This window comes from Schistocerca americana, chromosome 7 (genome assembly GCF_021461395.2).
Source record: "Schistocerca americana isolate TAMUIC-IGC-003095 chromosome 7, iqSchAmer2.1, whole genome shotgun sequence".
Classification (NCBI taxonomy): domain Eukaryota; kingdom Metazoa; phylum Arthropoda; class Insecta; order Orthoptera; family Acrididae; genus Schistocerca; species Schistocerca americana.
This window is the reverse complement of record NC_060125.1, coordinates 267,561,455-267,849,812: the sequence shown is the minus strand read 5'-3', so window position 1 is coordinate 267,849,812 and position 288,358 is coordinate 267,561,455.

Here is a 288,358-nt window from a genome sequence, read left to right as displayed (position 1 = left end):
AAAATAAACAGCAGTTTTCTCTGCAAACAATCTAAGACAGCTGTTCAGATTGTCTCCTAAATTGTTTGCTTAGCTTAGAAGCAGTGGAGGGCCTACAACAGTACCTGGCTGGATGCCAGAAATCACTGTAACCTCCGTGACAGGGAATAAAAAATTCAGTCACATAACTGAGATGATATTCCATAACCACACAATTACAATACAGGCTGATTGTGTGGTACAGTGCCAAAAGCCTTTTAGAAATACAGAAATATGGAATCAATTTTTAATCCCTTGTCAATAGCACTTAACACATTTGCTACATGTGTTTCAGAAGAATGAAGTTTCCTAAATCCATGTTGACTGTGTGTCAATAGACCGTTCTGTTTGAGATAATTCATAATTTTCGAACACAATATATGTTCCAAAACCCTTCTGCATATCGATGTTAATGATATGGACCTGTAATTTAGTGGAGCACTCCTACTACATTTTTTGGATATTGGAGTGACCTGTGCAACTTCCCAACCTTTGGCTAATGATCTTTTGTCAAGCAAATGGTTGTATATGATTGTTAAGTATGGTGCCATTGCATCACCACATTCTGAGAGGAACCTAATTGGTATACAGTCTGATGCAAAAGACTTGCTTTTAGTAAGTATCATCTGAGTCAGTAGGTTGGTAAAAGGATATAATAATTATTTTATTACAAATATTAATTTATTCGACCCATACTAACTCACGAGACCTATCTGCTTCAATTTTGTTACAAGATAAACTACTTCTAACAGCAATAAACACACCACTGCACGTGGTGTTTACTCCATCTCAGAACATCATTAGGTTATTCGCAACTTCTCTCCACCTTCATCCAGCTTTCAGTGCATATAAAGCTTCGACCATCACTGCTTTCTATTATCAATTGGAGATTGGTACTTTCCCAACATAGTTACGACCATTTACAATTGTTATACCAATGATTCCTGTATCCACGTTTTTTCCATATTCGACCTGCAGCCCTTGGGACTGAAGCTCTTTTTGTGTATTCAGGAAACCCATGTAACCTACAAAAGCACCCACTCCAAGTCATACGGCCCCTGCCACCCATGTAGCCACCTCCTGGGCGTAGTGGACTCCTGACCTATTCAGTGGAACCTGACATTCCACCCCCCTATGGCATAAGTCGAGGGACTGTTGCTGAACCGTCTGAGTTTCTTATGCAAATCCCCACTCAGCCCTGCAGTAAATGTCCCCAGTCAGCTCTGACGACTATGCTGAAATTGGTGACCTCTGCTTTCATCTCAGAAACAAGACTGACAGTCTTTACCACTTTTGTTAGCTGTTTGAAACCAGAGAGAATCTCATCTGATCTAAAGTGACACAGATCATTGACACCAATGTGAACGGTCACCTGCTGTTGGCTGCACCCTGTGTTCTTCATAGCATCGACAGGGACCCTTTCCACATCTGGAATGACTCCACCCAATATATACATGGAGTGCACATGACTTTCTGCCTCTCTTAGCAACCACGTCCCTAAGTGCTCCATAATGCACCTAAGATAGCAGATCCCAACTGCCAATAATCCACTGTCTGTGGTTGCCTGGATCTTGCAGGTAGAGAGGAGCTCTCTGACACAGGACAAGCGATTGCACCTGGATGAAGGACAGTGTCAACCACAGACAGAGCTGTAACCTGTGGGTCAGACTAACCAGGGAGGCCTTATGTGCGGACCCTGGGAAGTCTTTTGTCACCTTCCATGTCCTGAATTTACTACAGCAGCTGCACCCTGAGCTAGTGAACCCGTAGTAGCTAAACAATGGTAATACAGTCTGTGCTTCATGTTATGTTAATCCAGAGCATTCTTCCTTTTTTGCTAGATATTCAATAATTTTAAAAAAATGCTTAATGTAATGATTATTTCCAGCTAATTCTCTTCCATGTGTTACTGTAATCTGTAGATTAATTCTCTCATATCATTCATCCAAATATATTCAGTTGGCTGTCCTCTACATTGCTTTACTAAACCTTCATCCACTATTTCATCTGAAGAATCTGAATATACTAATTTTGTCTGATATCAAGAATATCATTTACAGAATAATCTAAAAAATTATCAGCTTTTGACTGTGATAAACTTAGTCTTAGGAAATACCAAAAAATTCTTTTATCAGTTTATTGTAATTTTAACTCTACTTGATTTTCTTTTCTTCGGATTTTTATCAGAATATAATGATCCTGGATAAAATAATATGCCTGTATAATTTGATAAATCAACTGAATCGGATTTTGTGTATATGATCTGTAGAAATGTTCTTTTTAGTTTAAAGATTCATCATTCCATCTGTACCTTCATACTCCTTTCCATCAATCACTAACTTACATCTGGTACTGGTAATTTACCAAAAAATTTAAATGTGCCGACAAGTCCTAAACCAAAATCTGTGTCTTCACTGTGGTTGACATGTATTAAGTTTCTTTACATTACGTTTTTTTTACCAGCAGCCTCCTTTACTTTTTAACTGTACCCTAAGTGTGAGCTATCTTTTTTCTATCTTTAACCTCTTCTTCATACTTCTTCAGTCCATCTTGTATTTTTGATTCACTTAATGTACAGTTACACATATTAGAAGGTTCATCAAACCAATCATACTTTGGAGTTACATACCAAGTACAACTCCAGATCTCTCTAAATGTTGATTATAATATGGAACCATTCGTTTTTCAAACTCTCGATTTTCTTCAATTACTTTCTGAACATTGACACCTAATCCTTCATTTCTTTGCATTACTTGCTTGACTGGATCATTAACATGATTATTTTCGTTTTCATGTTAATTTTACTCTGTTCTTAGTTGTTTTCCTCAGAGCTTGAATCTTTATTTCAAACCCATTTTCTTTTTTAACATACTTTGGGTCATATTCCAAAAACGTTTAATATAGATAGAACATTAATAAATTATTTTATATTTATATTTAATATTTGGAAGGAGAAACAGCATTGGTCGTATATTTTTGTTTATTATCGCAATATCGATTTTCGGTCACTTAGTGACCATCTTCAGTGCTGTAATATATAACTTAAATTAGTAAGCACTGGTGTCAATAAGCTTACGGCGATCACATAGAGTCTATGCATAGAGTCTAAGCTTATTGACACCAGTGCTTACTAATTTAAGTTATATATTACAGCACTGAAGATGGTCACTAAGTGACCGAAAATCGATATTGCGATAATAAACAAAAATATACAACCAATGCTGTCTCTCCTTCCAAATATACTCATTATTTGGTCGTAGAGCACAAACACTATCGAGTCGCCAATCAATAATTTATATTTAAGATGTGGAAAAACATTCTTTAATTTGTCATCTGTAATTGCCATCATTAGATTTCCTAGTCATGTAAAAAATCCAGACTGCTCCACTTTCCAACATTTACTACCATATTCCTTAAAATTATCAAAACTTAAATCAATGCCAACAAACTCAAGGTAAATATGATTTAAATTTGTGTCATCCTCTACACAAATATTAAAAAAGTTACATTACTAATGATTGTTTGGGTATTTTAGAACATGTCTCACTTAAATAAAAACGATTTATCCTGTTATGACTACCTCTAGTAAAATATTCTCTAATCACTACATGATTTCCAAGAAGGATGTCATCAAATACTACAAATGAATAGTCTTGCCACTGATCCAATAGTAGAATTCTATCATTATTTTTATAAATTCTTGATACTTCAGTTTATCGTAACTTATAGAGTAAACACAAAAATGATTGATTTTATTCCAGTTCAACTATAATGGAGCTAAAATACAATTATCAATCAATGTTTTCATTTTTCCACATGCACTTTATTTTACATTGAATATAAAATGGTAAAGATTTATCACGTTTCTTTTTCAAAGTCTTCTCTGGAAATAATTTTGGTTCCCAATGTGTCATTTAGCTACATAATTTTTGTTAGTATAAAATGAGTCATCTTCTCCAATTGAGAGGTACGTCATCTGTTCTCAAAAAAGATTGTACTTATATGAGAAAGATATAGCTATATTGTACTTGTTGGTTTTTATAAATTTCATTTTAAAACAAAAAATTATAAACTGTGTTGTGATGGAAATACAACAGAAATTCCTGTTGATTAATGTCATTTGGAAAGCTTGGAAAAGTTTATTCACTTAAAAATGCTCAATATACACATAAAGCAGATAAAGAAAGAAAGAAAATAGAATAATCATTGGGAGTGGCGTTAAATTATATATGAATAAAAACAATAGTATTGGAGGTGGATTAGGATTTGGCAATTAAATTGTTGAAGCAAATGAAATAACTGGTACCAATGATGTTCCTAAAATTATTCCATCTGAAATAATTAATATAAATTTTATTTTGATTCATGGTATGTTTGTAATGCATACCCCTCATTCTCATGCAGAAACAATAGCTTCATTCAAGCATAATGCTGTATTTAGTAGACCACTAGTACATGAGCCTTATTATTCCATGTATTTTTCAATTTTTCTTGCTCTACAGGATTTACTATAACTGATGAAAGGGGTGATTTATTTGGCTTCAGTGGCACTACTGAAATAGTTATTTTAGAAATGGGTTATGGAACTTTGTGAACAAGATTGGGAGCTATGTGTTTTACTCATTCACTGTGACTGAGAAAAGTAAATATAATCGAAATGTTCCCAATAAGGACACTGGAATTGACATAAATATAGCAGATGGATGGCATCATTTTAATCATGCTAAATTATACATGAGCTTTAGTACTGTAATAACGAATGGCTCTTGTAATCCCACATATGACAGAAAAATCTAATAAAAAATTATTTGATAATTATGTGCCAACGAAATTTGTTTTTCTAACCATAAGGAAAGGAAATAACGTTATGTCTTGAATAGATCATCCTTTCATTTCATTGTCAGTTCTGTTGTATTTGATTTCATCTCTTAATGATAAAATAAATGTGGAAGGAAGTATATTTAATAATGGTAGAGTAAAGCATAAGCCAAATCATGTTCCTTATCCATTAGGTAGGCTTGTTAGAGTTTTTAAACATTATAAGGAAATTATGTGGGAGGTTGATCTTCCTGCCCTTCTTACTTGGAGTCCAGTGCTGGAGATGCACTTCTTAGATGGGCTGATAACAATGTGCTGGAATTAAAATAAAAGGTACTGTCCAAAAGAAGGTGAAATTCTTGAAGGATCAATGAAATTCGTGTACCTGTTGTTAAATACAAGTCAAATTACGAGCTAGAGCAACAATAAAATATAATGAAAAATCCAAGAATTCCGACATTATTTTATGAAGTGCAAACTGTGAGAGTTGCTGGATTGAGTATGAAGATGAATTTTGAGTTAGATATCACTAATCTCAATACCTGAACAGACTTTTGTATGCCATTTTTGTTTTTGTTACATTCAGTTAACTCGAAAAACCATTCAGTTGGCTGATTCATCATTATTGGATCACATTAGGTTATGCATGCTCTATAGGGAAAATAGAAGGAATGATATTTTCCCTCAGGAGCAATCCATCAAATAATTACTTGAAATCATTCTATGTCTTCCTGGACTTTAAATGAGCTACACAACTGAATGGAACTTTAGACATAAGTCCACACAACTTCATAACAAACTGTCCTGTATGATTAACATAACTCACAGAATGCATAGTGTGACCTCACAGATGGAAATGACGAGATTAGTTCCAAGCTTTAATGAAAAACAGACACTTAAACATATGTAATTATGTATAGCAACAAGAATCTCATATATGAAATACAACATGATATTAACTAAGAATTTTTAAAGTGAAAAATTGAGTATCTTACTTATTAAATGATATCTGATTTTGTTCATCATTATTTTTCTGAACTGCTCTTTTTGTGTTTATCATTTTAGCATTTTGTATTTTTAAAATTGGTTATATTTAGTTGAGAAATTAAAAACAAAAGTTGCCCCTGCAACTTAGGCAACCCATGTATTGCAGGTAGCGGTTTTCAGACACATTGGCCATATCCACAAATGCAACTAGAATTGAATTACCTCTTAAAAAACGAACAAATGTCATGCACCTTAAACTTGCCACCTGTGAGAGAGAGAGCTACAGTGGTGGCAGCTATGAATAGTGAAAGTGAACTAGTACATTAGTTTTCGGTGACATCTATAAATTCTATGGTGATTTACTGCACCCAGGCTTAGTTCGAAAATCTATCAACAGATGGAGATGATGCAAGCTCCATTTGAATTAATATTGGAACATTTAAACAAAAATTATTCTTTTTTTACTGTTTACTGAGAGCTGTAATTGACATTACGTGTTATTTACATTTTGTCCCTTCAAACACGATACATTAATGTGAGGAGGATCCTCTATTTACATTTAAAATAAACTGTAGAAAATACCACATTCTAAAATGATGTTTGAACTGATTCATGAATCCTTTACACAGTGGTCGATACTCTGCTTCAGAGTTCATTATAATGTAACAAGCTAGCCATCTGGCTAAAGTAACCAACACCCTCACCTATGTACTTAATAGTGGCTCAGATGAATGGAGTGATTCTGGTAATTCAGAAGCTAATTTCCATGTAGCGCCTTGTACATAGGGTCAGAAGGGTCCAAATCATGCAAGGTTTGTGGAGGGCAATATGGGAGTGGTTTTGAACTTTTTTAAAGAAAAAAATTTAGCTTAAAATATAGTGAAGTGATTTTAAAAGGAGTGTAGTAAGAGTAGGGATAACCTTCATAAAGATAGTATCAAAAAGATGGGTACCATATGATGTGTAGAGAATGTCTATCTAGATACCAAAAAATTACATTTACATGAGAATGTGGTAGAAATGTATTTAAGTTTTGTCTCAAAAAACATGTACAATCACTAATTCATAAAAATCTTGTTTCTGCTAATGAAGAAAAAATTAAGTAAATACTAGGCAAATATAATTTATTTTTATAAGAGGATTCACTTCCTTCATTTTCTTTAAACTCTATGTTCTTAGTAACAGGGTAAAGTAAGAAGAAGAAATCACAAAAATTTAGCCAGTCTTATATCTGGAGAGTAGGATGTTTCTTTAGGCTCTGAGTAAATTATCCCAAGAGGAAAAAACCATATAAATTCGAAGAATTTGTATGGTTTCTTTATAATATGTGAAAAGTGAACCAGAACCTATAGAAAAATTCGAGTGCTGTGACAAACAAATTTGCAATAGACTACTTTGTGGGTGAGTTGGATGTTTATAGCTTCGTTATTTTGCTTTCTTACTATTAACAAGATTGTCCTCCTACTTTTAATCCTTACTTTAGAGTACAACTTTATGAAATATTTAAATAGAAACATTTGGATACACAACAATTACACTAGTAAAACGTTTGTAACTTTGTACAGTTTCTGAAAGATTTTTTATGCAACACAGTGTAAATTAGCTCACTACCGCTTACAAAAATTTAATTACTAACTTGCAGCCATTACACGGATCTATTCACTTTCATAGAGTACAGTCTGGGTCTAGGTCATATTTTCGAGCAGTCGTTTGACTGAATAACACTGTATGTGGACACGCCTTCGGACTGGTTGTTCAAGAAACTTGATTCTTTCTACCAAGTCACACTGTCCCATTGATTCACAACTGAATCGCCATAATCCCGTGCCCACAGCAAACGTACTGAAAGATGCTGTTGGATCGGAGTTGGAACACGCAGGGACTGTCAGCTTCATTTTCAAGAAAGCACGCCGAACTCAACCTGCACCATCATCGAATTCTGTGGTCATATTTGCCGCAGATAGTAACCCATCCAGCTTTTCAGAGTGGCCAAGACTCTAACTTCCATTTCTATGTCGAGCCACGGACGTCCAACATCTTGTCCATGGTCTGGGGTTCAGCATCCTTGGTCCATTTTTCCCATACGTGCTCACGAGGATAGCGTGTGAACAGCCGACCAGCTTTGCCGTTTCGGTTATACTCATTCCCAACCGCAATAACAATTTATCCTTCCCCGCAATCGCTTATTTCAGTGTACTTCATCATTTGCGGTACCTACAGCCGCTAGAATGATTCCCTGTTCGTCCCTTTCCTGGTTGCGCACTCTCGTTACCTCGCCACGGGCCCGCAACGGTACTAAGCAGCGTTCAGTCTCGCGGCGCACAGTGCTCACAATTATTTTGCTCACCATACTTATTTTCAGAACTTCTCATGGAACAATTAGTGCAAAAATCAACCTCCCGCTTTGTGTATGTTAGTTTCAATATGTGCAGTTTCCTCTAAAGGCTTTTCCTTCATGTAGTCTGTTCCAAAGCTAATATATTTGAAGTTGCTTGTATATATTCAGTGGTCTCGTACACAGTAACCTACATAACCGACTGATAGGACAGGAGCGTTTTGACGGAAATGATTGTTTCGCTTCATTACTTTCCCTCAAGGCACAGTATTATTCATTATCTGTGACACATTGGTCATCTTCATGTATCGTTTACCTAGCGAGAACCTTTGGTGAAAGGATGGTCACAGAACTGTTTATTTAGGTTATGATATGGATACTTTTCCTATCAATGATATGTTGCTGTCAGTCAAGCACTGAGTGAATGATTCGGTTGTGTTTACGTGGACAGAGAAGCTGTTGTTCACTGACCTTTGCTATCAACCAAGTTCATCAAAGATCTTCGGGCTTTGTAGAGCCATTTCCCTTTCCCATCAGGGAAGTGAAGTGACTGTTAGCCAGCGCTCCGCCACTTTCAGAATTCGGTTTCCGGCAGGCTTGGAGGAAGTGTGTGTCTCCATCATCTTCAAAAATGGTTCAAATGGCTCTGAGCACTATGGGACTCAACTGCTGAGGTCATTAATGGCTCTGAGCACTATGGGACTCAACTGCTGAGGTCATTAGTCCCCTACAACTTAGAACTAGTTAAACCTAACTAACCTAAGGACATCACAAACATCCATGCCCGAGGCAGGATTCGAACCTGCGACCGTAGCGGAGGTCATTAGTCCCCTAGAACTTAGAACTAGTTAAACCTAACTAACCTAAGGACATCACAAACATCCATGCCCGAGGCAGGATTCGAACCTGCGACCGTAGCGGTCTTGCGGTTCCAGACTGCAGCGCCTTTAACCGCACGGCCACTTTGGCCGGCTCCATCATCTTCATTGGTAAATTCAGAGTACAGGATATATTATAGCTAAAATCATTAATCCGTTCTTATTCCGGACCTCGCTAGTTAAGATTATGTTGCAACCGTCTTTTGCTGTTACTCTCCAAGTAAATTCCGGAGTTCGAACTTTGTTTTCTAACGAACACATTGTACTTATTTTGGACCACTGGAATGAAGTTAATCAAGTGGTGCCTTCAGCAGACTCAGTGTTTGACGACTTTATGTGATAGTGTGCTATAGCTTATTCGGTTTAGTCGACTTTCTCCCAGATTCTTTATTGGTTTTTCTTTATGATACACTTCGAGTAGACTTAACCGTTTCAGATGTGGTGTGAGAACAAGTGCTCTGATTCTTCATAAATGGAGTTGGGTGGACACCCCATACTGTGAATGTGTTGACGTTCCACAAACAATGAAGCATATAGCAGTGGAATGGCCCCTCCGTGCCTTCCTGAAAACCTAGTGGATTCGACCATGGTTACTTCCGAAGTGTTGGATTGGATCACAGGCTTAGATATAAATATCTAAACTGTATGTTAATGTGTCTGTGGTACTGTATTTTATGTGTTATTGTCATTGTTATGTATCATACGCTAAATAAATAAATAATGATATAGGCCTCACCCATGGTCTTTATGGCAGCCGTGTCTTAACCACTGTAACAAAGAGAGACGTTTCCATATCGATGTTTCAGTTTAGACTTATGATGGAGTGAATAGTGTGAACATTTAAGTACCCTTGCATGTGAAATTATTTGATTTTATTTGCTTTATCTCGCTTTATCACTGTCTCCATAATACCACAAGAACATAACTGCATAGAGATAGGGCTATCAGCTTCCTAAGTGAGTAAACGTTATGGTTTGCGTAAGTTGTGTGTGTAATTTTGCTGATAATCCAAGATCGATAATGTTTGGTGAGTGTATAATTTTGCCACTGGCTCTCAATCACCTAGGTTGCACAGTTAGTGAGCGATGATCATTCTTGAAGAATTTCATTACAGGATAAAAGGGTGATGGTGTGACAATTTGTCAGAATGTATTGTCGATTTATATGTGTGCCATGTAGTTTGGCCTGCTTGATCCTCTCGTGCCTCCCCTCCCCCCTTGAGAACTTGTGATTGCACACTTATTGTTCCCACCAAATCTATTCAGGCCATGGTAGTCTTGTTGTGTACTTTATAAATAGCAATTATAGCCATTAGCCAGTGTATAGGTGACACAAGTATGAATTTTCTGTATGAAAAGCATCTTATGCCCGATAACATGTTTCCCTCACAATCTATGGATAATGATTCTAAAGACCCTGTAGCTACAGATGGTAAGCGTCCTCAGAGCATTAAAAATGTTATGTATATTTGTACTCCTGCAGTTTTTTGGCTGAGTCCCAAAAAATTTTCAAATAAGAATTGATATTACATTGTTTACTCTAATAACTTCAAGCATCTGACCCCATTTAATAATGAATGCCTGAAGAGGTTTATGCTCTGAAAGAACACTGATTTAGTCATTAATTGAATAAGAATCCCATGTGATTATTTAACATCTCAGACTATGGTGCTAACTTCCCATTCGGTGGTAACTTGCACGAAAATGCTATGGGATGAAGAGGCCATATGGATTCATCTCAACAACTTTCTGATGTCTTGACCACACTTTTTATTATTTAAAAAAATGCCTCAAGGTTTTCGAAACTTCCGCATTTTCAAAGGCTATAAAATAAAGCAGAAATCTGGTATGAAAAGATATGAAAACAACATTGATTAGAGACGTAGTATAATGAGTAGAATGTGGCTTTCTGGTTCACAAGTTTTATGTGCAACCATATAAAACTGTTCACTAGATACATTATATCTTGTCAGAAATATTTTAAAGAAAAATTGTGTTTTATAATTGTGTAAGCAGATCAAGAAAACAATGTAGTTTACCAATTCATATTTTTCATTTATAACACTGCATTTTCTGGATTTTAAGGGCATGCAACATTTTTGCTGCAAATATCCAATGACTTATACAGGAAAACTCTTTGTGAAATCTGATGGATGAGATGTGAGTTTTTGCTCACAACAGGATGGCTTAGAAAAAAGCGCTAAGGATGATTTAATTAATTAATATCAATTCATTGGAACTAATTAACAGCAAAGATACATATGAGATGGGCAGCGGGTAGTCAAAATATGCAAGCCACGAGGGCATTGAGTCAACTGGCATTCGTTAGAACTGTAATGGCTGCTACTCCTTTCAATTTAATAGCAACTATTCATGCATAAATGTTCAGTCTTATTACATTTTGAAATTTTGACATCAATTAGATCATTAACTTGATTCATTATTGAAGTCTCCATAATCATTGTCATTTAATGGTCACTTAACTTGATATTACTAGTAATAATTAATTCTTTAATGAAAAGTGGTATCTTATTTTCATTATTGCCCAAGTGTAAGAACTTCTTTAATGCAGGCAATTAGACACTAGAACTGGCAGCTGGTACATTGTACTTTACACTGTATTCTATTATATTTCTATCATATTTTGTATATTAGTGTTATATGAGTGTGGTATGGAACAGCTGATACGAATGTGCCTGGATGACAGTGAGCTTGTAGTGGAGTAGGAACCTACATCGACATCGTTGTCGTTACGTAATTTTAGTTGTCTTATTCCAAAGCATTCCTTCACAGTGAACCATAGGAAATATTTGGTGGTTATTTGCGTGCTGTGTGAGTCTTTGGAGTTTCACCTGGCACATATCACTTCTTTTGCTTATATGACAATGTCGAGCTGCAACATGGTTTGGAGTCATGTTAACCACTATTGCCCCCAATAAGTGACTGGGTAAGTCATTTCAGAGATCAGAAGAGAGATCAACGCTTTACCACCTCCAACATTATCCAGCTTAGTAAAGCACTGTGCTGTTCAAATAAACCCTGGGTTTGATAACAGTTTTACTTCACTAAATTTAGGTTTGGTAAAAGCTTGTTAGACAAATAATTTTGTGTTGGGTGCAAAGACATATTGAGGTGATCCAGCACCCCTCACAAAACTGCCAAACCTATGACCCTGTCGTCCCACTCTCTGTCAAAATTGCATTCTCAAATTTTTCTGTGAGGATTTACGAATAGTTAATTTAATTTTGTAAGTTAATAAATGAAATGTTCATGAGAAATATTATTTAATGACAAATGAAATAGATTAAAAATTATGTTTAAAGTAAAACAAAATCTATATTTTACTGCTTGTGTCAGATACTGCACAGTGATCTCAAGCAGTAAAGGGTACAGCAATCTGTCATACATAGAGTTTACTGCATGTGACAGATTTCTATACCCTTTAATACTTGAGGTAAATACAGCCATTGAACAGAAGTGTTTCCACATGGAATCAAACCTGGTTAATTTATTTTATGTGATGAACAATCAAAGATGGATTTTAATTGTTCTTCATAAATTATAAATAGTGCACACACTATTAATCTCTATATATATAGACAAGTTATTGCTTAACTTTGTCATCAACAACATTGAAAATATCTTGTCGAATTTACTTTAGATGTTAACATGATGGTGTAATAAATATACTTTAATAAACATTTGGATTGACATACTTCAAAATTATTTTGAAATATGTGTGGTTCAAGAGTATGTACATCTACTCTACACTTGTTTATAAAGACAAGTCGTTTTTTAACATCTATGTTCTACCTATGAGAATACTACATTTGACAAACTGCTTACATCCTTACTCTACTTTCAGTAGCTTTTTACCATAAGGATTCATTACAAAACAAAAATCAAAAAGCATGAGCTGAGCTGTCTCTAAGATCTTGCAGTAACTTGATGAAGTAGAACCAGGAGCTCCAGTATTGAATATGAGCGAGATGGGTGAACCGAGTGTACTCATGGGACATGCAGCATGACAGCGATACTCTCTTCAGTATTAGTCATTTCTGTAAATGTTACTTGGACATAATGACACTGTGACCATAGGGTGCGACATTTGCCGACAGACGGGAAGCTTTCTCGAAGGCATAAGAAAGGAACCCGAGGGGCAACCTCTCCCAGCTAATTCTAAAACCATCTTTCTTGGCCCTTTGCTCATCACTTTTTCCAAGTCTGTGCCTGCGCCGTTAGTGGGGGCCTATCTCTCCACGCCCTCAGTATGGTCCTGATGAAGTATTCCGGTTGAACTTCAACCTACGTAGACTTGCAGAGTGAAGGTTTCCACTGGCTGACTCAGTAAAGAAATGGATAGCGTAGCCACTTCGGAAGTATATTGTCCTGTCATGTTAATGTGATCACCTGCACAAACCAGCATAACCACATTTTGCAGCGCGGCACGTGCAGGAAAAGAGTCAGTGAGGTTCTGGAAGTAACGACAGGGTTGTGCACCATTGCAGTTCGTGGTAAACTACGCTAGATTTATGGGTTGAAAATCAATGGCGCATACGGTCGACCGGGCTGGTCCAACAGATTCTCGATTTGGTTAAAATAGGGGGAGTGAGCTGGCTGGGGCAGTACGGTAGCATCATTCCGTTGCTTTTAGAACCACGCACGTACACTGGGAGCTGTTTGTACATTGCACTATTTTCCTGGTAGATAGTGCTGGGGGAAAACAGACTGCATGTAGAGGTGGACATTACCTCCAAGGATGGTTGTGTTGATCCCTTGTGCCTTACTGAACGAGGCCATCTAATGAATGATACGAAAACATTTCCCAGACCATAACGCTCCCTCCTCTGGTCTGAAAGCTTATTCCAGGGTGCTTCCAGACGTTTCACGATGTTCAAGCGAACGACCATCTATCATAAAGTGTCATTCATCTTAAAAGCTCACCTGTCGCCAATCAGTGGATATTCGGCTGCAGTACTGCAGTATAAATTCCAGCCTTTATCGCTGGTAAACAGCTGTCAACATAGGTGCATCAACCAGACACCTATTGCGGAGGGCAATATGCAGCAACGATCGTTGAACCGTCGTTGAGGAGATGCTGTCAGTAGCCTCTTGATTCATCTGGGGTGTCAGTTGCTTAACAGTAGCATGTCCCTTCACACATCTCCGCAGCCGTAGTTCAAGCCTGTCAATTGTAGCCTGTGGTGCAACATAGTTGCCTCGACGCCGGTTTTCGACACTTGAACCATGGTGGGGCACGGACAGTCTACAGACTTAGCCGTTTCAGAAATGGTTCTACCCGTGGTCCGAAACCCGATGCTCATGCCCTTACGACAACTACTACTCTGTTTCACTCTGTTTCACGCATCTACCCAACACCCTTTATGTACCCTCCACTGCTACTGCTGCCACATGCTGTCTGTGGCGGGTTAGATCACGTTGACGTCGAACATGGGCGGTAGTCACAATGTGACTGGGCCGTGGTTAAGCAAGCATGTATCGTGGAAATAATACCTAGCTGGTGGACAAAAGTATTCAGCTACACAAGTTTTTCTCCCAGCAGTACATGGACAGCAACCTGTAGCACCCCATACAGAGGGAACTGAACCTATGTTTATGTATTCAAACTCAGTAATAGGGGAACTGATGACGTGGAAGGTGGAAAAAGCCAAAAATCTCCTCCGGCTGTGTGAGCGCCATTGAATACTATCGCCAGTGGTCACGCGTCCGTCATTCCATACAGTGACTCGCATCCGGCAAGGAGAGAGACAACCGAGCGATACGGCCGCAGGTCTGAAAGATGGCGCATATGAATCGCGTCACCCAGAACAATAAGTCAAGTGACAATGGGGCTGGATTGGCAATGGGCGGCCTCACAATTGCGCCGTATTACGGTTCGCACCCGGCAGGCCGGCAGGCGGGCGCTGGAAATAACGCGTTCGATTATCGATATCGGGCAGTAGCGCGCTCTTCATGTCGTTTATTTCTCCGCGCCGGTCGCCGCTCCCGCCCTAAACAGAAATAAACTTTATTGGCCACAATTCACGCTGAGTGCTCACTTCCGCCCATTTTTCTACTCATTTACTGCATCTCTGTTACAGCTTCACATTATACACAGAGAGTGCTACTGCAGCCTACATTGTTAATGGAATATTGGCAGAGTATTGCTTATGGATTTTCTGCAACAAATCTGCGAAGAAACAGTTTCAAAAATTTTGTTATGGAAACTTTTAGGAACTGATATATCTGCCAAAACCCAGTATCAAAAGATTTGGCATCGGAACTTTTATGAACTGCTATATCAGTCTTTCAGAACGACTTGTGACATTTAAGTCCCATGTCAGGCTGCATTTAGTTAGATTTCGTCATACAATGTAGGAAGGTTCCTGCTGCTGTGAGCTAAGTAGCAGTTAATATCGGCAGCACTAATCGTTACGCAAGACGACAGATGGTCACGAAGCATGAGAACGAAGGTGTAGTAGAGCCTGTGTATACACCGAACTGGCAAAAGCTATTAGATAGCGTTATGCATTTTTACAGATGTCGGCAGTATCACTCCCACAAGGTATAAACAGGCAGTGCACTGGTGGAGCCGTCATTTGTAGTCAAGTAATTCATATGAAAGGATTTCCGACGTGTTTATCGCAGGACAACGGGATTTAATACACTTTGAACGCGGAATGGTAGTTGGATCTAGATGCATGGGACATTCCATTTCGGAAATCGTTAAGGAATTCAATATTATGAGATCTACAGCGACAGAAATGTGCCGAGAATACAAAATTTCTGGCATTACGTCTCACCACAGACAACGCAGTGGCCAACGACCTTCACTTAATGACCGAGAGAAGCGGCGTTTGCGTGGAGTCGTCAATGCAAACAGACAAGCAACACTGGTGAGATAACCGCAGAAATGGGTTTAGGATGTACGACAAAGTATCCGTTAAGAAAATGCAGCGAAATTTGGCGTTAATTGGCTACGACAGCAGAGGACCGATGCAAGTGCCTTTTCTAACAGCACGACATCGCTTGCAGTGCTTCTTCTGGGCTCGTGACATGATCGGTTGGACCCTATATGACTGCAAAACCGTGGTCTGATCAGATGAATCCCGGTTTCAATTGGTAATACTTGAAGGTGGGAGTCGAGTGTGCTGCAGACCCTACGAAGCCATGGATCCAAGTTATCAAAAAGGGACTGTGCAAGCTGGTGGTGGCTCCACAGTGTTTAAATGGAATGGACTGGGTCCTCTGAATGTTCGGCTACTTGAAGACCATTTTCAGCCATTCATGGACATGTTCGCAAGCAACGATGGAATTCTTGTGGATGACAGTACGTCTTGTCATAGGGTCACACTTGTTCGCGATTGTTTTGAAGAAATGTCTGGGCACTTCGAGCGAATGGTTTGATCGGCACATTTATGTAACGTAATAGAGAGGTCAGTTGTGCACAAAATACAGCACCGGCAGTTACGAACGGCTATAGAGGCAGCGTGGTTCACTATTTCTGCAGTACACGCCACATAGCGTTGCTGCACTACGTCGTGAAAAGGAAGTTCCGAATCGATATTAGGAGGTATCCCTTGTCTCGTGTCTCGGGTTTAGAGTACAAACAGTCACAGTGCGGTGATTGACACAGTAAGGCTTGGCGGCAAGCTCACAACTTTGTTTATTGATATCAATTATTCAAATGCTCACATACGCCTATAATTATACAGTTGACGTTATCCACAGGCTCGGTTTTCTAATAATGATTTCAGTTGCACTATCTCCTCGCATATTTGACATTTCGCGGAAGTTTCTCAGTTCAATCACGATTCCGTAGATATCGGAGACTGCTCTACTTAGGATGAAGGTTCCTCCAGCCAGTACTCTGTGTCCCCAAAACCTGATCTCGTAGCACACTGCAATCTTCAAAAGATTCAAGCAGGCTACCTGTAATTCTATTTAGTAGCTGGTTTCTATGAAGTAAGGCCCGATGCATTCATTAGCAAATACTCGATATAGCAAAAGTTTTATAATCTGTAACAACGCCTATAAACTAAGTCAATAAGTTTCGAGAGCAAGGTAATCCCAAATATTACATGTGAACAGTATCTGAGCAGATTCTGTGCTCAAAGTATGACCAGGCTCAGAGTATTTCCTATCACACCCTTACGACCTTGGCACGCAGCGGAAATCTCTTGCTAACATCGTAACCATTTGTAGCCCTTCATGCATCTTCAGTTAATTGACAGTAATCATTTGTTTACGAAATTTACATGTTTACTACTTAGAGTTATTATTGAAGCCCTGATGACCTGTAAACTGCTCCCAGTACCAGTTATGTCAAAAGAGGACTTTAATCATTAATATTTAATAATCTAAAATAGCCTCTTAGTTCGAGAACAATACTGGTTCTCATACATCTTACCTATTGAGTAAGATCCGTTCTGAAGACTCTACTTCCCCTTTCCCTTCTCGTGGTTCGTGGGGGCGCCATGTGGTCAGATTGTTGCATCCCCTGTGTGGGAATGATTATTTTGCATCACTGCTTGGTGCAGCAAATTGTCTTCAGCTACCTGCCAGGTTCAATATGCGCAAAATTTGAAAAGTAAACACCCCTAACAACAATGGACACCTCACACAGTAACTCCAAAATCTAGCTCAAACATTAATTTTGAAATTGTCTGTAATGTTGTCAATCCTTGGCCAACTAAACCTATCAATAAGAAACTCCTCCAGAGGCAGACGCGTAACACTGATGGTTGCTTACTACCCGGTCCTGGACTAGTGTCTGCAGAGACAAAGTGTATACGTCACTCACGAATTGTATTTCCATGTAGAACTGAATTAGTGATTAATAGCGCCTGGGAGATATGTTTTATGTCATGTTAAGATAATTTTGTGAACCTGAAGCAGTGCCCAATAAGTGAACATTAGATCCCAGGGCTTCAGTCTCAATTGTTGGTATACACATACACTATGTGATCAAAAGTATCGAGAAGTAGTAGGGATAAGTTCATTGTGGCGTATTTTGTAAGTGCAGGTTGCCTATATCAGGGGCAGGTATGCACCCAGGGGCAAACCTATTGTTCTCCTTTGATTGACAGGTATTTAACCTATTAGTCTCCTTTGATTGATTATTCTGCTACAAGGATCCTTACTTTTGATTGACAGGAACTTAACCTGTTGTTTCCCTGTCCCCACCCACTCCCCTCCCCACTCAGGAAACCTCCCCACTTGCTGCTCCAGGTACACTTTCAGGTCTGAGTACTGGAGTAGCTCCTTTCACTCTTATCAGTTTGATTGACTACTTAATTAAATTGATTAATTAATTAACCTCTCACCCACTGGAAAATCCCCTCATTCCCCCTCTCCCATCTCCTCCCCAGAAAATGGCAGGAAGCTCAAATTCCATCTGGACAATGCAACACACTTCAGCTACCTCCACTAACCTAAGAAAATAGCGGGAAAAAAGGGCACTATGGCTACCTCCACTAACCTCAGTCATCTGATTGCCACCTCTTCCTAGGAAATGGCTGGAAAAAGACTCAGCACTTGCTGGATAGCGTGGATATAAGTCTTTATTTTCAGTCTTTCTTTAAAGAATTAGAGGCGGTACAGCCCTCAAGTGTGTTCACCCCAAGGTCCAAATACCAATTGGCCTAGTACACAGTACTGCCACCAGAGAGCCCTGTCATCCCTTCTGTGATGTAATCCCAGATGGCGGTCTGGTGGTGGAAAGGAAGGATCACATAACAGAAAGTCAAGAGTATATTGTTTATTTATGAAAGAAATCAGATTCTGGGGGTTGGATTTCTCTTGCTCACTGTTTGAAAACATGTAGGTCTTGTAAGAAGTAATTACATGGGGCAAATATGTTGTATAACCTAATGTTTGGCACTGTACTCTGGATGTCTTAATCTAATGATTGGCCCTTTGTCAACACTTATCCTATTGTTGTGTTAAGTGGTTTACCATGTCATCCCCATTTCCTTAAACTATTGTACCACCTTTGATAGAAAATTAAGTAACTAGTTATGTTCTCACACCACTTTCCTGACACTTTTCGAATTTCACATGCTTTTTAACTCCATTTCTGGTGCATTCGTCTTTGTCACCTACCTCCTTAAACTATAGCACTACTTTTTACATAAAAATTATGCAAATGTAGTGTTCTGCATTTAACCTGCTGTTCTGCTCCATGTCAGCCACTCACGTACGATCCCCCTTAAATATTCTACTGCTAACATCACGTTGATATAAAAAAATTAAGCAAATTAATTTAATCGATATTTCTCACATGTATGGGGTAGTTTTTTTTTTTTAAATTCACGGCATCCTATTGGTCGGTCAAATCGATAGTAAGCAAAAGAACGTTAGTAAAAACATCCCGCCACTCGATATCTGATGATAACGCTGCCGACTCCATACACGTCACAGGACTTGGGATGCACTGACGGTCCCCATGACATGAAGACGCAGTTGTCAGCTGCCAAGCAACGTGTTGATGTCATTTTGGGTCGTGCAAGGATGGGGTGGCAGCATCTCTTTCATACTTGGCAACTGAGAATTTCCTGTCCAAATGCGTGTGGGTCGAGTGCCGAGAGAGATATTCAGATCTTTCCCCGAGTAGCACAGGGTTCATTGTTCCTAGCAAGCCTAATGGGAAAGCCCGTTCGTCACTGAATTTACCCATCAAACTGCTGTTGCTGGTGTGGGAGCACCATCTGCCATTATTTACTGCAGTCAAGACTTTCTGTGGCAAAATTGTTTTCCATAGATCGCTAAATTGCGAGAGAGAGATACAGAGTGTGTGTGTGTCTGCGGAGTAGTTGCATGACTCTTTTATCATAGTGTAGGTAGTTTTGTGTGTTATTGTGTGTGTGTGTGTGTGTGTGTGTGTGTGTGTGTGTGTGTATGTGTCATGTAACTATTTTTGTGTACTATTTACACTTGTAAATATGTGTATATGTATGGATTGTGTGCCTTATTTGGGAAGACACTTGTTCCATTAATTGACAGTACTTGCTGTTGACAACTCTTTGCCCTCGTGCCTTTGTCCGGCCCTGCTGAAACTTATTTCAGGTTTGTTTTCCCGACAGTGTTCATTCAACACAGCAGTATGCATAGGTTTGCTGATGAAGGCCGATATGTACCTTGTGTATGGTTTTTATGAATGAAACGGAAGAGCTAAACAGGAACTCTATGCTGAGCTATTCGTGCAGGGGGGGGGGGGGGGCTATCATATTACAGTGTACGTGTTTCGACTGAGGATACTTGCATTACACTGCGTTTTGTGTTGTAAGTTTTGGTGACTGTACTTCTTCACTCTGTGAAGCTACTATCACAAAAGTCTGATTGAAACACCTCATATTTAAATTACCTCCCTGTAACGAGCCACCGGAGATCATGTGGGTCTTATACCAAAACACTCAGAAAATATTCCTCACCAACCTCTGAAATTTTATCTGTGAAATTCGGCTACGCCGTGTATTATGGACAGTAAGTGAATTCAGGGACCAAGAATTCCATTTTAAACGCAAGAAGCTAGGAAAAAAGAAATATTTGTAAAAGATATCTTCGATATTCAATTTTGAAAAGTATGGTTCGATACATTGTAATGAACTTCATTCACAAATGTCCGTCTTGTTTACATATACTATAAATTCACGCAGAGCAGCATTTCCACCATCCCATCACTAAAGGAATTCCGATACACCAACGTCAAACAATTCGTACACACAGGTACGGAACAAGTATCCGTATGTACAAAGTGTATGGTGTCGATATTTCTGTCAGAATTCATTAAATGATCTGATGACGTCGGTAAGGGGTAAGCTGTCCGTATGAATTGTATAGTATATGTGATTAAGACCGACATTGGTGAAAAAAGCGCCAAACGTGACGGCGGACTCGTTTAGAGACTTTACGTCTTCAGTTGATAAGTAAGGCTAAAACTGCAGCAGAAAATTCGATACAAGATCCTGCATTAGACTAATGAAATCATCGATGATTGATCAACTTTTAGCAGATATGTGCAGTTCATCCTCACATCAAAGAAGAAAAATGAAATAATTTTAAATGCAATTTATTCATTACAATTCAGCGAGAAATGCTCTTTTATATTACAAGAATACACTGATCAGCTAAAACATTATGATTAGTGCCTATCATTGAATGCTGCCTGGTGGCGTTGCGGGCTCATGACGCGGTAACAAACGTGACACGGAGGCGGGATCACTCTAGCGAAGTTATGATCTGAAAATACGGATGTCTATTTGATATGTCACTTTGACAAAGGATGGATGATTATTGCGGAAAGCCTGTGAACGACAATCTCGAAAACGGCGAAACTGGCCGAGTGTTCTAGTGCTATTGTCGTGACCATCTACGGAAAGAGGTAGAAGAAAAGTGAAACTATCACATCTACATCTACGTGGTTACTCAGCTACTCACAATAAAGTGCCTGGCAGAGGGTTGAATGAAACACCTTAATGCTGTCTCTCTACCGTTCCGCTCTTGAACGGCACGCGGGAAAAACGAGCACTTAAATTTTTCTGTGCGAGCCCTGCTTTCTCTTATTTTATCGTGATGATCATTTCTCCCTATGTAGGTGGGTGCCAACAGAATGTTTTCGCAGTCGGAAGAGAAAACTGGTGATTGAAATTTCATGAGAAGATCCCGTCGCAACGAAAAACGCCTTTGTTTTAATTAACGCCACTCCAATTCACGTATCATGTCTGTGGCAGTATCTCTTCTATTTCTCGATAATACAGAACGAGCTGCCCTTCTTTGAACTTTTTCGATGTCATCCATCAGTCGCACCTGATGCGGATCCCACACCGCACAGCATTACTCCAGAATAGGGCTGACAAGCGTGGTGTAAGCAGTCTCTTTAGTAGACCTGTTATACCTTTTAAGTGTTCTGCCAGTGAATGGCAGTCTTTGGTTTGTTCTACCCACAACATTATCTATGTGATCGTCCCAATTTAGGTTATTTGCAATAGTAATCCCTAAGTATTTAGCTGAATTTGCAGCCTTATGATTTGTGTGACTTATTGCGTAATTGAAATTTAGTTGATTTCTTTTAGTACTCATGTGACTAACTTCACACTTTTCTTTATTCGGGGTCAACTGCCACTTTTCGCACCAAACAGATATCTTATCTAAATCATTTTGCAGGTCGTTGTGATCATCTGATGACTTTACAAGACCGTAAATGACAGCATCATCTGCAAACAATCTAAGACGGCTACTCAGACTGTCTCCTATGTCGTTAATACAGATCAGGAACAATAGGAGGCCTATAACACTTCCTTGGGGATCGCCGGATATTTCTTCTGTTTTGATCGATGACTTTCCGTCTATCACTACGAACTGTGATCTTTCTGACAGGGAATCACGAGTCCAGTGGCACAACTGAGGAGATACTCCGTAGGCACAGAGTTTGGTTAGAAGACGCTTGTGAGGAACGTGCTAAATGTTTGGACGTCCACGACTCTTCACGAAACGTGAGGTTCGGGTGCTTGTCTGCTCTGTAAAGTAGGATAGATTGTGATATGTGGCATCTCTGCCGAAAAAGCACAATGCTGTTACACTCGTACATTGTCGAACATAGAGCTCCGCAGCAAGACATCCGTACGTGTTCACCTTTCTTCGCCGACGGCGATGTCATCTTTGAGCAGTATACATGTCCGTGTCTCGCAGCCAGAATCGTGATACAGTGGTTTGAGGAGCATTATAGTGATCTCACGTTGATGTCTCGGTGACCAAATTCGCCTGTTGTGAATCATACAGAATCCGTCTGGGTCGCTATCGGGCAGTATCGTCGCTTACGCATATCAGTGGCCCGTGACTTACGCGAACTGCATTACCTGTGCGTAGACATCAAACGCCTCGTCCTTCCACACATCTACCAACAAACTGTAACCTACCAACAAACTGTCAGATCTCTGATACGCAGAGTCAGTGGTGTATTTCTTTCCAAAGATATTTCGTTGCAAAGACGGACAAACAATCTGTTAAATTGGTGGTGATAATATTTTGGTTCATCAGTGTACAATATTAGGTAGATGGTGAAGACAAGAATACTTACAGATGTTTGAAAGATAACTAAAAAGAGATCGTGTTCACAAAGAAAAACTGTGAATTGACCGCCCATTAAAATTACAAAAAATGGTTCAAATGGCTCTGAGCACTATGGGACTTAACATCTTAGGTCATCAGTCCCCCAGAACTTTGAACTGCTTAAACCTAACTAACCTAAGGACATCACACACATCCATGCCCGAGGCAGTATTCGAACCTGCGATCGTAGCAGTCCCGCGGTTCCGGACTGCAGCGCCTAGAACCGCACGGCCACCGCGGCCGGCCATTAAAATTACAGACTGAGGAATTTGTTATGAAGAACAAAGTATTGGACGTAATCCTTCCTGTTGATGACAAGGCAGTTAGTGGAATAACGAAAGTAAAAATGAAAAAAAGCAAGATAATAGTTTTATATCTATTCACCGTAATCAATCGGGTTCTCATTACCAGTTTAGCTGGAGAAAACGGCAGGAGTAAATGACCATAGCTTTTTCCATGATCCATCCTGACACTCAACCGAAGTTTTGAGAAGAAACCACAGAAAACCCAAATCAGTATGAGCAGACGCGGGCTAGTATTCCAATTCTTCCGAATATGTGTATCGTCTTAAGCACTCGGCTACCTCATATGGTAAGATGATCAACGATTCGGCTGAGGTGCACAGAGACACGTTCCGACTAAAATCGAGGAAGGTGCGTGAGCAAGTCAATAAGAAAATGTATTCGCGACAGTGTGTGAATGTTTACTGACAGAACTCTAGCGCATCTACCACATTCACTTAACATCTTACCTGAATTTTGCACGCAGAAAGTTTTGTTCGAAGCAGAGCAAACAGCTTCATACTTAGTGATGTAACATGTGCATCAAGAGACAGAAGGAGTTTGTCAACAGCTGCTTATACACGTTTCTGAGTTATGGTATTTTTTCCTTGGTGACATTTACGGCGTCGTAAACCTAACATATATACGCTGCAGTACGTCGTTCCAGGTATTGTCAAGTGGTGAATCGTCCTTATGATCGATGGTTGAGAAGTTGGATACCCGTAGTTGTTTGTTGTAGGCATCACGGGAAATCAAGTGAAGTAATAGAACCGAACACAGCCAACGCAAAATACAGTATCTCTGGAAATGTGTAAACCTGATAACTATCACAAAAGACAGCTTGAGGAATTAACTATACGTATTAATATACATATTACATACGCTAGGGAGCAGTACTTTAAGAGTCTTAAGTTAGGCCAAAATAATATCATTACTGTCATGGTGTTATTTCACATGTATTTGTAAAGGTACCAGCAGTTTTGTTTCACAAAATTGCGGGAATCGCCCTTAAATTCGCTTCGGGCATACGAGGGCTTGCTAAAAACTAATGTGTTCGAAGTTTTTACTCTTTTCTCAATATCGGTTGAGGTATTACATGTCACGAATATTACTCTGTCGGCTACTTGAATATTGCTCTGGCTACTTGTAATATAAGTATCTCTGCACGTGAGGATCCTCAGAAAACTGAAAGTAGGAATTTGAAGAGTTCGTTCGGACGTGGAGCACCCTCAACTTCAGCATGGCAAAGCCAGACCACACACTAGCACAGCGACATCTGCAACAATCCTACACGTAGGGTTCACTGTCATCGGTCATCCTCCACAAAGTCCAGACTTGGCCCCATCTGATTTTCATCTGCTTCCAAAACTTAATAAACACCTTCATGAACTTCACCCAAATAATGAAGTGGTGCATGCAGACGTGAGGTTGTGGCTCCGTCAAAAATGTCGAACGTATTATGGTGACGGTATCAAGCAAACTGGTCTGTCGATGGAAGAAATGCATTCGTCGCTAGGGTGACTATGTTGAAAAACAAATACGTAGACATGAAGAATAAATACGTAGAATGTTAATACGGTTTGTTTCAATTAAATAGCTTTAAGAATTTTCACATATATACAGCGGAGAATCACTTTTTAGCACGAACTCGTATAAATGAGGATAACTAAACCAGGACTACTAAGGAGACTGCCTACACTACACTTGTCCGTCCTCTTTTAGAATACTGCTGCGCAGTGTGGGATCCTTACCAGATAAGACCGATGGAGTACATCGAAAAAGTTCAAAGAAAGGCAGCACGTTTTGTATTATCGCGAAATATGGGAGACAGTGTCGTAGAAATGATAAGGAATTTGGGCTGGACATCATTAAAAGAAAGGCGTTTTTCATTGCGACGGAATCTTCTCACGAAATTCCAATCACTAACTTTCTCCTCCGAATACGAAAATATTTTGTTGACACCGACCTACGTAGGGAGAAACGATTACCACGATAAAATAAGGGAAATCAGAGCTCGTATGGAAAGATATAGGTGTTCATTCTTTCGGCGCGCTATACGAGATAGGAATAATAGAGAATTGTTAAGGTGGTTCGATGGACCCCTGCCAGGCACATAAATGTGATTTGTAGAGTATCCATGTAGATGTAGATGTAGGAAAGTTTGTCATTTTTACTAAAAACAAGTTGTTTCAGTCATGTACGGATGTCTTATTTTTGCACTGCACTGAAACTGTCCGATGTTTTAAGGGCCTTCTGCAGCTGGAAACCAATTATTGTTATTGAGATGATTAGTGAATGTTAATGTATCTCACATTTAGTGCGGTTATTTGTCTCATCAAAACGCACGATATAAATTAATTTTTTTTCTGACTGCGTTGCTAAACAGGTGGTACTCCACTTGAAGAAATGGCTATGTTACATCTAGTACTAGTACCGATCCCGTTACTGCGTATTGTCTTTTTCCTTACCCGCCTTATGCCAAAAGCTCGTAGAGAAATGACTTGCCTGGTAGCAGTGTGAATCCAGCGCGTTTTATGAACTGTCTTTGTTAGGTTCAAAATGGTTCAAATGGCTCTGAGCACTATGCGACTTAACTTCTGAGGTCATCAGTCGCCTAGAACTTAGAACTAATTAAACCTAACTAACCAAAGGACATCACACACATCCATGCCCGAGGCAGGATTCGAACCTGCGACCGTAGCGGTCACGCGGTTCCAGACTGAAGCGCCTTTAACCGCACGGCCACGCCGGCCGGCCTCTTTGTTAGGTATGGAGACAGTGTCCGCTAAGCATTTGCACTTATACTAATTTAATCGGTAAGGTTCAACATACCAATTAAGCCTGTAACACTGCACAATGAATCTGCTAGTGTCTAGTTTACAAACGAGGCGAATGTTAGAAAATGAGGGAACGCTTTGTTTAAAAAAGAAAATGTCGACAGTGTCTGGAATATTGGTGTAGACTTCATTTGGTTCTAAGTCACTAGCCACAAATAAAATTACCTGCAAATTATCCTTCCAATCGGCCATCCTCGACAGTGTTGTATAAAGTAAATAAGATTACCGGACACAAAATCAGTCATTCCAGTACGTACACACAGATGAATCGTTAAGCCTTTAGAGATGTCTCAGCGGTCGAGTCACATGTTCAACGGGGCGCGCAGTGCTTCTACGTGACTATAAGGCAGTAGGGATCAGTGAGACCTTTGCGTTTCATGTTGACATTGCACGTGAACGTGGGCAAATATAATTATGTGACAGAGTGGCAAAAAGGGAAAATCGTGTTTCGCTGTGCCCATGGCCGTACGGCGTCTGAAGTTGCTGGTTTTGATAGTGTTTCGCAGGAATTGCTGCAGGCAGTGAGTGGAGGTCCATCCCCAACCGTTAGCGAGAGAACATTTGGAGGGAAACTGCCTGCAATGACTGTTTGCAGTCGGTCATATCGCAGGAGGTCATTGGTCACACAGGCACATAAACGCCACAACAGCAAAATTCATCGGGCTGAAAGAACATGTGACTAGTTTTCGGAAGACTCCCGCATTGCATGTTAAATGATCTGACTCGAGCACCACATAAAATGTGTGGGACATGTTGAAGCAGCACGTAAAATGCTGATGTCAGCATCCCCGCAATTTGGTGGAATTCCGCTATCAAATTTGTCAGCGAATGGCTCAGCCTGGCTGCGACGTACCTGCACTTCCTGACCGAAAGCAGGCAGTTGTCAAGTCCAGGGGCGGAATTACAAGGTATTAATGGACGCATATAATGATATCTCTCGTCGTTATTAACTACTTGCCCAGAGAACTTATTTTCTATATATAATTTTATACTGAAACGTATTTAGACTTACAACCTTGTTTCCTATAGTGGTCTACAGTGTACCATATTTAGATGTAATATCAACTTACATTATCAATACTTAACACAAACTTTGGTACGTATCCTACAGGGTGTTTCAAAATTGACCGGTATATTTGAAACGGCAATAAAAACTAAACGAGCAGCGATAGAAATACACCGTTTGTTGCAATATGCTTGAGCCAACAGTACATTTTCAGGCAGACAAACTTTCGAAATTACAGTAGTTACAATTTTCAACAACAGATGGCGCTGCGGTCTGGGAAACTCTATAGTACGATATTTTCCACATATCCACCATATCTGAATGAAATTACCCGAAACCTTTGACAACGTGTCTGGCGGAATGGCTTCTCATGCAGATGAGATGTACTGCTTCAGCTGTTCAATTGTTTCTGGATTCTGGCGGTACACCTAGTCTTTCAAGTGTCCCCACAGAAAGAAGTCACAGGGGTTCATGTCTGGCGAATAGGGAGGCCAATCCACGCCGCCTCCTGTATGTTTCGGATAGCCCAAAGCAATCACACGACCATCGAAATATTCATTCAGGAAATTAAAGACGTCGGCCGTGCGATGTGGCCGGGCACCATCTTGCATAAACAACGAGGTGTTCGCAGTGTCGCCTAAGGCAGTTTGTACCGCCACAAATTCACGAAGAATGTCCAAATAGAGTGATGCAGTAATCGTTTCGGATCTGAAAAATGGGCCAATGATTCCTTTGGAAGAAATGGCGGCCCAGACCAGTACTTTTTGAGGATGCAGGGACGATGGGACTGCAACATGGGGTATTTCGGTTCCCCATATGCGCCAGTTCTGTTTACTGACGAAGCCGTCCAGGTAAAAATAAGCTTCGTCAGTAAACCAAATGCTGCCCACATGCATATCGCCGTCATCAATCCTGTGCACTATATCGTTAGCGAATGTCTCTCGTGCAGCAATGGTAGCGGCGCTGAGGGGTTGCCGCGTTTGAATTTTGTATGGATAGAGGTGTAAACTCTGGCGCATGAGGCGATACGTGGACGTTGGCGTCATTTGGACAGCAGCTGCAACACGGCGAACGGAAACCCGAGGCCGCTGTTGGATCACCTGCTGCACTAGCTGCACGTTACCCTCTGTGGTTGCCGTACGCGGTCGCCCTACCTTTGCAGCACGTTCATCCGTCACGTTCCCAGTCCGTTGAAATTTTTCAAACAGATCCTTTATTGTATCGCTTTTCGGTCCTTTGGTTACATTAAACCTCCGTTGAAAACTTCGTCTTATTGCAACAACACTGTGTTCTAGGCGGTGGAATTCCAACACCAGAAAAATCCTCTGTTCTAAGGAATAAACCATGTTGTCTACAGCACACTTGCACGTTGTGAGCAGCACACGCTTACAGCAGAAAGACGACGTACAGAATGGCGCACCCACAGACTGCGTTGTCTTCTATATCTTTCACATCACTTGCAGCGCCATCTGTTGTTGAAAATTGTAACTACTGTAATTTCGATAGTTTGTCCGTCTGAAAATGTACTGTTGTCCCAAGCATATTGCAACAAACGGTGTATTTCTATCGCTGCTCGTTTAGTTTTTATTGCCGTTTCAAATATACCGGTCATTTTTGAAACACCCTGTAAATAACTGTTATCATACACTGATGAACCAAACCATTACGATTATTGCCCACCGCGATACTGAATGCCACCTGGCGGCGTTGCGGACACATGGTTTGTTAAGAGATGTACCGCGTATGTGCGGAGTAGAGGCCAATGAAGGGCCATTCCAGCGACGATACGGGCCGCAAATGGGGATTTATTTGAAACATTCTGGCAGGTTAAAACTGTGTGCCGGACCGAGACTCGAACTCGGGACCTTTGCCTTTTGCGGGTAAGTGCCCTAGAACGCTAGAGGTAGTTTACTATGTGCGGTGTTCCAGGTACTTCGCGTTGCCCACTGGGCGTTCTAGCACGACGTAGTTTTACTTATCGTCGCGCGCGCTGTTGCTCCGCAGCCGGAAGTTGATAAGGGACTCGGCTCGCCACTGGTTCGCTACTGGCAGCCGTACGTGCAGCAGTATCGACACAGCCTAGTTCCACCGCATTATTCTAGGAGGAGACACGCGGCATAACGTCTGCGGCGATGTTGCTGCACGTGCGGCTGCTCGACGACTGACGCCGTCTTACCAGAAACGTCACTTATATAGCTGCCAGTTATCAGTTATCAAATGAGGAAAGGATACGTGCTTTATTTCAGTTCCTGTAATAACGCGTGACATCACCAACGAATTTAATCTTTGCACAATTCAGCGCTCCTTTAACCCATTTGCTTTACGGCGATTCCTTTTCCTAAGAACCAGTGGTATTTTAGACATATAGTAAGCTGGACCGTGATCTCTGTTATACACTTCACATATCTGAAATGTACGAAAGGCAATAACATCTCGGCTGTTATAAGTCTCCAGCCCTGATACAGTCTCCACTTAACCACCACGAACTAGAGCCATAGTAACCAAATCATTTCTATGTTCACTAGCATCAGCATTAGTAATTGTGAAATTCAGTACGCATCCACGCAACACTGAAGGATCATGAAGAATAACTTGCGCACCTACTCCGCTCTTCGTAGTAACAGATATATTATCAATAGCTTTATACACTGTAAGGCGCGTTCACCCTCTCCTCCTAAAATAACGCGGCATAACTAGTCTGTGTCGATGCTGCTGCACGTGCGGCTGCCAGTAGCGAGCCAGTAGCGAGCCGAGTCCCTTATCAACTTCCGGTTGCGGAGCAATAGCGTGCGCGACGCTAAGTAAAACTACACTCCTGGAAATTGAAATAAGAACACCGTGAATTCATTGTCCCAGGAAGGGGAAACTTTATTGACACATTCCTGGGGTCAGATACATCACATGATCACACTGACAGAACCACAGACACATAGACACAGGCAAGAGAGCATGCACAATGTCGGCACTAGTACAGTGTATATCCACCTTTCGCAGCAATGCAGGCTGCTATTCCCCCATGGAGACGATCGTAGAGATGCTGGATGTAGTCCTGTGGAACGGCTTGCCATGCCATTTCCACCTGGCGCCTCAGTTGGACCAGCGATCGTGCTGGACGTACAGACCGCGTGAGACGACGCTTCATCCAGTCCCAAACATGCTCAATGGGGGACAGATCCGGAGATCTTGCTGGCCAGGGTAGTTGACTTACACCTTCTAGAGCACGTTGGGTGGCACGGGATACATGCGGACGTGCATTGTCCTGTTGGAACAGCAAGTTCCCTTGCCGGTCTAGGAATGGTAGAACGATGGGTTCGATGACGGTTTGGATGTACCGTGCACTATTCAGTGTCCCCTCGACGATCACCAGTGGTGTACGGCCAGTGTGGGAGATCGCTCCCCACACCATGATGCCGGGTGTTGGCCCTGTGTGCCTCGGTCGTATGCAGTCCTGATTGTGGCGCTCACCTGCACGGCGCCAAACACGCATACGACCATCATTGGCACCAAGGCAGAAGCGACTCTCATCGCTGAAGACGACACGTCTCCATTCGTCCCTCCATTCACGCCTGTCGCGACGCCACTGGAGGCGGGCTGCACGATGTTGGGGCGTGAGCGGAAGACGGCCTAACGGTGTGCGGGACCGTAGCCCAGCTTCATGGAGACGGTTGCGAATGGTCCTCGCCGATACCCCAGGAGCAACAGTGTCCCTAATTTGCTGGGAAGTGGCGGTGCGGTCCCCTACGGCACTGCGTAGGATCCTACGGTCTTGGCGTGCATCCGTGCGTCGCTGCGGTCCGGTCCCAGGTCGACGGGCACGTGCACCTTCCGCCGACCACTGGCGACAACATCGATGTACTGTGGAGACCTCACGCCCCACGTGTTGAGCAATTCGGTGGTACGTCCACCTGGCCTCCCGCATGCCCACTATACGCCCTCGCTCAAAGCCCGTCAACTGCACATACGGTTCACGTCCACGCTGTCGTGGCATGCTACCAGTGTTAAAGACTGCGATGGAGCTCCGTATGCCACGGCAAACTGGCTGCCACTGACGGCGGCGGTGCACAAATGCCGCGCAGCTAGCGCCATTCGACGGCCAACACCGCGGTTCCTGGTGTGTCCGCTGTGCCGTGCGTGTGATCATTGCTTGTACAGCCCTCTCGCAGTGTCCGGAGCAAGTATGGTGGGTCTGACACACCGGTGTCAATGTATTCTTTTTTCCATTTCCAGGAGTGTAGTTGCGTCGCGTTAGAACGCCCAGTGGGCAACGCAAAGTACCTAGAACGCCGCACATAGTACACTAGCACATCGAAGATATATGTCGTAGCAACTGGCAGTAAATGAATGTTTATGTGTATACATACGTTTATATAAATGTTTATATATATAATTTTAGGAGGAGAAAGCGTACGCGCCTTACAGAGCACTTGCCCGCGAACGGCAGAGGTCCCGATTTCGAGTCTCGGTCCGGCACACAGTTTTAACCTGCCAGGAAGTTTCATATCATCACACACTCTGCTGCAGAGTGAAAAATCTCATTCTGGGGATTTATTTATTTAGCATATGCTGCTACACACATGAGGTAATCCACAGTCAGTAACTACTTCGAGATACGGCAGAATGTTATGGCTCGGCGTCTTGGAACGAAGCTGGTGGGCCTCTCGTGTCCTACAGGGGGATAGACGTCGATGACTCATCACAGAATGCGGTGGTTGGAGATTTCAAGCAGCGTAGGTGGCGGTCCGTGCAGATCTGATACGAGTACAATGTTGCTGCTGCAGGCACAAGTGTTTCGGAGCTCCTCGTTCAGTATAAATTGTTGAACAGTGGGCTCCGCATCAGACATCCTCTGCGTGCTCCCGTCGACATCTTCAATTACGATTGCAGTGGGCGTGGTATCACTGGGATTGGACCATGGATCAATGCAATCGTGTCGTCTGGGCTGATCCATCACATTTATTCTTTGCCAGCTCGATGGTTGTGTCTGGATAAGTCGTTATCAAGGCGAACGGCTATACGAAACAGTCACCGCACCATGTATGCGTGAGGGCAGTATTATGGTGCCGAAGCATTCACCTAGGCTTCCATTGGGATCTGCTGCAGCAACTGAAGCCACCGTGATAGCTGTGGGTTACGAGAACATTATTGCCGACCAGATGTGTCAGAAAGGAATATAAGAGTACGCACCTAGTGGTTTGGTATTGATAAAAGGTAAAATTTCACACAGTATTCTTTATTTAACCACGAATCAGTAAGTTTGGAGTAAAAGAGTTTGTCTCTCGTCACTTAAAAACGAAAAATGAAACAGAAAATAGTGACACCTGCTGGCGCTTACCCCACTAGCGACGCAAACAAAAGGCGCACAGCCGTCGTAGGCACTGCAATCTTCGTGCCAATATTCTTTGCACAATCCACATTGAATCTACGGTTCATCATAAATTTCCATATCCTGAGCAAGTAATAGCATCAACGGAAACTAACTGGGCTTAGCAAGTTGATTGTTTGTTTCTCATTTCTGCTATTATTATTTCTCTCTCTTCTGTTTACTGGTTTGTTATGGAGTTACTCTGTTTTTGCATTTTTTTCCTTTTATTTTTCTTTTCAAAGGAGTTTTATAGGGTGAAGATGTCAAGATATCTGACATATTTGAAGTTCTCGGTCACGTTTCCTTTTACATTTCCCTTTGAAAGGGGTTAAAGTGAACTAATTTTAACAGTATTTTTTTCTGTAGGGCCTTGCGTCACGTCTTTCTCTGACAGTGTTTCGTCTGCTCCAGGACTTCGGTCCACAAATCCACATTTCATCAATGTCTTATGCTGTCACAGGGTTCTTCCTCTATTACGTCAGGATTAAGTGGCTGTATACCTGTAGCTGAAAAAGGTCTTTCAACCAGTTCAGCTTTTACAGTAGCTGTGTAAAACTGAGCAAATCTTGACAAACTGAGTGTACGCAGTGAAGAGCTGCTGCGAACTCTTGGCCTCCTTGTTAGGAGTCTACTTAACTACCGCTAGATACCAGCACGTCACAGGGACAAGATCTCGGAATATATGAACCTGTTGCTAACAAGCTATACTTTAACCTGGCATGCGTACGTTGATATTTGTTTCGGTCTGTATAATGACAAACACTTACGATCCACGAATAAAAAATGACTACGAAAAGTAAGGAAAGTGCATTTTACCTTTAAACTGAAAATGAACTACCGATAGTGATCCGTCGTATTCCACACAGTTGTAGCTACACTAAAACGTCATAGTGTGATTCGCGTCGACGTTGTCAACAACGCGAAATTGGCGAAATTGTGCTGCGTACTATTGACCATTGTCACCATACATCGACGCAATACAGAGGCAAGCTGCCAGCTTTGTTACCCTTAGGTTCGATCAACACGCGAGTACTACAGAGGTTGTTCATGAATTCAAATAGGAATTCCTGTAGGGAAGACGACGCTATTTTCGCGATGCATCATTGCAGATATTTAGACAACCGGCATCTGCGGCTGCGTATCTTTTCTACTGTCGTCAACGTGCATTTCGCGTAAGGAGCATGACGGTAAGATGAGAGACATTAGGATTCATACGGAGGCTTATAGGCAGTCGTTTCTTACCTCGCTGTATTTGTGAGTGGAACAGGAAAGGAAATGTTTACTAGTGGTTCGCGGTAACCTGCGCCATGCACGGTAAGGTGGCTTGTGTAGTATGCCGGGTGGTCCAAAAGTCCGGAAACACCCTCATAGAATCAAAATGAAGCAGCAAACAAGGAAACAGAGTCCTTACACACGAGGAACGGGAAGGGGGAAACTTTATAGGCTATGCCACCAACATGACGGCCATCTTGAAAGCCGCCATCTTGGATTCAACTACAAAATTTCAAATGGGAATGTGGTCATGTGACGTATCAAACAGATAGAGAATTTCACCAGAAAAACAATGCCGTTGGTATTTTAAACATAGCTTTATTCATTCTCGGGTTATAGCCAATTACTTGCGGCAGCAGTGGGACGCTCGGCAGAGTGAGTATTACGTCCTGAGAAGTCATAAAATGGAGTCTGAAACGGTGCAAAGTGACTATCGCATGCCTGATACCTTACATGTGTTTAACTGTTAGGTATCATTTACTCATGCTAACGTTTTAATCATTGTTTCCTTATTTACAGGTTACAAAATGTCCTTAACACATGTGAACGCATTGAAATCATCTTGATATCAGGAGAAAGAAGCACACGGGTCATTGCTGAGGATTTCAACAGTCGTCACCCAACCAGACAGCCCATCACTCACAGCGCAGTTGCCAAGCTTTTGGCCAAATTACGAGCAACAGTTTCTGTCGCAGATAAACCTAAGGCTGGATGATCAAAATCCGCCACCGATGAAGCAACAACAGTGAGCGTGTTGGCATCATTTGGGAAGAGTCCGCAACGGGGTACTCGTCGCCTGTCACAAGAATGTGGGGTTAGCGGTACCTCCATACTGCGAATTTTATCGCAGCACAAATGGGACCCGTACAAAATTCAGCTTCTCAGTTCGCAGAATGGGTGACACAGCAGCTGCAGATAAACCCACGTTTCCCCTATCAGGTGCTGTTCAGTGATGAAGCCAATTTCTTTATCAATGGTGAAGTGACAAAGCAGAATCACAGATACTGCTCCGACACAAATCCGCACTGGATTGATGCTGCTAAAACGGTCGACTCACAAAAAGTGATGGTCTGGTGTGGTGTGTGGGGTACCAAAGCTGTTGGACCTTTTTTTATTGATGGTACGTTAACAGCCAACGGTTATCTGAGGTTATTGGATGAAGAAGTGTTTCCCTCGTTGTTAACGGAGGACGGGACATTTCCGGAATTCTTCCAGCATGATGGAGCCCCACCACATTATGTGCGAGCATACCTGGATGTGCAGTTCCCCCAAAAGTGGATTGGTCGTAGGGGTGCTGTTGAGTGGCCACCACGTTCACCAGATTTGACTCCTTTGGATTTCTATTTTTGGGTCCATGTCAAAGTACTGGTTTATTCTGTGAAAATACGGGATTTGCATCATCTAAAGCAGCGCACTGTTGATGCGTGTGGCCAAATTCAGTCGGATGTGTTGGTCAATGTTCATCAAGACTGGGTTTGGAGGATCGCATTAACAATTCAACATAATGGACAACATATAGAGCCATTCCTATGACTGTTGGTGGTCTCTCGGGACTGTGCAACATCGGCGTAATGTCTCTTCGGCACATAACACACATGCTGCTGAGCGCCCCATTGCTGCCACATGTAACTGGCTATAACCCGAGAATGAATAAAGCTATGTTTAAAATAACAACGGCAATGTTTTTCTGGTGAAATTCTCTATCTGTTTGATGTGTCACATGACCATATTCCCATTTGAAATTTTGGAGTTGAATCCAAGATGGCGGCTTTCAAGATGGCCGCCATGTTGGTGGCATCGCCTATAAAGTTTCCCCCTTCCCGTTCCTTGTGTGTAGGAACTCTGATTCCTTGTTTGCTACTCCATTTGGATTTTATGAGGGTGTTTGGGGACTTTTGGACCACCCTGTATATGTAGACGTACATGTAAATACTTGTGGATAACTATCAAGGTCTTCTCGCATCCATACTACGCAAAAACTTTCCTGCATTGCTTGCCAAATGTGGACAAGAAAGCTTTTAAGCAAGTAATTAAAAAGTATTGGCCCGTCAATATAAGTACAGCTAGAAGAAGAAAGACACATGATCCTGGAAAATGGAATCACTATTTACAGATAAAATAAAAGTATAACAAAATCAAATAAAATTCACGAAATTATGAAGAGTTAAGATCTACTGATTAAATAAATGTCTTCAAATATCTGTACATTATTATTGGAGGTGCAGTGGCTGCTGATACGGATAGTCATATCACGGTCGCTAGGGATGTAACGGAGCGCCTATCCTGCCGACCGATTCTTTCCGTAATTGTATCACAAGGAATTAGCTCCATTCCGTGTAGAGTAGAAAGCTTTGTACTCAACATTGACTAAACAGGGTTAGTTATGGGAATCAATGTGAACAAAAAGTGCGGTACAGCGAGAAGGACTCAATATTTTTGTAATAAAGGGCATTTAACGGCAAATACTAACACATCCTTGAGCACAAATGCCAAACGTTACAGTGACATCAGGAAAAGAGTGAGTATTCTTGTCACAGAATTATTCTGAAATTTACCCGCAGTTACTTTAAGACGAATCGCTCAAGAGATATACGGAGCCTACTAATATTCACAGAATCCACGCTCCTCTACCTTAATATACGTCTAGTAAGTGGATTTCTGGGGTGGATATTAACATCATGAACTACACATATCGTTAAATCTACATCTATACCTGCCTTTACAACGATTGGACGTAGATAATTAACCTCCGGTGTAAGACGAATCGCTCAGGAGATATACGGAGCCTACTAATATTCAGAGAATCCACGCTCCTCTACCCTAATATACGTCTTGTAAGTGGATTTCTGGGGTGGTTATTAACATCATGAACTACACATATCGTTAAATCTACATCTATACCTGCCTTTACAACGATTGTACGTAGATAATTAACCTCCGGTGTAAGACGAATCGCTCAGGAGATATACGGAGCCTACTAATATTCAGAGAATCCACGCTCCTGTACCCTAATATACGTCTTGTAAGTGGATTTCTGGGGTGGTTATTAACATCATGAACTACACATATCGTTAAATCTACACTATACCTGCCTTTACAACGATTGGACGTAGATAATTAACCTCCGGTGTCCTTTTATTCATCGTTTTCATGCTTTTATAAAAATCAGTACCGTGTCCGTATCCCAGTGGGATCTACTTTGAATGCATCGCCGCGAGCACACGGCGTATAGGATGAGTGGTGGCGGAGGGGGTGACGTCAACATTGCTGCAAGTGACGCCCGCCATGCACACGTGCACATGCCACACAACATTACCATACGCATCGCTGCATAGAACCGCTGCTTTCTAGGTTTCAGACCCAATCGTAGTTTCAGGTTCACTCAAACGCAGTTTGGCCTATGACTGGCCGTGCGGCGAAACACGTCGCGCAAGAGTATAATTGCCTTGAGATTCCGCAGTACTGCTAGCATCTTATCACAAATTGACTCGCTAAATAAAATGTTCGGAGAACAGAACGCCTTCAGTTATGAACGTCAGTAAATCTGAACATTGAAATATATGTTCTTGACAATCGTATTGTCCGCTATATTGTAACTTTATTCAATGAAATATGAGGGTCAATGTAATAAATAATATTTACACAATGCTGTGCACCCTTCGCATACAAACATATTGCTGGCCATGATTGCGGCACGTAACAGTCGTCGGGCTGGCCTAAAGCGTACTACATACTTCGATAAACCAATGATTAGCATTTCAGAACAATCGCACGACGTAGGCAGGAGTCACACCATCTACGTTCCATACTTACGTAAGAGGAAAATTTACGTAGAGCGTTTCTCATTCACAAATATGATACTATTGTTGATTATATGTAAGAAAATCGTGCAACGTCACCAGATTCCATTACTCCTCATCAAACGGGTGGAGCACTCGGCGTGAGGGTATGGAGTGTCTTTGGGTACGCACCACGATTACCTGTGGTCCCAAGAGCAGTCACATTTCTGATGCTTTGAAACTGATGGCTGTGGCCTATCTTTGAGCTCTTCATGGGGCTATCTTTCAACAATATAGCACAGGACCACATGTTGCCGTTTAGTCTTGACCTACTTCCATACAGCGTATGCTCAATTGTTCTTAAGAAATGTAGTTAAATGTTAGAAAAGTGAGTACCGATCGACAGACTTACAAAGCAGTCATCTGACATACAGCAATGTACGCACGGCCGGAACATTGGTGTCAAGGCTTATCTTTGTAGGTAAGTTAATTTCAAAAGTATATAGAGTGATCACTCTGTGCGACGCCTTTTCATGTTAACACAGAGGTACTTAGAGGTCAGCGCGGATGCGTACATCGGCATCTAAATACTCGGATATGCGGAGTAATATTGGCTTGGTGGTTAAAACTTAAAGTACCGTGTCAATAGTAGGGTTTTTGCGTTGATAATCATTATGGTTTAAGTCAGGATTTTATCCATTCGGAGCGGAATGTTGCTAAATATGCTTGAGTGTGCGGTATTTTGGATACGTTAGATGCGTTGTTGACATCTCCAACGTCAAAAGAAGGGTGGTGATTTGTCCTGATTTTCCGTGCAATTGCAAACGATCCCGCTTCTATCTTAACAGTAGATGGCTTAAGTCTGAGTCACTTCTGTTCCTTTTGTTAAGTTCACCGGACAGAAATTTAGTCACTCTAGTGTGCACGCGCAGATTAGTCGTTAAGCCTTTGCCGATGTCACGACGGTAGAATCACGTGCTGAAATGCTGCCTGTTCGTTTCAAGGGGACATTGTTTGTAAACGTGGATAAGTGTAAGGGTGCGAAGGAATGGCAAAAAGTGGCGATCATGTTTTGCCGCGCCCACGGTCGTTCGGTGTGTAGAGTTGCTGGGTTTGTTGGTGTTTGGCTGTGGACTGCTCAACGCTTCCATAGGCAGTGATGTAACACAAGTGGCCACGAAACACCACGTCAGAGCTGTGGTCGGAAATAAGATCCTTACTGAGAGGGACCGGAGGCGCGTTTCACGGCTTGTGAAACAAAATCGCTTCGAACTCGAAAATTGTTGCAGGCAGTGGATGAAGGTCCACTCCAACGTGTTAGCGAGAGAACCTGGCGACGGGAACTGCATACAATGAACATTGGGAGTGGGCCACCTCGCAAGAGGCCGTTGCTCATGAACACAACACTTAAGCTGGTTGGGTAGGAAGAATGCATGACTGATTTTCTGAATACTCCCTCATCCTGTAACATCTTGATTGGCCTGCAGAATCATTTGACTTGAACCGCGTAGAAAGTCTGTGGGTCATGTTGGAATAGGGGTCAGCATCCCCACAATTTGATGGAATTGCGCGATCAAATCACAAGCGAGTCGCTTAACCTGGATGCGACGTACCTGCACGACTTTGTGGACTCACTTCGTAACCGAATACAGGCGGTTCTCAAGCGCACAGGCCGAATTACACCGTATTAAATGATGCTTGCAGTTATTTCTCCAGCAGTAATATTTTTTTGTCTGGTGAGGTTAATAACGAAGTATAATATTCGATGTATTTGAAGGCAGAATGAATGGAATCATATTTGATTTTTCAGTCTGACGGGTTCAAGCGTAAAAGCAAGATAATTTTGTTATACGCCATAAACCAAGTAACCTTTGAAATAAATCGCGAAGACTTAGGTTCGAATTTTCGCCGTAAGAAAGGTGAGTGTATAACGTCTCAGCTACTAGTCACGCCCCGGCGGAGGTTCGAGTTCTCCCTCGGGCATGTGTGTGTGTGTTTGTCCTTAGGATAATTTAGGTTAAGTAGTGTGTAAGCTTAGGGACTGATGACGTCAGCAGCTAAGTCCCATGAGATTTCACACACATTTGAACATTTTTGAACTAGTCACACCTAAGAGATATTTAAATCCATTCCACATTACTTCATTGTTAAGTATTAAATGCTTAACCATGAAGCTATAAAATATCTTTGAATAATAATTATTATCATCAATCACTTGGATGTTATTTGAAATTGCGAATCGAGCTTCATGATTTTGTAAAGCAGAACATAAACCTATGAAAAGAATGGAATGGCAGTTACTAATGGGAGTAATTTCTTTTCATTATTTCTTTTAATGCGCCGGTTAAAGGAGAAGGACGGAGACAGTTTATATTTTGCGCGCATAGTGCCTATGGATTTTTCCCTGAACGATGACAGTGGAAAAAAAAACACATCGCAGATTACGAACTCCCGGCACAACATACCTTACCACAAGAGGACACTTAAGTAATCACCGAAATCTGTCCACAATAACACGATGAATGCTCTAGGATTTCCCAACTACCTTGACTTTATGGTCTGCCTCTTCTTTGTATTTCACGTACGTCGTGAATAAAATTCGGTACAAAATAGGTTATGTTACAAATACGGGGCCCGCCACGAATTCCTTTCCTGTGCTAACCTCTTCATCTCAGAGTAGCACTTGCAACCTACGTCCTCAATTATTTGCTTGACGTATTCCAATCTCTGTCTTCCTGTACAGTTTTTGCCCTCTACAGCTCCCTCTACTACCATGGAAGTCATTCCCTCATGTCTTAGCAGATGTCCTATCATCCTGTCCCTTCTCCTTATCAGTGTTTTCCACATATCCTTTCCTCTCCGATTCTGCGTAGAACCTCCTCATTCCTTACCTGATCAGTCCACCTAATTTTCAACATTCGTCTATAGCACCACATCTCAAATGCTTCGATTCTCTTCTGTTCCGGTTTTCCCACAGTCCATGTTTCACTACCATACAATGCTGTACTCCAGACGTACATCCTCAGAAATTTCTTCCTCAAATTAAGGCCTGTATTTGATATTAGTAGACTTCTCTTGGCCAGAAATGCCTTTTTTGCCATAGCGAGTCTGCTTTTGACGTCCTCCTTGCTCCGTCCGTCATTGGTTATTTTACTGCCTAGGTAGCAGAATTCCTTAACTTCTTTGACTTCGTGAGCATCAATCCTGATGTTAAGTTTCTCGCTGTTCTCATTTCTACTACTTCTCATTACCTTCGTCTTTCTCCGATTTACTCTCAAACCATACTGTGTACTCATTAGACTGTTCATTCCGTTCAGCAAATCATTTAATTCTTCTTCACTTTCACACAAGATAGCAATGTCATCAGCGAATCGTATCATTGGTATCCTTGCACCTTGTATTTTAATTCCACTCCTGAACCTTTCTTTTATTTCCATCATTGATTCCTCGATGTACAGATTGAAGAGTAGGGGCGAAAGGCTACAGCCTTGTCTTACACCCTTCTTAATACGAGCACTTCGTTCTTCATCGTCCACTCTTATTATTCCCTCTTGGTTGTTGTACATATTGTACACTCCTGGAAATGGAAAAAAGGACACATTGACACCGGTGTGTCAGACCCACCATACTTGCTCCGGACACTGCGAGAGGGCTGTACAAGCAATAATCACACGCACGGCACAGCGGACACACCAGGAACCGCGGTGTTGACCGTCGAATGGAGCTAGCTGCGCAGCATTTGTGCACCGCCGCCGTCAGTGTCAGCCAGTTTGCCGTGGCATACGGAGCTCCATCGCAGTCTTTAACACTGGTAGCATGCCGCGACAGCGTGGACGTGAACCGTATGTGCAGTTGACGGACTTTGAGCGAGGGCGTATAGTGGGCATGCGGGAGGCCGGGTGGACGTACCGCCGAATTGCTCAACACGTGGGGCGTGAGGTCTCCACAGTACATCGATGTTGTCGCCAGTGGTCGGTGGAAGGTGCACGTGCCCGTCGACCTGGGACCGGACCGCAGCGACGCACGGATGCACGCCATGACCGTAGGATCCTACGCAGTGCCGTAGGGGACCGCACCGCCACTTCCCAGCAAATTAGGGACACTGTTGCTCCTGGGGTATCGGCGAGGACCATTCGCAACCGTCTCCACGAAGCTGGGCTTCGGTCCCGCACACCGTTAGGCCGTCTTCCGCTCACGCCCCAACATCGTGCAGCCCGCCTCCAGTGGTGTCGCGACAGGCGTGAATGGAGGGACGAATGGAGACGTGTCGTCTTCAGCGATGAGAGTCGCTTCTGCCTTGGTGCCAATGATGGTCGTATGCGTGTTTGGCGCCGTGCAGGTGAGCGCCACAATCAGGACTGCATACGACCGAGGCACACAGGGCCAACACCCGGCATCATGGTGTGGGGAGCGATCTCCTACACTGGCCGTACACCACTGGTGATCGTCGAGGGGACACTGAATAGTGCACGGTACATCCAAACCGTCATCGAACCCATCGTTCTACCATTCCTAGACCGGCAAGGGAACTTGCTGTTCCAACAGAACAATGCACGTCCGCATGTATCCCGTGCCACCCAACGTGCTCTAGAAGGTGTAAGTCAACTACCCTGGCCAGCAAGATCTCCGGATCTGTCCCCCATTGAGCATGTTTGGGACTGGATGAAGCGTCGTCTCACGCGGTCTGCACGTCCAGCACGAACGCTGGTCCAACTGAGGCGCCAGGTGGAAATGGCATGGCAAGCCGTTCCACAGGACTACATCCAGCATCTCTACGATCGTCTCCATGGGAGAATAGCAGCCTGCATTGCTGCGAAAGGTGGATATACACTGTACTAGTGCCGACATTGTGCATGCTCTGTTGCCTGTGTTGCCTGTGGTTCTGTCAGTGTGATCATGTGATGTATCTGACCCCAGGAATGTGTCAATAAAGTTTCCCCTTCCTGGGACAATGAATTCACGGTGTTCTTATTTCAATTTCCAGGAGTGTATATGACCCGTCTCTCCCTATAGCTTATCCCTACTTTTTTCCGAATCTCGAACAGCTTGCACCATTTTATATTGTCGAACGCTTTTTCCAGGTCGACAAATCCTATGAAAGTGTCTTGATTTTTCTTTAGCCTTGCTTCCATTACTAGCCGAAACGTCAGAATTGCCTCTCTCGTCCCTTTACTTTTCCTAAAGCCAAACTGATCGTCACCTAGCGCATTCTCAATTTTCTTTTCCATTCTTCTGTATATTATTCTTGTAAGCAGCTTCGATGCATGAGCTGTTAAGTTGATTGTGCGATAATTCTCGCACTTGTCAGCTCTTGCCGTCTTCGGAATTGTGTGGATGATGCTTTTCCGAAAGTCAGATGGTACATCGCCAGACTCATATATTCTACACACCAACGTGAATAGTCGTTTTGTTGCCACTTCCCCCAATGATTTTAGAAATTCTGATGGAATGTTATCTATTCCTTCTGCCTTATTTGACCGTAAGTCCTCCAAAGCTCTTTTAAATTCCGATTCTAATACTGGATCTCCTATCTCTTCTAAATCGACTCCTGTTTCTTCTTCTATCACATCAGAGAAATCTTCACCCTCATAGAGGCTTTCAATGTATTGTTTCCACCTATCTGCTCTCTCCTCTGCATTTAACAGTGGAATTCCCGTTGCACTCTTAATGTTACCACCCTTGCTTTTAATGTTACCAAAGGTTGTTTTGACTTTCCTGTATGCTGAGTCTGTCCTTCAGACAATCATACCTTTTTCGATGTATTCACATTTCTCCTGCAGCCATTTCGCCTTATCTTCCCTGCACTTACTATTTATTTCATTCGTCAGCGACTTGTATTTCTGTATTCCTGATTTTCCCGGAACATGTTTGTACTTCCTCCTTTCATCAATCAACTGAAGTATTTCTTCTGTTACCCATGGTTTCTTTGCAGCTACCTTCTTTGTACCTATGTTTTCCTTCCCAACTTCTGTGATGGCCCTTTTTAGAGATGTCCATTCCTCTTCAACTGTACTGCCTGTTGCGCTATTCCTTATTGCTGTATCTATAGCGTTAGAGAACTTCAAACGTATCTCGTCATTCCTTAGTACTTCCGTATCCCACTTCTTTGCGTATTGATTCTTCCTGACTAATGTCTTGAACTTCAGCCTACACTTCATCACTACTATATTGTGATCTGAGTCTATATCTGCTCCTGGGTACGCCTTACAATCCAGTATCTGATTTCGGAATCTCTGTCTGACCATGATGTAATCTAATTGAAATCTTCCCGTATCTCGCGGCCTTTTCCAAGTATACCTCCGCCTCTTGTGATTCTTGAACAGGGTATTCGCTATTACTAGCAGAAACTTGTTACAGAACTCAATTAGTCTTTCTCTTCTTTCATTCCTCGTCCCAAGCCCATATTCTCCTGTAACATTTTCTTCTACTCCTTGCCCTACAACTGCATTCCAGTCGCCCATGACTATTAGATTTTCGTCCCCCTTTACATACTGCATTACCCTTTCAATTTCCTCATACCCTTTCTCTTTCTGTTCAGCTTGCGACGTCGGCATGTATACCTGAACTATCGTTGTCGGTGTTGGTCTGCTGTCGATTCTGATTACACTGAACTGTTCACAGTAACACACTCTCTGCCCTACCTTCCTTGTTATAACGAATCCTACACCTGTTATACCATTTTCTGCTGCTGTTGATATTACCCGATACTCATCTGACCAGAAATCCTTGTCTTCCTTCCACTTCTCTTCACTGACCCCTACTATATCTAGATTGAGCCTTTGCATATCCCTTTTCAGATTTTCTAGTTTCCCTACCACGTTCAAGCTTCTGACATTCCACGCCCCGACTCGTGGAACGTTATCCTTTCGTTGATTATTCAATGTTTTTCTCATGGTAACCTCCCCCTTGGAAGTCCCCTCCCGGAGATCCGAATGGGGGACTATTCCGGAATCTTTTGCCAATGGAGAGATCATCATGACACTTCTTCAATTACAGGCCACATGTCCTGTGGATACACGTTATGTGTCTTTAATGCAGTGGTTTCCATTGCCTTCTGCATCCTCATGTCGTTGATCATTGCTGATTCTTCCGCCTTTAGGGGCAATTTCCCACCCCTAGGACAAGAGAGTGCCCTGAACCTCTATCCGTTCCTCCGCCCTCTTTGACAAGGCCGTTGGCAGAATGAGGCTGACTTCTTATGCCGGAAGTCTTCGGCCGCCAATGCTGATTATTTATCAAAATTGAGGCAGTGGCGGGGATCGAACCCGGGACCGAAGACGTTTTGATTATGAATCAAAGACGCTACCCCTAATATTATGGTGAATTAACGTACACTTGATAAACGAACTACAGTGTGAGCAAAGTACAAAGTGTTCGGAAGATATTTACAATAACAGTGAAGCGGGATTTGCCCTTGTTAGAGAACATCACAGAAGAAGCTTGAAGTGGCTAGCGTTGCGTGGAGGTAGCGCTGTTCTCGGTTTATCATGCCGTGAGATGCGCTTAGCAGATCTGGCTGAGGGATAGCAGCAGACGTGACTCCAATGTTCCGTTGCAGCTCTTCCAGTATCTGAGGAATATTTGGGCACAGCTGATACTTCAGGTTGTCCCACATATAAAAGTCATGGGGAGAGTGGTCAGATAATGGAGGCAGCCAGGAGATTTAACTGCCTCTGCTGACTGTCCTCTCCTCAGCTAAAATCTCATGCACTCATGACAAGGTTGTCAAAGCGGTGTTTACTATTGCTCTGTCTAGCAGAAAATATCTATAGAGACGTTCATATTCCATGAGCTGATTCACATATGAACTAAACAGTTCGGTGAAAGTATCATGACGGGGTAGACATCAGATACTGTGCACCAAACCCCAAGCTTAAGAGTACTTTCAGAGTACTGATGGGGCTTTTCTGATATAGAATGGCGTACGTGCTGTGGCTTTACGGACCCTGACACACTGAAATAAACCTCATCCGAAGAAATGAAAGACCGAGGATCCAAAAGTGCTGATTCTACTTCACTAAGAAGCTGCTGGTTGAATCCAATATGTGCAAATTCATCTGGACGCTTTAATACATGGACAACAGTGAAATTGTAAAAAGTACGTGCTTTTTTTATAGGACTACAGCACGACGATCTCTCAATTCCCGCTTGCATAGATAAACGGCGATGTTTTTTGTCTGCCAGCCGGTGTGGCCGTGCGGTTTTAGCCGCTTCAGTCTGACCGCTGCGGTCGCAGATTCGAATCCTGCCTCGGGCATGGGTGTGTGTGATGTCCTTTAGGTTAGTTAGGTTTAAGTAGTTCTAAGTTCTAGGGGACTGATGACCTCAGAAGTTAAGTCCCATAGTGCTCAGAGCCATTTTTGATGTTTTTTGTCTGTTTTCTTTTCAGGCTTTCTGTAGCCTACTAGAGCAATGTCTGCTGGTGTTCCAACTCTTTTCGGATAGTTACAGATTTTATTCACCACAGAGTAATTTCGCGTTATTTTTCCACTTACTGCATTCCAAACTTTTCTGGAGATTTCGCCAAAACACTTCCAGCCTCTAACGCTTGCGCGAAGAGTTCTGCACACGTTGTCCACTGATTGTGTTTCGCTTAAAACTCGACGAGCAACAAGTGCTATTTTATCGTGAGCCCAGTTTTATGCTGTATTCAGCTGATCACTAAATACGCCAGTTCCTCCCACTCACTCAAATGCAATGGCACAGAAAAGTGCTTGGGACAGTATGTGGGAGATGCGCATTCGCAGACATGTGGCAGCAATCTTTCGGTGCGTCGAACTCACAGTTTCCACCATTTTCTGTGATGGACAGTTCTCCTGGTCATTAACACGAGTCAGTTTCACGTCAGCCTTATACAGGTGTTACGGGTGTAAGTGGAGATATTGTAATCATTAGTACCTTAATATATACCAATTCAGTGTGTTAGCTGTTTCTGTCTGCGTGTAATAGTTTTTCCGTAAACACATCACATAATTTACTATCTGATGTTTTCAGTACGATCGTAAATGCACCACTAAGTGCACTACGACTCCCAGTATAGACTAATCATTCCGCGTATGGGTCACATTTCAGTAATTGACCTGCTGCGCACGAGAAAGTAGGCATAAATTGGTTGACTTTACTATATGTACTTGGATGCACTAACCAACCTCAGACACCCTGCTCCTAATAGCTGTAATTATTAGTCTACAAATGAACTAAATGCTGTGCTCAGTCACCAGTAAAAATATTTACACTTATACAGCTAACTCTCTGTATATACACTGCCTGACAAAACTGTGAAGCATCAAGGAAACGTGGTCGGATATCATTGTAACTTAATACGCGAACACGCCATCAGTGGTTATATAAATGACTCTCTCTCAATTTCCTGAAACAGGTAGTGTAGACTCCAGTGCATTAGTGTTGTAGGTGGTTAATGCACCAGGCCTGGTACTGTATGGCTTGAACAGCGTCAGATGTTGAGTGATCGCTGCGAAGGACACGGAGATGCTTGAGTATTCGTGTGAAACAGCGTTTGAAAAGGGCCTCGTTGTGGGTCTTCATACGCTCAGCTGATCGAATCATCAAGATTTGTTGGTCATTCCGATGGGACAGTGACCCATGCTGGAGGTATGGGAATGTGAGAGCTGGCATAACCGTATTCAAGGTCCTAGTAGACCACGTCTGATCACCTCAAGACAGAATCGTCGTATTGTGCCCTAAGGATAAATAAGGGACAGCCTGCAGTATTCTATGTCATCCCACTCCACTAATCAGGGACTAGGATCAGCTGGCCTACGGAATTAACGCCCGATGCATACTAACATTAAAGGCTGCGTTCGGAATGGTGACCTGACCGGGAAGCACGGACTACTGATGGATGGCGCCACATTGCGCTGCACTACCCCTGATGACCATCGTCGGCTTGTATGACGGTGGCCTAGTAAGAGGACCCATTCTTCCAACGATTTGGAGGGTCACAACAGTGCCACTCCAGGCATCATGACGTCGGGTGCCATCTGATATGACTTCATTTTACAACTGGTAGTGACTGAGGAAGTGTGGCAGCAAAATGGTGCGTCAGGGACATCCTTGTTCCTCATGTCTTACCTCTCATTCGACAGTTGTGTGGTGCCATTTTTCAATGGGACAATGCTACTCGACAATTTTTTGTGATCTGTCTGCATGGGATTAAGGTACTGCTGTTGTTAGGAAGATCCGATGGCCGTCGCCAACAGAACATGTATGAGACCAGCTAGGGCGTCAACTTAGTCCCAGTGTCATTACCCAGAGCCGTGCGGGATTAGCCGAGCGGTCTAAGGCGCTGCAGTCATGGACTGTGTGACTGATTCCGGCGAAGGTTCGAGTCCTCCCACGGGCGTGGGTGTGTGTGTTTGTCCTTAGGATAATGTAGGTTAAGTAGTGTGTAACCTTAGGGACTGATAGTCTTAGAAGTTAAGTCCCATAAGATTTGACACACTTTTGAACATTTTCTGAACATTATAGAGGATATCAAGGACCAGTTCCAACAGCTGTGAGTCAGTTTGCCTCAAAAAAAAAAAAAAAAAAAAAAAAAGGAACTACTTAACCTAAATTATCCTAAGAACAAACACACACACACCCATGCCCGAGGGAGGACTCGGACCTCCGCCGGGACCAGCCGCACAGTCCATGACTGCAGCGCCTTGGATCACTCAGCTAATCCCACGCGGCCAACTTGCCTCAGACAAGGCACAACGGCCTTGTGATATGCTTCCCAGCTGAATTAGTGCATGGATCCAGGCCAGAGGTGATGCAATATTATACTGATAAGTGGACTCATACTGCAAAGCTCCTTGTAAATTGGCTAATATTTATGTTAAGAGGCTACGATGTGCTTGGTGCACAATAGGACAATCCTCGCTTGTTGTGGTCAGTTGTGGTCGATACGACAATCCTCGCTTGTTGTGGTCAGTTGTGGTCGATCACAACTTTGACGATTAATACACCTGCCCTGAGGTTTCCAGTTTTGAGGAAATTTCATGCAGAAAATTTCACAAACCCCATTTCAGTTACGACGACAGAAAGTATTAACTTAAAGAAACGTATAAAATCATGACAGCATGAGTTGTATTAAAATGTGGTCATAATAGAGCCCTCTACGTTCTTTGTCTAACGAATGTATTTTCCGAGGTCTGAACTCAGCAGATGAAATTTCAGTCCCGACAGAAACCTGTCGTGAGGACTGAAGAGTACCAAATGGATTCTAGTGGTTTAACATCCGTGGATGTGGATAAAGAATTTGCAGATGTGGACAGCATTTTTCTTATCTACAAAGACCTCTCGGTCCGTAGTACATCATTAGAAACGCTGGCGGCTTCTCAGGGGTCACACAGGTGGCGTAGGTGCCAGCTGGCCCTCCGTCTGCCGGCAGGTCATTCCACGACTCAGCCGGTGTCGAATCGTAGCTCGAAATGAACTTCGCCTTCGCTTTAATATCCATTACGGGAGTCGCAGGCATTAGCCGTCGCCTTTATTGCTGCTGCCGGCGCTGCTTTACGGTCGGCAGTCCGGAGGTCAACAGCAAGGTGCCGGTACGCGGCGGGAAGTTGCCGAAGTTGTAAATCCCAAGGCTGCTAAAACTCGCATACGGTATTGCTCGAGTGTCTTTCTGACCCATACTTCACGATACCGAGAATCACTCGGTGCGACATGCGTTTATTTTGCTAACATCAATTCATAAAAATGCCAATTTTGAAAGACAAATAACTATCAGCTGGTGAGACCTCTGACTGCCACGCGAAGATTGAAGAAAGTGCTTCTGCTCAAATTTTCGGGACGCAGGGGAGGCAAGTCAGCCGCGTATCGAATGCGCCTCGCGGATTAACGACGAGGGCTGATAAACCAGCCAGCCTGTATGTGGTTTTTAGACAGTTTCCCACAGCCCACTGGGTTAATGCCGGGATGGCATCCACGCCCCACCTCAGAAAGCACAACACAAGCGGAAAAGTTTAGCTCACTTCAGATCTAAATCAGACACAGACAGATGGTGTGTGTACACAGAGTCGTCCCCAGCGGTGGGGAGTAGCGTCGTCAGAAAGGGCATCCGGCCATGAAATGCAAATACACAGTGCGAAAACGGAAAAATAACAATTCCGACACTGGAGGGAGGAATCGAAAAACGTATAAAGGAAAACAGAAAGCAGATGAGAAAGAAGGGGAGATACAAAACAGTTGATCTGTACGATATATATTGGATCCCAAACTGGCATTTTCCATTCTAGATATGCGTCAGCATCTGTACTCCGCAAGGTGCCTTACGGTGTGCATTCCGTGTTCTCATCTCTCGCCCTATGATTCTCATGCTGATCAAGGTGTTACGACATGGGGAGACGTAGCATGCCTCTATTGATCTCCAAATACTCGTGTATGGTACAACGTAATTGTGACACTATCCTCCACCCTCAGACCGACTTTCAGGGGTTCATTTGGTCCTGACTTTATTTTTGCTGGCGACAATGCGCGACCGAAACGTACGGAACAGATGGAGGAGCTCTTGGGAAGGGAGCAGATTCGGTGAGTGAACTTGTCTGTCCAGAATACAACAGAAAAAATGGCAAAATACTGAATACATCTTAATAAAGTGTTTCACCACCGAAGACAGTAAACCTGTCTCTCCTTTCACGTAACGCACCAACGCTGAAATGATAGATGTTGAAATAAGTGACAGGATACGAATTACATAATATCTAAGTTTTCAACAGTAGCTATTCAGTTCAGAGGACAAACATGTGGATAAAAAATGGAAAAGATTCGAAAACATCATTCCGCGCGGCCTAGAAAAATACGTTCGTAGCAGGATGTTAAGGAATGCCAAAGAAAGGTGCTACGGAAGCGAGCAGATTCAAGTGAAGTCAAAACCTAGCCAAAAATAAAAAGCTGAATGATAGGAAAATTAAAGAAAGGAGAGCAATGAGAGAAAAGTGCAATGAACCTGAAAGTGAAATTTTACTTCAAAACGGTTCTGACTTAAACATCAAATATATTTTGGTCTTACGTGAAATCATCAAGCAGATCGAAATCATCTATTGAGTGGCTAGTGGCCACAATGGTGCGAAAACGAGAGATGTCAGAGAAAAAGTCAAAATAGAGAATGCAGTCTTCCGAAAGTGTTTCACCACGGAAAATAGTAATATTACCGATATTTTCACTCATCGCACGAACGTTAAAATGACAGGTGTTGAGATACGTGATCGCGGAGTAGAAAAGCAGCGAAATGTCCCACAGAATTCAGGGATGAATTTTTCGAAACACCGTCTTTGTCTCCCATTCCGAAGCGTAAGTTTGAAATTTGGCTCAGACGAGCCTACAAGGTGCAAAAGCGTGGAGCCCTGCAACTTCACTTTGAGGGTTGACGGCGCTTCAAGCGACAAGGTGCCGAAACAAGCGGAGTGATGCCAGGGCTCGGAAGTGTAAAATGGGCTGATGATGTCACATAGACACCAAATCTCACAACAGTTCTGCCCAAAGGCACCGTAGAAGTGTCACAAAATGGGAAGGTCGTCATAGCCTCTCTTACCCAATTTCACCACTTCTTTTGACGCCTCTGTGGTGGAGGCCAGGGTGGTTTCCCTGACGCACTTAACGCGACTCCATTAAACCTTTTCGTGTCGGTTGTGAGCGGCGGTGTGTATGAAACGTTTTCCTCGGCCAGTCATAAGAAAACCGCGTGATTTCAAAGCTGGTGTCGTCGATATGACCTCCATCAGAGAAGCATCAAAGGAAGGGGTGATGTTGAGTAAGAACGGTTGTGACGATCTTTCCATCCTATGACACGTCCACGTTGGCGCTGGTGCCAAAATGGCATCATCAATCCACTTTACACCTCACACTGACTTCGGAGCTCTGACCTCCTTTAAGCATGAGTCGATTCCTTGCTTTTGGAAGCGTTTCAGAGCTCTAGTGTGACGTCATATGGCGTCACGCTTTTGCACCACTATAGAGGAAAGTTGTAGACACCTCTGAGCAAAATTTCAAACTTTTCAAGCGTCGGAATGGGACACAAGAAGAAGCAATCCTTTAATGCTGTTGTGAAATTTACAATTGCTTGCTACCACGAAGGCATCTCGAACAGATGCGATACCTTTAGTATTGGCTCTGAGCACTATGGGAGTTAACTCCTGAGGTCATCAGTCCCCTAGAACGTAGAACTACTTAAACTTAACTAACCTGAGGACATCACACACATCCATGCCCGAGGCAGGATTCGAACCGGCGACCGTTGCGGTCGCGCGGCTCCAGACTGTAGCGCCTAGATCCGCTCGGCCACTCCGGCCATCTACCTTTAATATTCTAAAGAGGTTAAGCGAAAGAACTTGCTGACCTTTCGGCAGTAGTTTATGGTAGGTCACTGGGGTAACGAAGAGTACATAGCGCTTGGCAAAATGCGCATATCCTTCCAGTTTTGAAGAAGGGTCTAAGGAAAGACGTATATAATTATAGGCCTATATCACTGGCGCCAATTTGTTGTAAAATGATGAAACATGGTTTTCGCTGACGTCTCCTGATGTTTTTAGGGAACGAAAACTCCTCTATAAAAATCAGCTGCGTACGGATACCTGGCGAAACTCATCTCGCTCTGTTCGTCCATGGGGCCGAGAGCTCATTAGATATCGGCGTTCCGGTTGATGCATTGTTTCTTAATTCGAGGTTATTTCAATTATGGTTGTAGTGACTTCAGTTTACTATCGGTATTTTGGTGAAAATATTTGTTTAAATTCGGTGTGAGGCATAAAATGTGGTCCTAAATTGTAATTAAATCTTTCTCTGAAGATTATGCCAAACAATTAGTTAGGAAGCCAGGGCGATATGTAACTGGTTGCGAAACGATACCTGACCTAAAAGCAACAAATAATTCTAAGCAAATGGGAAACATCATGCTGGAGACAAGTGACCACAAGGTCGTTGTAGGAAGACTGAATATCGTAACAGCCACTCCACCAAAAATAAACACGAATTCAAATCAAATGGCTCGAAGCACTATGGGACTTAACATCTGAGGTCATAAGTCCCCTAGACTTAGAACTACTTAAACCTAACTAACTTAAGGATATCACAAACATCCATGCCCGAGGCAGGATTGAGCCTGAGACCGGAGCAGCAGTGCGGTTCCGTACTGAAGCGCCTAGAACCGCTCGGCCACAGAGGCCGGCAAACACGAATTATATCTGTTTAAAATAGCTGATAAAAGTTTGCTTGGCGTCTTCCTAAGAGGAAGTCTCCACTCCTTCCACGCCGTGTAAGCGTAGACCAGATGCGGTTTGAATTCAAAGAAATAATATCGAGGGCAGTTGAGAGTTATATTTCTACAAATAATTAGTCAGTAAACCGTCGTGTCAGTGTGCTTACCTTTGAACACATTAATCTCCATAACTATTTTGACGAATTTTCACGCTGTTTTCGCACGTAACTTCAGTACGGCATCGGGAAGAGTATAGGTTTTATTTAATCAAAATCGGATAACGGAGAAAAGGTATCTACACATATTATAAAAATGTATGTACGTAGGTTCCCCCTCTGCTCCGGCTGACCCAGTCCATTTCTCTCGAACGCAACAGACAAGCCTTTGTCTTAACGCATCAGCTTCAGGACGGTTACTTCACCAGTCCGTCGCACTTAGGCAAATATGGGAAAAAAGACGTGCATTGGTTGATACGAGATAATACGTCCATTGGTAGAATAAGAAGGCTAATTTGCTACCACACAATCTTCCAAGACATCTTTGAGAGGATATCAAGCCCAAATAAGTTAAATCGATATAAAATTGCCGTATTTGATTCACTTTGGAATTCATTCGACCAATATCGAAAGGGGGAGTTAAACTAGATGCCCGGAGAGAGGTAAACAGTTAAGACATGTTTGAATGAGTGACTTGAGTACATGTTAAGGTAATGTGCCTGGAAAATAATACCAAAGCCGTCACCTGCAAATCAGGCAGTCCCAACTTCCAAGGGCTATCACTTCAAATCGTACTCAAAAATATATTTCCACATGAAATGTTCAGATAATCGCTTCACGGGGTATCATCACGGAAAGCGGAAAAATATGTGCAAAATAATACTCAGTACCCAAAACATATGTATCTAAGCGGGGCTCATGTTCGAGAATCTCTCTTGTATTTTATCCATAACCGATCTCAAATTGAGTGCCACTATTTTCATCAGACAACGAGTGATGTCACCTAACGATATATGGAGTTCAATCACAATTGTCCATGGAGGTAAATTCAACAAACTGCATTTTCGTTGGTTAATGTGGGTTCCATAGAGATGACAAAAGGCATCCAAGGTTTCCTTGAGCAAGAGAATTAGATTTTAGTTACGACTTCAGATCATGACATCGTCCGCAGGTGCTCGCATCAAAAACTGCTAAGTATCGTCCAGTCACGTAGCTGAGTAGCGATGCGGCGAAGTAAGGGCTCCTGGAGTAACACAAACAGTGACATGGTGAGAGGACCTGACACCCGGACGGATTTGTATTTGGAGGGGCTGAGTTGGCCATTCGTGGCCAAAGACGCTTGGATGCCAGCAAAAACACTGAGCAACTTTTCACGTACTTCACCATTAACACCAACAGCTTTCAATAACCACAACAAGAAGCTGTGACTTACTGGGTCAAACGCCTTATCATAATCAGTATAAAAATGTAACTCCCGTGGAACAGAAGTGGTGGCAGCTACCGGCACGACATCTCGGCTCTCTGCGACAAAGCTGAGAAGCTGAGGATCGTGTGACCAGGAACACAACGTTGGTGAACCGTAAGGATTTTCGCAAGCCAGACCGGCAGGCGGCTATTTATTTCCCTTGCACAATTTTGTAATCAAAAATAAAGAATGTTATCAGGTGGAACGTGTTAATGTTTGAAAGAGCACATATTTTTTCGATTAGGACGATCTTTTTATCCCTTAAAGGGGCGGAAATCGCCCCCCCCCCCCCCGCACCCCCCCCAACACCACCCCCCGCACCCCGCTCTGCAAAACCGCATTTGCCAGCTACGCTTCTGTGTTGCCTATAAGCGACTAAAAGTGCACATAATATTCTTTAGGGTGGCCACCTATCACCGATGATATACTCGAGAGTGACAGACGTCATCTCCTTGAAAGCACCTAAAAATTCAGTATTTAATGCAGGAATGACTATATGTATTCTTGTGACGTCATCACTTGCGCGTCTTTGTTTACGACAGTCGAACAAGATGGTATAAGGAGGTTAACATATCTTGAAGCAAGGAGTGTAGTTTTGACCTCATCCTGAACCCTGCCATTTGCTGATCGTTAAAGCTGAAGCAGTGTCGCTTTCACGCGCCGAACGTTTGTAAATCACCGGGGGCGTTCCGGGCGCTATTGTAAGGATTTCGTAAAATGGCATAGTAAAACTCGCGGGTCTTCCAGATTTCCTTCGCTCTTACAGCGCTGAATCACATTAACGCCATTCGGAGCGCTGTTTTGCGTTCGCTATCCACCATTTAATATGAGAGAGATATTGTCCTTTGGAAAGAAGACTGCGATTCCGTACTTCGCTAATAACGTCATTGAGATAAGGATCCTTTAAATTCAATATATTTAGTACTCAAAGGGAACGGTAGTGGTGCACTGGTTGTCGCACGTGATTGAAGGGCACAGCTACGGTAGAGCAATCGGTGAAGCATCTTCCACCACCAGTTTCCCAAGTAATGAATCAGAAAAATAAAAACGGTCAAGCTTGCTGCGGGAGGTAGCTGTAAAATATGTATACTTCACGAGGACGGGATATTTGCAAATCCAAGCACAGCGTAATTGATGTGAACTCACTACATCGTTGTTCCCGACTAAATAGAAATTAGGGGTCTCGTCCATAGGACGCAACTCACAGAATCACTGCCTTCCAGAACTCTTCTAGAATTTTTACGAAATAAATACACAGTTTCCTCCTTATAAAACGTTAACGACCCAAAGAATGTGTAACCTCCCCACCGTAATCTTATAAGAAATGTAAGTGACAATACTCAATACAAATGGGAGCCGAGTGTAACCTCCCCACAAAATCTTTAAAGAAAGGACGATACTAATTAGAAATGCTGATGGACATTGGTCTAAGCGTAACCTGCCCACAATCAAATGTACTGACAATGGCAACAAAAATGTGAAATACGCAATCTGACTCAAATATAAATTCCTGATGAAAAATTAAAGTCCATTTAGTGATAAGAAAATTCAATTAAACCGAAATATCGGTCTTTGGCCCTGTGTAAAACAATCAGAATTAAAGTCTTACCTCAGAATAAATGGATGTCACATATCTGCTCTTGTTGTTGCGCACCGCTTGGAGGAACTGCATTGCAAATAATAATATTCTCTTTTTTTGTGATTTTAGTGGAATTTTTCTTCAAAAGAAGTAGAATGAAATGGGAAGTGCAACGAAATCTTTAGTTTAATAAAAAATTAAATTTTTGAGAAAATGCTTTTGAAATAAAAAATTATTATTGGGAGGCTTGTTGGAGAATAATTACAATAAATAAAATTTTTCATTATCTAATGATTATATTAATTAACAGTATACCTTATTCCTCATCTTGACCAGTGTTGCCGACCGCTCTCCATGACACAACCGCACTGGGCTGCTACTACTGACCGACCGCTCTGCATGACGACTACAGACTGAGTACTGCTCTCAACTAGACAGAGCTACAGACTCGCAACGACTGACTTGACCGACTCGCAACGACAGACTCGACTGCTACTGACTACTACGGACTCGCAACACTCGCGCGGTCAAGCGCATACTCTCTGGTCACAGATGCTACAATGCCTCGCCATCGCTGCTATGTTACATACGTGTTTCATAACCCTCCACTGGGGGGGCAAAAATTTGGCAGCGATGGTGAGTCATTTGGACTTGCCAAGCGCGGCAAAATTTTTCTTTAATTAACAAAATTCTACAACTTACAGAGTATTTAAATGTTGTGCACACGCACTAAGTACAAAATATATCAGACAAAGACAAAATGTGAGTACAAAACATAGTAGCAAATCAGAAAAGTATATACAAATTATTTGACAGATAAAGTGCACAGGCACTGAAAAAAAAATTCTTTAGCATATGCAGAACAAATAAACAGACTGGCAAGAATAATTAGATGTAGTACATAAAGTATATGTTGTGCACACGCACTAAGTACAAAATATATCAGACAAAGACAAAATGTGAGTACAAAACATAGTAGCAAATCAGAAAAGTATATACAAATTATTTGACAGATAAAGTGCACAGGCACTGAAAAAAATAATTCTTTAGCATATGCAGAACAAATAAACAGACTGGCAAGAATAATTAGATGTAGTACATAAAGTATATGTTGTGCACACGCACTAAGTACAAAATATATCAGACAAAGACAAAATGTGAGTACAAAACATAGTAGCAAATCAGAAAAATGTATATACAAATTATTTGACAGATAATAAAGTGCACAGGCACTGAAAAAATTCTTTAGCATATTCATAACAAATAAACAGACTGGCAAAAAATATTATGTTGACAAGTGACATAAGTGTACTCGCATTGGAGTTCAGCGAATCGAAAAATGTATAACCTATGAACATAAATGATGTTACCAAAAAATTTTTCTTTATGTGACAAGAATCAGGATAGGAAAGGGAAGGATTGCATCATGGTTGTAGCACTTTAGATTGCACACAGCTGCTCTGAAAGTCCATATCTTTCCACAGAAGTACAACACCAAGTGACACAACTTGAAGATCTTTTCCCATCAGAATTTATCAGTGTAGCAAAGACACTGAACTGTCGTAGTAATGTTCCATGTTTTCATTTTGGCAGTACATTAGGTACACCAAACAGTGGGACCATAATAACGTCTTCATTGCTCACGGTGGTGGACAGCATGTCGTGTCAACACCACACTCTTACAAGGCACACCAACGTAGAATTAGTGCAAAACCAAAGATAGTGCTCCATGATCACTAGGATAAACAGGACAAATGGACATTGCAGTAATTCAGGGTAGTTAGCTCATAAGGTGAAGGACATTAAGTCACATAATATTGTCAATTACAGTAGTAGTGTGCGGCATTCATAGCCCAGTTATTGAACATTTCTGTACCATGTATGTAGTATTACAGAAAAATGTTCATTAATTGTTTTACATAGAATCAGTAATCTTCTTTTCCTAGTTACAAAGCATTATTAAATAATCGCATTCTTTTCCAGTTACAGAGTATAATTAAGAATCATTAGCCTTTTCCTAATTACAGTTAATTAATCATTTGTCATTAATTAATCATTTGTCTAATTACAGTTAATTAATCATTTGTATAATTACAGTTAATTAATCATTTGTCGTTAATTAATCATTTGTCTAATTACAGTTAATTAATTAATCATTTGTAGCCTTAATTAATTACAAAGCATTATTAAACAGTACCATAGTTAATTAATTATGTGTCATTCCAATCTATTAAGAATCATTAGTCTTTTCCTAATTACAAAGCATTATGAAACAGTCACATTCATTTCCAACAACAAAGTATGGCATCGTTAATTAATCATTTGAAATTCCAATATATTAAGAATTATTAGCCTTCTCCTAATTACAAAGCATTATTAAACAGTCACATTCATTTCAAATTACAAAGTATCAACATTGGAAACAAGAGCTAATCAATGGCATAATTAATCACAATTCGTGGAGTGACATTAATTATTGGCACTCAGTGGCCAGCAAGTATTGAATAAAATCATCATTCAGTATTATTCAGATTATTACGAAGTCATTATTAAAAATCAGTTAATTACAGTCATAGCATTAATAATCATGGGCATTACAAGTACTCATTACAATAAACAGTGTTCCTCATTCAGTAGTATTCAGATCATTACAAAGTCATTATAAAAATCAGTTAATTACAGGCAAATCATTAGTAATCACAGGCATTATAAGTGGTAACATTACAATAAACAGTGGCAGTTATTAGCTAGTGACAAAGCATTATTTTGAATATAGTCTCATTAAGAGGTCATTACTCAAGTGACATGCTATTCAGAGTTGATCAGTATTATTCAGAATTATCATAAACTAGTGACATTATGTGGGACTGGTAATACATTTTTTTTTTTTGGTAGCAATGCATTGCGTTGGGATCGATAATTAATTGCTGATACATAACACTATTTGCTTTTGACCTATTGCAGCAAATGAGGATAGGTAACGTCATTCGTCATGAGTCAGCTGTAGCAAGATTATGTAACAAGGCAGTACATGTGATCACATTTATAAACGATAGACACAAATGGGTAAAAATATAAAAATGCAAGTACTAGAACAGGTATAATAAGTAACAGGTTTAGTAAGTATCATGAAAAACTTCTCCTGGAAAAAATACAAAATGGATTATTGACCTGAAAGAAGAAACGCACACTATGCTGAAAAGTAGTGAACTTCGAATTAACAGGCAGTGAAGTGTGTATAAAAATGTGTTCCATAGCTGTCCTTTCCAAAACTTTCAGTCATCCTACTATGCAATGTAACACCTGCTGTCAAAGCAAACTGCAACAAATACTTAAATAACTACGTAGCATAAATACATAACTTCAACATTATCCTCATCTGTAAAGAAAAAAACTTCATTATCCACATCATCATAACTTCACCATTATCATCACCTGTAAAGAAAAACTTCATTATTCATAATACCATTTCCTTCATCATTATTCATCAGTATTCACTATCATCTGCAAAAAATCACTTCATTACTCATTACATAACTATTCCTTATCTCTAGCATATTTCATCACTAAAACTAAGATGTGTAGTTCTCTCTGACAGCCTGCATCAATCGCCTTGTATTCTGAAAGAAAAAATTAGTTAAGACTGCTATTCTGTGGTGAGTATAGTATATTCTTGTTAATGTTTGTTAACCCTGATCCATTTACTCTTCCTCATAAAGTTATTGCATCTCCTTTCGTTTATTCCGTAGGTGAAATTCCCATTTATGTTAAATTTATTTCTTAGAATCATCATTCCTTTCTGAAATTGATGAACAAAGATTAATGTCCTGCATTTAAATCATATACCCTCTAGATAATGACTGGTTTATGGTAACATAATTAACCCTACAGCATAACATGACAGAAAACGTAATATGTCAAAAACATTGACAGTGTTCAAATGCAAAAATATACACAGAATAATACAATGCAGCAGCAAAAAAAATGTGAAACAGTCACGATGTTGAGATGTCATAAGGCAAAAAAAATGTCAAAGTCGACTGGTGTGTGTTATATCTTAACTATTTCATAGTCCATACAAACAAAACTGGAGTACAGTCATATACACAAAAAAATGGAAAATGTGCACGGTCTGATGTGTAACGACAAGAAAAGCGACCTGCTAACCTTACCTTGCCGGGCACTTGCCAAGAAAAAATACGATAATCATCAATAAGTAGTCACATAAATATAATTGCAGAAATAGTCATAAATGTGTAAATTCATCTGGAAAAATATGCATGGTCTGATGTGTAACGACAAGAAAAGCGACCTGCTAACCTTACCTTGCCGGGCACTTGCCAAGAAAAAATACGATAATCATCAGTAATTAGTCAGGTGAATTAATTGCATTAGTAAATGGCATCATAGTGTGTTGAATCATACAGTGGTTTCACTCAATAAACGGTTTAATGTTTGATATATGGTGATTGCCTTTCGATTTTCTAGTTCTCAAAGTTTCGACATGTACAACATTGGGGTGAGGGATGCTGCGAATCCGATATGGACCTGCGTATAGAAGTTCAAATTTACTGCACTTACCTTTTAATTTGCTGGATAAATAGTGTGTACGTACTAGTATCTTCTGTCCAACGTGAAAGTCGCGGCGTGTACAAACCTGTTTTTGCTGTCTTCTCCGGCGCTCTGCGGCACGTTTGATGTTGTTCAGCGCAATGTCAATTATTTCGTGGTGTCGTAGGCGACGACTTTTGGGAAATTCTATTAATTCTTTAATTTTGTTCGGTGGTTCAACGTTTTTCAGTATAACAGTCGGAGATAGCATAGTGGATTCATTTGGAATGGAGTTAATTACATCTTGGAATGAGAGTATGTGTGTATCCCAATCAATATGTCTTTTGTGGCAGTATATTCTACACAGTTTACCAATTTCTTTCATTAATCTTTCACAGGGGTTCGAAGAAGCGTGGTACTTGGATATATAAATCGGAGAAATGTTTCTGGTTCGTAACATGCGTGTCCATACGCTACTACGAAATTGAGATCCATTGTCAGAAATTACTTTCATTACATGCCCTACATGAAATAGAAAATGTTTTACAAATGCATTTGAAACAGTTTTAGCAGTAGCTTTGCGTAACGGAGTGAAAGTAACAAATTTTGAAGTGAGCTCAACAGCGACAAAGATGTAGCAAAAACCTCTGTTAGTTCTCGGAATCGGACCAAAAATATCTACTGCGGCCATATGTCTTAATTTAACAGGTATAATGGGATATAAAGGAGGAATATGTGAAGTGGTGTCTGATTTATCTTTCTGGCAAATTTTACAAGACGCTAAAACTCGTCGTATACGTTTCTCCATGTTGGCAAAATAACAGTTCTGTCTCAGTATAAGAAAACATTTTCGTGCTCCGTAATGTGCGTAACTTAAATGAGTGTACCAAATTAATTTGTTAACCAGTTCGTCAGGAATGCATAATAACCAATTGTTGCTGTCAGGATGAGAGCGGCGAAACAGAATGTCATTGCGTACAGTGTAGTGGTTTCTAATCGTAACATTATTCTTATCTTGCCAAAGCTGTTTAATTTCTTTCCACACATTGTCTTTGTTTTGTTCTTGTGCTATGTCCTGTAATGACGATGAAATAAAATTTTCAAATGCAACTTGCTGAATGTACATGACACTGAAATTTGCTTTGCAGAAGTGGGTTGCTACGTCTTGCTGATTGTTGCTGAGAGAACGCGATAGTGCGTCTGCTATAACATTTTGTGTGCCGGGAATGTGAACAATCGTAAAATTAAATTCCTGTAAATACAGCTTCCATCTACTTAATCTATCGTGAGTGAATTTGGCTGAAAGCAAAAATTGTATGGCTCTATGGTCAGTGTAAACGGTGGTGTGTCTGCCATAAAGAAAATGCCTAAATCTCGTGAAAGCCCATACAACACATAATGTTTCAAGTTCTGTAACAGAATAATTTCGCTCAGCAGGTGACAAAATGCGGCTTGCAAATGCGATGTTTTTAATAACTGTTGAACCATCTTCTTCTATTTCCTGGAAAATATGTACGCCTAAAGCGGTGTTGGAACTGTCGGTAGCAATGGAAAAATTTCTAGTAAGATCGGGGTGCGATAACAGTGGAGCATTCAACAGAGCATGTTTCAGGTTCATGAATTCAGAGTGTGCTTGCTTATCCCAAGACCAAATACTGTTTTTACCTGTTAATTGACATAATCTGGGTGTGTCTAAAGCAGAGTGATGAATAAATTTACGAAAAAAATTAATTAAGCCCAAAAAACTGCGTAATTGCTTCTTCGTCGTAGGAACACTAATGTCACGTAGAGCCTGAAGTTTTTCTGGATCAGGCGCAATGCCTTCTGCTGAAATTACGTGTCCAAGAAATTTTATGGAAGTTTTGCCAAAATGCGATTTACTGAGGTTAACTGTAAGTCCTTGTGCATGAAAAGTTTGCAGCAGTTGTTCAAGAATCAGATTGTGTTCATACCAGTTAGCTTCTGCGATAAGAATATCGTCTACGTACGTCGTAATTCTGTCCTTAAGTTCTGTCGGAAGTATTGTGTTCAAACCGCGAATAAAAGCTGCAGAAGAAATAGTTAAGCCGAACGGTAATTTGCAAAATTGATAACAGTCGCCGAAACAGAGAAAAGCTGTATATTTTCTACAATTCGGATGAAGTTGAATTTGCCAAAATCCCGATTTCAAATCTAATGTAGAATAAATAGCTGTACCATGAAATTTCTGTAAAAGTTCCTCTAATGTCTGTGGTCGGTCTGTTTCATTAATAATAATGTCATTAATGTGACGTGAATCAAGTACAAGGCGAAGTGAGCCATCTTTTTTCTTAACAATATGTAGCGGGTTTATGTACGGACTAACTGCTGGTTCAATAATTCCCTGATCAAGCATATCTTGCAGCTCTTTTTTAACCTGTTCTCTGTGAATATATGGAATGGGATAATGCTTTGCTTTAAATGTGTCGTGCGGTTTGACTTGAAATTCATACATAAAGCCGGACATAGTACCAGGAATGTTGTCAAAAACTGGCGCTTGCTGTAAAAGAATTTTGTGTAATTGCGTTCGTTCGTCGTCTGTAGTTGCACTGCTCTCTTTAACCTTATCAGAAATCAATTGCATTACGTCGTAGTCAGCTTCGTCTGGAGTATTATAGTTGTGTACGTACGTATCCGTGAACAATGTGGGATTACAGTCTATGTTACATGTTGCGGAAATGACCTCTGTGCGGTTAATTGTTTGTTCTTCCGTAGATAAAGAGTGCTGAAATTCTAAAGCAAGTTGTACATTTTCATCCTTTAACATTAAATAAGAATTCTGAAAATCAATAACTGCGTCGTGTTGTACCAGAAAATTCGTGCCTAAAATAATGTCTGTTGTCAATAAAGGAACAATCCAAAAATTAGAGTGGAAAGTATGACCTCCAATACAAAATGATAAATGCGTCTGTAATTTAACGTCTACTCCTTTACTCGATACTGCTCCTTTCACTTTTGTTTTGCCTAAAGGTAGTGTCGGATAGGTATTCTCTTTGTTGCACTCATTAAAAGTCTCCTCATTAATTACTGATATAGGTGATCCGGAATCGATTACTGCTGAAAATTTCGATGAACCAATTTTAATTTCGATAACAGGATGTGAAATGGTTTTCTGAATAACTGGTCTTTCCTGTAAAAGAGTGTCTCTGATGTCGTCAGAAGTAATTACATTTCCGTGAACAACATTTTGCGTGTCAAAGGTAGTGCTTGTGTTATTAGAAGATGCGTCCTGTGCAGTATTTAGTCAGATTCTATCTGACGTGTTATTATTATTAGGAGGATTCTGTGGCATTTCGACTATCTGAACAGTTCTATTACTTCTTCCAGACGTGTTACGCTCTGGATGGTACCTACTGTCGGGTTCATTCATGAGAATATGTTCTTGCGTATGATTTTGCTGTTGGTATGACCGACTGTTGTTAGATGTTCGCTGAAAATTGTCCTCATTATTTTTACGTCTGTCGTAATAGTCATTCCTATACGGTGCATTACGATAGGAATTGAAATACTGTCTTCTTTGTACGTAGTTGTTTCCTTGCTGACGTACGTTACTATTTATTGGACCAGGGGCTATACGTCCACGCGGCGAAACATTAAAGCCTGGTTGACCTTGTGTATTCCATTGTTGGTTAGGTATGTTAACCGGCTGGTTTTGATGTTGTTGTTGTGAAACACCTCTATTGTTACTAAAGTGTTGTTCCTGTTGCTGAAAATTTTGACGGTATTGATAATTAGAATTTTGCCTGTTATTAAAGTTTTGGTAGTTGTCGTTCCTAAAACGTCTGTTATCTTTCCGATTGGAATTACGTCCCTGATCATAATTGCAGTACTGTTGTTGACCTTGGTTGTTACTCAAAAAGTTTTTGTTTACAAAAGAATAATCGGATTGCTGTACCTCCAAGAGCTGTAAAAGATCTCTGAATGCTGAAATGTTTTCTTTTTGCTGGCCCGTTAGAAGTGACACTCGTAATGACCGTGGTAATTTAGAGATGCATAGTTGTATAAGTGCGGATTCACTGTACGGTTCACTTAGGTACTGGTTTTGTTGTACCATGTGCTCAAAAAATTGCGTCACACTGGGAAAATTTGAGTTTTCATAGTTTGGCAAACTAATTAGTTGATCTTTAATTCCGCGCTGTGTCGTCTTCGACCAGTACGCTGACAGAAAAGCATTCTGAAATTCCTCTACCGAGTAACACTGTCTCGCGATCGGTCTCATACGAGTTGCCGGTTCGCCTTCCAAAAAACTGCAAATAAATTCAAGTTTATGTGTTACAGGCCAAGTTGGTGGAAGAGCAAAGCTAAACTGTTGAATCCAATCCAGTGGGTGAATCTGCGTTCTATCGTTTTTAAATATTTTGAACTTTCTTACTGACAGAAAATGTTTATAGTCGAAATTATCATCTCTGTGTAATGGAACAGGTTCAGGATCGTAAGAGAATCTATTGAACTGTGGTTGTTCGGAATCTAAGTCCCGTACTCTCTGCAGATTACCCAAATTATACGCGCTGCGTGAGTCTGACACATGTTCATAAAGTGGCGTCTGTTGTGTATTATTAACAGAAGTGTTTTTCATTTCTGTTACTTCTTGTTGCAAATTTGATAACTTCCTACGTAACGTGTTGTTAGATGAATCGATCTCATTAATTGTCTGCTGTAAATTTTGAAATTCAGGCGTTTGGATAAATGAAACCGGTGCAGTATCGTCTGATTTATTGTCATTAGTATTTTCGATAGCATCAATACGACTGGCCAATTCATCACATTTTTCAGTCAGTATTTTAACCTGATCATCGGTTTTAGAATCAGACGCATTAATCTGTTTTTGCAACTTGCGCGTAGTTTCACTCAGTTTTTTAACATCAGCTTTGATGACATCGCAATCCTGTGTTAGATCTAATTGTTCGAATCTGTCTGTCACCGTTTGAATATTTACTGTGTGTGTATCTGTTTTTGATTTAAGGTCAGAAATTTCATCCCGTAATTCCGCGTTCAATTGTTCTATGCTATTAATTTTGTCAGACACTGTAGAAATATTATTGTCTACATACGTCTTCGCTTTCGCGAATATTTTACGTTTGTCCTCTTGTCTTTGTGCAGTGATTGTTTCCATAACCTGACGTTTGACTTTATTTTGATCTTGAATAAATTTGCGGAAACGCGTATCACTGTTCTGTATGTACTGATTAAAGCGCTCGTTAATCTGAGTGTTCTGCTGTTCGAATTTCGCGTCTATCTTTGCGTCCATTGTGCGCGAAAGTTCTACCGTCATTGCTTTAAACTCATTCCGTAATTGTGTAGTTTTTCAGAGCACTGTTTGGCGACTCCGCTAATTTCGTCTCTGAGTGTTTCTGTTGCGGCTGTCTGCATTTCTCTTAATTCTTGCGCAACAGATTTAATTTCTTCGCTATTTTTTTGTGAACACGCCTCAATTTCCGCGCGCAACTGTTCCTTAGTGTCATGGCACTGCGCGGCAACGTCTCTAATTTGCTCACTAAGCTGTCTGTTCTGTTCCCTAAGTTGTTTAAAATCTTCACTCTGTTGTCTGAAATTGTTGTCTGTTTTCTCACTCTGTTGTTTGATATCTGCACTAAGTTGTTGTTTGAGATCTTTATTACTGTTGTTTATTTTCTCACTTTGCTGTTGTAGCAAACTTCTCATAATTCGTACCAAGTCAAAACTAGCGTTTATATTCTCTGTGCTGTTTAGTGGTGGATCTGGAATTTTCTCGTTTTGCGTGACCATTTGGTCATTCTGTAATTTACAGAAAGGTTTATCAGTCGGACCTACACTGTCACTCACTATTTCGGAATTAAATAAATCCGTCGTACTTTGTGTATCCTGTTCATTTTCATTACACAAATTCGTCTGTACGTCACTTGAGTTTTCCAAATGGGGTGTGTTAAGCTGGGCATCGCTCATTATAATAGGGCGTCCCGCGTCATCAATTGTCGTCAAACTAACAGACGAGACAATTGGGTTCGTTTGTTCATCATCAGGGTAAAAGTCATCACTAGTGGTTGGAATGCACTGATTGTTAGTGAACGCAGGATTGTCATCATTACACTGCGTGTCGCATGTCCTATCGGCAAAGTTGTTTGGGTCGGTAATTTCATTCATAATACCTCGCGATACACTATTCACAGTCTTTCGCGGCATTTTAACAATAGTCAAAATTATTCACAAAATAAATAAGCACAATGCAAAAGCAACACACAAATACAACAAAGCAACAAATTGCCGTTGACCTGTAGAGAGAAAGCCACAATATTATTAAAAGCGTTGCGCTAAATCCTAATTATATCTAAGCAAACAAGAGCAGATATCTGACTGTTGTTCAAAAGACTCTCAACGAAATACGATCCTGGCAGGGTCGCCAAGTGTAACCTCCCCACCGTAATCTTATAAGAAATGTAAGTGACAATACTCAATACAAATGGGAGCCGAGTGTAACCTCCCCACAAAATCTTTAAAGAAAGGACGATACTAATTAGAAATGCTGATGGACATTGGTCTAAGCGTAACCTGCCCACAATCAAATGTACTGACAATGGCAACAAAAATGTGAAATACGCAATCTGACTCAAATATAAATTCCTGATGAAAAATTAAAGTCCATTTAGTGATAAGAAAATTCAATTAAACCGAAATATCGGTCTTTGGCCCTGTGTAAAACAATCAGAATTAAAGTCTTACCTCAGAATAAATGGATGTCACATATCTGCTCTTGTTGTTGTGCACCGCTTGGAGGAACTGCATTGCAAATAATAATATTCTCTTTTTTTGTGATTTTAGTGGAATTTTTCTTCAAAAGAAGTAGAATGAAATGGGAAGTGCAACGAAATCTTTAGTTTAATAAAAAATTAAATTTTTGAGAAAATGCTTTTGAAATAAAAAATTATTATTGGGAGGCTTGTTGGAGAATAATTACAATAAATAAAATTTTTCATTATCTAATGATTATATTAATTAACAGTATACCTTATTCCTCATCTTGACCAGTGTTGCCGACCGCTCTCCATGACACAACCGCACTGGGCTGCTACTACTGACCGACCGCTCTGCATGACGACTACAGACTGAGTACTGCTCTCAACTAGACAGAGCTACAGACTCGCAACGACTGACTTGACCGACTCGCAACGACAGACTCGACTGCTACTGACTACTACGGACTCGCAACACTCGCGCGGTCAAGCGCATACTCTCTGGTCACAGATGCTACAATGCCTCGCCATCGCTGCTATGTTACATACGTGTTTCAAATGGTCAGAACTGGACGGGGTGTAAAGAAGAATTAAAGTAAGACTATAAAAGTTACAGCCTATGCCCCGGCTTTTTTCAAGTATCTCGATATTAGTTAAGGGTGAACTCTGCCTTGACACAACGCAATTCCAGTAGAAAGTTCACATGCCACATTGAGGAACATAGAAAACCCAGAAAGAGAAAACTGATGAAATTACATTTCTAGCAAATACGCAACATCGGCACTTGAATCATACATAAAGTCAAGTTATCTTCCATTAGGAAAGCGGGTGCACTCAGCTACTGTTAAGTGATTGATAAATTACAGATAGCAGCAATCAGTCGTCCATATTTTGGTAGGTTTTATTACGTAAATTCAGATTTCAGCTAGTGCCTAGCCATTATCAATGCACTATTTTCTAATCTCGATGCACGTTAGTTCCCTGTTGTTCGGGCGTCAGTTGTTGATAATGGCTAGCCACTAGCCGAAATCTGGATATGCGTAATCAAAACAACAACAAAAAACGGACGACTGATTGCTGCGCTCTATAATTTATAAATCATACATAGACTGGTGCAACGCAGCGTAACGGGGATTAGAACCGAATCTGTTTACACTCAGAGTAAGAAAGGTACCTGCCTGCATCCGTTATATCTACAGGAAACAATCAGAACCTACGAACAAAAGGGGACTTCATAGTTCGACATCCACGGTGTTGTCCATGTACACTACTGCCCATTAAAATTGCTACACCAAGAAGAAATGCAGATAATAAAGGGGTATTATTCATTGGACAAATATATTATACTAGAACTGACATGTGATTACATTTTCACGCAATTTGGGTGCATAGATCCTGAGAAATCAGTACACAGGACAGACACCTCTGGCCGTAATAATGGCCTTGATAAGCCTGGGCATTGAGTCAAACTGCCCATGCAACTTCAACACGGTACCACAGTTCATCAATAGTAGTGACTGGCGTATTGTGACGAGCCAGTTGCTCGGCCATCATTGACCAGACGTTTTCAGTTGGTGACAGATCTGGAGAATGTGCTGGCCAGGGCAGCAGTCGAACATTTTCTGTATCCAGAAAGGCCCGTACAGGACCTGCAACATGGGGTCGTGGCTTATCCTGCTGAAATCTAGGGTTTCGCAGGGATCGAATGGAGCGTAGAGCCACGGGTCGTAACACATCTGAAATGTAACGTCCACTGTTCAAAGTGCCGTCATTGCGAACGAGAGGTGACCGAGACCTGTAACCAATGGCACCCCATACCATCACACCAGCTGATACACCAGTATGGCGATGACGAATACACGCTTCCAATGTGCGTTCACAGCGATGTCGCCAAACACGGATGCGACCATCATGATGCTGTAAACAAAACCTGGATTCATCCGAAAAAATGACGTTTTGCCATTCGTGCACCCAGGTTCGTCGTTGAGTACACCATCGCAGGCGCTCCTGCCTGTGATGCAGCGTCAGTGGTAACCGCAGCCATGGTCTCCGAGCTGATAGTCCATGCTGCTGCAAACGTCGTCGAACTGTTCGTGCAGATGATTGTTATCTTGCAAACGTCCCCATCTGTTGCCTCAGGGATCGAGACGCGGCTGCACGATCCGTTTCAGCCATGCGGATAAGAAGCCTGTCATCTCGACTGCTAGTGATACGAGGCCGTTGAGATCCAGCACGGCGTTCCGTATTACCCTCCTGAACCCACCGATTCCATATTCTGCTAACAGTCATTGGATCTCGACCAACGCGAGCAGCAGTGTCGCGATACGATAAACGGCAATCGCGATAGGCTACAATCCGACCTTTATCAAAGTCGGATGCGTGATGGTACGCATTTCTCCTCCTTACACGAGGCATCACAACAACGTTTCGCCAGGCAACGCCGGTCAGCTGCTGTTTATGTATGAGAAATCGGTTGGAAACTTTCCTCATGTCAGCACGTTGTAGGTGTCGCCACCGGCGCCAACCTTGTGTGAATGCTCTGAAAAGCTAATCATTTGCATATCAAATCATCTTTTTCCTGTCGGTTAAATTTCGCGTCTGTAACACGTCATCTTAGTGGTGTAGCAATTTTAATGGCCAATAGCGTATGAATCAGATGGTAAGTGGCTTCTGTCCTCACCTCCAGATTCTTCAGGTTTTTTATGCTTCATCTTCTTCCGCGTCACCGTTCGCTCCGGCTGAAAACGCTGTTTCCTTTGACTTCGCGGCAACACAGCCTCAGCATACGGTAACGTTGGGGGATCACCTGTAATATCCAGGTCTGGCGCGGAGGAAGGAATCCCCGCGCACCATCCGATGTAGTATATATAGATCGTGTGTGTGTGTGTGTAAATATGAATGAGTCATCTGCGTGTAGGATAATTGCAACGTGTGTCTTTTACACAAATAATGCTAAAGTATTTTTATACAGATCTTCTTAACTATCTTTTAAACCGTAAAAATGTTAACACAGACTCATTACACCCAACACTTTGGTCAGCTAAATAATTGATTATAGTTATTTCCTTCTATTGAAGTTACTTTATCGTCCGAATACGATACTGCACACTAAACCAAAAACAACATATAAACATGATCTCGTTTGGTCTCAGCGATTGAAACTTTAAGATTTTATGTATGTATATTTATTAGTAGCACAATGGTCGGCCAATTTTAATTGTATGCAGCATATTTAGTTATGGCTTTTTCTGTAATGGCGCCTATGTCAAAAAATGACGTACTCGACGTTAGTGGCCAAGTGTGGCAAAATTTGCATCAGGAAATGAAAATAAAGACGGAGATGCTTTACTGATGTCATAATAACATAAAATAAACAACTATTCTCAATAATATCTGGGCTAAAGGAGACGTAATTACCACAAATAGTTGTACCTACCGTGATTTCGGACAAAAATAGTGTATGATCGTAACTAATAAGACTTCTAACAAGTGCAGTGAAGGATAAAATTCCTCTATAAATGAAAGATGGTTTCAATAATAATAAATAACATTTGATGTTATGAAAACGATTTAACTGCATTAACAATTATCACGCTTGTTACAGACCTCTTAATGTGGAACGTCGAAAGAGTCATATTGCTACATCAGCGGTACTACTCCAAATGGATCGATGCCTTCTCTTTTATTCTTTTCTGTTATCAGACAAATGTAAATTAACAGAGTATATTTGTCTTCTTTAGCCATTGTCTACGCAGATAATAAATAGTGCTTGTTGTCTTGTCCTTTTCACTCGATGCAGTTCACATGAAAAATGTCAAAGTTTTCCACATATTATAGAAAAGTATTAAGCTCCTTTCTTTCAAGTATATTCACAGAGGGAAAAAAACGCCAGGAGACGGCGCACCGACTAGATGTGGGTGTTGTGAATCCGGATGACTGGCTAAAAAGGAAGCAGACGCCATTTCTACGCGGTAAATACACCATCGTCTGGACTTAAACCCAGAGGAAAAGATATGAGATCCGGCGATCGCGCTGATACGTGTTGTTCAGGTGCTTGTGGACGTTAACATCAAAGTGGGATGGAGCACCATAGTGTTGAAACCACATCCTCTCACGGACAACAAGGGATACAGTCTCCAAGAACTGTGGCAACACATCTCGCTAGAACATCAGGTAACGAGGACTAGTCGAAAAGAGAGGCAGCACGTAAGTTCCTATTAGATGATCTCGGAAAATTGACAGAGACTCGTTGGTGGTGACGTTAAGTGGGGATTGTCCTCACACCAGACATGACTGTTGCAGCTGTTGAAAACACTATCACGATTGAATGAGGGTTCGTGCGTGAAGAATACAAATTGTATAGTGATCGGCGCAACGGCACTACAGTGGATAACCCATTGAAAGAAGTGAACGTGGGGCTCAGAATGCATTGGTTCCAGTACTTGCATACGTTCTTTACGATACAGGTGTAATACTTGTTCCACCTGTACTCTCTAATCAGTACTCTTCGAAGTGTGTGTTAGACGGGTAAATTGACGAATGCTTATTGCTGGGTGGTCATCCACACGAATCAATACTGTCTCCTCAAAGTCTGGTGTTCGGACATGTCTTTGGCTGGAGCTTTGGACCAGCTCTCTGTGGCATGAACGACTCCGTCTCCCGTATAAGTAGGTGTCCACGGAAATAAACTTCTTCCAGTTAGCATGATGCCTTTTGGAAAGCTTTCTCTTTGCATTCATGCATCTTAACGGCACTACATCCTGCTGCATCGTACATTAAACACATGCTTACCAACTTTAGTATTCTTTACAGACGAATGGAAAAACTGGTAGAAGCCGACCTCGGGGGAGATCAGTCTGGATTCCGTAGAAATGTTGGAACACGTGAGGCAATACTGACCCTACGACTTATCTTAGAAGTTAGATTAAGGATAGGCAAACCAAAGTTAGTAGCATTTGTAGACTTAAAGCTTTTGACAGTGTTGACTGGAATACTCTCTTTCAAATTATAGAGGTGGCAGGGGTCGAACACGGGAGCGAAAGGCTATTTACAATTTGTACAGAAAGCAGATGGCAGTTATAAGAGACGAGGGACATTAAAGGGAAGCAGTGGTTGGGAAGGGAGTGAGACAGGTTGGTAGTCTCTCCCCGGTGCTATTCAATCTGTATATTGAGCAAGCAGTAAAGGAAACAAAAGAAAAGTTCGGAGCAGTTATTAAACTCCATAGAGAAGAAATAAAAACTTTGAGGTTCGCTGATGACATTGTAATTCTGTCAGAGACAGCAAAGGACTTGGAAGAGCAGTTGAACGGAATGGACAGAGTCTTGAAAAAATATTGGAATGTAGTCGAATTAAGTCGGGTGATGCTGAGGGAATTAGATTAGGAAATGAGACACTTAAAGTAGTAAAGGAGTCTTGCTATTTGGGGAGCAAAATAACTGATGATGGTCGAAGTAGAGAGGATATAAAATGTAGACTGGCAATGGCAAGGAAAGCGTTTCTGAAGAAGCGAAATTTGTTGGCATCGAGTACAGATTTAAGTGTCAGGAAGTCGTTTCTGAAAGTATTTGTATGGAGTGTAGGCATGTATGGAAGTGAAACATGGACGATAAATAGTTTAGACAAGAAGAGAATGGAAGCTATCGAAATGTGGTGCTACAGAAGAATGCTGAATATTAGATGGGTAGATCACATAACTAATGAGGAGGTATTGAATAGAATTGGGGAGAAGAGGAGTTTGTGGCACAACTTGACCAGAAGAAGGGATCGATTGGTAGGACATTTTCTGAGGCATCAAGGGACCACCAATTTAGTACTGGGGGGCAGCGTGGAGGGTAAAAATCGTAGAGGGAGACCAAAAGATGAATACACTAAGCAGATTCAGAAGGATGTAGGCTGCAGTACGTACTGGGAGATGAAGAAGCTTGCACAGGATAGAGTAGCATGGAGAGCTGCATCAAACCAGTCTCAGGACTGAAGACCACAACAACAACAACGAACTCCAGTGACCAGTAACGTTCCATCTTTGACTAAGCAGATTCAGAAGGATGTAGGCTGCAGTACGTACTGGGAGATGAAGAAGCTTGCACAGGATAGAGTAGCATGGAGAGCTGCATCAAACCAGTCTCAGGACTGAAGACCACAACAACAACAACGAACTCCAGTGACCAGTAACGTTCCATCTGTGACTACACACTACACACTAACACATCTCACCATGGACACATCGCCGGCCGCTGTGGTCGATCGGTCTAGGCGCTTCAGTCCGGAACCGCACTGCTGCTACGGTCGCAGGTTCTAATCCTGCCTCGGGCATGGATGTTTATAATGTCCTTAGGTTAGTTAGGTTTAAGTAGTTCTAAGTCTACGGGACTGATGATATCAGATGTTAAGTCACATAGTGCTTAGATCAATTTGAACCATTTGAATTATGGACACATTACAAGCTGTGTGATGCAGTGGACAGCTGATACTAGGGATAGTGGTACCGGCGTGCAGCACAGATTAATGTGCCGGTGCGATGCTTGACACATGTGCTGTGAGATAAATTAGTTACAATACGTCTGTACAACAGTCAGAATATTTGGCAGAGTGTGACAGAACTGCATGTGCCATTGCAATACGTGCGTTGAACAATTACTATGAGTTACGTTGTTGATATGCAGTTTACTCTATGTACGTCTATAAGAAATAAATATACATTTCCGACAATTGGTTATCTATCTCGAGAAAATCGGTTGTGGATCCATTAACAGCTATTTCCAGAGTGTGATACAACGCCGGAAAAATTTCAACTCCCTCAAGGACAAGGCCATTTTATTGAGAAGTTATATGACAATCAGTTCACCATTGTAGCAGTTTATGGTAACAAATAAAACAAAATTAAACACATATGTCCACAGTAAACGGTTCTAAAACACTCGCCTTAATACACAGTGTTCCCTACGCAGGTGCGTTTTCTCGCTTGCAACGATCGTTAAAGTGCCGTATCGCATTTTGCAATATATGGTCCCAAGCAACTTGCAACTTTTGTTGCAATTCCGTAATGGATATTGCTGACTATTGAGAGCGAGTAATATTCTACTGCAACGTGTCCCATAGGGGTTCCATAGGCGAGAGATCTGATGGTCTTACTGGTAAGGGCAGTTACTGTACACATGAATAGCCTCGCAGCAACCGTATGTGGATGCGCATTGCCCTGCTGAAAATGCGCCTTACCTTTACGTCGATGAAATGGTAATAGCACGGAGATAACATTCTGTGTACTATAATGGGCACCGATTATTTACTCTGCAGCAACACCAAATGTGACTGCAAGTTGTAACTGATGTTCTCACACACAATGAAGCTTGGTGTGGGATCTATATGTTGCGGACTAATACATTCTGGAATAGGCCACTCACCAGATTTATATCGTAAACGTGTACGACATACAGACAGAACCAACTCTCATCACTGCAGACGTGCCATTCCATTCTCCAGCTGACCATTTTATGACAGCAGAGTAGCCAAACATGACGATGTGATTCTTCAGGTTTTGGCGGCGCAAAGACTGTTCCATTAAGTTTCGGGTGTGTAGAAGAAGAAGAAGGAGAATTCTTGCGGCTGCACACCCGGAACATAATGGAACAAAGTTGATGATGTCGTGGTATCAGTGATAGTCTCGCCAGAGACAAACGTAAGCTTAGTCATGCTGCAACCAGACCGTGTCCAATGGTCCCTGACAACACTGCAGGTGCTACATGAGCCCATATTTCTTTCCTAGGTGCTGTTCGGTCGGCCACTGCTGCTCTCACAGTGTGTCGATCTTGATGTGCGTCTGTATTATGTGGACTACCAGAACCTAATTTACGGGTATGAAAATGTTCCACAGACCACTGCTGAAAGGAGTGGCACATCATCGTGTGTGCGCAACATCAGCGGCAGTCCGTCTATACGTGCATCCATCTTCCTGCATGCCCACAATGCTACCATGTTGAGATGGCTGTAAGTGGTCAACAGGAGTATGTACTCGTCGGCGGGGAAAGCTTGTACCAAAGAATGAATGTTGCAGACTGTTGTGTACATAGTTCCGCGTACTCAGCGCGTACACAACTTTCCCAATAGAGCGCGCCCCGCTAAGCACAACAGCGCAGGCGCAGCGCTCGTCCGTCTCCGCACTACGAGATGGCGCTATCTTAGAGACGGACCAAATTCTGCTTCCGCCGATCCGCGTATTAATATGTAACGCAGCCAATGAGATTGCTGCTAACGTAGAACCTTTTCTCCTCGCGGATCACACTCGCGCAGTGATACATGAACGCGCGAGGTATTATAACGAGTGTACAGACTTCCGATTAGTCAGTCTGCATTTGTCTGCACCAGTCTGTACCAGTCTGCATTTGTCTGTACCAGTCTATAGTCAAGTTTCAGTCTGCGCCTAATAAGATTATTATATTCCTGTACATAGTCATGAAGAGAAATGTGTAGACACTTTGTCAAGTATCAGAGATATGTGAGAATAAGATTAACGTACCAAGACCAAAGGAATTTAAGATTGTCAATTGTAAACAGCATCTAGAATCAAGTTACGTAATATCTATACTTTTTATTATTTTAATAAATGTGTGTGAAAATTAATCAAGTTCTGTTTAAAGTTGGTCACCGTCAATCAGCTACTCTAAGCGTGCAAGTGGCATTTCTATCGTCTGAATTAACGGCAGAAGATAAACACGCCACCATAGGACCACGAGACATATTGCTGACACTCGCCTACTTCGTTAGAGCGACAAGTCAACAGACACTGTTCATCCCAAATTCACGACAGATACAATCTGCAGCTTCCAAACAGGGGATTCACAGACAGATCTTCAGAGTGCGGTCCGATAGTCGATGACCAATACAAATTAATTTCACACTGCAAACCTACAGTGCGCACGTATTACAGCTCGCTGCCATTGAATATAGTACTTAAATGTGTTACATTTTTTTCTGGCGGTGTGTTTTCCTCCTTTCCTTCATACTTACCTAGTCAATTAGAGGATTACGTCTCGTTATTTAACAACCGACAACTCCTTACACGTTGGCTTCTGCTGAACGAAATTGGAGAATGATGAGACGCTAATTACTGTGCGGCTGGATATCCGCAGGCCAAATAATCTGCATCGCATTAATTCACAGTACTTTCTGGTCTAATAACCCGGAACGCGCCGTAAGGCTTCGCTTGGAAGGTTACACGTCTTTGCGTGACTTCGCTGCTCTTAAGTCCTCATGAGAAAGTAATGCCTGCAGCAGGGCCGGTTTGCGCTGAGCGCCCACTCGAGCAGTATTCGTCTGATGAGTTGGACGGCCGTTTCCTATTGTCACAGGTCCACTGCACACATTTAAGTTGACCTCATACGGCCACTTACCGCCGGCTGACGGGTGGATCCCAGTGAAATGGAATCGATCGGTCGTAGTCTGGAAAAATATGTGCAAGCAAGCGCCCATTGTTGTGTGTATCTGGGTGTATTTCGTACCTGATTACTAACTATGGACGTAAAGAAGCTTATAACTCAAATGACTGAGATTAGGTCACAGTGCAATAGGCAAGACAAGAGATATCACCACTGTGACGTACCGAGGAAACTGTGGTTGCCGGCCGCAGTGGCCGAGCGGTTATAGGCGCTACAGTCTGGAACCACGCGACCGCTACGGTCGCAGGTTCGAATCCTGCCTCGGGCATGTATGTGTGTGATGTCCTTAGGTTAGTTAGGTTTAAGTAGTTCTAAGTTCTAGGGGAATGATGACCTCAGAAGTTAAGTCCCATAGTGCTCAGAGCCATTGGAACCATTTTTTAAACTGTGGTTGATAGTTGCAAAAGATATGTGTATTGAAGATAAGTGGAAATGCCAGTCACTATAAAACATTGTGCGATCAGAGGTACTGAATATGAGATGCGTGATGTACAGCGCACATTCAGTAACAATGTTTAAAGAACATCTGTAAATACCATTTAAATACAAAATTAAGAAGAGCCCCTTGGACCATACGTTCACCATACGTAACTAGAGTTCTGGAATGTACTCAAACCACTTTGATTCGTACACTTCCCCTGAGTAACTGAACCTCATACATTTATCTCGGATGCAATACGCTACACTTGCGCCACAGTTCTCGCCAATAGAAGAGCATCTTTCTGTCAACTGTGCCGAAAAGTGAACGCAGCTGTCAACATCGTTAGGCTTCTCAATTTTCGTACCGCTTTGTAGTAATATTCATTTACTAGTCATTATTCAAAACGAAAATTCTAGCCGTAGAATGACACTCTTTGAAAGTAGTTTCCATTAGTCCTAGGTTTGACACTGGGAATGGTCTCATCAGATAAGCCTGATGCAGTAGCCTCGCGACTCACTGGTTGCCGGCCGTAAGTCGGACGTTACTCGTCTATGGTGGACGAGCTTCATCAATCAGCCGTAGTGAAATGGTTCAGATGGCTCTAAGCACTATGGGACTTAACATCTGATGTCATCAGTCCCCTAGACTTAGAACTACGTAAATCTAACCAGCCTAAGGACATCACACACATCCATGCCCGAGGCAGGATTGGAACCTGCGACCGTAGCAGCATCGCGGTTCCGGACTGAAGAGCCTAGAACCGCTCGGCCACAGTGGCCGGCCAGCCGTAGTCGTACGGCCATACGGAGAGCCTGTTAGTCGGAAAATACGGCAGCATTAGACGTCCAATATTAAGGCGGTTGGGGCGCCCAGCAGAAATATGTTTTATTTTAATTTTTTTTATTTTTTTTACTTTCCTTATTCATAACATTAATAAGATACAATGATAACGCACTACCTAAGTGATTAGTGGGTCCTGCTATATACATTATCGTTTAACATGTAGCTAATTCCCAGAAATAGTATTACAGTTAGTTCTAATAGGATACTTCTATTGTGTTATTGACTCTATTGAAATCACATGTTTTGCTACTTATTTCTGGTGTACTACATTACCTGCAGCGTTACAGATGTGCCAGATATTTATAAACCTATTATTCTGGCTGTGCCCTCCGGGCTAACCACAGTAGGCGTGCCCCTGGCGCTGGGATGGCCCTTGAAATTTGACCTCCGCTGCAGTATACTATTCTACTAATTCCAGTTAACTAATCTATTTCTAACTTAAACTAGTGCAATTTTCTTGTACAGTTTCAGACGCATCTCCCTACTGTTCCATGACACATTGGTTCCAATCGCAACGGCGGTCGGCTAGTCCTCGCGTAGACGAAAATGCAGGAAATATGACGACGCATACTTGAATTCCGCTGTTACATGTCCTACTGTTGGAAATGAAAAATGACCACAGTGCGTCATTTGTTTCAAAGTCCTGGATACTGAAGGCATGTTTCCTAATAAAATGAAATGACATTTCGAGTCAAATCACGATAGTTTAGTAAACAAACCACGAGAAAACTTTTCCCAGATTTTAAAAGCTATGACAGAAAAGAAAGAAGTTTCACTAGACGAGCTGCGACTCATCTTACAAGGATCACTACGGTGTAGAAATCAGCAAGAAATCTCACACCATAGTGGAAGGTTGTATTTTACCAGCTGCTCTGGATATGGTATCTCTTACGATATATGAGTCAGCTGCCAAGCAGCCGGCAAGTGTGCCTTTATCAGTCAGACATGAAACCGCGCGACCGCTACGGTCGCAGGTTCGAATCCTGCCTCGGGCATGGATGTGTGTTATGTCCTTAGGTTAGTTAGGTTTCAGTAGTTGTAAGTTCTAGGGGACCTCATATGTTAAGTCCCATAGCGCTCAGAGCGATTTGAACCATCAGTCAGACAACATTCAGTCGTCCAGCCCATACATATGATAGAAATATATTTATATTCCTCACCTCCTGCTCAACAGTGGACCAATTTCAACCAGACTTGCTACACGCACCTCTTACTGTCGGTTTAAGGACCACTTGCCAATCGTATATGACATCTTAAACAATGAGATGCGTGAAAAAGTGCCGCTTCATGGATGAGATTAAGATTTATTAATTCGCTGCTACTAACTCTGTCCCCAATAAATTGCACATAGTACCCACATTTGCTGCTAAACTCAGCTACAAAATTATATCGAGCTACCACACATAATTCAAGAGATGTGCCGTCATAAACAGTATGATTCATGAAAACCTGCTGCTTCGTGCATGACGTTTATATTTATTAATTCGTTGCTACTTACTCCATTCGCGACACATTTTGCAGACATTATCCGCATATCCCGCTTAAAATACGTACAAAATTACATCATTCCACGACACACAGTTAAGGAGCTATGATATCATAAACATTAAGCACGAGACCAGAAGCTCTGTGCTACGAGCGTGGATGCACAGCTATAAATACATACGTGGGAAACGCCGGATTTATCCTCTAGTATTCGATAAAGCTGACGAAATTATTTATTAGTTGGTTGAAAAACTCAGAAGTAGTGGCGATATCGCTAGTCAGTCGGATGAAAATACAGACAAGCACAAAGACCCCCACCTAAAATATTAAATGTACTTGATATACGACAACAAATTTCATCAAGATCTTCTTTACTGCTGGAAAATAACACTCAGAACAGAAACTACGGCCCTCTTTGAAATGCGTGCGCGCAGATGCAGGTCGTTACACCGGATTACAAGCTCTACAAGAGGATACTCATGTAATTTGGACACACTGTTCTACTTATCAAGAAGGACTATCTTCAAACCGGAGGAGCCCTGTTCTTCATTAAGTTCTCCAGTCACAGGAGTGGTAAAAATCGGCTACTTATGTCGAGACGTTTTCAACAAATTTGCATTGAAATGGGGGCTGAGCTCGTTTACTTACTTTGCTGGATGCGTTGGCTTCAGAGTGGGAATATCTAGAAAAGGTTGTATGAACTCAATTATCTTTACTCTTTCTTCTCTGTTGATCCATTGTTAAATAATTACTCTTACTTTGTTCCAGAGAAACGTTTGAATTCTTAGAAATTCATAGTCAGTGACTTTGTTTTGTAGTTGGCGTAATGTTGTGGTATCTTTGACAAATTCAATGTATTGAAAGAACCCTTCAGCATAATGAGACCTGTTTTCCGCAATTGCCAGACAAAATATCAGGCTTCATTAAGATATTATCCTGGAAGAAAAAACTGAATGATAAAAATATACGTAACATTTTCCCTGCTCCTCACTCTCCTTTGGAAGACCAGAACTTGAAGTGTGTGTTTGTGGATTCTTTTAACTGAATCCGGCGATTAATTTCTAAAGTACTGTCCAGAATAAGTTGACCAAGCCAACTGCATCAATGTGCCTTTCTATACGGAACTTTCATCAATAATTGCCACTGAACAAAAAGAGTAATTATTTAACATCTCTTCCAACTTCGCCCTAAAATCGGAGTTGATTTCCTCATTTTTGAGGCTTGGTAAAGCAGTATCTGCAAGCAGGTAACAAGGTCGTACGAGCTTTGACACCTTTTGCAATATCGTACATAAGTGAGGTAGGTTTAGCAGCATTGGCAGTCATCAACACGATATACAGATCGCGAATGGATGTGGAAAAGGAGATACGGTTGTGACTTCCAAATTTAAACTAAGATTGATGGTACAGAAACAAACGCACCCTTCCTATCGATTTCGTGGTAAGAATAAGATTTAATAACATTAAAAGTTGATTAAAATGTTTTATGTCAACAGTTAATACAGAAATAACTATTCTTTCTCATTTTTTTTCGAAAATTAAGTTTATTTACCCCACAGCTAGAATCGGATGGCATGTGTGAAAGGACACGCGGGTGTTTATGTTCAGGTCAAGGGAGCTGTGGACCCAGAAAGTTTGAAAACCATTGGTCCTGGCTACTGCATATGTATTTGAAACGTAAAATTTTCAATTAAATACATATATATCAGAAACAAATTTCGACCCGATTCTACTTTAATGCAGACCGATACATGTTACCATTTACTGTAGATTCGTGCCTGATAAAGGAGTTGGCTATTGCAGTCAGGTGTCCTTAGAGGCCAAGGTAAAGTCGGTGCTTTAGCTATTGAGCTTGGACAATACACTCTAAGACGAAAGAAACAACGCACCACGAAAGAGCTATGAATATCGGTCACAAACTGATATTCGTACAGATATGGACGGAAACTTCCAAACTGTAGCTTTGGCGTTGGCGACCGATGATTGAGTGTGTGCACTGCAATTTCACTGCGCAGCTGGTAAGGATCTTAAACAGGGGACATGTCGACACCAGAGCAAAAAGTCTTTGCGAATTTTATTCCATGCACTCAGTAACTATGCCTCGCAGACAGGCTTGTGAACGATATACTCATATTTCAGCATTTGAGAACGTGTAGTTGGGTTCAAAGAAGCCTGAATGATGATCTGGAGTGCCATTTCTTTTCATAACACTACCTCTTTGGCTGTCATCCGCAGCACCCCTACAGCACAGCAGATCGTCGGCGATATTCCACGCCCCGTTTTATTGACCTTCATGGCAGGACACCCTATGCTTAAATTTCAGTGAGATAATACCTTCCCACATACGGCGCGGGTTTTTGCTGCTTGTACTTGCCATACATTACCTTGGCCAGCAAAGTCGCCGGATCACACCCCGTTTCAGAATGTTTCGAGCGTTATGGGCAGGGTCTTCTAACGAACGCGGGACTTTAACGATCTAAGGGCCAATCACACAGAATTTGACATGTTTTCCCTCAGAATGACATCCAACATCGAATAAGGAAAAAGAAGTGAATCAACGCATTATTGACTTGCTCAATTTATCAAGTACTTCGTCTTCAACAAATCATCGAGTTATTGTGAAACTGGAATCATTTTTATGTGTGTATATGTACATCACATCTACCGATTTTTGTCCCACTCGGATAAGTCTTTTGTGGTGCGTCTCTCTTTCCCTCTCTTAGAGTGTATCTGAGCGTCAGATGTCACCTTACGATAGCAAAAAAAGATTCCAACGTCCTATTATGCATATACCACATACCGTGGTGTTCCGCAAGGTTAGGTAGGTTATTCGTGAGATCTGATTCCAGCTATATGAGGCCTTAATACACTACTGGCCATTAAAATTGCTACACGAAGAAGATGACGTGCTACAGACGCGAAATTCAACCGACAGGAAGAAGATGCTGTGATATGCAAATGATTAGCTTTTCAGAGCATTCACACGAGGTTGGCGCCGGTGGCGACACCTACAACGTGCCGACATGAGGAAAGTTTCCAACCCATTTTTCATACACAAACAGCAGTTGACCGGCGTTGCCTGGCGAAACGTTGTTGTGATGCCTCGTGCAAGGAGGAGAAATGCGTACCATCATGTTTCCGACTTTGATAAAGGTCGGATTGTAGCCTATCATGATTACGGTTTATCGTATCTACATCTACATGATTACTCTGCAATTCACATTTAAGTGCTTGGCAGAGTGTTCGTCGAACCACAATCATACTCTCTCTCTACCATTCCACTACCGAACAGCGCGCGGGAAAAACGAACACCTAAACCTTTCCGTTCGAGCTCTGATTTCTCTTATTTTATTTTGATGATCATTCCTACCTATGTAGGCTGGGCTCAACAAAATATTTTCGCATTCGGAAGAGAAACTTGGTGACTCACCGCGACGAAAAACGTCTTTGCTTTAATGACTTCCATCCCAACTCGCGTATCATATCTGCCACACTCTCTCCCCTATTACGTGATAATACAAATCGAGCTGCCCTTTTTTTTGCACCATTTCGATGTCCTTCGTCAATTCCAACTCGTAAGCATCCCACATCGCGCAGCAATATTCTAAAAGAGGACGAACGAGTGTAGTGCAAGCTGTCTCTTTAGTGGACTTATTGCATCTTCTAAGTGTCCTGCCAATGAAACGCAACCTTTGGTTCGCCTTCCCCACAATATTATCTATGTGGTCTTTCCAACTGAAGTTGTTCGTAATTTTTACACCCAGGTACTTAGTTGAATTGACAGCCTTGAGAATTGTACTATTTATCGAGTAATTGAATTCCAACGGATTTCTTTTGGAACTCATGTGGATCACCTCACACTTTTCGTTATTTAGCGTCAACTGCCACCTGCCACACCATACAGCAATCATTTCTAAATCGCTTTGCAACTGATACTGGTCTTCGGGTGACCTTACTAGACGGTAAATTACAGCATCATCTGCGAACAACCTAAGAGAACTACTCAAATTGTCACCCAGGTCATTTATATAGATCAGGAACAGCAGAGATCCCAGGACGCTTCCCTGGGGACATTGCTGCTCGTGTTGGTCGTGATCCAATGACTGTTAGCAGAATATCGAATCGGTGGGTTCAGGAGAGTAATACGGAACGCCGTGCTGGATCCCAAAGGCCTCGTATCCACTAGCAGTCGAAATGACAGGCATCTTATTCGCATGGATGTAACGGATCGTGCAGCCACGTCCCGATCCGTGAGTCAACAGATGGGGACGTTTGCAAGATAACAACCATCTGCACGAACAGTTCGACGACGTTTGCAGCAGCATAAATTATCAGCTCGGAGACCATGGCTGCGGTTACCCTTGAAGTTGCATCGCACACAGGATCGCCTGTGATGGTGTACTCAACGACGCACCTTGGTGCATGAATTGCAAAACGTCATTTTTTCAGATGAATCCAGGTTCTGTTTACAGCATCATGATGGTTGCATCCGTGTTTGGCGACATCGCGGTGAACGCACATTGGAAGCGTCTATTCGTCATCGCCATACTGGCGTAACCCGGCGTGATGGTATGGGGTGCCATTGGTTACACGTCTCGGTCACCTCCTGTTCACATCGACGGCACTTTGAACGGTGGACGTTACATTTCAGATGTGTTACGATCCGTGGCTTTACCGTTCATTCGATCCCTGCGAAACCCTACTTTCAGCAGGGTAATGCACGACCGCATGTTGCCGGTCCTGTACGGGCCTTTCTGGATACAGAAAATGATCAACTGCTGCCCTGGCCAGCACATTCTCCACATCTCTCACTAACTGAAAACGTCTGGTCAATGGTGGCCGAGCAACTGGCTCGTCACAATACGCCAGTCACTACTCTTGATGAACTGTGGTACCGTGTTGAAGCTGCTTGGGCAGCTGTACCTGTACACGCCATCCAAGCTCTGTTTGGCTCAATGCCCAGGCGTATCAAGGCCCTTATTACGGCCTGAGGAGTTTGTTATGGGTACTGATTTCTCGGTATCTATGCACCCAAATTGCATGCGTGAAAATGTAATCACTTGTCAGTTCAAGTATAACATATTTGTCCAATGAATAGCCGTTTATCATCTGCATTTCTTCTTGGTGTAGCAATTTTAATGGCCAGTAGTGTTGAAGAGTCTACGCTTTAAATACATTTTTTCTAACTGAGGTGATATTTGATGCTGACGTCAGAGGCAGCTAGTAACCACACATTTGCCATTATGTGCCAACAGAATATTAATCGGCATTGAGCCTCATGTGGGAGTGTTAAGGTGTAGAGCCAACATTTAAAAAAAAATGCTTTTAATAATATTTATTTATCCCAGCGGCATTCTAACATTGACCAAAGACAGATGAAAAGTGGCAATCTAACAGTCGCTGTAAAATTGTTACTGAAAATGGCAAAACATTTACCAATGACACTACAGTTCTTACACTTGGCTTTCAAATAAGATAAACAATTTAAGAGTTGATTGTTAACACATCCATAAGTTTCCAAACAGTAATTCCCAAAAGAGCTGAAAACAAATGCATTTGGTTACAAATGGTGCGGTAACAATAAGGCTACCAGCCTGAGCTAACAAGGACATCGCTCGGCCGCTTCAGATATAAAACACACATATAGAGTACTCATTAAGATTACAGAACCACAAACCGCGCACCGCAACACCTTAAAACGCCCATGCAGCTGCAGCTATACAATAAAAGCATACCTCGGCACAATAATTTTGAACTAAAAAAGTTACTGTAGTAGTTTAAAAAAAAAACATTTCAAAACGTTGCCGTTTATAGCACAATGGCAATTAAATGAAATAACATAATTTGAAAGTTATTTTGTTATGCATATTACATAAATACGTATATACACATATATCCAGCGGTCACAAGCACTGCAGACGCGCTGCTTCCACAAACTATATCCGTTCCTTTCCGTTTTGTGGTCTGTTCCTCCACATATCTACAAGCTCCAGAGCCGTTAGGTCTTTCGACAGGTTGCCCATCCAGTGGTGCCTTCGTTGTCCTAGGGGGCGTCTGTTGTTTTGTTTCCCCTCTAGTGCTTTCTACATCTGTCTTCCTACTGGCGTAGGGGCAACATGGCCCGCCCAATGGATTCCTCAGCTCTTCTGCAGGATTGTTGTTTGTTGGATCAAGACGTACATTTCCTCATTCTTCCTCCTCCTCCATTCTCCTTCATCCAAGATCGTCCCAAAGCTTCATCACTCTTCTTTCAGATATCAATAATCTTTTGTCATTTAGTCTTCCTCAAGATTTTTGAACCACACATGACTGCTGGGTGTATCGTTGTGTTTCATATTTTATTTTCTTGTGAATAAATAAACACAGAAATTAGAACTGCACAGAGTAGTAAACATTAAAATACAGTGTTGTGACTTGGCAAGACAGCCAAGCCACTAGGAGAGGAAGCCGAAAGGCACGCGTTTAAGCTCACGCAGGCTGGGGTGAGGTCTGGAACAGGTAAAGTAATTATACTAGCAAAAGAAGGTACGTAGCTTCTGAAATACTTAACTTTAATCCATAACTGGTGAACATCGGTCTGACGGTACATGCATCACAAGATAAATAGCAAATGATAATGGCGCCTTGCTAGGTCGTAGCAAATGACGTAGCTGAAGGCTATGCTAACTATCGTCTAGGCTAATGAGAGTGTAATTTGTCAGTGAACCATCGCTAGCAAAGTCGGCTGTACAACTGGGGCGAGTGCTAGAAAGTCTCTCTAGACCTGCCGTGTGGCGGCGCTCGGTCTGCAATCACTGACAGTGGCGACACGCGGGTCCGACATATACTACCGGACCGCGGCCGATTTAAAGGCTACCACCTAGCAAGTGTGGTGTCTGGCGGTGACACCACATACAGGATGGTACTTGCCTTTAACAAGTGGCTCAAAATAACCGGTCAAGTACTGTTAACACACAATACTAATCCACACTGAAATGTAAGTCACCATGTCACGCTCTACAGCTAAGCAGCTTTGCACGAGAGAACGCAAAGTGAATTACATTCAGCAGTTAAGGGATTTCACGAATGCAAACAACACTTTAGGCCATTTGGTTACAAGTTACAAAGGAGCTCATTGTTTTCCTGGCATACCAGTGTTTGCCTGTTAGTATACACTGACAACATATGATCGACAACCATAACAGCACCGGTAAGTAACGTACTAACTTCGAGGACGTAAAACCATAGCCATCCAGGACAGAAAGAAGCAATAATTCTTCGTGTTGTATGCACACTGCGTCCACAACACCGAGAACACGACCAATCGGATCACCATCCTTGCTGAGCTACACGTGTTTCTAAACTGAACGCCAGAATAACATACGGCGGGTATGTGGTTAAGCGAGCTGGGCAAGGGACACCGTGTCCTCTCCAAGGACGCCGACCTTCACGTCGGCTAGAAGCACCGAACAGAGAAGTTTCATGAGTCGCAGAAATCGATTCTAGCCGCGCACGACTCAGAAATGTTTGCAGATCCATGTTTACCGTCTTTTCCCCTCTGTTATCGTATATTCTCACAAATGTCAGTTTTGGCTCGCTAATTAATTGTGATCCATATTGCATAAATAACAAAAAATGTTATGCAAAACTGTAAATGTCGTAGGTCATTGTGGGATGGTGGGGGGTGGGGGGGGGGGGGGGGGGGAAGGGAAATTACATAGTCTGACTTCAGCCAAATACTGGTAGTGAAAATTTCATGAATCTCCAGGATTAGAACCAGCTTAGCTTCGAATTGAGCGCCGCTGGACGGGCAGGCCCTATGCGTTAGCGTCCTCGGCTGCGAAGGCAGCCAATTTTTATTATAATATTTATGGATAAGTAAACGAAACATATCCTGTACCTCGTAGCTTGATGCTAATATTTTTCTCTGTCAAATATTCAAATGTGTGCGAATTCCTAAGGGACCAAACTGCTGAGACCATCGGTCAGTAGACTTACACGATAATTAAACTAACTTATGCTAAGAACAAAACACACACACACACACACACACACACACACACACACACACACACACACACACACACACACATGCCCGAGGGAGAAATCGAACCTCCGGCGGGAGGGGCTGCGCAATCTGTGACATGGTGTCTGAAACCGCGCGGCCACTCTGCGCGACTTTGCTTTGTCGCCATGTCAGTGACAGGCATGTCAATTTAAGTTAATGCTGTTGCGACGGATCCGCCAGCTCCCTGCTATTGTGATTCATATAGTTAACCAAGGGTTGCATAGCTCTGTCCACTGAAACGTCCGTCTGAACCATAAGTCTCAGTGGTGTTACGCAGAAGAAACCTATCAGTCTCTCTTACTGATATGGTTCTTTTCTCCTAGTTGTTCCATCTATTTAAACGTCCTTCTATTCATTTTAGTACACTGGCCCTCTTGTCACATACGTTGCGATTCTGAAGTGCCGTCTCTGGAAACGCCGTCTGGTCGTGTGATTCGTCCGTCTACCCAGGGCCGTAATCGCACACAGGAGAAAAGGGACGATTGTCTCGCTGCACACATGCCAACGAAAGGCCGAAACACTCTTCATTTTACTGCGTTAAAATATTTTGCTCTACCCGCTGCCACCTTTCGACACATTACCTTTTTTGGTACGAAACAGCTATTTTCCGTTCACGACAAAATCAAAATGGGCAATTAACTGAATAGCAACGCTGGAATAACAATCCTGACTCCACAGGAGAAATCAGACTCAGCTTGTACACTGAGAATCAAATTTACTTATAGTTTCTATTGGATTTTACACTGCCATTACTGCTGAGAAAAAAGATTAATAAGAATAATAGCATCTCCACATCAAACTGACCAGTTCTAGTGAAAGGACGTGGCTACATTTACATGTAATCTTAATGGCTTCTTACTCTTCATAGACTTGAGAATGAAGCTCTCGGAGCAGCAGTGTCAGGCTGTGTCGTACCTGCTCCGGTCTTGTTACCAAACAGAATTTCAAAGATAAAATATTCAGGTTCAGAGTTAGGAATATTAAGGGCTTCAGTGAAATAAAAGTCAGCAGTTCAAAAAACCAGTTCTGAATACTATACTCCCGATTAATTGGCAAAATAGTTCTGAATCAATGCAGTGCACCGTTAATAACCATTGTTAGTTGTCGTTGGAATAAATCTCAGAAGTTGCTCCTTTCCAATTACAGAAAGCCTTGCTGCAACAAATTATTGCTGGCTTGGTGGTTGGGACGCTTCCCGAACAGCTTTTCTGCCAGGAGTCGATTTCTTTTGTATTTGTTGCTGTAGTATCCAAATCTGACAGCCGACCTTTGGCCGCAACTATTATGCGAGGGCAGTGGACTGGACTGCATTGCTGGAGACCAAAATGAGTGTTGGCGGCCCTCCGACGTCTCCGTTGCGGCCCCAGCTCGCGCGTGCCGTAACATGCAGCTGTAATTGCCAACTCTCCATTTACGCCTTCCCAGCGGCTTTCATCAGCAGCGGCCGAAGAGTCGCTTCCACCAACTCTCCCACCTCCATGGAACGCTTCCATAGGTTCGATCTTAAGCTACTTTAATTTACTTAAGCTTCGCTTTGTGCAGATAAGGTACTCACATTCAGAAAAAAACCAGAACATCTTGAACTAGTAGAGGCAGGACGTGTACATTAGTATGTTTTGCAGAAATCATTAGAATTTCAGTCACCTCGGTTCATCATCAGTCATGTTGCCTAGTAGGAAAGTGTCCATCATGGGTCCTGATTATTTGTTCCATGCGTGATGACATCGACTCGTACAAGGTGGGAATGGCGTCCTGTGTTTGCCTGGTTCCAAAGTTCATGTGTGGTGGTTGGCATTGGGTCACAACGCTGCACCCGTCGTTCCACCATATCCCACACATTCTCGATTGGGGGGGGGGGGGGGGAGGGCAAGTCCGGTGATCTGGACAGCCAGGGCAGAGGGCCGACGTCCTGTGGCACGATAACATACCTTTATGTTATCGTGCAGCAACAGGTGGACATGCATTGTGTTGCTGAAATATGGCGTCTGGAGTGTTCTGCAGAAAGAGTATGACAACGGGTTGCAGGGTGTCATTCACATAGGTCACACTGGTAACAGTGCTCTGAACACACTCTAGCTGTGATCTGTGGTTGCAGTCAGTACCACCCTACAACATAAGTCCTTGAGTTGCCGCTGTACAAATTGTGTGAATGCAGTCACTGTAATGCTGCTCCCCCTATCTGAGGCGAACCAAAATGCGACCATCATTTTCAAACCAACAGAACCGGAATACATCCGAAAATCTAATGTCATTCCTGTCCCCAGTGGCATTGTTCCAAACACCATTGCTGTAAGCATGTTTCTGCACATTCATCAAAGATAGGGAAAGAAGTGGACGATGCGCACGTAACTCATGCCGTAATAAACGGCGACGGACTGTCACCCCTGACACTGTACGATGTTTTCCATTGTTCCACCGTTGAGCCAGAGCTGAGGAGGGCGCAGATGTGTCCTGCAGTACCATTCGGATGAGGTGTCGATGTTCTCGGGGTCTGTGTGGTGCGACTTGACCCATCTCGCCGTGTTGTACAGCCTTCCGTGAACCGTTCTGTGCACATCCGTTGCACTGCCGAAACACTTTGTCCCACGCGAGCAGCAGTTTCCCGGATGGATGCTTCACATTCTCTCATGTCATTAATGTGCCTCCTTTCAAATTCACTGATTTGACGGTACGGTTTGCGCATATGTCTGCTCAGGTCACACTGATCAATTACCTTCGGTTCATAGTGACAACGAGAGCTGCAGGCACATTTTACAGATAGGTGGTGTTGTGCTGCGATATCGATGTTGACCGTGGACTCGCGGACCGAGATCGTTCAAATACTAATCATTTCTGAAGAACATACTAACGTACAAGTCCTGTGAATATGAACGTCCTATCTCTAGTCACTCAGGGTGTTCTGTTTTTTCTGAACATGAATATAGTTTACATCCCGTATTTAGCAATTTAGATTAGTCATTATGCTTCCCCTCTTTATCATTACGAAAATTAGTATTATACAATGAGGTGACAGAAGTCGTTCGATACCACCTAATGTCGTGTTGGACCTCCTTTTGACCCACGTGTCGCCTGCAGAACTATCGAGCCATGCTGCCTCTATAGCCGTCCATAATTCCGAAAATATTGCCGGTGTAGGAATTTGTGCACAAGCTGAGTGCTCCATTACAGCCTTTAAATGTTTATGAGATTCATGAGGGAACATCTGGGTGGCCAAATCATTCGCTCGCACTGTCCAGAATGTTCTGTTCTTCAAACATGTCGCGAACAACTGTGGCTCGGTAACAAGGTGTTCTGTCATCCGTAGAAATTCCATCATTATTTGGGTACATGAAGTCCTTGAATGACTGCAAATGGCGTCCAAGTGGCTGAACATAAACATTTCAAGTCAATGATAGGTTCAGTTGAACCAATGGACAGGGTCCGTTCCATGTAAACACAACCCACATCATTATGGAATCACCATCAGCTTGCACAGTGTGTTGTTGACAACTTGGGTTCATGGGTTCGTGAGATCTGCACCATACTCGATACCTACCATCAGCTCTTGCCAACTGAAATCGGGGCTAGCGAAGGCACTCGCCTCGGTCGCCTGCTGCCACAGCCCATTAACGTCAAATGTCGCCGCAGTGTTCTAACGGAGACATTCGTCGTACGTCCCACATTGATCTCTGCGTTTACTTTACGCATTGTTGGTAGTCTGTTAGTTCTGACAGCTTGACCGAAATGCCGCTGCTCTTCGTAGTTAAAAGAACGTCGTCGGACAACGCAATGCCATGGTGAGAGGTAATAGCCGAGCGGTCTAAGGTTCTGCAGTCAGGGACTGTGAGGCTGGTCCCGGCGGAGGTTCGAGTCCTCCCTCGGGCATGGGTGTGTGTGTTTGTCCATAGGATAATTTAGGTTAAGTAGTGTGTAAGCTTAGGGACTGATGACCTTAGCAGTTAAGTCCCATAAGAATTCACACACGTGTAAACATTTTATTGAGAGGTAGTGCCCGAAATTTCGTATTCTTCGCACACTCTTCACTCGATGGATCTCGGAATATTGAATTTCCTAACGATTTCCGAAATGGAATGCACCTGGCTCCCACTACGGTTCCGCGTTCAAAGTCTCTTAATTCCCGTTGCGTGCCCATAATCTCGTTGGAAATCTTTCCACATGAACCGTCTGAGTTTAAATGACAGTTCCACCGATGCACCGTCCTTTTATACCTTCTGTACACAATATTGTCGCCATCTGTATATGTGCATATCGCTATCCCTCGACTTACATTACCTCGCCTTAAATATTTGAGAATCAATTTAGAAACATTTTATTTGTAAAAACGCCCCCGCAACCTCCACACCAACGATAGGCTTCTTGCTTGTTGCTAGGGACCTTCGACTCTCCCTGCCTGGTTCACTACGTTACAGCAGCTGATGCATCCATTTCTGGTCCCCTGTCACCTTAATGCCCTATATTACTGAAACTATCGAAAACTTTCTTTTGGTTCATGAAACACAATCGATACATTGCCACCAGTAATCGAACCTTGAGCTACAGCGTGAAAAGTGTTACTCTAACACCCAACTTTGGAGAGGGACCAATGATGAAATCTCATGAGTATAACAACTCGAATAAAGTGAGTATACTTGAATAATGATAATTAAAACCAACAACAGCACTGTAATTAGACGTTGTTTATCCAGAACATGCTTCCACTTTTGACCCCCCAAAAAGGTCATCTTCAGGCGACAAGGATAATCTTCATCAATGTAGGAACCACAGTGACAAAGGCCAACGAAACCTGCAAACGGAAAAAGTACAACTTATAAAGCACGTTAGGGCATCATATGCAACGAGCAGAATCGAGTGCAGCCAGACCAAAATCCGCAACTTCCAGCAACAAACCCACCAATGCTCAGACAGCAACTTCAGTTTTGGGTAACTTCCAGTAACAAGAACACCAATTCTCAGACAGCAACTTCAGTTGTGGGCAACTTCCAGCAACAAGCCCACCAATGCTCAGACAGCAGCTTCAGTTTTGGGGCCCGCATCTCGTGGTCGTGCGGTAGCGTTCTCGCTTCCCACGCCCGGGTTCCCGGGTTCGATTCCCGGCGGGGTCAGGGATTTTCTCTGCCTCGTGATGGCTGGGTGTTGTGTGCTGTCCTTAGGTTAGTTAGGTTTAAATAGTTCTACGTTCTAGGGGACTGATGACCATAGCTGTTAAGCCCCATAGTGCTCAGAGCCATTTGAACCATCAGTTTTGGGTAACTTCCAGTAACAAGCCCACCACTGCTCAGTCAGCAACTTTAGTTGTGGGCAATTTCCGGCAACAAGCTCACCAATGTTCAGACAGCAACTTCAGTTTTGGGTAACTTCCAGCAACAAGCCCACCAATTCTCAGACAGCAACTTGAGTTGTGGGCAACTTCCAGCAACAAGGCCACCAATGCTCAGAGAACAACTTCAGTTGTGGGCAACTTCCAGCAACAAGCCCACCAAAGCTCAGACAGCAACTTCAGTTTTGGGTAACTTCCAGTAACAAGCCCACCAATGACCAGACGACAACTTGAGTTGTGGGCTTGTCACTGGAAGTTACGGAATGCAGTTCATTTTAGTACCACTGCACTCGACTTTGTCGGTTGCACTTTCTGCCGTAGTATGCTTAATAAGAACGACGTTGAATTACAATACAGATGTTAGGTTTAACTAGCATTATTCAAGTGCCTGATGTCCGGATGCTGTCCCACTGTGTTCAATGGATTACTGAAGAAAATACGCCCCTGGATGAGCCATTAATATCTGAGGAACTGGGGAGTAGAAAAGAGGCGCCACATAATATGTCGCTCGTGCGGAGGTAAGTTTCTCGAGAAGTGGGAGGCGGACTAACTGCTTCAGTGGTGCCGGGGGGACGACCCGGCGACTAGCGCAAGGGGCGGCCGCCCCTCGGCGGAGGCAGTTAGCATGTGGGCGGGCAGGCACTTGCTGTGACCCCGTCCTGCGGGCGCCCGCGGCTGCAGAAGCGAGCAGGCCAGCACTGAGATGGTCCGTGACGGAGCGACGCCCCGTCTCGCCCGCCGTGTGCCGCCGGCGCTACCTGGCACGGTCTGCAGGCACGGCGGTCGTTAAGCATCGCACGCCCCGGGCGGACATGCATCTCAATGAGGCGAAACTGCTCCCCCCCCCCCCCCCACACACACACAGACAGACACGCGCGCACACACACACACACACACACACACACACAGAGACACAGTGTCGAATCCTTCTTTTACCTCGCTTTCTAGCCCCGCGGAAATCGCCGCAGCCACCTGCTAGAGAGCTGTTGCGAGACACTCTTAAATCATCGCCCATACATGCATTTTTGTTCTTCTTATTGCCTTTTTTGGCTCCAGCAGGTGTAAATACACATTGCCTCTTCTGCAGGCAGAAACTCAGCCCTCTAGCAAATCCCGAACACAATCACAAAAATTTGTAGGAGCTAGAACACTTACACTGAGGTGACAAAAGTCATCGGATAACGATATGCACACGTACAGATGGCGGTAGATTCACGTACACAATGTATTAAGGGGCACTGCATTTGCGAAGCTGTCTTTTGCACTAAGGTGATTCGTGTGGAATGGTTTCCGACCTGAGTACGGCTGCACGATCAGAATTAACATTCTTTGAAATCGTTTTGAAGCTAGACGCATGGGACATTCCAATACGGAAATCGTTACGGAACTCAATATTCCGAAATCCACAGTGTCAAGGTGTGCTGGGAATAACAAATTTTAGGCATTGCCTCTCACCACGGACAACGCAGTGGTCGACGGCCTTCACTTAACTACCCAGGACAGCAGCATCTGGTAGAGTTGTCAGTGCTAACAGCCAAGAAATATTGCGAGAAATAAATGCAGAAACCTATGTGGGACGTACGATGATTATATCCGTTACGACAGTTTGGCGAAATTAGGCGATAACGGGCTATGGCAGCAGACAACAGACGCGAGTGCCTTTGCAAATAGCACCACGTCGCCTAGGCTATTGAACATATTGAACCTCTGTGAGGAAATGGGACGTCTCCGTATTTCTTTAATATGTCGGTACCCGCGAAGATCAATAGCCGTTGTTTTGACGAAACAGCTTTATGGGTGAAGCCCTGCTCACCTTTCCCATACCCATGTTGACTGTCTGCAACTGTAATACACATTGATGCTTGTGTGTCAACAGTAAGTCGCCGTGGCAGTACCGGCGCCTAACGGCGAGTCGTGACACTATCACTACTAACAATGCAAATCCTGCAGGACACAGTCTGACCAAGATTCGTGTAAAGCTGGCATAGACGGCATTCCTGGCAAAAAAAAAAGGTTTCCTACTCTCAAACAAAAGACTTAATTTGAGAAAAAACTTCTGAAACTGTACGCTTGGAGCACAGTACTGTATGGCAGAGAATCGTGGAATGCGGATAAACAAGAAAAATAGATGTGGTATTGTACAGTCACATCGAAAATTAGTTTTATTGAGACGGTAGAAATGAAGTTCAAATGGCTCTGAGCACTACGGGACTTAACTTCTGAGGTCATCAATCCCCTAGAACTTAGACCTACTTAAACCTAACTAACCTAAGCACATCAAACACATCCATGCCCGAGGCAGGATTCGAACCTGCGACCGAAGCGGTCGCGCGGTTCCAGACTGTAGCGCCTAGAACCGCTCGGCCACCCCGGCCGGCAGAAATGAAGTTCTCTGCAGTACCGCAAGGAGAGGAACATGGTGAGAACATTGATGCGAAGTAGGAAGAGAATTATGGCACGTGTTGAGACATCAAGTAATGACTTCCATGTTACGTGAGGGAGTTTTAGACGGCAAAAAAACATTACCTATTATTTCTTGTTTTCCCTAGTTTCTCTTCAGCTAATTACTGATGTGATAACGTACAACAAGAGAAATTAATTTTCTTTATAAGTAAAGAAAGCTATCTCGTGGAAGGCAATATTTGGTCAATATGCGAAGAATCTGTCTGAGACGTCGATACTTCCATTAACTGTGCAGTTGGTGAATGTAAAGCCACTGAGAAAAATCTGAAGGGGTAATTTTCTTTTGTGATATTCTTGTTAACTTGTCTCTTGTTCGTGGGAGCTCAATCTGAGGAGATGTAAGTTGTGTATTTTTTAAGCGTTTGCTGAATAAATGCTATTTATATCTACATTATATAATGTGCCGACTCTATCATTAATATATAGTAACGGATAATTCGAACGCCAACAATCGGACACTAGAGGCATTCTTTGGCTATTTTCTTCTATATTACGAGCCAGAATTCCCTGAGATATTTAAGCCTATCATTTTCCAGCTGCACGCAATACTCAATAGTGAGTATTATGTGGGTCTGATCGGTTACTGTTTCCGAACAATAACGCTTAGCAATCTACTCACTGGCCTGGTATAAGGCAAATGACTGTGGAAAAAATACAAGGATGGGCTACGATAATGTAATCTGGCCATCAGAATCATAGAAACTGCGGTATGGTGCACTACAACGCACCATTTACGCACAAACCAAGCATCCACAATGTAGGTTGCCGACATGTCGCAACTGTTGTGCTATACTGAATTGCATCCTCCACAGATTATTAACTTAATGCCACACCTTTGAGAAATCAATACAGGAACCGTCTCATTGCGAGACAGGAGGTAACGACATCAGGACAAGATAAAGATTGACTTTCCTTCCTCCTATTGTTGGGGGGGGGGGGGGGGTCATAAATATTCTGACCAGTTTGATGCGGCTGCCACCAATTCATATTCTGTGCTAAACTTTTCATGTCAGATTACAACTTGCACTCTAATTACTTATGGATTTGCTACAATATCTGTCTTCCGCTGCAGTTTTCATCGTCTACCGCTTCCTCTGGCACCATGCTGCCTCTATAGCCGTCCATAATTCCAAAAATATTGCCGGTGCAGGAATTTGTGCACAAGCTGAGAGCTCCATTACAGCCTTTAAATGTTTATGGGATTCATGAGGGAACATCTGGGTGGTCAAATCATTCGCTCGCATTGTCCAGAATGTTCTGTTCTTTAAACATGTCGCGAACAACTGTGGCCCGGTAACAAGGTGTTCTGTCATCCGTAGAAATTCCAACATTATTTGGGTACATGAAGTCCTTGAATGACTGCAAATGGCGTCCAAGTGGCTGAACACAAACATTTCAAGTCAATGATAGGTTCAGTTGAACCAATGGACAGGGTCCGTTCCATGTAAACACAACCCACATCATTATGGAATCACCATCAGCTTGCACAGTGTGTTGTTGACAACTTGGTTTCATGGGTTCGTGAGATTTGCACAATACTCGATACCTACCATCAGCTCTTGCCAACTTCTAATATGATAAAAAAAAAATTATTATTACTATTAAATATATTTCAATTCTTTCAATTTAGATCGGTATTTCATACTAGAATGTCGTGTTCCCAGTTTGGCACAGCTTTGCCACAGGAGACACGAAAGCGGTCGAAGACGTCCGTCTTCTGGTCGGCTCCTGATCGTTGTCAGAAGGAGACTAGTTTTTGAATACGCAAAGACTTCTATTACTTGGAAAAGAACAACCCAGATTTCTTTACGTAATCAGTATGATTTTTTAAATTACCTAAGGGACCTTTAACAATGAACAGTAAAAAAAAATGCATTTGCAAATGAAATCATTCATAAATGGGGCAGCTATGAGTTGTATAGATGACAAGGAGCGGCCTTCTGTCTACGACCAGGATGCCGCAGTATTCTCTGCTGTAGTAAAGGCTGTTTGACATTTACAAAAATAATATGGCATGGAGGATAAAAAAGTATAAAGGCTAAAGAACAGAATAAGAAGTCTGGTAAACACTAAATATATTCAAACAATTCTCACTACCAAATTAGGGCTTATTTATAAACAATACAACTTACATAATTACTTTTCTAACAGTATGGTGCGATCAGATTTCAGCCTGTCCTGTGCTGTCTCCTTGGTTCACGTTTTTGTCACAAATTATAGTCACTACTTTTCTCCTTTCGTTGAAGATAATTCTTGCACTGTTCAACACCTCCGATAACAATAACTTGCTGAATTACAGTCTCGAACATAAATTACTTTAATGTTATTAATTAATAATGTTGTCTGCATGCTGGCAAGACCGCTCACTTTTTTAGCTTAAAGTCGACCTTCTCCACGCTTTCACACCACAAACAGAAGTACATTAAAAAAATCTGAAGATCTACCAAAGTTTTTTTTTACTGTCATCTTTTATTTAGATCGAAGCGGAACGTCGTTCAGCTTCTGTTAAAATGTTTCTTTGACTGCGCTATCGATGTATTAGCGTCCGCGCTAGATGCGCATCTTTACAGTTACGTAAATTATACAAAACAAATGTCTTTCAAAGAATACTCAAAGCTTTCGTAGTACGGAAATACCAATAATATTACATCGCTTCCCGCGTGAGGAGTAATGAGTCTGAAAGATCGTTACGACTCACGCGCAGTCGTAATATTATTGGATTTACGTACTTAGTGAATGAAGTATTTAAGGATGTCTCCTTGTAGGGAGCAAAACAGACATAACATAAGGCACATAGAATTATATGCGTTTCATACTAAGTCGTCAAAGCTACTCACAGTTGCTTGATCATTAACAAACTTGGTTGTGGCATGATGTCATCATAAGTGTTCAAGGATTTAACATAGGTTCTCAAGAATTACTCTCATTCAGTCAATTGAAACATTGAAATACTAACATAGATACAAGTACAAATTAAATACACATACAGATACAAAATACATAAATATTGACAATAAGAAAAAAAATCTATTACTGTATTGGTGCATTTCCGCCAATTGTGAACAGAACATAAAACTTTTATCAGTCTTTCTCGTAGCGACGTCACTCTTCACTTTGTAGTTGGAAGTATTTCCCATGAACTCGGGTGATTTTCACAGGGGAATTCTTTCATCACCTGTCACTTTTCACTGCACTAAAACTGGGGATCACCTTTTCACATTCTGGTGGAAAAACACTGGGAATTTCACTATGTGAAGGGGGAAGTGATATTTCTTGACTCGACGATCCACCGGGTCATGTCGGGAATCAGGAAAGTTGATGACTGGTTCAATGACGAATGAGTCAGTTTGGTGGCTGTCTTAATCTCATTCCAATTCATGTTTCAGCACATGAAAATACAGAAAAAAAATCTGTATTAGGACTTGCTCATTAACTAGCATCTTAATCTAAGGGAATATAGAGTAAGAATTTAAGACAATAAAAATTACTACATAGACTATGTACATATACATTATATATTATTCATATTTTGTGTCTAGGTTTTATGTTCTTTCGTTAGCAAATATTAGCAAAACACGTTTCATCTGGTACAGGTCTTTCTTAAGCAATGTATTTAGCAATATTGCCGTAGCAATTTTTATAGTTAAGGAAAAGTCATCATTAGTGTCCTTTAAATGTAAATATAGTAAAATCGTGCGTAGTTTATCAACGTTTTATTATTTTTATGTCCATTTTCATCTCAAATCTGGAGCACGCTTGCGCCCGTTATGGAGAGTAATGCTTATTGTTGAGTACGGGCCGGCGAGCAGTCATTGAATGTTGCCACAGTGCTTCACAGTCACGTGGTAACGAACTGGCGGTTTAACAGCGTTGGCAGTCCGCGTCCTGCACGAGGCAGATAGTTCTGTGGCTGCCAACCTTTCTTTTAACTTGTGCATTTTGTTGAATCGTGGGTACTGGAGCAGCTCGTCAAGGCGACATGGTCAACGTGGACGGTAAATTGACTGCACCAGCGACGAAGAACAGTCATCGATGAAAATGACTACTGTCTCCTATTGCAGTAAGTACAATAGCTTGTCTATCCTTTGACTGATAGTCACTGTATCGTCGTTGCAACGTGAGAATACTTGTAATGCTACTTCACACGCGGAACATCACTCGTGTCCATAAGTTTATTACAGTTTTGACTCACACAAGGGATAACTAGTTTTTCGTGCCCGTACATGTGTCAAATTACGATTTTACACACGTGTCCATCATTTTGTCACTGAGTCACATGCAGCAATCCATACGTGTCCATATAGGTCTCTCTATACCACAGAGTAGCACAGGTAATGCTAAAATTACTTATCATGAAAGGATCATTTACAAAATATACATAGTTTTTTTTTTTAATTACTGTCCAAGACCTAACGAAAAACGTGTTTGCTATTCTGAATGGTGCTTCTGAAGCACGTTGGATTTTATATATATTTTAAATCTGATTCTTTTCCTTTCCTTATTGTTCTATAACAGCCCCTTTTTTTTCATTTATTCGGTTACATCAATAATCAGTAAATATACCCACTTTGGCGTGCCGAACAGTTCACGTTCAAAACTTCATCTAGCAGAAATCGGGAAAATTATTCCTATTTCCTGGGATGCTTTTGCTCACAGCAAATCAGATTTACATCACGTTCCGATAAGTAACCGCAGATACGCATTAACCAACGAGCCACGATCGTCAATATACACAATATACACACGTCAAGTCTTTTGAACCAATTTCCAAATTTCTTCCCCTACCGGGTAGGGTAGAAAGGTAAAAATGCTAAAGAAGGAAAATACAATAGGATAGTGCAAGGAAATGAAAGATACGAAGATAGATAATAGGTGAAATAATCAGTTAAGCAAATTCATTCTTCGGCTCCACCGTTTTTAATGTCATCCACGTGGCATAACTTGACTTCAGTATTAAAATTTCGCACAAATCCGTTTCCAAAGCATCTTCAAATATATCTCAACATCACGGCATGCGGACATAGCAGAAGAATATAAGCAGATTATCTCAGTCCTCAACTAGGTGTCTTAATATCGAAGGTTTCTGTATAATACTCGTGACATAGGAATAGTCTCTCTAAGTTTCTCCAATACAGGACCTAATTCTTATTATAAATGCAAATTTCTTAACTGGTTGACTCATAGTAACAAATAAATTATGGTTGCTCTCCAGTTGCGAGTACCATTATTCATTTCTTTGTACATTAACTATATGTTGCTGCTTATACTCGGTGTAATCTACAGATTACAATGTATCAGTTTTGCATCGTACATGGTTCTAGCGACTTAAAATATCAATCCTTTGAAGGCTTAACTTAGGTTAATACTTCACATATACGGACATTCTGGTCTGAATGAGGGATTTAAAGAAAACCTTTACTACTTGGTAAAAAGGAGATTTGCCATAACTTAAAACTAAAGCAGCAGGTGGCACTTTGGCACATCCCTTACTCAATCCAACGACTGCAGTCTTCTCGTGCTCAAGAAACTTAAAACTACCTTAAAACTAAAGCAAATCTTATTTTCCAAATACGTAGAGTACCTTCTTCAATCACTTCATATCTTTCAAGCTCCATCATTACTTCATGACCACTTCAGTCAAATGATTACGTCACCTGCAGAATACATGTACATTCTGTTGATTCACTTACTTTCTAAACAGATCACACTCTTGTTTCAAGTTGCAGCTTAACATAATAAATGATTTTTTTTTTTTTAATGTTTTTCATGGTACGTCTTCAGGTCTACATGGTGGTAAAGTCCTTTTATTCGTCCACTAACTGGATCTGCCAACACGTAACAACCAATACGCGGCTTCCTGACTATAACAAACGGTCCTTCGTATAGGTGTTGCCACTTACGATTTTTACGTAAGATGTGAGATGGTTTGAAGTGTGTTCTCAGAAGAACACGCTCGTTCAGGCGATACGACAGAACTTTATTGACATGCTTGTCAAATGCCTTTTTTCTTAAATTGGCATAAGTTGTGAGAGAGATCAGGGCTTGTCTTAACTTATTATCTAGGTTGACTTCTGGATCTTCTATCTTGGGGATAGGATCAGTCCATTCATTGCTTTCCTTTTGCCTGGAGATTAATTCTGAAGGTGTGAAACCGGTCAAAGTGTGCTTTTAGTTTTCCGTATATTCATTAGATTGAATTTCGCTCACAATTACTTTTGAAGTACCGGGCGGTACGCTCGGTACGAAGTTTGCTTCCGTATTCCACCAAGATGCGAGCTATTTATCGGAATTTCAGTCGAGATGGTGTGTGTTGGCGGGTTTGCTCGGGCATAATAGATGCGAGAATTTTGAGGTTCATGATTGTGACTTTGATAGTTGGTAAAAGGCGGAGGACTATTCCTAAAGTTTGGAGCATACTGTTGTTTGTATTGCTTGGAAGGATCTGGAGGATTTCTCCCTTGAGAACGGTGCTGAAATGTAGGCTGGTTACCATACTGCTGCTGACTGTTGGTGTTAAGCCAACGTCCTTTTCCATTGAAATTATTATTATAGCGATCATTGTAATTAACTGGTGAATTACCGTATTGCTGTTGTATTGTCTGGTATATGGGGTGGTACCTATTTTGATCCTGGAATTTATGTTTCTGCTTCCCGTTACGGCAATAGTAGTTGTTATTATCGCACGGAACGTCGTGTCCTTTACTGTTGTTGGGTTGGTATGACATACCTGAGTCTGCGCCTACACCGTGCGGCTGTGTAGTGTGCGGGCCAAGATTACAATTACTCCGCGCACTAGCACGCACGTCTTCTTGAATCATGTCAAGGTTGTCAAGTACTGACAGAAAAGCCTCCGTGTCGTCGTCACTGACATTTACTAACTTCTCCCTGATTGATACCGGTAGCTTTGACTTAAGAATCATAATTACGTCCTTCGGGGAAATGGGCGTGTCCCAATATTGTATTTTTCCCAGGTATTTCTCGAAGTACCTACGGAGACCAGCACTTCTCGTGTTAAACGGTTCAGCATTATATACTTCCTTTCTAAGGCGTTGTTGTATGCCTGAACTCCAGAATTTGTTCAGAAATTGCTTTTCGAAGTCAGCGTAATTATTACATCTGTCAATTACTTCTGTTCCCCAGACAGAACCCTCTCCTTGAATGTAACCTACTATAAAGCGCATACGTTGCTTGTCATCCCAGCTCTCAGGAAAAACACCATTAAATGACTTCAGAAAAACCATTGGGTGGATGTTGCGTTTCTCTGGCAGAAAAGGCTGGAATACGCGGTGCTTGAGAACGCTTTCTTCTTTCATGAGCTCGACAAGAGTTACTTGATCATTCTGGTTGCGTACTAAAGGATTCTTACTACTGTGTCCATGTACAAGTGGAGAGAATTCTACACGAGACACGGGATTATTATTGTATTCATGTTCTGAAGAAAGCAAGTGTGAATGCTCACTTCTATTGTCATTAGGAAAATCATTGACTTGTCGTTTCAACTGCTCGATTTCCTCAGTGAGGTGTCGTTTCCACTCGGGAAGATCTCGGTGAAAAACTCTACGAATCTCTCCTAATTCAGTGAGAATCGTATCTCCTGATGTACCTGGAGCAGCTAAAACTTCAACTGTGGCTGACTTAACGGCTTCTTTTAAGTCGTGTTGAACCTTGTTTGCTATGTACTGTTCCTTAGTCTCGACCCATTCTACAAATTCTTTTCCTATCGTGGAACGTACGTTGGCTGCAGCATCATTCACCCTCTTTTCAATGTTTATTTCGGATAGCGCCTGTGTCAGGTCATTGACCTGGCCTTGCAGAGTGACGACATTGTCTGCAAGCTTGTTTACTTTAGCTCCGACCTCAGCGGACTTTTTTGAAACTTCTGTTGTAACTGCCTGGCAACTTTCGATTTGTACTTTGATGTCTTTGTGCACGTTACCTACTGTGCTCTCACATGCATCTACCTTCTGCAGAATACCTTCTATCCTTTCATTAACTTTAGTACTTAATTCCGAAATATATTCCACCGTGACTGTCCTAATTCTTGCCTCTAAGTTGGCATCAATATTATCTAACCTATTTTTCATTGTACCAATCATGGTATTCAGGTCAAACCATTTTCGCTCTGTCTCCCGTTCCTTTTCCCTTTCTTTTTGTTCCCTTTCTTGTCTATCTCGTTGTTTTTGTAATTTATAAGCTTCCCTTTCCCGTTTCTCCTGTTCTCTTTCTTGAAAAAAAATTCTCATCATTTCAACCATCAAATTTTCTCCCGCTTGCTGTGACGATGATTGCTGTGACGATACGTCACGCACACCATCATCGTCTACCGTTGTCTCCATTCGCGATTCGGGTCTGCCTGTTCCCGTTCGCGAACGTAGTGGGTATGACTTGACAACTGTGTCATCACCGTCATCCAGACTGTTTGTCGGCTTTCCTTTGTCATCTGCCATGTTTATTTTCAAGTTTGTGACGTAACTGCTCAAAGAAATATTTCGCGGTACGCCGATCGTCAACTCTCAGATGCGCGCGCTGATAGTCAAACGTCACACCGCGGTAGGTGACAATTGCAGAGCTATACCGGGTAGAAGACAAGATGGCACCTAACTTTGAAAATAAGTGACAAACACCTACTAGACACTGAATCCTGCTATTATGGCATCCATCTTGTGTTCTTAACCGTAGCAACAATGAAGATGCTCATAATACTAACAAATAAACTTTGCATGAAGAGATGATCAGAAATGAATTCTAACTACGTAAATAAGCAACTCTGCAAGGAAATAACAGCGATAGGATAAAATGAAGCAGTAAGGAAAGAAATTCCGGAAATCAGTTATATTATACAAGACGCGAGATTTTATGCGTAATGAAAACCGTACTTACATCAGTCGTTTTGCGCACTGCTGTTATTTTTCGAATTTTTCTCTTTGTTTTTTATACTTCCTCGATTTCGTTCAGTACTTCCTTTACGGCTTCCCGATGTCCACCGGATGATGTCATGAAACAATAACAGAACAGATTAAAATTTTTTTATCAGGTCCCTGTTCGGGCGCCACATCTAGTATGATAAAAAAAAAATTATTATTACTATTAAATATATTTCAATTCTTTCAATTTAGATCGGTATTTCATACTAGAATGTCGTGTTCCCAGTTTGGCACAGCTTTGCCACAGGAGACACGAAAGCGGTCGAAGACGTCCGTCTTCTGGTCGGCTCCTGATCGTTGTCAGAAGGAGACTAGTTTTTGAATACGCAAAGACTTCTATTACTTGGAAAAGAACAACCCGGATTTCTTTACGTAATCAGTATGATTTTTTAAATTACCTAAGGGACCTTTAACAATGAACAGTAAAAAAAAAAATGCATTTGCAAATGAAATCATTCATAAATGGGGCAGCTATGAGTTGTATAGATGACAAGGAGCGGCCTTCTGTCTACGACCAGGATGCCGCAGTATTCTCTGCTGTAGTAAAGGCTGTTTGACATTTACAAAAATAATATGGCATGGAGGATAAAAAAGTATAAAGGAAAAAGAACAGAATAAGAAGTCTGGTAAACACTAAATATATTCAAACAATTCTCACTACCAAATTAGGGCTTATTTATAAACAATACAACTTACATAATTACTTTTCTAACAGTATGGTGCGATCAGATTTCAGCCTGTCCTGTGCTGTCTCCTTGGTTCACGTTTTTGTCACAAATTATAGTCACTACTTTTCTCCTTTCGTTGAAGATAATTCTTGCACTGTTCAACACCTCCGATAACAATAACTTGCTGAATTACAGTCTCGAACATAAATTACTTTAATGTTATTAATTAATAATGTTGTCTGCACGCTGGCAAGACCGCTCACTTTTTTAGCTTAAAGTCGACCTTCTCCACGCTTTCACACCACAAACAGAAGTACATTAAAAAAATCTGAAGATCTACCAAAGTTTTTTTTTACTGTCATCTTTTATTTAGATCGAAGCGGAACGTCGTTCAGCTTCTGTTAAAATGTTTCTTTGACTGCGCAATCGATGTATTAGCGTCCGCGCTAGATGCGCATCTTTACAGTTACGTAAATTATACAAAACAAATGTCTTTCAAAGAATACTCAAAGCTTTCGTAGTACGGAAATACCAATAATATTACAAACTGACATCTTAAAAATTGTTCTATCATTTTACAGCTTCTTGTGTCAGTGTTTTCCATCCGTTCTCATCTCAAACGATTCAGCGAAGAAATTCCTCCGCTGTTATCTAATCAACGCACCTAATTTTTAATAACCTTCTGTAGCATCACATCTGAAACGCATCGATTCTGTTCCTTTCCGGTTACCCCACAGCTCAAAATTTACTGCCATACTCTGCTGTGCTCCATACCAACATCTTCAGAAATTTCTTGCTCAAATAAGGACAAATATTGGTACAAGTAGCCCTGTTTTGGACAGAAATGTCCATTTTCACCTGCGCTCTTCGTCTTATTATACTCCTCCTCCTCCTCCCTTCGCCCACCATGTGCTATTTTATTTCCAACGTAGCAGAATCCATTACTTCATCTACATTCCAGTCCCCAGTTTTGAGAGTAAGTTCATCACCGATCTTATTTCTGCTGTTCCTCATTACTTTTCATCTTTTTTCGGTTTATTCTCAATCCGTATTTGGTGTTCATTGTAAGCTTAATTTTATTTAACAGGTTTTGCAATTCTTCCTCATTTTCACTGTCGTCAGCGACTGTTATCATTGATATCTATTCACCTTGAATTTTAATCCGATTCCAGTATCCTTCTTTTATTTTCGTCCTCTGTTCTTCGATTAACAGGTTGAACAGAAGGCTAAAAAGCCTGCAGACCCGCCGCATACCTTTTCTAACCCTAGCACTTCGCTCTTGTTCTTCCATTCTTATTTTTACCTCTTTCTTTTTGTACATATTGTATCCCAGCGGTCTTTCCCAATAGTTTAGTCCAATATTTGTCAGAATCTGGAATATCTTGCACCATTTAACATCGTCGAACACCTTCACTACATCGACAAGTCCTAAGACGCTGTCTTGATTTTTCTTAAGTCTTGTTGCCACTATCAGGCACAATGTCAGAACTGCTTTTCTCCTGCCTTTACCTTTACGAAACCCAAATTGATCATGATATTCTCATTTACTTTTCCATTCTTCTGTGTATTATTCTGGTCAGTAACACGAATAGATAAATTGTTAAGTCCATAATGTGATAGACGTCTCATTTATCGTCCTTGCTACCTTCGGGATTGTGTTGATGCTATAATCACCAAAGTTGAATGCTATGTGTCATAGATTCTACACTCCAACTTCAGTAGTCGTTCCCATAAATAACTCACTCTGCAGCGGTGTGTGCACTGATTTGAATTTGCGAGGAATTCAGTACAGTCTTCTAGTTGCTACTAATCCAAATGATTTTTAGAAATTTTGACGAAATATGTTTCTTCTACCTTATTTGATCGCATATCTTCCAAAGTTTCGTCGAACTCTAGTACTTGATCACCCGTCTTACATACCGACTGCTATTTCATTTCTGCCAGGTAATCACCAAATCCTCCCCCTCGTAGAGGCCTTTAGTGTACTTTTTCCATTTACCTGTTCTGTCCCCTTTCTTCTGATTATACTCTTAATGTTTCTACCTTTGCTTTCAGTTTCAACTAAGGCTGTTTGGACTTTTCTATAAGCCTAATCAATCCTTCAGACGAACACTTTTTTTTAGATTTCTTCACTTTTTTTCTGCAACCATTTCGCTTTGGCGTACCTGTAGTTCCTATTATTTTATTCCTAAGTGACCTAAAATGCTTTATTCTGTCTCTCCCTCAACATTTTATGCTTGCTTCTTTCATCGATGGAATGAAGTATTTCTTCTCTTACCAAATGTTTCTTCTTAGCTACAGTCTGTGTATCGACAAGTATCTATCAGATTTCTTGTTATTGATCTGTTTAGCGGAACTGCATACTGTGGTATTGATACAATAAAAATTAATAATAGATGATACCAGGAACAAGTGCTGCTCTCAGATGAAGAGGCTGGTTTAGAAGAGGAACTCGTTACAGGCTGCATCTTATGACGACACAGAAAAGAAAGGTATCGTGGCGGTGGAGAGTTGCTAAGGATTAGATACTGAAGGACGCATCCTAGATACGACAGTTTTGGCATAACGAGCTAAGAATGATGTGGGGTTGAAGAAGTGCAGAGTGTGATGCTGGTGGTTGATGTCGTTAGGGTAACAAAGTAGAGTGACATTGAAAGGATGAGGTGGTGTGAATGACGTGGCTTGTGGGAAATATTGCAAAATAATACTAATTCAAACAGGTTACGTACTAAGTGTGTAGAAATTTATGTCAAGTGAAGAACACATTACACGTCTCAAAACATCAAAACATAATTACACCGTAAGAAATTATATTTAAAAATTAAATATTGTCGACAAGTTTACAATGTATAAATTTCGTTAAGCGTACTGACATTTTTTTTATCTAGCGTATGGTTGTTGTTGTTGTGGTCTTCAGTCCTGAGACTGGTTTGATGCAGCTGTCCATTCTACTCTATCCTGCGCAAGCTTCTTCATCTCCCACTTTCTACTGCGGCCTACATTCTTCTGAATCCTCTCTTGGTCTCCCTCTTCGAATTTTACCCTTCACGCTGCCCTCCAATACTAAATTGGTGATCCCTCGATGTCTCAGAACATGTCCTACCAACCGATCCCTTCTTCCAGTCAAGTTGTGCTACAAACTCCGCTTCTAGCCAATTCTATTCTATACCTCCTCATTAGTTATGTGATCTACCCATCTAATCATCAGCATTCTTCTGTAGCACCACTTTTCGAAAGCTTCTAATCTCTTCTTGTCTAAACTATTTATCGTCCAAGTTTCACTGTCAGAAACGACTTCCTGACATTTAAATCTATACTCGACGTTAACAAATTTTTCTTCTTCAGAAACGCTTTCCTTGCCATTGACAGTCTACATTTTATATCCTCTCTACTTCGACCATGATAACTTATTTTGCTCCCCAAATAGCAAAACTACTTTACTACTTTAAGTGTCTCATTTCCTAATCTAATTCCCTCAGCATCACCCGACTTAATTCGACTACACTCCATTACCTTCGTTTTGCTTTTGTTGATGTTCATCTTATACCCTCCTTTCAAGACATGTCCATTCCGTTCAACTGCTCTTCCAAGTCCTTTGCTGTCTCTGACAGAATTAAAATGTCATCGGCGAACCTCAAAGTTTTTATTTGTTCTCCATGGATTTTAATACCTACTCCAAATTTTTCTTTTGTTTACTTTACTGCTTGCTCAATATACAGACTGAATAACATCAGGGATATGCTACAACCCTGTCTCACTCTCTTCCCAACCACTACTTCCCTTTCATACCCCTCCACTGTTATAACTGCCATCTGCTTTCTGTACAAATTGTAAATAGCCTCTCGCTCCCTGTATTTTACCCCTGCCACCTTTAGAATTTGGAAGAGAGTATTCCAATCAACATTGTGAAAAGCTTTCTCTAAGTCTACAAATGCTAGAAACTTAGGTTTGCCTTTCCTAAATCTTTCTTCTAAGGTAAGTCGTAGGCTCAGTATTGCCTCACGTGTTCCAACATTTCTACGGAATCCAAACTGACCTTTCCCGAGGTCGGCTTCTATGAGTTTTTCCATTCGTCTGTAAAGAATTCACGTCAGTATTTTGCAGCTGTGACTTATTAAACTGATAGTTCGGTAATTTTCACATCTGTCAACACCTGCTTTCTTTGGGATTGGAATTATTATATTTTTCTTGAAGTCTGAAGGTATCTCGGCTGTCTCATACATCTTGCTCACCAGATGGTAGAGTTTTGTCTGTACTGGCTCTTCCAAGGCTGTCAGTAGTTCTAATGAAATATTGTCCACTCCGGAGTCTTGTTTCGACTCAGGTCTTTCAGTGCTCTGTCAAAATCTTCACACAGTATCATATCTCCCATTTCATCTTCATCTACATCCTCTTCCATTTCCATAATATTGTCTTCAAGTGTACCGCCCTTGTATAGACCCTGTATATACTCCTTCCACCTTTCCGCTTTCCCTTCTTTGCTTAGAACTGGGTTCCCATGAAAGCTCTTGATATTCATGCAAGTGGTTCTCCTTTCTCCAAAGGTTTCTTTAATTTTCCTGTAGGCACTATCTATCTTACCCCCAGTGAGATAAGCCTTTACATCCTTACATTTGCCCTCTAACCATCCCTGCTTAGCCATTTTGCACTTCCTGCCGATCTTATTTTTGAGACGTTTGTATTTCTTTTTGCCTACTTCATTTACTGCATTTTTATATGTTCTCCTTTCATCAATTAAATTAAATATTTCTTCTGTTGCCCAAGGGTTTCTACTAGCCCTCGTCTTCTTACCTATTTGATCCTCTGCTGCCTTCACTATTTCACCCCTCAAAGCTACCTATTCTTCTTCTACTGTATTTCTTCGCCACATTGCTGTCAATTGTTCCCTTATGCTCTCCCTGAAACCCTGTACAACCTCTGGTTCTTTCAGTTTATCCAGGTCCCTTCTCCTTAAAATCCCACCTTTTTGCAGTTTGTTCAGTTGTAATCTACAGTTCATACCCAACAGATTGTGGTCAGAGTCCACATCTGCCCCTGGAAATGTCTTACAATTTAAAACCTGGTTCCTAAATCTAAATTATATAATCTAATTGATATCTTCTAGTATCTCCAGGGTTCTTCCATGTATACAACCTTCTTTCACGATTCTTAAACCAATTGTTAGCTATGATTAAGTTATGCTCTGCGCAAAATTCTACCAGGCAGCTGCCTCTTTCATTTCTTAGCCCCGATCCATATTTACCTACTATGTTTCCTTCTCTCCCTTTTCCTACTCTCGAATTCCAGTCACCCATGACTATTAAATTTTCGTCTCCCTTCTTTTATCTCATCATACATTTCATCAATTTCTTCATCTGCAGAGCTAGTTGGCATATAAACTTGTACTACTGTTGTAGGCGTGGGCTACGTGTCTATCTTGGCCACAATAATGCATTCACTGTGCTGTTTGTAGTAGCTTACCCGTACTCCTATTCTTTTACTCATTATTAAACCTACTCCTGCATTACCCCTAACTGATTTTGTATTTATAACCCTGTATTCGCCTGACCAAATGTCTTGTTCCTCCTGCCACCGAACTTCACTAATTCCCACTATATCTAACTTTAACTTATCCATTTCCCTTTTTAAATTTTATAACCTACCTGTCCGATTAACGGATCTGACATTCCACGCTCCGATCCGTAGAATGCCAGTTTTCTCTCTCCTGATAAAGACGTCCTCTTGAGCGTATGGTAACAGAATAATATTTTTCAGGTGCATAAAACGATATGAATCAGTACAAGCAGATACATCTATACACATTGTAACGGGTATGAGTGCAGATAGTTTTGTATTTGGTACCTTAATATACACACATCAGTGTGCTGGTTGTTTCTTCTCTGCTTCGAGCAGTCTTCATACAAACACTTCAGAAACATTATCATCTGATGCACGGTAGCATATGCACCACTAAGTGAACTACGCCTGCCAGTACAAAATAACCATTTTGTGTCCAAATTATCAACATCTGACTCGCTGCCCTGGGGAAAATAAGCATTAATGGCTTTCACTGCCACACGTACCTGGAGGTACTAACCAACCTAAAGCATAGTACTCCTAAGAGAAATAATTATTAGCCAACAAATGAAGTATTTATTGTTTTAGTGTTTCTCAGTACACTGTCCTCACACAACAATTAAAATATCTGCGTTTGTGCCCGCTACGCCCTCTACATGTGTGTACAGATGAAACGAAACCTAGGGAATCAGCAATAGTTAAAAGAAGCTGTGGTATTTAGTTTCCATCATAGTTGAACATCCAATGAATCTAGACTGATAACTTCTGTAGGTGTTGCGTCTACGAATTCTTTTCTAGTACCCATGAAGTTTGTTTTTTAAGCAGTCGTACAAAATATGTTCCTGTGTTTGGAACGTCCTGCGGTCACACTGATCATCATCGGTATTTCCCCACTAGTGTAGCGCTACTTTGGTCACGAGCTCCACATTTTTGTTAGTTGGTTCATTCCGATCGGTGAGACAGTCTGATCACTTTTACCTAACTTCTTATAACGATGGACGGACGTCAACTAATTTCTCCATTCCTCTCTTAGATTATAGCTTTCTGCGGCTAGTTGTCCATTGTTTACCCAGACTGTTTGTCTAGATTTTAGGGAAGTTTCGCGAATTGCTGAGTCTCTGGATGACTTGAGTTTCGTTAGTTTATGTGAAACCACTTGTCGCCGTTGGAGATTTGGAGGGCTGGTACTGACTACCATATTATATGTTTGGATTGAAGAGTTCTGTCACGATCCTTACAGCGTCGTTTAAATGGATATCTACTGTATTTTGTTGATACGGCTACTTCTTCTCCAAACAGGAGAAATGCATACGGCGACGTGATACACAAGTTCTTTTACAGTAGTTCTTAAGATGCTTGTATTAGATGCCAAGACAGAACAAACCAGTTTCGCTAAATACGCTATTTCTTGACTTTAGCATCTGTTTTGTTAGTTTTGGTTGTTTCTTAAATGTCAGAGACATACCGAGAGTCACGTGCAAATGTGTGAAATGTAGACTATCTCGTACTCTTTTGTTGCGGAAAATTACGATCAATTCTCTGTTAGCCAGTATGTTGGTTAGATGGACTGAGCTGACTTGTGTTTTATTAATGTTCAGCCGAAGTCTCCAATTTTTGTAATACTGGTCGAGCTATTCTAGATCGTTAGTGTTCGTTCACCTTTTTCGAATGAACGGCTTTGAGTTGCTATTGCTAGGCCGTCGGCGTAGCTAAATTATACAAAATATGTGGTGACTGTGAAGTTAGTCTACAAGTTGAATAAAAGCGGGGCTACATCCAAGCCGTTGGGGTGACATTTATGGCATAGGATTAACTTTGCAGTTTCTGCAATGTTAACTTTAAAAGGAGGTTTTTTTGAGCATGCTTTCCTCTAGGGTTCTGCTCTTTCAGACGTGTGACGGGATGGGTAAATGTATAAGCTAAATTAAACGTACTATGTAATAAGTTATAACTGTTGACGTGTGCAACAGCGAGTTCTTAAACTCAGCTGTTGGTGGGTTTAAATTCTACGATTCCTTTTGAGAAAATTAAATTATCCGTGACCTACGGCAAAAATCAGTTTTAAGGGCGTTTCCATCAGTAATTTTTGCGAAATGATTCTCACTGCAAAACAAAAAATTCCTGTATGACAGTTACCGTAAAACTCAATACTGCAATTAAATACAAATGGCGTTACATATGAGCTTCTGTCGATTTAACGATATAACGACACTTTTTTTGCTGCAGCAGTTGGATATGCACAAAGAGAAGGAAGGTGCGCGTGATTTGTAGGAATTTTAAGGACCAAAAATATCATGGAACTCTCTGTTCTTCAATGGACACTGCACTCCTTTTAAACCCGCCAACGTAATCTTGCCCTTGTGTCAAGGAGGGGTTGGTCGTGGACAGTAGAGTCAGGCATAGGTTATTGCCGCTCACGCAATAAATTCGTTATCCTCGACAACTTCTGTTTCTGAAACTTTTGCGATTGTTCTTTCATGTCGGTCTCCCCAACAAGCTCCGATAGAGCGGCTCCAAAGCTCTTGCTTCTGTCTCAGAAACTTCTGGTGGAACTGCCGAAGAAGAATTTCCATATGTGAGGGCCGTAGCTTGCACGAATATCTTTTCTCCGATCAGCCAGCCTTAAAGCCAGAGGCCGACAAAGTAGAAAAGACGCTCTACAGTGAAAAACACCACCGCGTTTGATGCACGAATGGCGAACGCAGCAGCCGTGCTTAGCACTTCAAAAACACAAATATAGGCATTCCATGTGAAATATTGTGTATGTGTGAGCCGTAACAAGTAAGATGGATACAGACGATGTACTCGGAAGTGATATGGTAGCAGAGGTCCGGATTATTAACGCAGACTTGGGCGGCTACGTATCTACATACATTTTTCTGATGAGGGATAAGTGAAACGATGAAACGAGCAGTCTTAAACACATACAAACGCCTCTGGTGTTTTGCGTATAGGCCTAGTTTTACTTCCAGAACGATAATATAGCGCTGAATGTACGAATAGCGTTTGAAAAATTACTGTTCGGCACAGTGGAATTGTAGTGCTATTGAGGATAAATGTAGCCACTTTATAAAGTGGTCACTCATGGAAAGTTAGCCACCTCTTCTAGGTAACTAATTTAGCTCATGCTGCTTGTGTATTCACGTGATGTTTGATATGTGCTTCACTTTTCCATTAGGATTTAGTAGTAGTGCAAAAGAAACTGATGGTGATCACCGAGGGTAAGGGCGGAACACTGTGGAACAATACTTCGCTTTTAATTCAATTCGCACCAGTATCCGATAACCTCCCTAATGGCACCCTAGTACTTGAATTTGCATTCCTGATGGCCGTATAACGCTTTCACAGATACCCTTTCTTTCGTCCCCCCCCCCCCCCCCCTCCGCCCCTCCCCCAATCCCACTCTTTTTGTTCGGAATACTCGATATCCTGGAGGTTATTGGCCATCTGACGTATTGATTCAGCGCAGGCATCTGGTGACAAAATTGGAGAGACCCTCCAATATTGCAGATGGCTGCGGAATACGAGGCAGAAGACGGTCATAATAAATTTATATTAAATTCGCCGTAATTGGGTAATAGGTTTTTATGCTTCAAGCCTAATGGAAACTGGAGTAATTCCGCATTCGGGGAATTGAAATAAAAGAAGCAATTCTGGTAGTCTTTCGTGCCCGAGCAATAACGCTTTTATCTCATCGCGTTCATGTATTGTACAACAAGTTGCCACTTAATGAGTGATATCTTTACTTGAGTGTAAAGAACAGTCCTTCGATAGCGCCAAGGGTAATGTCTGCTAGCCTGTTGTGAGAACTACTATTTAACGAAGAAAGTTATTAATGGACTGACTACTGCTACTGCACTACTGTTACCATCTTAAAACGTGCTCTTTATATACCGTTTACAAACTACGTTAAATAGTAACACATCCTGTCATTCATTCATTTACACATTACATATCTCATTGCGGACTCCACAAGTCACGGTCTATTGCCGGTAAGTTGTGAATAATTCACGATAGTACTTCGCTTTCTCCGCTTGGCGACTAGACGTTGTGTTGTCCTTACGGTTGCCTCGTTATCAATGTAATATTCGGCTGTTGAGATTGCCGTATGAGCATGTCCCACAAGCCAATAAATTTTAAAATAAATTGTACTGGGTTGATATCGCGACTTACGAGGGTTGCCCACAAAGTAATGCAGCGCATTTTTTTTCTTCAACAATTCTTTATTGAACGTAATAAGAAATACACACACGAAGCAATGGTGTTTTATCTACACACCCTAGTTTTCCACGTAATCTTTATAACGTTCTGCGGCCTTCCTCCAGTACGAAACAAGGGCGTTTATGCCCCGTCGGTACCAATCCTTGTCCTGTCTGCGGAACCAGTGCTTCACTGTGTGAATCACCTCCTCATCGTCCTCAAAATGTCTCCCAAATGCCGACCCGTAATGCTATTGTCATCGCGAATGAGAACATCAGCTCGCTGCAGCATGTCAGGTGTGACAGCCTTGGATGGTCTCCCCGATCGCTGCAAATTGTGGAGCTAGATTAGAGATTAAATTAGATTAGTACTTGTTCCATAGATCAAGAATAGGACACTTCGCAACGATGCGGATCGTGTCAGGTTAAGACAAGTTGGCTATACAAGATACTACATTACACAAAATATTACGTGACACTTAATTATTTTTTTGATGGGGGAGGGGGGAATTACCCGCTTACTATATCTAAAAATTCATCTAATGAGTAGAACGATTTTCCATTCAGACATTCCTTTAATTTTCTTTTAAATGCTATATGGCTATCTGCCAGATTTTTTAAGATATTAGGTATGTGACCAAAGACTTTTATGGCAGCATAATTTACCCCTTTCTGAGACAAAGTTAGATTTAACCTTGAGTAGTGAAGATCATCCTTTCTCCTAGTGTTGTAGCCATGTACACTGCTATTACCTTTGATTCGTTCGGATTGTTAATAACAAATTTCGTAAGTGAATATATATAGTGTGAGGCTACAGTGAAGATCTCTAGCTCATTAAATAAGTGTCTGCAGGATGATCTTTGATGAGCTCCAGCAATTATTCTGATTACACGCTTTTGTGCAATGAACACTCTTTTACTCAATGATGAGTTACCCCAGAATATGATGCCATACGAAAGCAGAGAATGAAAATATGCGTGGTAAACTAGTTTACTGGGATGTATATCGTCAAAATTTTCAATGACCCTAATAGCTGAACTCGAACGTTTCAGCAGATCTTCAGTGTTTCTTTTTTTTTTTTTTTTTTTTCAGTTCAACTCCTCATCAATTCATACACCTAGAAATTTTGAATAGTCTACCTTAGCTACCGGTTTCTGATGGAGGTCTGTATTTATTAATGATGTCACTCCATTTACTGTGTGGAACTGTTGGTCACTGACCAAAACAGCCTTGCTGTGCTGGTATTGCGAACGGCTGAAAGCAAGGGGAAACTACACCCGTAATTCTTCCCGAGGGCATGCAGCTTTACTGTATTCATGGAGAGCTGCATCAAACCAGTCTCAGGACTGAAGACCACAACAACAACAAATGAAAGTTTCCTGAAGGGGACCTATATACTATTACAATTATAAAAAAGCCCTCCTTCAGTTTAAGTTGATAGGCATATGCTTCTGTATGTTGCTCTAGACGAAACTTTTTTGTATCCAAACTTTTACACTGTGATAATTTTTGACATATATGGCAACTCCTCCTCTCACCCTTTTTCTCTCTACTCATATGTGCACCTAGTTTATAACTACTGATATTTACCTTTTCCATATCAGACACAATGTGATAGTCAGACAGGCATAGAATATCTATTACATTATCAGACTCAATGTCATCCAAACAAAACAGGAGCTCATCTACTTTATTCTTCAATCCTGGAATATTTTGGTGAGAAATGGCAACATTATTCTCATTGGACACTGATATTAGTCTAAAAAAGAGATACATACATGAGTACTAGTGTCCCCCCCCCCCCCCCCGTCTTATGTATTTCACTGACAATGCTGCCAGTTTGCCCTTCCCTTTTCTATTGAGGTATAGGTCATGCCTTGTGAGATCCCCCCTATCAATAGCCTCGACAGGAACCAATCCAATGTCTGACAGAGTGGCCGCCCTATGCAACTGATCCAACTCCAAATTTATCCCCCTGACGGAGCGGTTCAACTGGGGATGATCATGCCGCATAAAAGCAGGCACCAGCCCAACATTGGTATGGTTCGTTGCAGAGGCTATTTTCACCAGGTCACACACAATATTGTAGCCCTGATCCCTATCAATACTGTTTCCCACTCCACCCAATATCATCAGATGATCCTGCTTTGAGAAACCCTTACACAAGGAACCTATATACTCCACCACCTGGCTAAGACACGCACTTGGCTTGAAAAAGTTTGTGACCTGGTACCTGTAACCTATTTTTTCTTGCAAAATCTGGCCCACACCTCTTCCATGGCTGCTACCTAGCAACAGAAGTTTCCTCTTACATTCTACTTTTTTTTGGGAACAGTTGTTTCCTAGTGAGATTCTGTTGCATCTTACCTACATCTACTTCTGCTGGAGCATCTTCCTTACTTAACTGTGGTAGCAAGGCAAATCTGTTGGTTGTGCCAATTGGGAAACTTTCGGACACTGTTCTCTTTCTATGGCCCCTGTTCCCAGCTACCACTTCCCACCGCTGTTTCCCCTCCTCCCCCCTTAACCTCTTCAGTTCGTCCCTCGCTCTGTCCAAATCAGCCTGAAGGGCTCTAATTTTCTCCTCCTGTCCAGCTATAATCCTATCTCTTGAGCAAATCCAGCAAAAGAATGGAAGAGTCTCGTTTGCTTCCCCGGTTCCTCGCGACTACAATTTCCCCAATGAAACCACCTGTCACAACAGCAGCACAAAACCCCTGAACTAACTTTCCTACTGCAGTTCACACACTTAGTATCAATGGTAGTTTGGAAATTAGTAAGAGATTTACTAAGTGATAACGATAATATATTAAATACAGATGTAAAAAGACACCAAACATGTTTTGGAAACTAATGTGGGAGTAAACTATCAGCAAATGCACTTAAATTTGGGGTATAACGCTAAACATGCACGTTCAAAATCTAGGCCTAAACAGCGGAATGTAACCAAAACGAACTTTTTGCGATTACTGGAAGAATACGCTAATAAAAGAAAAACTTTAATGGCAAGCTTGAAGAGCACACTAATGAACGTATTTAATCAGTTAATCTATAGCAAATGCACTTACAGTTGCGGTATAACGCTAAATATGCAAACTCGAAAAATTAGGCCTAAGCAGCAGTAAGTAAACTAACGAACTTTTCGCGATTACTGGAACACTAAGCAAATAAAAGAAAAACTTCTAATGGTGAGCTTGAAAAGTACACTAAAGAACGTATTTAATTAGTTAAAGGTGTTCAACTACAATTAATTACAACCTAAATTACTTATCTTTCACGAGAACTCTGTCTTTGTACGTGCGGCCTTGTGCAGGGCTACCAACACCATGAGAGCTCCACTGAACCGCCTTCTGATGACCTCGCCCTCCATGCCCAGCGACTAGCTGCGCTTCTGTTGGCAGCAGATGATCCAAAGGTTTTGCAAAAGCGTTTGTGAATATTCCCCACAGTTCCTTATTCTGCAGTAAGAAATTCAAAGACAGCACGTTGCTTGTAAAGTACATCACCTACAGACGCCGTTTTGAAACCGTCCAGCAACTGCGCTATTTGTCGGAAGTGACGGAAACTTGCCGCGCTCATTCAAGAGACTTCAAATAACACTTATGTTTCGCATTCGTAACAATGTTTTTGGCTGAGAAAAAAAATACTGTGCATTACTTTTGGGCAACCCTCGTAAATACAAAATATAGCAAAATCCTGAATCAGTTGGATTAACTTGTGTTTGAAACTGTTTTATACAGACAAAGATTTCTGTATTGCGGATGGATTGACTTGGACGACAATTTCTCTAAAGTGAACAGCCTCCACTTTCTACAACGCAGACAGCAATTCCTCTTGTACTGGATGCTGTCTAGGACAGGTATTCAACACTACTTCCACCTTTCCCCGCAGCTGGTCGACGGATATTACCGATATTGCATAGATATCTCCTCACGAAACCCGATACCCATTCAGTGGAATACAGGAATGGTAAATGTCCTTGCCTAGAGTGAAAGCAAACGTTTTGGAGGATACGCTGGGTGTCACGAGACGTCTTTGCCCTAGTACTGTCCTAACAACACATAGCCAAACCTTCAATAAACGACAACATAATGAGCTAGGTGTTTTTCTGCATATAATCGCTCATTGACCAAAACGAAATTATAATGAGTTGGTCATCCATGTCGCTAAGCTATTTACTCTTTACTCTACTTTGTTGTTCGAAGCCACAGTCGTATGCGATCGTCAATGAATCCACGCAGAATCTCTCCCCATTGCTAAGCACAACTCTATCATCCATCCTGTTCTGTGTTATTGTGATTTTCACTAAGCCAGTGGAAGAGGGTTCCATAAAGTATGAGAGGTATCCCGGCAAAAGGCTTCCTCGTTGGTGCCCACGATACATGGTGGTGCCACCTAGGTACAACATTGCTCCAAATTTTTGCAACTGTCTTTGTGTGATAAGCAGTTAGATCACCGCCTAATGCGACGAACCTGGCGCGAATCTGTAAAGGAAAAGGAAGTTTTGTGCGATCACTCCGTCGACGTTTTGCTCATCGGTGACAGGAATATGCTCAAACTGGAGAAAGATGTAGTAGGAAAGTCTCTGCAGCATATCTGAAGGAACAATCCTGGCGTTTTATTTGAGTGGTTTACGTAAACCCCGGAAAAATCCAAATCTGGATGGCCAGACGGGTATTTTGAACCAAAGTTACCACGAATACAAGTCCTGTATGTGCGATACTGGATGTTGCTGCCTTTCTGAGGCATGAACCACTTGAGGTTCAGACGATTTTGTATACCATTCTCGAAAATTTCAAGAACGATTGCTGACGTCAACAATGAAAATATGGTGAGGTAAATTAACCATGGCAACAACTGCAAGGAGCGGGGAAGCGATACCTACTGGGCTGCAGTAGAGTAAGGTTTTAATGCAATAACTGCTTTCATTTCCCAGAGGTCTTCACAAGCTAAATCTGTCACAATTATTTAAAAATTATATTCCACTTAAAGTAATAAGCTTAAACAATGGAATCTTAACCAACCATCAACTGAAATTAAATAAAAAATATTTTAACGATGTTGACAATCAAGATTAGCTAGAATTAATTACTAAAATTTTTTATAACCAATAAAAGAATAAGCTGACACACTTCAATTCTAGCTTTGACTACTTGGTTACCAGCACGACTGACAGACAGAGAGGTTTCATGATCAGCTCCTCTATAGTGAGGATACCCAAGTAACACACCAATTAAGGTTGGCTCCGAACAGGCGGTGTTTATGTCTTATAGTTTACGAAAACCACTAGCGCCAAGGGCTTACTTGAATACAACACATAGAAAGGAAAGTTTCACACATGCCGTACACTTGAATATATAAGAAATAGAACCACTGAATTGAAAAACATGAAATGTGTGCCAAAAATAATTGCTGGTTAAGCTGTACTTGATAATCGAAAGATACACTTCTTTGACGTCAATGCCTAGTTGGCTCGTACTTTACGTTAAGAGATTTCTGGGAACTAATCAGAATACTAACTGATTTCACCACAAGAAAACCACTTAAAACAGTGTCCAACAGAAATACTTCTAATAATGCCAAGGTACGGTCAGGGACAGTACAATCGAAACTGCTGTTCCACAAAACATGGTGTTCTGGCTCAGATTAGCATATTATGGTCACCAGATTCAACACAATCATGCTGCGCAGATGAGACGCTCGTAATTCACCACAGAATATGCCTCAGCAATCTGGAGCCATGTATAAACCTTGCCTGTCAGATATCTTCAATGCAAGCGACGATAAAAGCTTTCATCCCGACGCACCGCAGCCCTGGAGACAGCCGGTACAACCCGTCCACAGCAATGAGTGGCGCATCTGTATTCTTCGATGCCAAGCGACATATCAAACAAGATCCGGCGAGCAAGAAGTCTCTCTCTCTCTCACTCTCTCTCTCTCTCTCTCTCTCTCTCTCCGCAGTGCGGCGTTAAATGTTCACTTTTCCACGTAGCGTTCTTTCAATCGGGCCACGCTGAAGACCATTGCATGTAAATTGAGGGAGTAGGGGTCAGAAAGGAAAGGAAGGATAAGAAGAGGAGAGGGGAGGGACTACTGACATCAGCTGCATCAGGACTTTGTACGGCATCAACGGCGACGAGTGAAAATGTGTATCGGACCGAGATTCGAAGCCGAGATATCCTGCGTGCTTGGCCGTCGCTTTAACCTCTGCGCCCCCCGGACACAGTGTTTACCGTAAATTCGTGGACAATCTCGGGACACCTCTCGGCTGACCCACATTCCCACTAAGCGCCACCTGTCCACAGTCCCTGTCCGTGTCGTACGTGTTCGCTGCTTTGAGATTTTCGCAGGAGGTCGGACGTAATTGTGCATCCGCTCTGAGTGAGGTGGAGACATTGCTCATCGAGACATCAGTTGTATGAATGAGCGGTGTTTGTTCTTTCGGACATGATCGAAACAAGAGACACCACGCATTTTTAGAAGACCACTGGGACGCGGTACAGCAACACAGCCTTTGATTGCTTTCATCAGGTATCGACAGCAGCCGGCGCACGGCTGAAAAGGCTCTTGGGTTGCCAGACTGGAGCGAAATAAACAGCAATCTACTGCGGGAGATGGGGGTGTGGAATGTAAATATATCATTTTAGTAGAAGGTACTAGGTATTTTCATCATACTGTGTATCTTGAGTATCTGCCTAGTCTATGCCCAGTAGTTTCTGCTAAACTAAAAATAGCTGTAAGAGAATACACAAAAAAGTTTTGTCAGTCATCGTAATCAGATCGCACGAGTTACTTTTTTATCCAACACAAACTCCTTCGTAATAACATCTGATATCACAGGTAAGAAGAAGTACGACAAACGTTGGCAAGACGTCTGTCGAAGACTAAGTTGTTCATTACTCTTGAAAGACGTGTGTAGTGATAAAATGTAAGGCTATTCCCATGACTAGTGATAGTCAAGCCCTGAAAACTTATAGCTATGCAAAATGTATAGCACTCATACCCACAAAAATAGTTTTCAAATATTGTCCGACACGTAGAGGTTAACGGAAGCAGTGGAAAAAATATGTACATTCATAACTGGGAGCAAGGGAAAAGGAATGGGCCTGCTTAGCAAATACTTGAATATTGCACCCAGAGCACTGGTTTGTGAGGGCAGTGAACCAATAATTAATATGTGCTAGCCTTTAGCTATCCATTAAGCCATTAGAGCCAAAATGTAATTTATGAATATCACTCTTATGTAATATCATAGTAATGTGAGAAATCCATTCGCTTGATATGTAACAAACAGCAATCGGCGAATCAGCATCCGTCGACCTACTTTAGCTGTAAATGGAACCGAGTAGATGGCGTGTCCGTAAAATAGACTACCTTTAGTTATTTTACTCAATATCATCCGGAAATTTGCAATTAAGAGCTCATGATCTGATCCGCAATCAGCTCCAAGTCTTGTTGAAGTTGACTGGATAGCGCTCTTCCACCTTCGATTACAAAGCATACCTTCTAATTATACAGCAGAAGTGAAGAACAGATTTAATGGATTAGAATTACAAGACAAAAACCCACAAGAGCTGTGGACAGAAGTAGCCTATGCTGTCAAGGAGACAGCAGAAAAACACATTCCCAAGTAAAAGAATGGCATGAAGGTCAGATGGTTATCGACTTGGGCATTGCAAATTGCAGAAGAACGAAGAAAAGCTAAAATGAAAGTGGACCGAACAGAAACATTGAAATTAAATGCAGAATTTAGAAGATTAGCTAGAAGAGACAAGAATATTTTCTTAAATGAACAGTGCGAAGAAGCTGTAGAGAAATGCAGAGTGGTGAAGAGAAGGGCTCTTGGCAAGAAAATTAAAAACATCAAAGAAAAATTCCACGCAAAAATAGGAACGATAAGAAATAGAAATGGTATAGATCTAACAGAAACAGAGGACGTGAAACAAAGATGGGCAGAGTATGTAGCAGATCTGTATAAGAAAGAACTGCATTCTGATCATGATGAAGTTAATGCGATTTTAGAACAAGAGCCATATGTTTCGTAGAGTAAAGTGCAATACGTACTAGAAAATATTTCTGAAAACAAGGCTAGTGGACATGATAGAATTCCATCACAGTTGTTGACAGTCATTGGAAAGAATGTAGTGAAAGTGTTACATTCAATACGTCAACTTATGGAGAACAAACATTAACCAAAACGTTACAAAGAAGGAAGTTTCTAGAGACTCTTCACATCTACGAGCACTCGCACTTACCTCATATACTAGCAAAGTCACGCTTAAAATATTATGAAGTTAACTTAGTCGGTATACAGAATGGAAACTAGCTGAAGAATGAGCTTTATTTTGTAAAGAAAGAGGGACCAGAGATTAAACTGCCAACATCCGATGGATTATCCGAGAAGGCAAGAGGGTCTTTGAATATATCGACCACAACAAATTGTGGGAAGTACTGGAAAGCATGGTAGTAGCAGATCACCTCATGTGCCTCAAATGGAATTTATACTCTGACCAAGTAGCCAGACTGAGAAGCATAATGTGTCATGATTCGGAAAGGAGCAGGCAAGGGTGCATATTGTCACTTTATTTACTCAGTCTGTAGTCCATAACTAAAATTCCATTTCAATAACGCTGTAGAAGGAGAACCATTGCCAGGAATAACGTAAAACTCGAACCGAATATTATTGCAGACAACCTTGTAGGTAGGGCAATCACAGCTATGGGTAGTCATCTTGGTTGTTAATAAACCGTTTCACCTGGATTAAAGGCAGCTGAAGCGGTTTATACACCCAAAATGCATGTTATTGACTTATAGATGTAGGGGGAAAGCCACGGAAGAAATAACGAAAATTTTAATAACAGAGGCTATTGTAGGAGTCAGAACACACAGGCCAACAGACGCGTAGCACACGGCTGTTCTTTAGTTTGTCTCTGAGACGATCAACATGACTGTCACCTTGAAGGATGGCGCGTAGCTGATAAAGCTCTTTTACAAGAACGGCGCGTGTGCGCCAGTAGTGCTGCGGAAGTTCCAGATACTCAAGAGAAGGGAAAAGTGATTTGTCCAACGTCTGCTAAAGGTCTGGAGAAAGCGGTTACAAGCTGCAAAATTCGGAAAGACAGCGTCTTTTGAAGTGCAATGTGACAGAGGGAGGTTAACAGTTTATTTGGAATTTGTTAAACACGGGGCGACGGCGTAGCAGGAGGGGGCAAGCGGTGGTGTGCAGACAAGCAGCGCACGAAGAATTGCCCGAACGTTGGACACGACTGCGAGCATGCTGCATGACATTCTACGAAACACCCTGCATTGCTATCCATACCAAATTACCCGTACTCAGGAGTTGCTTGCTGCTGATCTGCCGCAAGAGGAACATTCGCTGTGGAATATCTTGCTAGCACAGAAGTGGACAGTGAGTGGCCACGGAATATTATGTGGACAGACGAAGCCCATTTCTATCTGCAAGCACATGTCAATACGCAGAATTGCAGAATATGGGGTAAGGAAAACCTGCACGCACATCAACTGATACTCAAACATTCTGCGTGGTGTCTGTTTGTTCTAAGTCGTGTCTCCCTACCACTTTCGCGCAACGACGCTCTGAGCGTGTTTTTTAGGGAATTGACTAGTTTGAACCTGGGACCTGTTGCTGATAAGGAGACGCCAGACCACACATGACATTTAGAGTTCAGAAGAGTTCAGTAAGACTAGCGATGATATAATTAAATAGTTAATGATTTCAGCGTCAGCTCCACTGCACTCCCTGTAAAAGAATCTTAATACTAACTAAATTTAGTGGAAGGGGTTCAAGGCTTTCCTAGTTTTAGTTAGCTGGTAAAATAGCGTCGAAAAAGCAGTTAAGTTTACCACTGGAATTCTTATTCTACTCACGAAACATTGTTTATAAATTGCACTACTGAAAAAAGGAAATATTTTAACACAGGATGATGAAAACCAACTGTGTTCAACAGAAATGTGAACGAATATTCCCTGAATTGGTTTCCAAGTTCTATAAGGGATCGAAGGATGACCTATGCCATATCACATCTATAATATACACTCCTGGAAATTGAAATAAGAACACCGTGAATTCATTGTCCCAGGAAGGGGAAACTTTATTGACACATTCCTGGGGTCAGATACATCACATGATCACACTGACAGAACCACAGGCACATAGGCACAGGCAACAGAGCATGCACAATGTCGGCACTAGTACAGTGTATATCTAACTTTCGCAGCAATGCAGGCTGCTATTCTCCCATGAAGACGATCGTAGAGATGCTGGATGTAGTCCTGTGGAACGGCTTGCCATGCCATTTCCACCTGGCGCCTCAGTTGGACCAGCGTTCGTGCTGGACGTGCAGACCGCGTGAGACGACGCTTCATCCAGTCCCAAACATGCTCAATGGGGGACAGATCCGGAGATCTTGCTGGCCAGGGTAGTTGACTTACACCTTCTAGAGCACGTTGGGTGGCACGGGATACATGCGGACGTGCATTGTCCTGTTGGAACAGCAAGTTCCCTTGCCGGTCTAGGAATGGTAGAACGATGGGTTCGATGACGGTTTGGATGTACCGTGCACTATTCAGTGTCCCCTCGACAATCACCAGTGGTGTACGGCCAGTGTAGGAGATCGCTCCCCACACCATGATGCCGGGTGTCGGCCCTGTGTGCCTCGGTCGTATGCAGTCCTGATTGTGGCGCTCACCTGCACGGCGCCAAACACGCATACGACCATCATTGGCACCAAGGCAGAAGCGACTCTCATCGCTGAAGACGACACGTCTCCATTCGTCCCTCCATTCACGCCTGTCGCGACACCACTGGAGGCGGGCTGCACGATGTTGGGGCGTGAGCGGAAGACGGCCTAACGGTGTGCGGGACCGTAGCCCAGCTTCATGGAGACGGTTGCGAATGGTCCTCGCCGATACCCCAGGAGCAACAGTGTCCCTAATTTGCTGGGAAGTGGCGGTGCGGTCCCCTACGGCACTGCGTAGGATCCTACGGTCTTGGCGTGCATCCGTGCGTCGCTGCGGTCCGGTCCCAGGTCGACGGGCACGTGCACCTTCCGCCGACCACTGGCGACAACATCGATGTACTGTGGAGACCTCACGCCCCACGTGTTGAGCAATTCGGCGGTACGTCCACCCGGCCTCCCGCATGCCCACTATACGCCCTCGCTCAAAGTCCGTCAACTGCACATACGGTTCACGTCCACGCTGTCGCGGCATGCTACCAGTGTTAAAGACTGCGATGGAGCTCCGTATGCCACGGCAAACTGGCTGACACTGACGGCGGCGGTGCACAAATGCTACGCAGCTAGCGCCATTCGACGGCCAACACCGCGGTTCCTGGGGTGTCCGCTGTGCCGTGCGTGTGATCATTGCTTGTACAGCCCTCTCGCAGTGTCCGGAGCAAGTATGGTGGGTCTGACACACCGGTGTCAATGTGTTCTTTTTTCCATTTCCAGGAGTGTAGGTTTAAGTTAAGTTTCATAAAAGAGAAAACTATCAAAATGGTCTACAGTGACCCTCAATTATCTTTAGTTACTTATTTAACTTGTCGTAAATTACAGTGGCTGATGTGGCTTCTCAATAATTATACAACAGAAAAATCATCGCGTTTGAGATTTTAACTTCAGATAGCAAATGTGAATACCACGAAGTTTAATTGACGATAGACACTAGTATTATTATGTAAAAAGGGGATGTAACAGATGAGACATCTGCAGTTCTGAGTGAAGCCTTATGCGCTCTTATGCGGCATCGCGTGTGTTCATTACCTTGTCGGCGGTTAGTCAGCGTCGTGGAGGGGGGGGGGGGGGGGGGGGGGGCAGGCGGCGAAGCTCCACACACCTCGCCATCACGGTAGCAACTGTCTCGAACCTCTCCTTACTACTTTTTACCGAAGTTGGTTTAAGAAAAAGGTATCTGGCTGTGCTTTTCAACTGACCAATCAGCATCTCAATGTTAACCTTAAGCTCTGCCTTCAAAAATTCTGTCTATCCGATTAGAAACGGTATACTTTTCGTGGTGGGGCAATGTTTTTAATGTTTGTTACGTAACAGAGACGCGTATAGTCTCACGCTAAAACTTGCAGTTGGTGTGGCTCTTTTAGAGTTATCGTAAGATCTATAATGTTCTTCTGGAGGGCTCTATCTTTTAACATGGGCTGGGGGGTGGACCTCCCGGTGATCAGCCGGCGATGGGGTGTCCCTTATCATAGGGCCTTCTAGCCTACACGGCTCTGCTCTCGGCTTCTGTTCTCATTTCTCCCCTCGGAACTGCGTCTGTTTCACGGTGGGAAGGTATGACATGAATTTAGACGTTCTTGCGTTAGTCTGTGGTATTCCATTTGCTCACTCGTTGATCGTATTACTTTGGTTAATTTAATGTCAGGATTTATTCAGAGCTATGTGACATATTGCCGGATTTGCTATCATGTCAGGGTTTTCATGGAAGGTGTTGGATTGGCCTGACACCTTAAAATACCACCTCAGTCCGCCGCGCGGGATTAGCCACGAGGTCTAAGGCACTGCAGTCATGGACTGTGTGGCTGGTCCCGGAGGATGTTTGAGTCATCCCTCAGGCATGTGTGTTTGTCCATAGGCTAATTTAAATTAAGTAATGTGTAAGCTTGGGGACTGATGACCTTAGCAGTTAAGTCCCACAAGATTTCTCACATATTTGATCATTGAACCCCTTCAGTCCGCAAAGGTGACAATGTGGTGGGGATGGACGGCATCATTTATCATTGGGCAACATCTTCTTGAGATGTGTTCTGCGAGACCTGGTACTTGCACCGTCACTGGTAAACGCTATGTGAGTGTTTAGCGCACTAACGTCACTCCAACTCTGCAACTCCAACTCTGCAACAGCGTCGATGTGTGAGTGGGATCAATTTTATGGAAGTTGTCTTTCCTCTGCACATTGCGTAGCCAGTGAAGCGGTTGCAGGGTTATCTGAAAGACATGTTCAGTGCTCCAATTCCGATCATAGCTGAATTTAAGGCACGCATTGCGCAGTGCATTCTGATCGTGGACTCCAAGACACTCCGATCTGTTGTGGAATAGGCTGTTTCTAGCATTCAACTTGTGTCAGGCATCGGTGGACAGCATACTGAACATGTCTTGTGCCAGTATCATGACAACAATCTCAGAAACGGATGACATTTTGGCCTCAGAACTATTAAAAACTGAAGCAATTTTTTTTACACTGAATTTTGCCTCAGGACAATTAAAAACCGATTTTTACCATCCGATATGCTACGACCTTGCCAGGGTGGATAGGCTTGCCTAGCATGTACCACAACTGTTGACTGCTGAAGTTGCGCAGACAGTGCATCGAACAATGCGAATGGTGTACTGTGCAATTATAACTATAGACGTCATATGGCGATTCATCTGTCATTTGTAAGTCAGCACATTTAGTTTAAGACACTTACAGCGCCGTCTGTTTGTGAAGGTTTCGTTAAATTTCTTTGTTCTATGATATTTTCTCCCAGTGCCAATAATATGCTGGCCGAATTTGATCCGACCACTGTGGCCGAGCGGTTCTAGGCGCTGCTGCTACGTTCGCAGGCTCGAATCGTGCCTCGGGCATGGATGTGTGTGATGTCCTTAGGTTAGTTAGGTTTAAGTAGTTCCAAGTCTAGGGGACTGATGACCTCAGTCCAATAGTGATCAGAGCCATTTGAACCGAATTTGACGACATTCTGTGGACAGGTTCTCTTTCTACAGCGTTCTCTCCCCCACCTCCCCACCCCCCCCCCCCCCCCCCCACCCCCAAACTGGAACTTTAGTTATGAGTACCCTGTATGTGCAGAGCACATTACGATGAATGCTGAGTTAGATGAAAAGGGAACCAGAATTAAAACAGTTGGAATAAATAGAAAGGACCACAGATGTGTTGAATGATACTTTTGGCAAAATTTGAAGAACAATTAAAGTTCCCCTTACTGAAGGTGAAATAAAAAAGTACAAATTTGTTAAATGACAAGAAACTAAACGTATCAATTCATCATACACAGAAAGAGATACAACGAAGTTATTTTCTGTGTTCAGTTATCTACGCTCCCAGATTTCTACTAACGGTCTAAGATGTGTGAGACTGGTTCTGACCTATCATCCTACCACAGTTGTGCAAGGACGCTCTGTGAGCGTTTTACGGATTTATTGTTGAACCTACGGCCTGCAAGGCAGCAAGATGCCATCTCATACATGCAGATTTCAGTAGAGTGCAGCAATAGGGACAGTGATGTAATCAGACAATGATCTCAACGTCAGTTTCAGTACACTCTCTGTAAAGGAAACGTTATCGCTAACAGAAATTAGTGTACGGGTACAGGTGTAACTATATGTTAGCAAAAATAAAAATCTTAGATTTTCATTATTTTTACTCTACGTATGACTTCATGACATGCAGTGTTAGCAAGATTACTTACAGAATGGTAAGATACTTATACTGGGTGTTCACAACTGTGAAGCAAAATTCCTAACTATTATAAGGCTAATGGTAAGATGGTTGATGACCATGTCTGGGTGTCGATTAAAATATAAGCAAATTAAATCAGTTGGGGCCAGAGATACCAATTACGCTAAAATGCTAAATGTAAATACCTAAAATTGAATGGGGTCTGTATAGGATACGTAAATATAGCTGCAAAGATAACTGCACAATTAAATAGTTCACTAATTTCAGAGTATAAACACTGTGCAGCTGCTGAACAATCATTTTCCTCAGATCGGATATCTCACATTTCTGCTTCAATTAAGCCCAACAATTGTGAATATGTTTAACTATGGGCCATGGTTGAAGGTACAAAACAGATAGGAGAGACAGAGACAACCGCAGTTCTGAGTGTCAGTTGAATATCACTTGCTAGCGTAATGCTGTCGGTGGTGGCAGTGGCTATTGTCAGCTGGAGCTGTGAACCTGAGACACTATTCTAAATATCTCTCGACTGTTAAACTCCAGTCTTTGGTAAAGTCGAGACTCTTAGTTATTCCCCAGCTATGCTAACTTGCATTGTACACGCTACTTGGCTGAAACAGCACATACATCATTGTCCTCAAATGTACTGTCAGTGCTTGGTGCAATCCTCCATAATAGGAAACTTTGCAGTTGAACTCCTTACGAGTTAAGACGAGCCTGTGAACAAGTGTTCACATAATGTCTCTCACAATCATCTCAGCACAGCGCGAGTCGCCTTGCTCAAACACTCGACAATTTTCTGCATTATAAGAAGCGAATTACTCTGTCGATTATTTTGTCTCTTTCAAAGAGCATTCTTTCAAAGAGCATTCATACTTGTTATATCTCTACCAGCTAGAGTTTTTGTAGTCTAACATAGGTGTCAGTTCTTCTGTAGATTAGAGTTTAGCTTCTGCTACGTAATACTGAGATAAAAGCTTTTTCTTTCATGCAAGTTTTAACACAGGTGTCTACAATGAGTCCCCCATATTCTGAGTTGGGTTTCTCTGGATGTTTATCTTCTATCTCCAGCCATGTAGAAAGGCTTTCCGAAGGTTCGTCGTTAAAATCAGGGAGAAGGGGCTGCTTTTGCCACCAGGGGTCTGTGCAGTGCCTCCGGCGTCTCATTGTGTCTGCTAGGTGTCCCACTTGGAGGTTTCAGCTGAAATTCTCCTTCCCTCAGAAGTGCGTCCCATAGCCCGGGTCATGAAATTACTAGTGTGAGTTTTAGTGGTTTATATTCACGAGATGTTGGTTTGCTCCATCTGCATATCAATAAAATTTGTACACTTTCATGTAACTATTTTGTGTGACTTATCAAATTAATCGGAATTGTTTCAGGAATTCAGTGTAAGGTGTGTTGTTTGTTTGACACCTTACAATGGTGACTGCAGCCACTAAATGAAGAGGCACTTGTAACATGACAGAAAGGTAATTTACGACCTTGACATTGTTTTATGGTCTAGAGTCATAACTTTAACTACGAATATCCTTATAGCTCACGCTGTAATCTTCCCACCTGTGATGTATGGAAATGAGACATGTACGACAAGAAGGGCTGAATGGCTTGCCGTAGATACATTTGAATCGTGGTGTTGGAGGATACATCTTATAGTGCCATGGCCTGTAAAGAGAATGAATAGGTTAGTATTACAGAAAATACAATCAGACTACTCCGTTGGAGGTTTGAGAGTGAAACGAAAAACTGAGATACTTCGGGTAGATCATGAGAAATCATGATTCGCTGGTAAAGACATTGATGCTGGAGAAACAGGTTGCGAAGGCTGAGATGGATCTATGGCATCTCAGAAGTAGTGCATTCCAGCCTGGAGACTCTGTGGGGGAAAGTGCAGGACAGAAGAAATTGGCGTGCTTTAGTTAATGATGTTATGGAGAGTCGGAATTGCCTCAATCAATAGAGTGACTCAATTATTTCTAAAACTCGTTCTCATATCACTCTCAGCCATCCAATAACGGCACTTTTCGCTCTTCATTTTCCAAATTCAAAGTGGTCATCTTCTATCACCTCTTCTATCTTTTAGTCCAAATTTATAGAAAAAATACATGTAAATGTATAAACCTGATGGTATAGTGATAATAGCACTTTTTACCTTTGTGCCCTTTGGTAGTTCGCGCATTGTAATCCATATGGTCATTTTCTAGGATGCTGGGTCTTATAGGCAAGTGTACTCTAGGTTATTAAGGTGGCTCTTAATACCTTGAATAAAGTAACTGGTATATCATCGTCTTCTTTAGATTTTCGCTTTTCCACATCCCTCCTTAAAATGTTAAAGCACTCCCTCTTCAGGCCACAAGTGGCCCATCGGGACCATCCGACCGTCGTGTCATCCTCAGCTAAGGATGCGGATAGGAGGGGCGTGTGGTCGTTACGATGGTATTCTTTGACCGGAGCCACTACTATTCGGTCGAGTAGCTCCTCAGTTGGCATCGTGAGGCTGAGTGCACCCATCCAAGTGCCGGCCACGCCCGACAGCGTTAACTTCGGTGATCGGACGGGAACCGGTGTATCCACTGCGGCAAGGCAGTTGCTGTAATGTTAAGTTCTTTGTTTTATTCATCAGTTTACCTTTCAGCTTCTAATATGCCCTATTCCTCGTGTTTCGTTCTTTGGTCGTATGTACCACCAGTGACTGAATTACTTAACCACATATGGGTTTCATCGCCTCAGAACTTAATCTTTATCCTCTCTTCCCTCTTGTGAAGCGTTTCTTATGTTACTCGTCGTTCCTTACTTGCAGGGGGAATCAAAATGTACCTTCTGTATTCAGCCACATTTTTATGTTCATACTGTCTACTTCACTGATCGAGTTTCTACTTTTTCCTTCGTCTGATTATTGTTTCTTACTTCTTAAAATTCATTTTTGTTTCCTCCCTACCTATTTCCTAAACGTATATCAGCAATATTAAGTTCGGCTGTAAGAGTTTGGTCAGGTGAGATCTCCTTCGTTGGTAGTCTCTAATGTGATATACATATTGCCAAATAATTCATGTCTCTTAGAGCTTACAACCTCTACAGCATTTCTTACGTATTTCCAGATCAGTTTAACAAGCTGTTCATCACCACCAGATCATTACGTCTGCAGAAGTAGATTGGCATTTTGCGTCCTTTATTTCTTGTAAATGAAGCAGTCCCACTATTTATTTGCATACTTCATCCTGAAGTGCTCCATCACGATATCAATATTTGGATCTTTGGCTTCTTCAATCAAGGTGTTGTTTATTTCTTCGTAAATGACCTTCATGGGTCAGTTTTAGAATTATCGCAATGTGTACTGGGTTTGCACTTAATGTATAGTAACCAAACGATGTAGCTTTTTACTTGCAAAATGTGTTTTACAGTCTCATTACCTACCTTGAGAGCAGCAACTTTTTCAGTCTCCTCCTGACCAGAACATTGCATTCTTTCCTGAAGATGGTCACACTTTTCGTGCTTCGGTCAAATCAAATACACTAAAACCACAGATATCCATCTCCACCACTTAGTGAAAATTTTCGTTTTTATGTTCTCTGATACTTCCCTCTAATTAGCCCTCATCTGACACGCAAATTGGGGCTACATCACATTGAGACTATTTTCTGTCGGAAAGACTCTTCACCTGAGGAGCCTATGTACTTTCTTGGGTAAACTAACACGATGGTGTTCCCAACTCCGTTCCGTATAATCACCCCAGACGTAAAGTTTGTTTCCTCCTATCCTCCGGGATTGCACGTTCCTCTATTGGCTGATCCTCACTCTAGACTCTCTTTGTACTTGATGGAAATGGTCTCGTTCTCTAGGAAACCACTCCGTTAGTCTCATCCTGCCCCTCTATTTGCGGTAGGATGGATTATTCAGCTTCATTGAGTACATGGCCATATGTCATTGGGCATGCCTCTGTGGCACTTTTCTTGAATCACTATTTATCACTGCACTCATCGTTAAGAGGAACAAGTATTTTTCAAGGTCACAATTTTGTGCGTATGGGCGGGGTTTCCACAATGACTTCACCTCTGGCCAGAGGTCGTACATGACATCTTTTACTTCAACACAGTTCCCGTATTTGCCCATCACACATTGTTTCATTAATAGGGTTAAATTATATGTCCTGTGAACAAAATTGTCTTCATGTCAATATTCTTGTAGGCACAGATGGCGGATTACACTATTCTACATCTACACCTACATCTACATGGTTACTGTGCAATTCACACTTAAGTACCGGGGAGAGGATTCATCGAACCATTTTCATACTACTTCTCTACCATTCCGCTCTCGAATGTCGCGTGGGAAAAAGGAACACCTAAAGCTCTCCTTTCGAGCTCTGATTTCTCTTATTTTATTATTATGATCATTTCTCAATACGTAGAAGGGTGTCAAAAAAGTATTTTCTCACTCGGAAGAGAAAGTTAGTGATTGAAATTTCGTAAATAGATCTCGCCGAAAAGAAAACTGCCTTCATTTCAGTGACTGCCACCCCAACTCGCGTATCATATTACTGACTCTCTCACCCCAACTGCGCGGTAACACGAAATGGGGTGCCCTTCTTTGGACTTTTTCGATGTCTTCCGACAATCTGTAAGTAGGCTGTTTAGGTTTTTTTATTGGTAACGCCACCTCTGTGTGAAAATCACTGGCTGTGCTGTGTGCAGTCTGTGTCTAGTTTGCATTGTTGTCTGCCATTGTAGTGTTGGGCAGCGGCAGCTGGATGTAAACAGCGCGTAGCGTTGCGCAGTTGGAGGTGAGCCGCCAGCAGTGGTGGATGTGGGGAGAGAGATGGCGGAGTTTTGTAATTTGTCATGAACTGCTATATATATTATGACTTTTGATGATACTAAGGTAAATACATTGATTGTTCTCTATTGATATCTTTCATTTGCTAACTATCCCTATCAGTAGTTAGTGCCTTCCGTAGTTTGAATCTTTTATTTAGCTGGCAGTAGTGGCGCTCGCTGTACTGTAGTAGTTCGAGTAATGAAGATTTTTGTGAGGTAAGCGATTTGTGAAACGCATAGGTTAATGTTAGTCAGGGCCATTCTTTTGTAGGGATTTCTGAAAGTCAGATTGCGTTGCGCTAACAAAATATTGTGTGTCAGTTTAAGGACAGTCCTGTATAAATTGTTCTAAGGGGACGTTTCATATGTCGACCCTTAGCCGAGGATACCTCACTGGAATCTTCTGATTTTTTCTTGTAGTTTGTGTAATTAGTGTAGCTATTGTTTATTGCTAGCGCGTAATCATAGAGAGAATTTCCTTTGTAGTTGTAGTTTTTCATTGTTGTACAGTAAAACAGTTGTGGCATGCATGTAGATTTGCAGCAAGTTTTTCGCAGCTGCGCTTTCAATTAACTAAATATTATTTTCAGTGCTATGTTAATGTGTTCCCCTATTTTTGCTCTTCAAATTGTGCTTTTCTGTGTTATCGTGTGAAATATTGTGACAATTATGGCGTGTGAAAAACGTAATACTAGGCTCCAAAGTAAACTGAGAAATGACAGTGAGGATAAAAGCAGTGTGTTAGCGCCGCAGAGTAATGAATTAACTAATGTTCAAAGTAGTAATTTGGTAATTGCGCATAGGGAAATTGAGCGGGCGGCAAACAATGGCGTAGGCAGTGAAACAATTAGTGAACAGGGAAGCATGATCGATCGATCGATCGGCAACAGCTCGCCTCAGGATTCGGGAATGACAGAACACAATATTGCAAATACTGTAGACTCAGGTTTTGGGTTCTCACCGTTTTCTCAAATGAGTCAAGAAACATTTTCTGCTTGTCAAAATGTGAATGTTGCCGGTGCAACTTCACTGCCGAAAAGCACTGAGGAACATGTTTCAGACACCAGTGCATTGTTATTACAATTAATGCAACAAATGGGACAAAAGCTTGAAAAGTTAGACACAATGGAACAACACCAGAGACAAACACAGCAACAGTTAGACACAGTGGAACAAAATCTCAAAAAGTTAGACACAGTGGAACGAAATCTCAAAAAGTTAGACACAATGGAACAAAATCTTCAAAAGTTAGACACTACACTTGAACAAACACGTGAAGATTTAACCACTGAGTTACATAACATCGAATCGAAATGTCAAAAGGTCTGTAATGACGTAAAAACACAAATTTGTGAGCATTTCCAACCTATTTTTTCGCGTCATGAAAATGTATTACAGAATCACGAAGCAGCCATAAAAGAACTGCAAACTATTGTTCATGAAAATCATGAGACTTTGCAAGCTAAAATTGACTCAGTTGCATCTACCGATTCGGTTACGCAACTTGCAAGAACTCAGGAAAACTTAAAGGACACAGTAGATACCCTGAAAATTGGTTCAGAAAGACACATGGAGGAAATAAGTACACTATTGGAGAAAGTAGCCGAACTTTCGGATCAGGTCACTAACTTATCTACAAAGGTAGATGATGATCTGAATGACACAAGACCCGTAGCCTTCACTGACACAGAAGAGTATGAACAACTAAGAAAGTTCAAACAAAATCAAAATCAAATCAATACACAGTACAAAAGAGAAATCCGGGAAGCACAAGATCAGTTGACGCAGGTAATACAAGAATTACGTATTTCAGAGGACACTCGCGCTCCAATACGGGAAGAGGGACATAGAAATACGGAACAACCACAAAATAATAACAGAGGACACTTCGGAAATTATGAAAGAAATTGGCAAGGCGCATTGGATTTTGAGATGGAACCGCCGAAACGAAGTAACAATGACTGACATGCGACTCGCCGACATGACGATTTTGACTATAAGCTGTTCATTACTACACGTAAATTCAAAACATTTAAGAATTCTGGCAACGACATTCATCCACAAGCATGGCTCCATCAACTCTCTCATTGTTTTCCTCCCAACTGGTCGTTAGAACACAGATTAGAATTTATGTGTGGCTACTTAGAGAATGAACCAGCTGTAAGAATGCGATCGGTCATTCACGATTGCCACAGTGAAGGAGAATTTTACCATGCCTTCCTCTCAGCATATTGGTCTCAAGCCACACAAGACCGAGTAAAACATGGCATCATAATGATGAAACGTTTCGAACAATCTGAATTTCCCAGTCTTGTGAAATATTTTGAAGACATGTTGCATAAGAATCAGTATCTTTCAAACCCATACAGCCCCTCAGAACTCATCCGCATTTGCTTACTCAAATTGCCTGAACATTTACAACATATTATTTTAGCAGGACGTTGCAAAGAAGACATTGAGGATTTTCAGGTACTGTTACAAGAACTGGAAACTGACACATACAGTCGCGGGATGCGAAAACAGGAAAACAATCACTACAGGTCACTTCCGTCACAATTCCGTGACGACAGAAACAATAACTGGATACGACAGGTCTATTCTTACAACGCAAATCGTGACCAAAAAAGACACCACCCGTACGACAACCGTTGGCAGAGTAGTAATAATTACAGGGAAAGATCACCTCTCTGCGGTAGTGACTATCACAGAGACAATCAGAGAAACAGACAATATGGGAACCAAAATAATTATTATTACGGGAGACAGAATAATTTTAGACGCAACGGTCCAGCGCGCAGTTACGATTCAGGGAGAAATTCTCCACCACTTAACCGACAAGAAAGAAACTACAGGAACTACCGACATGACGACAGACGATGTGATCGTAACGACAGACCTGAATTGCATCAGAACTGGCGGGATTCAAACAGAGCAAGGCCTTCTCGTCACGGTGAATTTGTAGAAGTTAGGTCTCCTAATCCCAGTAATGACGCGCGCCAACAAAGAAACAGACAATGACTCGCACCGCAGGCAGCCACCTGCGCCCGCTGGCTCCGAGAAAAATAACATAAGACGCTAGCCTTGAGAAAAATTCCAGTATTCTTTACCGACGTAAACCACATGATAATTGCGTTGAAGTTGAAACTCTGCGTACTAGGAAGAGTAAAAGATTGTACCACATTTCACATGTAAAACCATTTATTGAAAGATAATCTGCTTTTTAACTTTGTCTTTGCCATAAAACTTTTCACTTCACATTTCTAGTATGCTTTGTCAGACTTAGAATCTGTTAATATGCAACAATGTTTGAAGTTAAATATCCAGTCAAGAACCAAGAGAACTTATTTAAACAGAAATTACGAATGCATTGTTATTGTGAACAGCCGACACAGTGTTATTGTGTGTGTACACTTTTGCTTGTTAGTTGCACGATTATGTAACGACTATAAGGCTTACATACTTAGAACATTTACCAGTACTGCTAATGAGATTTTAATGCAACATTTTGGTTTACTTGAAAATACATTCTGAATTAAAGTACTTTCTGTGACACCAGATGACACAGTGGTTAGTTTATGTGACAGCTACACGATTTTATTACGATGCTACTAATGAGTGACAATTTACAATGTTGCTTTTGCGGTGTTTCTGTTTTATATCTGCACAGTTTTCTGTATTATTCTGGAAAGTAAAACATGTTTTAGTAGTAACTTTTGTGGTATAGCTACAATGAGACAGCATTTTCCGGAGCACAACAATACGTTACAGCACAGTATTTTCTTCATCACAACAATAAGCGTAATAACTGAGATATCTATACGCAAAGCATTTCACTTTTGTTTATCATGAGGTAAGTACATTGACTTCTGCAGAACTTAGCTTTCAGAGGACAATAACTACGACACTTTCACAGAGATTATCTTACAGCAAGACGCACATTTAGCGCTACAGGACATGTGTTTGAGTGATTAATTTTGTACTTAAATCATTTATTTTTAAAGGTATTTGAAGGAAAATGATACAAAGTTTTTCCGTAATACATTTCATTCCATTGTTGTAATCTGTAACACCTGAGGGTATAATTACATTAATCCTCAGGGGGGTACACGCCTACTTTGTGTACCATGTGTTTGGCAAGCACAAGGAGCCCTAGCTAATATGGTATTTGCTTATACAAGTTTACACATCGGTACCATATTTCTCTAACACAGAATTACACAGCTATCTGATTATTTGACAGAGAAACAAACATTCTTTTTACTACATCAGTAACAGATGTTTACGCAATTACAGAGTTGGATTACTTCACACTTATGAAATTGTATTTTGTTTGTACTTTGTGAACTGTTCATATTTTTTCGGAACCATTGTGATACTATGAGAGCTTTGAATGATGTATTTGGTATGGGATCATGATTTTTAAAGTACATTTGAGGTAGATGACACTATTACAATGAGCAGAGAATATTTTTTAGGGTTTGAAATTATTGCAGAAAGCGACGACGTTTTTGAGATTTGACTGAGGTGTTATGATGTTATTATTACGACGACGATGTGTATTATGTTGTTGAGGAATGTTTATTGTGCTATGTATTTCTCATGATGAAATATTGAAGAAGTGTCGACGAATATGTATATGTATAATGAGGTAAGGAATAATGAGTAGTGTTTAGGGACTCTGATTTGTGGAAAAGGTTGTTGGAAACCAAGAATCGTACTTTAAGAGTTATGAAATGTGTGTAAATGCGTGAATGTATCACAATGCTGGCGAAAATTTTTTAGACTCTGTTATATTTACAGGATTTTGTTTCTACAGATTTGTAACACAAATTCTTAACCTGTGAATTTTTTTATATGAGACTGTCACTGTAGCGGAAACTGGTGTTGTAAATATTTCCGTAAGAAAGTTAAGTGACCACCTGCACGTAATGCGTCGTGGGCACGCAGCTGTGTCAGACGCGGGGAGAACAAGTCATTAGTGAGTGCCTCATCAGAAGCACAGGTAGAAAAAAAGAAAGGGGAGGCCATTGTCCTCGCTATTGACATTTACTTGTTGAAAGCATACTGTGGAGCTCGTAATTTATGATATTTACTAAAATGCCTAATAAAATGATTAGAAACATTTTACATCCATTGTCTTTGTAGTTAAGAGATTGCTCATTTTGTTTAATATCTGGTTTCCAGCTGTGTTGCAGCATTGGTTTTATAAAATAAACTTAAATGCATCTGCTAATGTGAACACTTTCTGTCAACAGATTTATTAAATAATTATTTTCTGATCCACATTCTTCGAAAAAGGAGCTCTTGGAATGGAGAGAACAATAAGAAGGGACTAATAATAGTAACTGCATCTATAATTTTCTTTTCAAGTACTTGGTAATTTCTTTTGTAGAATAATTTGTGGTGCACCACTTTAATTACATATACATTAAGATGTGAATATACATTTCCCTTGTCTGCATTGTTGTCTTTAGTGTACTATTTTTTCTGCTTGAGCTATGTCATGTTTAGATACATGTTTTTTTTATTTGCTGCTGCTGTTTGCCAGGCATAATGTTGCTGAATTTGACTTTGTATTACGCTGTTAAGCCAGTTTACTACGCATTTATTTTTCTTGTTTGCTGCACAGTTCCTTACATTAGTTGTAATATTGCAATTGCTTTGCCTATTTAAATTTTTTGTCATTGATGTTTGTGTTAATTGTTTTGTGCTGCTGCATTGCCTCGTCCCTTAGTTTAGCATCTGAGCTCAGTAGATTTAAGTTAGCTTAAGAGGGGGTAGCCTAAAAGAGAATGAGTTGCGATGAATTTGAAGAAATGCATTGAGAGACTATACGAGAAAAGTACAGAAAGCAGGTATAGATAGGAGTTTTGGAAATAATGAAGAACGAAGGGAGATCTCCGAGAAGTAAAGAAAGTTTTGTTTGCAAAATACTGCAGTAAAACAAACCCTGTCCTTTCCTTGTATTATTCCGCTATATGTTTGTGTACCCTTGGGTATTTATGTTTTCCTGTATTTATATGTTTATCTGATAAGACTTATGTTGTAGAATTTTTCTAATACTAAGCTACATTCACTATGATGAGGAATACTGTTATCCTCAAATATAATAGGCATTAATAATATGTTATTTACCTTGTAAATATGCTTAGACATTATTTATTCTGTTTTGTTTTAATGCTCATGTGTGAAGTTGATGTTTCAAAATTTATTCTGATCTTTTATGTATCTACTTATCTCATAATTCCTGTAACATTGATGTATATGTTTATTTCTATTCTGTTGTAAAGCCTGTACTACAAATGTTATCTGTATTGTTATGTTCTTTAATAATGCATTTTGTACCTTTGTTATTGTATTCTTATGTTATAAAATTGTAATTGATACCAGTTCATCAAATTAAGTAATTTGTAAGTTACATTTCACTGCACACGTTTCTGTTGGTCATAGTATATGGACAATATGTGAGAAGTAGGGACTGTTAGTGTTTGCACGTGTGTTAATAATTCAGCAAGGGACTGGATAACAGCATTTCTGGTTCTAAGGACAATTCCAAAAACTTTGTGAGTGCACAAGTGGTGGTTATGGACTTGCTATATTATCCGCAAGACTCTTCAATGGTGATTGTGCACCTGCACAGTCACAACAGATGGCTGCTGGCTATCTCTACAAGGACTACAGTGGGTCTGCATCTTTGATGACCCACCAGTACCATTATCTCTACAAGGACTACAGTGGGTCTACATCTTTGATGATCCGTCAATACCATTATTTCTACAAGGACTGCAGTGGGTCTGCACCTCTGGTGGCCCACCAATACCGTAATCTCTACCAGGACTACAGAGGGTCTGCTCTGTGATGACCTACCTACCAATATTCTTCAAAACTTCGAATGACTCTGCTGTGGGTTTGCTCTGTTGTGACCCATTACTTGTCTGCATGTCAAGAGTTAGCACTGTCTTTTCGTTGGAAGGACAACACTACTTCTTCAAGACCGCATGGAAATCCACTACTTCTGTGTGCATTCTCTTTTACTGTTCAGACTTAAAAAAAAAAAAAAAAAAAAAAAAAAAAAAACACTGTAATTTTACTGTGATGAATCAGGACTGTCTTTATAGACTGTGAGAAAATTTTAGCTTTTGACCAACATTGTATCAATAAGTGTGTGCATTTGATATCTTCGTTATTGTAATTATGAAAAATTTTATCAAATCATTATTGGGCACTGCCCAAAACAATTTGTAAAATTTTTTGTGGGGAGCATGGGGGCTATGTAAGTAGGCTGTTTAGGTTTTTTTATTGGTAACGCCACCTCTGTGTGAAAATCACTGGCTGTGCTGTGTGCAGTCTGTGTCTAGTTTGCACTGTTGTCTGCCATTGTAGTGTTGGGCAGCGGCAGCTGGATGTGAACAGCGCGTAGCGTTGCGCAGTTGGAGGTGAGCCGCCAGCAGTGGTGGATGTGGGGAGAGAGATGGCGGAGTTTTGTAATTTGTCATGAACTGGTATATATATTATGACTTTTGATGATACTAAGGTAAATACATTGATTGTTCTCTATTAATATCTTTCATTTGCTAACTATCCCTATCAGTAGTTAGTGCCTTCCGTAGTTTGAATCTTTTATTTAGCTGGCAGTAGTGGCGCTCGCTGTACTGCAGTAGTTCGAGTAATGAAGATTTTTGTGAGGTAAGCGATTTGTGAAACGCATAGGTTAATGTTAGTCAGGGCCATTCTTTTGTAGGGATTTCTGAAAGTCAGATTGCGTTGCGCTAACAAAATATTGTGTGTCAGTTTAAGGACAGTCCTGTATAAATTGCTCTAAGGGGACGTTTCAAATCCTACATGGGAAGGATCCCACACCGCGCAACAGTATTCCAGCAGAAGACGGACAAGGGTAATGTAGGCTGTCTCGTTAGTAGGTTTGTCGCATCTTCTAAGCGTTCTGCCAACAAAGCGCAGTCTTTGTATCCCCTTCCCCACAATATTATCTATGTGGTCTTTCCAGTTTAAGTTGCTCGTAATTGTAATTCCTAGGTATTTAGTCGAATTGACAGCCCTTAGATTTGTGCGATTTATCGTAAACCCAAAATTTATCGGATTTTTTTAGTACCCATGTGGATGACCTCGCACTTGTTTAGTGCCAATTGCCACTTTTCGCACCATACAGAAATCATCTGTAGATCATTTTGTAATTGGAATTGATCGTCTGATGGTTTTACTAGACGGTAAATTACAGCATCATCTGCAAATAATCTAAGGATAATCTTAGGGGGTTGCTCAGATTATCACCTAGATCATTTATGTAAATCAGGAAAAGTAGAGGCCTATGGTACTACCTTGCGGAAAGTCAGATATAACTTCTGTTCTACTCGATGATTCACCGTCTATCACTACAAACTGTGACCTCTCTGAGAAGAAATCACCAATCCAGTCACACACCTGTGACGATATTTCATATGTGCGCAATTTGATTAATAGTCGCTTGTGGGATACGGTATATAAAGCCTTCTGGAAATCGATCTGAGATCCATCGTCGACAGCACTAATTACTTCATGGGAAAAAGAGCTAGCTGTGTTGCACAAGAACGATTTTTTCTGAATCCGTGTTGGTTATGTATCAATAAGTCATTTTCTTCAAGGTGATTCATAATATTCGAGTACAGTATATGCTCCAAAATCATACTGCAAATTGAGGTCAGTGATATGGGTCTGTAATTCAGTGGGTTACTCGTATTTACTTTCTTGAATATTGGTGTGACCTGTGCTCCTTTCCAGTTTTTAGGAACGGACCTTTCTTCACGTGAGCGGTTGTATATGATTGCTAAGAAAGGTGCTGTCGTGTCTGCATGCTCTGAAAGGAACCTGACTCGTATACCATCTGGACCGGAAGACTTGCCTTTCTTAAGTGATTTGAGCTGTTTCGCAACACATATCTACTTTTATGTCACTCATGCTAACAGATGTTCTGGTTTCGAATTCTGGGATATTTACTTCATCTTCTTTCGTGAAGGAATTACATCTACATCTACATCATCTGCGTGATTACTCTGCTATTCACAATAAAGCGCCTGGCAGAGGGTTCAATGAACCACCTTCAAGCGGTCTCTCTCCCGTTCCACTCTCGAACGGCACGCGGGAAAAACGAGCACTTAAATTTTTCTGTACGAGCCATGAGTTTAGAATAAATATTAATTTTTCTGACTCCGTTTCCTTGGCTGCTTGTTTCTCTTGGACGTTTGGGCGGAAAGCAAGACGTGCTATGGAAGAATTATGATACAATGCATCAGACCAAGTTAGATGCTGTGAATAATTTGGTACACGGCATTTCAATCGACATGGGACTACACTGTGGTGTTTAAAGCAATAAATCTGATATATTATTCCAGACGAGGCACCGAAGTTCTCGAAGATGGGTTCACAAAGATAGCTGTGGTATGTCCTGTGGACAATAGGTCGCGGGGCCCCGCAGGGTGTGACACAACGCAGAGCCTCGGCATTTGCCTGTGAAATATGGCGGACCTGACGAACGAATTGCCGCTTCGCATGTCTGTGGGTGAGAACCTTGAGTTAAGTCTTCGCGTCCGCGATGATGCAAAATGTCTTTGTCATGCTTAATGGGACTCGCAAGACAACCTACTCTTTCGAGGCACTTCTCCGATTTATAAGCCTGTTTCTGTAATTAATGTTACCACCATATTCCTGCGCAATTTCCATCGCCCAGTCGTGAAGGTCTAGCGATGAGGTCAAGTTTGATTAACCACCCTGGGCTTAAAAAGTGAGTAAAGACCACGGTAGTACGAGTGATGCTTGAAAACATTTGTCGTTTCAGAGGTTAATGACATGTCCAGTCTTTAGTAACCAAATCTGAAAACAAAGGAAAGTTGTAGCCACAGGCAGCAGTCTGTCAAATTTTCGTCAGAAGCATTTGCTGATGACTTAGGAAATAAGTTTTGTAAGGAATATAATGAACTGTGAACCTTAACGGATGTGTCCATAAAATTCTTCAGAATGTGTGAACGCAATGAAAAGTTTTGACGTTTCGACCACTGTTGCAAATGGTCTTCCCAAGGGTGTGTTGATTACACCGTGAGGAAGGTCATTTGCAAAAGTGGCCGAAACATCGTTGCAATTTTACTCATTGACAATGCGGTCACACAACCTGAAGAACTTTATAGACTGTGACAGCGGCCTCGGAGCCCTACGTTTAAACTTAACGGACATACAGAAATGAAATGATCCTATGGTATTTTTGGCTGAGAGACTGCGTCTGGGGTATTCGGCCGCCTCATGCTAGTCTTTCTACTTGCCGCCAGTTAGACGATTTGTGCGTTGATAAAAATTAGATGATATGATTAGGACGAAAGGTTAGCGACTCAGGAACTACGAGCACGGGTATGTTGACGATGACCGTAAAGGAAAAATAAAGAAGTCTCTTTGTGAAATCCACACATTTCACGGTACAATAACAATCAAATTTGACATTAAATCGTAAATATCATATTTCCTTGTTTTTACCTGTAAGTGATGATCAACAGACTGTAATAATACGGGTATGAACAAAACGAAATCGCACAAATATAACCATACGCAACATATATGAATTCAATGTGTTCTGTAAACACGTTGCCATGTTCATGTGACTTTGACTGTTAACAGTGCATTGTTGCAGTAGAACACTAAATTCTGAATAGAAATATGATTTTCGGATTATCAACGCACAGGAGAAGGCGCAAAAGAAGTAGACTGCGAGAAGCAAGATGGCAAGAAACAAGACTCAAAACTATAAAATTCAGCAGAATACCGACGCAGATGCACAGAAAAGTCGAAACATTAAGTGCGAGATGGTACCAATCATTATCAAAGAACGTGAGTACACGCAACACTGGCTGAAACTGAAACTGAAGCTGAAATGTATGCATGGTGTGTTTCTGCCTCGTACATGTAATATGCATTTACTTTACTTACGATATCATCAATAGCATGCTAGACGAGAACGTACAATGTTCATTATTCATCAGTTAAACAACTGCTGATAAAATCCGCGTATAAACTGAATGATCAGAAGGCTTGACTGCTATATTGTAACGGAACACCTTCAAAATGAGACAAACAAATCAGACATGCAGGTAAGCTCGTTATATTTATATGTAGGGGGTCGACTAAACAGGATTAGTTGTAGGAAAAATTTTGGTTCTGAGACTGAAATCAAGATTGAGTTTAATATTTGATTTACTCTAAGACATCGACTCATATCTCTTTGAAACGTTAGAGAAGAAATTTCCAACGATATGAACATAATCTCTCATAAATTTATTGAGTAACTGCTCCTACACAACGAGCTCAAAGTCACACTGAAACACAAAGCTCTCCCGAATCTCAATTTAATGTAGAATGTTCCGCCAATACTGTAGTGAGGTACCTCATTTCCATGGAAGACAGCTTGGCAAACGCCCTTCACTCCCCCACCGATCGCATTCACTCATATGTCGTTTCTAATAACAATTATTAGACAAATTTTGCACTTAAGCTCCTTTTCACAGCATTCAGCTCCTCGCCCCAGCAGGCGCTGGACACTTAAAAAACGGGTCTTGCTACAGTCCCAAAGGGTCGTTGATCTTGGGCATATTTTCTGCTTCGTCTGGCTCCAGCAGTGGCATTCCTAAAACGCTAACTAGTAGTTGCTCGCTAAAATGCACAGGAGTGCACTTATGGTGCAGCTTGCCTTCTTGGTTTTCTTACAAGTGGGGCACTGGACTATGGATTGTCTCACTAGGTGTGCTGTAGGGTGGGCCTCAGGCGGCTTATAGCAGCACCATTTGCTCGTGGGTGGTGCCTGAGGAAAACCTGAAAACCACGATCTCTGGGTACAAAAAGTACCAATTTTGCTGATGGCCACTTCTACAATTTATATTCATGCAAAATTGTCGGAATTTTTACCTTACGTTCTTAAGACGATATTTTCGGAAATCTCCAATTTTTTTTCTATATTGTTGTCTATTATCGAGACCCAGAGATTCAAAATTATCATATTTATGCACATAAAATAGCCCCGCAGTATATGGTCTGAGGCGTAAATGTACTTTTAACTGACTTATTGAACACATGACAAGGGCCCCGGGTTAATAGCAAGGAGTCTGGGATCTCAGACTATGCTTTTAGCCGCAATTTTTCCACCAACGTAACTTCACGACGCGTCGTGTTTGTATAATGGGCACTTCGCTCCGATATAGAATGTTTTCACCGAGAAATAATTCGATGGTGCCACCTGGCGGTGTAATCACTATACAAAAAAATATTCCGTCATATGAAATTCTTTGTTCCAGAACGAGATTTTCACTCTGCAGCGGAGTGTGCGCTGATATGAAATTTCCTGGCAGATTAGAACTGTGTGCCCGACCGAGTCTCGAACTCGGGACCTTTGCCTTTCGCGGGCAAGTGCTCTACCAACTGAGCTACCGAAGCACGACTCACACCCGGTACTCACAGCTTTACTTCTGCCAGTACCTGGTCTCCTACCTTCCAAACTTTACAGAAGCTCTCCTGCGAACCTTGCAGAACTAGCAGTCCTGAAAGAAAGGCTCAAAATGGCTCTGAGCACTATGGGACTCAACTGCTGAGGTCATTAGTCCCCTAGAACTTAGAACTAGTTAAACCTAACTAACCTAAGGACATCACAAACATCCATGCCCGAGGCAGGATTCGAACCTGCGACCGTAGCGGGCTTGCGGTTCCAGACTGCAGCGCCTTTAACCGCACGGCCACTTCGGCCGGCCCTGAAAGAAAGGATACTGCGGAGACATGGCTTAGCCACAGCCTGGGGGATGTTTCCAGAATGAGATTTTCACTCTGCAGCGGAGTGTGCGCTGATATGAAACTTCCTGGCAGATTAAAACTGTGTGCCCGACCGAGTCTCGAACTCGGGACCTTTGCCTTTCGCGAGCAAGTGCTCTACCAACTGAGCTACCGAAGCACGACTCACGCCCGGTACTCACAGCTTTACTTCTGCCAGTACCTGGTCTCCTACCTTCCAAACTTTACAGAAGCTCTCCTATGAACCTTGCAGAACTAGCACTCCTGAAAGAAAGGATATTGCGGAGACATGGCTTAGCCACAGCCTGGGGGATGTTTCCAGCTGGAGGTTGCGGAATTCAGACTCTGCATTTGCTGAGCATGTACTGAGTGAGGGTCACAACTACCAGCCAGTGTCCCATGTGCTTCACTTAGCAAACAAAGGCCATAAACTCAACCTGCTGGAAGCCCTGGAAATTGACAAACATCTTGCTCACAGCCCAGATCTCATCCTAAATGACCAGACACAACACAACACTTCCCCTCTCCTAAACTTCATACAATCATCTTTGTTGATCATTACTTCCCACACTCTCTCTTCCTACATATTCCCATTTTCCTGTAGTCATTAAGTTGTTTTATTTGTTGCAGTTGTCTTTGTATTCCACATATGCTGTAGTTTCAATAGTTAAGGGTTTGCTTTTAACTTGTACTTGTATTACTGTCTATGTTTAACTCCCCTTGTAGTTGTCTCATCAAATACTGTTCATATTTTACTTTGCTCATTTATTTAATGTAAACTGGTATACAGCTACTGCTTTGATTATAATGTTAATGTTAAAATCCTGTACCACCACACTCTCAAACGGTAGGTGCCCTCAAACGCCTCAATTTTCCCGCATTTACTAATTTCTGTTTATCTTATTGATATTGCTTAAGTTTCTCGTGTATTCTGTATTTACATTGACAACTGTCTCTTCTTTTTTAATTGGTTCTGTATCACTCTCCATTTTTCATACCCCTTGATGCAGCCTTGTTTAGTACTAATTTTATCTTATTTCATTAGTTTTGTTTATTAATAGAAACTGTTATGTAGGCATGCTATTTCTATTTTGTGCTAAAGGTTTTCCTGTCAACTCCATTGTTATTTATGTACTGTTAAATTTTGACTATTTCATTGCAAAGATGTTACTCACTGTATGTTTCTACTTCACTCTAGATGTGTTACTTCTCTTCCAGTGTTGTCTGCTAACATTTAACTTCTTTGGTGATAATACTCAGTAAATGTCTGAAGATGGCCTTGTAAGCCGAAAACTGGTTAGCAATAAAAATAATATTGTAGAACAAAAGCAAACTGGTGCTTTTCATTTATTATTATAATATTGTTCCACCAAGAACCGACGGAAGATTCTGTTAATATGATTACTTATTACTGTGAACTGCTTCAGAGGGCTATTGTGAGCTACGAAGAGCGCGTGAAAGAAGAAGCTTTGTCTGTGACACTCTGGAATCTTGTGTTTTCTTATCGGAGCAAATCAAATTTTTGCTACGTTTTAGTTACAGAATGCGTTTCACTGGGAAATATAAATATTAGAAAACCAGTTTTTTAATCGAAGGTAGTCAGCATTCCTTGTTTTATTTTGCATTTGTTGAACGCATTTTATATTAACTGTACCGTTGCCAATCACGCGTCATATGCAGTGCTTGCCGTTCTGATTATATGGCCCCCATGCCGGATTTAATTATGGCCCCGGGGCCATGTTTGGGTAAATAGCTTAGCATATCACCAAATAGTTTTTCTTCCCGCTTTCAGATGGCAAAAAGACGAAATTCGGATAAAAATGCAATGTTAATTGGAATTAAAGCTGTTCAAGAAGAAAATATGGCTATTAAACAAGCAATACGTGAATTTGGGATACCGAGAACAACATTGAGGATATATTTGAAGATTCTAAAGTTGCAAAACACTGAATCTGCAGATGTTCTGAATGTTACACAAGGGCGTAAAACTATTTTCCCACCCTAGATAGAGCCCTAGCTCGTCGAGTACTGTAAAACGTGGAGAATAATTATTATAATTTTCATGCAGATAATGTTAAACGTATGGCTTTACATCCAGCCTTTAGAAATAATATTGAGCGCCCTCTCAAGACTCAACAAGGGCTCGCTGGTAAGAAATGATTGCAAATGTTATCGAGACGCCATTCACGAATCTCTTTCAGAGCGTCGCAGCTGCTATCTAAAGCTGGAATCTAGGGATTCTCAAAAGAGAATGTAAACAATTTTTTTTGCGTTCTAAAACCGGAAATGGAGAAAATAAAACACAATCCTATGAAAACCTTTAACGTTGATGAAACAGGTTTGACGGTAGTTCAGCATAAATGTAGAAAAACTGTTGCTGTAAAAGGCAAACATCAAGTCCACCAATTGTCTTCTGCTGAACGTAGTTCACTTGTATCTCTTGTAATGTGCATGTACGCATCTGGACCGTTTATTGCAGCCATTACGATTTTTCCACGCAATAACTTCAAGGCTAAACTACTAGACGGAGCTCTTCTAGGTATAATCGGAGCAACTCATCCTTCTGTTTGGATGCAGCTGGACTTGTTCACGAATGGTTCCAGCGCTCAGTCAACATTGTCGGATAATCCAAAGACGACCCATTGCTTCTGATTTTGGATGGCTACATGACACACACTCGTAACATAGACGTTATTCAGCTTGGTCGAGATAATGGTGTTTCCTTAGTTTGCCTGCCTCCGCACTGCACGTACCCTTCTGCACATTTTCCAGGGGACGTTTCCACCAGAGCGAAGGCTTTACAGCTGGGTACGACCAGAAGTCTGACGTCTCTGCCACCACAGCTTCTGGTCCCTCAGAGTGTCCACCACTCTCCTGCCTCCCTTCCTGTTGTCATGCTCCCTATACAACAATGGTCCGTCGCTTTGGGTAAAAAGGGGGTGGGGAGGGATATTGCAAGCGCCGGCACGCCAGTTGGGAACGACAAAGCAGAGAAGGCTGTGAGAAGAGGGCAGCCAAATGTACGCTGACCAGACCTCCCTCCAAGACGACAATGCAACAGCAGTGGCCCTTACGTGAAGACGACATAAGCGCTGTGACCGACTGGTGCCGGCCTTCTTCTATAGCAGCGTCTACTCTAGTTACGTAACTTGCACTCTCTATGTAGCCGCAGACTTTGGATTTGGTATACTGAAGAAGATTCTTTATTTTGTATGTCGCCCTTTGCTTGCGACACATCTGTGTAATTGCAAATTACTTTTTGAAATAAAACTCATTAATGTGTTTTGTCTGAACGTTTCTTTAGAGAACCAAGTATGCAGGCTTCCTAGACACCACATTTTCAATATTATTGTTTTTATTGAGCAAATACTATCCTATCAAGTCACATATACTGCACGAGTCAGTAGGGTGCGAATATAAAATTTTGGACATGTCCAAGGTAGCATCACTCGGGCGACATTTCGACGCGTAAGTACTAATTTTTTTTGTATAAAACTCCCACCCTCATCTAGTATTCTTGCTCAGGACTATTTTAGTAACGAGTGGTAATTTTTTTAATCTTTTAAAGTAAAATTACTTCTCTTCCAGTAGATAATCACAGGGGAGCAGACCATGTTTTAAATACCCACAAAGTTCTCTCTTCACCAAAAAGACGAACTTCTCTAGCGGCATGCCCTGCCAATGTGTCTGTGTATTTTGGATCTGTGTATGTTTGTGTGTGTGTGTGTGTGTGTGTGTGTGTGTCTGTTCTAATGATTCTAATGGCTCTGAGCACTATGGGACTCAACTGCTGAGGTCATTAGTCCCCTAGAACTTAGAACTAGTTAAACCTAACTAACCTAAGGACATCACAAACATCCACGCCCGAGGCAGGATTCGAACCTGCGACCGTAGCGGTCTTGCGGTTCCAGACTGCAGCGCCTTTAACCGCACGGCCACTTCGGCCGGCTGTGTGTCTGTGTCTGTGTATGAGTGCGAACGTGTGTTTTGTGCCGGCAGTAGTTAGCATTGTAGAATGCAAACAAAGGGCGAACTGTATGGTGAATAAGATGCACATATTGTAGTATATTATGATAATAATGTGATTTCGCATTTGAATTTCGTTTTCTTACGAAGTTCTCATATCATCGCAATAATTGCTGGAAAAGTGTAACTCCTTGCTGCGATATTCTTGTGGTGTCACCTACAGAACGACATATCATGCAAAAACTGGTACAACAGCAGTGCCATAAGTAAAGGCAGTCGCTACCAAACGCAGCAACGAATCGCCCCCAAGTGTTTCCTTGCGCCTCTGCAGCCGGGAAGTTATTTCAGTCAGTGCGCAGTGCTGCTGAGGGTCACTCCCTACAGAATCGTCCCAATCTCTACTGTCTCTGTGTAATCGCCCTGTCTATACGTAACCATCCCAGTCTCTATAGTCTCTATGTTATCACCCAGTCTCTATATAATCATCCCAGTCTCTACAATTCAGAACTTACATCCACTTAAAGACAGTTGTGCAAGCTTTGTAAAAAAAGTTCTACGTAAACTAAAATACTGAAAATTATTTTTGGAAAAACTTTCTCCTCGTGTAAAGCATGTTTTAAATAACATCTTCAGTTACTGAGCAGTACTGACTGTCGGCTGGCCCTGTGTTGCGCATGTGAAAAGTGCCTTGAAGCAAAACTTTAAACTTACGGAAATACAGAATTTGAAATAATGGGAACTAATCTAATTAAATAACAAAAGCAACTAATTGCGTAGTCAGTGAAAACTACTTAACTGAAACTCGATACTGAAGGTCATTAGGGAAGTTTCGTGACATGAAGTGCAGTTTCTGACTTGAAACGTCCACAAAAATAAAATACTACTCAACTGAGAAGAAAAAATAACTTTTTGAGATTAGCTACACTTGTGTTGTGCTTACCACAAGACATCATAATTCTGATTACGAAATGTTTCCTCAAAAGTATTGTAAAGTAACACACAAAAGGGAAGTGGAATACAATAATTCAATCATTCTATCTACATAACCACGACAGAAATAGTTCAAAAAGATACCTATCACCATTATGCTCATGCACTAACTTGGAAAGAGGTTTATCCGATTCGCAAGGTTTGTATAGTATATATACGACATGGAATTCGCTCCTGCCGCTTACGAACGACCGAACTTCAGCACGTGGTAAACTAAACTGTCCAGAAGTTAGACATTAAACCAGGCACAAATGTAAGAAATTTTAAAACGTGCAATAGCAGAATGATTTTGCCTACACGAAATAAAATTAACTCGTCAAGGCAGAAACCCTTTCTAGGAACTACGAACTGTACTCACCAATCGCTAGTTGCAGAGTGTCCTTCCTCCACCGAGCTTCGCCAAACTACCGGTGCAACGGAAGCTACCAGAGGGGTGGGATTCCTCCACCAACCTGATAGACAAACCAACTTCAGACTAAAAGGGGTAAACCTCTCATTCCAGGTACTGGGATCCTAAGTTGGTCATCCTGTGCTACTCGCCAAAAGAAAAGCAAACATCACCTGCTGCTAGCAGACGACAACCAACTCAGCGTTCCCCACAAAAGAAACCCGAAACCACTCGTAAAAACACGCATTCAGTCACATTTACGCACATATAGGGTAGGGTGAAGTGAAACGTAATAAATACAGGTCATTATTACCTATGGAACACAAAAATATCAAACATAATATTATTTAATAAGCCTTACTTCGATTGCTCAATCTTTCTGGGAGAGTTAATAAATTAAACCGCAATCAGGCGGTGGGCAAAATAGGATGCACAGAATCCAGCGAGGCAAGCGTCTATGAAATGACTTCATAGAGACGTTTCAGTATGCAAAGTGAGATCTGCCCTGAAACAAAAGTCAGTTAACTCATACTCACAATGTTGTTTTGTGCGGTGTACTGAAGTTCTCGAAAGCAAATTGCAATCAGCAGATGCAGCAGCTAAACAAAAAATAAACTACTCGTCATAAAATTTCTTGTTTGCTTGTCAGAAACAAACTGTGGCTTCTTGTGCCTAAGGTGAAAATGCACAGATGACAAATTATTCAAGAATTTACTAAGAACGATGGAAGAGGGCTTTACTTTAAAGAAAGCCGTTCTTGAAAAATTAAGCTCTTATTATTGTCAAAAAAGATCATAGAACATAACAAGACACTAGCAATTACGAAACACTCTCAATACAAAAGTTACAGACATTCCAACGAGTCGCAATATTTGTGACATGAAGAAAACAAAGAGAACAAATTAACACTAATCACGAATGTTATTACTTATCTGAGTGACAAAGTTTTCCTTCAGTTAATATTTCTGACAAACAGACATTTCATTTAGCGCATGCATTTGTTAGCTTGGAAAATTTCTGCAAAAAATCTTCTCCATCAGCAGAACCAATTATATTTGTTTACAAAGAGCTCATCTCCGCAATACAGTATTACAGATAATTAATCTCAGATTCACAAGTATCAAATCTCCTTCTCTAAAAACTCAGCTGCTTGCTACTATGTGTAAAATAAAAATGCCGCAGCGCTGCAGAACAGATAGCCGAGCAAGCGAAACACAGATATACTTAAACACAAAAGTCAAGGATCTTATTCACTACTCGTGCAGCGTGCTCGTTCATCTTTGCCCCGGTACAGTAAGGTGAATTATTTACAATGACATAAAAGATGTGAAAACGTTACAAGACCACAAAGTGGTAATGTTATATGAGTCAGTGACAGCATCAAATACGTGCCATATGTGTGGATAATAACGGCTCAAAATGTTAAGTATTTACCACGTTCAAATTTTAATAAATAACTATAAATTTGTGTGTATGTGTGTGTGTGTGTGTGTGTGTGTGTGTGTGTGTGTGTTGTAGTATATGTTTGCTGTGCTCATGAAGTGCTTTATTATCTGCAGTACATCACATTTTTCATTAAGAGATGATGAAGGTACATAATATTCTTTCCTTTTAATGAAGGAAATGGCATCAATTCTAGTAATTTTCTTTCCTGGTATCTGGTACCCACTGATCTGAAAATCAAATTTTAATTTCCAGTCAAGACCAAAGTGTTCGTAAACTGCCCGGAAGGTGCTTAACTAAGCCCTTCGTTGCAAGTGGAATACAACTTTTAAAGCAAACTCCCTAGCTGTGGCCATTATATTATGTGTGCAGCGCGGAACTTTAGTGTTCACAGTGATAGTGACAATACCGCGTTGCTCTGTCTGTTTGACTGTATTTTTAAATTTGCACGTACCGTTCCCGTTTCCAATTACTTTCATTTCGAACAGAAATCCGTGGGGGAGGAAAAATAAAAAAAAAAAAAGTGTCAGCATGCAAGCATTTTTCAGTTAGTGGCGAGAGCGCAGTTATATCGGTAATGGGCGTCAGGACGGTCCGCCCAGAAACAAATGCGTTTATTCAGCGCTGTGGATGAAAGTTAAATAACTATAAATTCGCACAAAAATGTCAGCTAATGCTCGCCACGGCGCGGCTCGCCCGCTCAGCGTTATTCCCAATCACGGTAATTATGGACGTAACTCTGTTTAATTTGGTTAATTTTTTATTGGACATATATTTTAAAAGCTTCATTTACGCGAATTAAAAAAAAAAAAAAAAAAGATTATGTATCGCGCGGAACGACGGCACCAGCTTCGACGCTACAGGCTCATTATAATCAACAGAATACAAGTGCACTCGTCCCAAACGCACGAGAGGCGAGGGGTTGGCGGGAAGGGAGTATGCATCAGAGGGAATAAAACAAAACAAAAAAATCGAAAAAATTTCGACTGTCTGCACGCTTTTGTGAAATTAAATTTCCTTCATGACACATTTGGCAACATAATACACAGATGCGACCGGACTAGACAGGAAATTTACATTGCCGAACCCCGGCCCTCATAGTGTGTGTGTTGTGTGCGTCTGTGTATGTGTGTGTGTGTGTGTGTGTGTGTGTGTGTGTGTGTGTCTGTGTGTGTTTACGCGTGTGTGTCGGTGCGTGTACAGCCATACAGCCATATGTTTGTGTGCACGCGTGGCAGTATTTCACGAGCGCGTCGCCAGCAGGTTGCGGACCCGTTGTGTTAACGTATGATAATCGGACACCCCCCACCCCTCCCCCCCAACCTCAAGCCGTGGCGACAACAAAAGAGCGCGCTGGGTACCGCAGAACCCAGACGGCTGATCAGCTGTCTGCAGCCCTCCCGGGAAACAATGCAGCACTAACTGAAAACCACAATCCTCCCTAATCCAGGACTCTCCAAGCTACTAAGCCATGAGGGCCACGTTAAAGTTTTCATTCTCAGTGGAGGACAGATAACACACTGCCTCGAAATTAAAGAACAAAATTGTAACGAAATTTGTTTAAATTCAGGGTGAACACAAGATACAAACCTCAAGTACGCTTTATCACTCTCTGGTATAGATAGTGAGAGGTGTGAAATTTGGTTTTTGTATACCAAATTTTCTCAAACTGTTGCTCGAATTTAATCTATTCTACTAGTAAAATATCACGTAAATGTCACTCATGTTACTTCTGTATTTCGATTTTGGAACTTTGAAAAACGAAATTATTTGTTCACACCTGTAGATAATGCCAAATACAGATAACAAACCTTTTGCATAAGCTTTGATGTTGAGGTAGTTTTCTTCTGGAATAATTTTGTAAAAAAAATTGTTCTTCATGATGTCATCAGGTTGCTGATCAGTGACTTCCATTTATAGTGTTCCCTGAACAATTCCCACTTGACATGAAATGGGGTTCTGAAAAATTTGTATCGTCTTATCATGAGCATCGAAATCTGGGAGCCTGAAACAGAACTCCTTCTTCATATCACTGAGAAATTCCACCACAAACAAGAGCGGAAAACCTGAACGACGATCACTCTTCAACGAGTAGGAGATTCGTGTAATATGAGAAACTTTTCTGTTAACGTTTCATCCAAAATGTAACATTTTCTGTATGAAAGCTGTAACATTTGCGCAAAGGTTACAGATAATACTGTCTGCCCCATTAAGTGTTTCATTCAATTCATTTAACTGGAGAGCAGTATCAGACAACAAGCTAGTTGTCATAGCTTTTCTCTCTCCGACAGTTCTTCCAAAGGAATGTTTTTTTCCCAATCAGAAAAATTTCTCCGTTCTCACAGAACAGGAATTTGGTAAAATGCTACCAAATATTCAAAAGAAAGAAATTCTGAAATAATAATGCGGCATACAATAGCAGGAAGTAACAGTCAGCTGCAGGAAGAGCTCTCCTAGTAGCATCTCCGTTATTTATGAATAAGTGAAGGCAACACTCGAAGCGAGCTCCCTTCATTGAACGAGCGCGGAGAATCACGCGGTACCTTCAAAAAAACTTTCGTTCAAATGCGGGCTGCATTAAGTCCCTTTAAGTGTCGAATACGGGCGGCGGGCCCTATTATGGAGACCCCTGCTCAAACCTCAACTCGTTGTGGGAGTTTAGCGCCTAGTATTGTCAACTGATACTCAACGGTCGCAAAGCCAAAACGACACTGTTCCCCATTTCAACCGGACGATAGACAGGAGGACTACCTGGTGTAGATCACCACTATGAATGAAGAAGCGAGACAACTGCATCACAAACAGTCGCTAGACGCCTAAGAAAAATAAAGAAAAGGTCCGTTGTGGGAGTTTAGCGCCTAGTATTGTCAACTGATACTCAACGGTCGCAAAGCCAAAACGACACTGTTCCCCATTTCAACTGGACGATAGACAGGAGGACTACCTGGTGTAGATCACCACTATGAATGAAGAAGCGAGACAACTGCATCACAAACAGTCGCTAGACGCCTAAGAAAAATAAAGAAAAGGTCGTGAAGCCAAAATGAAATTAGAGAGGATCGGTAACACACGCAAGCTTACCTGCAGTCGTTCTTTCCGTGAACCTTGCGCGACCGAAACAGAGGCGGCCCCAAAGTGCTATTAGTCTGCTAAGTCCGTCACACTCTTTCCCTTAAGAATATACTGAAGAACCATAGAAACTGGTTCACCTACCTAATATCGTGTAGGGCCCTGTGAGCACGCAGAAGTGCCGCGACATGACGTGGCATGGACTCGACTAATGTCTGAAGTAATGTTGCATGGAATTGACACCATGAATCCTGCAGGGATATCCACAAATCCGTAAGATTAGGAGGGGTGGAGAACTCTTCTGAACACCACGTTACAAGGCATCCCAGGCATGCTCAATAATGTTCAAGTCTGAAGAGTCTGGTGGCCAGCGTAAGTGTTTAAACTCATAAGAGTGTTCCTGGAACCACTCTTTAGCAATTCTGAACGTTTTGTGTGTCGCGTGGGCCTGCTGGAACTGTCCAAGTCCGTAGGAATGTACAATGGACATGAATGGATGCAGGTGATCAGACAGAACGCTTACGCACGTGTTACATGTCAGAGTCGTATCTAAATGTCCCATATTACTCCAACTGCAGAAGCCCCACAACATTACAGAGCCTCCACCAGCTTGAACAGCCCTCTGCGGACATACAGGGCTCATGGATTCATGAGGTTTTGTCCATACCCACGTACGTCCATCCGCTCGATACAATTTGCAATGAGAGTCGTCCAACCAGGAAACATATTTCCAGTCATTGACAGTCCAATGTCGGTGTTGACGGGCCCAGGCGACGCGTAAAGCTTCGTGTCGTGCAGTCATCAAAAACACGAGTGGGCCTTCGGCTCTGAAAGCCCATATCGATGATGTTTCGTTGAATGGTTCGCACGCTAACACTTGTTGATGGGCCAGCACTGAAATCTGCAGCAATATGCGGAAGGGTTGCACTTCTGTCAAGCTGGACGCATTTCTTCAGTCGTCGTTGGTCCTGTTCTTGCAGGATCCTTTTCCGGCCGCATCGACGGCGGAAATTTGGTGTTTTACCGGATTTCTGATATCCACGGTACACACATGAAATGGTCGTACGGGAAAATACCCCCTTCATCGCTACCTCGGAAATGCTGTGTTCCATCGCTCGTGCGCCGGCAATAACACCAAGTTAAACTCACTTAAATCTTCATAACCTGCCATTGTAGCAGCAGTAACCGATCTAACAACTGCGCCAGACACTTGTTCTTTTATATAGGCGTTGCCGACCGCAGCGCCGTATTCTGCCTCTTCACATAGCTCTGTATTTGAATAAGCATGCCTATACCAGTTTCTTTGGCGATTCAGCGTAGGTAGATAGCCTATTGAAGGAAGACAAAAAAAGAAAAGTTTCACTAAAGCTATGCAGAGAGGTTACTTTCCACGCAATTTTTTTTCCGATACTCGTATTCTAACTCGGTAGTTAGTTCCACAGGATGAGTCCAAACTAATTTTGCAGGCCGTTTAGGAACACTTTCTGAGCGTTTGCGATCTCCGATGGTTCGTTACTGAATAACACAGTAATTTTGAGTTATTCGGTATGTTATCCAACTTAAACATCCTTTTGTAAACTCTCCCTGAAAGCATGGTAAAGTCTTTCAGTATGCAACCAGTGAAAGGTATAACACAAAACACAGAGAAGTGCAATAACCTTTGGATGCGAAAGTACTGATCTGTTCTTGTTGACCCTTAGCAAACAGCCCAGGATACTCGTAACGTCGCATTGCATTCAATGAATCGACACGCGACGTGGATGTCGGCCAATTCTGTTTCTGTGCATACTAACGTATGTTACTATTAACTTACAACTAAAGAGACACCCAACACATGCCTTTAACAATTTCGTTCTTGTGTACATAACTTCAGTGCAGTACAGTAAAAGTGTAAATGGGGAGTATTAAACCAAACGAAATGCGATTACTTCGTAACAAGCCATTGAATGGTTTACAGAAAAGTACTCAGGTAACAGCCATAATCAATGTTAGCAATTCAATCTGGAGGCTTTCCGTTCACTCCCGACACGAAAAGGTTGAAGTACCGTACTGCCTTTGAGAGTTATTGCAGTTAAAATTTGCATTGAGAGACAATTTATTCATATAACGGTGTAGCAGCCGTGTAATTAGGGAAAGCTACCAATTTAACTATCAAATTCAGTTTCATTGTTCTTTAAATCGTATTTAAATAAGAAATTTCTCATGAAGTTGACTTCAAGAATAGAGCAGGCGTGCGATGTACCCTGGGAATGATGAATGCTTGTTTTTATGCCTGTTCTCATTAACTGATAACTGATGTCACTTTTCCGAGTTTTCCATTAACATTAGAAACATCAAAGAACCCTTACAATTGTCTCCCAAAAAAGGGCTCTGTAAAAACGAAGAGTTTCATTAAAACTATGCAAAGAAGTCCTTTTAGACGAAAGGAATTACTGAAATATTTGTACTTAAACTGATAGTAATTCTACATGAAATAACTGAAGTGCCGCCTTTGAGGGATATTCCAGTTTCCATTTCCCTCGAGAAAGAATTTATTCACTTGCCGTGTTGCAGCCAGATAATCCTCGGAAGGCTACCAACTCGGATGCCTGAATACGCTTTCTTCTTCTTATTTAAAACATGTTTCAAGTACCACACTCTTTATCATGTTGGATTTCACAACAAAAAATACGTGTGATATGCACCAACGAAGACGAATCCTCGTTCCTCAACATTCTGAAGAGAGTTTAGCTGCAATTTTAGCGGAGACCTGCCCTCTGTTCTCGCTGAATAAAGGACGAGCGCTGTACCTTTCTCAAAACTTGGTGTATACTCCAGACTGAAGGCGGATAGCCTGTATTGCAGATTTTAGGGTGTTTCACAGCAACCAGCTCATTCAATTTTTTTTTTTTTTACCCATCATTCAGTCAAATGTTTCAGCATTACTAGTTTTGTTTGTCACATGTAGTTCATCGATCTTCTTTTATCACGTTTGGGCAACAAGTTTCTACTACGCTAAATTTGTGTGTTAACATTTTAGGAACAGATTTTATGATTACCTACGTTGAAGTTTCTTACGTTGTACCATTTTTAAGCTCAGTCAATTGTATACCTGGCGCTACAGGCTGTCATGTTGTGCGTCCATAATGGTATAGTCCACGTGTTAGCGATATGTAAGGGAAAAAGTCCCTCTTCCTTTAATGTAGGTAAGTATAAAGCAAGTAAGTGACGACTATCACCATCATCTTCTTCACTCTCAGGGGTTTGCAGTGACACCTGTTCTGTTGTGAGTCAGCCTTATTCATACCTTTTTTGGGTCTTCCTAATTTTCATTATCATGTGGTATATTTTTCACGGATAGGAGGTTTAATCGTAGCTCCGACATTTTTCTCGTATGGCATGCAGTTTATACCTGAGTTCAGCTAATCGATAGTATATTGGTTAAACTTTTCACTGTTTTCTAATATCTTAGTCTTTTATTGCATCCATTCCACAGCTCCTAGGAGTCTGATTTAAGCCGTTTGAATCATATTTCTCTGGCGAGGGATGGGGCTTCATTGGCTTCGAGTAGAGGAATTCCATGGTTTTATAAAAAAAATTTTCCTCACCTTATTCTTTGAATTCTGTTTACAATGCCCCAAATGTATTACACGTTTTCGGTCTCCATCTTGATCTTGTGAACTACACATTTTACTTGCAAGTCAGTTAAAAATGTTTACTTCCTCTTCTATCTTGTCAGTTTCTGATCTTATATGGTGGACTCCTTTAAATGTCATTACTTTTATCTGACCAACAGAGATCTTGCTGCACGCAGACAAGCCTAGAAATTTCCATTAACTCTGTCTTCTCTACTGTCTTATCAACGTACACTGTCCTTCATATACCTCGTCTACCTTAACATTCTCGTCTGAACAACATGACAGAAAGACCTTTTTTCGTCAGAGCAAAACCTTTGCTGTCACTCTCCATCGTTCAGTGACTTTTTCTAACTCTTTCTTAGTAGCAAGAACTCGATTCTGACATAAAATCCCACATTATATTAGAGAACTGAGTAACATTTCCCGCTTCATAAGACAGTTAACAATGTATCTACTGATTAAGAATAATGACTACCATGGCCTGTACGCTCTCCTTGCCCTTGTACATCCGCCTTTCAAACCAGATATTCCTCATTTCCTAGTATTCGTAACTTGTGCAGCCTTCTTAAATTTCCTTTAACCAGAATTTGCTATTCCAGAAAACATCTATATTGCACACCTGTACTAGCTTTTTATATCTTTCGTTATTATTGTCATTATTATTATTATTATTATTATTATTAGTGACAGCAGCAGCACTACTGCCGGTGTTAACGTTATTAGTTCATAATCGGCATTATTTACTCACATTGTATCTATAATTACTCAGATCATCTTAATACTATTTGTAATATTAAAATTGTTATTACTTAGATAATATAAAGTACAAAAGATATTGCGTATGTGAAAACCTTGTCCGATGTAAGAGAGGGCCTCATAGCAATAGCTACCTTACTCCATTTTTCTGCATGTTTGTCTGTATGTGGGTGCCTACGTGCGTGCGTGAATGTGTGTGTGTGTGTGTGTGTGTGTGTGTGTGTGTGTGTGTGTGTGTGCATGCGTGTGGGTGTTTACTTATTTTCAGACTTCCCTCTCCACTTTCCTCTAAGGATATCTGATACTACGTACTTTGGTGTTCCACGTAAGATATTCCGCCCATCATATTCATACAATTCTAATCTGCAGTTGCTCCCAGGTAAACCTTTAATACACAAGAAATCGAAGGAAATTGCAAACGAAATTCTTAGTGATTGACTGTATTTATAGCTGCGTCCTTTCAATATAATTATTTGTGGATACTTCATATAATGGTCATCTACGTATAGTATTGTAATTATCGTGTCTCAAAAAGAAATTACAAAGGTTATTACCAGTGGGCACAGTTTTTTTCGTTATTACATCGCCGAAGGAAACAGAAGACGTACTTCGCATCATTTATGTATACGTACGCGAATGTATGTCCTGTTTACTTACAATGTCTAAGAACGTCGATTCCGATCCAGACTCCAGCGTCTAACATTATCACCTTATCTGGTTGATGCTCTTGAGGGAGAATAGGTTGCCATTTCTGAATGACACCTCCTTGAAAGTGGCCCGACCAGAGTTCAAGCCAAGTCTTACAATATTATTTCCTATCAAAAGTTATCGTTGGAGAAATAAATAAGGTTCCAAAACACTAGTTGTTGATATTCATTGTAACTCGTAGATATTGGAGATAGAAAAACATTGCGAAAAGAGAATACAAGTAATACACTCAAGGTTCTTTTACGTTTCGGTTTAAGATGAGAGCAAGTATCAATAAATTCGAGGAACGGAGTCCTATGAATTTACGCCCGACAAAGACGTACCCGATATCACATTACTCTATTTTCCAGCATCAATAATTTAGAAGCGTGCGTCGAGTCCTAAAATGCGGCCATGTACCTCTTAAAACTTTCACACGTTCTGGCATCGCAGACACATAAATAATAAGAAAGCTCTAAAACTACTCCTGAATGACCATTCACATCAGTGTCCATATCGACACATTGATCTATCTACAATGTAATATTTAGTGACCCATTCCGGTGTTATAAGAATTGCATGAAATCAGAAGAAGGAATCAGTCATGAGATCCAAAGTGAGTAACACTCATTTCGAAAGACTCCCTGCAAACGTGACGTCATTTTGATGTCACATGCAATATCGACAACCGCAGGAAGTGCTATCGATTTTCATTGGCGCTTGATGTGGACCTCCGTGGCACAGGTAACACCTCACGAGACTTCGTGCACAGTTGACGTCATTTTGACGTCATAGGTAGTATCGAACATTGATAAAAATATGTCGTTCTTGGTACGATTTGCTGTAATCATTATTATAATTTAACGCCACATAATGAGTTATCGGCGGTCAAGACTTTTATGAGGTTAAACCTGCAGTACAAAATCTAAAAATTCCGGACGTCATCATGGTGTAATGGTCGTGAGTGCGGAATTGCGACGTGGAAAATTGCAGGCCCTTGGTTCATGTATCGCTACCTTTAGTTTTTTTCATTCTTTCTACAAGATACTGTGACTTCGTTATAGAAGTAACTCCTGTAATATTACATATGTTCACATAAGAGTGCGCTCTCAGGAGTGAGTTGTGTTTTGCCAATGATTAAAAAATAAGTATGAAACTAGCAAATGCTAGGAAATCAAAACACGATGGTAATCTGGTAAAACAAACTACCACTCAGAATAAAAACCATGGAAAAACTGACTCAATTTCCAAAAGAATGAAAATGTAACTTAGTCGCAGCCAACTATAAATGTATAAAAACAATTTAGCAGCTAATTACTTTAGGATACTTCTTTGGCGAACAAGAATGTCTTCAATTAAAGCGCATGCTTAATCCCCAGAATGACGTTTTTATTACAACAAACTGTACCGGTACCTTAGCGTTTACGAGAGATCCTCAACGTGCTGGTATTTTGAAATAGAATCTATTCATAGAACAAAAGTTAAATAAGCTGCCGCTTTAATTCGTCTGCTCGTTTTAATTAGAGACCAACTCCTGAAACTAGTTTTGAGAGTTTCTGAAAGTAAACTTACGTTGGTGAGACACCTTAGTGAACGATGTTGAGTGTATACGGTACGTTAAATGGATCAAGTGGCGGTTGGCTTCAGCTTGCTTTATGCTTGTAAATCAGCAAGTTGTCCAACTTTCGGGTCTGATGAAGACGTATTAGGAGAAATAGTAATGGCAACCTTTGCAGTAATTGTACATTTACAAGCAGACAATTATCTGCAGGACACTTACGTTTCCTCTTACACTTCCTCAGCTTAAACTACAACGTTCACTTGATGTATTTTTATTTCTAAAAACCATTTATCAGCTTCAGTCCACTGGACTGTACTGCTTCACTAGAAGACTTAAACCCACTGAATCATTACTTACTGACTAACGTTAAAACCTTATTAAATTATCCTATCTTTAAAAATTCCTCAGGAAACATTTTAGAGCACACAAATTTGCTCAAGTGGTTCTCAGGCCTCGCATATCTTCCTGTTTACCAAGTATTTTGCTATTTAATTCTTACTTAATTAATTGTTACTTACTACAATTTATCGAATCCACTGGTAGCTGATTCACTGGGAGTTCATGGCGTAGGCGGTATTCTGCTTAAGGCAGAGGTAGGTTACACAAAGCAAAGCCAGACCCACTACGGTACCAGTCACCAAGATGCTTAGAGGTCACAGTGTCATGGCATTGCTTGTCATGATACGGCCGTATACGTTGAAAGATTTTTGCTCAGCGTTAATTCGATCCTTTTCTGAGGTATAAGTTAATTCAATGAGTGAAGGAGGTCCATGTTAAGGGTGATGTTTAAAGAGGTCAGCTTCTAGGTTGCTAACAGGTCAAGAGACTTTTCTGGCCATTACAATGAAGGCTGTGTTGGATTCATTTTTTTTTTTTTTCCTGTGACACTTTCCAAAAGAGAGAACGTCGTATATATTATGTTACAGGTCGTACCATTGACTAACATTTTACTACATGTTGATTCTAATCTCGTCTTTCCTTTCGACCTCCATTATTTGTAGCAGTTAACTATTTTGGAGTAAGAAGAGAGTAATCCAGTGCTTGTACATCCTCTCCAAAAATCACCCAACTTCGACATCTTACTGCACACCACGGCATCTTCAGCAAACAACCGCAGAATCCTATCCATTCCGTCCATCAAATCATTTATGTATATTGAGAATAGCAGCGGTCCTATCACACTTCCCTGGGGCACTCCTGACGATACCCTCACCTTACTTGATTTGATTTGGGATTGACACCATCGGCACGTGGCATCGACAGTGGTCTATGATGGCTAAAAATTAGCAGGTTACCTGCTGGTATTAGATTGAATGGATAAAAAATTTCCATTCCTGCTGTATCTAACGCTTCTGGTAATCATTGCAACTGCACTCATTGAAGACTGAGACGAGTACATTGGGTGCACAGCGTACAGTTTCTCACCTAATGGTCGATATCCTGCCTCCTCATGCTTCACGAGCATTGCTCAGCTAATCGACCCTTAGTTGTCCACTGTCCTCTGTGACTTCCACAACACTTCATCCTTCAAAGCAGCAGATACCACAATGCATGGCTGACTTCTCCTATCCTTTCAAATGCTTCACCTTATCGCATAATGCAGATGCATTGCTTGCGGCAAAGGTCTCCACCCGAGTTACCCAAATCATCTATATCTACTATGCCAAAATTGGCAATCATTAACCCTTTTGGCAGGTACACTTTGTCACAGCCAAATATATCTCCACTCACCTGAACAACATAAACTCAATTTACGTCCTGAACATGAACCACACTTCTATTCACAATAATATATGAGATATCCAGTTTGTCGTTCGATTCTTACGGCTCTATAACAGGCAACACATTGTTAGGTAAGTCAGTACCCACACACATCCAGAGTAATTTTCCTCTATCTCTTGAAACTTTAAAGTGCAAACTGAGCTTTAATGAATGTGTACACAGTTTATTGGTTTCGGTCTTCATGGTTGGCGAATCTTGCGATAATGTATGACTTGCAGCTTGGACATCCACATCTAGTACTGTACCTCTGAAGAAAAAACAGTCTGCTTAACTCACACCCTGTCACTAGGTCCACCTCCTCGAGGTATGTAGCGATCATACTTTCAGCAGCCAAATTCTTTGAATATTACTACCATACTCTCCTTGACATATCAGCTGGAAGTCCCCTCAAAAATCACCCAATAATCTTATCAGCCTCTTCATTTTGCGTCAACTGCCAACGGAAAATACTGAACGCGAAAATCAAGATTTGGCTCCGACTGACTACCTCCTGAAGTAGATCTTAGGATCTCTTAATTGTGATATTATTTCCTCCTTCTTTCTCTTTAACATATGAATTACAACTTAAACGTAAATGAATCATTAAGGGAACTAGTAACTACTAAATGATAAATGCTGTTTCTGCTTATACATCTACTGTAGATTAAAAACCCCTTCATATTTCAAATGTTTATATATCCTAACTAATATTACTGATCAATATCCCAAATCTGCCCCTTTTTATGGCTATGCAATCTAATATAAATAACGCGAGATGACTGACATCACATACGTACCAAACACTAGAAGACACTACTTTCAAAGATGATATACAGTGGTGTGCAACCTCAGTGGAAATAGAACTTACGTGATTGCAGCTGTTTAGCCTTATAGCTTTAATAAGCCCTATTTAGCAGTATCACCATATGTACCGCGTCCGGTGCGTCAGAGTGATGGTTCTCGTACACGTTTGCGACGATGGAAGAACTCCAGCCACAAAATAAACTCTTTCAAACACTAGGACGGCAGCAGGCGGTCCTCTGACTAGTATAACCTAATACTTTCTTCTCCTCTCTGTGTTCTACAGACAAGAAACGCCAACTCCCAGACAGAATGACAGAATTCAGATAACGTCTCTACGTGAGTATAGACAGAAGAAGTGCTCTCAATCACTGAACGCTGTTTACTCAACGACGACTCCCTACCCAGAAGTGAAGTACAGAATCATATAAGTTCACAAAAGTACAGTATCTAACCGTTTTAATTATAAAATCTCCTGAGTGCAAAGACAGTAAGCCCGTCTATACCAACAAAAGCTGATACTGGGTGACCATCAGACACGGGCGCTCAAAACGGAACTCTTTCTCTGCACTGGTGCCTTCCAGCAAAGCTCGGCTCCCCTCCTTCGTAACTGCAGAGTGGTAATCATATTCCCGAAACCACGGAATATTCTCCCTTTCTACAGATTCTTCCGAACGCCGACCAACCATGTGTTAGTGTTTGGTCGTCCAGCGCGGATAGATTGCGAAGAAATAGCTATCCTCATTCATTAGGAATACATACGATGGTATGCTTCTCAGATTAAAAATCCTCGGAAGTAATCCAGGCTGCGTGATTTCCGAGTCAATCTTCCTCGTTCCTATCTGCTGTGTCTACGAGCTTCCGAAATATCATCCGGTTATACTTCCGGCCTTGCCACAATACCGGCTGGCTGCCGCTGTATTTTGCTTCAGTGCTCAGCTTCTCTGACCGTCTGTCTTGGGCTACTTCCTTTGTTAAGCAGACCAACACACCTGTGCTGGCTTTTTCACCCAGGCACTGAGTTACGCCTGCCGTTTCATATCCACTGGCGTTCCAACCTCTGCTAGTATGTAGATGAGTGCTTGTAAGGTGCGAAATTATAACCATATTACAATACCCCCCTTCCATAATGAACTATTTTGTACTAGGATGGGATAGTTCTTATAGTATTATCTTATCCAGTACAAAATAATGTAACCATCAAATGTCTGTACAAGAGAACTAATAAGAATACGAGAGCAGAGGAAGAGTTGAATCATGATTTGTTCTTGTATAGTCGTTCTGCGTTAATTCATGGGCTTACTGCCAAAATTTTATTTACCACATGTTTATTATTTAATCCGTCGGCTCCTTATGTTTGGAACAATTTTTCGAGACATGGCAATTGGAATATACAATAACACACAAAATAACGCATGTTGTCAGCAGAGATTTAACTAACATTAGAAAAATTTCTATGTCCTTTAAAAAATGGCAGGTGCCATCTTTCTTTCGATTTAAGGCCCTTGCTCTTTGTCATTCATCCATCCTTAAGACATAGGTTGAGACAAGAAATATTAAAAATCGTAATCTTTCAAGGTGGTTGTCTAATAAATTACATGAGCATTGTTTACTGATTAATATGCAAAACAAGCAGTTATGTCAATTATTCTAGAGGTTATCTACTGGTCCTTACACATTTATGTAAAATTCTGTGAAAAATCCTGTGTAATTTTACTTGGTCATATTTATGCTCTTCGTTTGAGTTTTTTTTAAAAAAGAAAAACATCATTTGACAAACTGATTGCCCAAGTGTAGTGTTTCCCTAACGTGTATATTCTTTAAACATTTCAAAAAATCATATGTTCTAAAGCGTTATTTGACAAACTCCATTTGCATTTATTGTGACAGCTAATATTCGTAATAAGAGTTCCGATCGAACACCAATTTTAACTAATGTTCTTGCTCACAGTATATAAAAATGTAGTACGTTAAAACGTCAAAGCTGATAGCATCATTATCAACGAAAATGACAAACAATGATTTTACATAAATGAATACACATATATTTTCTTAAGACTAACCTGAAAAATAAGTACAAGATGTTTACAAAAGTGATAAATACATCGAGAACTGTTAGTTTTTGGGTGTAATTGTTCAGTATTTATCAAATTGTATGGCTTTTTTTTTATCAAGAGTCACACACTGATTCGGATTTCACAACACACTTTCATCTTCATTTGTGTATGGGGATGGAAGCTACAGTTTTTATGTGAAGTTTAGGAAGCAAAGAGTGATTCGACAACTGTTTGAGATCGTTCATGGTGGCTTTGCAAGTCTGTCTTTGGCCTGTCAGCCTATTGTTGATCCTCTCAGGTTACAAGTCTCTCGCAGAGTTGATGATGTGGAAGATACTCAGAATATACAGCGGAGTAATTGGGCGTATGTTCTGAAACAGCCAAGTTTTCGTCGAATTTGCACACAGTATGGGGGAGTAGGTACGATCTTTATAGGTCACCTAAAATTCTTCTGCATCAGCTAAGAGAAGTGTAATGGTATCTAGTCTTCAGTTCTCCGTGTTTCTTCTTTTTAGTATGTTTCTGCTCCTAATTTTCTGTTCCTCATGTTACACACCGAGCGAAGTGGCGCAGTGGTTAGCACACTGGACTCGCATTCGGGAGGACGACGGTTCAATCCCGTCTCCGGCCATCCTGATTTAGGTTTTCCGTGATTTCCCTAAATCGCTTCAGGCAAATGCCGGGATGGTTCCTGTGAAAGGACACGGCCGATTTCCTTCCCCATCCTTTCCTCACTCGAGCTTGCGCTCCGTCTCCAATGACCTAGTTGTCGACGGGACGTTAAACACTAATCTCCTCCTCCTCTTCACGTTACTTCTTTCCCTTGGGGATGTCGGTAATTGTTGAAAAGTAGATTATCTGTTTGGTGACATTATACATGGAACTTGAGTCATTCCTCAGAAGTCAGTGGCAGGTGAATGACCGCTACAGATTATGACGTTTATCAGTCTGTCTGGCAGAGAACAGCAGAAGGAAAAGCAAATACAGTTCACAGTTCCATACAGCTATTAGCAGTAGCATTGTCGGATTAACTGACTGCATCCCGTGTGCAATTTGTTTATCTCGTTTCCATCGTGTAGTACGACAGTGGAGACAAATCATTAGTGGCCGCTTAAACAACCATCTTGACGTGATCCTGCAGTTCTGCCGCGAGTTGCCGCATGCTACCTGCTCGCTCAGTCATCGCCTGCCACCTGAGGTCTTCAGGCAGCCACATTTGAATAGGCCTGCTGTATGTCCACATCCGCGACATGGCTTTGGCTTACTGACCTCGTCCCTTTCTTCCGCTTTTCCCGGCAGCTGTGGCGTTAGTCTTCCATTCCATCTGCACATCATGTTACTGCTTCCAGTGTATGTCACAAAAGTTTCTTTTTGTGAAACCTGTATCCACTATTACATGCAATTAGTTTCCGATTAACACAAATACGATAAATACATAACATAAAATCATTGACATGTTTCTGTTATGAAATGTATTTTTTTTAAAAAAAAAAGATGCCCTCACCAGTGAGGTCATTTATCTGAACATTTATTGCGGTTCTAGTTATACAATCAGTCAAGATGCTCACTTATTTACTCATATTATTCTGATCAAAATTTCATGTACAAAGTTGATGTTAATTACAAAACAATATATTCCTCAACCCACGAAATGTAATGATTTGATATCTGTAACCGTGAAAAAATACACATAACAGTAGAACTATGATCATCACCAGATCCCAGTGTTAATAACTGCAAATACTACTTGTTAAACTCCTGGCCAATAGGGTGTTTATTTTAGTCTAACTACAACCCTGTTCAAAGTACTACATTGTCGTTGGTTATCACAAGATCGGCCGATCTCATGGCTCTTGGTTTCGTCATAGATGTCGTCGTGAACATCTGTGAACAATAAAGTGCACTTCTCATGTTTGGGATTCACAGTCATATAATATTTCTTAAAAGACGTCATAGTCGCCGTTGACTGTATAAAATATTTATTGTTACTATTGCAATTTCGGCCTTATTGCCATTTTCAAGTAACACTGCAAAGTTACATTCTGCCAGAATATAAGACTATCTGACATGAGTACATGTCTTCGTCAAAATGCAGCCTTTTGACTGTGAAAGTCCCACAAGATCTGATGAGAACGACACTTATTACATCGTAATATGGTGTTAAATATATACTGAATTGTCGATGTTACCATGTATGTGTGATAAATTATTAGAACGATGGTAACATCGACAGTTCAGTATATATTTCACAACATATTACTATGTAATAAGTGTCGTTCTCATCAAATCTTGTGGGACTTTCACAGTCAAAAGGCTGCATTTTGACGACTACATGTACTCATGTCAGTTTTATATTCTGACAGAATGTAACTTTGCAGTGTTACTTGAAAAGAGCCATAAGGCCGAAATTGGAATAGTAACAATAAATATTTTATACAGTCAACGGCGACTATGATGTCTTTTAAGAAATAAAGTGCATATCAGCAAAAAGCATACACGAATGAATGATTAGGTGGGCCTCTTCTTCATTTCATGATTCGTTGTGCTTCCTCATCATCATCATTTAAGACTGATTATGCCTTTCAGCGTTCAGTCTGGAGATTAGTCCCTCTTATAAAATTCCTCCATGATCCCCTATTCAGTGCTAACATTGGTGCCTCTTCTTATGTTACGCCTATTACATCAAAATCCTTCTTAACCGAATCCAGGTATCTTCTCCTTGGTCTACCCCGACTCCTCCTACCCTCTACTGCTGAACCCATGAGTCTCTTGGGTAACCTTGCTTCTCCCATGCGTGTAACATGACCCCACCGTCTAAGCCTGTTCGCCCTGACTGCTACATCTATAGAGTTCATTCCCAGTTTTTCTTTGATTTCCTCATTGTGGACACCCTCCCGCCATTGTTCCCATCTACTAGTACCTGCAATCATCCAAGTTACTTTCATATCCGTAACTTCAACCTTATTGATAAGGTAACCCGAATCCACCCAGCATTCGCTCCCATACAACAAAGTTCTTCGAAAGATTGAACGGTGCACAGATAACTTAGTCTTGGTACTGATTTCCTTCTTGCAGAAGAGAGTAGATCGTAGCTGAGCACTCACTGCATTAGCTTTGCTACACCTCGCTTTCAGTTCTTTCACTATGTTGCCATCCTGTGAGAATATGCAGCCTAAGTACTTGAAGCCATCCACGTGTTCTTTGTTCCTCCTATTTGGCACTCAATCCGTTTATATCTATTTCCCACTGACATTACTTTCGTTTTGGAGATGCTAATCTTCATACCATAGTCCTTACATTTCTGATCTAGCTCTGAAATACTACTTTGCAAACTTTCAATCGAATCTGGCATCACAACTAAGTCATCCGCGTATGCGAGACTGCTTATTTTGTGTTCACATTTCTTAATCTCAGCCAGCCAGTCTATTGTCTTCAACATATGATCCATAAATAATATGAACAACAGTGGAGACAGGTTGCAGCCTTGTCTTACCCCTGAAACTACTCTGAACCATGAAGTCAACTTACCATCAACTCTAACTGCTGCCTGACTATCTATGTAAAGACCTTTAACTGCTTGCAAAAGTTTGCCTCCTATTCCATAACTCGTAGAACAGACAACAACTACCTCCTAGGAACCCGGTGTGCTTCCTGTGGACAATAATAAACTACATAGCAACTTAAGTATAAAATTACTGATACTTTCTTTAATCATACTCTCACTTATCTTCTTTCATGTTTTTACTCAGTAATACCTTCTCTGTCACTGTCCTTTTTCTGGGGCTGCTGCTATTACCTTTATCTTTCGATAACTCTTCCATTTATGTTAATAAAGCTACATTTTGTTTAGCTAGTGGTACCTGCAAATATAAAGATTGTGGTGCATTTTATAAAATCACTGCTCATCAACACGGCTGCCATACTCTTATCTATTACCAACGATGTCATGTGCTTTGAATGTATAGCATTTCTTACTTTCCTTTATTAATTTTTTACGTTTCTAGATCCCCTTATTACTTCCATTTGGATGTCGCTATAACACTCAAACAATATTTCTGCGCGAGCATACGGTGTTCTGCAGAACTGGCCACTATGTACACAACTCTTCTGTCTCTCTGAACAGACATAAATACAACACTTCCATATACAAATAATGGTGTGCTCTTGCATAGCCACGTGGAGCAGGCCACATAGTGAACTATCATTTCTCTGAATGCAAACAAATCATGCTTGGGCGACACACCTACGTGTCACCGCAAACCAATACTAGCAAGTCACTCATTTGTGACCCCATTGCTAAACACAGAAAATAGACACTCATTTCACGAAGTAGTTCTAAAATCTGATCAAAACGCAGACGTTCTCTGCCAATACTTTTCACATCAATTGGGTAACAAATTTATCTATTCACACTTCTTTACAACATTTTTGCAGTACCACACTTTCTCATTTTTATATTATTCCATCATGGGCAGATAGCACATCTCAAACTCCAAACACCTTTTAAATTGTACCCTCAGCTTGCTGTGCTCATGGTTACAGCCTGCACAAAGAAACATACCCTAATTCTCTCACCCTCGACATTCTCCCCTTTTTATTCGCTGTAGCACCTCTTTTAACATAATAATAGCACAGAAGAAATAGATAAATCTACATATCCCTTAAGTGCAATAACTTAACTTAATTGCTAACTATATACAATATACTTTACTTTCGCCATAAAATCTCACTTCAATTCTTCCTACTTATTCTTTAAATGGCTTCAGATGGCTCACATGATGGAGTCCCAAAGATTTTCCTGATGTCACAATCTCAATTTCAACTGCATTTGCGTGCGCTAGTCTTCTTGTACTTACAGCGCCTTTTTACCTTTTGAAGAACTTTTGACATAGCTTCATTTGTTTACTGGACAACCTATAAGACTTAACTAAGACTTCCACTCCAACACAAATTCCCTAATGTGCGCCTTTTGGTCCATGCACACCTTGCACTTCTCTCCAGCGACCCGAATATTGCGCAAAGCCTCCTCCACTATGACTTTATGTAACCGGCGCGTCTCTTGTGGAAAATCGATCAGTCCTCGAATTTTATCTGGAGGATCCCTATTCTTCAGAACCATCATAGGTGGCATCAATGTAGTACTCTGTCGCAGCGCGTTTATCACATCCTGAAAATCTTTAGGAAATACATCCCAGTTAGCATGATTCTTTCCACAATGTAGTCTACATAAATTAACGAAATCTTTCATCGTTCTCCCCGCAGGGTTCGAACTCGGATGAAATCTACTAATAAATACAGGCTTTGTTTTATACCTTCTTTGTGTTCTTTTCTGTACCTCAGATTTATATAGAGGTCCATTACCTGAGATAATACGATCTACAGTTCCCATTTGTTTAAGAAGTCCCTGCACAAGGCTCTGCAAACAGTTGCACTAGTCGCCATTTTTAATAATGTCAACGTCACAAATTTGTACGTCAGCTCCAGTACCACCAATATATATCGATGGCCCCTCGATGTATTGGGTAATGGTCCCATTAAATCCGTCGCTGCGATATTACTTAGTTTCTCAGGAGTAATTGGGTATAAAGGAGCCTGAGTACTTACAGTAATGGATTTCGCCTTTTGGTAGTTTTTACAGATGGCAAGTATTTTCCTTATACGTTTTTCCATGTTTTTAAAATAGCAAACTCTCCTCATTTTCATAAAACATTTTTGTGGATCGAAATGTGTGTAACTCACATGTGTATACCATATAAGCTTATTTATTAACTCATTCGGTGTGCACACCACCCACAAGGAATCATTAACGTTTGCCCTATAAAACAGAATCCCTTTCTCAAGAGGTAGTGCTGTCTTATGCGGGTCTGCATCCGATCCTTCCATTTTTCCTTTATTTTGACTAAATCTGGGTCCTTGTCTTCTCATTCTGCATATTCCGCATCGTTACAGCGACGAAGTTTTCAAATGAAGCCTTTTAGAGGTAGAACAACGAAAAGTGCTCTTGGTCTAATGCTTCAGCCGTCTCTTCTGTTATACCAATAGGTGAGCGGGACAGCGCGCCAGCAATGACATTTGTCGGACCTGGCACACAGACTGTTGAAAACTGTTGTTCTTGAAGCACAGAAAAACATCTCGCAGGTCTTCCATGTAGACGTCTGGCGGTTGGGAGAAATTCTAGGGCCCTATGGTCTGTCTAGACTTTTGTTTTTCTACCGGACAGAAAGTATCTAAGCTTTTCAAATCCCCATACTATTCCAAGACCTTCAAGTTCGGTAACAGAGTAATTCCTTTCACTTTTTGATAGTACCCTTTTACCAAAGGCGATTGGTCTGTGTACTAATTTGCCATGTTGTTCAAACTCTTGAAACAACATAATTCACAGACCGGTCTTCGTGCTGTCAGTGGCCATACAAAAATCCTGTGATAAGTCACGATCTGATAAAATAGGGGCATTGACGAGTGCCACCTTCAAATTATTGAATTCTCCGTCTGCACACTCATCCTACACCCAGGGTATACCTTTTCCCGTCAATTGACAGAGTCGGGGACTAGCTAATGTTTCTACATAGATAAACATTTTGTAAAAATTGATTATCTCTGGAAACCCTCTCAGTTGTTTTCAGGTTGTAGGAGCGGAAAGCTTCCCTGTTGCTGCCATCCTATCTGGGTCGGGGCTAGTCCCCTCTCCTGTTATAAAGTGTCCCAGAAAGCTAACCCTACTACTCCCAAAACAAGACTTATCAATATCTGCAGTCACCCCATACCTTCACAAACTGCTTAACACTTCCTCTAAGACTTTGTTACGTCTCTCTCAGGTATTTTCTGCTATCTATACATCGTCTACATAACACGTGATTTTCTCTTTTAACTCTTCACTAAATATTTTGCTAAAACCCCTGATAAATGCAGCTGAAGATAGATTCAATCCAAAAGGGAGGCTTTTGAATTGAAAACACCTTCCGAAAGTAATAAAGACCGTGTATTTTCGGCAGTCAAGATCGAGTTCTATCTGCCAAAAGCTCGATCGCAAATCAAGTGAGGAAAACACCGAAACCCAATGAAATCTTTGAAGGAGCTCCTCAAGCCTTTCAGGGCGATCCGTCTCTGGCACAATGATAGTATTTATTTGGCGTCAGTCTAACACCAGTCGAATTCGACCGTCCTTTTTGTCTACTAAGTGTAGTGGACTATTATACTCAGATCTCGCGGCCTCAATTACATCTTCTTTCTCCATTCTTCGTAGTTCACCCGAAATGGTCTATGTTTTGTTTTATCTATAATTTATATTGATATCCCTTAATGCATCTCGTTTAGGGTAAGGAGATCTCTGCGTTATTTCTGAGTGCAAAGTTCAACCCTTGCCTGCCCATAATATCTATGTTTTCCAGATTATTGAGTTTCTAATCAATCTTACTGTTAATTACATTAACCTGCTAACGTTCTGACTTCAACTCGGCTTTATTCTCATTATTTTTCTACACTCTTCCCTCTGAAGTGCATGTTGGTCCGTAAACTGCAGTTTTAAACAGCTCGCCGGAATGTAGGCTTCTATTGCCTTCTCATCAAATCTGATCTTTATTTTACTGTCTCTCCCTGGCGTTAACTCCTCCTTCCTAGATCAATGATAGCTTCCTGCGCTGAAAGAAAATCTACACCGATTATTATATCAGCTGTTAGTTTCGGTGTTATGAACAGATCTGCAGCCATTTGGTGTCTTTGGCATTCAAAACCTAGACATGCTTGTTGCGATGTTTCCATACCCTTTCCAACTAACCCACCTCGTACCCTCGTTTTTTGTGCTGTGAGCACCGGTGAATTAACTGAATTCTTGTATTTAGCGAACAGCCTTTCTGAAATAGCTGAGATTTCGCTTCCACTATCTAATACAACAGTGCCCATAATTCCTCCGATTTGTACTCTTACCACCGGATAGATTTCCTGCTTGAGTAATGTTTCATTATCATCAAGTAATATCTCCCTCATGTCCTCATATTCTATAACATTTATGTTGTTACTTTCGAGACAGTTTACGGGCACATTTTCATTAGTCCCCGTCGTCTGACCTAGTCATTGTTCAATTCCTACATCATTTTGGCGTACTCTCCCAGGGTTAGGTGGTTTAATTTCAGTTCACTGTTCACGATTCATTCTACCCACCCTGGGTCAGACCGTTGACGAGTTTCTCTATTGTCTCTATTTCTCTTGGAAGCAGATCCTACTTATGTATTAGATATCTTATTACTGAGTTGCGTTAAATGAAACTTTAAGATATTCTAATGTATTAACAGCCATCAACGTTTCTCTTAATCACGCTTTAGGTACGTAGTTTTTATTTCAAAAATCGTGTACAGTCACAGCCTCTGCAGCGTTGTGTTCTGATTGTCGCGCTGTTAATGTGCAATATGAAAATGGCTGAAGCTGCTCTCTTTTCCGTAGTGAAACACGCTGGTGGAATATGGTAAAAAGTGACGAGAAATAGGCTGTTCTTAATGTTTTTCACAAGTTTACGGAGATAATCAGCTTTGAAGTTTCCCAGCGTTTATATGAAGTTTTCCCAGCGTTTATACACGGCAGATGAGCGTGGAACCTTGTTTGACCGTGTAGCGCAGTTGGTAACGTAATGAAATTTAAACCAAATACGGTTTTCAAATCTCCTCAGTATCATTTTTTTTCTCGTTCACTTTGAAATACTTACATCTCGTAATTATGAAACGCATCATCATTTTTTATGAATAATGCACGTCTTCTTGTTTATAATTACATATTGGACGCGAATTTCCTGTTTCCATTCAAACACAAATTCTTAATTATCGATGGTTTATGAAAAACTTCATAAAAGTTGTTTAAATTAAGGAAACATAACAATTTAATTTTTAAAGCAGAAATGAAAAACCAAATCCCCTTTATTTGGACTGTATCCATCGTTTTATACCACAGAGGTAGATAAATATCTTAGAAACATGAGAAAAAATCATATTCACAGCATCGAGCACATCATACGAATGCTGCATTTTTACATTTTCTACTCTACAATTGGAATATGAACCAAAAAGATTAAATCTGGAGCCAAGCTGCAGGATTTGGCCCGAGACGTAACAAGACTTTTAACTGACAGACGTACCGGAACTAAAGCACGCAGCTTTTTCACACGTCACTGCCGAACGCTGGCGGGATGTAGAACGGCTCGTCGTAAAAGAAGAGAAAATGCGGCGCCTGGTTGGCTTCGTGGATTCTGTTGTTGATAGGCTCGTTATCAACGTAGCAGGTGACACTTCCAGGACTGAAATTTAGTTCTCGGATTCTGATAAGGAAGGAGCTAAGAGATTACCAGACGACTAACTGTAAGTAATACCTTCAATGGATTCAATATTTATCTATACGGTGAAATCCTTCACTATTCTCTTACGTTACACACAGCTTATGCAGAAAAAACAGCTTGTTTTTAATTACAATAGTACGTTAGCTAAAAACGATAACGTGTTGCGGTTTTTGTCTAGTCGTCTAATAAGCGTATTGTGGGAGATTGGCGGTGTATTATTTCATTCTTCTTAAAAATTGAATTACATCCGGAACTATATTGCTCCCCAGCTCGCCTCCTTTTACGTGTGAACTGCAGCTGGCCACGTCACTGCAGGCTAGCTGTACCAGCTGAGCGGCCAGTGCTGGCCAAGTTAAATGCCCCGGTAAAGCTGTTGTCCCGTATTATCGCTAAGTCCATGTGCGCGTAACACACAGCACAAAAGTACCCTTCTTATCGTACTTGACAGTACTCCAGACAGCTTGGCTTCAAAATGGTTCAATTGGCTCTAAGCAGTACGAGGCTTCTCATCTGAGGTCATCAGTCCCCTAGAATTAGAACTATGGAAACCTAATTAACCTAAGGACATCACACACATCCATGTCCGAGGCAGGATTCGAACCTGCGACATTAGCAGCCGAGTGGTACCGGACTGTAGCGCCTAGAACCGTCCGGCCACAGCCGGCAGCTTGGCTGCAGTCCCACGTGAAACGGAAATCCGCTGTGGTTCCAGAGACCCAGAAGAATACGCTGTGCAATGTCTACATCAGGTTTATTCTTATGATGAACGGATTATAGTGGCTGCTGTATGACTGGTGACGGAAAAAAAAATTAGCAAAGGGGGATCCAGGCTCATTCCTTACCGAAAGCCTCTGGAGACAATTTTGGCCTCGTGTTGCAACTATTTCTGACGCAACAAAAATCTTTTAATAGGAGAACTACTATGAGGTTACAGCTCCAGCCACTTCAGTGGGGGCCGGCCGGAGTGGCCGTGCGGTTCTAGGCGCTACAGTCTGGAACCGCGAGACCGCTACGGTCGGAGGTTCGAATCCTGCCTCGGGCTTAGATGTGTGTGATGTCCTTAGGTTAGTTAGGTTTAAGCAGTGCTAAGTTCTGGGGGACTGATGACCTCAGAAGTTGAGTCCCATAGTGCTCAGAGCCAATTGAACCATTTGAACTTCAGTGGTCTTTACGTGTACAAGAAATAGTTCAATTACCGTGTTCTATACCAAAAGTGGTCTATAATACAAACATTACATCTGCTTGCCTGTTCCGACTTTCAGAATAAATTTCAGTCATCCTTGCGCCGAATGTGCTGATGGGTCTTTCAACGGAAACCATAATCCTAATTTCACCATATTAAATAAATTCATAACTTTCAAATGGAAGATAACGATAGTTCTCACCCAACTCGCTCCGGTGTGGTACACATTACGAATTGATTTGAAAAGTTCCACAAGATAAGAAAAACGGTCCGCGTGCCTCCCCCCCCCCCCCCCCCCACCACCCTTCCCCCCCGTCGGAGGTTCGAGTCTTCCCTCGGGCGTGGGTATGTGTGTCGTCTTTAGCGTAAGTTAGTTTAAATTAGATTAAGTAGTATGTAAGCTTAGGGACCAATGACCTCAGTAGTTTGGTCCCATAAGACCTTACCACAAATTTCCAAGAAATAAACGTTTAATTAAAAGTAAACACACCTGTGCATTAGTTTTAGTTTATGATCTTCTAGGACTTGAAGAAAAAAAGTCATGCAGTTATAATGCTTTAGGCCCTATCTCAATCTCTGTACGAGGCAAGTTATGGGTAGGGAATATGTTTCTAACCGATTTTTCGCAAACGATAATTGACATTCAGATTATACAGACTGTAAAGCTCTCGGGGAAACTTCGCTCTCGTTACTGGTTTGTATCTTTTGCAGTCTTAAGGATTTCAGTAAATAACAAAATACGTCACGAGAATCTGTATTGGGTCGAACACACAGTCACGCCAACCAGGAAAACTTTATTTAGCTTATATGCATTTTGTAACTTATTTAAGTAGGCTTTTGATAGAGACTAACGATTCTCTCAACTCTAAAGGAGTTATGGAAAATGAAAAAAGAAATTATTTGACAAAACACTCGTAGAAGCGACATTAAGAGGAATTTCAGAACCTATCAAAAGTTGAACAAGATTTCGACAGAAGGGCAGTCTGTCACCGCTCTTGTTCGTTTTAAGATTAGGTATGATCATACAAGAATGAAAATAGAAAGAATCTTGGCAAATGACGAGGAGATTATTAATACTGCTGCGTGCGAAACTAACACGAAATCTGAAAATGATCATGTCAATCAGATGTGCAATCAGCTATTAGTAATGAATAGGGCGAACGAGATAGTCCGACTTCCAGCTGACCTCGCATTTTCGCCCTTGCAAGCATCTAGTGAACTCGATATTGACAAATTTTGCAAAATGCATTAGCTAATACGACCACCAACCATGGAGTGACCATCCTTACCTCAAAATTCGATGAAGCAGCGAAAAATATCATAATACAGATTTGAAACGAACGTAAACAGCTAGAAACTCTATGAATGATTTCTCTTCATTACGTTTTGCAAATGTTAAACGACAAAATGAACATAACGCAGAAAATAATGAAAACGAACTATCCTACCATTTGGCATGGCTAAATTAACAGATTGTAGGGAAGCAGCATACTCACGCCTTATAAAATTCACATCAGTCTTTCCATTGTGTGCCAGCCTAGTCCGCTGTAACTAGCTCTGACGTCATAAATATTGCGCAATACTTTAAAATGAAGTAAATAACCTGAAACGTTTCTAGCATGTCAGGAGTAATACAAAATCAATATGTGCTGGATATCAATTCAATATCTTTAACCATTTTCGAAATTTGGATGTTTTTCTGTAAAAATCATTGGCGCAACAGAAAAGAGCTAAAAACTTAAAAATTTATATTTAGATTCCTTTTGCATAATAATTTAGTAGAAACAGTATTCTGGATCTCAGAAATTAAAATTTTAGTTGAAATTTATTATTTTCTGGGTTTTATCTTAAAAATTAAGGAAGCAAGATAGATTACGTAGGCGAATAAATAAAGCTAGGATGTTTAAATTTAAGTAGAAGGGAGATCTGCTATAATCATAAATATGTGAGAGATTTCAACTCAATGACTATAAAATTATAGCGATAGCGTAACTCCAAAGGGTAAGTTCAGAGCTCGTCTACTGCGTTTAGTGTAATTAAATTACTTATCTCGCCCAAAATATTTGACTTAGCCACGTCAGACTTTTATTATGATTACTTACCTGTGTGCTGATTGCACATTTAAATTGAGAGCTTCATCGGCCATCAGCATAGGAAGCAATGATTTATTCAATAACTTAAAGTGGTGCATTACTAGCCCAGCGGCTTGTCGGAAGAGCAGATTTGATCTGGTGTTCCCTTAGCCGTCCGCACCGCGGCTTTATATGTAAGAACGCTGCACGAGAAGAGGAAGGCCCCAGTTCTCTCCAGACGCTGATTAGCGCACCACCTGTGCTGGGAGTCGCGTCGCTTCGGTATCGTTGATATAAACAGCCTCGGATACAGTAATAAGTTACTCGGGATACGCGTAACCATAAAATCGTTTTTGAGTGAAGTGTTAATTTTGGGATGACATTAATGACCTATCTTTAGTTTGCGTATGTCGTATTTTCGCGTGCCGCCGCAGGACAGACATTCTACCTTTATTAGCGTGGCGTTTGATGAACATTATCATCAAATTATGGCGAGCATTCACTTAAATATTTAATCTGAACAGTTGCATCAGCGCATTAGACTCCGAACTGCTCTGGTAGTTGGATTGTGTGGATTCTTTTTGGTCTGTGACTTTCAGAATATAGTGAACATTTTAGAGAGAATGGTTCTCGATTATGAATCCCAGACAATCTCCTAATTCCTCAGAGCTATAAGCTGTAGCTATAAATGTAATTCTCAGATCAAGTGGGCACTAGGAATTCTAATTACAGGCTTCATGTTTTGCTAATCACTTTCTGGTTGCCAATATTGTAGTTAGAGAGCCAGTGTTGAGAATGGCAAACAACAGCATTAAATAAATAATAGGCACTTTAACAATTATTCCACCCGCCGTCCCACAAGATGACTGAATTAATTCAGAAATGTTGACTCAATATCTGTAGTCAAACGGAATGCAGGTGAGGGATTGTCACCAGAAAAATTTGACAGGGATGTGAAATGTGTCACTTCTGTGACTAAATTTAAAATACTTTACATAAAAAGGCACTGAAACGGCGATGCAGTCTCATACCGCTCATGAACACGTGAGGTCAATTTTGACGCATTTAATGATTGTTCTCCCTAACGTCAATTCGACAACATGTTCCCACATTTCAGTAAAGTTTTAGTAAATATGAAAGGATATGTTGAAACCAAGCACTGTAGCAGCATGCTATACAAAGGTGTATCTTTTGGCGAATCGCCCAACAGTCTGGGGTGAGTGGGTGCCTTTTCAGTAATTTCGTGCTCTGATAACGTACATGACATCAACCAGTCTAACGACACACATGACAGAAGATACAACAAAACCGTGCCTCATCACCTAATATGATATAATCCGGAGGCAGTATTGAAATTTTGACATATTTTCATGTTCCACAATCATTTTTCAAACACAAACAGTTAACTGTTCAGTTCCGGAACGATGTTCAAAGAGTTCTGATACCAGATGATCCTGCAGCCGTACGGGAATTAACTCGTGGCCTGTACAACTACAAGGAAAGAGAGAAATAATAGCCCGTATCAGTCGGATTGCCACTTGTCTTACGACAAAAAAGCCATGTCTTAGGTAACATACAAACAAAATACAATATCCAGACGATACACCATGCTACATTTCGATGTGCAGCAGACAGTGTTACCAATATATGGCCAGCAACAAATTATATACACAGTTGTATGGCTCAAAGTGACTGGAGGACACAGCAGACCCATATAACTGTAATAGAGCTATCGAATGAATCTCCACCGTCAAAATACGGCACATCAAACGAGACTCGGTCCCATCTTGCCCCCTGGTAATCGCCAGAGATCTCAATGGGGGCAACAGCCTGTCACAAATTAATATCAAAAACCACGATAAACAAGGCAGTAATCAGACAGATATTTTATTCTTATTGAGGTACAAAGAGAATACAGGTCTTCATGAGCATTTAATTGAAGAGCAGATTTAATGCTGTGGCCCTAACAGAGAAGTAATACTGGCCACAATCCAAGCTATCATGTGTGGTGTAGCTACCACAATAGATGTTCGGGCAGCATTATGTGTTACATATAGTGCTGCGGTGGTGTAATGGTCAGCATTAGCCTAGTAATCTAGGTTTACGTGTTACATCATACAATTTCATCAGAAGATGAGGGAATGAGGCCTCATTGCATACCTTCCTGTCCAGGAATCGTGAGTGCAGTTAACATGGAGTCGCATTGTGTTAGGATGCAGATTTTTGTGACAGTTAAGTTGGAAAATGGAGTGATGGAATTCCCCTTCCTAATAACTGATCAATTAGTTACTTACTGCCTGATAGACATAGATTTTCTGAGAGGGAAATATGCAATAATCGTCTTCTCTTTAGGAAAATGTTTCTTGACGAAAAACAGCGAAAATCTTGAAGTAAATCATGACAAACACTGCCAGAGTTGTCGTATTCAGATCTTAGTGAATGAAAACAGCCATAGCGTTAGCCACAATGTAACAAAAGATGAGTCTCAGACTTAAAGGGACTAGTAGATGATTTCGTAATTGAATCTACAGCAACTAAGAAGGAACAAACATGTAAGTTACATGATGTATTACTACACACTTTACAGGTATTTGCAAGAAAACCAGGTGTTATTAAAACCGATATTTGTACTATGTAAGTTCGTCTCCAAGATGCATATACATGATCCTCTGGTCAAAGCGTGCAGCAGTGCAAGATTAAATCAAACAAATCCTAGAATGGAGCGTACCTGAACGATCTGCATCACCATACTGTGAACCACTGTTAGCGGTAAGCAAATCTAGTGGCAGTATTTGTTTCACGCCATAAATAAAACAATTGTAGCCATATGCACAAGACCTAAAAACGTTGATGAGCAATTACAAAAATTTCATGGCGTCAAATACCTTACAAGCAATGATTTAAAAGGGTGGTATAGACAGGTAAAGCTGACGGCAGAATGTAGGAAATATGTCACCTTCAGTTTTGGAGGTAGGAGTTAAATGTTTTGCGTCCTTCCTTTCGGACTTAATATGATTTCTCGAGCGTTCACCACAGCTTTAGTTACAGTACTAGGTTCAGAACTGCTACGAAGTGTAATACTATATGTTGATGACAATGTCACAGTAATAAGTAGTTAGGAAGAACACCTACGCATTCTAGAATGAACGCTAGAGAAGTTTTCACATGCAGGAGTAACGACAAATTTACAAAAATATAGGCCAGTAAAAGAAGAGATAAATCTCTAGGCCATATAATATTCGCACTAGGAACACAACTAGATCTTCATAAAATTTTTGCAGTCGAGAATTTCCCATATCCAGACTCCAAGAAGCACTTAAAAACATTTTTCGGTCTCTACTCTTTCTCCTGGAGCTCCATTTTAAACCAGTTACCAATTAACAAAGCATCACTAGGTATACTTAAGAATAACAGTTTATGGCTTTGGACACAGGAGTGTACCAATGATTAGTTCAGATGTCTTGTGTCATCCTGATGTGAACGAAGACTTCTGTGTCGCTACAAATGCCTCATACACAAGTTTCGGCTCGCGCCTCGTTCAGCTTGATAAAAAACAAGGTAAGTACGAAGTTAAAAATGATTAGCTTTGCAAACAGACCACTCATTCAGTGAGAGTGTTCGTATTCAGCCACAGAATTAGAAACATTTGCAGCTATGTTGGAGTATATAATAGTCAATTACTACTCGTATGATAGAAACATAGAGGTACACACTGATCACCAAGCTTCGAGTTTTTTGATGTCACGCAGATTATTGCGTGTGCACCTAGTGAAATGGGCTTTGTCCTTACAGGAGTATTTACTCATTTGAAGTAATTCACATAGCAGGAATTCAAAACAGTGTACCTGACACACTGTCTAGAGTGTCACAAGGTCTAGCCGAAAATGCAGAAACACTCGAAGAGGTAACAGACTATCGCACCCTATGCATAATAGAAAAACAATACCGACAAAACTATATTGATATGTGCAGAAACAAGAAAGAGCTACAAGAAGCAGATTCACATTGGCACTAAGATAGAACATAGCTGAAACCGGATAATGCAAGCAGGTTCGAACAATACGAGTGTTATACCCTACAGAATAACGTATGGATGGCATCACAACAAAAACTCTTGGCGTATACGCATACTGTCTGAAAGCGTAGATAAACTTACCTATTATACACGGCATGTCTGGTGCACTATGTTACTGCAAAGTGTGTAAGGAACCCCAAGGCTTTGCAAACGGGCAATGCACCTCACTTCACTGGCTATAAATGGAGAGAATTTTTGCAAAAAATATAGCATGCAAATAACTATAGTATCATGCTTTAACCCGCAGCCAAATACTTGCGAACGATTATTCCAAGACTTATCTTCATACGCTCTTATACACATAATCAACACACTCACTGGATGCAGAATCTTGATTTGTTTGTGCAGCTGGTGAACCATCTTCCTAATTACGACACAATATACAATTATGCAGACTTGATGTTCGATGTCAAAGAGAGCAAGGAGTGAATAGATCTTCTTCCAAAATTTGCAAGAGAAACAAAATTCTATGAAGAAAATATAAGATCCATGTTAACTTCTCTCACTCGTCAACCGCATCTTAGGAAATCGCAGCATGACGAGAGTATCGGATGCACGGTAAACTATGAAATAGGAAATTATGTTTTACCCAGAACTCACCGCAGATCTTCACAGCTTAGACGAAAATACAAGTGGGCTTTACTTTATGAAGTATCATATATCACCGCATGCACTTCACCCCCAGGTTATTATTTGCTCACAAATTCTAGAGTCAGTTTGTACCCACACAGACATTTTAGAAGTGTCAGTGCACACAAAACCAGTAAATGAGCATTATGAAAGGTAAGTGCCAGCTACTAGAATATTCGTCGTACTGATCGCCGAAGAAACAAAGATACATGAAATACCAAGTGACCTGACTTCGTTTCGGAATGAGCATTATATTCGAAACACGTGCATGTACCAGTCACAAAGTATCTACACTCGATTGAATTGTGTTTGCCCGTTTGCTTAAATACACGTGTATTAGTTTGAGGTAGGTGTGTGGTAGCACCATCTCACTTTCACCTGAATAGAAATAAGGTTGTTTTCTCTGTCTGCAAAGGTGCATCTCAGGCTTACACATTTCTGAACATATTCTATGCCTAACGCATTACGTGGGGAGAGTAAAAGATGATCATAAATTGATAAAAATGAGTGAATTGTAAAATGGCAGAATATGATGTCCGGTCAAGACATGAAAACATTTATACAGTAATACTGCACTGTGTGCCATGTCCCATCTAACCTCAACACAATCACACGGGTGCACGTAACGTACTAGCCTGTTCATAAAGTAAATGTCAGTAGTATATTCATACAAAATAGACCGAGCAACATGAATGGTAGTGTACTGCTGATGTGGAACTTGTAACTAGAGCATTTTTTCTCCGTTCTTTGCTTGAGTCATTATTTCATTTATACTTGACTTGTTTCGAATAGTAGGTATTTAGCTGTTTTCCACCCATATACTTCAGATACGGTGTGTTGTAGTGACTTTTATCTGACCTGACTTTCATGTGTACATAAGTAAATGAAATATTAACTAGTGATATACACTGAACAGTAAGTATATAAGCGAAGCAGACACCGACGGGGGATCACCCTAGTGAAGATACGTGTTGCAAATGGGGAAATCCATTGAGATATACGACTTTAACAAATGGTAGGTTATTATTACGCAGAGCCTCTGAATAAGTGACTCGAAAACGGCGAAGCTGTTCGACTATTGACATGCTACTGCCGTGACCATCTACAAGAAGATGTAGGACAGTGAAACTAGTGCTAGGAGCTAAATGGTGGGACGTCCATGACTCTTCACACAACATAGGGTTCGCAGGCTTGTCTTCTCTGTAAAGTAGGACAAATCTCTGGCATCCTTGCCGAAATAGCACAATGCTGGTGTACACACAAGTGTTTTGAGCCCACCGTTCATCGTACATTGTCGAACATGGAGCTCAGCAACAGACCCCCTACGTGTTCACATGTTGACCCAACGACATCGTCAATTACGATTGCACTGAGCACGGGACCATCGGGATTCGACTGACGGTCAAAGGAAACCTGGGGACTCCCCTGGTGAATCACATTTTTGCTACATTAGATCCGTGGTCGTCTCCATAAACGCCGTCATCGAGGTGAAAGGCAGCTCTAAACGTGCAGCGCGCCCCCGACACAGTCTGGTGGGAGCTGTATTATGCTATGGGAGGTATTTTCCTGCACTTGCATGGGAACTGTTGTAGTAATCGAAAACACGCTGACAGCTGCGAACCACCCCTTTAGCAGTATGATGGGCCATTTCTCGGAGCCAGAACCGTGCTACAGTGGTTATAGGAACATTATAATGTACTCACATTGATGTCTCGGCGACAAAATTCACCCCATGTAAATCCTATGGAACCCATCTGGGTAGCTATCGGGTGCCAGCACCGCGTAGCCAAATCAACGACCCGTTCTTTACGGGAATTACATGATATGTGCTTAGACATGTAATGATGTATACTTCCACAAACATACCAAGAAACTTTCGGACCTCTGATACGCAGAATTAGTGATGTGTTCCGTACCAAAGATGGAAAAACATGCTATTAATCAGGTGGTCATAATTTTTGGTACATCAGTGTATGAATCCTACACCCAGATTCTAGGGCACATTAAAACCAAACGAGGGTGTGTATTTGATAAAACAGGGACCAATCGTGTGTTTGGGTAGAGAATTAGTGCATTGTTCATAATCCCGAACCCTGGTGGAATACTAAAGGAAAATTAGGACAAAAATAAAGCAGATTTCTGCCATATGCGAAGGTGTGTACTTACTTCGTGGAAAAACTGAAGCTGCTTCCTCTTAGAAGTGCTCTACCGTAGAGGTGTCCGTGTATTCCAAGGCACGAGAAATCGAAACGCGCATCCATCACCAATCGTTGCTGAGAAAACTTCACGTCACCAAGAACGATGTACCACGTTCAACGGCGATGTCTGAACTAAGCCTTGGGCACGCATACAGTGAAATGAGATTGTTGTGAATCACGTCATTGATCACTTACAATGAAACGCATATATCTAAACAAAATATGGACACGATGATACAGATGCGAAATTATCAATTTCTGTCGTTTGCAGTCAAGCAGAGTACTATAACGATACGAAAAGGGAAAAGGATCTCTCAGCTTCGTCTGAATAGTGCAATGTCCAAGTCTCTCCAGTTAAGTAAAACCAAAAGAAAAGGAATAATTTCTGTTGTACGTAATATGAACATTTATGGCACCTTTTTCAAGATGCTGAGAGTATGGCACAAATATTTGATGAGTCCCGGAGCTTCGGCACTGCTGTACGTATACAAGTAGATACTGGGGTAAGAAACGATAAGACATAGACCGGGAGGCGTAATGAGGAAGATCGTACAGGCCAGCTTGTCGCCGCCCACTGACGTCAGGCAACCCCCATTTGATCTCACTTCTCTGCTGGACCTACACTGTGTCACGTACACGAAGCAACAAGTGTTTGAACTTCACTCTCACTCACAGAACAGCAGTGTCGCTCACGTGTTATGGTGATGCGTACAAATGGAATAATTTATAATATATTAATCTAATTCAAAATCAAAATTTCTTCGAATACTTTATTACCATACCACTCCATATAATTCTGCTAACCTAATATTGTACTAACATTCCATTCTGCAATCCTTTGTGGTACAGGTGCAACATTTCGACTTGGCACCGATTCTCCACTGGCGTGCCTTTCCTACAAATTTTCAACGTCTCTCTTTTCGCTTATTGTACAACTTAAACCTGCAGTTATTCGAAGAAGAAGTCCGAGAATTTCAACTAGTTACATGACATAGAGCAATTAAAAGATCGTTATGTGGAATTTACCTTTAAAGAATTCCATCGATCCACATCATTAGTAGCGCTGCTCCAAGTACCACTCTGGGACAATTACATCGTGAATTACTGAACGCCTTCGGCCTTTTTTAGTGAACGGAGGTGGAAGCCAACTCGAAATACTTAGCACAATTTTGTGACCACGAATGGTCACGGAAAACAACTGGACGAGGAGAAAAAAATTAAGGTTTATCTGGAAAGGTAGAGGAAACCACAGATACATTCAAAGAAAGAAGGCTGAACTTTTACATCACTTTCACAGACCGAACAGTAACCTAGTTTGGATTTCATTACTAAAGTGTAGAACAATATTGCGACGACCTCTGATGCATGCACCGCGACGTAATGGTAAGCGTCACTGGCTGGCGTCTTGTGGGTCGTCATTTGTTATTTGGTATCTACCATCAAAAGCAATCGGAAAGACATAATGCTAGAGTTAGAGCTGCAGATGTAACATTAAAAGAATGTATGGCACTGTAGTACATCTGCAATCAATACAGAATACCTAACATCCTATTATAACAAGTGCAGTCGATTGAATAACCATGTATGAGATTCAACAGATCCTGAAAAGATGAAAAATCCCAAAACCTGTGACCCAGATGGAATAAATGCTCAACTTAAGTACGGAGGGACGCTGTGCGATCAAAAACTGTTACATTTATTTATTGAATGCCCGCTAAGTTATTATACCTTTGATGATCGGAAAACCATGGAAGTAATTCCTGTTTTTAAGAGAGTTAATGAGATGCTTTTTACAGTTAAGTCTCATAAATACAGTTTTAACACTTACTCAAAGATAATAAACAACTGCTTGGAAGCAATAAAATACTCTGGGAGATGAGGAGAGTGGACTTAGATAAGGACGTTCGTGCGGCGTCAATATTTTTAGCAGCAAGAGAATTTCAGGAAGATGACGAGAAGTCAATTTAGAAATGAATGTTACTTTCATTGACTTCGAAAAAGCCTTTGACTCAGTCATTAGAAACACACTATGGATAATAATGGACAAGTGAGAATACCCCATACATATCATACAGATGAACAGAAGCATATATGATGACACCAAAATAATCATAAATCCTGACATTTCAAAAACAGATAAAATAATTAGAAATTAAGATGTGAAACAGAGATGTGGTGTCTCACGGGCTATTTTTTACATCTACGCTGAAGACCTCATAAGAAGCTGGAGGAAGGAAGTACATGCGTATATATAACTAAAACAAAACTACCATCCAAATGTTATGTTGTATGCAGGTGGTAATTGTATTACCAAATTTAGAGCTGATTACAGAAAATTCCCAGGTAGATCTTCTTATTGACAAGGATGTATTTGAGAAAGTTTCCAGTATGGACAAAAGAAACAAAATTAACATTTGTCAGCATAAATGTGGAACTATGAACAAAACTTTCAAAAAGACATAAAACCGTCAGAACTGGAGCTGTATCAAAAAGTGGCAGTGCTTGTGCTAACTTATGGCAGCGAATCTTGGATTGAGAAAGAAAGAGATAAAGGTAATGTTCAGTTAGGAGAAACGAGATTTTCAGGAAGTGTGAAAGCTTGCTCGATAGGTTCAAAAATGGCTCTGAGCACTATGAGACTTAACTTATGAGGTCATCAGTCCCCTAGAACTTAGAACTACTTAAAACTAACTAACCTAAGGACATCACACACATCCATTCCCGCGGCAGGATGCGAACCTGCGAGCGTAGCGGTCGCGCAGTTCCAGACTGTAGCGCCTAGAACCGCTCGGCCACCCTGGACGGCGCTCGATGGGTGACCACATAAAAAGTAATTACATATGGGTAGAATAGGAAATTAAATTAGAAGACTGAAGAACACAGGAAGACTGGAGACTACACCTGAAATAGATGGAAGGTTCTCGAAATTTCTTATATTTGTCATAATGGTATATTCTGATATATTCGGTGTTTGTATAAAGAGAAGCACCCTCTGCCCAGGAGTTCAGTTCTGTTCTTACCATACGTTGTTGGTTTTAATAAACGTGCTTTCGGTGTTGAATGTTGTATTTCATGGATAATCTTGCTTTTAGAACTAGACTTGAGTGTTGTTACAACGAGACAATATTTTATGGTTCGATGAGACATTACGGCATCTGAGGAGACTTAAAATTGAATGAGCCGTTAAAAACTCTGTGAATTTTCGAGAAAAGCTAATTTCTATTGTTTTACAACCCGGCAATGATGGCTTATAAACAGAGACAGACCACCAGCTAGCATCTAAGAGTCTTCGAAGAAAGCAAAGAGAAGGATGTAGCATAGTTTCCAAACAGTCTATACATAGCCCAAATCGCTTTAAAAGATTTTATTGCATTGTGTACATTCTATGAAACGCACTGTGAGGTTGATTGTAAACTTATCTCTCAAAAGGGTAGCAGAGAGTGAAACTTCCGAATAGGTTAGTACTGCATGATATACTGGAACCTGGATTCGGACCCACGTTCTGTTCCCATTCTGGCACAAAATTTTAATTATTTCGAAAATTTCACAGCAAATTCATTCCTCTATACATTAAAAGAATCTTTGTAGTGAGAGAGTGCCAGAAGCCCCTAAGTTGTCAGATAAAATAAACGTATAATTAAAACAAAAATCCCACTTTAGGTGTAGAGGAACTCTGTAAAACTCTGCATCACATTGTCTTTTAAGAAAGTCGGACGGACATCAAGTAGCTTTTGATATAGTTGAAATGAAATCCAGAACTTTTGAGATAAAGCACAAATTGTTCATTTGAACGTCACAAGAATTCAAAGTAAATGGCAGCCTTCCGCACAAGTTCATAACAGGAATGGGAAAAACCGACCGATGAAATGCAATACTGGTATTTTAGTTCTGAATGACATCTATTTGTCGATATTTGTTTGGTATCATTTATATCAGGTATTTTCATATTTTACTGATAGCCGGATATAAAACCGATGTATAAATTTGTTGTCGCAGCGTTGCTATTTTTAATGTTTAAATACAAGTATTTTTAAAACGAGTTTAGTACGTAAATCTGTGATTTCTGAAAGATTCGTATATCAATCAAAGGAGACCACTTACAGATTAACACCTTACAGAAGGAATACTTATGAACGGACTGGGCAGTAAATAGTTGTCAATGGATTCATTCATTATTGGAACTATAAATATGGCCAGTTAATTGTTCCTGATGGCTCCTATCTTTTGTCTACTATCTATATTTTTAATTAGAATTTTATGCAAGACCACTTTTGGTTCTGTCACAAAAAGTCAGTTGTATTCAAATTACCACAAAAAAGTAAATTTATCTTTGATTTTAATACGAAATAGTTGAAGTAAAAGAACGCTAAAAATTTTACACAAAAGTTTATTATTTGTCTGTCATTTCTACGACATAGTATCCCTTTATCTACATGTAGTACTTGGAAATGGACAACTTAACACGGAAAAGACTCTCCAGCACCAGTTTTCTCCTTTTACCACTGACTATTAGTAATTCCCAAATAGAGGTTCCTCGATTACAACATGATTTTTGAGTAGAGATTTAAAAAGCTGGAAACTGTGGTAGAAAACTGGGGAATTTTTTGTACTGTTCAACCCTTTACAACTTTTCAAGAAAAGGAGCGAGTGGTGGATGGACTAAATTTCCTTTTATTTGCGTATTTTGAACGATTTTTGATTGAGTACATATTATAAAAGTTTGAGGGACTCTTCGAATGTTTCAATCTTGGTTGGGTGTCTACATCTATTGCAGGAAATAATAGAAGTAAAAATCCAAAAATCGATTACTGCAGAAACCTACTGTTTTCAGTGGTTTTAACGCCTTCCCTAGTTCGAAGGTGTACATACGCATAAAAGTAATGAAAATGAAATGGCTCTGAGCACTATGGGACTTAACATCTATGGTCACCAGTCCCCTAGAACTTACAAGGGGAGGCCGCCAATTGTGAAATTCAGATTCGATTCATACTGCGCATAATAAATGCTCATGGCCAGAGGTGTAATGTGGCAAAGCACCAAGATGCACTTCTCAGCCGTTGTCGAGAAAATCGACAGTTAAAATAAACCGTTGCGGTGAAATACTCTCTACGATTGATATTTCTCTACAGCGTCGTGGCGCAGCGGTAAGCGCTCGGGTTCGTAATCCGAAGGTGATCGGGTCGAATCTCCCACCATGCAACCTTTTTTTTTTTTTGGTATTGGTTTTTTGTAATTCAAATGTGTGTACACATACACACACACACACACACACACACACACACACACACATATATATATATATATATATATATATATATATATATATATAATTCCCGGCAATCAGTTGCAACAATTATGCATATAATAAGTTGTTGAAAGTCGTTTGTCGTGGAAAAACTGGCGACTTCGAACATCATTATGTTTTCCGCAAACAAAGTTGTATTTCACAAATGTTATTAATTGTCTTCATAATGTTAACCACGTATAGTTAACGGAAGACGTAGAACCGATATTCCGAAACGAATACGTATAGCGTAAGTCAAACGTTCGAATTAGAATAGAAACCCCACGAACACAAATTTGCTGTGGCAGGTATGAAATATAAACTCCGTTTACTCGCTCGTTACACTTGAAGGACAGATGTTGAATGGGCCGAAACGAGCAGCCGCATAACAGCGTAGTTACCTGCTAACTTCGAAAGAAGGTAGATGCGGTCCCTAGCGCAAGTTATAACATCGTCGAAAATCAGTGCGGACGTGAGAGCTTTGGTACACCCTGTTCAACAAACGGAAAAATGGAGGCAGTACAATTGGAGAGCGATCCGCCTTCACCAACATGCATAAGCAATTCATTAATAGCTTATAAATATATATATATATATATATATATATATATATATATATATATATATATACAAAAAACTAATAATTAAAAATAATATTGCATGGCGTAAGAGTCGATCCGCCGACCTTCGGATTACGAACCCGAGCGCTTACCGCTGCGCCACGACGCTGTAGAAAATTATTAATCGTAGAGAGTATTTCACCGCAAGGGTTTATTTTAACTGTCGATTTTCTCGACAACGGCTGAGAAGTGCATCTTGGTGCTTTGCCACATTACACCTCTGGCCATGAGCTTTTATTATTCGCAGTATGAATCGAATCTGAATTTCACAATTGGCGGCCTCCCCTTGTTAGAACTACTTAAACCTAACTAACCTAAGGACATCACACAACACCCAGTCATCACGAGGCAGAGAAAATCCCTGACCCCGCCGGGAATCGAACCCGGGAACCCGGGCGTGGGAAGGGAGAACGCTACCGCACGACCATAAAAGTAATACGTAAGAGTTCAGTGATCGGTGGTTGATCGAGTAGACGCCTAGTTGCTGTCCTGTCGCCACGCGGGCTCCTAAACTATGGTCTGCTTACGCAGCTAATGAACTTGACAGCGGGTACACCTGTTTCCCTCCTTGAGTGGGTGAGCCGCCGTCGACAGGACTGCTGACCGAAGCAGCGCATAGTCCCGTAATGCGCCGGCGCCCCGCTTCAAACAATAGGCCGTCATTACGCGAACGCAATTACAAGTTTCACGTCAGGCGGAACAGAGGCGTGCTGCCAGCTAATTGGCCTGTTGGGTCAGCTAATAACTGGCGCCGTCCCAGCCGAAAGGCACTTGACAGCGCGCGATTACGGACTGCGCGGCGGCCCATTGTGGGCTCGCTTCAGCGTCTGAGCCGCGGGACGTCAGTTAGCTGGGCAGTTGTTCTGGACACATGCGTGGCTGCTCTAAATGTGCGAGAAGGACTGGCTAATCTGTGAATACACAGACTAGAAGGCTGCACTAAACCAGTAAGTCAATACAGTGCTGGTGTGGTACTTCCCGGAGTCGGACTGGCGATGTATTAACACACGAGTTATTTTCTTTTCCTTCCTCTACTAAAGGCATGGGCAGGCCTGACTCACATTATTACTTCAGCTCGCCAGCCGCCTCGTCACGAGACGCCAAACCAGCGCCCTACCGCATAAAGTTCTCTGTGGCGACAGTGTACACTCTAAGAGGGGGGGAGGGGGTTGGGGGGAGGGTGGAATACACGATAGACCAGAAGCAATTTTTCGAATGGGATGGAAATATGTAGATGTGATGTACATGTACAGACAAATAAATGATAACAATTTCAGGAAAACTGGATGATTTATTCAAGAGAATGTGCTTCACACATTAAAAAAATCAATTACGCGTTGTACGCCTCTGGCCATTATGCAAGCCGCTTTTTGGCTTCGCACTCATTGACAGAGTTGTTGGATTTCCTGCTGAGGAGTATCGTGCCAAATTTTGTCGAAATAGCGAGTTAGATCGTCAATATCCTGAGACAGTGGGAAGGCCCTCCATATAATGGTCCAAACATTCTCATTGGGGAGAAATCCGGTGACCTTGCTGGCCAAGGTAGGGTTTGGCAAGTACGAAGACAAGCAGTAGAAACTCTCACCGTCAGAAGACGGGCGTTATCTTGCTGAAGTGTAAGCCCATGATGGATTATTATCAAGGGGAACGAAACTGGGCATAGTATATCGTCGATATATCGCTGAGCAGTAAGGGTACCACGGATGATAACCAAAGGGGTCCTGCTACGAAAAGAAATGACATCCCCAACCATCACAACTTGTTGTTGGGCCGAATGGCGGGCGACACTCCGGTTGATATCCTACCGATGTTCTGGTCGTCTCCAGACATATCTTTGGCCTGCGATGTCATTCACTGGAGTAGAATTCTGTTCAGTGATGAGTCCCGCTTCGAAGTGGACACCAATGTTCAGCGAAGACATATCTGGAGACGCCCCAGGCAGAGGTGGAATGAAGCATCATCTTTTCATAACAGGACCCCTTTGGTTGCAATCTGCGGCACCTTCAGAGTACAGCCGTACGCTGACGTTACACTAAGCTCCATTTTGTTGCCCTTCATGGCAAGCCAAAAATGGTTCAAATGGCTCTGAGCACTATGCGACTTAACATCTATGGTCATCAGTCCCCTAGAACCTAGAACTACTTAAACCTAACTAACCTAAGGACAGCACACAACACCCAGTCATGGCAAGCCATCCAGGGCCTACATTTCAACAAGATAATACCCGCCTGCATACGGTAAGAATTTCTGCTGCTTGCCTTCGTTCTTGTCAAACACTACCTTGGCCAGCAAAGTTGCCAGACTGTCCCCAGTAGAGAACGTGTGGAGCTTTATGGGCAGGACCCTCTAACCGCGATTTTGACAGTCTAAAGTGACAGTCGGACATAATTTGGCGCGATATCCCTCAGGAGAACATGCAACAACTAGATTACTCAATTAAAAGCCGAATAACTGCTTGAATAAGGGCCAGAAGTGGACGAACGCGTTATTTTCTTGTTCAACCTGTGAATCTCTTTCTCTTGAACAAACCATCCATTTTTTCCGAAGTTCTAAGCGTTTGTGTGCCTACTTGTACATCACATCTACCAATTTCTGTCTCATTCGAATAATTCCTTCGTGCTTCATGCTTTTTTCCTTATTCTTGTCTTATAGTGTATATGGGGTAACGCACCAATATGAATAGTTCCCCTTTTCCGACAGTGCGCCCCAGTAAATTGGGGCGAGAAATACACCTTTGAGAGCATATTAATTTTATACTCACTCCAAATTCAGATGTTTACATTTATCTACGCGTCATAACCATTGTTTCATTACCTAAAAACTCCTGTTGCTAAATTCAGCAACGCCATTAGTAAGGAAATAAATATAAACGTCTGAAGATGAAACGAAACGTCATCGTGGGAAAAATAAGCTCCAGTAAAAGCAACTGGCTGCAGCTAATTCACTACAAATTACCCTCAGTTTCAGCGGTGTAGTGTTCTAATACTTCCAAAATGGACGAGAATTACTACCTGCTAATACGAGAAAGTATCGATACAAATTATGAAAATGGATGTATATATTTAAATGTGTACTCGTATATACCAATGAGCCAAAACGTTATGACCATCTACTGAAAAGCGTGTTGGTCCTCTTCTGGAATGCAACTAAGCAGTGAGTCTGCGTGCCATGGATTCAACGAGTACGTGATAGATTTCTAGAGGTTTATGGCACCAGATGCTTGCATTCGCGTCACTCGCTTCTCGTTTGTGGATGCGGAGCTGGCGCTCGATAGCGTCCCAACTGGGTTTCATAGGATTCAGATAAGCCAAATTTGATGGCCAAGATAGCAGCGTTGAGTTCACTATTGTGCTCCTCAAACCAGTGCAGCACGATTCTGGTCTTTTGACACGGACTGTTACCATGCTGGAAGGTGACATCACTGTGGAAGAAGACTTCAAACATACGGGGTTACAGGTGGTCGCTAACATTGTTCACGTAGTCGACAGCTGTCATGGTGCCTTCCATTGCCACCGCAGGTCCCACGCAAATCCAGATGAACGTCCATCATAGCATAATACTGCACCCACCGGCCTGCATTTGCCGCGCGCTGCGTGCTTCGAGCAGCCGTTCGCCTGGATGACGGCGTCTCTGGACGGGACCATCGACCTGTTTTGAAACTGAACGGAATTCATCCCATCAGGCGACACAGTTCCACTGATACGTGGACCAATCTCGATGATGCAGTGTCCGCTGTAATCATAAACGACGATGTTGTTGGGTCAACACGGAAACACGTACGGGTCGTCTTCTGCGGAACACCATGTTCAACACTGTTCGGTGAAACGTGTGCTTCAAAACATTTGTGCCTGCGACAGCACTGTACTCTGTCGTCAGATCTGCCACAGATCCTGTTTTAGAGAGCGGGCAAGCCTCCGATGCCAATGTTCTGTCATATGGTATGGACGTCCAGCTTCTCGTCGCCTGCTCGTGGTTTCAGCATTATTCAACGACTTTCAATTGATGCTCACAACAGTAGCACCCGAACAGCCGACCAGTTTCACCGTTTCCGAGGTGCTCGCTCCCAGACAGTGGGCCAGAACAATCTAGCTTTTGTCAAAGTCGCTTAAGTCGGTGGATTTCCGCATATACGCCACTTACCGTCGCTAGAATGGTTCACCAGTCCTCTCTCCCCATATACCTCGTCACGTGCCGTCAGCGGCACCAGATAGTATACAATCTCGCGGTGAGCAATGGTCATAATGTTTTTGCTCATCAGTGCATATGTATGTGTGTCTGTTTCACATATCTCCCTAAACCACTGGACCGATTTCAACCAGTCTTGGTAAACACATCATTTATTGTCTGGAAAGAATCCCTATGAAAGGGGTGAATGATGGAATGAAAAAGCAGTGTAATCCACAACGTGAGGATACCCGTAATTTAGTCTTCTAGTACTTGAGAGTGAGAGCGCGCAGAGACTTGCAAAGAATTTTACACGTAATTTCGAACCTTTACGAAACTTTTACTCGCTGACGACACCCACAATACGATGAAAGGAAAAAGTATATCGGTTACTCCACTTTTGCTGTTCATGCCGTAAATCTGCCACATGAAATACGACGTTTTACTTTATTACTTCTTTACTGCCATCTGTATTCGTGACACATTTTGTACGCAATATCCATATATACCACTGAATATACAAGAAAAATTACGTCACTGTACGAGATTTAGTTCAGGAGGTAAGACATCATAAATCATGAGAGGCATGCGAACCGTTGCGCTATCGATGGCTCGTGCCACGTCTCCTGGAAGCGTGAAGGGGTCGTGGCACCTTTGTCACGAGTGCCGTCGAGACCGGTTTTCCGGGTGGAAGCAGTCAGTAAAATGTAAAATTCGTGTGACTAGGGCCTCCCATCGATGGGAATGAAATGATGATTAGGACAACACAACACCTAGTCCCTGAGCGGAGAAAATCTCCGACCCAGCCGGTAATCGAACCCGGGCCCTTAGGATTGACATTCTGTTGCACTGAACATCTTTTTTTCTTTATTTTGTTCGGTGTTGTTCGTTGCGTTTGGTATGGGCGGAAGTCACATGACAACCGTTCAAGCTGATCTTTGATTGCTTTACTAACACGCTGAGTTATCTTGCCATCATCACTCAGCTACCGTGGGCGGACAGCAGTCAGTGAAGCAGGAGGGACTTCGCAGGTCTGCGGGGCGACGGGCCGGCTACTTGTTCTTCTGCCTGTGTAACTTTTTCAAGTTGGTCGTACTGAAAATCTTCCCTACGCGACGGACGTGAACCGGAAACGGGAGAGTAGACATTATTCCTTTGGCCGACCAGGTCTGGAGGCGAGCGGTGGGGTCTCATGGAGTCTCCAAGTTTTTCCACTGTTGTCCCACAGCGGCTTTGTATGATCGGTGAGCCACTTCTAGTTCGTTGCTTCGGTGCCGGGACAACGCGGTATCTGTAAAGACTGACATTCCTACCCGCTGTGAGCGTGATAATTGTGATTGGTTCGCTTCCTGCGTATGTTTGTGCCCTGTTGCTTCCATAATGGACTCTGTTCAGTCTCAAGTTGTCGTTGTTCCTTGTTGTGGCCAGGTGAATTCAAGAGCGTGTCGCTCACATCAAAACATAATAATAACTGTCATAGAGTTAAAACTTGACGGTGTATTTTAAATTATTGATGTTTTGTAAAATTCTAGTGTGTTCAGTGTCATTAATTGTGACGTCCAAAACATTTTTCTAGCCTAGCACCTTGTGTACTAAACCGCCAAGTCGTTTTCTTTAGTTATTTGTGGTCCGAAATATTAATTGCTTCATCGGGGTAGATCTTATTCCTTGGATTTTAATGGGTTATACTTCCAACCCAGTCTTGTTGTACGTAGGTGAAGTTCATCAGCCAACCGTTCGCGTCTTTCTTCCGTCTATGTTTTCCGTCCAGTTCGACGGTTAAGTTTTTATCGTTTCCGCCTAGTAGTGTGGTCTGAAGCTGAATCTCGGTTGGCCGCTGTTCTTCTTTACTATCAAGTGTAAGAGGAGGTGGTTGCCTTGGCCAGTTACCTTATTACCTTTTAGCGATCTTGTCTACAATGCCAGCATCTAATGTGAATACCTACGTTCATCAACTATCATTGAATGCGTGTGCCTTGGGGCATGTTCCCACTGGTTGCTTAGGAAAAGAGTGTGGTGAGCAGCCTAAGTCATTTCGGGTCCGACGTCTGGTGGTTTCATATCAAGCAGCTTTAATTGTTTTTATTTTTTGATTCCTTTTAATGAACTCCTTTTAGGTAAACCTGAATTTGTTGTATTTTAAACAAACATATTGTAAAAATGTTTCGGTTTGCCTATTTGAACGAGTTTTCTCAGAACCTTTTAAGAGATTGTAATGTAACTTCAGTTGGTGAAACATTACCTTGCTTCTCTTATTAAAATTTGCTGTAAATATTTCAACAGTACTAACCAGTCACATACATGATTTGTATATTTTTGGAAAGAGTATCCAACACTTGTGGTAAGTTTAAATTTGCATACTTCTTATACCCATGAACAGCTTTTGGAGAGTTGAGAGCAAATATTTGAATTAACAATATAAACTTTTGTTATTTGATCTTACTGAAATATTTGATAACATTATTCTGAAAAATTTCATTCCATTTAACAGTTTTGTCTTAATATGTCAAGGTCCTGATGGCCTAATTAATAAAGTTATTTTAGTGGCAAATGTTAGTAAACATCTGCATACGAAAGATGTTCAGCCCTCCCCCCAAGCAACCTTCGCCTTACTGCAGTATCATGTATGACGTTTTAATTTATTACTTCTCTACTACTAACTCTATTCGCAACACATTTCGCAGACAGGAGTCACATGTACCGCTGGATGACTGGATGTACATGCAAATTATATCTTCGTACAGAACACAAAGATGTTCAGCCTCCCCCCAAGCAACCTTCGCCTTACTGCAGTATCATGTATGACGTTTTAGTTTATTACTTCTCTACTACTAACTCTATTCGCAACACATTTTCGCAGACAGGAGTCACATGTACCACTGGATGACTGGATGTACATGCAAATTATATCTTCGTACAGAACACAAATCAGGAGATAATACGCCATAAACATTGACCTGCCTCCTACTCGAGTGAGTGTGATAACCTGCAGAGAGAATGGAGGACGAGGAGATGCACAGACATCAAGGGGGAAGAGCGGTGAAACAGCCACAAATAGGTGCAGGAGGAGAAGGAGGAAGATGTATAGACCTAAGGGAGTGGGAAATGGACAGATTGAGAGGAGAGGAGGAGATAGACAGGGGGGGGGGGGATGGAGGAAGAGATGATTCAAATGGTTCAAATGGCTCTGAGCACTATGGGACTCAACTGCTGAGGTCATTAGTCCCCTAGAACTTAGAACTAGTTAAACCTAACTAACCTAAGGACATCACAAGCATCCATGCCCGAGGCAGGATTCGAACCTGCGACCGTAGCGGTCTTGCGGTTCCAGACTGCAGCGCCTTGAACCGCACGGCCACTTCGGCCGGCAGGAAGAGATGAACAAACTTTGGAGGGGGGAGGTGGAACGGCAGAGAGGGAAGAGAAGGAGGTGGACTGAAGAAGGGGAGAGGAGGAGATGAACACATAAGTGAAAAGGGGTGAGGATACGGACAGAGAGTGGGGAGAGGAGGGGATGTACAAAGAGAGGGGAAGGAGATCGACAAATAGAGGGGAAGGAGGATATGGTATTACAGGTGGAAAGAGGAATGTACAGAGGGGGAAGGAGCAAATTGACAGAGACAGGGGTGTACGACAAGGACAGAGAAAGGGGCAAGAGGAGGTGGAAATAGGGTGCGTGGCGGAAGAGGTGGATTAATGGAAGAATGGAATAAATACATAACTGGAATGAATACATACCTCAGCTACTCGAATTAAAAAAAATATGCTACTTCTTTTAGGAGTTGTAAAACAAGAACTGTTGGTTGTTGATGTGAGCGGCTTATTTTATATTTTTGCCTGCATGTCTGATAAGGAAGCAACACTAACACACAGATTATGTTGTCAGCAAGAATAAGTGGATTTATGTCAGTTTCTCCGAATACATAACTCCAGAGACAGTATGACTGAGATAAGGACACACAGAAAATTTTATCTGAGACGATGTCATTGTGAAGAAATAACGGTTGTCACCATATGAATCATAATCTCTTATTGGGTACCGACAGACATTAATTGCTCCGGTTTCTGTATGGTGTGATATAACATTACTCAATGCTAAACTGCTAATTAATTAATTAGCGTCACTACCTCTGCTGACACAATTATGTGATAGGTTGAACAAAGTGGTATTAACTTATTTATTTAGCCTGCCGGTTAGCCAAGCGATCTAACGCACGGCTTTCCGGAGCGGGAAGGAGCGCTTGGTCCCCGCCACGAATCCAACTGGCGGACTTGTGTGGAGGTCCAGTGAGCTGGCCAGTCTGTGGATGGTTTTTATGGCTTTTAGGCGGTTTTCCATCTGCCTTGTCGAATGCGGGCTGGTTCTCCTTATTCCGCCTCAGCTGCACTATGTCGGCATTTGCTGCGCAAACAAGTACTCCACGTACGCGTGCACCACAATTAGTCTACCATGCAAACATAGAGGTTACACTCGTCAGGTGTGAGACATTCCCAGGGGGGGGGGGGGGTTCCACCGGGGGCCGAAACGCACAATAACCCTGGGGTCGGTGTGGGGCGGCGGAGGGCTGAAGTAGACTGCGGTAGTCGTCGTGGGGTTGTGGACCACTGCAACTGCGGCGGGGACGGAGCCTCTCCATCGTTTCTGAGGTCCACAGCTAACATACAACATTCAAGTTATTTATTTTGGTATTAAATGAAATAAATTTTAGTGGTTTATGTGAAAAGAATGTGGTTCCGAAACAGCACTCTGAATACGATATTTTTGTGACGTAAATAGTTCCTCAAATACTAGTTTCTTCTGTCTTGAGATCGTGAAATTTACATATTAACTTAATTTTTTGGTACTTTCACTCTACAAGTAGGTGGAGCTGTTTGAGTAATGACTCATTTGAGAGATTTGTTATTCTTAGGTTTTCAACCTTCCGGTTGGTTGACATGACTTCGCCTTACATTTCCGTCTGTGGGCTTCCTCTTTAGAGCAGTATTGGTGTTGCAGCTGGTATCCTCCACGATCTGTTGGTGTAGACTAGCCTCAATCTGTCTCTCTTATTATTCCCTTCTACTGTCCCTCCAGTTATATTTTAATAATATCATCATGTCTCAAGAAATGATCGACCCTTGTGCCCGTTCTGTGTTTGATTAGCTGCAGGAGACGAGACTTCCCTCCCTCCACCCTGTGAAATGGTTCAAATGGCTCAGAGCACTATGGGACTCAGCTGCTGAGGTCATTAGTCCCTTAGAACTTAGAACTAGTTAAACCTAACTAACCTAAGGACATCACAAACATCCATGCCCGAGGCAGGATTCGAACCTGCGACCGTAGCGGTCTTGCGGTTCCAGACTGCAGCGCCTTTAACCGCACGGCCACTTCGGCCGGCCACCCAGTGAAATACCTCTCTCTTTGATATCTTGTGTACCCAGGAAAGTTTGAGCATTGAGCTGTAGTACCACATCTCTAACGTTGGAAGCATATGTTTTTTGATTCTCAGAGTGTCAATGTTTCACTCCCAGACAGCAGCACTGAGATGTTTGTCTAGAGTCCTGGGTGAGGAAAAGTTTCTACTCTTGTTACAAGCAGCTAATGCCAGATGGTTTGAACTTTCAGTGTCTGATGTAATTTTTAAGAGGTCCCACTTATACTCGAACAGTCCACTGTTGTACAGCCGTTTCGTGGTGTCTAACGAGCACAGTACTTCGGCAACCAAACATGTCGCCATCGTCAGGTGCGCTGACGAACTGACCTCCTGTGGGTGGGCGGCCTCCTCCTGCTCCCGCTAGCCACTCCGTCCGCGGGCTGCACCAGCGGCCACGCGTCTGTGATAGCGCTAAAGGAAATCCTCTGTCCACCATGGTCACCAGATCGTTATGTTTTTTGAGAGTCTTCTCAAGTGATCTCAGTGATGGGTTTCATTTATTGCTAAAGTAATAGCCACAATCTCGGCTGCTGAGATCGTCAGTGGTGCGAATTTCTGTAGCCTCTCTAACGACACTGTCCAAATATTTAGAATTCTGTGCCTGGAAGTCTGTGCCAAGATCCTGGTACGTTCGCACTCTCAGACAAACAGCGCTCTGTAACTGCTGACTTGTTGGGATAAATCAATCGATTGTGCCTCCGGTGTTCTCGGTAACGATCTTCGACGGTGCACACTGTCTGTCCAATATATGTCTTACCACACTGACACGGAACTTGGTACACGCCCGAGTTCCACAAACCGAGATCATCTTTGAAGCTTCACAATAATGCCCGTGTTTTATTGGGAGGGTAAAACACAGTTTTTACTTGGTGCTTATTAATATTCATCTGATTTATCCCGACAGTGCGCAATTGTTTGTCCTGTTGTGGTGGGGCGGAGAGCGCGTCTAATCTGCCACTCTGTGTGCCCGTTTGTTCAGAATACATTGCTGAGGTGTTCCAGCTCCTGAGGCAGACTCTCTGCGTCTGAAAGGGTGCGCGCTTTGTTTACTGGTGTTCTTAGTACTCAATTCCTTTTCGAAGATTGGTGGTAGCTACATATAACTACAGTTCAGCGTGCGTTTTCTTCCGATACTCACCGTGGTGCAAGGTGCTATCAACTCTTCTCTTGACCATGACGTCCAGAAATGGTATTCTTCCTTCTACTTTGCTCTCCATAGTGAATTTGATGTTGGGGTGTAGGGAGTGAAAAGGTGTAAGAAAGTGAAGGTGTTTGTCCCTGTCATTGGATCATAAGAGGAACGCGTCATCCGCATAACGGAAAAAACATGTGGCTTTCCGTTTGGATGACGCCAGGGCTTCCTCCTCGAAGTACTTCATATACAAATTCGCGACCAAAGTCGACAAAGCACTACACATTGAAAATCTTTCCATTTGTTCATAGTATTCTCCTTGAAACAGAAAATACGTCGAGGTAACGGCATGCCTGAAAAGGGCCGTGGTCTTCTCGTCTAACTTCTGGCCAATAATCTATAGTGACTGGTGAATAACGAAACTGCGTCAAAACTCACCAGGGTGTCTGCGCCTTTCGGCCTGAAGTTATCGAAGCATTTTACAAAAACCGCAGAAATGTGGTTAAGGTGAATGCATTTATCCACACAAGAGCTTAGTATTTCCGTCAGGCATTTTGCCAGCAAGTATGTAGGTGACCTAATGTTTCTGACAGTGGGGCACAACTGCACCCCATCTTGTGAACTTTAGGAGTCCATAAAGTCTTGACGGTACAGATCCTTGAGGTAAAAGTTTCTTGGCGATCCCCTCTGGTTTATCAGCATCCTTGAGAACAGCTCTAGTCTTGTACTCCACCTTGTTTGTTAGGTCAGCGTTGGTCTTCCTGTAGCAGTCGTCATCTAACAGGCTCTACATCTTCTCAATGGAATCCTTGTAGGAAAGAACAACAGGGGCGTTGCGTCTGTCAACAGGTAACACAACAATCTCTGGACACTCTCTCAGGTCCGAAATAGCCACCTTCTCTCTGGTGATAATGCTCAACTTCGTAAACTTAGTACTCGTCAGATCACGGCAGGTTTCACGACATACTCCTTCAGCTGCTTGAGGCGGTAGTCGCGCCGCAACTTGTTCTGGTGCGAGATGTCAGTGACCGATACGAATTTAGGGGGTGGTAACACCTTTCCTCAGTACTGAAACATCATCGTCACTCAGTGAGTCAGATTAATGACCGTCTTCAGCTGGGCCTCCAGTGACGATTTGTCAGAAAGTTGTTAGAATGTTGGTATTTGACGCCCTGTGGCATTCCTGTGGTCGGAACCGGTTGCCACCCAAGTGACACCATCAGTCCAATCCCAGGTCCAGTTGTAAATACAGTCTGAGTGAGTAGTTCTGCGAGATGTACTGAAGGCTCCGGCGGGTAAAGGGCACACTATTATGTGCCAAAGCAAGGCTGTCCCACTGCTTAATTCTGATGGTTGCTGCGGAATTGATGCGTTGCGTGATCTTAGATATTTCAGCACAACGAAAACGATCTGGCGTACAGGGCAGACAGAGAACACATCAACGCTGTCACAGAGGCCGAAGCTAGCACCTCCGCTACCGCAGACGCCCGGCTATGGACGCGGATCGCGGTTGGAGCTGCTCCCGGGGCAGGGGATACAAGTCGCCTGCTGGCCTTTAACAGCTCAGTTCGACAGCGTATCTGGCGATGGCGACATGTCTGATTGCCGAAACGTTGTGCCCGTTGGACACTATGAAGCGGCAGTTCACGCGTGGACTGTGTGATCAACAAATTCGTCTGGAGGGCCTGAAGAATCGAAATTCCCACTTAGTTTCTTGTCGGTTCTTTTTTTATTTTTCGTGTGGTTTCGGTGCCACATAGGACCACCCAGCAATCTGCCATCTCCATGACTACTCTCGTTTTCTCTGCTGTCACGCATGGCGAGAGTCAATCCCTAGTTTTGCTACCACGAAAATTGTTTCTGTCTCCACGCCACTCGGCAGGGAAGACCTGCCTATATTTTCCAGTTCGCGCCTATTGCATTGCCATAGACTAACCAGAAGTTTGCAACAGGCGGTGCTCTCTTTCCTTAGTGGTTGCTCATTTACCATGCCAAAAGTCGCTCGTTTCCACACACTGTGTGCGAAAATACGGCAGTGGCATTGTCTGCTCTGCTTCCAGGAAACGCCCAACTGCGTTTCTTAAGGTCTTCAAGGGCCACCCGAAAAACAACCGGGCACGCAGCAGGAAGGTAGCTAGCCATATCACCGGCCAGCTATCCCATGAAGCTTAGCCCGTCCATGCGAAAAATTCTGGGAAATCTCGACACACCGCTATTCAACCACAGGAGGCCTCAGGCGTGTGGGTGGCCACGTGCCTCTTGTCACGAATACGGAATTAGATCTACACCAGCCCTGTCATCCTCTCAGAATGTCCCGTCAGTACAAAACACAATGAAATTATCAAACGTCGCTTAGCGACAGGTGACTAATCAGTGTCGCCACAGTCTAGGTATGTGAAGGGTTCGATGGTCTTCGGTCGCTCATTGTTGAGTGAGCATTGGGAAACGGTGTTTTGTCTGCTCACCACTGAGATTTTTCACGAACTGTTTCATATTTCGGGTAACCGCAGCTGCTGAAACGCATGATGTTAGGAAGAACTCCGCTTACAGTTGGTAAAATTGTTGTTTAATAACACGACTGGTTTCATAGTATAGGAATAGTAAATGTTGACTAGGAGCGGTGGGTATGCCTGTGATCTTTTAACATCGTTTAACTGATGATGACTTAAAGCCGCGAAACTGGTCGTGTTTTAATAAACAACAACTTTACCAGCTGTAAGCGGAGTTCTTCCTAACATCATGATTAAGATTTATGTTTTACTTTCATTAAATTTCATATCATCAGGAGGGCTGAGGGTGGTTTCCATCTGGGCCAGCATAGCTCCTAATTGTTCTGCATCTTCACTTAACACAGTGATATCATCAGCAAATCTCAGCAGATCTGTCTTCTTGCCCTGAGTTTTAATACCTCCCATAGTTTCTAGTTCTCCATAAGTTCATCTGTTGCCTACTGACTATATGCACTGAATAAGATAGGAGTGACTGAGCAGCCCCGTCGTACATCCTGCTTAGTAGTGAAATCTTGATGTTCTCCACGTCTCATTACACCCATCTCTTTACTATACAATCTCTGTGGTAATCTTCTGCCCCTACACTTTATGCTAATCTCTCTCAGCGTCTTAAAAAACTGTCGCCAGTGTAAGCTGTCAAATAATTTTTCATGTCGATTAAGGCAATGTGCTAGTCTTTGCCCTTCTTTAATCATTTCTCAAGAATTAATTGGAAGTCGTATTGCTTCTCGTGTGCCTGCACCCCTTCTAAAGCCAAACTGGTCATATGTAACCACTGACTCTATCTTGCCCTCGATAAGCCTTACAATGATTTAGGTCAAGATGTTTGAGGGGTATTTTACTTAACTGAGGTATTATCCAATACACGTCCTTTTGCAGACGTTTTCTTTGGTATTGGCGGTGAACATTTTTTTAAGTCTGTTGGTAGTTTCCCAGTGTAATATATAACTCGTGTGAGATGGAACAGCTCCTCATGTAGCTGTTCTCCAGCAGCCTTGATGAGTTCTGTTATTCATCCAAGTGTCAGAGAAGCTGGAAGTGTAGCAACGGGAATCAAATTTAGGAACATATGGTGGCGGGTTGAAATCCAGCTCAAGCATTTGCTTACAACCAATAGTAACCTCTCCAAAACCTTGGCGGGACTAAGAGATTGTAACTAATTTAATCCATACCTGAGACAGTGTTGTCCACTGTGCCAAGCAGAAATTAAAATTTTGTGTCTGTATCTATGCAAGTGTACGTAAGAATGGATGCACATGCATACCACATGACTTTAGATATTTAGCCATAATATCTAATGACTTCGAGAAACTGACTTGAAACAATGCGAAGTAGAACTCGTGGGTAGAGAAGCAGTTAAGCTCGTTAAGCAGAATAATGATATTCTGTCACTTCCTAAAATCAAAATAAAATATTAGCTGCGTATAACTGTTGCTGCTCTCTTCGAAAAAAAAATTTTTTTTTGGAACTCCGCTTTTGGCTTTGGTGATAACGCATATTACCTTTAATAATCAACTTCTGGTAAAGTTTTCCATCTCGCAAAAATTTGGTGAAACTCTGACAATCCAAAGGTATTTTCTGGTCTCTCTCATCAGATAAAATTTACGGCACACCACACTCTTACGACCTCTAGCCGGTCCTAATAAAAACACATCTGCTTGGCAGCGGCTTTACGAGAAACGGGCAACTGGGACTACCTCTAAACATTTTTCGCTACCATCATATTTACAGTAAGGTAAATTTTTCCTATGCGAAAATCTTCGCCCTGAGCCACGTCGGAGTATTCTGTGCCCTCTTCATCAGTCTGTGGAACAACCCACTGTGTCAAAGCGTCCACTCGCATCGTTGCTGGTGCGGCCCAGTCGTGGCGTAACATCGAAACATCCACTAACACACAATAACAGACAGAAACACATGTAGCGGATCTAATTCTTAAGAAAGTAACTAGAATACATCATTCTGTTGGCTTTACTCAAACATTACCTAGTACTGGCTATTGCGTGTATACAGTTATATGGGTAAAACATTTGTAATCTCTTTCAATGAATTATGAAAATGTATCGTTACAACTGGGGTGCATGATTCTGAGACAGTTTCTGGAAGATCGAAGATGATCCATTTCTCGTTTAAGGAAATTGCGGAACGTGTACTGCAAAGAGATGCAGTGGCCGGAAGGCAAAGAACATGATAAGTCAGCAGTTTCGTCAGACGTAACATAATTGTAGGGAGAAATTCATCCCAGTGGATATAAACACGCAAGAAAATAGGCACTTGAACTTATAGAGAGCTGGCCTACGGTGTTAATAAATTATTCACACACGCAGAAACACTAATACTGTTGGGGTACTCAGCTCGGAAAGTCCTAGAATTTGTTATTAGGGACTGGTACGCCTAGTGTATCGATATACTCATTTTCTTTCCTTATTAACATATAAAATACTGCTGCATACCATCATATCATTGGTAATCTGTTCATTTAGGCTTAAAAGACAATCATTTTGTTTTTGACTCACTCATTTACCTATTATCTTACCCAGTAAGATACTATCATCTGTTTAACAACTCGCTTGAGCTACAATCACCTGGTGAAAGTATTAATGTTCTATATTATTTTTCTCTTGTTCAAAATGTTAGCAGCAGTTTTATACCTAATATAGATGCTGGAGTTACCACCATATCATTGCCTGATCAGAACGCTTCATTCTCTACAATTAACTTTACTAGTACCATTTTTTTTCTGAATCCGCGCACTGTTCTTTGTGCTCTGGATTCTGCTGCTTACATTTACGAACGAGGTTTCATTATTACTTGATGCTCATAACAACTCTTTACCATACTTGTAGTCTACTACACCGCTGCTCACACTGAAACGCGAGTAATTTTCTAGTTATCATGGCATCCACAATTTGAGCTACATGAAACAGACAGGAACACAACTGCATATTAAGAAAAAAATTTGACAGAAGTGCTTTTTTTGTGTCAGTCTTTGTTTCGCTAGACTGGCTAATAAGTTGACGTATACTCACTGGAGATACAGGCGTGTGCCATGTCTCCGAAGAAATCTGCAGCGCCTAAGTAACGGTTAGCTTTCATCGGAGATTGCGGCTGGAACTGCAATGTGATTACGGTACTTAGACGCAGGCGGAATTACAGAGCGGCAGCGCACACGAGCAATTAAAAAGTCAGAAAAAGCGGAGCGGCGGACCTGGAGGCCAGCTTTTGAGCAGTCGCTGAAGGCCTGGGCTGGGCGGGGCACTTCAAAGGCACGCCGCGCCGGCTAGGGGTCTCATGACACGGCAGACCTCTCTCTCCTCCGCTACGCGCCCTTCGCACAATGGAGCAATATCGCGGGTAAATGTTCTCTGATTCGGTACCTGCAGGGTGGCAGCCCAAGCTGCGAACACTTTAACGGCCGTCAAGGAAAGGTCACTGAGAAATCAAAACACTATCTGCATCTACACGTGACGGGATACCAGTACGACTGGACACAGAGCATGCGAAAGAACTTGCCCAGCTTCTACCACCATTTTACCGTAGATCTCTTGAGAAGCGAGGCGTCACTAATCACTGGAAGAAGCACAGGTCATTCCCGTTTCAAGAAGAGTCATCGAACATGCGCAAGAAACTATAGGACTCTATCTCTGACTGCTATATCTACATCTACATCTACATACATACTCCGCAAGCCACTGTACGGTGCATGGCGGAGGGTACTCTATACCACTACTAATCATTTCCTCTCCTGTTCCACTAGCAAATAGAGAGAGGGAAAAACGACGATTTATATGCCTCCGTATGAGCCGTAATTTCTTGTATCTTGTCTTTGCGGTCCTTACGCGCAGTGTATGTTGACGGCAGTAGAAATGTTTAGCAGTCAGCTCCTAATGCCGGCTCTCTTCATTTTCTCAACAGTGTTGCTCGAAAAGAACGACGCCTTGCCTCCAGGGATTCACATTTGAGTTCCAGAAGTATTTCCGTACGTGTTGTTGAAACCTAGCGGTAACAAATGTAGCAGCTCGTCTCTGAATTGCTTCATTATCCTTCTTCAATCCGACGTGGTATGGATCCGAAACACTCGAGCAGTACTCAAGGACAGGTCGTGCCAGCGTCCTATGTGCGGTTTCCTTTACAGGTGAACCACTCTTTCCTAAAATTCTCCCATAAACCGAATCCGACCATTCGCTTTCCCTACCACAGTTCCACTCGTCGGGATTAACTTACATTTTTCCATATTTACAGATAGTTGCCATTCATCACACCAGTTACAAATTTTGTCTAAGTCATCTTGTGTCTTCCTACTGTCACTCAACTTCGACACCTCACTGTACACCACAGCATCAACAAACAATCGCAGATTACTGCCCACTCTGTCCACCAAATCATTTATGTATACAGAGAACAACATCGGTCCTATCACACTTCCCTGCGGCACTCCTGACGATACCCTTGTCTCTGATGAACACTCTCCGTCGAGGACAATATACTGGGTTCTATTACTTAACAAGTCTTCGAGCCACTCATATCTGTGAAATTATTCCATCTGCTCGTACCAACCTGCAATGAGGCACAGTGTCAAATGCTTTCCGAAAATCTCGAAATGTGAAATCTGCCTGTTGCCCTTCATTCATACTTCGTATTCGGTCTGTTATAGAATATTGGAGTATGTTTTACGCTCACTGATTATAATGATTCCGGAAACGGAAAATCTCCTCTATAGGAACCGAAATGGGCTTCGAAAATAACTGCCCTTTGAAACACAGCTCAGTCTGTTCGTCTACGAACAGAGCGTCAATACACTTTTGTACTGACACCTAATGAAAAAAAAAAAAAAGCGTATCGAATATCAGACCTTCTGTGTGACTGCATTGTAGAGTTTCCGGCAAACACGACATAGCACGTATTACTCAATGGAGGGAAGTCTACAGATGGGAAAACAGATTCCGGTATGTACCAAGAGAGTATTATACGACCATTATTTTTCACAATATGTATAAATGGCGTAGCAGATAACGCAGGAATTCCCATGAAGCTTTTCGTGGATGACGCTGCTGTATGCGGAGAGGTCTCTACGCTAGAAAATTGTAACGAAGTGCCGGAAGATATGCAGAGGATCGAAGCTTCTTGCAGAGGGTGGCAATTCAGGCTCAACATAAACAACTTTTACGTAGTGCGAATATGCAGAATGGAAACCCTCTATCTGTACCATTATAAAATCGCTGAACAATCACTAACAGCAGTTGCTTTGATACAATTTGTATGTAGGCTGTTTAGGTTTTCTTATTGGTAACGCCACGTAGCGCTCTGTATGAAAATCACTGGCTGTGTTGTGTGCAGTCTGTGGCTGGTTAGCATTGTTGTAATATTCGCTATTGTAGCGTTGGGCAGTTGGCTGTTAACAGCGCGTAGCGTTGCGCAGTTGGAGGTGAGCCGCCAGCAGTGATGGATGTGGGGAGAGAGATGGCACAGTTTTGAGAGCGGATGATCTGGACGTGTGTCTATCAGAGACAGTAAATTTGTTAGACTGGATGTCATGAAATGATATATATATATTATGACTTTTGAGCACTGTTAAGGTAAATGCATTGTTTGTTCTTTATCAAAATCTTTCATTTCCTAACTATGCCTATCAGTGGTTAGTGCCTTCAGTAGTTAGAATCTTTCATTTAGCTGGCAGTATTGGCGCTCGCTGTATTGGAGGAGACTGAGTAACGAAGATTTTTGTGAGGTAAGTGATTCATGAAAAGTATACGTTATTGTTAGTCAGGGCCATCCTTTTGTAGGGATTATTAAAAGTCAGATTGCGTTGCGCTAAAAATACTGTGTCAGTTTAGTGATGAGCAGAATGAGTAAAGAGAGAGATGTCTGAGTACGTTCAGTTCTGCTCAGCTGTTTGAAAAGCAAATAATGTAAGAGATTTATCAGCACAGTCATTTATAAATTTTTCTATGTGGACGTATCATATGTTGACTCAGTTGCATATACCGATTTGGTTACGCAACTTGCAAAAACTCAGGTAAACTTAAAGGACACAGTAGATACGATTTCAACACAAATGGACACTCTGAAACTTGGTTCATAAAAACACACTGAGGAACTCAGTTCACTATCGGAGAAAGTAGCCGAATTTTCGGATCAGTTCACTAACTTATCTACAAAGGTAGATGACGATCTGAATGACACAAGACCCGTAGCCTTCACTGACATAAAAGAGTATGAACAAATTAAGAAATTTAAACATAATCGAAATCAAATTAATACGCAACACAAAAGAGAAATCCGGGAAGTACAAGATCAGTTGGCACAAGTAATACAAGAATTACATATTTCAGAGGACACTCGCGCTCCAATACGGGAAGAGGGACATAGAAATACGGAACAGCCACAAAATAATAGCACAGGGCACTTCGGAAATCATGAAAGTAATTGGCACAGTACACCGAATTTTGAGATGGAACCGCCGAAAAGAAGTAACAACGATCGATATGCGACTCGTCGGCATGATGATTTTGACTATAAGCTGTTTATTACTACACGTAAATTCAAAACATTTAAGAATTCTGGCAACGACATTCATCCACAAGCGTAGCTTCATCAATTCTCTAATTGTTTTCCTCCCAACTGGTCATTAGAGCACAGATTAGAGTTTATATATGGCTATTTAGAGACTGAACCAGCTGTAAGACTGCGAACGGTCATTCACGATTGTCACAGTGAAGAAGAATTTTATCATGCCTTCCTCTCAGCATATTGGTCTCAAGCTACACAAGACCGAGTAAAAAATAGCATCATAATGATGAAACATTTCGAACAATTTGAATTTTCCAGTCTTTCCAAATATTTCGAAGACATGTTACATAAGAATCAGTATCTTTCAAACCCATACAACCCCTCAGAACTCATCCGCATTTCCTTAATCAAATTGCCTGAATATTTACGACATATTATTCTGGCAGGACGTTGCAAAGACGACATTGAAGCTTTTCAGGGACTGTTACAAGAATTGGAAATTGACATTGACAATCGCGGAAAGCGAAAACAGGAGCACAACTATTACAGGTCACATCCGTCACAATTCTGCGATGACAGAAATAATAACTGGACACGACAAGGCTATTCTTACAACGTAAATCGTGACCAAAACAGACACCACCCGTATGACAATCGTTGGCAAGATAATAGTTACAGGGAAAGAACACCTCTCTGCGGTAATGACTATCACAGAGACAATCAGAGAAACAGACAATATGGGAACCAAAATAATCGTTATCAAGGGAGACGGAATAACTTCAGACGCAAAGGATCACCGCGCAGTTACAATTCTGGGAGAAAGTCTCCACCACATGACCGACAAACAAGAAGTTATGGAATTTACCGACATGACGACAGACGATATAATCGTAACGACAAACCTGAATTTCATCAGAATTGGAGGGATTCAAACAGGGCAGGGCCCTCTCGACAAGGTGAATTTGTATAAGTTTGGTCTCCTAATCCTAATAACGACGCGCGCCAACAAAGAAACAGACAATGACTCGCACTGCAGGCAGCCACATGCGCTGGCTGGGCTTGAGAAAAATAACATAAGCTAATCTTGAGGAAAATTTTAGCATTCCTTACTGACGTATACAACATGACAATTGCTTTGAAGTTGACACTCTGCGAACTGGAGAGGGTAAAGTATGGCACCACATTCCACATGTAAAACCGTTTATTCAGAGATAATCTATTTTTTAACTTAGTCTTTGCTATAAAATTTTTCACTTCACGTTACTAGTACTCTTTGTCACACTTAGAAACTGTTAACATGCAACTATTTTTTAAAATTAACTATCCAGTCTAGAACCTAGGGAACATATTTAGACAGTCATTACGAATGCATTGTTATAGTGAACAGACGACACAGTGTTATTGTGTGTGTACATTCTTGCTTGTTAGTTGCACGATTACGTAACGACTATAAGGCTAACATACTTAGAACATATACCAGTACTGCTAATGAGATTTTACTGCAACATTTTCGTTTACTTGAAAATACATTACGGTTTTAAAGTGCTTTCTGAGAGATACCAGATGACACAGTGGTTAGTTTATTTGACAGCTACACGACTATATCACGACGCTACTAATGTGTGACACAATTTACATTGTTGCTTTTGCTGTGTATCTGTTTTATATTTGCACAGTTTTTCTGAATTCTTCTGGAAAGGAAATTATGTTTTAGTAGTAACTTTTGTGGTATAGCTACAATGCGACAGCTTTCTCTGTAACACAACAATACGTTACAGTACAGTACTTACCTCATCACAGCAATAAGCGTAACTACTACGATATCTATACGCATAGCAATTCACTTTGTTATTACGAGATAAGTACATTGACTTCTACAGAACTTTGCTTACAGACGACGATAATTACGACACTTGGCACATTTTTATCCTTAAGTAATGATAGAGATTGTCTTACAACAAGAAGCACAGTTTAGCGCTACAGTACACGTATTTGAGTGATTGATTTTGCACGTAAAACATTTATGTTTAAAGATTTTGAATTACAATGATACAAATATTTTCCATGATACATTTCATTCCTTTGCTGCAATCTGTAACACCTGAGGGTACAATTACATTAATCCTCAGGGGGTTACACACTTGCTTTGTGTACCATGTGTTTGGCAAGCACAAGGAGCCCTAGCTAATATGGTATTTGCTTATACAACTTTACACATCGGTACCATATTTCTCTAACACATAAATTACACAGCTATCTGATCATTTAACTGAGAGAGACAAACATTTATTTTACTAAATCAGTTACAGATGTTTAAGTAATTACGCAGTTGAATAACTTCACACTTATGAAATTGTATTTAGTATATACTTGGTGAACTGTTCACATTTTTACTTAACCATTGTGATACTATGTGAGCTTTGAATGATGTATTTGGTATGCGATCATGATTTTTAACGTACGTTTGAGGTAGATTACACTATTGAAATGAGCAGAGAATTTTCTTTAGGTTCTGAAATTATCGGGGGAAGCTACTACGTTTTTGTGATTTGACTGAAGTGTTATGATGTTATTATTATGATGACGATGTGTATTATGCTGTTGAGGTATGTTTATGGTCAATAAGCTGATGCTATATGAGGAATTTGACTATGCTATGTATTTATTATGATGAAATATTGAAGAAGTATCGATGACTATGTATATGTGTAATAAGGTATGGCACAATGAGTAGTGGTTAGGGTCTATGATATGGGAAAAAGGATGCTGGAAACCAAGAATCGTACTTTAAGAGTTATGAAATGTGTGTACATGCGTGAATGTATCACAATGCCACCAAAAAGTTTTTGGACAGTGTTATATTTATAGGATTCTGTTTCTACACGTTTGTAACACAAATTCTCGACCTGTGAAATTTTTATATGAGACTGTCACTGTAGCAGAAATTGCTGTAGTAAATATTTTGGTAAGAAAGCTAAGTGACCTCGACGTAATGTGCTGTAGGCGCCAAGCTATGCGATTGTTGCCTGAAAAAAAACCATGCCTTTCAGAGGCACCACAAAAAAAGGAGAGGCCATTAACCTCGCTATTGACATTTCTTTGTAGAAAGCATTTCAAATTAGACACGATCATACTTGAAACATATGATTACAGTTTTGGGCTCATAATTTCTGATATTTAATGAAATGCCTAATGAAATGACGAGAAATATTTTATGTCTATACACCTGATTGTGACTACTGTTTTTCTAGTTGAGAGATTTTTTTACTGCCTTATGAAATGCCATATGGCTAGTGAATGATGTTTCATGCCTTCCTTTGTGTATATATTTTCCTATTTTGTTCAATATCTAGTTTCTAGCTGCACTGCAGCATCGGTTAAAATAAAATTTAATAGATGTAGTAATGTAAATATTTTCTGTCTACAGATCCATTAAACAATAATTTTATGTCAAAAAAGGGAACACAAATAGACATTTCCCTTCACAGGAATTGCATAAATAATTTTTGTAAGATTTGGTAACTTGTCTGCTAGATTAAGTTATCGTGATGCATCACTCCAGTGTTAAGATGTGACATAGGTATTAAACATAGCCATTTTTACTGTAATATTTTTTCTGCTTGAGCTTTGTCATGTTTAGGTATAAGTTGTAGAATTTGCTGCTGTTGTTTGCCAGGTATAGTTCTACTGAATTTTACATTGTATTAAGCCAGTTTTACTACTGATCTATTTTTGTTTCTGCTGCACATTGGCTCCTATTAGTGGTAATGTTGCATTTGCTTTGCTAACTCACTGCTGCTTGCTTTGCCAGCTTGCATTTTTTTGTCATTGCTGTATGTGTTAATTTGTTGTGTGTTGCTGCATTGCCTCGTCCCTTAGTATATATATCTGATCTCAGTTGATTTAAGTTAGCTTAAGAGGGGTAAACTATATAAGAAACTAACTATGGAGAATAGGAGTACAGAGAGAATGCTTGGATAGGATTTTTTTGCAGGAGCAAATGTTGAAATAAGAGGAAAGGTCTATGGAATGAAGTTTTGGGTTGGACTGCAGTACCAAATGTCACACTGAAAACAAACCCTGTCCTGTCCTTTTGTGTTATTCTACAATGTGTCTGTGTACCTTGTGTATTTGTGTTCTTCCTGTCTTTATAGGTTTGTCTGATAAGACTCATGTGGTAGAATTTTTCTAATGCTCAGCTACATTCACTATGATGAGAAATACTGTTATCCTCAAATATAATTTGCATTTATAAAATGTATTTACTTTGTAAAGATGTTTAGACATTATCTAATTTGTTTTGTTTTCATGCTTACATGTGAAGTTGATGTTTCGAAAGTTATTCTGACGTTTTATGTATTCACTTATGTCATAATTCCTGCAACACTGATGTACGTGTTATTTCGATTCTTTTGTAAAGCCCTTATTACTACAAATGTTATCTGTATTGTTATGTTTTTTGATGATGTATTTTGTACCTTTGTTATAGTATTCTCATGTTATAAAATTGTAATTGACACCAGTTCATCAAATTAAGTAACTTGTAAGCATTCATTTCACTGCACACATTTCTGTTAGTCATAGTATATGCACAATATGTAAAGAAAAAAGAGGACTGTTAGTTCTCACACGTGTGTTGATAATTCGGCAAGGGACTGGTTAACAGCACTGCTCGGTCTAAGGACAATTCTAAAAACTTTTGTGAGTGTACAAGTGGTGGTTTATGGACTTGCTATATTGGACGCAAGACTCTTAGATGGTGATTGTGCACCTGCACAGTCGCAACAGATGGCTGCTGGCCGTCTCCACAAGGACTACAGTGGGTCTGCATCTTTGATGACCCACCAATACCATTATTTCTACAAGGAGTGCAGTGGGTCTGCACCTCTGGTGGCCCACCAATACCATACTCTCTACCAGGACTACAGAGGGTCTGCTCTGTGATGACCTACATACCAATATTCTTCAGAACTTCTACTGACTCTGCTGTGGGTTTGCTCTGTTGTGACCCATTACCTGTCTGCATGTCAAGAGTCAGCATTGTCTTTCCATTGGAAGGACAACACTACTTCTTCAAGACTGCATGGAAATCCACGACTTCCATGTGCATTTTCTTTTACTGCTCAGACTTTGTGCATAAAATTGTATTAATACTGTGATCAATGATAGGGACTGTCTTTATGGACTGTGAGAAAATCTTTGCTTTTGACCAACAGTGTATCAATAAGTGTCTGCATTAAATATCTTTGTTATTATAATTATTAAAATTTTTTTCAAATCTGTATTGGCCACTACCCAGAACAATTTGTGAAATTTTTTGTGGGGAGCATGGGGACTATGTAAGTAGGCTGTTTAGGTTTTTTTTATTGGTAACGCCACGTAGCGCTCTGTATGAAAATCACTGTCTGTGCTGCATGCAGTCTGCGGCTGGTTAGCATTGTTGTAATATTCGCTATTGAAGTGCTGGGCACTTGGCTGTTAACAGCGCGTAGGGTTGCGCAGTTGGATGTGAGCCGCCAGCAGTGGTGAATGTGGGGAGAGAGATGGCGGAGTTTTGAGAGCGGATGATCTGGATGTGTGTCCATCAGAGACAATAAATTTGTAAGACTGGATGTCATGAACTGATATATATATATATATATATATATATATATATATATATATATATATATATTTATATTTATATTTATATATATATATATATAATGACTTTTGAACATTGTTAAGGGAAATACTTTGTTTGTTCTTTATCAAAATCTTTCATTTGCTAACTATGCCTATCCGTAGTTAGTGACTTCAATAGTCAGAATCTTTTATTCAGCTGGCAGTATTGGCACTCCCTGTATTGCAGTAGTTTGAGTACCGAAGATTTTTGTGAGGTAAGTGATTCATGAAAGGTATAGGTTATTGTTAGTCAGGGCCATTCTTTTGTAGGGATTATTAAAAGTCAGATTGCGTTGCGCTAAAAATATTGTGTGTAAGTTTAGTGATGAGCAGAGTAAGTATAGAGAGTAATGTCTGAGCACGTTCAGTTTTGCTCAGCTGTTTGAAAAGCAAATAATGTAAGAGATTTAGTAGCACAATCATTCATAAGGGGACGTTTCAAATTCTAGGAGTATGCTTACGGAGTGTTCTGAAGAGGAACGAGCACATAAAATCAATCGGGTGTTCAACTCTCAAAGACCACTAGACCCAGAAGAAGATCGCTGCAACCGCAGCCGAAACGTTGGTTTTCTCCAGCAGTAGTTTCATACTATAAGACGCGGTACCGTATCCAGAAAAAGTTTATGTCGACTGGCTCTGGCCGCGGAAGCCTACGCAGTTATACACTTAAATACTTCCGTGCGAGCTCCGATTTTTTTTTATTTTATTACAGTACACAGTTCTACCAATCTGGGCAAAAGTCAACAAAATACGTTGGCATTTGGAGGAGAAAGCTGGTGAACGAAATTTCATGAAAACATCTCGTCATATCGAAAATCCCCTTTGTTTTAATAACTACCAGCCGTAAGTCTTTTATCATGTCCTTGACGTTCTATCCACTGTTTTGCGATATTAAGAAATGAGGTGACGTTCTATGAACTGAAAATCCAAACTGTTGAAGATTCGATAGCCCGGAAAATGGGCGGACTAGCCTAAGGGTAGGCAGCCTCTTTAGTAGACATGTTGCATCATCCGTTTTCCAATAAAACGCACTTTTTGGTTGGCCTTCCCGTAACATTTTTTATATAGTGGTTGCAATTGGAGTTGTAGGTTAGGTTAGGTTTAGTAACTGTAATCCCTAGTTCAATCGACAACCTATAAATCTATGTGATTTATTTTGTAACATAAATTTAAGTGGATTTTTTTAGTGACAATGCAAAGTTCCTCACACTTTTCATTTTCCGTGGTCAACTGCCACATTTCACACCTTGCAAATATCATGTATAATATATTTTGCAAATCGAATTCATCTTATGTGAGTTTAATACATGACCAACGACAGCGTCAGACGACAGACGATATGTAAACAATTTGAGGGTTTCTGAGGTGGTCACCATAATCGTCTGAGAACGGCGTGGCGCATATGATACCTCCTTGGACACTCCCATAATATCGTTTTGGTTTCACTAGATGACTTTCAGCCAATTACTGTTAACTGTTTGTTTTCTTGTAATACACACTAATCCATTCATTCACCTGAGACGATACTCATAAGCACGTACTTAGAAATTACGTCTTCTATATTTACAAGCTGCATCAGCCATACTATGAAACTGAAATCTTGGAAATTTGTGGTAAGTTACTGGGGGACCAAACTGCTGAGGTCATCGGTCGCTAGGCTTACACACTGCTCAGTCTAACTTAAAGTAACTTACGCTAATGACAGCATACGCTCCGATGCCCGAAGAAGGAATCGAACCTCTGACGGGGAGGGCCGCACGAACTGTGGCAAGGTGCCTAGACCACGTGGCCACCCCACGCGGCGAATACTGAGAAGTACTGGATACTGAGAAACAAAAAGCTATTTCTACGATGAAGACCATAGTCATTACACCATACATACCAATAAATCTGAAACAGTTTGTCCTATGTGAAAATCAATGCTTGAAAATGATTTATTCGAGATCTCTCCACGATCCTAATTTATCTGTTGCTGCCTTTGGTCTGACTGTCTATAGTTACATAACATAAAGCCTTAACAATATTTTAGAGCTCCTTACATGACGTAATTGATAAGAACGCTGCATTTGAGAGTAGTGTGAATTATATTAATAAAATAATAATTACTTTAAAGATATTCCCGGTTTTAAAGTGAACTTACGTACTCGGAAGATTACCCATCAGATTTAATTCTCATTCTCAGTTTGTTCTTACACTGTCCACAAGGACGCGGGAAATAACTTTCCAAGACGGGTTGTAATGAAAGCGTACAGGACTTCGTATTTCGTTACATTCATTTTGACCTTCTAGAGTCCTCGGTTGCTGCACGCCAACTATAGGCTCCCGGTGCAGGTAAAATCGGCCAATCGCCACTGTGAACAACTCTAGCGACAGCTACGGAGCACATTCGATTTTTAGCTCTCGAAAAGAGAACCATTTATGGATGTAAAACCATGCTTGTTTTTCTTCAGAAACTTTAGACGACCATTTCATTGCAAAAATGCAACGTTTGCAGCATGCGAATGAAGCCGAGAAAGTAACTGCATCCACCGGTTTTAATTAAGACGCAGATCAGTCAATGTAAAATAATAAAAGTGTCTAATTTTATACATGCAGTTCTCGTATACGTCTTACCACGTCTTCTGGATATTTATTTGCAATACCAAATTTCCTTCGCCTTTCATGCAAATATTAATAAATACCGTACAATGAGGCGGCAAAAGTCATGGGATACCTCCTAATACCGTGTCGATCTTCATGCTGCGTAGTGCAGCAACTCGTTCCCGCGCCTGGGCTCCCAGGTTCGATTCCCGGCGGGGTCAGCGATTTTCTGTGCCTCGTGATGACTGGGTGTTGTGTGATGTCCTTAGGTTAAATAGGTTTAAGTAGTTCTAAGTCCTGGGGGACTGATGACCATAGATGTTAAGTTCCATAGTGCTCAGAGCCATCTGAACCATTTTTTGCAGCAACTCGATGTGGAATAGACCGAACAAGTCGTTCGAAGTCTCCTGCAGAAATATTGACCCACGGTGTCTCTATAGCCATCCATAATCATGAATGTATTGCCGGCGAAGTACACTCCTGGAAATGGAAAAAAGAACACATTGACACCGGTGTGTCAGACCCACCATACTTGCTCCGGACACTGCCAGAGGGCTGTACAAGCAATGATCACACGCACGGCACAGCGGACACACCAGGAACCGCGGTGTTGGCCGTCGAATGGCGCTAGCTACGCAGCATTTGTGCACCGCCGCCGTCAGTGTCAGCCAGTTTGCCGTGGCATACGGAGCTCCATCGCAGTCTTTAACACTGGTAGCATGCCGCGACAGCGTGGACGTGAACCGTATGTGCAGTTGACGGACTTTGAGCGAGGGCGTATAGTGGGCATGCGGGAGGCCGGGTGGACGTACCGCCGAATTGCTCAACACGTGGGGCGTGGGGTCTCCACAGTACATCGATGTTGTCGACAGTGGTCGGCGGAAGGTGCACGTGCCCGTCGACCTGGGACCGGACCGCAGCGACGCACGGATGCACGCCAAGACCGTAGGATCCTACGCAGTGCCGTAGGGGACCGCACCGCCACTTCCCAGCAAATTAGGGACACTGTTGCTCCTGGGGTATCGGCGAGGACCATTCGCAACCGTCTCCATGAAGCTGGGCTACGGTCCCGCACACCGTTAGGCCGTCTTCCGCTCACGCCCCAACATCGTGCAGCCCGCCTCCAGTGGTGTCGCTACAGACGTGAATGGAGGGACGAATGGAGACGTGTCGTCTTCAGCGATGAGAGTCGCTTCTGCCTTGGTGCCAATGATGGTCGTATGCGTGTTTGGCGCCGTGCAGGTGAGCGCCACAATCAGGACTACGTACGACCGAGGCACACAGGGCCAACACCCGGCATCATGGTGTGGGGAGCGATCTCCTACACTGGCCGTACACCACTGGTGATCGTCGAGGGGACACTGAATAGTGCACCGTACATCCAAACCGTCATCGAACCCATCGTTCTACCATTCCTAGACCGGCAAGGGAACTTGCTGTTCCAACAGGACAATGCACGTCCGCATGTATCCCGTGCCACCCAACGTGCTCTAGAAGGTGTACGTCAACTACCCTGGCCAGCAAGATCTCCGGATCTGTCCCCCATTGAGCATGTTTGGGACTGGATGAAGCGTCGTCTCACGCGGTCTGCACGTCCAGCACGAACGCTGGTCCAACTGAGGCGCCAGATGGAAATGGCATGGCAAGCCGTTCCACAGGACTACATCCAGCATCTCTACGATCGTCTCCATTGGAGAATAGCAGCCTGCATTGCTGCGAAAGGTGGATATACACTGTACTAGTGCCGACATTGTGCATGCTCTGTTGCCTGTGTCTATGTGCCTGTGGTTCTGTCAGTGTGATCATGTGATGTATCTGACCCCAGGAATGTGTCAATAAAGTTTCCCCTTCCTGGGACAATGAATTCACGGTGTTCTTATTTCAATTTCCAGGAGTGTATTTTGTGCACCAAATGACCTCTCGATTATGTCTCATAAATGTAGGATGGGATTCATATTGGGCGAGCTGGGTGGCATGATCATTCGCTCCAATTCTCCAGCATGTTCTTCAAACTGATTGCGAAGAATTGTGGTCCGGTAACAAGGCGCACTGTCATCCATGAAAATTCCATTTTTATTTGGGAATATGAAGTCCATGAATGGGTGCAAATGGTCTCCAAGTAGTCGAACATAATAATTTCCATTAATGATCCATTTACACAAAGCCCACACCATTATGAAGCCACCATCAGTCAGCACAGTGCCTTGTTGACAATTTGGGGCCATGATTTCGTGGGGTCTGCGTCACACTTGAACCCTGCCATCAGCTATTACCAACTGAAATCGGGATTCATCTGACCAGAATGTTCCAACCGACATGGTCACAAGCCCAGGAGAAGCGCTGCAGGCGATATTGTGCTGTTAGTAATGGCACTCGCGTCGGTTCTGCTGCCATAACCTGTTAACTCCAAATTTCGTCGCACTGCCATAAAGGATACGTTCTTCGTACGTCCCGGTTGATTTCTGCAGTTATTTCACTCAGTGTTGCTTGTCTGTTAGCACTGACAACTCTATGCTAATACCGCTGCCCTCTGTCATTAAGTGAAAGCCGTCGGCTACTGCTTTGTCCTTGGTGAGAAGTAATGTCCGAAATTTGGTGTTTCCGGCACACCCTTGACACTGTGTATCTCGGAATACTGAAGTCCCTATCCATTTCCGAAATGGAATGTTCCATGCATCGAGCTCGTACTACCATTTCGCGTTCAAAATCTGTTGATTCCCGTCGTTCTTGCAGCCATAATTACGTCGAAAGGCTTTTAGCATGGATCACCTGAGAGCAAATAATAACTCGAACAATGCACTGCCCTTTAATACCTTGTGTTCGCGATAGTTCTGGCATCTGTATATGTGTATATCGCTATTCCATAACCCTCGTCGTCGCAGTATATATATTGGGCATTTGCAGTGTAAGTAACTTAGAAGCAACTCGAATCTCGCCTTTTTTTTCTTTAACGTTGTGTAATTTTAGCCGTGTAAGATACCGATAGTTACTGTACCTTCCCCCTATTTGACATCCTTTCCTCTGTCGTTTGTGATCTATTTACTGTGGTGCCTTTTTCGCAGAAAAATTTCGATTACTTTTATTTTTTAGAAGTGTCACGTAGATCACTTAGTTTCTTTTGGTGTTCTCCATGATTTTATTCTATAGTGAAACAGGTCCTTAGAGTCCTTAGTGAAGGGTATACACTTAATTTATACGTTCATTTAACTTCAGTATGTATTCCTTTTATTCTTTCTTCTTCCAGAGATGTTTTCCAGTTTTTTTATACTTTTCACATGAAAAATGTTAGTTTGTTTCTACTTCCACTCTGTTTTGCAGGGCTCTTGAGAGTATTTAGTAAATGATTGGAAGAGAGTATTATTTAATTGCACTGGCCAACAGTGTAGTTTTTTCCTTGAAAGTAAAGGGTTTTTCTGATGTATTTTTATTGCTGATTTCAGATAAGGTACTTAGAACGTTCAGTCATATGCAGTTCTGACAAAAATTTGGAATTTTTTTGCAATATGCAAAATACAGCTATTTAATCATTATAATAATGACAGTGTTGTTTTGTGAAAATTTGTAATGTGACTTGCTGCAAAAAGATGTTTAATTTTAAAGTCTCTATTATATGTACCTATACAATTCGGAGATATTGTAATATTGACGCCTGTATTTTTGTTTTACATGTCGTTTTTCACGCAAGCTTCAGAAATGAGTTATAAATCGAGTGGTGCCAGTATCTGCGTATATCATTGCTTCAAGAAGTTACATTGTTTCCCCGGTCCACTTGCGGTACGCCTGTGGCAAGCTTATAGTAAAAAAGCAGTGAATAATCTCAAACATTTTCGAAGAAGTCAGTTTGGTGTACTTTGGTGTAAATGTTGGGGTCATGGTCATGGTTTCCACTATGACTGTGTTCAAGTTGTGATGGAGAATCTCTACCCCCTTTGCAAACGTGGCAGTCGTGCGAAAGAGAAGCACTGGCCTCAAAAATCTGGTCAGTTTAAGCACCACAAGTTGGAGGAAAAAAAGGTTCTATTCGATTATAACATAGACCCAAAAGAAATTCTGCCTCCACTTCACGTAAAACGTAGCGTCATGAAACCATTAAATAATGTCTTACCAAAAGATGGTAATATTTCCAAGTGTGTAGCAAGTAAATTACAATGGTAATCAGAAGTTAAGCTGAACAAGGGTGTTTTCGTCGGTTCAGAAACTAATTAGAAACCAAATATATGAAGACAAAATGACTGAAATGTAAAGATCATGCTGGATACCTTTCAAAAAAGTTGTCGGCATGTTTCTCGGCAACTGTTAAGACCTTGATTGCGAGTATGAATAAGAAATATGCTGGATAACTTCAAGTATTGGAATTCTCAGTGAAGTCGAAGCTGCACTATCTGGATTCTCACGTATTCTATATTCAAGAAAGTCTAGGTGCTTTGAGCGAGGAACAGAAAGAAAGGTTCCATCAAAACATTAAACAAATGTAGCGGGGTAGCAGCTTCAGCGTGATGTCAACATGGTAGCTGATTGCTGCTGGATCCTGTACAGAGAATGTCGTCATTCAGTGAACCGAAGAAAACACAGAGGGTAAAAGTAAGAGATGTTAAGATTAATGGTTTCGTATTGGACCTGGATAATGTAAGAATTCAATGTAATGTTAGGATTGCCTTTTTTATCATGGGTCTTTTTTTAAGAACATTTTTTTTTGAATGTATGTCTTTCTATGAATGATCCTTAGCAGTACTTTGTGACATAACATTATCAGACAGACGGAAGCCATTAGCGTTTCTGGACTTAGCACATCAAAAAACATTAGAGTCACCTAATACGATTAAGACAAAAAATGTAACGTGAAAATTTGTAGACATGTGATATCAATGTCCATCCAGTCCCCTTTCATGTGGAGAAGATGTATGAGAACACATCTTTAAATGCGTTTTTTTTCTTTCAAATAAATTCTGAAACTGGACCGCATTAAAATAAACACAAACACGTATTCCTTCATATGATGTTTTCAGAAATTGTGCTAATTGTGCTTCGTATTAACACCGCTGTCGATAGCTGTTAATGGTTTGTATTATAGTCGAAATAGATTGGGGGGGGGGGGGGGTGTTTAATTTCTCTTTTGCAGATTATTTGAGTCAGTTATTGAAACATTTTGAACATTTTCTGCTATCTACAAGCGCCTAAAATGGCTCTGAGCACTATGCGACTTAACTTCGGAGGTCATCAGTCGCCTAGAACTTAGAACTAATTAAACCTAACGAACCTAAGAACATCACATACATCCATTCCCGAAGCAGGATTCGAACCTGCGACCGTAGAGGTCGCTCGGCTCCAGTCTGTAGCGTCCAGAACCGCACGGCCACTCCGGCCGGCTACAAGCGCCTAAACAGGCGTCTAATATGCTGGTGTGGATTAGCCAGCGTACAAATGAAAAGGATTAGAGAAATTTTCTTGACCCGCGGCCCGATAATAATTTAATTGTTTTTCACTGAATCTCCACAACGCATCGGTAGTTTTATGTTGTCCCTTTTAGGCTATCGCTGTTGTGGAAACATTAGACCACTCGAAAACATTATTTTCATCTGGAGATATGGCTACTTTAGTTTATGTTGTCACTTCTTCATTATTTTATGCGTCTACTCCCCGTTGAATGGAAAGAAGGTGACGATGTGGGGGATATATTACGGCGTCCGATTTCGTGAAGAAGTAGGCGCAAAATTATGTGCGGTTCTCCTTAATTTTTTTCCTCAACTAATTCGTGTGAATACTAGCATGATCTGGCTATGTTTCATTCATACCCTTTCAAATTACTCGTACTTCGTCTTCAGGTTCCAAGTTGTCGGTGAGAATTTCAGTCATAACATTCCTGCTTTACTTGTCAGAACGGTCTTCTACATGAAGGCTCATAACAGGTAACCATGAAGTACTTGGCTGAACACAGAATCGAATTACTTCCGCCACAGTTACTTATGAGCTGTGCTTCCACAACAAGTACGGACAAAACGTTACCGCCGTGCCAATGATGAAATGCTGCATACTGCTCGAACCTTGGCCACGTGAGATTGATGCGTGCGCTGCCCACGAAGCACGCGACCCACTTCCAGCAACGGGCGCAATGTCCAGCTGCGAATATTTACTTACAGCCTCCAACCGGTACTCTCATCGCAGCTATAAATTTCGCTTCTAGGACGTTCGCACTACCTTGTAGTTTTTCTGCGCTTCATGTACCTGTTTCTTCCCGCTCTTGCGTTAACTCACCATATAGAGGTGGACGCGGTTACTGCAGTATCTGAGTCGAGTAACGGCATTCCATTTCACTGCAAGGGAAAAACTACGACGACTTCGAATTCTCAGGAGCACAGCTAGCGGTATCATTTACTCGTTGCGCCGGAGTTTTCTTCACATTCACCTTTGTTTTTAAACTGTCATTACTCGACCGTCTCGATGATATCCATTTGCTCTTGTAGTTGTATCTCTGAACATCAGCTACAACCGACATTGGTGATAATATGTTTAGAATCTATATCCAACTATAAAATTTTCCGCTTTACCGGTAGTGGCTAGCCACTCAAGCGCACAGTCAAAGGATCTGGAAAAACATTGCTATAGTACACAAAGAACAGAGCAGATCACACCATTAAGAAGAAACAAATGGTACACACTATTATACAATAGTAAAATAGTAGGTGGAACTGGAAATATACGGGAAAAGTGAGGAAGCCCAGTAAGAAACAACGCATCACAACAAAGGCTAAGATTAGGAAAAAGAACTCTACATCAAAGCAGGAATGCAGGAATATATCAACTCACATGCAAGCCCTGTCAATCCCAACACTTAGCACAATCTGACATAAACTGCCGAACAAGGTGCACAGAGCAAATGAGACCTCTGAAGAGTCACAAAAAACATTTCACTTTAATAAATAAAAACTACCACCTGCAAATACCGACAGTGAGCTACGCAGTCTAAAACACTGCAGCAGTTTACACCGAAAACTAACAACAGAACAAAATTATTACTTAGAGAAGACTATAGTGACAGACAAAAATGTAATAAATGAAAACACAACACTTTGCAACAACACACTCTTTGCTACTTTAAGGGAACTGATACAGTATACACAGTAGAAATAACACACACACACACACACACACACACACACACACACACACACACACACATGATCACCCCTACATCATATACAAAGACCTAAGTAAGGAATGGAAGTAGTCAGAACTCACGCTAGAGCTTTAAAAAGCCTTCTCTCCATAAGCGGTACATTTCGCGTCACGCGCTGAACAAAAAATTGTGTGAAGGTTTGAATTACTGCCATGGTGTTACGTTTTCTTTGCTTTTAGAGGAACTACAAACCGACGATCGAACATGAGCACTTAACAGATTACGATGCGCCCTAATGTCCATTAAAATTCTATAAACAACACTAACGTAATTCCCAGCAGTGTTACGCTGACGTATGAAAGGTCACATTTTCATATATTTTGTTAATAACAGTCGTTGATACCGTTGCTCATGATATGTTGAATGCCGAAGAAAAACGGGCAAAAGTGTAGAAAAATGCCAAAAAAGTAACAAATAGAGAAACTAAGCACTAACTGAAACGTGGAAAACCTATTACAGAAAGTATTCACGGAACACACTATCTGGAACCAACCAGCACATATGAAATTTCGTTTTCATATTGTTCTGTAACAAGTTAATTTTGCATGTCTTAGAATAAAGAAACCCATCGATGATGGCGAACATTTCGCTGACACTAATTTGGGAAAGAAGTGATTTACATCAACACAGCCCCACAATTTTGTAGTACAGTAAGTTTCAATTTCTATTATTCCCATGTGCCTTAGAAACTGCAGCTATATCTTCAGTTTACAAATAACGACTTTCCGTAAGCGACTCCCTGCCTGTTAGTTTGAACACATCCTCATGAAAGTCTCGTGTATTAAAAGAGGCCAGCTCTTCCAGACATTTCACAACAAGGGTCTCCCTAAAAAGTTCACAGAAGCCATAAAAAGTATGTATGAAGTGAAGGTAAAAATAATTAAACTAGAGATATCGTCAGCCTAGGGTTAAAGCCATGTTGTAGTTTATCAACGATACAAAGTCCTCTTAGAATGGACGATTGGACTACCGTTTTCTCTTCTGATCTTAAAAATCCAGACTACTTACCGACGATGTTATTTACAGAAGACAAGATAAGTACTGTAAAAGTGAGAACCTTCAACAAAGAGCAGATTAATTGCAAAGAGTCTGTCTTCCATATAACTTGCTGATATCTCATGACAAAACAGAGATGATGCTGTTTTGGCGAACAAATAATTGCATTCAAAACTGTTAATAAAAGGGAAGTAATAGACCGAGTAACAATGTACCTCATGAAGACGAAACACATTTTTACATCAGACAGAGGAAGTTAACTTAATGAATGCCACTATTAGACGAGCTTTACAAAGGGAAATGAGAAAAAGAGATAGTTCTGAAATTTTACCACTCACGGTCACTTCCAATTGTAATGTATGGAACCCAAGTCTGGATAACAACAGAATAAAAAATGCAGAAATGAGATTTATCGAAATTGTTGCAGGATGCACAAGACAGTGCGACGTAAGTATGTCGGTGCGTGGGAAACAGCATGCAGTAAACGAGTTTCGACTTCAAACTGTTAGTCCACGCACTGCGCATCCTCCTTCAGCATTGCTACGCCAGACCGCACACGAACGTTGCGACATCTGCAACAATGCGACGCCTTGGGTTCATTGTCATCCATCATCCTCCATACAACTCCAACTCCCACCCATCCGATTTTCATCTATTTCCAAAACCCAAAGAACACCTTAAAAGACTTCACCTAGATAGTGATGAAGCGGTGCAAGCAGAGGTGAAGATGTGCCTCCGTCAACGGAGTCAAACATTCTACAGCGTCGGATCAACAGTATGTTCTTTCGTTGAGAGAAATGTAGACACGAAGAATTGAGACGTTGAATGTTAGCCACGTTTATTTTATTTGAAAATTTTTGAGAAATTTCACATTAAAAATCCGGAGGCATAACTTTTCAACACACCCTCGTAGAATGAGAAATACAGAAATAAGAACATAGTTAGGATTTACATCTCGGAATGAAAAAAACAAAGGCATTGAAGAATGTATAAGGAAATGGAAAAAGCATGTGAGTAAAGTGAAGGATGTCAGACTACCATTAAAAAGGTATTCAAAGGCAAATCAACAGGACTAAGAAGAATATGGAGACCCAAAAGGACTTAATCTCTACAAGTAGGCATGAAGGCAAATTCTGATACGAGCAGGAGATAATTATGATGGTAATGAAGATGATATTTTTTGAAACCACCTTTTATTCCAACAAGTTCTTACGTTCAGCAATAACTATTTCAGAAAGTTTTTCTCAAATGTTTGCTTGTATTGTACTGCTTGAAGACATTGTCCAAAGATATTTGCGGCCACATCAACCTGCTGCTGATGTCAGTAGTATTCGACCCATTTTCAATAGTTTTGCATTTAAGATGGGAGAAGTTTTTTACTACTCCAGTCTTGCCATTCTCACTCTAACAGATCTCTAGACTCGTTCCTACCAATGTATTTTGCCTTCGAGCATCCGTAGTTTCACATTAATTCACTACCCATACATTCAGCTCTTTTTATGTCTTTCTCACTTAACGTAGGAAGGACTTCATCGACTTCCTACTTGAGAACTGGTATCTGAGTTCTTTGTGTTTTCATTCTTCTTTTGAGTTTATCCTCAACAAGTACTGTAGTTCACTCAAAACTGGAATCTAGTAACTGCCTAAGCTAACAGCGTCAGCCAGTATTATGCATGTCTTCAGAGGTCCACGTCCACGTCTCTTAACTCTGATAATTTATGTAAAGAAATACAATTTCCTGAGAAACTATATTTGCTGTCCAATTAACACGATACTAAAAGTTCGAATTTATGTAGGAGAAATTTAAGGCCGCCTGTAAAATACGATACTATTAAGTTAGAAGTGATGAAAGAAGAACAAAGAACGTTTGTAATTTCTTTAGTATAAGAAATGTTGGATAAAAATGATCATAATTATGGTAGTTGTGTATCATCAGTGTAACTATAACAGAAGTCAAAACAAGGATTGAAAAGTCTACATCGTCAAAAACTTGTAAATGTTGTCGAGGCTGCGAGTGTTTGGTTCAGTAACAGGTTGGCTCAGTGTTTGTCTCGCGCTGAGTAGCGTGCTGTTTGTTTCTTAAACTGTTTTGCTTTGTCGAACGGATTGGATACGTTTAGTTTGGTACACCGAACAAAAACTTGTAACTAGCCTGCATTTCCTTATTTTTGTTTCACGGATCTGTAACCAGTTGATTAATCACAGGAAACAGATAAGGACTTTAGTCACAGTTGCTAACGCTGCTACTTCCAATTCCAATGATATAATGTGTTTGTATTATCAGTGGCTTTGCTACAAAAATTACTTGAATGACAAAACGTATTTTTAAAGTAATTGCTGTTCTATAATAAGTAACGGAGTAATATTGTTGTTGTTGTGGTCTTCAGTCCTGAGACTGGTTTGATGCAGCTCTCCATGCTACTCTATCCTGTGCAAGCTTCTTCATCTCCCAGTACCTACTGCAACCTACATCCTTCTGAATCTGCTTAGTGTATTCATCTCTTGGTCTCCCTCTACGATTTTTACTCTCCACGCTGCCCTCCAATGCTAAATTTGTGATCCCTTGATGCCTCAAAACGTGTCCTACTAACCTATCCCTTCTTCTAGTCAAGTTGTGCCACAAACTTCTCTTCTCCCCAATCCTATTCAATACCTCCTCATTAGTTACGTGATCTACCCACCTTATCTTCAGCATTCTTCTGTAGCACCACATTTCGAAAGCTTCTATTCTCTTCTTGTCCAAACTAGTTATCGTCCATATTTCACTTCCATACATGGCTACACTCCATACAAATACTTTCAGAAACGACTTCCTGACACTTAAATCTATACTCGATGTTAACAAATTACTCTTCTTCAGAAACGCTTTCCTTGCCATTGCCAGTCTACATTTTATATCCTCTCTACTTCGACCATCATCAGTTATTTTGCTCCCTAAATAGCAAAACTCCTTTACTACTTTAAGTGTCTCATTTCCTAAACTAATTCCCTCAGCATCACCCGATTTAATTTGACTACATTCCATTATCCTCGTTTTGCTTTTGTTGATGTTCATCTTATATCCTCGCTTCAAGACACTGTCCATTCCGTTCAACTGCTCTTCCAAGTCCTTTGCTGTCCGGGACAGAATTACAAGGTCATCGGCGAACCTCAAAGTTTTTACTTCTTCTCCATGAATTTTAATACCTACTCCGAATTTTTCTTTTGTTTCCTTTATTGCTTGCTCAATATACAGATTGAATAACATTGGGGAGAGGCTACAACCCTGTCTCACTCCTTTCCCAACCACTGCTTCCCTTTCATGCCCCTCGACTCTTATAACTGTCATCTGGTTTCTGTACAAATTGTAAATAGCCTTTCGCTCTCTGTATTTTAACCCTGCCACCTTCAGAATCTGAAAGAGAGTATTCCAGTTAACATTGTTAAAAGCTTTCTCTAAATCTACAAATGCTAGAAACGTAGGTTTGCCTTTTCTTAATCTTTCTTCTAAGATAAGTCGTAAGGTTAGTATTGCCTCACGTGTTCCAACATTTCTACGGAATCCAAACTGATCTTCCCCGAGGTCCGCTTCTACCAGTTTTTCCATTCGTCTGTAAAGAATTCGCGTTAGTATTTTGCAGCTGTGACTTATTAAACTGATAGTTCGGTAATTTTCACATCTGTCAACACCTGCTTTCTTTGGGATTCGAATTATTATATTCTTCTTGAAGTCAGAGGGTATTTCGCCAGTCTCATACATCTTGCTCACCAGATGGTAGAGTTTTGTCATGACTGGCTCTCCCAAGGCCATCAGTAGTTCTAATGGAATGTTGTCTACTCCCGGGGCCTTGTTTCGACTCAGGTCTTTCAGTGCTCTGTCAAACTCTTCACGCAATATCTTATCTCCCATTTCTTCTTCATCTACATCCTCTTCCATTTCCATAATATTGTCCTCAAATACATCGCCCTTGTATAAACCCTCTATATACTCCTTCCACCTTTCTGCCTTCCCTTCTTTGCTTAGAACTTGGTTGCCATCTGAGTTCTTGATATTCATACAAGTGGTTCTCTCCTCTCCAAAGGGCTCTATAATTTTCCTGTAGGCAGTATCTATCTTACCCCTAGTGAGACAAGCCTCTACATCCTTACATTTGTCCTCTAGCCATCCCTGATTAGCCATTTTGCACTTCCTGTCGATCTCATTTTTGAGACGTTTGTATTCCTTTTTGCCTGCTTCATTTACTGCGTTTTTATATTTTCTCCTTTCATAAATTAAATTCAATATTTCTTCTGTTACCCAAGGATTTCTACTAGCCCTCGTCTTTTTACCTACTTGATCGTCTGCTGCCTTCACTACTTCATCCCTCAGAGCTACCCATTCGTCTTCTACTGTTTTTCTTTCCCCCATTCCTGTCAACTGTTCCCTTATGCTCTCCCTGAAACTCTCTACAACCTCTGGTTCTTTCAGTTTATCCAGGTCCCATCTCCTTAAATTCCCACCTTTTTGCAGCTTCTTCAGTTTCAATCTGCAGTTCATAACCAATAGATTGTGGTCAGAGTCCACACCTGCCCCTGGAAATGTCTTACAATTTCAAACCTGGTTCCTGAATCTCTGTCTTACCATTATATAATCTATCTGATACCTTTTAGCATCTCCAGGATTCTTCCAGGTGTACAACCTGTAATATATTTTTCGAAAATACAAGTTAAAAAAACCTTGCCCAACAGTCTTCTCGACGTGGGTGACGAAGTGCGCTTAACTGACAAATGGCACTGATATTAATAGTTTATTTTGTCGGAAAGCTTTATTTACCGTATGAGGACCTCTATTCAACACTATTCATTACCGATGTACAGGTTTAAATTTCAATAACAGACGCAGAAAATATGCACAGTGACCATTAGGGATTAAGACGAAGCACCATGTTGGATGTTATTCGGTTTTATATTACTAGTTTCTCCCCGCCAGTTTTCAGATCGGTATATAACCACAACATAAAATAAAGTGAGTCACAAAACTCGGATCACAGAATGGTAATTTACATTCACCACGCGCGCCACCCTGGTGGCAACACGTCAAAAACAAAAGCTTACAGCCGCGGTCAGCACCATCGTCAAATACAAAGTGGCTTCATTGTCTAGTGTATGAACCAAAGCACAATAGGGGAAAAGATTCATAGGTCGGTAGGAAGGCAAGAGCCATATCCACACATACCAAAGTAGAAGTTGTTCACAAGACATGAGCTATGTCTACACTGTGACTACGGATGCCAACTCAGCTACTGAGTATTACGTTTTGACTTAAAAAATACTGCGTATTTTTGCTTTTTCATGAAATAGATAATTAATTGTAGCTAACAAAGGTAGTCAAGTGATAGTATTGGGCTGCTGCGTAAGTTCGTAGCGTTTTTCCATATTTTTATCAAACACAACAGATACACATAACAGAGACCTTAGTCATCAATAATATATTCTTCTTCTCTATTTACAAGAGTATGCCAACGCTGAGATAACTTTTTGGTTACGTGACTGTAGAAATCATACAGATTTGAGGCGAAGAATTCGTCAAGGCATATTCGGGGCGCGTTCACATCTGGAAAGGAACTTCCTTGAAGGTTGTTCGAAATAGAGCGAAAAATGTGAAAATCTGAGGGCGCGAGATCAGGCGAATGAGGTGGGTGTGGAAATATTTCCGAACTCATCTCCTGTATAGAGGTTTTGTCAGTCTAGGAGAATGAGGGTAAGTATTATAGAGGAGCAGCATCGCTTCACGCAGTCTTCCAGGTCGTACTCTGACTGCAAGAGGCAACACAGTCGCTGTAACACCAGATGCATAAAGTTATCTTTTGTGGATGTGCGCAATTATTGGTGTGGAGAGTTTCTGCTTGTTTAGGATCAACAATTTCTTTCCTTTTCTTATGTTAGCCTAAAGACACAATTTCTCGTCACCAGTAATGATTCGGGATATGAATGATCGGTCTTGTTCACAAATCAATCGACGAAGAGCTGGCACAGATCGACAATGGTCACCCGCTGCTTTCTGTGATTTTGGCTCAGAGCGTGCAGTACCCATACATCCAATTTTTCAACCCTCCTCAAGGCATGCAAATGTCGCACTATGTTAGAATAATCACAGTTCATCATGTTTTCCAGAACTCGAGTACAGTCACGTGGATCACTGTGGATTAAAGCGTTTAAGCGATCTTCATCTTACTTCGAAAGTCTTCCTGAGCGTGGAGAGTCACTGATGTCAAAAAGATCATCCTTATAACGATAAAATCATTTTCTCGACGTTCTACGGCGAACAGCATAATCCCCATACACGCTGCCAATAATTCTGGCTGCCTCCGCTGCTGTCCCCCCTCTACTTCAACAGATGAATCTGTGGGGAACGTTCGGATTTCTCAACTTGGCACGCCATTTTCTAGCGTCCACAGCTCCACTCACTACATCCAAATGGCAAAATGACAATATGTAAACTCAGATAGCAACGGTGAACTACAAATAAAAAATGACCAACGATATGTAAAGCCATAGGGACCAGAATACCAACACTCGAAATTAAAACGTTACGAACTTATGCACCGACGTAATACATCCAGTTACGTAAAACAACTAAAAATCTTTTTTCTTATTGTGTGATGGATGGTTGAATCTCTATGTCTACTGCGTGTCTATTTTACGATCTATTCTAGTTATAATTTTATTGCATCATTTCATTATAATTATAGAAACAGAGGAAAAATTAAAAGTAATGTGACCGGAACTGGTCAGTTCAGTAGAGGGTTGCGTATTATTACTTCACTCAAAACGCATTGCAGAAAAATGAAAAGAGCAAAAAACGAGGAGAAATTGAAATTTTGAGTGAGTTACGGTTTATAACTATGCGTTGATAAAACAATAGCTTTTATTTTCTTTCTTTCTGCTGGTTCCATCATGTCGAGCCTCGCAGTGAGCGCACTCACACTTTGGTCTGGGGTATAAAGCCTATAGGGCTTTAAAGGATTTATGAAAGTACGGGATATAGTGGAAGACTATCTCGATTAAAATATCATAAAAATATAAAACTGTGGCAAGAAGGCATCTGTAAGATCGTGATATAATACGCCTTGACAAGCACCAAGGGATGTGGAGCAGTGGTTAGCACATTCGGTAAGACGACGGCTCAAACCGTCGTCCGGCTATCCTGATTTAGGTTTCTCGTGATTTCCCTACATCACTTCAGGCAAATGCCGGGATGGTTCCATGCACGGCCGATTTCTTTCTCCGTCCTTCCATAATCCGGGCTTGTACTCCGTTTCTAGTGATCTCGCTGTCGACGGGAGGTTGAACTCTAATCTCCTCCTCCACCTCCTTGATAAGCAGTTAAAAGAAATGGTACTAAACCTCTCGCATTTACGGGTGTTGACATGCATCAGTTAAGCATCACCGTTTGTGTGGCTCCGTAAAATTTCCCGGCTTGGTGATTGATGATTTTCATATCCTGTCTCCACCCGGAACATAACGTCATCTCGACACAATATTTCGGAGGTCCACCTGGCCGCCACCTTCAGGTGCGTAAGTCGTCACACTATCTCGCGGAAATGAAATCAAACAGCAGGGGCGGGTCCTTTAAACACCGCCTGGATATACCAGGTGCGTGCGCGAATGTAACCTCCCTCTAGCTCAAAGCAGGGGTGTCGAAAACTCGTGGAAACGATAATTCGATATCAAATACTGATGATATCTTTTGACGACGTTGTTTTTTTAACGTCCGACAAAGCAGCGTCCCAACTCTTTCTTATCTCTGTTTATAATATTCTCTATATAATGGGTGTGTTGGACCTTCCAGTCAGTAGCGAGCCAGTGGGTGTGTTGGACCTTCCATCGAGCTACAGACCCCCTTGAAGATGTCTCCCGCAGACGGGACGAAATGTTGGGAATTGACACAGAATTCATCAACCGACCACGGCATAACAGCCCGGATAATTATAATGGACAGTATATGCCTGAGTGATAAACCATCGTGAAGTAATCTGTACCAGCTACCTTGCAGCTTACTGAAGAATCACAACCGTTGTGATTCAAAGCGGTAGTATTTATCCTAAAAAAATCTAGTTCAGTTATTTATTTCCCACTGCTGTTGCTATTTCTGAGGATGAGAAAACGCAGGACTTGGTTGCGGTATGTATACTGATGTGTGTGGGGGGGTAATATTAAGGTGTGGTGGAAATCCACCTGAGCTTTCACGGGACCTGTGGTAGTAATTCAAGATACATGACATCTGTGGACTACGTGAATATTATTGGGGACCATGTGCATTTCTTCATGCTTGATGTCTTCCTCCACGACAATGGCATCTTCAAGCGGGATAACTGTCCGTGTCACCAGACCAGTATCCTGCTACTGAGATTTGAGTAGCAACAAGTTTGAGTAGTGTGACAATGAACTCACGTTGATGTCTTGGTCACCATACTCGCCTAATCTGAAACCGGTGGAATACATCTGCGGCGCTATCGGTCACGATCCCTGCGTTCACAGACCACCGGTTAGTAATTTTTCTGGAATCGCGTTTCCTTTGTGTAGAAATCTGATGGCACGTGTCTCCGGAAACTTTCTAAGGGTTTGTTGAATTAATGCCGCGCAGAATTACTGGTGTATTGTGTACCAAAGTGCTGTTAGGCACGCAGTCAAAATACTTTGACGCGTCAAGGCACATACAAAGGAGACTTGCTCCAGCGCATTGACTGAGGTAAGTGACAGTTTCCACCCATAGTTCACAACAACAAGTACTTGAAGCCCAGAAGTCACAGATATCTGCAGAATATAAAATCAGGACGGTTCTACATATGAGAAGCACATGCGTGTTTTCTTTGTATTTGGACGAAGACGATGTTTTTCTTCTCATACCACATGAGCTACATACGTAATCCCGCGCCCATCAGCTGATTTTATTACGAATAAGTGATTTCCAACTACACATCAGAGTTCATATAACAGAAGATTAAATTCCTAACTACTTCCATTAGCACGTTCCATATAAGTACTCGCCCAATCGTTTTATAGGTAGTATGAGAAAAAATAAAAGAAAAATAATCTTTATTCTCACAGTTAAGCTCGTTCTTTTCTCGTTAATCTATGTACGAGGGTTGACTGAAAAGTAATGCCTCCACCTTCGTACCTCTTCAACAGTTGGCAGCATTGGTATGTGGCATGCACTGGCTTGTTCCGTAGCCTCTTCTCAACAGCTCTAGTTGGCGGGAAGCCTTAGCATTGAATGGTTGTGTAGTTACAGTGTAATGTATGGAACCCTGCACAGCCGGTCACTCAGTGCGATTAAAGCAAGTTCTTTATGAGACAAAATTTCTTCATGTCTAGTTGTCCCGAAGAGACTGAGTGGTTCTAGGCGCTACAGTTTGGAATCGTGCGACCACTACGGTCGCCGGATCGAATCCTGCCTCGGGCATGGATGTGCGTGATATCCTTAGGTTAGTTAGGTTTAAGTTGTTCTAAGTTCTAGGGGACTGATCACCAAAGAAGTTAAGTCCCATAGTGCTCAGAGCCATTTGATTTTTGTCCCGAAGATTCTGTATCTTATGCTCTCCAATGCCATGCATTCGAAGATTAGATGTGATGCAGCTTCTTCACCCTCATCACAGATCCTACATTTACGGTCTTCTTCCGTTATACCCATTGTGTGTAGATGTTTTTTGAAATTCCCATGGCCTCTCGTCAGTCCAGTCATGAGTTTGATCTCTTTCCTGTTGAATCTCAGTATTACAGAGTTTCTTTTCTCTGGCTTGGGCATCACTACCTTACCATTTTTGTTTATGGACCTTGGTCCAATATTATACCTGTCATTGCCCCCGTCCTGGCCAATCTGTCGGCTTGTGAATTGCAACAGGTCCGTGAGTGGCCAGGGACCCACACTAGGTTTACGCTATTGTTTCCCCCTAGCTCCATCAGAGCCCTGTGGCATTCTTTGACAATCTTAGATCTTGTTGCAGGAGCTGCCAATGATTTCAGGGCTGCCTGGCTGTCTGAATAGATGTACATGCTACAATCATTGTAGCACCTACGCGTACTTTCCTCCACACATGCCCTGATTCCAGTAATTTCAGCTTTGAATACAGTGGCCAGTTTTCCTTGAGAGATGGTGCCTTCCAGTCTTGGCTTAACCCCATACACCCCTGATTCAACTCCTTGGTCTGATTTAGACCCATCGGTGAACCAAACGATGTCCCCCGTACGGTGTCGAATTGTTTTTTCCCATTGCTATCTTCTTCCAATTATTATGATGGAAGGCTTGTTGAAGAAATTGGGAGTTATTATACAGTCGGCAGGCATTTCCCTAGCGATTCCTATAATTACCTCATCCAAAGGAGACCCAGTTTTTACCAGTTTTAAGTCTGTATGCCCCAGCTGCCGCCTCTATCTTGACCCAAATGTGTAGTGGGGGCATGTCCAGCACAGCTTCCATTCCAGCGGTTGGCATGCTGCAAATTCTGCCTTTTATGGCTAAGCAGGCCAGTCCCTGCACCTTAGCAAGCTCCTTAGCTGCAACCCACTGTTCTACCTTCTTCTACCACACTATGGCCGCGTAGGAAATCCTAGGTCTAACCACTGTGGTGTATATCCAGTGCATACCCCTGAGGCTTAGGCCACAGCTTTTGCCACAAGCCCTTCTGGTACTCACTAGAGGACTTTTTGCCTAGGTGCAGATGCTCTTAATGTGAGGGGTCCATGTCAGTTTCTCATCTAAGGCTACCCATAGGTATTTCACTATCCCTTTAACAGGTAGAGTTTAACGAAGAGCTTTAGATTCCAACTTGAGTGTTGGATATGCCTCTTTGTAAATGGCACCACAACAGTCTTCTTAGGATTAACCCTCAGATCCTGTATGATGCACCAATTCTGCAAAATGTCCAGTCCTCCTTGTGCCATATTTCTAACTGTGTCAGTAAATTTGCCAAGTATTACTATGACAACGGCATCTGCATATCCTTGGCAGAAGAATTGTCTGGAATTTAGTTTCTCAGTGAGTTCTTTCACCACTGGATTCCACAACAAAGGGGGCAAAACTCCTCCTTGTAGGCAGCCTCTAGTGGTGTTAATTATCATCTTTTCATTCATCATAGTAGCCTCTACCTTCCTTCCACTAAGCGTAGCCCCAGTCCACCTACATATAGTGGATCCTAGGTCATGCACCTCTGCTTCCCTTACCATGGAATCGAAAGTCACGTTACTGAAGGCCCCTCAATATCCAGGAAGACTCAGAGGGCTATTTCTTGTAACTGAAGTGCTTTCTCAACCCTCCCAACAAGTTGATGGAGAGCTGTCTCACATGATTTGCCTGGTTGATATGTGTGTTTGTTTGAATGAAAAGGGGCCCTAATTAGCCTCTCCTCCCCAATGTATGCATGAACCAGTTTTTCCAATGTTTTGAGAACGAAGGAAAACAGACTGATTAGTCTCATATGCTTAGCCTTGTGTGAGTGTGTGGGTTTTATTTTGTCAAGTTGCACTATGCATTGATCCAACAAGTGCCCTTTGGCTCCTGCAAGAAACATTTCCACCTCACACTACTACAGAAGTCAGAGAGATGCTCCTAATGTACCAACAACTACTGCTAGAAGAACATTCAGCAACAAATATCTTCTGGAGTCGTCCGCTATAAGGAAAGGCCACAAAAATATTTTATATATACTTACATAAATATTGGAATGCTTGGGTACGGGTGTATTGCTAGTTAGTGTAAGAAAAACATTAAACAAACGAAAAATATTATTTATTACAAAAAATTCCCTCACTCCTCTGACTCTTTGCAACAGAAATATTCCGCCAATCCGCATTGCTCTTTTAAATAGGAATGACGTTTCGTTTAAGTCGGCCAATGTGGAAATCTGTAGCATCTCCGTTAGGCGTATACTGTCCTCCTATGAGAACTCTGTAACTACGAAGTCGATCCGTGGAAAAATGCATCTTCTGGGCGCTCCCACACAATGTAGCGGAATTTGATTTGAAATCGAACATGGGGGTCATTATCCCTTAGCTCTGGCAAAAGCTTTATTCTCTCTGGGCGGTCGCTTTGGCCAAAGTAGATATGTTGTAGACCCAGCCCTCTGAAGGGACGGTCTTCCCAGTGGGGTGGTTTTCTCTTTAGAACGAAAATTCCTATGGCTGTCACGTTGTATACGCCAGTCTTGACATTTTTCAACCTCGGTGCACACTTGCGATCTACTTATTAGATTTCCATATCGCTTACATGAATTCATACAAAATTGACACTACCTTATCGAGTTTGGGTTCAAATGAAGGGTTCTTGATGTGCAGAGTACGATTGTGAGTACGGAATATGGAAGAAATGAAGGTCAGGAGACAACACCACCTTACACTTGGTATGATCAATACCCCCTGGCTTTGGAATGAAGACAACCTTCACTTCCCTCCAAGCAGTGGGAATGATTCATACTGCTAGGCTAACAATGAATAACATGCACAGTACTCTTATGAGCTTCTCTCCTGCCTGTTGCAGTAGAGCTGGAAAAATTCCACCTGGGCCAAGTGGCTTGAATGGTTGGAATGTTCCCACAGCCCATTGGATTTTATTAAAGTCCACACACTCCTTGGCCGATTCCCAGTCCTCTCTTCGAGTGCCTGAGAACTATTGTCTCTCTGGTATTGCAATCTGGTTTGTGTTGTCTGGCAGAGCATATTGAGGAAAGTGAGTTTTGAGGAACAGTTCCAGCGTCTCATGTGCTGTCTTAGTATATTCCCCATCCTCATTCCTCAATGTACCTCCTGGACTGGTTGGTACTCTAGTGAGAATTCTTTGAAGTCTGGCTTGAGCAGCTGTGTTCTCCACTTTCACAGAATGCCTCCCAGGATTCCTTCTTTGATTGTCTGATTGCAAGGTTGTAATTGACAAGGGCCTCATGATATTTAGCCCATTGTCCTTTATGTCTCGCAATGTTAAACAGTCTCTACCAGTTTTCGTTGTATTTCCGAGTTATTATTCCACCAAGGCACACTCCTATTTATATACTTCTTGGTGATTGGGCAGTTGTCCTGATATGAGGTCACTATGGCGGAGGTAACAGCCTCTGCTACATCCTGCTACTCTGCTGGATTCCTTATTGATGTTTTAATATCCGATAAGTCAAGGTCCCTCCTATATGTCTCTCGGTCTGTTTTCCTTGGATTCCTATAGGTCATGGTCAGTCTGATTCCCATTTCAACCTGGAATTTAATGTAAATGTGGTCCGATGAGGATGGCTCTAACACCACATGCCACTGTTTGACATAGCTGCCCATAATCATGGAACCAAAGGTTATGTCAATTAGTTCTTCCCTTCTGCTACCCCTGAATGTAGGTTTATTGCCCCTATTCAGGACCTCCAAGTAGTTAGCTGAAAGAAGTTCAAGAAAGTACTCACCTCTACTGTTGGTGTTGTTGCTGTCCCACACTAGGTTTTGGGCACTGGTGTCGCATCCCATCAGCAGTTGGTCGCCCTGCCGATGGCAAGCCTATACCGGTCTCCTCGCCTCCAAATGAGGAGGAGAGCTGCCTTCATAAGGGAGGTATGCTGAGACCAAAATAATTTCTCTCGTGATACCTTCCTCACATTGCGGCATTTTAATGGTCAATAAGTCCCTGAAGCAAAAATCCATCACTGGCATGAAAGAAATTCCATTTCTTACCTAGATGAATGTTCTGGAATTTCTTAGATTTCTAGCGTAAATCAGCTTACCTCCAGTGCCACCGAGGCCTGATACACATCCTTTATATAAATAAGGTCTTGCATCAGGGCCACATCCACTTCCTGCCTCCCCAGGCAGTGGCTCAGGGCAGCAGAGGCCCCTTTAATGTGCCACAGATTTATCTGCAGCAATTCTAGTCTCCGTCTTGCTGCCATCTTTGAGGTCTTTAAGATCCTGACGGTGATCTGAGAAAACCCTAAATACAATATCAGGTCCTGCTCCCTCATTGCCTTCAGGAACTTCTCTCTGACCTCCACCACCACGGTTTCTCCTTCCTGTACAACCATCTGGTTGATCACTCTCCAGTCTTCTGTAGAGACGTTTTGGTTCTGCACCCCTATTTTCTCGAACAGAGTCTTAGGAGAGGCTTCCTTGTTGACACCCCAGAGGTGTTAAGAAGCTCCGCTGCCGTCTTGACCAGCAGTTTCACATCTTCCCATTGGGAAATAATGAACATCTTGTCCTTAAGCCATTCCACCGTGTGCATACCCTAACAGACAAAATGAGGGCAGCACCATCTATACCAATTCCTCCTGCTGTGAAGTGATGGCCACCAGTGAGAGCTTTCCTGGATAACTGCCATCCTAAAAACCAAGACAGCAGTACTGCAGGTCTTATCCTCTTGCTGCCCGTCTTCGACGCTGTTGGGGTCTGCGTATCCCCTTCAACCTGAGACAGTTTTTCCTGGTCACAGTTTCCTTGCCGATTCTCCGGTGAACTTGTTCATTACTTACATTATTAGTCCACCCAGTTTTCAACATTCTTCTGTATCACCACATCTAAAATACTTCAATTCTCTTCTTTTCCCGTTTTCCCATAGTCTACACTCAAAAAAGTTCCTCAAATTAAGGCCATTTGTTGCTAGTAGTAGATTTCTCTTGGCAAGGAATGCCCTTTTTGCATGTGCTACTCTGATTTTTGTATCGTCCTGCCTCCGTCCCTCATGGGTTATTTTGCATCCTAGGTAGAAGAATCCCTAACTTCATCTATTTCGTGATCGCCAATCCTGATGTTAAATTTCTCGCTGTTCTCATCTCTGCTACTTCTCATTGCTTTCGTCTTCCTTCGATTTACTCTCAATCCGTATTCTGTACTCATTAGACTGTTCATTCCATTCAGAAGATCCTGTAATTCTTCTTCAATTTCGCTTAGTATAGCAATGTCATCAGCGAATCGTATCATTGATATCCTTCACCTTGAATTTTATTTAATTCCACGCTTGACCTTTTCTTACCGTCATTGCTTCTTCGATGTACAGACTGAGCAGTAGTGGCGAAAGACTACATCCCTGTCTTACACACTTTTTAATCAGAAGACTTCGTTCTTCGTCGTCAACTCTCATAGCTCCTCTTGGCTCTTATGCATAGTGTTTATTACCCGTCCTTCACCGTTCGGAATGACCGAGCGGTTCTAGTCTGGAACCGCGTGACCGCTACGGTCGCAGGTTCGAATCCTGCCTCGGGCATGGATGTGTGTGATGTCCTTAGGTTACTTACGTTTAAGTAGTTCTAGGTTCTAGGGGACTGATGACCTCAGATGTTAAGTCCCATAGTGCTCAGAGCCATTTGTACCATCTGAACCCGTCCTTCCCTATAGCTTACCCCAATTTTTCTCAGAATTTCGAACGCCTTCCACCATTTTGCACAGTCGAACGGTTTTTACGCGTCGATAAATCCTATGAGCGTGTCTTGATTTTTCTTCAATCTTGCTTCCATTATCAACCGCAAATTCAGAATTTCCTCTCTGGTGTCTTTACCTTTCCTAAAGCCAAACTGTTCGTCATATAACAGATCTTAAAATTTCGTTTCCATTCTTCTACATATTATTCTTGTCAGCAACTTGGGTGCACGATCTGTTAAGCTTACTGTGTGATAATTCTCGCACTTGTCGGCTCATGCAGCCTTGGAGTAGTGTGGATGATGTTTTTTTTTCCGCTTGTCAGATGGTATATCGCCCCACTCACACATTCTGCACTTCAATGTGAATAGTGTTTTTGTTGTCAATTCACCCAATGATTTTAAAGACCCTGATGGACTGTTATCTGTCATTCCTGCCTTATTTGATCTTTAGTTTTCCAAAGCTGTTTCAAATACTGATTCTAATATTGGGTTCCCTATCTCTTCCCTGTCGACTCACGCTTCTTCTTTATCACTTCATCAGACGAGTCCTTCGACTCATAGACACCTTCAGTGTAATATTTCCACCTATTCAATCTCTCCTACCAGAAACACCATTAGAGAATAGTCTGATTACATGGAGAACCTACTCAATTACCTTTTTCCCATCTAATTCTTTCTAAATGTTTACAACAATCTCGGAATGGCAATGCCTTGACTAAGAACGTTTGGTTCTCCTATGATGGATTGATGTAATAATTGTTTCACCTGAAGGTAAGACTATAAGCATTGAAACTGATGTTGTTGCTGTTGTGGTCTTCAGTCCTGAGACTGGTTTGATGCAGCTCTCCATGCTATTCTATCCTGTGCAAGCTTCTTCACCTCCCGGTACCTACTGCAGCCTACATCCTTCTGAATCTGCTTAGTGTATTGATCTCTTGGTTTCCCTCTACGATTTTTACCCTCCACGCTGCCCTCCAGTACTAAATTGGTGATCCCTTGATGCCTCAGAACATGTCCTACCAACCGATCCCTTCTTCATGAAACTGATAGTGCTGTCAATTAAAACGAATTTTTGCAATCTATTTGCGGTGTTTTCATTCATCACAACCTTCCGCAGCTGCGGATGCCTTGCATATAAATTAGATTATGATATTCACGTATCACATGCTACTCAGAAAAAGCAAAAGAAAACTCAAAGGGAACGATACGTGCATGTAGGCAGCTTTGCGGTTGCAGAAACCTGTAAATATTCGGCAGTGTGTGACAACTGCGCATGTGTTGAGAAAACTTCGGTTTTTGTAGCCTCACCTTTCCGATTAATGTCCCAGGGGCAAAAATTTGATAGCATTTAATTAATATGCGATTTGCGGTAACCAATAATTAATAATTAAATTTTAACGGCTTATTATTAATTGATAATCTACTCCACATTCCGAATGCATTGAACCTGAATTGCGCATCGCACGTGCCACATATGATCTTTACCGAGTTCAGCCTGGTGGGTATTATTAAGTATAAACTGCAATATAGTCATGACTCCAGGCAGTTTCCCTCAACGAACTTATCAGATGGACCGTTTCATTTCACTGGCGGAAACGTTATGCCGTTGTATAGCATTTTTTCTTGGTATTCCAGTTACTGTAACTCAAAATATGCAAGTGATGGTATTTTCGTTTGCAGGTTGTGACTTGCACACTGAAAGTAGCGAAGTGGCACTGTCGTTGAGATCCTGACCTTCATTCTCGAAGAGGCGCTGTAACACTTCAAAAGTTACATCAGCGTGATTCCGAAATGCAACTCCATTCTGCAGTAGAATATGAGCTTATCGACGGATTGAAACAGTTCGCTCGACCTCTTCTAGGCATTTTCGTGAATTACGGTCCTCTGCTGCAGGCATCCATATTGCTAAACAACCTCGACTACGTCTTTTTGTCGATCATTTCTGATCCCTCAGAACTTAATTCATCTACTACGTATTCGTCTGGATATAAGTCCCGACCACGGTGATTTCATTGCACACGTGATTACGTTTGTCACTCGAAGCTCTTCCCTTAATGTACCTGCTTGTATTCATGTCTTTCTCACGAATTTTTAGCAAGCATATCACTACAGCTCAATTTCTGGGTGGTTAGAGCCAGAAAATTGCACGTCCCGGCCACAGTCCTGACCCGGCAGCATATATTGAATTTAAAGTTTCGTTTTGGGACACAACGGAATCTTAATTTTCAGAAGCCTGTCAACATTACCCAAAGTATTACTGGCCAGTCGTACAACTCTGTTTATTCATTTTGCTGTTTATAAAGATGTGGTCTTAAACTTTCAAAAATACATAAATTTATCACTTCGTCCTAAGATGTCGTCGTTAATTTGTACCATTATCTGTTTGACGCTTACATAATATTTCAGTCATTTACAATTCTAACCATTTTAAAACTTTTCTTTTATGTTCTTCTGTCCGTCATTAAAGTGTTAAGAAAGCTAATGATAAAGAGTTCAATGATGTCAACGAAACGACAGTTGTTCAGATACGATCCGTTTACACATATTCCTTCTTTCTTTCTTTTCCCAGAATCTGGAAATTTCATATAGGATTAATGATAAGAATGTAATGAAGTTGGGTGAACATGGCTGCATTTACGTAGTTGTTGTTGAATATACTAATATAGGTTGGATTAATGCATTATTTCTCAAATACTGTTAATACAGATTTGACTGAAAGTTAATTAAAATTTACTGAATCTATACAAGTGGAAACTGATAAGCAGTTTTTTGTTTTAGACATCAGTTCACAGCTTGCGATAGCCGTTTATGTTGCATCCACTTTTAAACACAGCTCGTTTCCTTGTTGACTAAAGTTAAGTTTTTTTCTGTATGGTCGATGATGAGGTCAGTGAATACCTGGTAAGCTATGAATAAGAAGTTGATTGGACCGATAGTTGTTTATGTTTTATCTAACTCCATTCACGTGGAGAAGAATAATTACATCATAGTTTCAGATGTGGAGCTTTTCTTACCCTGGAAATAATCTGTAAACAATTTTGCAAGTGCTTATTGTATTATTTCACTTCAGACTTTAGACATTTCTTTTGAAACAATGACAATGATGTGAGAACTACAGAGGAATCACCCTGCTGTGCCACTGTGGAAAAATCTATGAAAAGAGCCTGGAGAAGAGAATAAGAAGCAGTATTGAAAGTAGACTGCAAGAGGAGAAGTATGGTTTCAGACCGGGAAGATCAACAACGGACATCATATTTGCGGTAAGGCAACTGCAGGAAAGGCACTATGAGTACGGGAAGGACTTAATCATGGCCTTTTTAGATATTGAGAAGGCGTATGACAGTATCTGTAGGGACAAGCTCTGGGATGTCCTGAACGCAAAAGGGATAGATGAAGAGACAACACGAAAAGTCAGAAAAATGCATGAGGGAAGTGAGAGTTGTGTGAAAGTGGGGAGGGAACGTACTGCATGGTTGAAGCTGGAAAATGGGCTGCGACAGGGAAGTGCACTTTCGCCTTTATTGTTTATTATTGTTATGGATGAAATCCTACAGCAAGTATCAGATGCAATTGGAGATCATAAAATGAAAGCAGTGCTTTTTGCCGATGACCTGATGTTATGGGGAAATTGCGAGAAGGAGGTGCAAGAGCAGTTAGATGTATGGGAGGCACAGTATGGAATGCATTTCTCTGCAAAGAAAAGTGAAATAATTGTCACAACAAGGAAGAAGAATAGGCCAAATGTGGATATAACTTGTGGAGGGGAAAAACTACAAGTGGTAGAGAACTTCAAGTACCTGGGAAGCATGATTGAAAGTAAGGGGGGAAACGCAATGGAAATAAATGAAAGGTGCAGAAAAGCAGAGCAGTTCTTCAAATGCATTAGGGGGCTTATTTGGAGCAAGGAGGTGCCACAGATATCCAAGGATATTATATACCGAACCTACTTTGTCCCCATATTGGCATACGGAAGTGAGACATGGGTAATGCACAAAAGCGACAAAAGTAGAATACAAGCTAGTGAAATGAAGTGCCAGAGGAGCAGGTTGACTGTAACAAAACGAGACAGATTGCGAAATGTGTATGTGAGGGAAAGACTAAAGGAGGAACCAGTACAGGACAGGATAGAAAAATCAAGACTGCAGTGGTATGGACACATGAAGAGAATGGATGAGGGAAGAATTCCAAAGAGGATGTTTGATCTGCAACTGGAGGGGAAGAGGCCCAGGGGAAGACCAAGAGATAGATGGGTGAAGGGAGTGAAGGAATGTGTGACGAGAAGAGGAGAGAACTGGACGAAGGTGGAAGAGGGGGAATGGTGGAAAGACAGAACACGATGGAGAGGCTTGTGTTCCCGACAGACCCAGCCAGTGGCTGGAAACTGTCCAAGATGATGGTGATGACATATCCACTCACCATTCATTTCTGAACACCTCAAATGGCGTTCACATCTCATCTGATATGACTTACGGGTAGTCACTGATTTACTTACTAGCTCTTTCTGTTTCTGACTCGTTCTGAAGAGTGTAAATATCTAAAGAAGTTTGGGAATGCTTTTACAGCTTTCTGTACGTTTGTATATGTTCAGCGATTTGTCGGTTAACCTTTGGCTCGCTTCTGTTTTGTTTCATTCATAATTTTACTGTTTTCAACTATTCTTGAGTCTCTCTCTGTCTCTATTTCTCTGTCTCTCTCTCTCTCTCTCTCTCTCTCTCTCTTTCTCTCTCAGTACAGACTTATTTGAAGTACAGTTGATCTGCCGTTTAATTCTGAAATGTACTGTGCAGTAGTCTAATTTCCTTACAGCATAAAAAATACAAATTGACAGTACATTTGTTTGTTTTAGTGTACGACATGTGGTTCTCATTAGCCACTTTACCTTCATCTCATCTCTTCTCAGCACTGTTAACTACATTATTGTTTGTATCTACTTAGCGGTCTGCAGCCCAGTAAACATTAAAAATGGCTGATAGAACAATCTAATGGCCAATATAAAAGCAGTGAAGTAAACATTACATCTATGGAAATGAAGTGCTAAACAAAACAAGAAAAAGAAGTTGCATCGTTTACTTGTGCGGCTGGACGGTAGGTTGGAGGTAAGTGTTTCGATACTGTGCATTCCCCAATTTATCCTCAATAACAGTGAGATGTACCAACTCTTGACGTGAGATTATCCCAAAAAACATGACTCAGCAACTTCCCTGCGAACCCACGGGATTGCATGTACGAAAGTACATTCGCACCAAGTTGCCTCCGAAGTACCCTGCGCCGATCTTCGGGCATCGGACGCACTCTTCATTCGGTGCTGAGGAGAACCCGACATCATTGATCCTGTTCCACTGCAGGTGTTCTTTGGCTTACCTCCTCAGCGGAACATTTTTACGGGGTTTTGTAGCGTCCCACAAGGTGGTCCCCTAGCAGCTGATTGATCTTCTGGAGGAGGTTAAGTACTGTCTGGTTACATACAGCTCTTCCAGTTGCCTCCGAAAGGCAGCAAGCATTTCTATTATCCTCGAAGTACCTGTGACGGCCGCTCGGAGCAGCCGAGTGGTCTAGGACGCCTTGTCACGGTCCGCGCGGCTCCCCCCGTCGGAGGTTCGAGTCCTCACTCGGGCATGGGTGTGTGTGTTGTCCTTAGTGTAAGTTAGTTTATGTTAGATTAAGTAGTGCTTAAACTTAGGGACCGATGACCTCAGCAGTTTGGTCCCATAAGACCTTACGGCAAGTTTCCAAATTTCCAGTACCTGTGACGAGCGCCACATCTTCAAAATTTGTGTATTAGGATAATGGCTGAATGCTTCAATGACGACTTTCTTTGGAGTAAAGAGAAAAGACGTGCATGGTATAAGTTTTAAATGACTCTTTAAGGTATGATGAAGGACTGTACAGAGCACGTGCAGTACAGTCTCCTTTTTACGACTGGATACACTGCACGTTCTACGGAACTACACCGAAATTGCAGATCCAATTTCATCACCATTTTACACAAGGTTAAACGTAGTGATTTCCTGTCGTGAAAGGTTTCCAATAAAGAAGAAAATGTAAAGACTGCATGTCTTTAGTGCGATGAAAAACTTTTCTTGAGCAACCTGCGTCATTGAAACTTCCTCGGGGATTGGAACTTTGTGACAGTCCGAGATTCGAAATCGGGACCTCACCATTTTCTAGGGCAAGTGCTCTATCGACTGAGCTACTTTTTTGTGCTAAAATATATCCCTCAGGCCGTGACTATCCGTGTATCCACAATATCTTTTCTTCCAGGAGAGCTACTTCTGCAACGTTAGCAAGAGAACCTCGACAACAGTGAAGGTAGGAGTTGAAATACTGGCAAAGTGAAGTGAGGATGGACCGTGAGTCGTGCTTCTGTAGCTCAGTCGATAGTGACCTTACCAGCGGAAGGAAAAGATCTCTAATGCGAATCTAGGTCCGACACACAGGTTTAATCTTGCAAAAAGTTCCATATCAGAGAAAATTTTATTCTGGAATATGTATCGTTGTTGTTGCGGTCTTCACTCCGATGGCTGATTTCACACCTTTCCACGCTGCTGTACACTGCGCAAGCCTCTTTACCTCCGAACAAGCAGTGCAATCTATACCCATCTGAACCTGCTTGCTGTACTCGTTTCTTGGTCTCCGTCTGATTATTTCAGCTCCCACACTTCCCTTCAGTACTAAATTTGTGAGTGCTTGACGTCTCAGAATGTGTCCTACCAACCGATCTCTTCTTTTAGACAAGTTGTGCCACAAATTTATTTCTTCTGTGATGCTTTTGAGTCTTCAATAGTTATACAATCTACAGATCTAATATTCAACCTTGTTTTCTAGCACCATATTTCAAAACCTTCTTTCTCTTCTTCTCTGGTTTACCTACCGTCCTCGTTTCAGTTCCGTACAAAGCCATGGTCCAGACAGAAACGTTCACTAAAGACTTATTAACACTAAAATGTATATTCGATGTTAAAAAAATTCTGTTTTTCAGGTACACTTTTTTCACTGTGCCCAGTCTACATAGTATATTAGAGCAGATGTATATCCTCTCTACTTCATCCATAATCATTTTGCTACCCAAATAGCAAACTCATCTACTGCTTGTAGTGTTTCGTTTCTTAATCGAACTCCCTCAGCATAGCTTGATTTAATTCGAATACATTCCATTATCCTTGTTTTGCTTTGGTTGATGTTCATTTTATATCCTCTCATGACACGGTCCACTCTGTTCAACAGCTCTTCCAAATTGTTTGCTGTCTCTGATAGAATGACAGTGTAATCGGCAAACCTCAAATTATTTACTTCTTCTTCCCGAATTTTAAATACTTCTTCAAATTTTAATTTGGTTTCTTTTACTCTTTGATCAATGTACAGATTGAATAACATCTGGGTTTGGCTAAAAACCTGTCTCACTTGCTTCTCAACCACTGCTTTTATTTCATGCTCTTCGACTCTTGTAACTGCAGTCTTGTTTCTGTAGAATTGTAAACTTTTCACTCGCTGTAATTTATCCCTACTATTCCAGTGAACATTGTCAAAAGGTTTTCAAAGTCTATAAATACTACACACGTAGGTTTACCTTTCTTTAATCTAACTTCTAAGATAAGACGTATGATCAGCATTTTCCAGAGGGTTCTTGCATTTCTCCAGAAACCGAACTGATCATTTCCGATGTCAGCTTCTACCAGGTTTCTCCAACCTTCTGTACGTAGAATTAGTGTTATACAACAGTGACTTATATTGATATTCCTGAAATACAAGGATGCTTCGCTTGTCTTAAAGATCTTACCCACCAGGTAGAATAGTTTTTGTTACGGCTGGCCCTCCCGTGTGTATCGGTAGTTCTGAGGGGTTGTGGTCTACTCCAGGGGCATTGTATTTGTCGAATTCGTCCTGCAGTATCATATCTCCCGTCTCACATTCATCTACTCCCTTTCTATAATACCGCCTTGAAGTTTATTCCCCTTGTGCAACTGGTCCACATACTTATTCCACCTTCCAGCTTTCCAGCGTTGCCTAGTACTGATTTTCCATCTGAAAACATGATGTTCATACAACTGCTTCTCTTTCTTCCAAAGGTGGTCGCAATCTTTCTCTTTGTTCATCTCGGTGCTGTTCGCCCTCTTGCCACTCCTGCTAAGAAATTTTGTACTTTCTGTCACTCACATTTTTTAGACGACTGTGTTATCTTTCTCCTGCAATTTTTATATTCTCTCCTTTCATCAGCTGAATTCAATATCTCCTGTGACATCCAGGTATTTCCACGAACCCTTAACTTTTTGTCTGTTTGATGTCGTTCTGCCTTCACTATTTTACCCCTCAATGCTAACCATTCTTCTTATATTTTACTTTTTTCCCTGTTTCAGCTACCCGTTGCTAGATCTAACACTGAAACTTTAACAACCTATGATTCTTTCAACTATCTCATTTCCTTAACTTCCCGTCTTTTTCGCAATTTCTTTAGCTTTAGTCTATTGTTACCAAAACCATAAAATGTGAACCACTTCTGCCCTTGGAAATGTCTTACAGGTTCAAATCTCGTATGGTAATCTTTGTCTTACAGTATGTATCACAAAGTAGAAGAGATTGCAGGCTTTCTTAGTGTATTCCCATAATAAAATATTCTCGGGTGATCACCGTAGTGGTGGCTTCCATCTTGTCACAACGTTTCAATTAGATTCGTACCCGTCATCTTCGCCTGAAAATGGTGGGTACAGAGTTAACTGAAACGTTGCAACGTGACGACACTACCACTAGACGATAACGAAAGACGATTTTATAATCACATATATTTTGAAAGAGGAGTCTGTAAGATTTGAAAAACTTAGAGTTAATGTCCAATCGACTACGACGTCATTTAGAGACTGAGCAAAACCTCCGGGTAGGGGCGGACGGAGAAGGACACCGGGCGTGACCTTGACAAAGGGAGCAGGACCATTCTGACAACAGCGTTGAGTGGGTTAGTGCATCATGGAATACCTAAAGGTGTGTGGTCGGACGGAGATTTGAACCGTTGTCCTCTCGAACGCGATTCCACTGCACTAACCATTGCGCCTTTGATTAATGACGAGAATGATGTTAAGCAGACACTTGTAATGAAAAGGCCTCCCCCCCCCCCCAAAAAAAAAATATAACCTAAAAATTGTCAAATACCAACTTCCCAAATGAAAGAAGAGAAAAGTAGTATCAAGAGATCAAAAAAGATGCACGTTACGTGATTCTTGTGTCGCTTCTTGGCAGAAAAACTTCATAATTATACGTATGAGAAGCACAATGTGGTGAAAGTTCTGCGTTGTAACTTATTTCGTTGGTCAGTTTATGGATTAAAAGATGATCTTCATCAGATTAAGTAAAATGATGCCCTTGTATACTGAAAACGGGTGAAAGAAATAAGGCAATAATGTAGAACGTTCATCAAATCGCTCTTTTCATTTATAATGTATAAAGATTTACAAATAAATGACATTAGACGCCAATAAACAGTCGTAAAATACAGTCTACAAATGAAAAAAGGTAAGAATGAAGGTATTCAAGGCAAGAAGGAAAAATAAAGACTTCAGAGTGGAATATAAAGATACAAGTAAAGGAAGGAAGATTAGGATTTAACGTCTCTTCGAGAGCTAAGTCATTAGAAACGGTGCCCAACTTCAGATAGGGAAAAGGCGAGATAGGATCTACCCGGCGTTCACCTTAAGCAATTTAGAAAACTCAGGGGAAACTTAAGCCTTGATTGCAGGACAATGACTAGAACCGATGTCCTTACGCGTGCGTTTCCAGTGTCTTTAACAACCGACCCATCTGATTAGGTAAAGTGGAACGAGGGGAGAGGAAAGAACCACAACGGAGGAATTCCTGTCTAGAGGAATAAAAGAAAGGGCACACAAAAGAATACGAAAAGCTGAAATTTCACTACATAAAACTGCTAGTTTTTGTATACACTACCACTTTCCATTCAGTTGTAAGTGATTCCGAAGTCTGTGAAATAGTTATGCTGAGTACGCCACATTTATTGTGCTGTTGTGGAAATAATTACTTAACACATATGATGATCAACCATAACTCAGTCGTAATCTAATGTGCTAGTAGAAATTATAACTTAGCTGGCAATTCGAATTTATTTCCAACAATACCACATCAGTTTTTGTAGATGTACGTTGATATGCGACGGAGTGGCCACTGAAGAACTTTTTCAAGAATAATACAGTAGAGAACTGGACATCACGCGTGGTCCTCAGAGGATCTCATCTAGACAACAGAAGAAAATAAAATTGTTTATAAAGGCACATTATATTGCAGAAAGTATGAAACTAAGTGTAAAGAGAAAACGATTTTGTTGACAACATGTTCACCACGCGTATTTAAATTACTTTTGGACACAGTATCGTGTGGAGGTAATAAATGAAATATTGAAAGTATGTACTGCAGTGGAAATACAATTGGAGTTAATGTGGCGTTCCTAGCTAATTATTGTGAGATAATATTTAGTTAGTTGAGAGGTATGAAAGCAATAGGTAGAATTCCACCCGTCAAAAATTTTATGTAAAATAAAAAGGCAGACAGGACGTCTTTATATAGGCTACTGGCCATAACTATGAACAAACACACAACATTTTTCAGTCTTGGTCGCACATAATTATTTCTGATTTTGGCTGCACGTTTCGAATAAATGCCATGATCGGATTTGTCATAAGACAAAAACTGTAAGCATGGGGTTTACAATTTTTTGCACACATTAGAAAAATAGTTTTCTTAATAGAAGAAAATGAACACGGGATGCACGTTATTTCAGTAGATCACAAAATAAGAAATGCTCGCAATTAATACGATCTATCCTGTGAAAGTTTCTGTATTCTGAATAACTACTGCAACAAATATCTTTCTGAATCTGCTTGTTCTGTTCATCTGTTGGTCTCCGTTTACGACTTTTACCCCCTTCCTCCCCTCTCCTCCTCCCTACCTCCCTTCAGTACTCAACTGGTGATCCTTTGACGTCTCAGAATGTGTTCTATCAACCAATACTTTCTTTTAATCAAACTGTGGCCAAATTTCTTGCCTCTCCATTTCTATCAGTACCTCCTCATTAGTAACTGATCTACCCGTCTAATATTCAGTTCTTTTCTGTTGCACAATATTTGAAAATCTTCTATTCTCTTCTTGTCTAAACTGTTTATCGTCCATTTATCGCTACCATACACGGCTACAATCCAGGTAAATACCTCCAGAAACGGATTCCTGGCACTTAGCTATATATTCGATGTTCACAAATTTGTCTTCTTCAGAAACGCTTTTCTTGCCATTGCCAGTCTGCATTTGTATCTTCTCTACTTCTGCCATCTTCGGTTATTTGGTTGCCCAAATAGCAAAACTCATTTACTACCTTAAGTATCTCGTTTCCTAATCTAATTCTATCAGGAACAAAAAAAAAAATGGTTCAAATGGCTCTGAGCACTATGGGACTTAACATCTATGGTCATCAGTCCCATAGAACTTAGAACTACTTAAACCTAACTAACCTAAGGACAGCACACAACACTCAGCCATCACGAGGCAGAGAAAATCCCTGACCCCGCCGGGAATCGAACCCGGGAACCCGGGCGTGGGAAGCGAGAACGCTACCGCACGACCACGAAATGCGGGCAATCCATCAGGAACACCCTATTTAATTCGACTACATTCCATTATCCTTATTTTGCTTTTCTTGATTTTCGTCTTATATCCTCCTTTCAAGACACTGTCCATTCTTTTCAACTACTCTTCCAAGTTCTTTGCTGTCTTCTCCCTGTACTTTAATGCCTACTCCATATTTTTGATTAGTTTCCTCTGCTGGTTGCTCAATGTACAGATTGAATAATATCGGGAATATGCTACTACACTGTCTTATTCCCTCCTCAACCATTGCTTCCCTTTCAATTCCCTAGACTGGTTTTTTGTGCCATTCACTTTTACCCCCTACCTTCAGAATTTCGAAGAGAATATTACAGCCAACACTGTCGAAAACTTTCTCTAAGTCTACAGATGCTATAAATGCAGATTTGCCTTTCCTTGACTTATCTTCTAAGATAAGTCATTGTGTCAATATTGCGTCGCGTGATCCTATATTTCTCAGAAACGCAAATTCATCTTCCGTGAGGTCGGCTTCCACCTTTTCTTCCATACTTCCGTAAATAATTTATGCAAACATGACTTATGAAATTTATAGTTCAGTAGTTTTCGCACCTGTTAGTCACTGATTCCTGTTAGTAACTGATTTCTGTGGACCTGGAATTGGATTTATTACATTCTTGTTAAAGTATGAGGGTATTTCGCCTTTCTCATAAACCTTGCACACCAAACTGAAGAGTCTCTTCCAAGGCTGTCAGTAGTTCTGACGGAATGTCATCTACTCCTGGGGCCTTGTTTCGACTTACGTTTTTCAGTTCTGGGTCTAATTCTTCTTCCAGTATCATATCTTCCACCTCATCTTCATCTACTTCCTCTTCCATTTTTATAACATAGCCATCACGTTAATCTCCCTTGCATAGACCCTCTGTATACTCCTTCCACCTTTCAGTTGTCCCTTATTTGCTTAGAACTCGTTTCCCATCTAAGCTCTTGGTATTCATACCTCTGCTTTTCTTGTCTCCAATGGTCTCTTTAATTTTCCTGCAGGTGGTATCTATCTTCCCCCTGGTGACATATGCTTCTAAATTCTTACATTTGTCCTCTAGCCGTTGCTCCTTAGCCATTCTGCGCTTCCTATCAGCCCCGTTTTCTAGAAGTTTTTATTTCCTTTCGTCGACTTCATTTGCTACATTTTTTATGTTTTGTCCTTTCATCAGTTAACTTCAATATATCCTGTGTTTTCCAAGTTTTTCTACTAGGCCTTATCTTTTCACCTATTTGATCCCCTGATATCTTTACTGTTTCGTCTCTCAAAGCTACCCATTCATCTTCTACTGTATTCCTTTCCCCTGTTCTTGTAAACTGTTGCCTAACGCCCTCTCTGAAACCCTCATCAACCTCTGGTTCCTTCAATTTAATGAGATCCCATCACCTTAATTTCCTAGTTTTAGATGGGATAAAAGTAAGTAAACTGCTTATTATTTCGAAATTAATCGGCATAACTCTTGAAACATTTACTAACTGTGAGTCCAAATAGTCCAGCCTTTCGTGTAAAATGGGTGCGGTAACCTACGGAACCATGACTGTACCCAGGCCTGCACCTCTTCGTCCGAAGCAAATTCACGGCCAAAAATCTCTTCTTCTGGGTTCTAAAAACATGAAAATCACATGGAGAGGTATTGGCACTGTACGGAGGATATATAAGGGCTTCCCACCTAAACTGCTGCAGCGTAGTCGAAACAACCATAACGACAAGTGGGAGGGGCATTATTCTGCTACAAAGCAATGCCGTCCGTCAACATTCCTACTCGTTTGAACGGCGTGCTTCAGTTTTTGCCACGTGTCCGCGTGCCGCTGTACGTTCCACTTCGCAACAACTTCGTTGGAAAGAAGCCTGCTGCCACATCTTTGCACTGGCGTTTGTCCTCACCATGGCAACCACTAGTTCGACTATCGACTTTACAACTACTTCAGCGAAAAAAGCCTGCTGCCTCATCTTTGCAACGGCGTCCAACTTCACCATGGCAACCAGTGGTTCCAAATGGTTCACTGACAGGCCTTGAGAGGGCAACCCATGTACTGCCAAACCGAAGTTCATTTTCCTACATATTTAAATATTTTTAACGTTTCTTAATTGACATTAACTGTTTAATAAGTTAAGTTTAGTGTGTATTTATTTCTAATTCTTGACAATGTTCTTTTAACTAAGAAATTTTAAATTGTAATTCTACTTATAACTCATTGGTTAGTAATGACATCATGCAGTCAGAAGTGGGTGAAGCCTCCATTATATATAGTAAGACGTGCAGTGGTTTCTCCAGTAGAGATTCTCCAACAGAAATAGGTTCCTACTCAATGGTAATTCAACGTTTCATAGCTTTATAACTTTATGTATCTTTAATGTATGTAACCCTCTAATTAGAGTTTTGTATAAAACTTGTAGGTCTGAAGATGACCACAGTAGTGGTCGAAACCGGTCACCTTGATAAATAAATCGTGATCAAGACTGTTTTTAATGGTAAAAAAGAAAAAAAACCTCTTTAGTGTTTGTTACAGCTTCTGTGCGTTCCGTCAATAAGACGCAGTCCTTTGTCGACCTTCCCTTTCTATGTGACGGTTCCAGTTTCAGTTGTTCTTAACTGTAGTCCGTTAGCATTTAGATGTATCGACAACCTTCAGATTTGTCGTAAACTAAATGTAACAGATTTTGTTAGTACTCGTGAGGATTACATCACACTTTGTTTAGGATCAATTGCTACTTCCCGTATACAAATATCTTGCCTGAAACGTTTTGTAACACAAGGTAAACGGGAGCATCAACTGCAAACAATCTAAGAATGCTTCTCGGATTGTCTTCTAAAACGTTTATACAAAACAGTAACAGCAGAGGGCCTATGACATTTCCTAGGGTAAACCCAAATACCACTTCGGTTTCCCTTTGTGACGACCCGTCAAAATCACAAGTCTACTCGGACAAATGAAATGACATTCCATATTCACCCAATTTGATTGGAAGCCACTTGTCGGTAACGCCGTCAAACTCAGAACCAACGTGGGATCTCCTGCTCTCTTTACATCCCGTGATTAATGAGCAAGTTGTGTTTGACAAGAATGAGATTTTCTGAATCCAAGCAGGTTATGTGTCAATAGTTCGTTTTCTTCTAGGCGGTTTGTAATATTAGCGCACAGTATATGTTCCAAAATGCTACTATAGTGCGATGTCAGTGATACCGGTGTATAACTCCTTTCTTGTATATTGGTGTGACTTTCCAATCTTTAGGTACGGATTGGTTGCAGATAAAGATGACAGAACAATAATGCTTTGAAAACATTTAAAATATGAGAACTGGTCTGAACTCACACACACACACACACACACACACACACACACACACACACACATACATACACACCGATAGAGAGGAGGGAGAGAGATTAAGGGCAGAAAAACACAAAAGTTACCTACTATGTCAGCTCTAAAACTTATGATAAGAAAGAAAAGATCTGTGGAGATAATTGTGGCCTGGCTGTTTACTGGAATCGAAAGGATGAGCCAGTCGTTCTCGAGACGCAGATCATCGGCATAGGGTTGAGTCCAGACTCTAAACAAAATTTTAAAACTTGTGCATAACTCATCTCATCATCAGCTATCACAGAGGGCAGATTCCTACCTAAATTTGTGTCTTTCTCCTCCTCTCAATGTAAAAAGCACACAACTGAAATGAATTTCAAGTGAGTTGTACGTCACAGGCATCACGCAGATGGGTGTCTCCTCATTAGAGTATGAAGCCACGTGTTAGGGGACTGTGATCTATTCGAAGGTGGGTCAGAGTTACTTCATCTCCCTGGCGTGATTAGCAGGATGTACACCACGACTGGATAGTCGGCTTCATCGACTACAGTTTATTATCCCTCACGGCTAGCCATTGTTACTCCCTAAGTTGTCTGGCTCCCTGACTCACCAGTGAAATGACCGCCTGCGGGGTTGTAGTAAGTCTAAGATACATAACACCGGTGAGGCAAAACATTATGACCACCCGTTTAAGAGCGTGTTGTTCCACTTTTCATACACAGAACAACAGAGATTCTTCTTGGCATGGGCTCTACAAGCAAATGATAGGATTCCAGAAGTTTCCAGAAGTATGTGGCACCAGATTTTCTATGCGCGGGGACTGGATGTTTGTGTTGTCCTCATCATTTCACCATTATCATCATCATTCGTGACAGTAGCTAGATTTGACTGGGTAAAATACTTGGACTGTGAAAAAAATGGGATTTTGAACGGGCGCTGATTACCACGTAGTTGAGCGCCCCATAAACCAAATATCAGCATCAGCATCATCATCATCATCATCATCATCATCATTCACAATACAACAGTAAGAAAACTAGTATATAAAAGAACGGAGAAACGATATTCTGAAGAAATATGATGAAAAGTCAGTGAAAGAGATGTGATTTGATCACAAGAGACTCATTATCCTACTGTGACAGAACATGTAATTACAGCAGAAGTAACTGCAAAATCATTTCAGCGCAAAAATGAAGTCAGCTGAGCAGTGGAATGTGGTGATCAAGTGGCGAAGCGCTAGCCTGCAACTACAAGGTTGCGTGATCGAATCCTGATTGAACCACAAGATATTTCAGTGTTCCTTTAACGAAGCTTTCAGCTTTTAATTACGTAAAGGTACATCCGGAGGGACACTTGGTTAGGATTCTACGTTACGCTTTATGAAAGCGTTCCGCTGTAGTCTTCCTAGGGAGTAGGGGCAAGGAGCTTGTCGAAATGACGAGCAGTTGAAAGGTTTGCACTAGGTCGTTGGCCCACAGACAATTATTCTTATTAGTTCAATTAGTGAAAAAATATTCAGCATTGCTACCAGATTTTGTTTATTGCTATACCTGCTGAGGAATATTCTCACTCCAGGTTGAATGGAACAGTTCGTTTATTTTATTCTGTTTTGTGCTAACAACATATTGGAGCATCAGGGGATAATATGTTGATGACCAGAGCCAAAAATCTTTTAAAAATGAAGTACATATGTATAACAGATGATGCTATGCGTACTGTTAATCATCGAGGCTCGAAATTTAGCGCTAGCTTCAATACGAGATTCTGTCTCGAAATCTGGGAGAAAACCGAAGAGATTCTAGACATGCGTAAAGCACGCCAACGACAAGACGAAATCAATACATTCAAGGCACGATAACAATGGTGGTCTTATGACAATGCCACTAAAGTGTAATTACAAAACACAATTTTCCGAAATACGTTCACCAAAGAACACGAAGTAAATATTGCAGAATTCACACCAAGAACAACTGCAAACACGAGTAACTGGGAATCAGGTACCCTCAGTACAGTGAAGCAGCTTAAATCATTTAGTAAAGATAAGACCTCCGCTCCATACCGTATGCCAGTCAGGTTCCGTTTACAGTGTGCTGACACAATAGCTCAGTAGTTACCAATCACATATAACCTCTCGCTCGTCGAAAGATCCGTATCTGAAGACTGGAATGTAGCACTAGTCACACCAGTATCCGAAAAAGGAAATACCATTTTTCTGAATGATTTTGGAACATACACTGTGCTCGAATATTAGAACAACAACTACTACATCATACTCCGGAGGCCACCTAATGGTGTGTGGCGGAGCGTACTTTCGGTACCACTGTCTGAAACCTCCGACCCTGTTCCACTCGCGAATAGTGGGTGGGAAGAATGATTGTCGGTAAGCCTCTATATTGTCTCTAATTTCTCGAATTTTCTGCGCTTCGTCAATATGCGAGATTTATGTGGGAGGAAGTAATATGTTGTCCGACTCCTCCTGAAAAATGCTGTCCCGAAATATCAGTAGTAAATCACTCCGTGATGCACAACGCCTCTCTTGTAACATTGGCCAGTGGAATTTGTTTAGCATCTCCGTAAGGCCCTCCCGCCAGCTAAACGATCTACTAACGAAACGCGCCGCTCTTCGTTGGATCTTCCCTATCTCCTCTATCAGTCCTACCTGATGGGGATCGCTGATAAACGAACAATATTCAAGAATCGGTCGTACAAGCGCCTTATAAGTCTCTTCTTTCGTGGATGAGTTACATTTCCTTAAGATTCTTCCTATGAATCTGAGTCTGGTACCTGCACTTCACACTATTTGTTTTATATGGTCATTCCACTTAACGTCGCTCTGGTTAGTTAAGCCTAGATATTTTACGGCAGACGCTGTCTCCAGCTGTTTGTCATCAGTAGTGTAGCTGTACAGTAGTGGATTTCTTTTCTTATGTATGCGCAATATGTTACATTTATTTACGTCGGGGTTAGTTGCCAGAGCCTGCACCATTCACCAATTTTCTGCATGTCGTTCTGCAAGTTCTGCAAGTTCTTACGATCTTCTGGTGTTGGTACTTTGGTATAGACAACTGCATCATCTGCTAATAGCCTTAAAGAGAATCCGACGCTTCCTACTAGATCATTTCAAAATGGCTCTGAGCACTATGGGGCTTAACTTCTAAGGTCATCAGTCCCCTAGAACTACTTAAACCTAACTAACATAAGGACATCACACGCATCCATGCCCGAGGCAAGATTCGAACCTGCGACCGTAGCGCCTAGAACCGCTCGGCCACACCGGCCGGCCTACTAGATCATTTAAATACATTGCAAACAGCAACGTTCCTATCACACTTCCCTGTGGTAGTCCGGGTATTTCCTTTACATCCGTCCATGTAGTACCGTTAAGAGCGACGTGTTCAGTTCTAACCGCAATAAAGTCTTGAATCCAATCACAAGTCTTCTCCGATCCCTGTAAGCTCGTATTTTTTTCATTATACGGCAATTCGAGACGGTGTCAAATACCTTACTGAAATCAAGTAACACGGCATCAACATGAGCCCCTTTGTCCACTGCGCTGTGAATCTCTTGGAGGAACGGAGCGAGCTGAGATTGGCAGGCTCTCTGTTTGCGGAATCCATGTTGATTTTTATAGAGGAGATGTTCATTTTCCAAACAGGTCAAAATTCTTTATCATAAAACATGTTCCATAATTCTTCAACAGATTGACGTCGACGATATAGGTCTATAAGCGTGTGGATCTGTCTTACGGCCTTTCTTAAAAACAGGAATGACCTGCGCTTTTTTCCAGTCGTGAGGTACCTTTCGTTGCTCAAGCTGTCTACGATAAATTACTGCTAGAAGGGGAGCAAGTTCTTTCGCATAATCTTTATGGAACCTTACAGATATCTCATCTGTCCTGATGCCTTTCCGCTAGTAAGCAATTGTAGCTGCTTTTCAATTTCTCGATCGGTTATCTCAATATCTGCCATTTCTGTGTTCGTGCGACGATTGAAAGGAGGGGCAGTGTTACGATCTTCCGTGGTGAAACAACTTCGGAAGACCGAATTAAATATTTCGGACCCCTCTCTGTTACCTTCCGTTTCGGTACGGATGTGGTTCAAATGGCTCTGAGCACTATGGGACTTAACTTCTGAGGTCATCAGCCCCTAGGACTTAGAGCTACTTAACCCTAACTAGCCTAAGGACATCACATACATCCATGCCCGAGGTAGGATGCGAACCTGCGACCGTAACGGTCGCGCGGTTCCAGACTGTTGCGGATGTGGTCGCTGAGAGAATGAATAGATGCTTATGACCCACTTACTGATTTTACATACAACCAAAATCTCTTAGGGCTTTTATTCAGGTAAGTTCACAACGTCTTACTTCCAAAATCATTGAACGCATCTCTCATTGCTCTCCTTACGCTCATTTTCGATTCGTTCAGCTTTTATTCATCAGCTGGGTTTTTACTTCTCTCAAATGTGAGATGAAGTGCTCATTGTTTACGTGGTGCTTTTCTAACACGGTTATTAAACCAAGATGGATCTTTCCCAACCTTTAAAACATTACTTGTTTAGGGCATATTGAACGATGCTTTTGAATTTTTTCCATTTGTTCTCAACAACTTCGTCCCCATCAGCGAATATATTTCCTGTAGGACCCGTCGTCATAGAAGCTGTTGCAGCCTTATGATCACTGATACCTTCGTCTACGTTAACTGATTCGGTAAGTTCAAGTCTGTTTGTTGCCAGGAGGTCTAAGACGTTACCCTGATAAGTTGGTTCTCGTAATTGCCTGCTAAGGGTAATTTTCGGACAAGACACCCGGGACAATGCCACATGATTCCCTGTCTCTAGCATCACAATTTTTGACCATTGTTTGATACTCATTTTTATCCAGATTAATTCACATTAGGAACCCGTGACAACCTCGCTTGACTTTATTGAATTTCTTACTGCCACCTCTGGCGGCTAACCTGTCCTTACGGTGAACATTCCAATCTGAACTTATGGTTTCGTTATCATTGAAGTCTGGTTTCAACCAGCTTTCCTTATAAGCTTTAGTAATTCTGAGACCTTTCTTTGGATGCTTCTGCAGTTTACTAAAATCGTAATAATTTCTTATATCTTTGATTCTCTGAGGTCTCTGTAGCTGATTTAACAGGCAAATCGTCTCTGACCCCAAGGAAGGTGTGCTCTAATCTAAAGAGGCCCCATGTGCACGCTACACGTACTCCGCTACCCTAGTAGCCGCTTCCTGCATGTAGCGCACGGCTGACCTGTTAAGGGGAACCCTACAATTCTTCACCCGGTATCGGAGGTCGAGAAATTCGCATCCGATACCGTCGCAGAGTCGTCTCAGACTCTGGTTTAGACCTTCCACTCTGCTCCAAACCAGAGGACCGCGATCGACACTGGGTATGGTACTACAAATAGACAGCTTATCCTGCACCTCGCGCGCGGTGCTAGTTGCCTTCACCAAATCAGCCAGCCACCGAAAGGAGCCGAGGACGGCCTCAGAACCCAAGCGGCAGGCGTCATTCGTGCCGACATGTGCCACTACATGCAGCCTTTTGCACTCAGTGCGCTCGATAGCCGCCGGCAGGGCCTCCTCCACATCACGGATGAGACCGCCCGGCCAACATACCGAATGCACACTGGAATTATTTCCCGCCTTGTTTGCTATCTCCCTGAGGGGCTCCATCACCCGCCTTGGAGCTCCCAATGACCAGCATACCAGCCCTCTCTACTTGTCCGGACTGGGCAGGAAAATCGACCACTGGTCCAACAGGAGAGGTATCCCCACTGGCTCAGAATTATCATCAACAGTGGATAGCACCTGGTACCTGCTGCTGAGACGTAGGGAGCCGCATGGCCTGCTCCCTCAATCGCCTTCAGTCCAGTGACACGTGAATCATGACTGTCTGTCACCCACTCGGGAGTGAGTACTGTTACGTCGTGAATCAGTAGAGCAGCGATTAGCAGTCCAACCACACTTTATTACATAGTCACAGAACATACAATAAAACAAGTCAAAGATACATTGTCCTAAGAGTAAACAAACAGTCTCTCACTTGCCCAAAGTACATCACTCTGTGACATCCTCCCCACCCTGGTCTACCTCCAAAGGTACGGCCAGCTGCACAGGACGACTAATGGTGTGGCCTTCTGGTATCCGGAGTATTATCGTCCTTACCCTGTCGTCTCTTCCTGGTAGTACCTTTTCAATCCTGGCTTTCTTCCACACATGTCGCGGACGAAGGTCCTCTTGGATCAGCACGATGTCACCAGGGCGAAAGGGGATGACTCGTCCCGATGGGCGTTTAACTTCATGGTGGTTCCGGAGCTCCAATAGGTATTCCTCAACCCAACGGTTCCAAAAACTGTCACAGAGTTGCTGTCTCAGTCGTAATTCCTTTGTTAAATTCGTGCTCGCTGAAGGCTCTGGTCCCGTCGGAATAGTCGTAAGTTTTTCTCCCGTCAAAAAATGGGAAGGTGTGAGTGCATCACAATCATCTCCTGGAGCGATGGGCCTGGAGTTCACCACGGCTTCAATACTGATCAAGGTGGTGTTCAGTTGTTCCTCAGTGAGCTTTGCGAGTACCAATACCTTCCGTAGGCAACGCTTTACAGTGCCCACCATTCTTTCCCACCATCTTCCCCACCAGGCCGCCCGGGAGACAACAAATTTCCAAGTAATACCGTGGTGGGCGAGGAACTGATAAGTTTTTGTGGTGGTTTATGCCTTCCAAAGTTGGGCTAGTTCCATATTCGTGGCGTGGAATGTTTTCGCGTTATCTGTATATATCGTATGGGGTAGTCCGCGTCTTCCGGCGAATCGCTGAAGTACCATAAGAAACTTGTTCGTTGACAAGTCTGTACAGATTTCGAGGTGTACAGCTCGTGTGGTAGCACATGTGAAAAGAGTGATATATTACTTGTGCGTTTCCTTCCCTACTTTGATGAATAGTGGGCCAGCAAAGTCTATTCCGGTTATAGCAAATGGTTTGGCAGGTGAAACTCGTTCAGGTAGCAGCGGTGCTTCGATCTGTTGCCCTCGTGGATTCTTCAAGATCTTGCATGCGAGGCATGGGTGTAGGATTCTTTTGATGGCCTGACGAGCTCGAAGGATCCAAAATTCGGTTCGCCGTTCGGACAGTACAGAACGAACACCAAAGTGATGGAGGCGGATGTGTGTCTCTCGAATAACCAATTGTGTGAAGTGGTGGGAACCGTCAAGGAGTACAGGATGTTTTTGTTCCCTATTTAGGCTAGTGCATTGCAGTCGACCTCCTAGACGTCTGGGAGGAAAAGCATAGGAAATATTGTTTCAATTGTAATGATTCTTTTCTTAAAAACGATTGCTTTGAAAACAAAATTATTATTGGGGCATTTCTTGAACAAATTAATTACAATTAACATACATTACATTATCAGATGTGCGCAATGCTGCTTCATTACCTTATTTAACAATACACCTCGTCCCGAACCTTGACCAGAGACCCATGTCGACGCCCGCCGACTCGTCACACATAGCTCCTACTCGCAATTGCACTCTCGCGCAGTCAAGCGCAGACTAGCAACAATAAACAACTCTCTGGTCAGAGATTCTGTCATGCCTCGCCATCGCTGCTACTGAATACGTACGTGTTTCATAACCCTCCACTGGGGGGGGGGGGGGGGGGGGGGGGGGGAAATTAGGCAGCGATGGTGAGTCATTTGGAATTGCCATGAGCAACAAATTTTTTCTTGACTAATTAACTTTACAATCACAGAATATACAGATGTAGAACATGAAGTAAATGTGGTGCACATGCACCGAGTACAAAACATATTAGACAATAACAAAATGTGAGTACAAAACATATTAACAAATGACATAACTGCACACGCACTGAAAAACTCTTTAGCATTTTCTCAACAAATAAACCTAATGGCAAAAAATCATGTTGACAAGTGACATAAGTGCACATGCACTGTAGTTCAGAATATATCAGCAAATCACAAAATGTATATACAATAAGTAGAAATCATGTTAGAAAAATGATAAAAGTGCACACGCACTGTAGTTCAGAATATATCAGCAAATCACAAAATGTATATACAATAAGTAGAAATCATGTTAGAAAAAATGACAAAAGTGCACACGCACTGTAGTTCAGAATATACCAGCAAATCAAAAAAAAAATGTATAGGCCATGAATATAAATGATGTTAGCAACAAAAAAAAAAAAAAAGATTTTCACTATGTTACAAGAATTAGGATAGGAAAGGGAAGGATTGCATCATGGTTGTAGCACTTTAGGTTGCACGCAGCTGCACTGAAAGTCCATATCTCTCCACAAAAGTACAACACCAAGTGAGACAATCTGAAGTTCTTTTCCCAGAAGTGTTTATCAGCGTAGCCAAGACACTGAAATGTCGTAGTAATATCCCATGTTATCATTTTGGCAGTACATCAGGTACACCAAACAGTGTCCATCGCTCACGGTGGTGGACAGCATGTCGTGTCAACACCACACTCTTACAAGGCACACCAACGCAGAATTAGTGCAAAAACCAAATATAGTGCTCCATGATCAAGAGGATACACAGGACAAATGGATATTGCAGTAATTCAAGGTAGTTAGGTCAGAAGGTGAAGGACATTAAGTCACATACTAGTCTTCATTTGGAATTACATTAGTAGTTTGCAGCATTCATAGCCCACTTATTGAACATTTCTGTACCATGTATGTAGTATTACAGAAAAATGTTCATTAATTGTTTTACAGAGAACATTGGCATTCATTGCCTAATTACAAATCATCAGTAGTCATTCGTTTTACAGAGAACATTGAAATTCGTTGCCTAATTACAAATCATCAGAAGTCATTACTTAAAACAGGAGGTAGTCAATAACATAGTATTACAGAATAATGTTGATAATTAATCATTGGTCATCCCAATACAGTAATCAGTAGCATTCATTTCCCAGTGACAAAGCATCTCAATACAGTAATCAGTAGCATTCATTTCCCAGTTATGAAGCATTATTAATTAATCATTGGTCATCTCAATACAGTAATCAGTAGCATTCATTTCCCAGTTACAAAGCATTATTAATAAATCATTGGTCATCTCAATACAGTAATTAGTAGCATTCATTATTCAAGTGACATACAATTCAGAGCTAATCAGTATTACTCAGAACTCTCTTAAACTGGTATCATTATTTGGGACTGGTAATACATTTTTTTGTTAGCAATGCATTGCTTTGTGTAATTATAGGGAAAAGCAAGAAGAGAAAAAAAAATTGCTTCTGGGTTGTTCCTGTAAATGAAAATGTGTAACGTCATTCGTCATGAGTCAGCTGTAGCAAGGTTATGAAACAAGTAGAGTATATGTAATCACATTCATAAATGACATAGATTTAATGAACAACTGCTTATAGCACATTAATTTCATAAATAATTTCTCCTGCAAAAATGTATTAAAAAATGGATTATTAAGCTGAAAGAAGAAACGCATTTTATGCTGAAAAGTAGTGAACTTCGAATTAACAGGTAGTGAAATGTGTATAAAAAATGTTTTCCATAGCTGTCCTTTCCAAAACCTTCAGTCATTATACTATGCAATATAACACCTGCTGTCAAAGCGAACTGCAACAAATACTTAAATAACTACATAGCATGAATACATAACTTCCACATTATCCTCATCTGTAAAGAAAAAACTTCATTATCCATCACTTCATTATCTATATTATCATAACTCCATTATTATCATCACCTGTAAAGAAAAACTTCATTATCCATAGTAGCATCATTCTTCAACATTATTCATCAGCATTCATTATCATCTGCAAAAAAATCACTTCATTACTCATTACGCAACTATTCCTTATCTCTAGCATATTTCATCACTAAAACTAAGATGTGTAGTTCTGTCTGACAGCCTGCATCAATCGCCTTGTATTCTGAAAGAAAAAAATAGTTAAGACTGCTGTTCTACGATGTGTATAGTATATTCTTGTTAATGCTTGTTAATTCTGATCCATTTACTCATCCTCACGAGGTTTGCATCTTCTTTCGATCATTCCGAAGGTGAAATTCCCATTGCTGTTTAATTTATTTCTTTCTCGCATCATTTCTTTCTGAAATTGATGAACAGAGATTAATGTCTTGCATTTAAATCATATACTCAATAAATAATGACTGGTTTATGGTAACATAATTAAGCATACAGCACAACATGACAAAAAACGTAATATGTGAAAAACTTATATAGTGTTCAAAGGCAAAAATGTACTCAGTGTATCACAATGTAACAGTAAAGTAGTCACGATGTTTAGATATCATAAGGCAAAATGTCAAAGTCAACTGGTGTTTGCTATCTCTTAACTATTTCATAGTGCATACAAACAAAACATGAAACAATCGTATATACCTAAGAAAGACAAAAAATGTGACGTTCGTTGTGTTCAGCTTGTATGTTGTGTAGTTAATAGAGGCGAGAATTAATGACTTTAATGGAGAGAAAATTTAATAAAATTAATATTTCACTAGATAGCATTGCATAATTATTCATAAGATACGTAAGTCTCTCTGGAAAATATGTGCACAGTCTGATATGTAACGACAAGAAGAGCGACCTGCTAACCTTACCTTGCCGGGCACTTTCCAAGAAAAAATACGATAATCATCAATAAGTAGTCACATAAATATAATTGTATAAGTGGTCATAAAATGCGTAAATTCATCTGGAAAAATATGCACGGTCTGATGTGTAACGACAAGAAGAGAGACCTGCTAACCTTACCTTGCCGGGCACTTGCCTAGAAAAAATACGATAATCATTGGTAATTAATCATGTGAATATAAATGCATAAGTGATCATAAAATTAGCAAAGTGGCATTATAGCATGTTAAATCATAAAGTGTCTTCATTCAATAAAAGGTTTGATGTTTGACCAATGGTGGTTGCCTTTCGATTTTCTGGTTCTCAAAGTTTCGACGTGTACAACATTGGCGTGAGGAATGCTGCGAATCCTATATGGACCTGCGTATAGAAGTTCAAATTTACTGCACCTACCTTTTCCTTTGTTGGATAAATAGTGTGTCCGTACTAATATTTTCTGTCCAACGTGAAAGTCACGGCGTGTACAAACCTGTTTTTGCTGTCTTCTCCGGCGCTCTGCGGCACGTTTGATGTTGTTCAGCGCAATGTCGATTATTTCGTGGTGTCGTAATCGACGAGATGTAGGAAAGTTTACTAATTCTGTAATTTTGTTAGGTGGTTCAACATTTTTCAGTATAACAGACGGAGATAGCATAGTGGATTCATTTGGAATGGAATTAATTACATCTTGGAATGAGAATATGTGTGTGTCCCAGTCAATACGTCTTTTGTGGCAGTATATTCTACACAGTTTACCAATTTCTTTTATTAATCGTTCACAAGGGTTCGAAGAAGCATGGTACTTGGATATATAGATCGGAGAAATTTTTCTCGCTCGTAACATGCGTGTCCATATAGCAGAACGAAATTGTGACCCATTATCGGAAATTACTTTCAACACATGCCCTACATGAAATAGAAAATGTTTTACAAATGCTTTCGAAACAGTTTTAGCAGTAGCTTTGCGTAACGGAGTGAAGGTAACAAATTTCGAAGTGAGTTCAACAGCGACAAAGATGTAGCAAAAACCTCTATTAGTTCTGGGAATCGGACCAAAAATGTCTACAGCGGCCATATGTCTCAATTTAACAGGTACAATTGGATGTAATGGAGGAATATGTGAAGTTGTGTCTGACTTAGCTTTCTGGCAGATTTTACATGACGCTAAAACTCGTCGTATACCTTTCTCCATGTTGGCAAAATAACAGTTCTGTCTCAGTATAAGAAAACATTTTCTAGCTCCGTAATGTGCGTAACTTAAATGAGTATACCAGATTAATTTGTTAACAAGCTCGTTAGGAATGCATAATAACCAACTGTTGCTGTCAGGATGAGAGCGGCGAGACAGAATGTCATTGCGTACAGTGTAATGGTTTCGAATCGTAATATTATTCCTATCTTGCCAAAGGTGTTTAATTTCTTTCCACACGTTGTCTTTACTCTGCTCTTGATCTATGTCCTGTAATGACGACGAAATAAAATTTTCAAATGTAACTTGCTGAATGTACATAACGCTGAAATTTGCTTTGCAGAATTTGGTTGCGTTTTCTTGCTGATTGTTGCTGAGAGAACGAGATAGTGCGTCTGCTATAATATTTTGTGTGCCGGGAATGTGAACAATTGTGAAATTAAATTCCTGTAAACAAAGCTTCCATCTGCTTAATCTATCGTGTGTGAATTTAGCTGAAAGTAAAAATTGTACAGCTCTATGGTCTGTGTTAACGGTGGTGTGTCTTCCACAAAGAAAATGCCTGAATCTCGTAAAAGCCCAAACAACACATAACGTTTCCAGTTCTGTAACAGAATAATTTCGTTCAGCAGGTGACAGAATGCGACTTGCAAATGCGATGTTTTTAATTACTGTTGAGCCATCTTCTTCAATTTCCTGAAAAATATGTACGCCTAAAGCGGTGTTAGAACTATCGGTGGCAATGGAAAAATTTCTGGTAAGATCTGGGTGCGATAAAAGTGGTGCATTCAACAGAGCATGTTTCAGGTTCATAAATTCAGAATGTGCTTGCTTATCCCAGGACCAAATAGGGTTTTTACCTGTCAGTTGGCATAATATAGGTGTGTCTAAAGCAGAGTGATGAATAAATTTACGAAAAAAGTTAATTAAGCCCAAAAAACTGCGTAGTTGCTTTTTCGTCGTAGGAACAGTAATATCACGTAGAGCTTGAAGTTTTTCCGGATCAGGCGCAATGCCTTCTGCTGAAATTACATGTCCAAGAAATTTTATAGAAGTTTTGCCAAAATGCGATTTACTGAGGTTAACTGTGTGTCCTTGTGGACGAAAAGTTTGTAACAGTCGTTCTAAAATCACTTTGTGTTCAGACCAGTTAGCTTCTGCGATAAGAATGTCGTCTACGTTCGTCGTGATTCTGTCTTTAAGCTCTGTCGGAAGTATTGTGTTCAAACCGCGAATAAAAGCTGCAGAAGAAATAGTTAAACCGAATGGTAATTTTCAAAATTGATAACAGTCGCCAAAACAGAGAAAAGCTGTATACTTTCTGCAATTCGGATGGAGCTGAATTTGCCAAAATCCCGATTTCAAATCTAGTGTGCAATATATAGCAGTACCGTGGAATTTCTGTAGAAGTTCCTCTAATGTCTGTGGCCGATCTGTTACATTAATAATTATGTCATTGATGTGACGCGAGTCAAGTACGAGGCGAAGTGAGCCATCTTTTTTCTTAACAATATGTAGCGGGTTTATGTACGGACTAACTGCCGGTTCAATAATTCCTTGGTCAAGCATAGCTTGCAATTCTTTCTTGACCTGTTCTCTATGGATATATGGAATGGGATAATGCTTTGCTTTAAATGTGTCGTGCTGTTTAACTTGAAATTCATATATAAAACCGGACATAGTACCAGGAATGTTGTCAAAACCTGGAGCTTGCTGTAAAAGAATTTTGTGTAGTTGCGTGCGTTCGTCGTCTGTATTTGCACAGCTCTGCTTAACTTTATCAGAAATCATCTGCATTACGTCGTAGTCAGCTTCGTCTGGAGTATTATAGTTATGTACGTACGTATCTGTGAACAATGTAGAATTACAGTCTATGCCACGTGATACGGAAATGACCTCTGTACAATTAATTGTATGTTCTTCCGCAGATAAAGAGTGCTGAAATTCTAAAGCCAATTGTACATTTTCATCCTTCAACATTAAATAGGAATTTTGAAAGTCAATAATTGCATCGTCTTGTACCAGAAAATTCGTACCTCAAATAACGTCTGTTGTCAATAAGGGAACAATCCAAAAATTTGAGTGAAATGTGTGACCTGAAATACAAAATGATAAATGTGTCTGTAATTTAACGTCTACTCCTTTACTCGATACTGCTCCTTTCACTTTCGTTTTGCCTAATGGTAGTGTAGGATAGGCATTCTCTTTGTTACACTCGTTGAAAGTTTCTTCATTTATAACTGACATAGGTGATCCGGAATCGATTACTACTGAAAATTTCGATGAACCAATTTTAATTTCGATGACAGGATGTGAAATGATTTTCTGAACAACTGGTCTTTCCTGTAAAAGAGTGTCTCGGATGTCGTCGAAAGTAATAACATTTTCGTGAACAACATTCTGTGTATCTGAAGTATTGCTTACGTTGCTGGAAGATGCAACCTGTACAGTATCTAGTCAAATTCTATCTGACGTATTATTATTGTCAGGACGATTCTGTGGCATTTCGACTATTTGAACTGTTCTACTATTTCTTCCAGACGTATTACGCTCAGGATGATACCTACTGTCTGATTCATTCATGAGAATATGTTGTTGCTGATCATTTTGCTGCTGGTAAGACCGACCGTTATTAAACGGACGCTGAAAATTGTCGTAATAGTCATTCCTATACGGTGCATTGCGATAGGAATTGGAATACTGTGTTTTCTGTACGTAGTTGTTCCTTTGCTGCCGTGCGTTACTATTTGTTGTACCAGGGACTATACGTCCACGCGGCGAAACATTAAAGTTAGGTTGACTTTGTGCATTACATTGTTGGTTAGGTATGCTAACCGGCTGGTTTTGTTGCTGTTGTTGTGAAAAACCTCTATTGTTACTAAAATGTGGTTCCTGTTCCTGCTGATAATTTTGTCGATACTGATAATCAAAATTTTGTCTGCTATTAAAGTTCTGGTGGTTGTCGTTCCTAAAGCGTCTATTAGCTTTGCTATTGAAATTGCGTGGTTGATCGTAATTACTGTAAGTTTGTTGGCCTTGGTTGTTATATGAAAAATTTTTGTTCACGAAGGAATAATCTGATTGCTGCACTTCTAAAAGCTGCAACTAATCCCTGAATGCCGAAATATTTTCTTTTTGCTGACCCGTTAAAAGTGACACTTTTAATGATCGTGGCAATTTAGAAATACATAATTGAATGAGGGCAGATTCACTATATGGTTCACTTAACTCCTGCTTTTGTTGTACCATATGCTCAAAAAATTGTGTGACAGTGGAAAAATTCGATTTCTCGTAATTTGGTAAACTAAGTAACTGATCTTTAATTCCGCGCTGTGTCGTCTTCGACCAATACGCTGACAGAAAAGCATTCTGAAATTCTTCTACCGAGTAGCATTGTCTCGCGATAGGTCTCATATGAGTTGCCGGTTCGCCTTCCAAAAAACTGCAAATAAATTCAAGTTTATGTGTTACAGGCCAAGTCAGTGGAAAAGCAAAGCTAAATTGTTGTATCCAATCCAGTGGGTGAATCTGTGTTCTGTCATTTTTAAACACTTTAAATTTTCTCACTGACAGAAAATGTTTGTAATCAAAATTATCGTCTCTGTATGACGGAACAGGTTCAGGATTGTAAGAGAATCTATTTGTCTGTGTCTGTTCGCAATCTAAGTCGCGTACTCTCTGTAGATTACCCAAATTATACGCGCTACGTGAGTCTGACAAATGTTCGCAAAGTGGCGTCTGCTGTGATGTGTTATTATCTGAAATATTTTTTATCTCTGTTACCTCTTGCTGTAAACTTGACAATTTTCTACGCAATTTGTTATTAGACGAATCGATCTCATTGATTGTCTGCTGTAAATTTTGGAATTCAGGTGTTTGGTTAAACAAAATCGGTGCAGTATCGTCTGATTTGTCGTCATTATTACGTTCAATAATATTAATACGACTGGCCAATTCATCACATTTTTCAGTCAGTATTTTTACCTGATCATCGTTTTTAGTGTCAGAAGCATTAATCTGTTTTTGTAATTTACGTGTGGTTTCGTTCAATTTTTTAACGTCTGCTTTAATGACATCACAATCATGTGGTAGTTCTAATTGTTCAAGTCTGTCTGTCGCTGTCTGAAAGTCTGTTGTGTGTGTGTCTGTTTTCGATTTAAGATCGGAAATTTCGTCACGTATTTCTGTGTTCGACTGTTTGATCGTATTAATTTCATCAGACACTGAAGCAATATTGTTGTCTACATATGTTTTTGCTTTCGCAAACATTTTACGTTTGTCTTCTTGTCTCTGTGCAGTGATTGTTTCCATGACTTGTCGTTTTACTTTATTCTGTTCCTGTATAAATTTACGGAAACACACATCACTGTTTTGTAGGTGTTGATTAAAACGTTCGTCAATCTATCTGGTCTGTTGTTCGAATTTCTCGCCTACTTTTGCATCCAGTGTGCGCGAAAGTTCTGCTGTCATTACTTTAAACTCGTTGCGTAATAGTGTTGCTTTTTCAGAGCGTTGTTTACCGACTGCATTAATTTCGTCTCTAAGTGTTACTGTTGTAGCTGATTGCATATCCCTTGATTCTTGAGCAACGGATCTAATTTCGTCACTACTTTTCCTAGCACAAGCCTCAATTTCCTCGCGTAACTGTTCTTTAGTATCATGACATTGCGCGGCAATGGCTTTAATCTGTTCACTAGGCTGTCTGGAATTGTTGTCTAATTTTTGATTTAACTGTCTGGAATTGTTGTCTAATTTTTCATTAAATTGTTTGTTATCTTCACTCTGTTGTCTGACCCGTTCACTAAGGTGTTTGAGATCTTCATTATTATTGTCTAGTTTTTCATTAAGATTGTCTTGTTTTTCATTCTGTTGTCTGACCTGTTCACTAAGTTGTTTGAGATCTTTATTATTATTGTCTTGTTTTTCATTAATTTGATTAATCCGTTGTAGCAATAGTGCCATAATTTGATCCAAGCCTAAATTACCTACTCCATTCTCTGTACTGTTTGATGGTGTATCTGCAATTGTCGCGTTTTGTGTGACCATTTGGTCATTCTGTAATTTACAAAAAGGTTTGCCAGTCAGATGTACACTGTCAGTCACTATTTCGGAATTAAATAAATCCGTCCTACTTTGAGTATCTTGTTCATTTCCATTAGAAAAATTTGTCTGCTCGTCACGTGAATTTAGCAAACCGGTTGTATTAAGCTGGGCAGCGCTCAATGCAACAGAACGCCCCGCGTCATCAATTGTCGTCAAATTAACAGAGGAGGCAATTGAGTTCGTTTGTTCATCATTAAGATAAAAATCATCATTAGTGGTTGGAACGCACTGATTGTCAGTGAACGGAGGATTGTCATCAATACACTGTGTGTCACAAGTACTATCAGTGAAGTTATTTAAGTCGGTTATTTCATTCATTATACTTCGCAATGTACTATTAATAGTTTTTCGCGGCATTTTTACACAAGTCACAATTATTCACAAATGAAACAAAGACAATGCAAAATTCAACAAACACAAGTACAACAAAGAGCAACGAATTGCCGATTATCTGTGAAAGAAATTGACAAAATTAGTAATAGCGTTGCGCCAAATCCTAATTATATTTAAGTAAATAAGAGCAGATATCTGACTATTTCTCAGAAGATTCTCAAAGAAATACGATCCTGGTCCGGATGTCGCCAAGTGTAACCTCCCCACAGAAATTTTGAAAAGACAATAATTAAATGTTAATGGGCATAGACCCAAAGTGTAACCTCCCCGTGAAAATAAGAAAATGAAAAGAATTGAATAGAATTGCAAATAGTGCCATATGTTAGCTTCCCACAGTAATAAAACTCAATGATAATAAAAATGTGCAAAATGTTAAGCCCCCACAAAATTAACGTTAAGGTGAACCTGATAAATTTTATAAGGGCAGCTGCGCTGACCTCAGGCCCTGTGCAATAATTAAGCTGATAAATTGATTCTGGGAGGAAAAGCATAGGAAATATAGTTTCAATTGTAATGATTCTTTTCTTAAAAACGATTGCTTTGAAAACAAAATTATTATTGGGGAATTTCTTGAACAAATTAATTACAATTAACATACATTACATTATCAGATGTGCGCAACGCTGCTTCATTACCTTCTTTAACAATACACCTCGTCCCGAACCTTGACCAGAGACCCATGTCGACGCCCGCCGACTCCTCACACATAACTCCTACTCGCAACTGCACTCTCGCGCAGTCAAGCGCAGACTAGCAACGATAAACTACTCTCTGGTCAGAGATTCTGTCATGCCTCGCCATCGCTGGTACTGAATACATATGAAACGAACGCGTTTCACAGTCCATCTTCTAAGAAAGGATTATATCGTGCGGTTTTGACTCTTTTGGCAGTGGTAAGTTATTCTGAAGTGCATGTAATTCGCCGGGGAAGGAATCTCTCTGGCCCACTCGAATCGAATACATTTTGGCAGCTGATAATTCGGTGGCGAAGTGGAGAGTCCATGCTGTGATACGAATGAGCTTCCAGTATGAGCTGAATTTAAGTAAGATCAAAAGGATGCTTGGCGTAGATATCGACAAAACTTGACTCTGGGTTTTCTTCCTCTTTTCTTCCGGAGGAAGTCGTACCATCGTTGGAGTATCGTTTGGCCAGCATTCAGGAGGGCATGTAAGCCAAGGCGGCCCATGCCACCAAATATCCAGAGCATTCATTTGATAGCCGAGGAGTCCACGTGAGGGGTGACCAGCAGGATTGTCTGGTTCTGGGCAGTGTTTCCATTGCGTGGGAGTCGTGTATGTTTGTATCTCAGTTACACGATTACAAACGAAGGTCTTCCATCTGTTAGGATCGCAGCGAATCCAACTTAGCGTTATTTTAGAATCCGTTCACAATATCGCTTGGGCAATGTTAAAGTCTGTTGCGCGGCTGAAGTAACACAACAGGGTGGTCCCAACTACTGCCGCTAAAAGTTCGAGTCGAGGCAATGTCACCTTCTTAATAGGAGCAAGTCTGCTCTTGCTACAGACTAAATAGGTTACGACGTCATCATCTAAGACAGTACGAATGTACAAAGCTGCTCCATATGCCTTTTCCGAGGCGTCACAGAATACGTGCAGCTGAGAGTCTCTTCCATGAGCTGTAGCTATCCGTCTAGGGACACGTATATGTGACAATGAAGGTAAGCTAGATATCCAAGTGCGCCATCGTGCCCCTAAGTCCCAGGGCATAAGTTCATCCCAGCCAATTCCTTGGCACCATGTGTCCTGGAATAGCAATTTCCCCACAAGAGAAACAGGGGAAAACAGTCCTAGTGGGTCATAGAATTTAGCCGTACATTGTAAAAGAAGTCGTTTGGTAGCTGGCTCTTCTGACGACCTTCTGATGATTTCGCTAGGATCGATACAGAAGTGTTCCAGTCTACACCTAAAACTGGAGTCTGGGTGTGGAGTTGTCGCCCTTCTGCCCTCCAGATAGTGTGGAGTTGTTCACAGTTGGTAGCCCATTTTGATAAGGGGAGACTGATCAATTTCATTAGGGTTACAAGTTCATAGTATATAGTTATCACCAAATCATCACCTTCTACTGAGATCACAAAGTCGTCCATGTATGCAGTCTTGTTTATAAGTGGCGCTACGGTGGGAAATGCTGTCATACACTTGTCGGTAAGTTCTCTTAGTGCTGCAGAAAGTAAAAATGGGCTGCAGGTCAGGCCGAATGGGAGTCTGTTAAAACGGTATTCTGTTAGTTCGCCCGTCGTTTGAAGATTTCCTGTTTGATCCTGGCTAATTTTGAACCAGAAAAATCTGGTCAAGTCTTTGTCCTTTTCGTTCAAGGTTAATTGAAGGAAAGCTTGTGTGATATCCGCAACGATAGCCGTAGAATGTAGTCTGAAACGCAGTAATTGGTTCGGTCCTACTTCTAATACCTCATTCAGAGAAAGTGCATTGTTTTCGTGAGATGTGGCGTCAAAGACTATTCTCCACTTAGTGGATCCGCATTTCTCCTTCCTCACTGCATGATGAGGGAGATAAAATAGCTCCTTTGCTGAGAGTGGGGTGGGAGCGACCTCTACTTGCCCCTTCGTAATGTAGTCTAGCATAAGATCGAAATACACTTGCTTAAAGGTCTCTTGACGTTGAAATCTTTCCCTAAGGTGCTTGATCGTTTTTCCGCGATCGGTCTGTTACTCGAAAGCACTGTATGTTGTCTTTTTGGAAGTGTAACCACTTCTCGATGATCCTTTATAGAGAAAGATCCTCTAAACTCTTCAACAAGTCTCGTATCCTTTTCTTCACAGGTAGATCCTGTTCGGCAGTAATCCCTATGGTTTCCAAGTCCCAAAAGCGTCTGAAATCATTGTCCGAGTGCAGAGGAGTCTGAGCAAAATTTACCACGGTTGCATGCACACAGGCTTGTGACTTGTAACCACTAAATTTCCAGCCAAACAGAGAAGGAACTAACACTAAGGTTTCAGAGACGCGCATGCGCGAATTGTGCTTCACTATCTTCCAATAAAAACCGCCTCCTACAAGAATCTCCACGCCAAGATCTTCCGTTGAATCGGTTTTCGGATCTGCTAGTGTAATCTTACGGGCATCTGGTAAACTCTCTATATATTGTGGAACCGAAGGCTGGTGAGAAATAATGTGAGTACTTTCGAAGGCAGTAAGTGGCACTGAAGAATTCTTCCAAAGCCCCTTCATATTAAACTGAACAAGCCTGCGGTGGCGTTGGCGTGTAGGGTTTCATTCAAAGGAACAAACGGTTAGTTCTTGTCGGTCTACCGTTTGCAGTTTCAGATCATCAATCAGCGATTTTGCTATGAAGCTGGACTGACTACCTGCGTCCAGTAGACATCGCGTTGTCCTGCTCAATCCTGTAGGTCCTGAGACGCATACTTGAGCTGTCTGAAGGTGCGTATATCCGTGGGGAGCGACAGATACCTTGCCCAAGGAAGTAACGTTTGTCTGACCCGCAGGACCCCTAATATCCTTTCGTTCCTCACAAATTGACTTATGATGCAGTCTTTTACAGTTAACACACCAAGCCTTTCCTTTCTTTTTGCAATCTGACACTTTGTGCCCACGTTGAAGACAAAGAAAGCATCTGTTCGCTAGTTTCAATTTATCTATTCGATCAAACGCGTACAATCTAATTACAGTCTTGAGGCCAATGACCGCAAGATTCGCAAAAGACGCAGAATGGTTCCTTTACGCTAGTATCCTTCGGAGTCGATCTTTTAGATTTCGCGTGTACGTGAAGTGCAGACGCTGCGGGAAGGTTACTAGAAGTGCTGGAAATTTCACCGCGTATCTTCTGCGTGGTAAGCGCCCCGTCGACTTCCTCGTTCAGAAACTCCATCAGTTGCAAAATGTCCCCTTCGGATATTCCTGTACGCTTGGCGTGAATTATCCAGAGGCGGCATATGTCACCCGGAAAAGCGCGAGGACTCGGCCGTATGCGTTCACGTCTTCCCCAAGTGCCCGGAGAGCTTGAATACGTCGCTGGCATTCAATGAATGTTGAATTAAGTTCCTCTGGGGTGGACAGCTTAATTGGTTTTATTGCTTCGAGATAATCTAAGTGGGCTTGAATTATTCGATTCTTGTTGCCATAACGCGCTCGGAGAATCCTCTTCGTTTCTGCGAACGTCTCGGCTGTCACCGCAATACCGTCCACTAAATGCTTTGATTCTCCCGACAGATAGCCGCGAAGAAAGATGTTTTTATTAATTGTAGTTACCGTCGGTTCGTTGTCAACCGACTGCTCAAACTGCTCCCAGAATCGTGTCCATGTCTCGACACCGCCTGAAAAAGGCTCAAGTTTGATCGGCGGAAGTTTTACTGAAGCTGTGGGAACACTCATTGTTACAGATTGTACCGGCGGATTGTCGGGAATCTTAATGTCTGCTACCGATTTCGCAAGCTGTTTCTTTATTTCGTGAGGCCGGCCGCGGTGGTCGAGCGGTTCAGGCGCTCAGTCCGGAACCGCGCGACTGCTACGGTCGCAGGTTGTGTGTGATGTCCTTAGGTTAGTTAGGTTTAAGTAGTTCTAAGTTCTAGAGGACTGATGACCACAGATGTTAAGTCCCATAGTGCTCAGAGCCATTTGAACCATCTATTTTGTGAGACAATCGAGAAATTGTGAGTTTCGCGGTGTCTATATGATCTTCGCATTTAAGAACATCTTCTTGGTATTCGTCATCGTCTAACAACTCGTGAATATCCTCGTCTAATTTAACGAGGTGGTTCAGAACGATTCCCAATCTGTCATTGTAATATTTATAATCCGCGATTTCCGCTGTGTCTGACAACCTTGCAACTTCCGCTACGAGTCGCGTAATGTTTGCTCTTTCTCTCATACGTTTTCTCTTTAGAGAGTGTAACTGTGCTTCTGGTTTGTGGTCTGTCATGTCCACTCCGTCCGATTACTCCAAGGTGTAAAGCAGTGTCGGCTAGCGATCAACTGGTCCTAGTAAGGCGTTATCTTTGGATCGCTAGTCGAAGTAGTTCAATTGATGGTCGCTATATGGCAGCACTAGTCATAAACAATCTACAGGCATAGCGTAGAATCAGATAATTCGTTAAAGCGCTAATCGAACAGCTACAATAGGAGTACAGAGCGGCAATAATGTAATCAGTTGCCTTTACAAATGGCGCTACAAAACATGTTGCGTGATAATTCAATGAACTTAGCTGTGTATACAGGCGGTTGTCGTCGAAGAGCTTCTCGCGTGGTGTGACAAATCGCTGCAGTAAACCCCCTCGTAGTACTGCCGCGTGACGTGCGTCCAGAATTCGTGTTTCACAACGGCAATCGTGGAAATTGTCTCGGGCAAATCTGAAGCTCCCGGGTTTCGGCACCAAATTGTTACGTCGTGAATCATTAGAGCAGCGATTAGCAGTCCAACCACACTTTATTACATAGTCACAGAACATACAATAAAACAAGTTAAAGATACATTGTCCTAAGAGTAAACAAACAGTCTCTCATTTGCCCAAAGTGCATCACTCTGTGACAAGTACGGTCGGGTCAGATGTTGCATATCAGAAAACGCAGCGCCCTCCGGGTCACCAGGGGATTCCAGTGGCACCAAACGTGTTGCAGGTCCTCCTCGTATCCGCTCACAACAAGCACAGTCCCTAGCCATATATAAAAGTAGAATGTATAAAATGAAATTTCCTCGAAGAAAACGATTTATTGACAAACAGCAACATGGATTCAGAAGATATCATTCATGCGAAACACAAGTAGCTCATTATTCTCATGGAGTAATGAATGCTGTCGACAGGGCTTGTCAAACTGATTCCATATTTCTATATTTCCAGACGGTTCTTGACACTGTTCCTCACAAAGACTTCTGATCATATTGCGTGTCTCTGCAGTATCATCTCAATTGTGCTACTGGATCGTGATGTCCTGACAGAAATGTCACAGTTCCTAGTAATGGACGAAAAATCATCGAGTAAAACAGAAATAATGTCTAGCATTCCCCAGGGAAATGTTACAGATCCTCTGCTTTTCCTGATCTACGTAAACGATTTTGGACAAAATCTCAGTAGCCTTCTGTGATTGTTTGGAGATTCGTTTATCGTCCTGTAAAGCCCTCAGATGATCAAAACCAGTTGCAAAATGATTAAGACATGATGCTAGTAGGGTGCGAAAAGTGGTAATTCACTCTAAATAATGAAAAGCGTGTAATCATCCACATGAGTACTAAAAAGATTCCGCTAAATTTTATTATACGGTCAATCACACAAATCTGAAGGCTGTAAATTCAAATAGATACTAAGGGATTACAATTAAGAATAATGAAATTGGAAAGGTCATATAGATAATTATGTGGAGAAAGCAAACCAAGGACTGACATTTATTGGCAGAACACTTAGAAGATACAACGGGGTGCATCGGGGGTACTAAAGGGATTGCTTTTCACTAGGCTTGTCCGCCATCTTATGGAGTATCGCTGTGCAGTGGGGTCCACATCAGACAGGATATACGTAGGACATCGAAAAATTCCAAAAAAGGGCCGCTTGTTTTGTATAGTTGCGAAGTCGGGGAGAGAGTGCCACGGACATGATCTGGAAAATGATGTGGAAGTGACTAAAACATTCTTGTTCTTCGTTGCAGTAGGATTTTCTCATGAAATTTCAGTCAACAACTTTCTCTTCATGGGGAGAAAATATTTTGTTGGCGCCCACCTGCAAAGGAAGAAATGGTCATCATAATAAAATAAGGGAAATCGTAGCTCGCACGGAAAGTTTTAATTGTTCGTTTTTCCCTTTCGTTGTTCGAGAGTGGAATGGTAGGGAAATGGCTTGAAAGTGGTTCGATAAATCATCTGCCATGCACTTAATAGCGAGTTACGGAGTAATCATGTAGATGTAGATATAGAGACAGTCACAAGGAAACTAATTAGATTAACGTATGCGAGTTTCCAATGAAGTATGTGCTCTGTTTCATTGCCGACGGTTAACGAATTGACATATGGTAAAATTTCGCACCATTACGCAAATAAACTAATTTCGAAATCTACTCCTCAGACAATAAGGAACTCAGCTCCGGATGTAGTGTGTTATACCAGAGCTAGAGGGAACCTTAAAAAAGACGAAAAGAGTTTCTAATTGTTACTCTACCTGCTATATGTACTTGAGAGCGGCGCTGTTCAGGTACTCCATTGCACTCTGCCTCTTTCCCAAGACAGAGCAAGAGAGAGAGAGAGAGAGAGAGAGAGAGAGAGAGAGGGCTAAGGGGGCACGGGGTGGGAGCAGGAGGGTGGGGAGAGCGCGCTATGTGTTCTGAATGATTGTTTTGTACATGCTTATGGGCTACAGTTCGCCTCTCCAATCAATCTTTAACACGTGGAATGTGATTCAGAGTGGAAATGTGGTTCAACTACACCACTGAAATGTGGTTGCAAGATCTCTTTCACCGAGAAAGCTTCTTCCCCATCCTGCCTTGTACCTCACGAGCAAAAACCAATATATTTCCACCAAACTCATTCGACTGTATCTGCTGTCATTTCCCTCCAACGTAACGTGCGACGAGGACCATTCACAAAATAAAATGCCTTTTTTTATTAAAGCTCTCTGGTAATACACCGTGGCATTGTTTTTGATCAAATAATAAGTGGGATTGATTTTATCCAGCAAAGTCCGGGAAAACTTCAGACTTTATGTTACAACATCATAATCTTTTTGTCCAAAGTGAACCACTACCGAAACTTACAGAGGGTACTCCTTTCCTCTAAATTTAGAATCATTCCAGTATACAGGGAACCGTCACCATGATATCCTGGATTCGATCCCAGCCACCTCATAGGCTCCGACTACAAATTTTCCGCAATGGCGGCCGGTGATTTCCGGTACAAGGAATTTATTGCAAAACTGGATTATTTTTTCCTCCTCTGTTGTTCCTACAAGCGAGCCGATATTCTGCCGTAGTTTTTTCTTCTGTTCATCCTTCTATAGCCGCGTTCTAATCACTCATCAGTATTAGATTATCAGCATACTTTCGGTAATAAATTACACTTTCCAAATCGTCGTATACTTTCTCTGTATCTTCGTCTTCTATTTGTGGCGTAGAAAAGCATACCTGATACATTGTTGTCATTGATTCTGATTTGACGCGCCGTCGTGGCCGAGTGGTTCTAGGCGCTTCAGTCCGGAACCGCGCAGGCTCGAATTCTGCCTAGGGTATGAATGTGTGTGATGTCCTTCGGTTACTTAGGTTTAAGTAGTTCTAAGTCTAGGGGACTCACGACCTCAGATGTTAAGTCCCATAGTGCTTAGAGCCCTTTGAACCATTTGAATTAGATTCTGATTTGAATAATCTCGCTAGTGGAATGTTCACGGTAACAACACTCTCTGTCTTGCCTTGCTATTCATGCCGAATTCTATGTCTCGTTATACTATTTTCTTCTGTTGCTGGTATTATAATAGATAATCTTGAAAAACATTGAGGAAAAGACAGGAATACAGTAGTAGAAGTCACTTAAGAACAGCATTAGGAAGAGCACGGAGGCTAAAGCGAAATGGTTGTGGAAAACTGGAAAAAAGGGAAAAAATGTCGTCGTAAGCACAGATTCAGCTTGCAGAAAAGTCAACGTTACAAGCGTAACAGCATATTGTTGTTGCTGTGGTGGTCGTCAGTCCGGAGATTGGTAAGATGCAGCTCTCCATGCTACTCTATCCTGTGCAAGCTTCATCTCCCAGTACCAACTGCAACCTACATCCTTCTGAATCTGCTTAATGTATTCATCTCTTGATCTCCCTCTACGGTTTTTACCCTCCACGCTGTCGTGGTGAGCCCCTGATGCCTCAGCACATCTCCTACCAACCGATCCCTTCTTCTGGTCGAGTTGTGCCACAAATTTCTCTTGTCCCCAATTCTATTCAATACCTCCTCATTAGTTATGTGAACCACCCATCTAATCTTCAGCATTCTTCTGTAGCACCACTTTTCGATAGCATCTATTCTCTTCTTGTCTAAACTATTTATCGTCCTCGTTTCACTTCCATACATGGTTACACTCCATACAAATACTTTCAGAAAGGACTTTCTGACATTTAAAATCTATACTCGATGTTAACAAATTTCTCTTCTTCAGAAACGTTTTCCTTGCCATTGCTAGTCTACATTTTATATCCTCTCTACTTCGACCATCATCAGTTATTTTGCTACCCAAATAGCAAAACTCATTTACTACTTGAAGCGTCTCATTCCCTAATCTAATTCCCTCAGCATCACCCGATTTAATTCGACTACATTCCATTATCCTCGTTTTGCTTTTGATGATGATCATCTTATATCGTCCTTTCAAGACACCTTCCATTCCGTTCAACTGCTCTTCCAGGTCCTTTGCTGTCTCTGACAGAATTACAGTGTCATCGGCGAACCTCAAAGTTTTTATTTCTTCTCCATGGATATTAATTCCACTCCGAATTTTTCTTATGTTTCCCTTAATGCTTGTTCAATATACAGATTGAATAACATCGGGGATACGCTACAACCCTGTCTCACTCCTTTCCCAACCACTGCTTCTCTTTCATGCCCCTCGACTGCTATAACTGCCATCTGGTTTCCATACAAATTGCAAATAGCCTTTCGCTTCCTGTATTTTACCCCTGCCACCTTCAGAATTTGAAGTAGAGTATTCTAGTCAACACTGTCAAAGGGTTTCTCCAAGTCTACAAATGCTAGAAACGTAGGTTTTCTTATCTTAATTTATCTTCTAAGATAATTCGTAGGGTCAGTATGGCCTCACGTGTTCCAACATTTCTACGGAATCCAAAATGGTTTCCCCCGAGATCGGCATCTACCAGTTTTTCCATTCGTTAGCAAAGAATTCGTTTTAGTATTTTGCATCCGTGTCTTGTTAAGCTGATAGTTTGGTAATTTTCACGTCTGTCAACTTCTTTGGGATTTGAATTATTATAGTCTTCTTGAAGTATGAGGGTAATTCGCCTGTCTCACACTTCTTGCTCACCAGAGGGTAGGATTTTGTAAGGCCTGGCTCTCCCAAGGCTATTAGTAGTTCTAATGAAATGTTGTCTACTCCCGGGGTTTTGTTTCGATTTATGTCCTTCAGTGCTCTGTCCAAACTCTTCACGCAGTATCATATCTCCCATTTCATTTTCATCCTAGTACTCTTCCATTTTCATAACATTGTCCTCAAGTACATCGCCCTTGTAGAGGCCCTCTGTACACTCCTTCCACCTTTCTGCTTTCCCTTCTTTGCTAAGAATTGGGTTTCCATCTGAGCTCTTTTTTATTTATGCAAGTGTTTCTCTTTTCGCCTAAGGTCTCTTCAATTTTCCTGCAGGCAATATCTATCTTAATCCTACTGAGATAAGCCTCTACATCCTTACATTTGTCCTCTACACATACCTGCTTAGCCATTTTGCACTTCCTGTCGATCTCATTTTTGAGACGCTTGTATTACTTTTTCCCTGCTTCATTTACTGCACTTTTATATTTTCCCCTCCCAGTAATTTCACTACAAAACGTAGAGGAAATAGTGAGTATGTGGAAAGAGTACTTTGAAGGCCTCCATCAGGGACATAATGATATACAAAATGTAGTTTATATGAAAGTAAGTCCGGTATTACATTTTAATAGAGATTGTGAAAACTGGCCCTCATATAACGTGAAAGGCATAGGAACTTCCTCCGGAATTTGGTAAACGCGACAACAAAGCTACTATTTAAGTTTGTTTACAGATTCCGAGAGTCCGGGGGCATACCTACAGATTGTGACAGTCCGGAGGCATACCAACAGATTCCCAGGAGTAAAATCGTCCATAGAATAAAGAAGATAATATGGGCAAATAAGCATGGGAACCCTTGCACAATCAGCTTAACATTTCATGTCACAAGTTTCCGAAAAGAATAAAACATAGAAGAGGGCAAAAGCAAACTGAGAATCTATTACATGACGTTCGCTTTGGCTTCAGTAAAGTTAAATGTACCAGACAGGGGGAAAAATAGAGACACTTTCATAGAATTTGTCGACTTAGAAAAATCGTTCGAATGCGTAACACTGTCAAATATGTTCGAAATTATTGGGAAACTAATTGTAATTGTATGAAAATCAGGGTAATATACATTATGTACCTGAACCAAGAGAGAAAACTGCGAGCGGAAGATACAGAGTGAATTGTTCGGACAAGAAAGGGTATAAGACTGGGATATACTCCCTCCCCATGCTGTTTAATCAATACATTAAAAAGCAATGACTGAGGTGACAGAACGGTGGGAGAGTGGGAGTAAAATAAGTGTGAAAGGATACAGTGATAAGATCGCTAACGACATTGGTATCCTCAGTAAAAGTGTGGAATAGTTGCAGAACTAACTAAATGGAGTGAAAATTCTAATGGAAACGCTCTGTAGACTAAGAGAAAATCGACTAAAGACAAAGAGAGTGATAAAGAGAAGATATAACATTAGCAATATATTTAACATCAAAATAAAAGGGACCAGAACGTATGCGAATAAATACTGCTTCCTTAGAAGCAACATTACAAAT